The sequence below is a fragment of the Bemisia tabaci genome, chromosome 9 (genome assembly GCF_918797505.1).
Source record: "Bemisia tabaci chromosome 9, PGI_BMITA_v3".
NCBI classification, from domain to species: Eukaryota; Metazoa; Arthropoda; class Insecta; order Hemiptera; family Aleyrodidae; genus Bemisia; species Bemisia tabaci.
The window spans coordinates 40,637,756-40,926,113 of NC_092801.1; the positions used below are offsets into that span (position 1 = coordinate 40,637,756).

The window sequence follows — 288,358 nt, forward strand, 5'->3', positions numbered from 1 at the left end:
TAGAGGCAGCATCGATCAATGAGTATCAATTCTTTTCGCAATGGATGAAACTAATTTACAAGGGACTATCATGGAGACAAAACAGTGTTGCTGACTTGCAAAAATCGCAACCGAGAACAACCAAAGTGGTAACAAACTCGGCACCTTGCAAACAATGATTGATCGGCGCAACGAAATTGCTCCAACATACGGGCACACAGAGCTTAATGTCTACATGTCACTAAAATTAGTCACAGCTGAAAAATTACTTGAATTTGATCTTGAGCCATTTAAAGTTACTGCGCAAATAATAAGAAAAATTCTATAATTAGCGAGGGGAAAGAGAAAAGAAAGAAAAGAACTGGGAGACAAAAGGAAAAATCTAAGTTGACCAAAATTTCGCATACTACGGCGAGTCCAGGAGATTAAGTAGAGCCTTAACATTGAAGTTATATTTGTTTGAGGTTTACGGAATTAAGCACTCGGAAAAAAGATGAAAGTTATGGTTGTTTGAAAAATCAAGGAGTGATCCAAGAGAGTGATAAAACTTTACACAAAAGAAGGGCTTAAAAATTTTTAGAAACTTCAGAAAAGCACCATTTGCACTCCTTCTTCATAGAATTTTCTTTAAAATCCTCCCTCCTATTTCCGAGACAGTTTCAATTCCTTCACAGGGCATGCCAAGGTCAGATTATCATCTATCTTATTTTACAAAAAAATTTTGAACTCATGGGCGACTTTCTTTGGATTACTGGAATTTATCTTCATGCGGGCAGAAAAAGAAGATCTCTTGCCTTCAAATTTTATAACTGCAAAAATTATTTATAATGGCACCTTCATGACAAAACATTAAAAATCAAGCACAGAGAAAATAGGTAGTTTTCCTTTGAAAATACTCCCAAAAAAGAATAATAAACAAAGCAAGTGGTTTGTTTAAAGGAATCATTCATGGCATGATCCGTCGAAACATCCTAAGTAATAATTTTAGCATTTCAAAGGCAATTGTTTTGAGTAGATGTCATCTTTGAAAGGAGAGAGCCACATATCTCACTTTATGACATTGTAGACTTCATGCGATATTTTATCGAACTATTCAACATCAACTCTTGAAAACTTCTGAGAGATTCCTCCTCTGCATGAAAATTATTCTGTGACAGAATTTATACTGATACATTCAGTCTTCTTGAAAAGATAAAATGGGTGCAGTAATTTTGGGTGCAGCTAAGACACGAGGCTTCCTCGTTTCACAGCTGATGTATCCCTCATACATACTAAAAGTGAAGAAAATCCTTGCATGGTGCTATAACTTACAAGAATGGAATTTCTGGTACATAATTATTTGCTCCAAGAGTATACAGGGAGGGTTAAACAAGCTTATTTTTACAAATTTTACAATGATTTGACCCTATTTCCTTTTTAAAAAATGATTTGACACAGAAGGCAGCTGATTACCACGAAAAAAAGAAAACCTCACAAATATCATATCATTAAAGTTCATCCATCTAACTCTTTCACGCTTGACTTTGACGACTGCACCACTAGTCTCCTTTCTCTTGATAACTAAATAAAAATTCTTTGGTCAAGAGAGAAATAAAATAATTCAAATGTAGCTGATAAGTTTTGAAAATTTGTAAATCACTACAAATATAAAAATACAGCTTAAAAAATACAATTTCACTGATAATGTGGGCCGATTTTACGCTTATTAGCCACTGGTTGTTTTAACAAACGTTCTATCTTAACCTCTGATTTGGAATTCTTGGTATTTGACACATCTCAAGCAGCGTGGAGCCAGAAAAAAAATGAAAAAATTTCATTTATTTTTATCTGGTAAAAAATCTAATTCAATGATCATTGGAAATGAAATTTATATTTACAAATATGATCATTACTGATTTGACCCGGATTTTCAAATCACAATTAGCTCAACACTTCCGTGGTGCTAAGTCCCAGAAAAAATTTAGAAGTTTTTTTTTCTTTCCCTTTTTCCTGATTATCTACACATTTTTTTACGAATGCTTTTGTTCAGCTACTTTTCTTCATCGTATAAAGAGAGAAATTAAAAACTCATTAATGACAAATTGCAGTTGCAAAACTTTATATCAGCTTTGCAAGAGTTTTTTTTAACACGATTAAAAACTACTGCAGCCTGCAGGCCGAGTATTGAAATTGATAGACATAGAAGCCAAAAAAAATATGGAGGGATCCGATTAGTGGAAGCGGGTGGTTGCAATGGATGAAGGAGGCAAGTAATAGACTGACTAACAGCAGCTCACGAGAGACCCTATGGTTAGTTCACCATTTTCTCCTTCAGCCGATTGGAACCAACCATTTCAACCAATAGGAACACTCCATACTCCCTATGTCTTCTTAGTCTATCGCTTTGTCTATCAATTTCAATAATCAGCTCGCTGCAGACCTCCACCAATTCATAAAGAAATAACTTGGTGATAAACATGAAACTTCATCAGCTCTTGATAATCGTGATAATTTTTTTAAATTTTATTTCTCAAGACTCAATCTTAATATTACACTTTGACATTTTAAAACAGACAGAAAAAAAATTGGCATACAAGGCATTATTTTTTGAAGTCTAAAATGAAAAAGAGCACAGGAGAAAACTGAGAGCATTGTTGATTTAAAAATGTCACAGAGAGATCAACTTAGCAGATGATCTTCATCTGTACATTCTTTTGAATTCAGTTTTTCCGATCAGGCATCCTTTAAAAAAAGACAACACCAATCGACGCTTGCAGAGAAATAAAGAGCGGATAACATTTCAGCAATGGCTGGATTTTAAAAACACGTATCTCCATTAAGATCATTTAAAGTGTCCCCTTAAATCGTTTTCTACTTTATCCATGGGAAACCAGCAAACTATAAAGCTTAATTTTTCACAGAAAATTCTTTCAACAGACAAGAAAAACCACAGTAATTTCCAAGATATTAGGTTCAATAGTTTTTCAAAAAAAAAAGGGAGAGTGAGACAGAAAAAAGGCTGTGGTTTTTGAGTTCAGCAATTGTTATTTTCTCCTACATTTGACGGCTAAACTAGGATTCAGGGCCTTAAGATCGGCCTCAGAGGCTGATTTTCCAACTTTTCTAATACTGATCAACTGTCATCAATAAATTTATTTGATTGAACCAAGGGCAAAGATTTACTTTCATGCAATGAAAAGATAGAATGTACAATTTTTTACAATATAATGTTCAAACCTAATATAATTACACTTAATTTCTCTACTCCTAACAATTTTTGACTTGTTTTACACAACCCTAAAAAAAGCAAACTCAGAACGGAGATGCTTAATTGTTAATTTACAAAAAGCCGATTTGAAATGCAGAATTCTGAGAGGATAATCCACAATTTTTGGGGGGGGGGGGGGAAAACATATAGACGATGAAACTACCAGACCACACATCTCCTTTGCGCCACTTAAAAACCTCTGCTCACATTTTATTTTTTTGAAGAAGAACAAATCAAAACCATTTCTTGAAATTTTCACAGAGTTTTCTTCGCACAGAGAAGAAAAAACACGGCAGTTTTTTTAAGAAATGACATTGAGTGGTTTTCCATTTAAAAAATAAAGTATGATAGAAAGTCTAAAACGTGGCAAACTGAGATGCGTGGTCTGGTAGTTCCACCGTCGATAAATTAAAAGCCCTCTGTGCGATTTTGGGGAAAAAACGCTACCTTCAATTCTCTCCTGTGCTCCTGGCTCAAAACCTGAGGGCTGAATATAAATTTGACCCCACACATAATTTATTTACAAGACCGCGACATGGTACAAAAACAGAAGCGTTTTGATAACATAGAAAAACATTAATCTACGATGCACTTGTAAAAAAGTCAGTTTTGAAAGTACAAAAAAAAGAAAGGCAATAATTAATCTATTATTCCATTAAATAATTAATTGATAGAAATTTGGATGTTACAAGCCGTATTTAGTAGCATGCTCAATAATCATGCGCAGAAAGTACATTTGAAGGAAATGAACAAAGGATTAAAAAATCTGTAAACGGTAAATGGTATTCTCGACTGACCTTTGCATTTTTTAGTCAGCAATTAAATTATTCAATCGGATGTAAAACTAGTATAAATTCAGGTTATGACCCTTGAAAAACGAAAATTACTTTCAAAAATATACACATAATTTCAAACAAGATACCAGCAAAACTTGGAAAAGAAAGGCAGGGTTTTCAAATAATTATTTAGCAGATTTACAACCAAGATTGAGCTTGTAGCATTTGGTGCCTTCAATTTTTCAATGCATGATTGAATAATCTAATTGATGTTAAAATGGTTCACATGACCAAAAAAACAAAAAAAAATTTGGAAAAAAATTTGAAACTTGCGACTTTTTAATAAAACTCCAATTTTTCATGAAATCACTTACTTAAGACTCATCTCCCATGTGAAAGTTTTGATTTGATCATTTAAGCTGTTACTTTCAATTACACAAAACAGTAAAAACTAACTTATTAAACAGGCACAAGAAAATGACAAACCTTTTTTCTTGGGAGGATAATCGCTTTACTTTAATTTCCAAGAGCATATTGTGGAAATTAATATGAGTATCCAATTTTGAACAGAACGCAGAAACATTTTTTACTATAAATCAGAGAGTTTCAAGGATCCAATCGCAAATAAATTGACCAGAGAAACTGTGATTTTTCAAAACTACACCCTTCAAATTTTTAAAGACTCAACACTGCATAAGTAAAATTTTGAGAATCGATCATGGCATGCGCTAAGAGTAAGCCTTAATATGTTGATATTTTTGTCTGCAAAAGCCTACAAGTTAGATAAAAGTGAAATTCATGATTGATTTGATTTCTTCATCAATGAAATAACCCTTCAGAGGACATTTCAGTATTTGCTATGTCAATTCAGTCTTTTTTGAACATTTCAGGGATGATGACCGTGGTTTCAACATAAGGTTGCTAAAAGTCCTCAATCCTGCAAGCCGCAGAAAAACAAACGTGAGATAAATATTACCAATGTTCATCATGAACTTTCGTTTTTTAAAAATATTCATGACTTACGTTTGTTCCAATCATCTCACTTTTGACTTGATGAGAAATCATTAGTTGGTGTCCGATTTTGTTGTGAAATAGTTCACATTCAAATAATAAAATCATCGCTAAGGAAAAGTTCCGTAAAATTTTGCTCTAGCAGGGCAAAATGAAGAGAACACTATAACCTCAAAGACTACATCGTTCAAAGTTGGAAGAGAAAAGAATGGAATTATCAAAGCACCGCAAGTTTCAAACAAAGATAAAAACAAGAAAAAAATTAAAAATAAAAAAAAATAAATTAATCAGACAAACATTTCTGTTGGAAAATTGAAAATGTATAAAAAATTGAGTGCTTTTGCTTCGGAGTAGTTAACCGTTGTCACGTTCAAAATGCCAGACTTATCCATTCATAACCTAGAAGTGTTTGGTTTTCTTTAAGAGGGGGAGGAAAGGAAGTCATTCAGAGTATTTACTTGACTTTCCTTTTGAGATGGAGGTAAAACAGGTAGGACTTCATCTTCTACTTAAAATAAAAAAAAATGTTGTGAGTACTTGGAAAAGGGTAAGTGCAATAATGGGTGGAATTGAAAAATGATGAGTCATCAAAGATGCAAAGGCCTGAATAGGTCTTGGAAAAGTAAAAAAAAAATGTACAATAAATTAATATTTACAACGATAAAAAGACTCGAATATCTTATCATGAGACTAGGGAGAAACACTGAATACTTTACAGTCTATTTTAATAACTTCAAAAGTCATAAAAAAACTTTTTGCGAAACCAAAAGGTAACACTGACCTTAGAAAAAGATTTAAAGGCATGAGTAAATCAATTTTTGAGATGAAAAGGAAACAATTTTTGAGGCCGAAGGTTCTGAAACCATGCATATTCAATCCAGGGTTTCTGAGAAGTGTTGGAAACTTCCAAGTTTTTAGGATTATAAAAGGTTCGAGTAACTTGAACTTTGTGAAACAAAAAAACAAAAGGAAAAGAAAATATCGTAACAAAGATGCAAAGTTACTGGATTTTAATGCTAGGCAAAGTTTCAAAAATTTTCCACTGACTCTAAAATATTTAAGCTAACGTCAGCGTAGTGCGGAAACCTGAGCGAGTGAACAGAGCCACCGACAGCCTCTCGAGCTGTCGCAGCATAAACAAACAAATTGATATCCTACCTACAAATATGACAATGATAAGTATTTAATAATTAAAACACGTTAAGTTAGGAACAAGTCTAGAAGCACGACTCCGTATTTACTGACCACTTTGAAATAATTTTCTTCCAATATTAAAAAAAGAAACTAAAATTACAGCCGCAATGACAAGTGTGGGCGACACCCATCACGTACTTAAGTAAGAAAGAGGACAGCACAGAGGCATGTGTTTTCACAATCACCGAACAAAAATTATGCTACAAGCGGTCAAAAAGAAATAGGCCCATCTTCACTTACAACACATTTCCTGATTTGATAATGGAAAAAAATAAGCACTCATCCAAAAGAATGTTAATTTTACAGTGTAAAAAAGGATTTCAACAAATGAAACCCTAAGTGAAATCTCTTCAAATCAAATATAAACAGAAATACGACAAGAATGAACAAATGCGTGGAAAATGGGGGAACAGTTTTCAAAATTTGTCATTTTCTTTCAGTTCCTTTGGGTCAAACATGATTACACCTTCATCATGCGCAATAATCTCTATACTATCTATGAATTTTGACGAAAAATTATTTATTTTGATGGGAAGAGTTTCTACGGGAAATAGACTCGATTTTAGACAAAATAATCATTGAAAGAAGAAGTTATCACTGTTGATTCGACTATTTTTTTTTAATTTTGATGACCACATTTGCTAGAATAGTTTAGACACATTGAGAAATTTTTCATGTGATTCGCAGTTCAAATGCCTTGATTTCTTTTTGACCAGTCGCATAATTATTCTTTCAAGGAGAGCTCAGACAGGAGAAACATACAACTTGGCACAATATTGATAAAATATTTGAACTTTCAATCGTTGTCAAAGAGGGGAATTTTTTGCAAATGTGTAAGATGCAAAAAAAAAAAAAAAAAAAATTAAAATAATGGATAGGTCTAAAATGCACCTCTCTAGTATTAGATGAAAAACTAGTACAGAGCAAAACAAAGCTATCAACATTTCCGCTTTGACTCATATTAATAGAAAAGTACACATTAAGAGGGCCAGAAATGAGATAACAGTATCTTACTTGAAGTATCCTAAATCTTAAATGAACATGTTACTAGCCAATTCACGTACGAACCACTTTTACAAATTTGAAAAACAAGGGACAGACCTGTTTAGATGATCTTAAGATTTTGGAAACGTTTGCTTTTTTCGGAAGGAATGTACATTCTTCATACCTATTGTTAAGATTATATGACGATCAGACGAGACTCTTCTAATCACTTTTTTTTCAAAGTTGTGAAAAAGTGCCTGGCATAAATTAGAAAATAACACGTAGGTACAATTAAGAAACAATGAATTGACTCAGAAACCTATTATGGCCCAGTAGTTAGCTGGCCAGCTTCAAAGGAAAAATTGATTTAACAAGGGAACAACGATTGACGTCGACGTTGCAATTAGCTGAAAAAATGTTTCTCTGTATACTTGAGTACCTGTATACAGGAGAGTATTGCAATCTCAATTGTTCTAATTCAGAAAAAGTGTGCTGCTCTCTGATTGGTCGGCTATCATGGATAACACGGAGCCCCAAATTTGGACCATTGTAAACAAACCCCAGCCCCTCCGCTCCTACTTTGGCTCAATGTGAACAAAGAAGATGGCGACAAAGTTCCACAAAGTTCTAGACGTGATTTTGGATGCGACAGACATTTTTTAATGATTAACTTCTGAATTGAGTTCGGATCGACCTTTCATGGTTATTTTTGCCGGAAATTAACCTTTGAGTGTGACTATCATTCATTTCTCAGCCGATAATACGTATTCCTCTGGGTCGGGTTGGTTTACATTGGTCCAACTTTGGAGCTCCAAGATAACCTAAAACTGATGGACCAATCGGAGAGCGGCACAGAGATGGCAATACTCACTCGTATACAGGTACTCTACTATATACAACCTTGAAAGATGTTCGGTTCTTCGACAACCTACATTCAACGCTGAGAGACTTGGTGTCTGGGGAACAGTTGAGCGGGTCCAAAGCTGTCTCGATTCTGGACGAACAGTAGGACACTGCTCGACCCCTACGTCAGGACTGCAAGTTTGAGATTTCGTTGGTACTGCGAGAAATCGGACAGTGCCTCAGGCTGGGCAGTTGCAGTTGGTATCGGCCGGTGCGGCTACACTTGGAGCAGAGGTTTGAGCTCTTTGTTGACTATGTAGAACTTGTGTTTCTTGCCGAAGAGACCCCAGATCACAGCTACGTTCTCAATGATTATGTTCACTGGTACCGTACACAGCGCACCCAGGATGCATAGGGTAAACCTAACCAGGCCGAACCTGAAAAATTCAAAACAAATTTGTTATACATACATGTAAAGCCGCTTTTATAGCGCGCTCTTACGCTCTGCGACACCCAACCGCCTAAGTCCCTTATCCTCCCAAAGCCCTTCAGGGATTATGCACACCCTCATTTCTTCTAAAACCCCCTGTCGCCACCCTTTCACTGGGCGTCCCCTTCGTCTCCTCCCAGGAGAAACCCAATCAAGCATCTTCTTCGGCAGCCTTTCGTCCGTCATTCAATTCACATGACCATACCGGACAAGCTGTCTGGTCATGATGTCGAACACGAAAAATAAAATGCGTTATCAATCTCAAAAAATAATTGCATTCCTTGCCTGAATAATTCCGAAAATGATATTCCGGGTTCCGTTAGAAATTTAGTGTTTTGAAGATCATTGCCAATCAACATGAAAATCCTCGAGGTTTTTTTTTTTTTTTTTTGGGGGGGGGGGGGGTCCTTAAGATATGTTTCGTAACACATAATTATTTTCGTTGCCATTTCAAATTTTACTGAAGTTTTCTCCTAATAATTTTGAAAGAGGTGAGATTATTCATTTTGCAAGGCTGCATAGTGCATACCTACATTTGGACGGAATTCATCGGAGAGGAACCAAGTCTCATTTTGAAAAAAAGAAAACGAAAAAAGGGCATGAGCTTAAATTCCTGCAAAAAATTCAAGAACGAAAACACATATTCTTAAATCGATAGGCAACTGATTGAGGCTAAAATTTCCTTTTTTTTTTTTTTTTTTTTTGAACATTTCTTTAAATTTATTTAACTTATTAATGACATTTTTAAACCAATTTGAAAAAAAATAAAATAAAAAAATAACTAAAAATGCAGAACTGCAATATTACATTGACGAACTTCTCCCGAGAGTATGTCGCTCCTTTCCATTGTTGCCAGATTATGCTGAAAAATCAGCAGTTCTCCCCATTTTAACCCATGCAGAGAATCCACATTTAATGGCATAACCTGGCAACCTTGCTCCTTTCAAACTGACTAATGGTTACTTCGGAATGACTTTTACAAATCTCCCTCCACAAGAAGATCCAAGAAGCAGGAGAGGGAAAAGAGAATATACAGAGAAAAGAAAAGAAGAGAAAGAAAAAGACGAAGAAAAAATGTCTTCTCCTTCTCCTTCCGATGTTTAGTTTGTACATAATATGGGGTTCCTAGGATATGAGTGCAGGGTATCTACTAAAACAGGCTAGCCAAAATCAGTACAATCACGGTACTTTTTCAAAGCATATTCCCAAGAAATTCAGTGCCTTCTCAGCTGGAAAATGCAGTACTTTTTCAGTACCTCCAATAGACGAAATTCGAAAAATTTGAATTTCTTGCTCAAATGGAGAATTTACATGCACATTTTTTATTGCTTCATCTGAAGTTGCTTAAAGAGCTGATTTCACAGTATTTTTTATAATTTTTTTCTGATATGGGAAATAGTATAAAAATAGATTTAAAAATGAGGAAATGTACCACCCAGAGACGTCATCTGGCGGCAATTCCCATTTAAAGACACGTATTTTAGCAGATTAGATCATTTTTTCATATCTTCTCCAATAATTGTTCAATTCATAAACCAAGGGTACCTATCTTCGTGGTCCGTTCACTCAGTAGTTTCCACTTAAACACGAAATTCATGAAATTTCAGACACCTGCAAATAGAGATGTTGCATGTGTGAGGAATTTGCGATCTGACTGTTGATTCTTATGTAGAAGTTTCCGAGAAACACAATGGTGCCACTGGTATTCTCTGAAATCAACTCCCAAGCTCAAAAAAGCTCTCAAGTTGAGGCCAAAATGGAGGGGATACCCCACGCCATCCTGAGAGTCCACGTCTACATCAAGACAAACTCTCCATGCAAAGATAGGGAGCAAATACATTAGCAGGGTTGCCGTGTTTTCAGTTTTAGAGTCCCCAAATAAAATGGCAGCCCTTATTTCAATGTATTTGCACCCTATCTTTGCATGGAGAGTTTGTCTTGATGTAGACGTGGACTCTCAGGATAGAGTGGGATATCCCCTCCATTTTGGCCTCAACTTGAGCTTTTTTGAGCTTGGGAGTTGATTTCAGAGAAATCCAGTGGCGCCATCTTGTTTCTAGCGAACTTTTACATAAGAATCAATGGTCAAATTGCAAAATCCTCACACATGCAACATCTCCATTCCCTATTGAGACAAAAATGAAAAAAAATCCGGAATTGCGCAATTTCCGGACTTTTTCAGTACTTCCAGACCGCCCTTGAAGAATGAGTACTGTTTCCGAACTTTCAGGACTTTCCGAACCTGCAGACACCCTGGAAAAGCCGCAAAAGCGGGAAAATGACAAAGTTCTGGTGAGTTTGGAAACTGATGGGGGTGTTGGGCTCACCTGTAGAGGGAGAAGGACTTGACGACGCCGAAGACGTACATGTAGATGTTGACGGCCCCGATGAAGGCGCAGGCGAAGTCCATGAGCGGGGGGCAGGGGATGGGGCAGATGGCGGCGAGGACGATGTTGGAGGTGGAGAGGGGCATGGTGACCCAGGAGTAGCAGCTGATGCCGAGGAGGAGCTTGTTCCGCCACGGGATCGTCGGCGAGTGGACGACCAGGAGGATCCCCTGGAGCCAGCGCTTCCGCTGCTGCACGAAGTCCCACAGGGAGAACGGGCTCTTCTCCCACATCTCCCCCTCGACGAAGTCGAAGGAGAAGCCCTCCTTGTAGGCCCGCATCGCGAAGAAGCAGTCCTCCGCCACCGAGCCGTCCAGCCCGTTGTCGAACGAGACCGCCTTCTCCGCCCCCAACTGAAACAACACCCAAAATACACACTTCAGTCCATGAACAATACCTAATACACAAATGCATTCCTATTTTCTCGATATATCGCACTGGAAAAGAGATATCTCGGGAAAACCGCTGAAAAACGTGATTTTTCGCGGTTTTTCCGATTTTCCGGAGTTAGCACAAGGAAAATTTGTTGGGAAACCAAAAATTCGGATTCAGCGTAAAAAATTACATAGAAATCAATCATAACCTGATTTCACCTAAATTTTGCAAGGTAAAATCCTTTATTGCCTGGACTAGGGCCCCGCGGGCTCATTCTTGAAATTGATAGACAAAACGATAGTCAAACAAGCCATAGAGAGTATAAAGCCATCCAGCGGGCTGATTGTTGAAATTGATAGATAAAGCGATAGACAAACAAGATGTAGAGAGTGCGGAGCGATCCTGTTGGTTGAAGTGGATGGTTGTTATAGACTAAACGGAAAATGATCGACGTAACTACAGGGTCTCTCGTGGATTGCCCTTACCTAGTCTAAATCATAGCAGCCATGTTCAATGTTTTATTCATTCGTGAATTGAGAGTAAAAAATTTACACCCCGAAAATCCTCCGATTTGCCGTAAAAAATCGCAGAAACTCAATATATCAGGTCGATATACTTACTCGTTGACTTTACAAATGAGTGCAAATACGAGTATGTGAAAATCAATATGCTTTAGTCATTTGGGGTGCATCTACTTTTTCGTGAATCAATAATAACTGATTTCAACCCCAAAACACGATCGATTTTCCGTATAAAATCGAAAAAATCGACGTAACAAATTGGAATATGTCGACTCCTTAACAAGAAAATTCAATTCTACGTGTAAAAATACTTATGTATTGATATGTTGAAATGGAAACATCCGTGAACAACGATTAAAAGTCCTCGACAGCATCAATTTAACATGAAAACGGCAAAAATTAGATGGGATTTTAGCCTCTCTGACCTTAATAAATTCAGTTTAACCCTCGCAAAAATTCATTTTATTGAAAAAGAGGAAGGCCTAACACTTTCTGCACCCCTGTTCTGGGGATAATACCATTTCCTTTGGCTTTTCAAGGTTTGCATGAGTGCGTTATTGAAGATACGGAGACGAATCGGACGTGCTAGGCTAGATGCATCCACTGGAAATGAAGGCGTTTCGAGCTGACAGAAACATAGCATCTTCTTTCACGTCGATGATATACTGATCTCTCGCTTGATAGTATGAACTTAACGCTGTTTTGTGAAAAACTAACGTTAACTTTAGCGCAATTATTATCATTACAGCTATCTCGTACTGTCATATTTTGAAAAGAGGCAAATTCAACCAATTTAGTGGAATCTTAGGGTTCGTTTGAATCAGACGACGTACACTCAGAATAAAACTTTAGTCGCTCTATTTTGAGCACCTATCTGCACTGGGACGCGTGCTGCTTCTAAAATAAGCTAGAAATATTGATTCTGAATAATTGACACTGTAGTCCAAATCGAGTCTGCACACCAAAAATCGGGTTACATTAGATATTCGGTTAACTCGAGCTACTAGTCGACCTACTCGACGTGTCCTCAGATACGAATCGAATATTTTTTTCAACCATCTACCGATCAGCGGCCTGGTTATCGAAATTCATAGAAAAAGCGATATACGCAAAAGACAGAGAGGAAATGGGGCGATCCTATTGGTGGAAGTGGGTGGTTGCAATGGACAAAATGAGATAAGTAAAAGACTAACTAACGGCATTCCACGGGAGACCCTAATAAATCATTTTCACCCTCAGTCTATAACAACCACTCGCTTCAAAAAATAGGATCACTCAATTTCCTCTCGGTTTCTTTTGTCTATCGCCCTGTCTATAGATTTCAATGATCAGCTCGCAGGTGTATATTCGCTATCGGAAGCAACGCCACCATTCACTGGAAAAAAAAAAAGAAAAAAAACCACATTGGATCTAGCGTCCAGACTCTTGAAAACATTGACAAGAAAAAGGCCTCTTGATTCAATCAGATTTAAGCTTAAATCAAAAGGAAATCCGCTCAAATTAAGTGGCTGGGTTCTTGATTTCAGCTAAAATCTGATTGAATCAAGAGTATTGTTTCTTGTCGATGTTTTTGAGAGTCTGAACTCTAGATCCAATGTTTTTTTCCAGTGTTTATCGGGATATTTAAATTTGTGCTTTGTCTACTGGTCCATCGCAAATTTGGGAAAAGTCATTCCCAGTGCCGAACAGCTCTACCTCTACGCGCGAACACTTAAGGGAAGAACACAACTTGGAACTAGAAGAAAGGGTGGGGGGAGGGGGGCTGGATTGTGATCGTACGTCAGATGCTCACAAGTGCGGCAGAGAGTCAAGTCATCGCACGTATTATTATCTTAACTAGAGTATATTAATGTATCATAAATATTTATTTATTTATTAAGAGAGCCCGAGAGTGTGTGTCCAGTGTTGGTATTCTCAATCATATCGAATCGGATCCTACCGACGCTGCCGTCATAGCCAAGAGAGCAGTAAGGGCCAAAATGAAGTTTTAGAAAACGGGCTCACAAGCGTCTGACCACGGAAAAAAAGTGTTAGGGGTTTTACCCTAAAATTGTGGTACTACCCCAATTTGTTGGATGATATGGACATTTCTAATTAATTGTATTAGTACCGCAACTCTAGTTAGGGTAGTACCGCAACATTTGGGTTGGTTACCTAATTTATTGGGGTACTACCATAATTAATTGGGGTGGGGTGCTACCATGATTAATTGGGGTACTACCACAATTAATTGGAAAGTTCATAACATCCAACAACTTCGTGTTTTTTTCCGTGATCGGAAACTTTTACTGAAAGGAACCTCCGTTCTTTGTCAAATTTCCACTAATCGTCCGAAAGACTCACAGAAATAGTTTGGATGATTAAACATCGACCGATTTTATTTCAATTACGTAAAACGGGTATTTTTCATTTTCATGCTCGGCTATTGTTAGACAATACAGCCGTAAGTGCTATCTGCTGTCATAATCTCGTGGTTGCGTGTTGGACACACAAAAAACACATTTTCAGGTTAGAAATTAGCAGAGGAGGGCGGCACAATACTTGAAATCACTGATTTCATTGGCTCTTCAGAGGAATAATGTCACTTACTGCTGTCTTGCTTGAAACCACACGTCACTTTATTGCGCACTTATGTGTCTCGTTTTCATAAAAATAATATGAATTCTGCTGTTTTAGCTATTTCAGTGATTCATCTAAAAGAGATTAGACGAATTTTAAAGGAAACTGGATTGCGAAAATTTGACACTTACTGCTCTCTTGGCTATCACGGCAGTGCACAGGCACAATATTTCCTTACACGCTAGCGATAGGACAGGGTTGCCACAGAATTTAGAAAATGAAATTCCCTGACATTTCCCTGATTTCCCTGACACATTTCGGTGAAACTCCCTGACAATTGAAGAAATACCAGATGGTTAAAATGACATAATTAGAAATAGGTTTAAGGCAAAATTCATCGTTCGAAACGTCAAAACGCATTCTAAATAGCAAATAAAAGCTAATTTCACTAATATATCGCTACTTAATTATTCATATTTATTAATAATTATTTATTATATATTAATATTTATTAATAAATCGCTAATTTTTCCCTGACATTTCCCGGTATTCCCTGACTGTGGCAACCCTGATGTGAATAAATCGATATATATATCGTTTCAACGCCGTGACGTAACACTAGTACCGCCGTGATAGCGAAGCGAGCGGTAAGTGGATTTCTGTATGAACCATGGTTAGCACATGCTCTTATACGTCTCGAGGTTCATCCCAGCATGCACTTGCTGCTCTCTTCGCTACCACGGCAGAGAAGCGTCCATCTCGGATGCCGATCAACTGGCCGACCACGTCAGACGTCAGTGGCGATGGGGGGGAGGGGTGTTGCACGGGTGGCGCGCGACCCCGACACGACATTTCAACCCCCTTAACCAGCCCCCCCCCCCCCCGCCTCATCGACGCTGCCTTGATGCACGTCCCAATTCCCGGGCGGGCGTAATCGTAATCCCGCTATCCCGTTTCCCGTCGCGACTGCCACCGGTGCCACTTGCGGATAAAACGCTTGCACAATCCAGATTCCTCCGATATCGGTGTTTCACTCCTCCGGCTCACCGGGGGCTTCGCCCCTCCGTTCCGCCCAAGACAAGAACCCTCCAACTAACATCTTGGCCATGGTGGAAGCTTTTACTTTCGGGTCTTCCAGTCATTCTAACTGTTGGTGATACTTACCTACATGGTTTGCTGTTCAACAACGTGTTGGTCAAGTTTCGTTTTGCAAACAAGCCGAAAATGGCCGACGTTTGGGAAAGTTGTTTGGCTCATGACGTCATCCGAAGCTCATCATCGACCATGCAGGTAAGTCAACAGCCGATGACTAAGGGTGATGACTGTTGCTTCCCCTAATAATGTCCATACGGAATCCTCCGCTGACACCCCCGAAAGGAAAAGCTTCCACCTGTCGCTAGAGGCCATGAGGGCTCGTGTCTCTGTTCCAGCCTTTTCCGAAGAGCCGTCTCCATCTTTAAAATGCAAGCGAAAAGATCGGCCAAGGCTGGAATCCCTTTATACTAAGAGTCAAGACAACCCCCCCCCCCCCTCATGGAGTCACAAACGGGAGTAAAGATTACACAAATTGAAAGCTTTCCGTAATCTATGATCGGCCCATTCTCAAATTCCTTTCTCCGTTTCTTCTCTCATTCCGTTTGTCCCTTGCCGAACCCGTAATTCCCTGGTCCATTCCAGATTTATAATTTTTGCAATTGGTGAAAATGCAATCTTTATTCCCGTTTGTGACACTGTGGAGGTCTAAAATGCGGGAACCAATCAGAAATGGATTCACATTGTCTTGACTCACAGTATAAAGGGACTCTAGCCACGGCTAAGTTCGGAAGTCGAACGCTCTTTTTCACTTGAGTAATGATCTTCTTGAGAAAAAATCTTATCTTACATTATTAAAAAAACTAAAGGGTCCGCCCCCTGGCTACTACGCAGCCCGACTCCCGGAGCCCCGAAAGGCTCTCTTCTAACTCTTCTTACTCCCCTTCCTCACCCTGTCCATCGAGCGTCTTAAAAATGATTTTAAGAAAATATATTTATTTATGAGTCGGACATTGAAGTCACTGATCGTTAAATGCAGTCCGGGTGTCCCGATCGTCGCACAATGGATCGAGTCAGTGGAAGAAGTCGGACAAAATTTGAAAACTTTAAACGCTTATGACTCAGCTTATACAGAAAGTTGAGGTTCTAAAAATGGTTCCATTGGTTTCCTTGCAGAATTTTCCTTCCTGAAGCACCCCTTGAAATTTAAAATGTGACGAAAAAAACTTCGAAATTTGCAGTTTTAGTCAAGAATTTTATGTCCGACCTCTCTAATTGACTCAATCCACTGTGCGTCGCGTCGTATGGACTGCATTTGACAATTTGGGGCTACAATATTCGGCTCCGCTTAGAAACGACGTATACACCATTAGTTTCATGAGTATTTTTACTGATGGGCTAGAAATTGGACGGAGTTAAACAGAAAGGAACCAAGCCACATCGGGATCGAACCGAGAAAAAGAGGTTTAAAGTTTGGCTCCTGCATAAGACTCAATGTAAAGGATACACTCCAAGTTCAATTTCTGCAAATTTGCTCCAACAAAATTTTGAATTTTGGTGATAGATAGTAGAGCATGGTTGAGTTCAAAACCACTCATAACTCAATTTTTTCCAAAATGTGGGTTGGTTCCTTTCTGCTTAACTCAGTCCAATTGTAGTTCCGAACTTCAAAATGTAGTTTGCATGTTAAGGGACCTTAGTCACTGCACACGTGTGTTTCTTCAATAAGACTGCCCAAGTATACTGCCGTGCTGAGGAAAAACACCGTATGAACCTTCGTCAGTTGCCAAATTTCCTTAGATTAAATACGAATTTTCAGGGAAACTTGCGAATATTTCCCGTTACATTTCTCAGGGAATTTTCTTTGTAATTAGATGTAAATTATCTGAAAATTTCAATATAAAATATTCATAAACCTCCCAAAAAATGAACATTTTATTAGAAGAAATTTGGCAACTCTCGAATGTTCATGCGGCGTTCTTCCTTAGTACGGCAGTATAAGTCTCCGAGTCCATCATGTTGGAGTCGAAAAAGTTAGCTGTGTTCGGGTTACGTTTGCGTCGGGCACATCAAAAAATGGATGTATTCCTGCCAAACGGAACTATCTGCATTAAGACATGAGCCCTGAGACCCATAGGAATAAATGGATAACAGGGCTCACGTCCTAACGCACATAGTTCCGTTCGGCAGAAATACGTCCAAATAGAGTCGTTAAGAATAACATGCATGCATTCCGCGCATGAGAACACCACCGTGCTGAGTAAAAACACCGTATGAGCATTCGAATGTTGCCAAATCTTCTCTCGAAAAATATTTATTTTCAAAGAAAGTTGTAGTTATTTTCCTTTTAAATCTTCAGACTTTTTACGTCGAATTACGAAGAAAATCCTCCAGAAAATCGAAAACGAAACGCCCGCAAATTTTCGTGGAAATTCGTGATTTGTCGAAGGAAATTCGGCAACACCTGATGGCTCATACGGCGTTCCTCCTCGGCACGGATAGATCGCACGGGTCCCGATGATAAATGACCCGGGGAAAACTGCGTAAAAAGAAACCTCCGGCCCCCGTTTCGATTTTTCTAGCTCAAGTTACGGCAAACCAACCTCCCCCCCCCCCCCCCCCCCTCGCTGGAAGTACCCACAAGCGATTGATTCTTCGAGGGTAATGAGTTACTTATAGCATCGGAGAGGTGTGAGAGGGAGTCGATCAATTTCAACACGTGAGCGGCTTCTCAGCGTCACTGACTCACTGGCCGTTCATTTAAATTGTCGGCCGAATAAACTCGTTGTAATCATTCTTCAATACAAAGAGGGTGATCCAAAGTGCTTTGTTGAGATAAGTTTTGGGAATTACTTAATCGGCATGAGAACAGGGTGTCTAGTTTTTTTTCATGTTGCGGAAAATCCTGATGAAACCCTGATTTTTCCTGATTTTTGACTGCTAAATCCTCATTTCATAATTTTTCCAAATCCTGATTTTTTTGCGGAGCGCACTTTTTTGAGGCGAATGTAACTTCGCAAAAATAGCTCGATAAAAAAATCCGATCGGACGGCCGACTTTTCTCAAATCTTGATTTTAAGTCCAACTTTCCCTCAAATCCTGATGAAATCGGGATTAAATCCTAATCGGGTAAATCCTGATGCTAGACACCCTGGAGATTGAGATGATATTCAACGTTCTTTGCTTACATATTACGTTGAATATAAGAGTCGAGCTTGATCACGCACTTACTTGGCTCCAGTTCTAAGATCATAAGGAGTTTCGCTTACGGTGTTCAGGGGAATCCAATTCGCTTACCTGCAACATAAAAAGTATCAAGAGGATTAGAAAAATTCAGTCTCAGGTTTCTAAAAGGTCTGATATAATATTTATTTTTGAGGAAAATTAGGAATGTCATTCCTTGAAATTTTCAGGAACCTTAGGTCAAATTGCGAACAATATTATCTGAAAAATTGGAAGAAAAATATCAAAAAGTTTACCAGAAAACTCGTTATTTATCAATCAACATTTAGTAACGTCTGAAGGTTCATATACGGCGTTCTTCCTTAGCGCGGCAGAAATAACGCCGATTTCCCGGCATAGCAATCAGTGGCGAGGCGTGAATGGTCGATTTTAGATATTTCTCCAATTGAAGCTGTGAGAAACAGGGCCGGATTAAGGGGGTGGCCACATGGGCCGCGGCCCATGGCGGCGAATCTATAGGGGGCGGCAAAGTTTGCAATTTTTTTAGATGTAGGTATAAAAAAAATTCGGATTTAGAAAAAAAAATTACAAACGAGAAAAGGCGACAGAATCTCTCAATTTCTGAGAGTATAGTAATTTCTACTTTTGTCGTCTTTCAGTGATACAAGAGACAGCACCTTTAATTAGTCGAGTTAAGAGAGAAACCAAACACGCAATTTGGCCTGGAACGGCGCGACTTACCTAGAGAGAAATGATGACGAGGACTTGAGATGAAAAGGAGAAGCCCTCGGCGCGGCGGTCGGCATGTAACACATATTAGCGCCTACAAGACTGCACGAATACTTCACGCATTGCATCAAACACAGTGCGGTCATTGCGGACAGCGTGAAACGGATAGCGCCTACAAGAATGCATGAATACCTCACGCATTGCGGCAAACACAGTGCGATCAGCGTGAGACGCATAGCGCCTACAAGACTGCGTGAATACTTCACGCATTGCGTCAAACACAGTGCGGTCTGCGAGGCGTGGCGGCGGAAGTTAAAATCATTAATCCACATTTATGTTTGTTCTTTCATAATTTTTTCGTTCATTTCTTATGAATGGAAGGCCTTGTCCACACAGAGATAGGTTTACGAAACTTAACTTTTGCTAGTAGTGTTGACAGAGCTTTCCCAAAAATGTGTTCAACACCAGTAAACGCGTCTTATGCACCCCTCCCCCGCTGGCACGTTCATTTGATGGTTTTCATTGATGTTTCAAAACGAATGAGAAGGGGGCGGCAAAATACTAGCGGCCCCTGGGCGGCAAGTAGGTAAATCCGGCCCTGATGAGAAAGAATCGATTATTAAGACGTTCGGTGCGAACACCCTGCTTATCGATCCTTTTCCATAGGTTTAAGGTTTAAATGGCAGATTAATCGATACATGGCAAAGCACGCCACGCCACTGATAGCAATGCAACAACACTCGGAGCCGAAAGACAAATTATTCGCTTGCTCGCTGCCGCTACATTGCCTGGCAAATTTTCTTCCGGGAGATGACGTTTTTTTCTCTGGGCCATTAACGAGGTGATTCAACTTACTCCCGATTCAGTATTCCAACGAGCGCGTTTCAAGGTGCATGCGATAACATTCAAACTCCAAAGCTCTGTCTCGAGCTTAGTTGCCGTATCTTCGCGCTCTTTCCCCAAAAGCTATCGTTTTCCCATTGTTCAATGACTTTCCTCTGACCAATGGCGCTTTTGAAGAGAGGGTGCGGCGTATTTTACGAAACATCACACTATGCCGATGAGAACTGTTTTTTTTAATTTTTTATTATTATTTTTTTTTTTTTTTAACCTTTATTTATGTCGCAGGCAAATAGTGAAAATAGGCATTTTGTCAAATGCCTAGGCAAATAGTCAAATATTCTAACTTAGATTGAAATTCTGATTTTTTTCCTAATTTCGGACAAAACAATTCATTGCTCCTGCAAGAAAAAATTCTCAGTAAAAATTTGCACACACAATAGTATTTTAAACAATTTTTAGCTCCTGAAGAGACACTGATCTTGAAATTTTCAGCATGTCGTAAATACAGAATTTTTGGAATTTCAACATTTAAAAATATGAGAAGCAATTGAAGAGGAAGAGACAAAAAGAGCTCGTAGGTTTGATGAGTTATTTTTCCAAAAATAGTGAAAAATCGTGAGCTCTTCGCCATAAATTCACAAACTTTTGTAGACGTCAAGATTTGACTATCTGCCTAGGCATTTGACAAAATGCCTGATTTCACTAATTGCCTGCGACATTTATAACACGACTACTAAATATTACGTGTTATTACAAAAGAAATGTACAAGGTTCTAGGTGTCTTATATAAATTTATTGCACCCCCACATTAGCCTTTTTCTCTCTTTTTAATGAATTACTCTAATTAGATGTATTTATGCCGAACGGAACTACGTGCATTATGACGAGAGCCCTGTTATGCATATATTCTTATGGGTCTCAGGGATCATGTCTTAATGCACATAGTTTCGTTTGACAGAGATACGTCCACTTAAAGAGTCTGTGTATCAAAAATAGCCCGATACCTTATTATGTAATTGCTGATGAAAATATTTGATGATATGAACGGTTGAGTTCGTTCTATTTGAGACCTTCATTTTAAAAAGGCCAAGGGTTGCCATGGGGTTGGATCAGGGTGGCAAAATTTCATGAAATTTGAGAAATCTACGAAAGATATTGAAAAATACCGGTTCTTTTTCATACTTCGCAAAATGGAAAAATCGTGGCTTTCTTCTATTTTTGTGTGTTTGAGTGCGGGTTGCATACTCTAGCCCTTGAAAAATGTGAAATATTTTACAGCCTTGTGAAATTTCATGAAATATCACTGAAATTTCCAATCTTTCATTTCCTTCTTACGTTTCATGCAAACCCGGGTTTGATGGCAGGTAACCCTACTCTAACCTGATCCATGTTACCAAGTTATGGAATTCGGATATCGACCGTAATTTGATTCCTGCACCCGGGTAGTATTCCTCGGTTCATATGTAACGAATTGTTAAGGTGGTTCAATAGTGTGAAACGAACGGTAAATACTCGTAGAAACAGCTCGTACCGCACATCGCATAGCGGTACATGATACCGAACTTTTCTTCTCGCCACTGTTCTGCCGTGCTAAGGAAAAACGCCGCCGTATGAACATTCGAGGGTTGCCTAATTTCCTCGAATAAAACACGCATTTTGGACGAAATTTATGCATATTTTCCCCCGAAAGTTTTAGATATTTTAGTTTAAAGTGCGGTCACAAAATAGTCTGAAAAATTTGAAGAAAAATATTTAAAACTTCCCCAATAAATTCGTATTTCATCAGAGGAAATTTGGCAACGCCTGAAGGTTCATACGGCGTATTTCCTTAGCACGGCAGTGATGCGGTCAACGCCACGCAGAATCGCCCGACATTAAATCGCTCTGAAATCACCTTGCAAGACTGCCGCGCTGAGTAAAAAGGGCATTCCAATGTTGCCAAATTTTCTCTCGGTAAATACTTATTTTGGAAGAAAGTTGTTATTTTTCCTTTGGAATTTTCAGACTTTTCACGTCAAATCACGAACAAAATCTTCGTAAAAATCGGAAGCGAAATATCCACAAATTTACGTGGAAATTCGTGATTTTTCGAAGGAAATTTGGCAACGCCCGATGGCGCATACGGCGTTCTTCCTTAGCGCGGCAGAACACTATGACTCAACCGAATCGCATGGCCGGAAACTTGTTCCACACTTCGACCGGATGACGTTACGAGAACACGCGCCCCCACACTAAAATCAGTTATCCAACTGCTGACGGCTCTCCCCAACGTCACACGAAAAAACGCTTATCGCAAGAGGAAACGGAATATTGACGTTTCCAAGTTCAAGGGAACCCGATATTTCTTGTCCAAGTGTGAGCATACACGGAAAAAACAAGACTAGTGTTGAGCACTACTGGCCGTTTAGTGGGGAGTAGTTGAGGGCTGGCGTCTAAGCGCTGTACAGCTCAACACCGGAAGGCAGTACAGGTGGGCACTGAACATGAGTAGTGCTAATCAGATGCCGCGAGACGTAGTTGCGCTTAACAGGTGTAAATTCACCCATAGGAAGTAGAAGTCACCATAGCCTGGTGGTAACGCGCTGGTCTTCCATCGGCACCAGCCGAGTTCGATCCCACGTGGAGGCGTTTCTTATTTTACGCTCGCTCCAAAGTCACTTTAGGGCTTGACACTACTTCTTCCTTAGTGACCCAGCCTCGAGCTGTTTAGTGCCCAGCACTTCCTCTGACTTGGTGGCTCCATTTGACCTAACCCTCGTTAGTGTCCAGCACTAACATGTAGGTACCTACTCTAAGCTCGTTTTTTCCGTGTACACAGGGTGTCCGGGAGTTGACCAACTTAACTTTCAGCATCGAATTTTCGGCTCAAAATATGACTATTTTTTTCCTGTGCACGTATCCTGTCGTGCTAGAGAAGAACGCCGTACGAGCCTTCAGACGTTGTCAAGTTTCCTCCGATAAAACCCGAATTTACCGGGATAATTGCGGATAATATTTTCTAACATTTTCAAAAATTTTGTACAATTTTGTGGGGATTGTAAGAAAATTGCCTACGGAGCAAGGGGCTTCAAAAATCCGGAGAATAATTCCGTTTCGGGTTTTTCGAAGGCCCTTGCTCCAAAAGCACTTTTCTTAGAGTCCTTGCAGTAAAAATTGCCTGATCAGGAAGGAGCTTGGAGAATCCCGATGTCTTCTTTATCTATCTCTTTGTCTATGAATTTCAATAATCAGCTCGTAGAGCGCCGCGGAAACACTGCGCGGTACAGGATTCTCACCGGGCGAGCAGGATAATCGTAGCTCTTTCGGCGAGCTACCGCGGGTGTCTTGAAAATCCCTCTGGAAAAGTTGGAAACCCTCATCATTAATCACGGGACTCGGGTTGTACTGTGAACTTTTCACCGGGAGCTGACTTGACTTCTCGAGCTCCTTGATCGGCATTCGGCCCGCTAAAAATGAATCGACGCGGCGCACAGTGGATCGAGTCAACAGGGGAGGTCGGACAAAATTCGGAAACTTTAAACGCTTATAACTCCGTTTATACAGAATTTCGAGGTTCTAAAATTGGTTCCGTTGGTTTCCTCGTAGAATTTACTGTGAAAAGCACCCCTTGCAATGTAAAATGTGAGGAATTAAACGACACAATTCGCAGTTTCAGTCAAAAATAACATGTCCGACCTCTCTAATTGACTCGATCCACTGTGCGACGGAGGAGTCGCTTTCCCGCCCGGGCCCGACCGGAAACCCCTCAGAAACTAGGACCCTCGTTTTCGGGGGACTCCGCTATCGAATCTCCCTTGCTTTGCGATATATCGATTGATATGCCATTTAAACCTACTGAAAAGGATCGACAGACAGGGTGTTCGCAGCCAACACCGTAATAACCGATTCTTTACTATAGCTTCAAATGGGATAAATCGATGATCGATTGTTCAAGCCACATCACTGCGCCCCCGTTAAATCGACTGTGAATCGGCGGCTGTTGCCAGGTTCAAGCCCCTCCCGCAGCCCTTCAGTGAGCTTGAGAAATGTAATTTGAGGCATCAAATAGACCATACTAGGGAGCTGTGCCTCCTAGCCGCTACGCGGTCCAACCCCCAATGGACGCTTCGCGCTCTCTAAGGCCCGCTTCGACGAAGTAACGACCAAAAAAATGAAGATTTTCATACACGACTGTCTTCGTCCAATCTCTCTTTTGCCGGGAGCAATTAGACCAATAAGAGTCGAATGAAAAAATTGGAATTTATTTCAAACTTCACGCAAAGACTGAAACGAGACGAAACGGAACGGAGCGTTTCGTCGATTTTTGATAGTCTGTAGCAAAGGAGCATACCATCATTTCACTTACCCTACTAACAAACCAAGATTCAACATTTCCCGCTTGGGTCAATTTTTCGAGCCCCAATGTAAACAAACCCCAGCCCCTCCGCTCCTATTTTGGCCCAGTGTAAACGAACAAGATGGCGACAAAGTTCTACAAAGTTCTAGACGTGGTTTTGGATGTGATAAGACATTTTTTCATACCCAACTTCTGAATTGAGCTCGGATCGAACTATTGTGGATATTTTTGTCGAAAATTAACCTTTGAGTGTAATTATCATTCATTTCTCAGCCGATAATACGTGTTCCTCTGAGTTGGGTCTGTTTGCATTGGGGCAACTTTGGAGCTCCATGACAGCCTAAAACTGATGAACCAATCAGAGAGCGGCACAGAGATGGCAAAACTCTCCCGTATACTGCCGTGCTAAGGCGTATGAAAATTCGCGAATTACCAAATTTCCTTTGATAAAATGATTATTTTTAAAGAAAGTTATGAATATTTTCCCCTTAAATTTTCAAAATCTTTGGGTGAAATTGCGAACAAAATTATCCGAAAAATTAGGGGGAAAATATTCATAAGTTGACCAGGAAATTCACGTTTTATCGAGGGAAACTTGGCAACGCCTGAGAGTTCATACGGCGTTTTTACTTAGCACGGGAGTACACAGATACTCTAACTCGTTCCACTTCCCGACTTGGCAACCGCGAACACTCGTCTCGAAGCATTCGACAAACATTCGCTACAATTGCCGCTAATTACCGGATAATTCGAGGCCTGCAAAATTGCTTTGTTCGCCGCGCGCCGGCGTCACGGGTATCGATATCGCCGATAATTGATCGTTAATTGATCCTGTCGATGAACCGATCCGACGGCATCGACCTCCGAAAAAAAAAAAAAAGAAAAGAAAAAACAATCCACTCGGATACCCCCAATTAGACGCTGCGGTGACACGCTAGGATTCCAAGGCGGCGACCCCCCCCCCCCCCCCCCCCCCGGCCCCCCGGCGTTTCGGATGGATTATCAACGGGGCTCCCGGAACCGGGGAAGAAGATATCCAAGGAGAAATCATTCGATTAGTCATTGCGATGAGACTTCGAAATTACTGATCGCTGGGTATCTACAAAAAACAGGCTGGCCGAAAATCAGTACTTTTACGGTAGTTTTTCGGTACATTCAACCCCCTCAACAGAAAAAAGTACTTTTTCAGTACCTGCATTTGACCAAATAATTCGAAAAATTTCAAAAATCTTAATTTCTCGCTTAAATTCCGACAAAAATTCCGGACCTTCTGGCGGAATTTCCGCCCTTTATCAGTACTGCCGGACCGCCCTTAAAAAATCAGTACCTTTTCCGGAAATTCCGGACTTGTAGACAGCCTGATATTTATGCGTGCACACTGCGCAGGGGCTTGGTGAAGTAGCTGCAAATTTTAACTATAGCGGCAAAAGGGTCGTTTCTTACGAAACTTGAGGCGTTTGGTACAAATAAGTCACTTCTCGCTGCTCGATTTTGTCATTTTTGCAAAAAAATAAAAAAAAAACCCCAAATTACCTCGAAAAAGAAAACAAGAACAAACAGTATATAAACTGCATACCTACAATGAATTGAGGGGATGGTCGACAATTTTTATTTTTTATTTTTCTTTCCATCCTTTTTCTCCTCCCTTCTTCAGGGTGTCTACTAATACAGGCTGGTCAAAAAAAAGTACTTTTACAATACTTTTTCAGTACATTCTCAAGAAATTTAGTACCTCCTCAACAGAAAAATTCAGTACTTATTCAGTACCTTCATTTGACGAAATTCGAAACATTTCAAAAATTTGCATTGCTCGCTCAAATTGCGATGAAGATGACAAAAACATGAAAGAAATTCCGGACCTATTTCAGAATTTCCGCATCTTTTCAGTACTTCCGGACCGCCCTTAAAAAATCAGTACTATTTCCGGACTTGTAGACACCCTGTTCTTGCCCCCTCTATCTCCCGTTCTTCCTTTCCTATTGGACCCGCATTCGGGAGAGCTCAGCCGTTTTCACAGCTCATGAAGCGCCAGTCAGACGGCGCACACTATTATACTTTTTTTTGTTTTTCTGAAAAAAAAGAAAAGAAAAAAAACGGCAGCTGCGGTTGCTGCTGCTCTCTTTAATTAGATTACTTTATCATCGACAGACTTCGACTCGCACGCGGTTGTCAAATTGCCGAAAATTCCTCGAGGCCCTCGGGCGATTGTCGAAAGAAAGGCGGGTTTTCAGGGGGGAAAGGCAACCGCGGAGAAGTTGCACATTATTTCGGGTCTTCCTTTCACTATCTAACTCGTCCGGATAACCTTGAATCGGTGCAATAGGGCGGCCATTGTGTCTTGAGAGAGGAAAAAGTGAAACAAAATGATGGAGAACTCGTCCGACGACGACCGGACTCAGCCCCCATTTGCATGCGACGAGTCACGCAAATAGTGCCGTATCCTTGCGCATTATTCTCGACGAAATGAAAATGAAGAGTTATTTGCAACAAATACGTACATACGCCCTGAAAATATGATTTAAAAATGCCTTTTATTCATTAAAAAAAAAAAAAAAAAAAAAAAAAAAAAAAAAAAAAAAAAAAAAAAAAAAAGGCTCAATCTATTTAGATACCTACCTACTAAGAGATTTTATTTAAAGAGATGAGATTGAATTTAAGAGGGACCATTTCTTTTTTTGAGGTTTTTCTTTAATGCAGATGCTGTTTGATGATTAAATTTCTCATCAATGACAAAATTTCGTTTTTTTGACTAAGAAAAAGCTCCTCTTTGAATTTTTAAGAAAAAATTCTTCAACTCCAGCAATTTCTTCAAGGCAGCTAAATTTTCTTTACACGAAATATAAAATTTTGGAGCCGAAAGAAGTACACCTTTATTTCGAACCATTTTTTGACAATTTTTCCGGACTTTTCAGAAATTCCGGACTTCAAGACACCCTGATCGTCGAATACGATCTGTTTTACAGATGTGTCAAATCTTATCACTTCCTTGTGGCGCTTACACGGTTTTAAATTCCCATAGTTCATCTTCGAGCTACCTATGACATTACTCTTTTTTGAAAAATAGATAATTTTATTATTCTTTTTTCAGGCGAAATGCAAGAGCCCGGTCTCAGGATTTTGCCCTCGCCTTTGGAGAGTCCTCCGAATTACATCAATGGGGGACGTATTCATGCTGGAAGGCAATACCGCACCACACAAAAAATGAACAAGATCAAAAGAAATGTGCTTAGGGTTGCTTAGGGTTATGTGCTTAGGGTTTGCATGCTGTGTACTAGCTCTTTTTGCTTCAACTGTTTTTTACACAAAGTTTCTTTCAGCATAAAAACATCTCATTCAGGGTTGCCACCAAATCTAGAAAATAAAACTCCCTGACAATTCCCTGATGACTTGTGGGCGGACCGAGTTTGGTGGCGGTTAGGCGTCGCTGAGCGCCAGAGAGCGCTGTGAGAGCGACTCTTACGTATGTATTTTTGTCATTTTCCCTTACATTTTCAGGTTTTCCCTGACATTTCCCCGGTTTTCCCTGACATTTCCTCGGTTTCCTTAGTCGTATTCCCTGATTTCCCTGGCCGTGGCAATCCTGCTTTCAGCATAAATACGTCTGATTGCGAACGCTCCTATCTAATCGAGTCCCATCGGAAAAAAATAAAAAAGAGGAGAAAAAAACGTCGGCTTCCGTCGCATTCCTCTTTCTGCGAATCCACTTCACGAGGATTTCTCGACGATCCACTCGGAGGCGAAACACTCGAGAAGCTTTTGCGGTCCCGCTTCAAGCGCAAAGGCAAAGGTACGTCAAAACCTACCAAGTCCACTTCCTTTGAGTCTCAAAATCAATAGGGAAACATAAAGACTCAGCTATTGGTGTTACGTCATAGAACAGCGATTTAAATCGATTTAGTCCCATGGGATTTTCATCGGCGGATCCAGCAACAGGGTGTCTGTGTCTACTAAAACAGGCTGGCCAAAAGTCAGTAACTTCACATTACTTTTTCAGTACATTCCCAAGAAATTCAGTACGTAATTAAAAAAAATTCAGTACTTTTTCAGTACCTTTGACTGACAACATTTCAACAATTTGAATTTCCCGCTCAAATTGCGACAAAAATGAAAAAAATTCCGGACTTTCTTGCGAAATTTCCGCACTTTTTCTGTGCTTCCGGACCGCCCTTGAATACTGCCGTGCTAAGGAAAAACGCCGTATGAACCTTCAGGCGTTGCCAAATTTCGATTGATAAAACACGAATTTCCTAGTAGACATATGAATATTTTTCTTCCAATTTTTCACATACTTTTGTTCGCAATTTCACCTGAAGTTCCTGAAAATGTTGAGGGAAAATATTCATATCTTGTCTCACAGATAAACATTTTATCGAGGGAAATTTGACAATTCTCGAATGTTCATACGACGTTCTTCCTTAGCACGGCAGAATAATCAGTACTATTTCCGGATTTCTTGGAAATTCCGGATTTGTAGACACCCTGGCAGGGTGCCTACTAAAACAGGCGGGCCAAAAATCAGTACTTTTACAGTACTTTTTCAGTACACTCCCAAAAAATTCAGTACGTCCTCAATGGAAAAATTCAGTACTTTTTCAGTACCTCCATTTGTCGAAATTCGAATAATTTCAAAAACTTGAATTTCTCGCTTAAATTGCGACTAAAATGACAAAACTTTGAAAAAAATTTTCATACTTTTTCAGTACTTCCCGGACCCTCCTTAAAAAATCGGTACTATTTCTGGGTTTTCCGGACTTGTAGACACCCTGAACTGTCGGGTTTCTCGTGGGTTGCCGTCACTTAGTCTATTGCCTACAGCCTTTGTCCATTGCAACCACTCGCTTCCACCCGTAAGATCCCACTGTATCCCTTATTTTTTCTTTGTCTACGGCTTTGTCTATCAATTTCAATGATCGGCCGGATGTTTCATTGACTCGATTCACTGTGCGGCGCTCCTTCCATGCTCGGTTTAAGCATCCGCGGATTCAAAGGCGAAAGTCGAGAGCCTCTCGCTCGCGTATCCATTGATGGAGCAGAATCCCGCGAAAAGGGGGAGGGGGGTGGACGCCATGTTTATGAAGGAAAAAGTCGGCTCTTGCAGACGGAGACGAGGGGGCGGGGGGTGGTGACCCACTTGACCGGATATGTCTCCGTCGTCGTCGTTGTCGGCGGCACTCGATAACCTCTCGAGTCCCGTTGACCGCCTCGTCAAGTTGTGACACGGGACACAACCGCGCTGCAATTCTCCGGTCATAGCCAAGAGAGCAGTAAGTGCAAAAATTAAGTTTTGAGAAAACCCGCTCACAAGCGTTTGACTAGAAAATTTTATTGAAAGAAGCCTCCGTTCAGAGAGGAAATGGGGCGATCCTATTGGTGGAAGTGGGTGGTTGCAATGGACAAAATGAGATAAGTAAAAGACTAACTAACGGCATTCCACGGGAGACCCTAATAAATCATTTTCACCCTCAGTCTATAACAACCACTCGCTTCAAACAATAGGATCACTCAATTTCCCCTTCTTTGCCCTTCTTTGGCTTCTTTTGTCTATCGCCCTGTCTATAGATTTCAATGATCAGCCCGCAGGTGTATATTCGCTATCGGAAGCAACGCCACCATTCACTGGAAAAAAAAAACAAAAAAAAAAAACACACATTGGATCTAGCGTCCAGACTCTTGAAAACATTGACAAGAAAAAGGACTCTTGATTCAATCAGATTTCAGCTTAAATCAAAAGGAAATCCGCTCAAATTAAGAGGCTGGGTTCTTGATTTAAGTTTAAATCTGATTGAATCAAGAGTATTTTTTCTTGTCGATGTTTTCAAGAGTCTGGACTCTAAATCCAATGTGTTTCTTTTCCAGTGTTGGTATTCTCATTCATATCGAATCGGATCCTACCGACACGCTGCCGTCATAGCCAAGAGAGCAGTAAGTGCGAAAATGAAGTTCTGAGAAAACGGGCTCACAAGCCTCCATTTTTAGTCAAATTTCTACTAATCGTCCGAAAGACTCCTAGAAACCGTTTTGATGATTAAAAATCGACCGATATTATTTCAATTACATAAAAAGGGCATCATTCATTTTCATGCTCGGCTATTGTCGGGCAAGACAGCCGCAAGTGCATGTTTTCGTAGTTGCGTTTTGGACACGCAACAAACACATTTTCAGGGTAGAAATAGGCAGAAGAGAGCGGCACTTTACTCGAAAGCTCTGCTTTCATTGGCTCTCCGAGGAATAATGTCACTTGCTGCTGTTTTGCCTGAAACTACTTGCAGCTTTCTCATATGTCTCATTTTCATAAAATTAAGATGAATTTTGCCGTTTTAGCTATTTCAGTGATCTCTGAATAAGTAAAATCTGATAAATGCGCATGGAATTTTTACCGCTGAGTTTGAAAACATCCTCAGTTTTTTTTCTCTACACCCTCCAATTTTCCTCAAAAAACAGGCTTTCTCGAGGAAAATTCAATTTTCTGAGTAGTCCATGATTGAGACCGATTCGACGCCGAACCAATCGACTTAATTTTGAGGACTTCGCCTCCAATATCTCAAAAACCGTTCCAGCACTCGATCTGAAATTTTAATACGCGTAAGGGGTCATCTGGGCGTATTTCTGCCAAAAGGAACTATGTGCATTATGACATGAGCCCTGTTATGCATATATTCTTATGGGTCTCGGGGCTCACATCTTGATGCACATAGTTCTGTTTGGCAAAAATACGTCCATCTCAAGGATGAAACAACCCACACTGACCCCCAATTTGAGAGCTCAAAAACGCATAACTTGATGCACGGCTCACTCTGGTCATAAAACCCCGTTACAGTTAATAGACTAGCAGCTCTGCTTCACTTCGGAAAAATTAATTTTACTTTTAAATTAATTTTAATTAATTTTTGCATTTTTCTTTCGGCCCGATGAGCTCGGACGATGAGAGATCGGCCTCGACGAAGAGGGGCAAAAACACCGAGCGGTGAAGTTGGGCCTTGCCGTGATAAGGAAGAACGCCGTATAAGCCTTCAGAGATTGCCAAATTTCCTCTGATAAAACACTAATTTTCCGGGAATCTGAGAACATTTTTCCTCCCATTTTTCAAAGAATTCAATTCGCAATTATATCTAAAGTGACTGACAATCCCAAGAGAAAATAAACATATCTTTCCTTAAAAATAAACATTTTATTGAAGGAAATTTGGCAAATCTGTAATGTTCATACGGCGTTCATCCTTAGCGCAGCGCTTTTGCAGGCCTCCGGCACGCGAGACCCCAGCACTGCCGTGCTTAGGAAAAACGCCGTATGAACACTCGAGAGTTGCCAAATTCCCTTCGATTAAATGTTTGTTTTTGAAGAAAATAATGAATATTTTTCCTTGAAATTTTCCGTGACTTCAGGTAAAACTGCAAACACAATTATCTGAAAAATTGGAAAACAAATATTCATAAGTTGACCAGGAAATTCGTGTTTGATCGAAGAAAATTTGGCAACACCAGAGGGTTCATACGGCGTTCTTTATTGGCACTGCAGAGCACAACAGAGCAGGACAGCGTGCATTCCGCAATTTAGCTTAATTAAGTCCCGGGAGAAGCTCGAAGCTCGCTGGAATTCAAGCATTGAGACTGCATTTGGACGTATTTCTGCCTAACAAAACTATGTGTATTAAGGCATGAGCCCCGAGACCCATAAGAATATATGCAACAACGCGGAGAAGTTCCGTTTCGTCGAGGTGCGCCGGGGGGGGGGGGGGGGGGCACCCCACCACCGTCGTCTCCAAGTTCCATCGGGGAAAGTCTTTCAAAAGTCTATGATTTATCACCTTGTACCGTGTTGCTGTTGCTCGTTCTTCGCTAAATAAACAATGGTCAACTCTTCCTCACGAGAGATAGAGGTAAATTAATAGACTCTAAACAGAGATCCCTGGTAGGAATAAAACATAGTCGTGTTCAAAATGATGTTCAAAGATACGAGAAGGACGTATTCCTGCTAAAAGGAACTATAGACGAGTGGGAAAGATGGGGTGCGCCCTGGTAGGTGGATAAGAAACAATGTAAAAGTGGGCGTATTAAATAAATAAATGGGACAATTTGCAATTTGCCGGTGTAAGTCGGCAATCACATACATAACTCGCTTTGCGACGTTGCAGACTTCCTGTCGTGCTTGATTTTTTAAACGGAAAATTTCGTATGATACGGTGCAACACCTGTTGTAAAATAGTTGCTTCAGGTGCCGCGCCGCGACACGGCGAGCGGGCGGCCAGCGCACTGGCGCCTACAAACCTAAGTGGATACCTCAAACATTGCGCAATGCGTGAAGTATCCACTTAGGTTTGTAGGCGCCAGTGAGCCTCTGGCAGCACGCCGCGCCGCGTCCGCTCTGTTTGGCTATAATATTTAAACTCGCAGAAGCCGCGTTTTTCAACTCATGATTTTGGAATGTTTGCACACTCTACATAAATTGTTCTTATTTAAATTGATGGAGAAAAAAAATTTTAAAAAAATGAATCAGAGGAGAATATAAGTAAGTCGGCAATCCCGTAACTCGGTTTATGACGTCGCTAACTTCCTGTCGTACTTTCTTTTTCAAACGGAAAACTACTCAACGGCAATTCTTTAGATCTGCCGTGGTTTTTCTTCTCTGTGCGAAGAAAATTCTGCAAAAACTTCAAGGGTTGATGTCAATTTGTTCTCCTTTAAAAAAAACATAGAGACTGAGATTTTCAGACACCGCAAACGATATATTATTATGTGATTGCGGACTTACGCCGCACAGTGAGACGAGTCCATCGAAGAGGTCGGACTTGAAATTTTTAACTAAAACTGCAAATTTTGATGTTTAATTCGTCACATTTAAAATTTTAGGGGAAGCATCTATGAGAACATTTTACGAGAAAACCAATGGAGTCACCTTTAAAAAATCAATGTTCTGTATGAACGGAGTTATGAGCTTCTAAAGTTTCCAAACTTTGTCTAGGGTGTCTACTAAAATAGGCTAGCCAAAAATCAGTACTTTCACAAGAAACAAGAAATTCAGTACCACCTCAACATAAATATTTAGTACTTTTTCAGTACCTCCGGTTGACGAAATTCGAAAAAAATAAATCATTTGAATCTCTCGCTCGAATTGCGATAAAAATGACGAAAAATGAAAAAAAATCCGGACCTTCTTCCGAATTTCCGCACTTTTTCAGTACTTCCGGACCGCCCTTAAGAAATCAGTACTATTTCCGGACTTTCCGGACTTATAGACACCCTGTTGTCCGACCTCCCCCGCTGACTCGATCCATTGGGCGCCGTCGAATTTCATTACGTAATATTGAAGAACGTGGGCCGAAATTATAAAATTAGGTGAGGCAGGCTGCTACACCAGTAGAATCGATATTTTTGATGGATTTACATAGAGGAGAAAAAACTTAGCTGACTCCCCAGAACCGTCTTTTCCACCACAGCGCAGGTTACTTTGTGAGTGCTCGATGAGGCGGCTTCGAATTTTGTTCCGCTCGAAATGCCGCTTTGTTTCTGCTCGATTTCTTCGGGGAATCGCACATCTACTTGTGATTCGAAGCGAGGATACTTCGCGCTTCAGAGCTTCAGCATTTGCCAAACTTTCCGATCGGTTGGGATTGAAGTCGGTGGCGTTCAAAGGCGCCTTCAAATGAGGACTGGAGTTTACACTACTCCACAGGATACCACTTATCGAACGTATCTGATGCAAAATTCATAACGAAAAATTGAAGGAAAACACCTTTGCCCTCGAATTTTTACCATCGCCGCAAGCGCTTGAGGCTCATCGCCGACCAAATCCTGCACAGAATTTATGACGGATTATAATTGGACCCCGTTAAGCAGAAAGGAACTAAGCCACATCAGCTATTGCCGGACGTTCCAACCCCGGGACAACTTGGTATTTCTATCGAATACCTAAAGGGCATTAGCCTTTTTTGGAGACCTATGTGGAACACGTCGATTTCCGTCATTTCAGTGACTTTCTCATTAGCGAAAATTCTCAAAGTTTTCAAAGAATCGAAATTTCAAATTGAATTCTCGCTCAAATTGCGGCAAAAAAATGAAAAAAAATTCCGAACCTTCTTGCGGAATTTCCACACTTTTTCAATACTTCCGGACCGCCCTTAAAAAATCAGTGCTATTTCCGGACTTGTAGACACCCCGTAGACTGCTATGAAAAGCAAAACTTGGAAAGCTGTTTTCTAGGAAGGGAATTTTCGGGCTGCGGGGACCTTCTTGGACCTGCCTCCTCAATTTTCTCGGCTCGGGCAGGGTTTTGGGAGGGTTGTGAGGAAGTTTCCTCGACTCCCCGCGGCGAGGCGAGAGGGAGCGGCTTGCACTAAGTTTGTCTTAATGGAGACTCGAAAGATGTAGCAGAGTTTTAACGAGTTTATTCGTGTATTGTCTCGCCTTATGCCACGGGCCGCCGCGCCGCGCCGCGCCGTGCATTTGGGCTCTATTCATCGTCAGCCTTGCTAAAGAAGCCAACTTCGAGACTCCGGGGGGCCTTCGTACAGGGTGTTCCAGGATTCACCACCTCGGCTCATTATTGAAATTGATAAACGCAGCGATAGATAAAGAACAGGGTGTCTGTAGACTAAAAGACAGGCTGGCCAAAAATCAGTACTTTTACAGTGCTTTTTCAGTACTTTCCCAAGAAATTCAGTGCCTACTTCATAGAAAAATTCAGTACTTTTTTCAGTACCTCCATCGACGAAATTCGAAGAATTTCAAACATTTGAATTTCTCGCTCAGAAATGAAAAAAATTCTGGAGCTCCTTGCGGAATTTCCGCACTTTTTCAGTGCTTCCGGACCGCCCTTAAAAAATCAGTACTATTTCCGGACTTGTAGACACCCTGAAGAAGCAGTGGCGGATCCAGAGTCAGTTGGAGGGGAAGGGGGATTTGCTCATGTCAAGAGGGGGGTCTGGCGGGGCCACCCCCCAGAGTAAGGGAGGTTCGCGGGATTTTCCCTCGGAAATTTTTCAAATAAAACAGCCCCTCCCAGATTGAATTGCAGGCAGTTGTAGCATACCAGACAGTTCGCGGGATGAACCGTTGAGAAGATATTTGCAAAAATCTAATCGTGGGTTTTCTCAATTTTGAAAAATTCAAAATGGCGGCGTCCTGAGCACCAGACAATTTTCCTGAAATTGATAAGGGCATTTTCGGACTTCTTTAGCATCTAGGAATCGAAAAAAATTAAAGCGAAAATTTGCTGTGCTGTGTAATCGTTGCGAGGACTCACAGGAAAAATATGATTTTTCTGGACACTTGGCAAAGGTGAGACGCAGCTTCAGCTGATGACACTTCTGGAAAGAAACTTCCAAAACGTAAAATATCTAATTTTGACTTATGGAACACGCTTCTGTAATCTTTCTACTTAACTCCGAGACGCCCTGTATCAACACACGATTTAGAACTTGGCTCCACGAGCCCGTGTCGGAGCACTCCTCTCTGCTTTCTTGGGCGCATTAATTCTCGACTTAATTATTCTAGATAATGCCCCAACTTGCGACTTAATTTCACCGTTGCCCTCGCATGAGATTTCCGAAGCAAGTACACGTAAAAGCTTGTTTCTTACGTTCAAGCTCTTTTCGAACTTTTCATTGCTGCCAACCTGCCGAACTGACAGCCTGAAAATGGGAGTCATCGGGCCTTACTCAACGATGATGGTGTCGTCAATTTGAGTTGTTTCATCCGAGTTGGTACCCGCAATTCATTCCTAAACATTCATTCAACCTGACCTAACCAATCCTCATCGATTGCTGACAATATTGTAAGTTTCAAAGCGCCACTCCACAACGCACCGACGACTTCCACTTCCAGGTTCAAACGGAGGAAAAAAAACATTGTTCCCAATTTCCTGGATCCGCCAATGGCCCTACCCTGTTTTGAGGGTCATTCCCGTAAACTTATGTAGATTTTTTGAAATTTTCTACGCGGCCCTTAAGCAGAAAGGAACCAAGTCACACAATTATTGTCACATTGAATTAGGCAATTCAATTTTTTACATAAAAACGGTTTGGCAGATTTTTGCGTAAATTTCAGTGAATTTTCTGAATAGAACGAAGCAAATTCCTAAAAATTTTCTAAGGAATCCGCACGAACGTTCTCTTGTAAAAAACTCAATTGCCCGGTTAAATTTGGCAAAAGCTGATGTGGCCTGGTTTCTATCTGCTAAACGCGGTCCAAAAGATGCAACGGGTCAGTTGCACTGATCACAGAATCGTGTTTTGATGCTTAATTCTTGTAGATCGGTTAAAAATAATAAGATATATCCAAACAGCAACTTTCTATGATATGATACAGGGTCATTCCACGCCTAGGTAGTCCGGGGGGTATTTTTTTTTCCCCCTCCAAATGACCCAACGATATTTATTTTTGGACTCCTTAATACTCCTAGTTTTTGGAAATATATGTGGTTTACCTCCGTTTTGTTTTTTTTCTCGCAATTTTTACGTGTTTTGTAACCCCGTTGCTTAGCTTTATCCTACTGTAAAAAGAGTGACAGTTTGGTAGCAATGTTTTCTGGTGTTCCCACCAAAACCAAGTTTCAGGTTATGCTGGGAGTTGTCAAGAAACTGATTCAATGTGCTCCTGCAAAGTTTCAATTTTTAAAAGTAATTACTGTATATTATATGTAACTTTTAAAACTTAGTGTACTGACTGTCACACCCGTTACGCAAAACATGGGTTTTTTAATGTAACTATTTTAATTCATGTCATTTTGAGATGCCAATTTTTTCGGTACGTCTTCAAGTCAAGTACAGCTTTGGAGTATTTTTTCCGAATTTTTATCTCAACAATTGATGGGCAAAAATGCGTAACGGGTGTGACACGTTACGGGTGTGACCAATGAGAAGAGGCTTCAATTATGCGGATGTTGCCTCACTTCTCACCATTTTTTCTACGGTTATCACAAGAAATACACTCATATGCATAATTAGAGGTTATATATACATCTAATAAGAGAGAGATAGCCAATTTTTTTGCCATATTTCAGTATTTAAAGTGAATACACCTTATCTCAAAAGGACTTCAAATAGAACTCGTTGAACTCTCTCCGATTTGATTGAAATATTTTCACTTTACTATAGGCCCAGACCTACCGTGCCAGGGTTTTTTTTTGGTTAATTTGGGCCATGCGAGGTCTAGGACCGCGGGGACGAAAGGGGAATCCTGGGTTACCCGAAGAAAAGCCCTGGGACGGTAAGTCTGGGCCACCCTGTAGAAAAATGTAGTTTTGGCATGTTCTACATTAAAATGCGTCATATTGCAGATTGATTTACTGCTTAGGATTGCCTACAATAAGAGTATGAGAAGAAAAGTAAGTTTTTTAACTTTTAAACTCTCTCAAAAATGATGGACCTCAGAGAGACAATTTGTCACACCCGTTACGTCACACCCGTGACGCAAACGGTAGGTCTGGGCCACCTTGTAGAAAAATGTAGTTTTGGCATGTTCTACATTAAAATGCGTCAAACTGTTGATTGATTTACTGATTAGGATTGCCTACAATAAGAGTATGAGAAGAAAAGTAAGTTTTTTAACTTTTAAACTCTATCAGAAATGATGGACCTCAGAGAGACAATCTGTCACACCCGTTACGTCACACCCGTTACGCAAACTTTCCCATTTTTCAAGGAAAGAAAAACAGATAATCGAAAACGGATCATCGGCAGTTGAAGCAAAAACCCTTGGCTTCATCATATAATTTAATCAGATTTTTACATTCATAAAATTCGCTGAGTTTCCACTTTACACTCACTGAGGAAAAACTCACTTCCAAAATCGGTCACACACCCGTTACGCATGCCTTTTAATTTTTTCTGAGGAATGGAACAAAGTAAAAACAATTTCTGATAAACTGAAATGATCTATAAAAAAAGTTCTTTCTGCTGCTGCAGATCATTTTTTAATTAAACCCCAAGAAAGAGTTCAAATTCTTGTTTAAAGTTAAATTGTTGTCACACCCGTTACAATGGAATGACCCTACATCCAATCCCAGAGGCGTGGCGTGCTTTGCGATATATCGATTGATTCGCCATCCAAACCTATGAAAAAAGATCGATTATCAGGGCGTTCGCAGCGAACACCTTAGTAATCGATTCTTTACCATAGCCTCAAATGGCGATATATCGATAATCGATTCTTCACGCCACGCCACTGCTGTATCCAATACAAATATGATGAGATACATCCAAACAGCAACTTTCTACGTTGAATGTTGACTGAGATATCGCACCATGAAAGACTCGATTTGTGACGTCATCCACCGCAGTAATAAATACCATGTTATGCAAAACTTCGGTTGATGACGTCCATAAATCGAGTTTTTCAAGGAGCGATAGCTCGGTTAATACTCACCGTAGAAAGTTGCTGTTTGGACGGATCTGTTTATTTTTAGCTAATCTCCAAGAATAAAGCATGAAAACACGATTCTATGACCAGCTCAACTGACCCATTCTCTGAACGATTCGGCAAATCCGACCCTAATCTGGGTAAATCCACGACAGAACCGAACATACTTGGATGGCCATAGGTAGAGTCCCTTAACACTGAGAGTTAAGACAATGTGAATCCATTTCTGATTGGTTCCCTTATTTTAGGCCTCCGCAGTGTCACAAACGGGAATAGAGATTACATTTTCACCGATTGCAAAGATTATAATCTTGAATGGACCGCGGTATTACAGATTCGGCAAGGAACAAACGGAATGAGAGAAGGAACGGAAAAAGGAATTTGAGAATGAGCCGATCAAAGATTACGAAAAACTATCAAGTTGTGTAATCTTTATTTCCGTTTGTGACTCCATGCACTGAAAAAAAAGTAGCTTGGATCAAGCATGATAATTCTTGAATTTGCCGCCAAGAATTTTCTTTATCTCGCTTTAAGCTGACTTTTTCTTGATTCACGAAAAATAATGCTGGGGTTAAGCAAAAAGTAGCTTATATTAACCAGCAAAATTCTTGATTTAAGAAGAAATACTTCTTGGCGGCAAATTTAAGATTTTTTTTTTCCAGAGTGAGGGGGGGGGGGGGGGGGTTCTTAACTCTCAGCATAAAGGGCCTCTAGCCATAAGGATGCAACTCCCATAGTTTCAGCGAGAGAGTCGATTTTCCGTCGGACGATACGCGATTCGAGGTGAAAGGTAGCATGAAAGGGGGGGGGGGGGGGAAGGGGGGCTAGTCGCGGATTTATGGCGAATCGTCACAATCGTGTCAGCGTGTCACTCGCGACTGTCGCCGGTCGGCGCTTCATCTGTGCCAAGGGCGCCCGCGCCCCGGCCGGGATCGGCATCGGTTGCCGTCTCCTTGCGCTTCCCTTAATAGACGCTATTAGCGGTGTTATGTCACATAATACCCGTATCCATCCGTACATCCTCGTTCGTAGCATCCAGGGAAGTTGTGGATTCGATTCCATCGGAGACATTATTATTTATAGACGGATATATTTTTCAATCGGCTATTTGCTGCTTTAATCCAGAGCAAAGCCTCTTCAGGGTGTCTGGTTTTTTTCAGTTTGGAAAATCCTGATTTTTGACAGCTAAATCCTGATTTCATGATGTTTCCAAATCCTGATTTTTTGTGTAGAAAAGTGGTGAGAAAAATTGGCGAACGAAACTTCACAAAAATAGCTCGATAAAAAAATCCGATGGGACGGCCGATCTTTCTCAAATCCTGATTATACGACCGGTTTTCCCTCAATTCCTGATGAAATCGGGAAAACCTGATGCTAGATATCCTGCTCTTCATTTAAACGGAACAACCTTGCGATTCAAGCCAAAGACGTGCAGAACGAAGAAAATTTTACGGAAAAACTAATAGAGCCCCTTCTAGAGCCTCAAAGTTTTGTAAAAGTGGAGTTATAAGCGTTTAAAGTTTTCAAATTTTTTCCGACCTCTCCCACCGACTAGATCCATCGTGCGACGACGTGGTGGCCCCAGAAGGAAAGCTGGCAAATCTTGCGGAGAATCTTTCTTATACCGGCCCGACTCACCCGACTGTATCGTTCCACGAGGCTCTCGAGTACTCGTCGTCAACCCCCTCAGCTGAGGCCGTCATTCATCGACGATGGGGGATGGGGTGGGTTTGGGGGGGCGCTGGAACAATCCTCACCCTCCTTCAACCGTCGACCCCCGACCCTCTGAGCGAGAGCTTTTCCAAGCTCACTTTCGCGTCCGATGCGACTCAGGGTTGCGAGTTCGATAGATTGAGTCATCCCTTGAATGGACCACTAGACAACGTACGAATTTAAGCATTCTGATACATTTGTCTTAACCAGAATTTCACGCAGAACACGATTCGCACAACGAAAATGACTGAAATCAACTCCTGACGGAGATATTAACATTTTTATTTCACATTGGTTACGAGGAATTTGAACTGCCCGCTGACAAGAAACTCGAAGCTCTACGTGAGTCAAATCGCGCACTACAACGGTTTCAGCAAGCTTCTCAATCGAGCAATGTTCATTTCCCACCATGGGTTTTTCAAACCCTAGGCCCTAGGTTTAAATTACATATCAATCGATGCATCGCAATTCACGCCAAGCCACTGCCTCAGTCTGTGCGATTGTTGGCGGAGAGTAGGCAATGCTGCGCGCGGGGAGCAGACGGTGAACTTTCATTCCGTCGACTCTCTTGGCAGTCAGCACGGGAGTGGGATACACCCTCGAAACTTTTTTGGCGAGGAAAAATGGAAGCTTTTCGTTTGTCGGAACACGGTAGCGGGCTGAGAGGTTCTTGTTGAGTCATTCATTCGCTACCCTCCTCGCAGAGGGACGCAACTACACTTCGCCAAGAACCCTGCCGTCCATACTGCCATGCGAAGGAAAAACGCCGTATAATCATTCGAGAGTTGCCAAATTTCCTTCATTAAAATGTTTATTTTCGAGAAAATTAACGAATATTTTCGTCTAAATTTTTCAGGAATCTACGGTGAAATTGCGAACAAAATTATCTGAAAGATTGGAAGAAAAGTATCCATTAGTTTACCGGGAAATTCGTGTTCTATCATAGGAAACTTGGCAACGCCTGAAGGTTCATACGACGTTTTTCCTTAGCGCGGCAGCATATAGCTCAATACTTTCCCGGGCTCATGTTGAAGTGTAGTTGCGCGTTTTTGTCGGGCAAGCGGAGGGTTGAGCGGGATATAATGGTTCCTTCGCAAAACTCCGAGAAGCTATCGAAGGAAATAATGGACCACTAGACAAGGCACGAATTTCAGCATTCTGATACATGTTTCTTAACCAAAATTTCACGTAAAATACGATACGCACAACGAAAATTACCGAAATTAATTCCTTACGAAGATATTTAACAATTCTTGATGCGTGAATTGAAACCACCCGCTCATGAAAACTCAATGCTCTACGTGATTCACATAGCGCGCTAAACGTTATCATAAACGTCTCAGCGATATAAAAATCTGGCAACCTCAGTCTTGACGCTTTGGCTCAGCTATAGCAAATTGCTTATAGTTTGAACAACACATGGTGGGAATGAACATTGCTCGATCGAGAAGTTTGCTGAAACCATTATAGTGCGCGATTTGACTCACGTACAGCTTTGAGTTTCTTGTGAGCGGGCAGTTCAAATTCCTCGTAACTGATGTGAAGTAAAAACGTTAATATCTTCGCTAAGTGTTGGTTTCAGTAACTTTTGTTGCGCGAATCGTGTTCTACGTAAAATTTTTGTTCAGAAACATGTATTAGAATGCTAAAATTCGTACCCTGTCTAGTGGTCCATTGCCAGATACTTTCAGCCTCCTCACCATCATCATCTCGGCTACTATTTCTTTTCATCCGATCGGATCAGAAGTTCTGTCGACTTGAAGAGTTTCTTCCTGAATTCTCTTCAAGTGAAAGCGTCGCGCCGTATCAATAAGGAATTAGAAAATAATGAGAGTAACCTCTCGTAAATGCTTCAGATATCATTGAAAAAATGGTTTAAAAAAGCTGTCCTTTACGTAGAGGAAAAGAGGTATTGTTCCAAAAATTTTGGATTTGAAGAATTGTTTTTCCAGGAAAATTAATTTTTTTAAAAATTCAACTAGGTATTTTTTCAAGTGATTCAGAGAAATTCAAAAGAAAAACAAATGTTGTAACACCAAAACAGAAAGAAATGCTCTGAGGGAGAATGCCGAAAAATGTCAAATTGAATCGAAGTTATTGTGAATTAAAGTTTGTAGCTCAAAAAATAGAGTTTCTAGAAAAAATTAGGCAGAGAGCACGACATTACCGTATTAAAGTGCAAACCTTTGCCTTCTATTGGAACAGAATCGGTTGAACTGCGCTCGCAACTTGTTCTGTCCGACGCAGTATAAACGGAATTTTCGGTAAAAACCTACATTCCATTTTTAGACTTAACTTAACAAGAAGCAATCGACATAGAAATGTTACGCGCCGTGGACGTTGGCTCCTTCTTCTGCAGACAATCACCTATTGTTATATTTAAAAATTCGTATACATACAGGTTGAATATTACTGAGCGTGTACACAGACCCTAGATTCTCGTCAGGTGTGACCGTGGAGGTTGAATTACATAAGGTACATATGTGACGGTAGAACCAACTCTTGAATTACTTCATGACTGCAAGGGTGCTTACCTGCAACAAGGAACAAATTGATTTCATTAGACAGGGTAGGAGAGAATATCATAAAACAACAAATTCTAATGCGTCATATTTTGAATTGATAAAATTAAATAAAATTTTCACTAACTATAAAACAGCTTAACGTGATTTGAATTGTCGCAAAATCACAAATAAATGAAGTGAGGTATAAGGAAGAAAAGAAAAAGAGGAATAATTTCCTCTTCTATTTGTACAAAATTTCGAGGTACTACGATTTCTCACCCACTTGTAAAAGCACTTATTTACGAAGGAAAACTAATGGCAATTACGTCGCTCCTAAAGTGAACTGAAAATTGCAGTTCTAGAACGCGGTTCATTTTTTCCTTTCCTTCCTCTTTTTTCTCCTCTCATCCTAATTATTTTCTTCTTTGTTCTTCGTTCTTCGTCTTTTGTCTGCCGATTCGAAATTAACCCAAGTTGGAACGACTAGGGTTCTTGGTTAACTCGACGCAATGGTTATAGGACATTTCGTCAACGATTTTTTGTCCGCGCACCTGTTTTTTCCAGTAGTTTACGTCCACGCGTTTTTTCGGAAGGGGAGTTTTAGTCCACTTACCACTTGAGACCCAAAGTTAATTGGTCCACATGTAAATACAAACGACAATTGCTTACGACGTTTTTGGATGAAAATGTTTAATGTCTTGGAAGAATGAGGGTTTGCTTGTTTTTATTTTTGTTTGTTTGCTCCAACGGAGAAAAATATATAATTGAGATTTTTGGTAAAAATGAGGGAGCGTCATTTCCATGAGAAAAAAATCACTAAAACTCTCTACACCTCTTTGGTGGAACAGGACTTAATTATATTTTAAGAAAATCCCATATTTTTAGACCTGAACTGGAAAACCTTTTGATTTGCCTCACCTAAAGGATCTCATATTTTTCCTGTGCATGATAACTTCGCTTCGGCACTGGTTTGCCGCAGCGCTTCGAGCTACTATTTCGCCACGGAGGTGTTGCACAGTATCATATGAGATCGAAGGCACTCCAACGTATCATGATGGATGGCATCTTTCAAAAGCACGAAGTTCCCTCGCAAATTAAATTGAGTGACGACAACAAAAAGAGAGCGACAGTCGAAAAACTTACTGTCCTAGTATCTGTATTTAATAACGTTTAGTATGATTTTTAACTTCATTAGAGGAACAAGTGACCTAATTTAAGGAGAAATATCCTCAAATTTACCGCCGAGAAGATTTCCTCATGAGTTAATAAAGAAAATAATGTTTTCTTAAAGAAGAAAAGATGCTTTTATAAAAAGGAAAGTCACTTACATCAAGCAGAAACCCGCTTTTGTTCACCTATTTTATTCTTGATTCAAAATAAAATCTTCTTGACGGCATACGCAAGAATGTTCCTTTATCTCTCTTATCTCGACTTATTTTGCAAGGAAAGTTCCGTACTCTTAAAGGATGCCTGTCATTCTTATTGTTGGTATATTGGAGTGCCTTCACTTTCGTATAATACTGTACAACACCTCTATTGTGAAATAGTGAAGCGCCGCGGCACGTGGCACGCTGCGGCGCGTGCGGCCAGCCAGCCAGCACGGAATGCGCATTGGCGCCTACAAACCTAAGGGATACCTCAAGCATTGCGCAATGCGTGAAGTATCTGCTTAGGTTTGTAGGCGCCAGTGCGCGTTTCGTGCTGGCAGCACGTCGCATCACTCCGCTATATGCTAGGGCCTATTATTTAAACTCGCGGAGTCAGCGTTTTTCAACTCATGATTTTTATATGTTTGCAGAATCTGCTTGGATTACTTTAAGTAATTTAAATTGATAAAAAAATATATATATGAAAGGAAAATTTAATGTGTGTTTTGTAAATATTAAGGTGTTTCCTTGTCGTATTTAATGATTTTCGAGGCACATTAATTTTTTCTTTTATATTCTGTGCTTTTACTGTGCTGCAGCGTGGTGTGAGCACAACCGAACGCTCAAAATAGGACGTATTTGACTCTGAATGATCGATGTACAAAAGGGCTAAAACCGAAGCTAGCGTGCTTCTCGGTTTTTTCCCTCTTTTAGAGATTTGTGCATAATTTCTTTCGACACAACTACTGCCCATTGACTTTAATATCGATGCCATCGCTTGGAAAATGTTTTACAACTATTTGCCACGTTTTAAAATTGTAAATGTTTTTAAAATAAAGTAATATTTTCATTTAAAAAAAGTGTTTATAAGGTATATTTTTAGACAATTTTAAGGATGGAAATAAAAAACAAATATTCACCCATGGCAATTTAAAAAGATTGATCAAAAGAAGGAAATAACATTTCATTTAAAAAAATGAGTTACCACAAGAACTCTTCCGCGTCTCTCTCAATTTTCTCATTTCATTATTGTCAATATAATTTTACATACGGACTAAAATATGACACTTGGACCAAGTCATTGTTGCTTTTTTCACGCGTGGACGTAAACTACTGGACTAAACAGGTGTGCGGACGAAAAATCGTTGACGGAAAGCCCCGAAACCGACGCAATTTAAAAAAAAATACAAAAAATAAACAAAAATAAAAAAGTAAAAAAAAATACAATATTCACAAAAAGTAGAGGAAAGAAATTGCTGAGAAACGGGAGGTTCCGATCCCGCTTCGATCACTCGGCGAGAACCGAGGTTGCCAGGTTGTGCTAGTATGTGTGGATACTTTACACGGGGAAAAGTGTTGAATTTTCAGCACTGCCGGCAACGATGCCGCAAAGTTGCCAGGTAGTGCTGAAAAATCAGCTTTCCCCCGTAAAAACACACGTAAATTATCAACACCTAAACGCACGATCTGGCAACATCTGCGACCGAGTTCCGGGAAATCAGCGCGCGGCGCATGGTGGAGGGAGGGGAGCAAGAGGGAATAAAGGTTTTCCCGAGGAATATAAATATTAAAAAAGTCTAATAGATCAAAATTGGGGGGGGGGGGGGGGGGGCGATGCGGTCGTGGGGCGCTTTTCAATAGTTATTGATTTCGTGTCGGAATGTGACGGCACGCGTCTCGCTTCGCTGAGGCATCGCTTGCCAACAATGCCGTGCCAAGAAAAAACGCCGTACGAACCTTCAAGCGTTGCCAGATTTCCTTTGATAAAACACGAATTTTCTGGTAAACTTTTGAATATTTTCCATCCAATTTTCCGTATAATTTCCTTCGCAAATTCACCTAAAGTTCCTGAAAATTTCAAGGAAAAATATCCACAGCTTTCTTCAGAAAACAAACATTTTATCGAAGGAAATTCGGCAACCCTTGAGTGTTCATACGGCGTTCTTCCTTAGCACGGCAGAGCACACCAATAACACCCTACTATACACGTAAAAGCGCCGTATGTAGCATTAGACGTTGCCAAATCTAGCGCAATAAAATACGAATTTGTGAGGAAATTTTTGGATGATCATCTTTGAATGTCTCCTCGGTACATTCAGAAGGAAATTGATCTACCTAGATTATATCCGAATATTTCGAGGGAGAATATATACAACTTTTCTGGTGTGTGTGTTTCCGTGCACGTACGTGCTTGCTTAGGTCCACAATGGTGGGATATACTCACTGTGCTAAGGAAAAACGCTGTATGAGCGTTTCAATGTTGCCGAATTTCCTCTCAGAATATATGAATTTTTGAAGAGCTATGAATATTTTCTCTTTGAATTTATAGACACTTTCGATCAAAGACGAACAAAATTCTCCCTTCGATATACTGATCTTTGTCCATCGATCTTCGATATATCGTTGGAAGGGGAAGTCTTCTGGGCGGCAAATCCAAGAATATATCTACTTAAGTCAATTCATCATTTTTTTCAGAGCTCATTCTCACCAGCTACCCTTTCGGCCACGAGGGTTCAACCACGAAAACACACTTCCACAACCAGAGCGACCAACCTGAGGGAGCTTCTAATTATCATTGTCATTTTGATAATATACTTCAAGTAGTGGAAGAAGTTGGAAGTTTGAAGTTGAGGCGAGAAAAGCTTACACTCAGGCACGACACCTGCATGAGAGTCATGACGAGTGACCTTCAGCATCGCGTGTTGCAGAACCTAAATTGCCAAATTTCTTACCAAACACTACAATTTCAATTTATACACACGTTGTGCGTGTGACATCACCGGGATATTTCCGAAAGAAAAAAATAAAAAATGACGATTTCGTAAGGTCATTTTTAAAACAAAAAACGAATATGGTGCATCTTGCATATTTAAAAATCACAGGCGAAAATTCGCCCTTTCTTTTCCTTTCCATGTGCTTCCTGTGGCTCCTCGTGAAGAACATAAAGTTTCAGTTTACTGTAAATACCCTCATTTTGCAAACATGATTAATTATCAACCGATTGTTTTTACATGACGTAACCTAAGCGCAACAAGAACAATTTCCAGAAAGCCGTTGGTCGACCGTAAGTCCGAGGTTTTTTGCTTAAAATTTGGTCTTTTTTAGCGTCGTTCTCTGCCGTGATAAGGAAAAACGCCGTATGAACATTCGAGAGTTCAAGGAATGATGTCAATTTTTTCTCCTTTAAAGATGGTAACAAAGAGGCGGAGATTTTCAGAGATCGCAAACGAGTTATGTGATTGCCGACTTACACCGTCGATGCGTTCTTAAACATCTTGGGCTCATATCAGAATGGATTTAATTCCTTTCAGTTTCAATAGGTCCAGTTGGTAACATCGTTCCACTAATTCACGGTTTCATTTTTTTTTTTCATTTTCCGATACCCTGAATTTTTTGCGTTTCCTTGACTCCAAAATTTGTTTTGTTTGCTACATCATATATTAAGTTGCACAATCTGGGCAACACCGCAAAGCGTCTGCACCGCATCTGTCGTTTCTGCAAAGAATGACTCACGATCAGTTACAAATAGTAATGATCCCCTTGCAAACCGTGCTTACTTGGGTTAAAATGAGTGATACAACTATTTTAACTCCTACGTAGGCCAAATTGCATACTCATTGAATTGAAGGAGGACTGAAATTTTAAACGCATTTTCGCTAACTATCCAAGACGCTGCTTTTCTGTTCAAGTTCCCTCGTCAGAATCAGGTCAAATGAGTGGAAAATGAAGGAAAGAGAGGAAGAAAGGTGGACTTAAATAAATTGTTCTTATTTGTTGAAACCCTGTTGTCCGTTTTTAATTTGGGTACTTCAGTTTCATGGGGTTTGGTTGTTCTATAAAACCCCGACTTCGACCAAGGCTACGTTAGCGATTTTGATACGAATCGATGAATTTAAAGTTGAACTTATTCTTATCGGGCTGCATTATGTTGATGAAACAACGGCATCTCGATGACGCAACGGCCGGAACGCCGGTGATAAGAACGCGTTCGCGACGGGTGCACCCACGAGTTTTTAAAGTGTTTTATAGTAAATTTTAGTAAATTTTAACAATATAAGATGTGACTGTTAGTGTTTACCGAAGTCGAAGTCGAAGTCGAAGTGACCTGATGATGATGATTAACATCGAAATAGCTATCGTCTACTGAGAACCGGATAAAAAGTGATCGGGAGAAAGGTAATTTCATCAACGAATCGATGAACCAAGAACATGCTGGTAAATTAAATTGGACGAGTTGTTTTCTCCGAACCGAGCCCTACTTGCCGGACTTAACGCATCTGCAAATTTTTCTTCGCCGAATACATTCCCGTACAATCATTAAGAATATCAGTTCCGCAAAACTATTGCTATTACTTGCCGTCCCCACAAATTGCACCAATTGTACTTAACGTCGCACAGTGGCTATAGTCAATAGGAGATGTCGGACAAAATTTGGAAACTTTAAACGCTTATGATTCCGTTCATGTAAAACTCTGAGCGTTAAAGAGTGGTTCCAATAGTTTTCTCATGAAAGTTTCTTCAGAAACCACCCCTTAAAACTTCAAAAAAGACGAAATAAACAAAAAAATTCAAAATTTGCAGTTTTGGTTAAGAATTTCATGACCGAACTCTCTGATTGACTCGATCCACTGTGCGGCGCGGCGCAGCGATGCCAACTTGTGCGACATAGTAATCCGTATCCGTGGTTTTTGGGGTCAACGCGATTCTGCCTATAGTACTGCCGTGCGAAGGAAGAACGCCGTATGAGCCTTCAGCGTTGCCAAATTTCCTTCGATAAAAACCGAAATTACAGGGAAAATTGTGAATAATTATTTCCAAAATTTTCAGACGATTTCTCATACGCAATTTAATCTAAAATATGTGAAAATTTCAAAGAGAAATGTGCACGAATGTCGCGCGTCAAAAATAAGTGTTTTATCCGGGGAAATTTGGCAACTCTCGAATGTACATACGGCGTTTTTCCTCAGCACGGCAGAATAGTTCAACAGAGATACGTTGAGCATGAGCTGTGGTGTCGGTGCTAGGCGTTGCGATTAAGAAATCCGAAGCGCCTGCAATCTGTGGTTTATGCAACACGGACATCCTTAACACGAATAGTTGTATCCAAGCGTTGTCATTAAGAATTGCCTTGGCGCCTTCAATTTCGCCCGCCCCTGCTTGTGCAAAGCAGGGGCGGGTGAAAAAAAAAAAAACACATTGGATCTAGAGTCCAGACTCTTGAAGACATTGACAAGAAAAAATACTCTTGATTCAATCAGATTTCTGCTTGAATCAAAAGGAAATCCGCTCAAATTACGAGGCTTGGTTCTTGATTTAAGCAAAGATCCGACTGAATAAAGATTATTTTTTCTTGTCGATGTTTTTAAGAGTCTAGACTCTAGATCCAATATGTTTTTTTTTCCTAGTGTGCATTACGACTCTATGTACTCTATGCCGGCACCCGAGGGCCGGAGATGTCAGCTCGTTTTTTCTCGTCAATGTTTTTAAAGAGTCTGGACTCTAGATCCAAGCAACTTTTTTTTCCAGTGACGCTACCCTGAGAGAGAGTCCTCATCTATATTAAGACAAACTCTCCATGCTCTGTTTAACTTGGGAGATGCGTCTTGGCAACGCTGCGAGAGAGGTGCTAATGTTATTAACACTATTAGCTGAGAGCTTTGTTAATTATTCGATCCGGGCGACGCGACGCATTGAGAAGCTCCCGGTGCCGACGCCGCTAGTTTCAACGGCTTCTTTTCATCTTCCACAGGGACACGGGACACTTCCGCGCGGTCACCCTAATAGATTCCAGCCCCGAGTTATAACCTCAAAACTTTATGTTTACCATAGATATCGAGTCATTTTCATTTAGGTTCATGAAAACTTTTCAAAACCAAAATCAGAGATTCATCGACCGGTTAACAGTAACATTAAGAAGGGTTGCCACAGAATGTAGACAGTTAAATTCCCCGACCCTAATTTCCCTGACACATCCTGGTGAAATTCCCTGATAATTGAACGAATAGAGAATTGCCAGGAGTCTGAAATCGATGAATTTCGTGTTTAAGTGGGAACTACTGAGTGAACTGAACACGAGGACACCGTTGGTTGAAGAATTGAACAATTATTGGAGAAGATAACATAATGATCTAATCTGCTGAAGTACAAGTGTTTAAATGGGAAATGCCGCCAGATGACGTCACTAGGCAGTGCATTTTTTCAATTTTAAATCTATTTTCATACTATTTCCCTTATCAGAAAAAATTATAAAAAATACTGTGAAATCAGCTCTTTAAGCACTTTCAGATGAAGCAATAAAAAATTTGCATGCGAATCCTCCATTGGCTATTTCCACTCCCCGCCCGCCTATCGAACGACCTCTCCATGTGTGTCACGTTTTTTCGCAGGCCGCCGCCGATCTACAGTTTCTATACCGTTGCGCTGAACCAGGAGGTCATTTCTCCCGTGCTAAGGAAGAACGCCGTACGAACATTCGAGAGTTGCCAAATTTCCTTCGATAAAATGTTAATTTTTGAGGAAAGTTATGAAATTTTTCCCTTGAAATTTTCAGTACTTTATGGTGGCATTGCGAGCAAAATTATCTGAAAAATTGGATCAAAAATATTCATAAGTTTACCAGGGAGTTCGTGTTTTATAAAAAGGAATTTGGCAACGCCTGGACGTTCATACGGCGTTTTTCCTCAGCACGGCAGATTTGGCGACAGTGCCTGGCGGCTGCGCAGTATCTCGACCTCGGGTTCGGTTACAGCGGCTCGAGATTCGGATGAATGAACCCCCCCCCCCTCCTCCTCCGGGGCAAAGAGGGGGGGGGGTTGGATTGTTCCGTGCTCGTACAAGTGTAAACGATCCGATCCGGGCAGAGGAGTAGCAGCGAGAGAGCGTCGAGACGCTGACAGGAGCCTCCGTCCCGACGCCCGACCCGGGGGGGGGGGGGGCGGGCGGCAGGGATGAATGAATCACGCACAAAGCGGAGCGGGGGGAGGGGCGGGGGGATGACCTTGGGCACGGAGACGAATCCGCCGGCCGGCGCGCTCGACGTCGCCGCCGAATTCGCGCGAATCGCTCGCTGCCAGATGTTCGAATCGCGAGATGCCCCTCGAATACTGCCGTGCTAAGGAAAAACGCCGTATGAACCTTCAGGCGTTGCCAAATTTTCTTCGATAAAACACGAATTCCCTGATAAAATTATGAATATTTTTCTTCCAATTTTTCAGGGAATATTCTTTGTATTTTGATCTAAAGTTCTTGAAAATTTCAAGGAAAAATATTCATAATCTTCCTCATAAATAAACATTTTATCAAAGGAAATTTGGCAACTCTCGAATGTTCATACGGCGTTCTTCCTTAGCACGGCAGAACAGCCCTGTCTGAGCAATGAGAACGTCAACGGTGATCGAGCCATCTAACGCCGCAGAGTTTATCAAGTTCCCGCACGATTTTGACCGATGAAGCATTCGGTACTGGAAAAAAAAAAAAAAAAAAACATATTGGATCTAGAGTCCAGACTTTTAAAAACATCGACAAGAAAAGATACTCTTGATTCAATCAGATTTAAGCTTAAATCGAGAACCAAGCCTCTTAATTTAAGCGGATTTCCTTTTGATTTAAGCTTAAATCTGATTGAATCAAGAGTCCTTTTCCATGTCAATGTTTTCAAGAGTCTGGACTCTAGATCCGATGTGTTTTTTTTCCAGTGAGGGTGTCTCTAAACAGGCTGGCCAAAAATTAGTACTTTTACGGTACGTGTTCGGTGCATTCCCGAGATTCTCAGTGCCTACTCAACAGAAAAATTCAATACTTCTACAGTACCTCCAATTGACGAAATTCGGAAAATTTCAAAACTTTAAATATCTCGTGCAAATCGACAACAAATGACAAAATTCAAAAATGACAACAAATTAACAAAAATTCCGGACCTTCTCCGGAGGTTCCGCACTTTTTCAGTACAACGCTGATCCCGGAAAATATCTATCATCTCCTCAGATCGACTGAGCGGGGTCTTGGATGGAGGCTTTCCGCTTCTTAAGAAGGTCGATAAAAGCCCGGATCGAAGGCTGCCCTGATGAGGAAGAAACAGCAGATCTACATGGGCTTTCCATTGGGCACTTACGCGGTTGCTCGTTAACAAGACAGAAAACGCGGGTGTACTTACTTGTGATGGGTTCACTTTCGGCCGTCCGCGAATCCGCGATGCGAGCAGACGTCGCACAGTGGATCGAGTCGATGAAATTGACTGGAAATGAATATTTTTTTTTTTTTTTTTTTTTTTTTTACCGAAACTCTATGTTTATTTTATCAAATTGTCAATTTGAAGGAATGTTATCGGTATGAAATTCAACAAGAAACTCAATAGAACCATTTTTAAAGGCTCTATATAAATGGACCACTAGACAAGGTACGAATTTCAGCATTCTAATACATGTTTCTTAACCAAAATTTCACGTAAAACACGATGCGCAAAACAAAAATTACCGCAATTAACTCCTTACGAAGATATTGAAAGATTCTTGATGCGTGAATCCAAACCACCCGCTCATGAAAACTCAAAGCTCTACGTGATTCACATCGCACGCTAAACGTTATCATGACAGTCTCTGCGATATAAAAACCTGGCAACCTCAATCTCGACGCTTTGGCTCAGCTTTAGCAAATTGTTAATCGTTTGAACAACACATGGTGGAAAATGAGCATTACTCGATTGAGAAGCTTGAAGAAACCGTTGTAGTGCGCGATTTGACTCGCATAGAGCTTTGAGTTTCTTGTGAGCGGGCAGTTCAAATTCCTCGTAACTAATGTGAAATTAAAACGTTAATATCTTCGTTAGGAGTTCATTTTAGTAATTTTCGTCGTGTGAATCGTGTTTTACGTGAAATTCTAGTCAAGAAACATGTGTCAGATTGCTTAAATTCGTACCTTGTCTAGTGGTCCATTTGAAGGAATGTAATCGGCATGAAATTCAACAAGAAACTCAATAGAACCATTTTTAAAGGCTCTAAATTCTGTAAAAACGGAGTTATGTTCTTTTCAAGTTTCCAAATTTCATCCGAGCTCTCCGATGGATTCGCTCATACCACTGTGCGTCGCGTCGGTTGCCTCGCAATAAACGATAAAAACGCAAATAAAACGTGACGTCATCCGAGAAGGCGACGATGGACCATCAAGGCTCATGATAATGGCCTCAAGTCATCATGACGATGACCGATTCTCACGGCAGTGACGTCATCATCTCCGTACCACCTCGAAGGAACAACGAACAACGGCGCCGCATGAGAATTCAAATTTTGCGCTATTTCCTCCGGTAAAACATTCATTCGTGGGTGAAGTTATGAGTATTTTTTAAATTTAAATTTTCACATTCAATGGATATAGTTGCGAATGAGATTAACTGAAGGATTCAAGAAAAAAATTCATACATTTTGCAAGAAAAAACTCTAATAAGACAAATTTATTTAGGTCTGATCAAGGCTCGTTCGGCATTAAGTTGTCTCTCTCTGCGTCTCCTTTGTATCATTTCTCCGTCAACTCTTCTCTTTCCTCTTTTCTTTTTTAATCCTCCGCTTCTACATCTGGCAAAGTATCCAAAAATTGAGAAATCGCCGATAAAAATGCAGATAACTGTAACTCGCTGAAAATAAAATTTCCTATCACTGCCGCCGGAATATCGGTGGCTTGTCTGGATTTCCCTCCGTTTCCGATGGTCATCGAAACCCTCGATCCTTGGTCTGGAAAAGTGTGACGTCACGGATGTTCCCGTCGACATCACGCGGTAATGACCAAGTCGGAGCGAATCACAACGCTGCCAATTTTCTAGCTTGAATCCTCGATTTTTTCTCATAGGCATGATTCGACTTCATGAAAGAAAACCCAGAATCCCTCTCGAAGCGGCATCATTTTTAATTTCGCGGGCATTGTTGCGATGGGGAGTGTCCGTCGGGGTGGTGTGGTGGGGGGTGGGGGCACGGAGTTGTGCGCATCGGTGCGTGGTCAAGTGGAGTGTCCTTCAGACGAGCTCATTCAACGAGCATCCAGCGCCATCGTTGGGAAAATGCCTCCGCCCTGGAGAAAAAATATTGTAGTTACTCCGTATACTGCTAGCTTGCCTGAAGCGGCAGATACACCTGCGAGTTACAAGCGCGTTTGTTGACATTGAAACACCGATACTGCAGCCGTGCTGAGGAGGAACGCCGTATGAACATTCAAGAGTTGCCAAATTTAATTTCCCTTGGTAAAACATGTGCTTTAGAAGACATTTATGCATATTTTTACTTGAATTTTTCAGATGTTTTAGATTAAATTACATACACGATTGTCTGAAAATGTGGGGGGGGGGGGATATTCACGATTTTCCTGGTAAATTCTGTTTTTATCGGAAGAAACTTGGCAATGTCTGAAGGCTCATACGGCGCTCTTCCTTAGCACGGCAGAAAAGGAAACCAGAATTTCGATCGCTCGACATCGAGATATTGAGATCCTCCTTGTCTATCGGTGTTTCACTTTCCACAAGCGCGTGTAACTCGCAGGTGTAAAGGCCCAGATACCTGTATAAAATGCATAAGATAAAAATTGTAAAAGTTGCTTTCCCAAAAGATCAACGCTCGGATTTGCCAAATCATCGATTTCATCGTCGTCGCCCCCCCCCCCCCCCCCACGAAAGAACGTAACTAAATTTCAATGTTGCCAAATTGCCTCTCGCAAATTTCATTTTTCCTGGGAGAATATTGGGCATTTCTAACTGGAAATTTCACAGATTTTTCCTCCAATCTCGTGCAAAAATTATTAAGCACCATATTAAGCACACGGCTTTGGAAAAGCCTCTCATTGAAACTACGGCCGTGCTAGGTAAAAACGCTGTACGGGCATTCGAATGCTGCCGAATTTTCTCTCAGAAAATATTTATCAGAGAAGAAGGTTGTGAAAATTTTTCTTTGAAATTTGCAGACTATGTACGTAAAATTACGAAAAAAATCCTCTGAAAAATCGGAGGAGACGTATCCACGAATTTTCGTGGAAATTCGTGATTTGTCAAAGGGAATTTGGCAACGCCTGATGACTCATACGGCGTTCTTCCTTAGCACGGCAGACTTCTAATAAATACACGGCTTCGGAAAAGCCTCTCAGGAGAACTTGGCAACACAGCGGTGATTAATTCATTTCCTCTGGAGCTTATTCATTACGCTGCCCATCGAGTATACAATCATACATAAGTGACCCCTTCAACAAAATTGCGTCATTAACCACGTCAACGGCAAATCGTTAATGCAGCCACAACGCATACCTCTCTTACCTTCCCTACTTGTCCTCGTAGCGTCCATCCGATGGGAGAGTGGAAAACAAATCGAGAGCAACAGAGCGAAAAAAAACTTGGTTTTTGGAAATCAAAGGTTTCGTTTAATTTTTTCTTTAAAAATAAAACAGACCAATATTTACGCATGCATTGGGTCTGTTGCACGCACAGGGTGTTTACCAGTTATAAAAAAACAAAGTTGGGGACTTTCGGGGACTTGTAAGGGTGTTTTAAAAAAAAAATCGAGGATTTTTTCCCCCGAAATACTAAGAGAAGGGAAGCTAGTTAGAGTGGTAAAAGGCGAATTTTATACGACTAATTTTACAAGTCATGTTGATTGTCGAACCGATGAAAACATACAAAAAACCAGCAACACTCGAGTTTTTCTATTCCTGGTTATACCGTGCCGTCGCTCCGCGGCCGACCGAAGAATTTAGAAATGCTGGTATGTGGGAGGATTTTTATCATTTTTTGGGGAGCTGAACAAGAAAATTGGGGACTTTCGGGGATTAGGGGACATTGGTGACTTTTGGGGAGCGGTAGACACCCTGACGCAAGAGATACAGCTTAATAAAAATTCTCTTTACGGGTAAAGTCGCATTAAAATCACGCTGGGCACGTCAAAAAAGTCTGAAATCCATTCCTCAACGTACAATCTGCCTAGTTTGTAACATGCTTTTTCAAATTTCCCGCCTCGCGAAAAAAGTCGAAAGATGTTCCCACCATTTTGAATTTTTGATAAGATAAAATGTGCGGCGTCGAAGCTCAAAACTACTCCTAGCTCATTCACTCGAAAATATGAATTGACTCCTTTCTAAAATCAATACAGTAGAAATGCACTAGATCACAAGCTCAAATCTATATATTTCCTGCTTTCTCATTGATCGGATTCACGCTCAACAGAAAGCATTCCACGAGCAGATCGAGACAAGACTTCAAATCAAATCAAAACAAAGCTCTCTCGATACCGACACAATTTCGCCGCTCACGTACACTTGGAAAAAGGGAAAAAGCGCAGATGACTCTTTCTGCATTCGAGCCAACATAAACTCCATCCCGGTACAGAAGCACAAAAATCGAGCTGGCACGCTACAGAACCTCTTGGCATTGAAAGTAGGGAAAACGCCGACCTAAACTTGATGCAAAAAAAAAAAAAAAAAAAATTACGATCCTAAGAGGAGAAAAAGTTGGAGTGGCAACAATGAGTGTCACTTTCATCGGGCGCTCCTGAAATTTATTTTCAGTCCGGTTGGCGCGCGTGCCAAAACGGCCATTGGGTCATTAAGCGCCCCGCGCCCCGCGCCACCGCACAGTGAATCGAGTCCATGGGAGGGCTCGGACAAAATGTGGACACTTCAAACGCTTATAACTCCGTTTATACAAAATTTTGAGGCTCTAAAAGTGGTTCCTTCGGTTTCCTCGTGAAATTACGTTCTATGACCACCCTTTGGAATGTAAAATGTGACGAAATAAACATCAAAATTTGCAGTTTTAGTCAAAAATTTCAAGTCCGACCTTTCTAATTGACTCGATCCTCCGTGCGCCGCCGCGCCGCGCCGTGGGAAAATTTCAGTCGGCTCCAATTAAAACTCCCCCCCCCCCCCTACCACACTGAGATGATACAATTTCAGTATCGCGACGAACGATTAATCGAATTTAATGCATAATAATGATCGAGATTAAAATTCGGCAGCGAATCGCGAGAGAATCATCGAGAATTAAAGCACCTGCCACGGAAATATCATCACTTAATCGCATCTATGCATCAAAATGTTACATTATATTTTCTCAAATTCAGGTGATCTGTGAGTAGAAGTCGTTCTGAGACCCTCGTCTGAAACAAGATGCCGCGTACCTGTGCCATAGCTTTCATCGCAAATCCCTGTCGATTACCTGCTTAAATACATTCATTTTGATAGTTTTTGAAGTATTTTATACGTTATTTCTATGTTTCTGAGGTTAGAGATACTTTCAATTTTTTACTCCCTTGGTAAGATACTGGCGTTTTCTCGTCCCCCTCTCATCTGCCGTGTATAATTTCCCCGAAAGAGATGGTCGGGTCAATTAATTTGAGCCGGCTTGGGATTTCAAGAGGTCCTTCATTGTCGAAAACAATTTCCCTGACACGTCACAACTCCCCCCACGATACCTATTTTTAGACGTGCGCTCTTTAGGACGCTTGAGAGACATCTCAATTTTTTTGTTTTAAATTGCTTCGAGATTTGGACACGTGATAGCAAATTTTGAGCAAATTTAGCCTTGAATTTTCTCAAACTTCAAAAATAAGAGGCACTCCAACGCGCGTTGATGGCCTCGCAGAGATACAACTATTCGTGCTTGATGGATGTCCGTGTTGCATCTGCTAAAGTGAAGGCGCGATGGCACGAGGCGTGAGCCTTGTTAAAGCGCTTACTAGCACTAGTACCTTGCACTAATAAGCGTGAGAGGCAAACCGGGATGAATACTTAGTTACCGATCATAATAGATTCATGTAGGTAAATTCTATTTAATTGGGATTGTTTAACTCGTGTCTAGTTTCTTTATAATTTCGGAAATCCTGATTAAGTCCTGATGTTTGTCTGCTAAATCCTGATTTCATAATTTTTCCAAATCTAGGGTTGCCACAGAATTTAGAAAATGAAATTCTCTGACATTTCCCTGATTTCCCTGACACATTTTGGTGGAATACCTTGACAATTGAAGATGTGACGGATGGTTGAGAAGGCATAATTGAAAATAGTTTTCAGGCAAAATTTGTTGTTCGAAACCTCGAACCCATTCTAGAAAACAAATGAATGTGATTTAACAAATTTCCCCTGACATTTCCGTCATTTTCCCTGATATTTCCCGGTTTTCCCTGACTTTTTAAAATTCCCTGACATTTCCCGGTTTTCCCTGACTGTGGTAATCCTGCAAATCCTGATTTTTGGCGGAGAAAAATTAAAATTTCTGCATAAGCTCATGCGAAAGTAGAACTCTAGGATTTCGGACCGCCGACTTTTCTCTAATCCTGATTTTATGATCGATTTTTCCTCAAATCCTGATGAAACCGGGATTAAATCCTGACTGACCTCAAATCTTGATAGAATCGGGAAAATCGGGAAATTCCTGATGCTAGACACCCTGTTCATTTTGTGCACCATCACGTTCTTTCTTTGCGCTCTGTCAATATTCCAAGTAGGACGAGTGGAGGATTTGGAATGTCCACCTCCCGCTTCGAAAATTGAGATAATGACCCCCCTCCGGGCTCTCGAGTGTATCAGCAGCAATTTTACACTAACCCTCATCACAAACATGTTCGGGAAATTGATTTCAATTTTCCAGCCGATTAACTCCATGTTTCGTTCTTGCCTTGTTTATTCTGATTTTCACAGGGTATGATCGGTTGGAAAAGACGAAAACAACTCCCCTAAAGTGTTTGTAAACTATAAGTGGGCTGATAAAGAGACACCAGTGCCAAATTTCACTTGGATTTATCATGAGTGGCGGTAGCCACCACCGGGCAAGTAACCTATCCTCCAACAATTGGCAACACAGCACAGCCCGGTCGAGGCAACGACACCATAGTTACACGAACTTGGCTTATTTGGGTTTTTAGTTGCGGTTCAGTAAACTTTTCAAAGCAACGGAGCGACGGATTTCAGAAATTTTGGTGTCTAAAGATGCATCTCGGTCCCGTCTAACGAACTGTTGAGTTTCAAGGAGGTTGATGATTTATTAAACGAGATAATTACGCATATGTGCCTAAAATAGCAAAAAGTATCCACTTTGACCATTTTCACGCTCTGTCAAAGCTATGGAGAATACGAGACATCGGAGCCCTATATAATGTTATATCAAAAGAATTGTCATGTTCCCGTGTAGTGCGCGTTTAAGTTTCATTAATAACCAAGGCATCCTAAGAAAAATATTGCGTCTAAACTGCTTTTCGGGTGCAATGGGCGACCCGACCTGCTGACGTTTATCATTGAATTTCTCGCTTACACTATTCTGGAATGAAATTATGGTTATTTCGAGGGAACATCCTGAAGTTATGAGGATTCTAAAAATTATATATGAGTAGGGGTTTACTTTTACCGTTTAGGCTGTAGCTTTGATTATGTCCCAAAAATCGTAAAACCCGAATTTACTAACACATACACACGGTAGAGTGACTATGTTAGTGCTCTCTGCAGTCAGCATCTCACCAGCGGAACAACAAAACAAACCACGAATGTTAGGTTAGTTCCTGTTTCACAGAGCAACAAAAACGATCGATACAATACGGAATCATTTGCTTTCAATCATTTCAATCCATTTACGACTTCAACAATGTTTGTGACAAGCATTATCATCGTATTTTACAACCTGGAGCAGAAGTTTATCGCCTCATCGTGAAGTGAATTCTGAATATCCAATCTTAGAACTCAAAACCTCACCATTCTACTCTCTCATTGTTCTCTTTTCATTTTTGGTTCAAATCAAGTGATTTAAAGTCGCTTCACTAAAATTATGAGACCCTGAATCCATTTAAGAGCGTGAAGCTCACATTTTTCTGGCATTACAGCCTTTTTACTCCTCAAGTTCTACGGATATGAGTCCATTTCGCTCAAGGTTTTTCTGAGCTCTGCGCGATACCAAGTGTTTATACATTTAAGATAAGTGAGGTTTGTCTTTTGGTTCTTCTTTTAGCAGTTTTAAAGTAAATTAGGTATTACAGTACCTTCGTCCAGTTTTGTTTCCTTGTTTAATGTTTGTTGAGAGTCTTTCTACGTGAACACTCAAGGACATACATACTTACGCTCAGGTACCAATACCATTGTTTTTCTCCCACGTCAGGATGTACCTTTAAGCATGCTAATTTACCAAAGAAACTCCTCCAGTGATAAATAATTTTAAGCTTTATTACGAAGTGAAAACCTCTGTGTGGTGTCGCTAAATTTCTCAGATAAGTCTCAGTTTAGACACGTAGAACAGACGTTCACTTTTGTCCGTTACGATCCCTGCTCTTATAGCTTCACATCTTACTTTGATCTCTGATTCATCGATTAATGGCACTTTTAGTTCCATTCATCATCAATCAGTTCAAAGCTATCTCAACGATGAATCATCAAACGTTATATCAAGGAAGAAATTTTCTGCTGAAAGCTACGACGGAATTGACATTGCAACTCAACTTACGAAAGCATGAACCAGGACATAAGAATCTGTCTCTAAGTGAACATTTTTTTCAACTCATCAGGCAGTTTAGCAGGTAAGAAATCTACAGTTGATTAATTAAGGATTACCAGATTACATGCACACTGGTTTTCCAACATTTACGGTAGATAGGGATATTTTTATTGATAATGATTAATGACGAAACGAATATATCAATACCATGGCCAAACTGGGAAACTACTTACCGCAATCCACAAAGTTCATCCTCAAAGACTTTCAGTCTTTTCATTTCTCTGCTGATAAATAATTCAACATAATTTCTGAAAATTGTGTAATTAATGACTTCGATGCGCAGAAAATTCTTTTCTGGGATTTTAAGCGTAGTGGTCACTAACTTTTCCCTGATTTTGGAATGTCCTCTTTTGACATTAGGTGTCTCAGATAAAAATTCTTTTCACAAAAATTTCAAGTTTTTACTTGACTTAATTTTAAGTGTTTAGTCTCTTTAAACTGAAAAGTCCAATTTTTTTACTGGGAGAAGGAATTTCAATGCTCCGCAGCAAAACTACCTGACATATTTTCACAGTGAGGAGGGCTTAATTTCCTAACTTTTACAGAACCTGTCACCCTGTCTATCCCTCAGAAATTCAGTGAACCAGATGAGATTCAATGAGGGTCGTTGATAACTTTACCACTAAATTGATACCGCTTAAAGGATTTTGGAGGGAGCAATTTTACCCACTAACATTGTTGTCAAACAGGGTTTATTCATCAGAGCCCTGAATTGAGGAACCAAGAGAAAATAATTTGTTTTCATTTACTCCTCAAAGATGATACTATGACCATGATGCAGGTCAGTACCTATGAGAACTATATAGATCTCATAAAATTTCAGTAAACCTTGTCGCTGGGGGAAAGATCTAATACATACTGAAGATAATCATCGAATAATGTACTCTCCTAAATATAGACAAAAATTACAATGAAAATGTTCATTATTTGATGAAAAATAAAGTACAAAAATTTTCAGAGTCTCAGAGGACACCAAGAATGCCAAAAAATCTTAAAATAATTTCCTTTCACAAACAAAAATAAAAATGACACTGAACATTTTTAGCAGGGCTTCTTGATAATCAGAGAACAAAAATTTTGAGAGCTTGACACTTTTAATCCTTACAATTTTTAGATTGTAACACTAATGAGGTCTGGGAAGCTGTTGAATGCCCTGATTTCCAAACTTCTATTACTCAAGCAGCTGCACACATTTCTTTGAATTTCAATTCCATGGTAAAATTATTTCTATTGCATTGTAGTGTTGAGAATGTTGCCTATTTACTCATTGAAGGAACAATTTTTAGAGCAATTAATTTGAAATAAGTACCTACCGTTGTTGCAATTTATCATTGAATTTCTTCGTATTTCTTTTCTTTCTTCTTTTTCTTTTCTTGGGATTCTACAATTGTATTTCTTTTCAGGGATATCTACAGTTGTGTAGATTTTGATTTTTAAAACTCATCTCTTTTTAAAACTAAGAGAGCGTTGAAATAATTATCACTTACCATGTATAACTTTCTGCAAAATTTGCCTCAGTTGATGCTCTCACAAGTTCAGTTGTAAAGTCAATTCAGCCATAGCTTTCCGAAGAAAATTTCTTCTTCGATCTAACAATTAATGATTAATCGTCGAAATAGCTTTGAACTGATTAATTAAAAATGACAGTCAAGGGTATAAAAAAATAAGACGGATCCGAGGAACTTTGCTACACAGCAAGGAGATATCCACTTCATAGCTATAAGCATTAAATGGATTACATTTTGCAATTAGGAGCCACTATTTCTGGTCCATTTTAGAAACAGAATACATGCTATTGGTTTCCCTATGCAGATATGTGCTTCTATGGGAGAGCCAGAGGTAATGGTTCCTTATTGTAAAATGTAATCCAATTCCTTCACAAGTGCGGGACTTCATTTGGTAAAATAACAGTTTTCTTGCAAAAATGAGATGATATAAACTCCAAAAAACCCAAAAACTTGGGTAAAGAGACTCCGGGCAAGTCACCATCCTCTTGCCAAAAACCTCCAAAAGCTCTTCTTTGTTCCCCTCTTCAGTGGAAAAAGAAATTATCACACTACGACAGTTTCCATTTCTGTCATAGAGTACCCCAAGCGGACCAAAGAACGGAACTCTTAGTCGTTTACACATTTACCTATTTAACAAAATCTCCAGGAGGTCACAGACAGGCTGGCAGCCCCTCATCGGACCAAAACGCACACCGTACCATTTTTTTCCTTGTAGGTATGTGCCTCCAAAGTACATGAAATGACTCCTTGAGGGGCGGGCAAGTTTGATTGAAATTCACGTTGTCTTCTGAAAATGAGCTAAAATTTTTACCTTGAAGAAGAAGAAAATCGAGTTATCATTTTCTTCCATACATGGTAGGTATGCCTATGAGAGGCACCAGGAACGCCTTCCAAAATTATTGATGCAACCCGCACGACTCCGAAGTCAGCGGAAACTTTCTTGAAGCGTCTCCTAAGATTTTCCCTACACAATAATCCCCTTCAAAAATGAATGATGCAACAAGCGCGTCCTGTTTGACCACGAAAGCTCCTCAGATGAGAAGTCTTTTGGTCTGGTCAGAAAAATATTCGAACTTTATTTTTCATCTTCTCTTCTCATTTCCCGCATTGACGGAGGCGAAATTTTTTGGAAAGCATGACGCGCCCGGCCCAATGCTCTCACTGAGGATCAACCTGTAGATAGACTGCTAAAAATATTTAGGAAACAGATGTTCGGGCTCACTGAGAATGAGGCCAATTTCCGAACTGATAGTACGGGATCAGAATGGAAAAAGTCAATTATGACTACGAGGAGGCTTTGTACATTTCCAAATAAACAGTACCGTCTTTGTTGTACAAGTATTCCTGAACGATCATTCATAATGGAAGGTCATATTCTATTCGCACTTTTTTTTACGCATTGGGCCGGGCGCGTCATGCTTTCCAAAAAATTTCGCCTCCGTCAATGCGGGAAATGAGAAGAGAAGATGAAAAATAAAGTTCGAATATTTTTCTGACCAGACCAAAAGACTTCTCATCTGAGGAGCTTTCGTGGTCAAACAGGACGCGCTTGTTGCATCATTCATTTTTGAAGGGGATTATTGTGTAGGGAAAATCTTAGGAGACGCTTCAAGAAAGTTTCCGCTGACTTCGGAGTCGTGCGGGTTGCATCAATAATTTTGGAAGGCGTTCCTGGTGCCTCTCATAGGCATACCTACCATGTATGGAAGAAAATGATAACTCGATTTTCTTCTTCTTCAAGGTAAAAATTTTAGCTCATTTTCAGAAGACAACGTGAATTTCAATCAAACTTGCCCGCCCCTCAAGGAGTCATTTCATGTACTTTGGAGGCACATACCTACAAGGAAAAAAATGGTACGGTGTGCGTTTTGGTCCGATGAGGGGCTGCCAGCCTGTCTGTGACCTCCTGGAGATTTTGTTAAATAGGTAAATGTGTAAACGACTAAGAGTTCCGTTCTTTGGTCCGCTTGGGGTACTCTATGACAGAAATGGAAACTGTCGTAGTGTGATAATTTCTTTTTCCACTGAAGAGGGGAACAAAGAAGAGCTTTTGGAGGTTTTTGGCAAGAGGATGGTGACTTGCCCGGAGTCTCTTTACCCAAGTTTTTGGGTTTTTTGGAGTTTATATGTATGTCGATTACTGAAGTCGCAAAATGCGGACCTCCCTTACAACGTTTCAAAATCTTCCGTTTTTAAAAAGGAAAAGCCCCCCCAAAAATGAAGTTTTACAGGCCGTTAATTACGGCACAAAAAAAAAGTACACAGATATCTCTTTAATTCGAAATTTTTTGCCACCGCTCTTTGTAATTCGAAATCTCGCCAATTCGAAAACCCTTTAATTCTAAAAAAAAAGCCTCGGTCCCTTGAATTTCGTATTAGAGAGCGTGCAACGTAATTGGAAATAATTTCCAGGCAAAATTTGTTGTTTTAAACTTAAAATCCACTCTAGAAAGCTAATATAGGTAAAATTAAAACATTTTCCCTGGCATTTTCAAGTTTTCCCTGACTTTTTAAAATTCCCTGATTTCCCTGGCACGTTTGAGTAAAATTTCCTCACGATTAAAGGATGATGTCATAAAGCCAAAACGTCATTATTTGAAATAGTTTCCAGGCAAAATTTCTTGTTTTAAACGTCAAATCCACTCTAGAAAGCTGATATAGGTAAAATTAAAAATAATTCCCCGATATTTTCAAGTTTTCCCTGACTTTTTAAAATTCCCTGACATTTCCCTGATTTCCCTGACACGTTTGAGTAAAATTCCCTAACAATTAAAGTAATGTCATCAGGCCAAAAAGTCATTATTTGCAATGGTTTCCAGGCAAATTTGTTGTTTTAAACGTCAAATCCACTCTAGAAAGCTAAGATAGGTAAATAAAAAAAAAATTCCCTGACACTTTCGTCATTTTCCCCGACTTTTTAAAATTCCCTGATAATACCCGGTTTTCCCTGTATCCCCTGACATTGCAACCCTGTTTAAACCGTAGAACTGACTCCTGCAGTTCGACCGTTTCAGTCAGCAGGGACACCCTGTAGAAATGTTCACTTTTCTGAGGCACGTGGCAACGAGGCACCTGAGCCGCCGGCCCCGGCCCCTCAATAATTGTCGGAATTGTTACGAGATGACGATCGCACGCCGGAATTTTAATCGACGCAATTAATAGCGTAAAAAGGGGGACCTCCAAGGGGGGCGTCGAGAGAGAGAGGGTGTCTAATTCTGGAGAGCCTCTAGTGGCCGCTAATGGACCAACACGATAAACGCACCACGTGTTCGCACAACCGAAAGCACTGGAAACCCCGCGATTAGGGTAGCCTCCAATGCCCGCATCAAGATGGAGCGGGGCCCTTTCGGTATGTACCGGAGTACTCCAGATGTGTGACCCGAACCCTTCGGTATATATCGAAGTACTTCAGATGTCTGACTCGAACTTCGGCGGCTGGACCTCAAGATTTTAGATACGTGATCCGAAAGCTTCAGAGATCCATATGACCTCAACTTCGGGTCCCACGCACGAAGTTTTTTTCTCCGTGTAGGGGTGCATTTCAAACTTTGCTAATTCGCTCATCGAGATTTTTGATACATTTACTGATTATTTTTGCTCTAACAAAAGTTTGCATCAGGCCCACTTACATTATAATCGGTGCTTCCCGAGGCTAACTAATTCCAAAAAACCGAAGGATTAACTTTAAAGCTTGTGAATTTCGTATTTTCGGAGATGCAAGCTTTTACAATTTCTGAATCATATCGGATTGACTCGCTTGTCGGCTGGGCGGCGCGTGCACTGGAAAAAAAAACACATTGGATCTAGTCCAGACTCTTAAAAACATCGACAAGAAAAAGTACTCTTGATTCAATAAGAATCTAGTTAAAATCAAGAACCAAGCCTCTTAATTTAAGCGGATTTCCTTTTGATTCAAGCAAAAATCCGATCGAATCAAGAGTATTTTTTCTTGTCAATGTTTTCAAGAGTCTGAACTCTACATTCAATGTGTTTTTTTTTCAGTGTGGAAACTACACATATACAATGCTGCCGTGCTAAGGAAAAAACGAGAGTTGCCAAATTTCCCTTGATAAAAAATGTATTTTGTACGACATTCATGCGTATTTTTCCTCGACATTTTCAGATGTTTTAGATTAAATTGCGTACAAAATCGTCTGAAAATTTTGGAAAATAATATTCACGATTTTCCCAGTAAATTCGGTTTTTATCGAAGGAAATTTGGCAACGCCTGATGGCTCATACGGCGTTCTTCCTTAGCACGGCAGCATGCAACATGCAGCGAGCGCCGCTTGCGACAAGTGCACCATGCACCTCACCAAGAGTGGGAGCCAGCTTCCGCTCCCCCCCCCCCCCCCGATCTGACTATAAATCCAGGGGGGGGCTGTGGAGAGGGGGGAGGGGTGACGAGTTTACTCCGTTTAAGTGGTTCGTTGTGACTGCGAGCCGTATGACTCGATTACCCCCCCCCCCCCTTCCCATCCATGGTAAACAAATCAAGGCCCGGTCCGGCGCGTGCGCCGTAGCGTCGAAAAACGACGTATGACGTCGAAAAACACCGATGTTGCCACATTTTTCCAGATAAAATGTTCGCTTTCAAAAAATATTGACATTATTTCCTTGAAACGGACCAGCAGACAAGGTACATGTATGTGTCGTAGGCAATGGAGATGTTGCATGTGTAATGAATTTGCGATTTGACTGTTGATTCTTACGTAAAAGTTCGCGAGAAACACGATGGTGCCACTGGTTTTCTCTGAAATCAACTTCCAAGCTCGAAAAAAGCTCTCAAGTTGAGGCCAAAATGGAGGAGATATCCCACACTATCTTGAGAGTCCACCTCTACATCAAGACGAACTCTCCATGCAAAGACAGGGAGGAAATACATTGACAGGGCCGCCACTTAATTGTTGGGGGACTCTAAAATTGAAAACACGGCATCACTGCTAATGTACTTGCTCCCTATCTTTGCATGGAGAGTTTGTCTTGATGTAGAGGTAGACTCTCAGGATAGCGTGGGATATCCCCTTCATTTTGGCCTCAACTAGAGAGCTTTTTTTGAGCTTGGGAGTTGATTCCAGAAAAAACCAGTGGCACCATCGTGTTCTCGCGAACTTTTACGAAAGAATCAATAGTCAAATCGCAAATTCCTCACACATGCAACATTGCAACATCACCATTAGCAGTCGGCGGCAATTTGCAAGCGGTTCACGCGTTGTTTCAATAAATCGCAATGATGCGCATCGGCATAATGCAATTTTTAAGGGTTATGGTCTTCAAAAGTATGAGCTCGGCTTGAAGCGCCTTCATTTTTGAGATACTGTACGCTGTGCTGTACTGTTTGTCAGAGCGGTGACGAACAAAAATTGCCAGAGAGTAGAGACTTAAAACTTACACACGGGTCGATACGATTGACGATCGGGAAAATTCAGTGGAAATATACGCAAATTGACCGAGAATCAAACTTGTAATTACCTGAAACAAAGGAAAACAGAAAAACAAATTAGCACATTTCCTTCGTTCTTCATCTTTGAAGACAACTTGCAGTGACATTCCACAGAGATTCTGCACTCACAAAATAAATTATAGTCAAATGAATCGTAGGTGTTATGTTGGATATGGGCCGTACTTTCCGGTTCATCCAGGGTTGCCAAAGCATTTGAAAAATCAAATTCCCTGACATTTCCCTGACACATTTTGGTGAAATTTCATGACAATTGGACAGCATTTTGCAATTTGGAACTATAAATTCTAGCTCTTCTGGAAAAACACTTATGTGCATAAGAAACCAATGGCACATACGTTGTTTTTAAACCGGGCCAGAATCTATAGTTCCAAATTGCAAAATGTAGTCCAATTGAACAAATGCCAGATTGTTAAAAAGATATGTGGTTAAAAATAGTTTCCAGGCAAAAGTTGTTCTAAACGTCAAACCCACTGGAGGAAGCAAAAAAAGGCGACTTGAACATTTTTCCCTGTCATTATTTTCGTCATCATCCCGGACGTTTCCGGGGTTTTCCGGGCATTAAATCACAAATTGAAGGGGGACACACATGCCCCTTCATATCCTCCTTCGATTGCAAGTTGCAACTTACGGCAACATTCGTCGTTTTCCCACGAAAGAACGTAACTACATTTCAATGTTGTCAGATTTTTCTTTGCAAATTGCGTTTTCACCAGGAGTTGTTTGAACATTTCTGACTGGAAATTTCTCTGATTTTTCTCCTGATCTCATGCAAAAATCAGACAAGTTTTTGACGAAATTAAAAAATTAAACACTAAAAAGTGGCCCGAAACTGTATTTAACAAGGTGGAGAAATGGTGCTGGGTCCACACCATTCCGCGGGGAAACAAAGCCAAGAAATACCAAAAATTAAAATTAGAGTCAAAAATAAATTTTCAGAACTCTAATGCGCACCAGTATGAAACTGAGGGGGGGGGGGGAGTGTTCACTCAGGCAGTTTGCAATGGAATATTAAGTTGGGGTCACGCCGAGAGATCTTTACCGGTTTGGGCCTTATTAGACCTCATCAGAAGATCACACTCAGCAGTGAACCCAACTTAACATGCCGCAAAATCCAAGACGGCATTAAAACGCCATCATGGATATGACCCGAGGCATGACACTAAAGTGTGATCCTCGCGCCATCTACCGTCGCTGCTGAACAACTCTCATAACAAAACAAGGAAAACCCAAGAAAAATGAAAAATGAGTTGAACACTCTCCCCCCCCCCTCAGTTTCATACTGGTGCGCATTAGAGTTCTAAAAATTTATTTTTTACTCTAATTTTAATTTTTGGTATTTCTTGACTTTGTTTCCCCACGAAATGGTGTGGACCCAGCACCATTTCTCCACCTTGTTTTTGACGAAATTATGCAGGTTTATTCTCGAAAAAAATCAAATTGTGTGAGTGAATTTGACAACCTTGGAATGGAGTTACGTTCCTTCGTGCGGGGCACGATGCATTGAGCGACCTCACCGATGACACGCGACAACACACGAGGTCCACCAGCGTTGCCAATTCGATCAAAATTGAATGACTCTCTTACACACAAGGAAAATGGTCGACTAAGTATACGTAGTGAAAGTAATTTTTTGTTAATTGCAGGAAACTCACGTTAAGCCGGAATGTTTTGGAATGTCTGGTGGGAAGTGGTCGGAGACCAACTGGCGGCACCGGTTTTTGGTGTATGATAAGTGTAGCTCGTAAATTCGACTGCTTATGTTCGCTGGCGGTCGTGGCGCGTGCTAATGCACTCTGTGTTTGTGTGTTCTGTCGACAAACACGACGTATGAACGGCACACTGGCACGAATCGTCCAAGAGGCGCCCGAAAGCAGCGCGGCCCTTTCCCGTTTCGCTCGCATTAAGCGATTCTCTGTTTGCGCGTCATTCGTCATACGGGCGCGAAGAGACGTAACAAGCCGCGCTGACAACTGCGGCGTTGCGCCTTCGCATGGGATGGAGAGCAGGCTTCTCATGAAGGTGTACAGACAATATATATGCCGTCATAGCGAAGAGAGCAGTAACTGCAAAAATGAAGTTTTGAGAAAACGGGCTCGGAAGCGTCTTAACGGAAAATTTTATTGAACGAAACATTGAAAAAAACGTGCGAAAAAATAAAAATTCCGAATCTGTTTTCATACAATATTTATTAAAATATTCTCTCTGTGGAACAATAAATTAGTCACTGATTGGGAGAGCAATTAGTTAGTGCTAAGGAGAGGAAAATTTTCTCTCTGGAACAATAAGTTATCTTATGGGAGAAACAATTTTTCTCTCCTGAGCAATTAGTTAACGCTAAGGAGAGAAATATTTTCCCTCTGGAACATCGTTTTGAAGTAGGTTTTGAGAAAGCGGGCTCAGAAGCGTCAAAATTTTATTTGAGTTTATTCTATTTTTTATCAAATTGCCACTAATCGTCCGAAAGACTCCTAGAAATCGTTTGGATGATTCAAAATCGACTGATTTTGTTTCAATTACATAAAGAGGGTATCATTCATTTTCATGTTAGGCTAGCGTTAGGAAAGACAGACGTAAGTGCTATCTTATGCATGAAATCGTGGATGCATTTTGGACACACAACAAACACGTTTTCAGGTTCGAAATTGACTAATCGTCCGAAAGACTCCTAGAAATCGTTTGGATGATTGAAAATCGACTGATTTTATTTCAATTGCCTACATAAAACGGATATTTTTCATTTTCATACTAGGTTACTGTTAGGCAAGACAGCCGTAAGTGCTATCTTCTGCATGCTTTTGTATTTGGCTTTTGGACAAACAACAAACGCATTTTCAGGTTAGAAATTCGCAGAAGAGGGCGGCACTTTACTTGAAAGCACTGTTTTCATTGGTTCTCTGGAGGAATAATGTCACTTACTGCTGTCTTGCCTCAAACTACGTCATTTTTTACGCACTTGCGGCTTTCTCATATACCTCGATTTCACGAAAATAAGACGAATTTTGCTGTTGTATCTGTTCAGTGATTTCATCTAGAAAAGATTTGACGAATTTTGAAGGAAATTCGATTTCGAAAATTTGCCACCTACTGCTCTCTTCGCTATCACGGCGGATATCTTGGGGACCCCCAGCTCTAGGCGCCTTGTTGGGCATAAAAGTTGCCCATTGATGACTTATGAATACAGGGGTGGCATTTTTGCTCCGCGATCTTTTACAGATTAGGTTAGGGTTCCTGAGGCAATCGCTCAACTCTACGGTCATGCGTCATCGTTAGAAAAATCTCAACATCCTTTCAAAAAGTAACCTTTCTACTGTGACCAAGATACTAGTGTCACGTCTTTAAAATATATTCTTTCTGGTTGCGCCCTTGAATGGGATGTCGCAAGGTTCTTCTGATGAAACCTCACAAAAAAATAAATACTGAAAAAGAAGGGGGGGCTCTTTAATGGATTTCTCAACAACAAGCTAGACCTCGCGGTAAACTTCAAAATGTCAACCATGTCAGTTTATCAGCGATCAGTTGGACGTGTCTCTGCCGAACAGAACGATGTGCATTAAGACATGAGCCTTGAGACCCATAAAAATATACGCATAACAGGCCTCACGACATGATGCACATAGTTCCGTTAGACAGAAATACGTCCAGTTAGCAAACGTAAACACACTTTTAACCGTCTGCAGTGTAAATTGACTGATAGCAAGATTCGAGTCCTGATTCCTGAAGGTAAGTACGTATTGAACTTTGAGATATACCGAGAGTGTAAATATATCATCACCTTCCGGCCAAAGTAGAGCTGCTTAGCAAGTAGAAGTAGCAGTTTGTAGCAAGTAGTGTGAGCAATGTAGAGTTTGAACTGTCTGGCATGGGCAGATCTATTACTCACATTCCGGAGCGCTCGAGAACTCTCCGGATCAACGAACGTCACCAGCGACGAGAGCCAGAGGCGTGAGTGATCGATTATCGATATTTCTTCATATGAGGCTGCGGTAAAGAATCGATTATTTAGGTGTTCCTTACCAACACCCTGTCTATCGATCTTTGTCTGTAGGTTTAAATGGGAGATCAATCGATATATCGCACAGCACGCCACGCCACCAACTTTTTCGTGGGAGTTTTTGAGCTGTCTGGCATCGGCGGATCTATTACTCATCTTCCGGAGAGCGCGAGAATGCTCCGGATCCGGCACTCCAACGAACGTCAAAACGACGAGGGAAAAGCTCAACACACACACGCTGCCAACCTAAGGAAAAACGCCGTATGAACCTTCAGGCCTTGCCAAATTTCCTTTGATAAGACACGAATTTCCTGGTAAACTTAAGAATATTTTCCGCCCAATTTTTCACATGATTTTGTTCCCAATTTCAACTAAAGCATGGTGTCTAGTTTTCTTGGCAAAGCTCATTCCCTGATTTTCCGTGATTTTCAGGAGCTCATTCCCGGATGAGTTTTCCCGAAGTTTTCTCCCACTTTCCCGGGGTTTTCTTGGGGAAAGGAAAATAATTTTTCAGAGTTTCAAATATGAATATAGATTTTTATTAATCCTACTAATTATTAGCCATTTCTTTGGCGCACATTCAAAATTTTAATTCAAAAAATGTTCCTGATGTTGATATTATCTGGTCAATGAAAGCTTCTACATTGTTTCCGGTTTCTGGAACAAATTCTCTGATTTCCCCGGTTCCTGGAACAAATTCCTTGATTTTCCCCTGATTTTCCCGGTAAATTTTCATTCCCTGAGGAATCCCGGGTTTTCTCGGTTTTTAAAGAACTAGACACCATGAAGTGAAGCCCCTGAAAATTTCAAGGAAAAATATCTATAACTTTCCTAGAAAATAAACATTAAATTGAAGGAAATTCAGCAACTCTCGAAAGTTCATACGGCGTTGTTCCTTAGCGCGGCAGCACAGTGACACGGCTCAAATAATTCATCAACGCCGCGTCGTCTCACCCACCCGTCTCGCACGTCCTACATCCGTCCATTTCCATGCTCAACACTGGAAAAAAAAAACACATTGGATCGAAAGTTCAGATTCTTGAAAACATTGACAAGAAAAGATACTCTTGCTTTGGTCAGATTTTTGCTTACTCGTAAATCAAAAGGAAATCCGCTAAAATTAAGAGGCTTGGTTCTTGATTTAAGCGAAAATCGGATTGAATCAAGAGTATTTTTTCTTGTCGATGTTTTTAAGAGTCTGGACTCAAGATACAATGTGTTTTTTTTTTCCAGTGAACCGACTAGAATCAAATTCCAAATAAAGGCAGCCAACATCAAGGTTTCCATGATTACTTGACTGGAAAAAAATCTACGGGCTATATAGATATAGCGTCCGTCCCAGGCTCAGAGGTCGAAATGGGTGGTTCTTCTAGACTAAGGGGGTAAGTGATGGACTGACTAAGGTCTCTCGTGGGTTGCCGTTTAGTCTATTACCTGCCTACTATGTCCATTGTAACCACCCGCTTCCACCAATCGGATCCCTCCGTGTCCCTGTCGTCTCCTATGTCCATTTCTTTGTCTATCAATTACAACAACCGGGCCGCTGGTGATCATGGTCCTCAAAGGATTTTCCGAGAGAAAAGAAAGAGGAAAAAAATAAATTCTTCACGAGGTCTGGCAAAGGAGAGCTAGAAGCCCGCATCTCTATATAGGATCGATAATTGTGGCCGCTTTATTGCGTCTTTTTTTATCGATTTCGTGATAAACTTGAGCGGGTACTCAAGATATGCCGCTAATCATCGCCGCAGTCGTTATTACCCGTTTAATTGTCGTGCCTCTTCAATTTAAAATCAATGTTACCAAGACGAGGTTGTCGATTCCAAGCAACTGCAACGGATTTTCCACACTAATATAGGGTAATTTGTCACCTTCCGGCCAAAGTATCAAAAGCGCCATGCGACGTTTCAAAATTTCCACCGCCATTTTATTTTTTCACAGAGAAATTGTTCAACGCAGCAGTCCGAAAATTTCACTCAATTTTCTTAGTGCTGCCGATAAAATTCAGCGAAATTTTCAAACAGATTCGACCAACAATTTCTCTGTAAAAAACAAAATGGCGGCGGAAATTTTTAAATGTAGCATGGCGCTTGTGATAATTTAGCCGGAAGGTGAGAAATTGAGGTTCCTTTTGACTACACGTAAAAATTTGCAAATTTTTTCCTACAGAAGTACAAAGGTCCTGTCTTTGTAGGATATTGAGTCTCAATCCATTTTGTGACCTTGGAATGGCGTTACGCTAATTCGCACGTAAAACGAATCGGGCAATTTCCAAAAATTAAGTATATTCAAGGACTTTCAAAGCTTCGCGAAATCTAACGACAGTTAACTTGAATTTGTTTTCTTCGCTTTTCAAACTTTGATAACTTTGGACGTATGACTTGCCTGCATAAGCCGGAAACCTTGGAGAGGAGTTGTGATGTGTGAAGATGGACTCTTACTCAACTCATTTGTCACACCTTCTGTCCGAACAATAAACAAAGCTTTTAAGCTGACAAATAACATTCGTCTCTTTGAGAGTGGACGCGGCTCGTCACTGTTCTGCCGTGCTAAGAAAAAACGCCGTATGAACCTTCAGGCGTTGCCAAATTTCCTTCGATAAAATACATATTTACTAAGGACAATTATTTATCTTATTCCTTCAATTTTTCGGACAATTTTGTTCGCGATTTTATCTAAAATATCTGGAAAAGTCGCGGAAAAATATGCGTAACTTTCTCCTAAAATACATACTTTATTCGGGGAAATTCGGCAACGCTCGAATGTTCATACGGTGTTCTTCCTTGGCACGGCAGTGTTGTCAGTGCTCTTTCTTTGTCATACCTGAGATCTACACCGAAACGACCACCAAAACTTACAAATATCACATATCATTGTTGCAAAATTGCCAATTTAAGCTCGAATTTTACGGCAGATCAGAGGTTGGTAGAAGGTTCACCTCCGCGACACGAGAGTTCCGATCATTTAAAGATAAAAAACTCATAAATAAACGTATTTCTTCTGAAAGGAACTATGTCGCACGCAAACAACCCTATGCACATAGTTCCGAGTCTTTTGCACTCTAAAAATCCTGATCCCTTCCTGATAAACTTGCTTTAAATGTTAAATTTCTCAGGGTTGCCACAGAATCAAAAAAATTAAATTCCCTGACATTTTCCTGACGCATTTTGGTGAATTTCTCTCACAGCTGAACACATGCCAGATTGTTAAAAAGACACGGTTAGAAATAGTTTTCAGGCAAAATTTGCTGTTGGAAACGTCAAACACACTCGAGAAAGCAAATAAAGGTGACTTGACGATTTTCCCCTGAAATTTTCTTCATTTTCCCCGACAATTCCAGGTTTTCCATAACTTTTTAAAATTCCCTGACATTTGAGGGTTTTCCAGGTATTCCCTGACTGTGGAAACCCTGATCTCTGTTACTGAGCCGCGGCTGAAGCTGAAACTGAAAAAAGCTCAATTCTCGACGTCGAAGCGACAACTCGCCTCGCGGTCGCGGACAAAAGTTTCATTGAACGGAGGAGCCGGTGGACGGACAATCGCATCTCATTCTGTAAGCATCTCACCTCGTCCTCATCCTCTATTCCAGCCGCAGACAAAAGACTCGTAGACGTCTATTCCTTGCTCCAATCACAAAAGGGCCTAACTATACACTTCGACACGAGCCAAGGAAATCACTGAGTGGTATACCCGACAGGGTTCATCCCGAAAATTACTTTCGTCCTTGTACCAGGAGAGCCAAGGCTTGTGTCCGTCTTCATCTTCGTCTCGCCTTAGTCGCTATTCATCTCCAAGTCGGCTCTCCTCTCACGCACAGTGGATCCAATCAATAGGAGAGGTCTGACGAAATTTGCAAACTTTAAACGCTTATAACTCCGTATATACAGTTTTTTTAGATTCTAAAAGTGTTTTCATTGGTTTTTTAGTGAAATTGTCTTCAAGAAGCACTCCTAGAACTTTAAAATTCGACGAAATAAACATCAAAATTCGCAATTTTTGTCAATAATTTCATGACTGACCTCTCTATCTGACTCGACCCACTGTGTGACGTAGGCGCATCTCAGTTTCTACATGAACTCCAAGAAGCAGATAGTTATACGGTGAAAACTACCGTGTCAAGGAAGAACGCCGTATGAGCCATCGGGCGTTGCCAAATTTCCTTCAATAAAAACCGAATTTACTGGGAAATTATTATTTACTGGCAGTATTATTTTCCAAAATTTTCAGACGATTTTTTACGCAATTTAAAATTCAAGCCCTTTTTTGGTGCAATCGTGGACTTAAAAGGCTGTAATTCATTTCCTAGGGCGCCTGAGAGAGAGTTCTTCGTTGGAATGTCAAAATTTGATTGTATAACCAATTTTTAGAAAACTTGTTAAAAAGAAAATTTCGCTTCCATGAACTGAAATCTCTTTTTCTGCGGACGGTCACATACATAAACGCATAAAAAAGGAATTGGAAAAAAACGTGAATTAAATAAAAAAAACAGAATGTATCCAAAGGATATGCGTCCGTCAATGTTCCTTCCGGTTCAATTCGTTTTAGCATAAGTCACTTCGGCAAAAATACCGTCATACATTTTACAAACCAAACTTCACTGGTGAAATGGACGCAAAATGGAAAAAAAAAACTGAAAAAACAGGAAGGGAAACTGTTTCAGCTATGCACTAAAATTAATGGACTGTGCATACGTAAGTTCCGGACTTAAGATAAACATACATTATATGATGCATCGTTCAACCACTAACAGCGACTGCTACAATGTTACGTGTGTTTCCGTTTGCATATGTGCATTCGAATTCGCGCACTGTGTTGTCAGTTGGTATCAAGAAATGCGAATTACTTGAGATTCGCAGCTTGAGAGCGACGAGTGAGTCTTGAATTTTCGACAGGGAAGAATATGCAACTAATTTAGCTTGAAACCACACCTAATGGAGAATTTGCACACACAAATTTTATTGCTTCATCTGAGAATGCCTAATGAGCTGAGTTCGCAGTAAAATTCATATTCTTTTTCTGACATGGAAAATTGGAGAAAAATTGATTTAAAAAAGAGAAAATCCGCCTTGTGACGTCATCTGGCGGCTTTTCCATTTAAACACACGTATTTCAGCAGATTACGTTGTTTTGCTAATAAATTGTTCAATTTAGAAACCAAGGATATCCTCGCACTCGGTTTTCATAGAAGTTCCCGCAGGCGCACAGAGGATCGAGATCGGGCCAATCAGAGGGGTCGGACATGAAATTCCTAACTAAAACCGCAAATTTTGAATTTTAATTCGTCAAATTTTAAATTTATGTGGTGTTTCTGAAAGAAGTTTTCACGAGGAAACCAATGGTACCACTTCTAACACGTCAGCTTCGTATGAACGGAGTTAAAAACCATTTAAAATTTCCAAATTTTGTCCGACCTCTCTCATTTACTCGATCCACTGTGAGGCGGCCTCACACCGAATGCTCCTAAAAAAATAACCATTGATGACTCCTATAGAAAATGGAGATCCTAATTAAACATGGAAAAAATCGCTAAAATTCTAATTTTTCTGATCGGTGCTTTTCTTTAAAGGACCTGCAATGATGTGTGATTTCAGTTCTTCTATTTTGATACGAAGTCAAGAAAATTGTGTTCAGTCACACAAACCACAAACTCTGGACTTTTAAGAGGGCTAAAAGCTCTCAGAATATCATTCTCAACATTTGCTTTCCCCAAGTTTCAGCTGCAGGTCTTACGAGTGCATTTCACTGAATGCGCCATGATATATATGCAAACATTCAATGTTTTTCTTTTAAAACATCTTTAATACTGCCGTGCCAAGGAAGAACGCTGTCTGGGCCTTCAGACGATGCCAAATTTCCTTTGAAAAATCATGAGTATCCGGGAAAATTTCTAAATATTTCTCTGCCAATTTTTCTGAGAATGCAGTTTGTAATTTGATCTGCGGTTTCGGAAAATTACAAGGAAAAATATTTATAACTTTCCTCAGAAATGAAGATTTTAGCGGTGGAAAGTTTGGCAACTCTCGGATGTTCATACGGCGTTCATCCTTAAGACAGCAGAATAGCCCATAAAACTTGAACTTTATGAGCCGGATGACTCCTAGACCCAAAGGGGATCGAGATTGGTGCACCGTTCGACGTCCCTAAGGATACCGGCAACAACAGAGCAAAACGGAAATAAACCTCTATAATTTCCAGATAAAACCACAATTTGCAAAAAGAAACTTTGCAACAAAGAAAGGTAGATACGTTCCTTCATCTGGGAAAAAACGACTGATGAGGGCCTACTTTGCACAACCGCTGAAAACGCGGCAAAAAACGGCCATACTCTGCCCACATGGATGCTCTAGGCAACGCAGCAGATGTTTCAAGAGCATCGCAGACAGGGCTCCCCTAAAAATAACCCCAAAGGGGGGGGGGGTGCGGAGTCGCCGTGCCCCCATCCCCGCCGACGTGTGATCAGTCTGCGGGAGTCGTGTCTATTTTCGGGGAATATCGCAACACCCCCCCCCCCCCACCGTGTCGCTGGGGTCTCATCGAGGCACGTTTGTCGCCGTGTTAAGGAAAAACGCCGTAAGGCCCAATGGCGTGGCGAATCGATTGAACTGCCATTTAAACCTACACGGAAAAAATTAGATTGCTGATTTAACAATTGGACTACTTTTGCAATTAGGAACTATAAATTCCGGCCCGGTTTTAAAACAACGTATGTGCCTTTAGTTTCCCTATGCACATACGTGTTTCAGATGAGCCAGAATTTATAGGTCCAAATTGCAAAATGCAGTCCAATTCACTTACTAAAAAAGTGACTGCAATGTTTCAATGTAGATATTACAACAAAAAAATGCTACTTTAACCACCTCCGTGGTTGAATTAGCTTACAAAAATGGTTAAAGTAGCATTTTTTTTTTTTTTTCTGGTGAGATCTACGGTGAAATATTGCAGTCACTTTTTTAGCACTTTCATTGTTAAATCGGCAATTTAATTATTTCCGTGTATGCAAAAGGATCGATGGACAGGGTGTTCGCAACGGACACCTTAATAATGTTTGATCGGTCACTGTAACCGATAACAGGACCCGAAATTCCGCTGAAACTCGGTCGCTATGATCGATATGTCGCTATAAGCGTCGTCGTTAAACCCGATACCTAAATACATTGATCTAATAGAGTTTCGGTCAGGACTGAAGAGATTGCGTCGCTATGACCGATATGTCGTTATAACCGATGTCGTTATACGCGATGTCCACTGTAATTGCGCTCCGTGAGATTAGACCGACGAATTTGAAAACGAAATGATCCCTAAAAGGTATAAGAAGAGATTCCCGGTTTCTGAAACAAACGTCCCCCTGATTTTTCCCTGATTTTCCCTATGAATTTTCATTGCCTGCTGAAGCCCGGTTTTTCCCTCTCTAGACACGATGTTCTTATTCCATAACCTGGCCGCCACTTAGCTCCAGGACTCGGAGATTCGTCGACCGCCGGGAGACCGTCGCGTCGCGTTTCAATTCGATCGGTTCTCAATTGGATCCATTCATGGAAAATAATCTTGTGCGCATATTCGCGAGGACCCCCGACCCAATTTAATGTGTTCCCACCGGGGCTCTCGCCAAGAGACCGGTGGACCTTTCCCTCTCTAGACGGCATGGCATCCAATTGGCTCGTCTATCAACTACCCAATAGCAGACTCGAGGTCATTTTCTGTCAGCTTTTCACGCTCTGCTACGGCCTAATCGCACTGTCTCGACGGTCGACACAATGAGTGGCCACAAAATGGACCTAGCAGTGGCACAACGTGCTTGTGTTTGTAGCCTGTCTCCGAATGGAAGCCTTATACTGCCGTGCTGAGGAAAACGCCGTATAAACCTTTAGGCGTTCCCAAATATCTTTAGGTAAAATACGAGTTTTCAAGAAAACGTGTACATTTTCTTACACCACATTTTCGGGAAATTGTGTACGCAATTTGATCTGAAAGGCAACTTAAATTGAAGGAAAAGGAGTTTTAAATGTTCATAACCATTTTTTGCCGCCATAACTCACTACACCACATTATATTCATGATAAATTTAAAGAATATCGCCGTCAAAAATTGAGATTCTCTTGGATTCAGCACTTTTTGTATGGTCTACGGTACGGACAAAAATAAATTAATTTTGTAGGGGCAGGATGTCTACGAAAACAGGCTGACCAAAAATCAGAGCTTCTTCAGTACATTTTAAAGAAATTCAGTACACCATCCCAGCAGAAAAATTCAGCAGTTGTTCAGTACCTTCATTTGACGAAATTCGAAAAATTTCAAAAATTTGGAATTCTCGCACACATTGCGACAAAAATAACAACAAATCGAAAAAAAATTCCGGACCTTCGTGCAGAATTTTCGCACTTTTTCAGTCCTTCCGAACCGCCCTTAAAAAATTTCCGGACTTGCAGACACCCTGAGGGGTCATGGGGGCCGAAACTCCATCGGAAAAAGCTGGTGAAATTTTCGAGTTTTTAGAACAAGGTAAAATATTTAGATGCACGGCTTTTTGAACGTTTGAAGGAATCCTTGTGCGGAAAGTAGGTCTCTCGCTTTGCGCCCATTTACTGAAAAATGCTTCAATTACCGGTGAGAATCCGGAAGGAGGGACTCGAGGCATCAGTATGCTACTCGCGAATGTGCAGAAACAGATCTCCGTTTAATTGGAAAAGATGCGGGAAAAGACACGGCCCGGAGATGGGGGGTTCGCGGGGCGCCGAGGGGGGGGGGGGAGGATGTGACTCCGGTTAATGAGGGTACGTCGAGAGTGAGAATTGCAAATTGCAACCACCGAGCTACCATGTTTAGTTTACTGCTCTGGGCGCCCCTCTCCTCCCCCCCCTCCCCTGAAGCTAAACACGCTCGTTCGTCGTTAGTCGCGTAAATCAAACGCTTTCGGGATTCGTCGTTTCTGCTTCCTCCGCCACCGGAAATGAAGTCACCTTCCCGCTTCAACCGTCTTACTCGAGAGAGGAATGAAAATCCAGAAATTAAATTTCCATGAAATCGGCCTCATTATTGAAATTGATGGATACATTTCTGCTGCTTGATGGACCAGTAAGCGAGGTTCCACGAATTCGAACATGTATTACTCGAGAGAGAGAGCTGAAACTCTAAAGATTAAATTTCGAGGAAATAGGCTTGATTATTGAGATTGAAGGATACATTTCTGCTGCTTGATGGATCAGTAAGCAAGGTACAAATTCGAGCATGTCTTACTCGCGAGAGAAATGAAACTCCGGAAATTAAATTTCGATGAAATGGGAATGGTTGAGATTGATAAATAAATTCCTGCTGCTTGACGGACCGGTAAGCAAGGCACGAATTCGAGCATTCTGATGCATGTTTCCGATTCGAAATTTCACGCAGAGCAAGATTCGCGCAACGAAAATTACTGAAACTAACACCTAACTGGACCGCGTTAAGCAGAAAGGAACCAAGCCAAATCAGCTACTGCCAAATTCAGATAGGCAACTTAAATTTTTACATGAAAACTGTTATGAACATTTTTTCTGCAAATTTCAGCGAATTTTCTGCACAGTACAAAAACAATTCCTTATAATTTACAGAGGAATCCGCAAAAACGTTCTCTTGTAAAACATTAAATTGCCCGGTGAAATTTGGCAATAGCTAATGTGGCTTGGTTCCTCTCTGCTAAACGCGGTCCGTCTAAGATACCTTATGATTCTTGAAACGTTTTAAAACTCCCGCTCATGAGAGAACAAGATCAAGCGCTGTACATTACCGAGACAGTCTCAGTAGTATGAAACTACAGTAACCTCAATTTGGGTGCTTCGGCTTAGCTGTTGCACGTTCTTAACATTTGAACGACACAAAGCGGGAAGGGAACATTGACCGATTGAGAGACGTGCCGAAACTGTTGCAGTGCGCTATTTAATTGAAGTGGGCTGTTGTTTTTATTGAGAGGAAAAAATGAGAAAAAAATGAAAAATCTTCCGGACCTTCTTGAGGAATTTCCGCACTTTTTCAGTGCTTCCGGACCGCCCTTAAAAAATCAGCACTATTTCCAGACTTTCCGGAAATTCCGGACTTGTAGACACCAGGGTGTCTACTAAAACAGGGTGGGCAAAAATCAGCACTTTTACAGTACTGTTTCAGTGCATTCCCGAAAAATTCAGTGCCTCCTCAACAGAGAACTTCAGTACTTTTTCAGTGCCTCTAATTGACGAAATTCGAAAAATTTCAAACATTTGAATTTCCCCCTCAAATTGCGACAAAAATGAAAAAAAATGTGAACCTACTTGCGGAATTTCCGCACTTTTTCAGTACCTCCGGGCCGCCCTTAAAAAATCAGTACTATTTCCAGACTTTCCGCGGACTTGTAGACACTCTGCTCACTGCGAATTACGTGGTCACGGATTAAGTTAGATTTGGGCGGGAAAATTGACAACAAGGAGCTGGTTGGAAGAGATGAGAGTTGACGGTGGCGGTGGGTGAAACGGTGAAAATTATCGGGAGAAAAGTGGAAGGACATCGTTTAGTGGACGTATCACACACGATACGCCGAGACGGGACAGGGCACACACCCACTCGTAACTCTCCGTTTAATTGCCCGCTCTCGCGTTCGGTGGCTCGAATGTCAACCGGGCAAAAATTGCTCATTTCCCATGTAGCCGCTTCGGGCCTACCAGATTACTCATTTTCCGAGGATTTTATTCACTTTCCAGCTCTGTCGTGCTAAGGAAGAACGCTGCATGAGACATCAGGCGTTGCCGAATTTCCATCAATAAAAACCGAATTTACTGGGAAAATCCTGAATATTATTTTCCAAAACCAAAATTTTCGGACGATTTTTTACGCAATTTAATCTAAAATATCTGAAAAATTTAGGGAAAAATATGCACGAATGTTGCCAAAAATACAAGTTTCATCAAGGTAAATTTGGCAACTCTCGAATGTACATACGGCGTTTTTCTTTAGCACGGCAGTACATATATGCGCGTTTGAGTTTAGCAGAGATTCCTTCTTGGCCCGGAAGGCTAGGGTTGACAAAAAATCCTGCCGCAGACAGTGTCCGAAACTCACTTTTGAGTTTCAGGAGTCATGTGGCTCATCAAACTCGATTTTTAGGGGCCATTGAAGATTTTTTGGGGGCAAAATTGACTTTTTGCACTGCGCCAAACAGTGAAGTCGGCGAGCGGTGTATATTAGCGCCTACACGACCGTAGGAATACTTCACGGCGCACTGCGCCAAACAGTGCGGTCGGCGCGAGGCGCATATTAGCGCCTACAAGGCCAGATGGATACTTCACGCATTGCGCGTATACAACGGTGCGCGCTTTAACCGTTGAAAATTCGTAATTTCTGGAGTCGTATTCACTACGGTTCCGTGACTTCTACATTCACTTCCGTCCAGTGAGCCTGCAATCCGTGGATTATATGATCCCTGTATACGCAGGATTGCCACAGAATTTAGAAAATGAACATCCTTGACATTTCCCTGATTTCCTGACACATTTTGCTGAAATTACCTGAAAGTTGAAGATGTGACGGATGGTTAAGAAGGCATCATTGAAAGTAGTTTTCAAGAAAAATTTGGTGTTCGAAACCTCAAACCCATTTTAGAAAGCAAATGAAGGTGATTTAACAAATTTTGATTTTCGTCATTTTCGTAATTTTCCCTGACATTTCCCCGTTTTCCCTGATTTTTTAAAATTCCCTGTCAATTCCCGGTTTTCCCTAACTGTGGCAACCCTGCTTGTTTCGTGGACGTTTCGTGGGTCGAAACAACTCGAGGAAAAATTTGTTGTTCGAAAACTTGAGCCCATTCTAGAGAGCAAATAAAGGTGATTTAAAAAATTTTCCCTGACATTTTCGTTATTTCCCCCGATTTTTTTAAAATTCCCCGACATTTCTCAGTGTTCTCCGACTGTGGCAACCCTGGGGCACTGCCCCGGGTGGCAACGGAGGGCGGCCGCGGAGAACTGCGGTGGCAATTAGTGCAATTTGCGATTTCCGCGCCGCGACATTGGCAACGTGACAAATGGGCGAACGCAACGTCACTAATTCGCGAATTACGTAAGCGCGATATGATTTTCGGGCTGTCCGAGTCGGGTCCCGGGCGGCCAGACTGTCGGGGGCGGCGTGCTTCCAATCGCCAAATCGCCCGCCTATTCCGCCTATTTATAAGTGCTCTCAGCCGGCACCGCCTTGACACTTATTTCGTTAAAGGCGTTAGGCAAGAGAGATTTCTGAAATCCTTGATTTCTGAAATCCTTGATTTCTGAAATCCTTGATTTCATCTTTTCTTGGCCGGGTTGATAACTATAAAGAAATTTGATATTTTAAGCTCGGGAGAGAGGTGAATGCTGACAGAATCGCAGAATACTCAGGGTGTCTACTGAAACGGGCTGGTCAAAAATCAGTACTTTTTCTGTGCATTCTTGAGAAATTCAGTACCTCCACAACGGAAAAATTTAGAACTTTTTAAGGACCTCCATTTGACGAAATTCGATACATTTCAAAAATATGAATTTCTCGCTTGAATTTGGACAAAAATTGCGGAGCTTCTTGATGGATTTTCGCACTTTTTCAATACTTTTGAACCGCCCTTAAAAATCAGTATTTCTGGACATTCCGGACTTGTAGACACCCTGAATACAGGTTCCGCGAAAACTGAGGAAAGTCACAGTTCCCCTCGAAGAATGTCGAAATCTTCCTAGTTCGGAAAAATATACGACAAACGTGTTTCAACGAAATTAGAAATGCAGAATCTTCCAGTTTACCGAAAAAATCCTAACTATTAAAAAAATCTAATTTATTTCGGAGAGTTCCTTAATATTTCTGGCACTTTTCTCCGGAATTGATCTAAATTTCTGGAAATTCGAGAATTAAGTAAGATCATTCTAAAAAACCTCAGTGTGTCGAGAAAAACGTAAATTTTTAGCCGGCGCGTACTGTTTACTTTTCCAGAACAATCTCTGGAACTGGAAAAAATGTGGAAGCTTTTTCTTGGCTTTACTAGCAAATCCCAAAGGGATTTTTTCCACACTCCTTCCCAAAAGTAGATCTGTTTGGAAGTCTTTAAAACATCACAATGGTAAAAATGCGCACTGCTGACATGCTTTTCCGGGTCCGAAACACAGAGAAGAACTTTGGCAACTAAGGCAATTCACATTGCGGTTGACTCTTGACGCCCACTCGAAAGACCGACAGTAGGCGCTCAAAATATGTCCAGGAGTCGTGAATTCATGATAGACGTTGAATCCTTCCTTGGGTTGTGAATGTGTGTGAATTTCCAAACTTGTGTTCTTCCTAGCAATTCACTAAATGGGATCTCAAAAAAACCAATTCTTCTGACTATTTCCTCTTGAGTAACATTTTAAGATCGGGATCAAGAGATCCTGCAACAGAACCGACGTTATTCAACGCGGGAGGGGGGAGAAAGGGAGGAGTAAGGGGGGATTAAAAAGGGTGTAAGGGGGGGCTCCAGCAGACTCCCCACCGCGGGGCCATCCCAACGGAACCGCATCAAATAAGTTTTAATTGTTCTCGTCCACTGCACCCTGCACCGCACGGACAGTGCCAATGCCAGCACTGAAAAGTTGCCACGTAGCCCTCGATCTATGTAAAAAACCCGATGGAATTCGGTGGGATTCCACCTAGATTTGACAAAAACGGCCTGGATACTGCACCATCGTATGTTGAATCCCCCCCCCCCTCTTCGGCCCCTTCCCCCGCGAAACGCTGCGGCGACAGGAGTAAGTTAATTAAATTTGTCTTGCCTCCCGATGACCCCGGGTAGACCGTATGGGCTGGAGTTGGAACAGGGGAGAGGAGGGGTAAGGGGGGATTTAGCGGTCCCTGCAGATAAGGGTCTCTTATCGGTAGTGTTCAGGCGTGGGTGGAATGCGAGACCCTTCATTTAAATCCCTTGCCCGCAGCGCAGCCTCGAGGAATGACCCCTCGAATCCCTTTGATCCGATTCAAGTATAAAAAATAAATTAAATGGACACAAGACCTTTTAGCGATGAGAGATAATCATTCTGGCTAAAAGCGCTTTCTTTGCTGACATGTTCCATATCGATATCTTGACCACGCATTTTTGTGAACTTGGGTCCTTTTTTATTTTTGGACATGAATTTCTGAAATTTCCGTAGGTCTGCACAGGAATTTCTTAAAATTCCACAAGCCTCTGCCTATAAAAACTCTCGGGTTCTGGGAATAAAGTTTAATCGAATGTAATTTTCAGCGCTCAGTACGAAAATGACATCAGTGTATTCCTTCTTCACCAGTTTTCCAATTCCCCCAAAACGGGCTTTTCCAAAGAAAATTCAATCTTCAAAGAAATTCAGGGTGTCTACTAAAACAGTCTGGCCAAGAATCAGTACTTTTTCAGTGCATCGCCAAGAAATTCAGTACGTTCTCGATAGAAAAATTCAATACTTTGTCAGGTCCTCTATTTGACGAATTTCGAAAAATTTCGAAAATTTGACATTTTCGCTCGAATTCACGCTAGGTTCGAATCCCTGTGGCGATATGACAATACATTTTCACAGGGCTGAAGAGTAGCCCAGAAGAAAAAGATTCCACTCGGCTTTAATCCCTGAAAATTTGAAAAACTTAGAACATTCAGGGTGTCCACTAAAACAGGCTGGCCAAAAATCAGTACTTTCACAGTACTTTTTCAGAACATTCCCAAGAAATTCAGTGCCTCCTCCACAAAAATTCAGTATTTTTTCAATACCATAGACTTACGAAATTCGAAACATTTCAAAAATGTGAATTTCCCCCTCAAATTGCGACAAAAATGAAAAAAATTCCGGACTTTCTTGTAAAATTTCCGCACTTTTTCAATACTTCCAGGCCCTTGAAAAATGAGTACTATTTCCGAACTTTCCGGAAATTCCTGACTTGTAGACACCCTGAACATAGATATGCCAGTCCCTGACCTAACGTCTGAGGATACTTGACATCCAGGTAGTTGTGGGTTCTAACGGAATAGAAACCAGACAGCTCGCAGAAAAAATAGGCAAAAGCGCAGAAGGTTGCTTAACGCAACTCGACAAAAAATCCACACGTCGAAATACGCAACCAACTTGGCAACTATGACATCATGTCATTGCCTCGACAGTAAAGGCTCATCGCATCAAGCTTAATGAATAAATTAAGGCCATTGTTTACATCGTCTTTCTCCCCCACCCCTCCCCCCGGCGAGCAATGTCGCCAAACCATGCAAATTTCCAGCGTCAAAAATGCGCCGAGTCCTCAAGACTGGAGAAAAACCTACAACTCGTGAAATTCCTTTGCTTTTGCCCTATCGCCATCCTACTCTTGGTGTAAGTTGAGACTGGTCAGTGAAACGAGGAAATGATCCAGTTGCCATTCTCGAAGCTCCACGCAGAGAAAAAGAGAAAAAACTTGGGGGTTACGTAACTCCGTATCTTGGCGTTGGGTTCTTACATAAGTGGACGCTTTGAAATGATCCTTTGTTCATAATTCCTCGTGCGGAATAAAGCTTTAGGTGCGATAGAATATTCCGATGCACCTGCCTGGCAATCTTTAGCCTTGTACTGGTACTCATTATAGCTCGAAATTTTTGTTTCTGATTGAAATTTTAGAACTTTTTGGCCTTGTTTTCCCCCGCAAAATAGTGTGGAACCAGCACTATTTTACCACCTTGTTACGGTGTTACGCACAGTTCGGGCCACGATTCTGAATATTTTTCTCTTGTTGGCACGATGGAATGAAATATGACCGACAAAGTATAACAGGGTAATAAGTTTTCTTGGATTTCAAAATTCCCTAGGATTTCCAAAACTTTTTACACGGTGAGAAAAAGTAACCAAAATATTGTGTTAATATAAGAAGTAAAACAAGAGGTAACACAAGCTGTTGGTTGATTATTTTTGTGTTAGTTTCTCCCTGTGTTGAATCGATCAAATCTTTGAGTTGAGGTGACCGAATTTTCGAGTTGAAATTCTGCAACCCCATTGAAGACTTTTTCCCAGTGTTATCAATTACAGGCTGACAAGTTTCTCTGGATTCCAAAATTCCTTGCTTTTTCCCCATCTTTTCAGGGTTTTTGGACACAGAATCCCTTGACTTTTGATAACTTTTTTTTGGCTTGACTTCTCAGAAAAAATTTTCCAAGAAAAATATTAAGCACAAAGTTGCTCAAAATTTAGGGGAAAATGCAATTTCTTGAATGGACGTATTTAAATCGGAATGAATTATATCCACTGTGACATAAGCCCTGTCTAACACGTATTCTTATGGGTCTCAGGACCCAAGTTAGAGTAGATTATGGTCCTCTTGCTTCAAATACGTCTCACTAAGAGACAAAATATCAAGTCTCCGTGACAAGTATCCATGGATTTTCAGGGAATAGCGAATTACGGGTAGAGTCCCTTTGTACTGAGAGTTAAGACAATTTGAATCCATTTCTGATTGGTTACCGTATTTTAGGCCTCCACAGTGTCACGAACGGGAATAAAGATTACATTTTCGCCGATTGCAAAGATTATAATCTGGAATGGACCTAGAAATTACGGGCTCGACAAGGAACAAACAGAATGAGAGAAGGAACGGAGAAGGGAATTTGAGAATGAGCCGATCAAAGATTACGAAAAACGTTGAATTTGCGTAATCTTTAGTCCCATTTGTGACTCCATGAGGGGGTGTTGTCTTAACTCTCAGTTCAGAGGGACTCTAGTTACGGGTGCCCCTTCATTTGCGGGTGTAGGCGACACGCGACGCGCCCGGATCGTGGCTCAAACCCCGAAGAAAACCCCGAAAAACGTTCAATTTGTGTAATCTTTAGTCCGGTTTGTGACTCCATGAGGGGGTGTCGTCTTAACTCTCAGTTTAAAGGGACTCTAGTTACGGGTGCCCCTTCATTTGCGGGCGTAGGCGACACGCGACGCGCCCGGATCGTGGCTCAAACCCCGGAGCATGACGTCACTCGGAGACGAGGGCCCGGAGTTATATTCTACGTGATAAAGGCGCTCCTCACTCGTTTAGCGAGAGTAATCCAAGTTGGTTAAATCGCTTTCGGCGGCGACCGGGGGTCGGGGGGTCGGGGAGCCGGCATCTAATGAAAATGAATCGCGTACACCACCGCAGCGCGACTCTATTTATCCTCCCCGCGACCCCCTACCCCCCCCCCCCCCGCCGCGCCAAGACCCGTGGCCCTGCAGGGATTGCTCTGACAGTGACGCCGCGCTTTATCCGATGAGGATTATCGTCGGTGCCTACCCCCCCCCCCCCCTCCCCCGCGGCCTGAGCTGCCGTGCTAAGGAAAAACGCCGTATGATCATTCGAAAGTTGCCAAATTTCCTCTGATAAAATGTTAATTTTGGAAGGAAATTATGCATATTTTTCCTAGGACATTTCACATATTTTAGGTTGAGCTACAAATAATATTGTGTGAAAAATTGGAAGAAAAATATGCATAATTTTCTCGATAAATTTGTATTTCATCGAAAAAAACTTGGCAACGCCTGAAGGTTCATACGGCGTTCTTCCTAAGCGCGACAGTGTGGTGCTACTCGACAAGACCGCCAAGTGCTGCCGTTTCTTAGATTTGAACTCCAAGTTCGGATTATTTTTATTTTGTTTTAAATATTCCAGAATTTTCTCCGGAGTCTTAGACATTACCGAAATTCGTCGCTTCCCAGAGATGGGAACGCGGCTTCATTCACAAATTCCGAAATCGACCCGAAACATGCAATTTCGGGAAAAGATGAGTCTGTATGGCAGGGGCGTGGCGAGTTTTGCGATACATCGATCGATTTGTCGTGTAAACCGATGGAAAAGGATCGACAATCAGAGTGCTCGCGACTCGACAAAACCGCCAAGTGCCACCGTTTCCCACAATTGAATTCGAAGTTCGGATTTTTTAAATTTTTCGGAACTTTCTCTGGAGTCTATGATATCATCGACATTCGTCGCTTCCCAAAGAGAGGAGCGTGGATTCGATCAACAATTCCAAAATCAACCCAAAAAATGAAATGGGTCTGTTGCATGCAAGAGGTAGGTACCTCTAGAGTGAATTTGCTCGAGAGTCACGTTAGACACGTCAAAGAAGTCTAAAATCCGCTGCTTACCGCGCAATCTGCGTAGTTTGAAACATGAAAAGCGTGTTACAAACTACCCAGATTGCGCGCTGTGGAGCGAATTCAGGGTGTCTACTAAAACAGGCTGGCCAAAAATCAGTGCTTTTACACTACGTTTTCGGTACATTCCCAAGAAATTCAGTACCTCCTTAGCGGGGATATTCAGTCTTTTTTCAGTGCCTCCAATAAATTATTGACGAAATTCGAAAAATTTCAAAAATTTAATTTCCTGCTCGAATTGGGAGAAAAATTACAGAACATGAAAAAATTCCGGAGCTTCTTGCGGAATTTCCGCACTTTATCAGTGCTTCCGGATCGACCTGTAAAAATCGGTACTATTTCCGGAAATTACGGACTTGTAGACACCCTGGAATTTTAGACTTCTTTGACGTGCCCAAGGTGATTTTCGAGGGAATTCACCGTGTAAAAGTGAATTCTGTTGGCTGTGTCTCTTGCGTGCAAGAGACCCATTGAAAAGTTTAACCGGCGGAATCTCCGGTGTAACTAGAGTGGCAGCACTGCGACGAGAGGGAGCTTTCGCTTGATTTAGCGCGGGGACATTTCTCAGCGGGAACAACGAGACGTCCGCTTGAATCAACCGGCGAGGCGCACAGTGGATCCAACTAACAGAAGCGGTCGCACATGACATTTTTGACAAAAACTCCAAATGTTGATGTTCATTTCGTCACATTTTAAAATTTGAGGGGTGCGTCTAGAAGAATATTTCACGAGGAAACCAATAGAACCATTTTTAAAACCTCAAAATTTTGTATAAACCGAGTTATAAGCTTTGAAAGTTTCCAAATTTTGTTCGATCTCGCCTATGGACTCGATCCACTGTGCGGGGCGGCGAAGGACCCAACACCGCCGTTTACAGATGTGATGTGTGCTCGAACCTCGAACGACATTCGCCGGAAAGTTTTCGCTTCCCGAAAGAAATAAAACTTAATTCTGTTCCGCGGACAGGGGACAGACTGTAGAGCTCTTGTTTCAGCCATCGATATCCTTTTTTTACGGATGAAATCTTGACGCCACGTCGGAGAATCCTGGAAGTTATTGCTGGAAACTAGTATTTTATTCGTTTCCTCTTCTTCGGTTTTCCTAGCGCGGTATGTTCAGGATGGAGTGCGGTGCCTCCCAGAGACAATATATTTCAGAGACCCCGAGGCGCACCTCAACATTCATAAGTCATCGAATGACGGGAAATCGATCGGATCGAATGGGGATTTCGGCTCCCACCAGTTTCGCACTACCACCCCAAGCATGGGGTGGGTTTCGTCCGAGGTGGTCGTCTAAGGGATTAAACTATCTAATGTTGGTTTGGCTCTAATTTGGAAAAATCCCTGCTCAAGAGAGGTCTAGGGTCGATCGAGGACCATTATTATGTCAATTTTTTCGAAAATGTGGGATGATTCCTTCCGATATACTCAGTCGAAATACACTGAAACAAAATTCTGGGCGTTTTTACCACGGTCCGTTGGTACCTTTACCATCTCACTTTTTTTTTTAACCAATTATTGGTAATTTTACCAAGACAGACTGGTAAGCTTACCTAAAAACCGGTATTTTTACCGTTTTTTTTCAGATAAGAATACCACTTTGAATGGTAATCAATTCCCGGTAACTTTGCCGTTTAATCTCGGTAATTCTACCACAGTCGATAAAAAATATTGGCGTTTATACTAAGGTCCAGTAAAATTACCGAGAAAGTTCAATAATTTTACCGAGATTTCTCGGTAATAAAATGACAAATTCCATAAATGGTAATTTTACCAAGAAAAAACTGGGATCAAATAGAACCCTGAGTTCTTGGTAATTTTACCATTTTCTTAGTAAATACACCGAGATTTTTTTTTCAGTGTATGAGTAGTTGTGAGTATAAGAAATTGGGAGTGGGTTACCTGTGTGACGACGTAGGAGCCCTTCCAGCTGAGGAGGGGTTTGTGGAACATGGAGAACTGGAGGCGGAGCTTGCCCATGTCGTCGGCGACGCGGAAGGAGTCGGCGAGGGTGGTGACCCAGTTGACGACCTCCTCGTTGGCGTAGGTGATGAGGCCCTGGCCGAAGTGGTGCCGCCCGGAGATGACGAAGTTGAGGATCCCGCGCACGCTGTTCTCCGTCAAAAGGGTCTCCTCGTCCAGGTGCACGATCCAGTCCGAGTCCGAGAGCATGTTCACGCCCTCCTCCAGGCAGTACTGCAGGGCCCGCGCCTTGTACAGCGCCCCCGACTTGGTCCTATAGTGTGGCGGAACTACAGTCTCCCGCACCCGGTTGTGCGACGGCAGACCGATCGCCTTGTCCGTCACCACCTGCAACGCAAACATAAACAATAAACATCCATGACGACAAATCTTATATTTGTATTTTTCATGTTTGGTCCCCTGCCTCCTTAACAGAAAAATTCAGTACTTTTTCAATACCTCCAACGGACGAAATTCGAGAAATTTCAAAAACTTGAATTTCTCGCTCAAATTCCAACAAAAATGACAAAAAAATGAACAGAATTAGGACCTTCTTGCGGAATTTCCGCACTTTTTCAGTACTTCCGGACGACTCTCGAGTAATCAGTACTATTTCCGGACTTTCCGGATTTGTTGACACTCTGAGTATAACCAGTCTCCAGGACCGAACTTGGATCGCATCGATGCAAATCCAATGCCAGTGGCGTGGCGTGAATTTCGATATGTCGATTGTTATGCCATTTAAACCTATGATAAAGAATCGATTATTAAGGTGTTGGCTGCGAACACCCTGTTCAGCGATTATATTCCATAGGTTTAAATGGCATGCCAATGGATATATTGCGAAGCACGCCACGCCACTGTCCAATGCATCCCGGTTTCCCCTGATTGAGGCTAGAGAACCTGTATAGCGAGAGTATGGACAGATGTGAAACTCCGGAAATCCATCAGGCCTTCACCGATGCTTCTGCGAATAAAGTTAGGGCCCAGAAAATGCAGCCAACCTATGAATTTCAATTATCCAGAACGATTTACTAATACTATTGTTACGAACCGTCGTTTATTAAGCACGTGTTTGACTCAGTTTCTGCATAAATTTACCCAATTTTGCGGAATAACGCTCATTTTTGTACATTCTTGGCCATCTTGGTTAGAATTGGAACCTGCAGACTGGCAGTGAAATTTTGTGCGTTAGAAGTTGGTTAGAAGGGTGGCTGCACTTTTGGGCCCTAAGCTCTCCATGAAGCGATCTGTCCATACTCTCGCTATACAGGTTCTCTAATGGACCACTAGACAAGGTACAGATTTCAGCATTCTGATACATGTTTCCTAACTAAAATTTCACGTAGAACAAGATTCCCGTGACGAAAATTACTGAAACCAACTCCTAACGAAGATATTAACGTTTTTATTTTACATTAGTTACGAGGAATTTGAACTGCCCGCTGACAAGAAACTCAAAGCTCTACGTGAGTCAAATCGCGCACTACAACGGTTTCAGCAAGCCTCTCAATAGAGCAATGTTCATTTCCCACCACGTGTTGTTCAAACTATAAGCAATTTGCTGTAGCTGAGCCAAAGCGTCAAGATTGAGGTTGCCAGATTTTTATATCGCAGAGACTGTCATGATAACGTTTAGCGCACGATGTGAATCACGTAGAGCATTGAGTTTTCATGAGCGGGTGGTTTGAATTCACGCATCAAGAATCGTTAAATATCTTTGGAAGGAGTTAATTTCGGTAATTTTCGTTGTGCGCGTCGTATTCTTCGTGAAATTTTACTTAAGAAACACGTATCAGAATGCTGAAATTCGTACCTTGTCTAGTAGTCCATTGAGGGAAGCCTGATGATGGTGATTGGTCGAGGGTGCGGGACTCACCTCAATGTAGTAGTTCTCGAGGCCGGCGGCGTTGCACTTCTCGAGGTTGCGCTCGACGTTGGCCCGGACGAGCTGGGGGTAGTCGCCGCGGGTGACGATGCGGATGCAGATGAAGGGGGCGAGGAGGGGGGAGCCGTGGAGGACGACCCGGTCCGGGAAGGCGTTGTAGAGGGTGAGCCCGGCCAGGTTGGCCAGCGTCTGCGGGAGCGGGAGGAAGGCCAGGAAGCGGAGGAGGTAGAGGAGGGTGCAGCCGAGGGCGCCGTAGCGGAGCCACGGGTCGAAGTCGTGCCCGGCGGCGTCGCCCACTTTGACGCCCCCCGAGAAGATCTCGAAGAGCACGATCACCGTCAGCAGGAGCGCGCAGTGCAGCAGGTGCTTCGTCCGCGACGACAACATCCCGGCTCAACCTGCAACACACAACCACCAAAATTACGTTAGTCCAATGGAAAAAATGCAAAAACTAGGCGGCTCCCCTTCGCCCAACCTAAAAACCCGAATCAATAACCACAAGATTCACATTAGGCAAATGAAAAAACTAGGGGGCGCCCCTCCGCCCGACCTGAAACCCGGAAAAGACCATCACAAGATTCACATTAAGCAAATGGAAAAAAATGGAAAAACTATGCCAGGGTTGCACGGGTGAAATGAAAAGTGTAAAATATTGAAAATTTCCGTGAAATATTTCTTGAAATTTCACTAAGTTGTGAAAAAAATATGAAACATATTTTCAGGGGCAAGGTATGCAACACACACTAAAAAACACCAAAAAGCGGAAACCAATCGCCTTTCATTTAATTTCGAAAAATATTTTTCAATATTTGTCATGTTTTTCTGAAATTTCAAGAAATATTTCACATGAAATTTCAAAATTTTGCTTTTCATGAAACATTTCAACCCCGGGGGGCACCCCTTTGCCCCACCTGAAAACCTGAAAACACGCCCACAAGATTCACATTATAGTCAAAGGGAAAAGCTAAGGGGCGCCCCTCCGCCCGACCTCCCCGAAGACGTTTGGCACGTGGTGAGCTGATTCGAGGCGGTAAAAGACCTGCAGGCTCATTTTTGAAATGAGTCAGTTGCGCTGGTCACGGAATCGGGGTTTCATGCTTGATTCTTGTGCATTAGCTAAAAATAATGTATGATCTGTCTAAACAACAACTCTACATATATGTTCAATATTGACCGAGATATCGCGCTTTGAAAAGTCGGGTTTTTGACGTCATCCACCGCGGTAGCGACGCCCTTGGTTCCTTCCACCTTGGACTTATCAGTCAGGGAGACACACATTGGCACTGGTTACTCAACGTGAAACTCGACTGAAAGCAAGGTGAACGAAACCAAGAGTATCACTGCCGCGGTGGATGACGTCAAAACCCCGATTTTTCAAAGGGAGATATCTCGGTTACCTAATAGTGATTGTTGAAAGGTGCGGTTTGAACAGATCTTGGTGTCTAATTAAACAAGCTGGCCAAAAATCACTACTTTTACAGTGCTTTTTCAGTATAATCCCAAGAAATTTCGTGCCTGCTTAACAGAAACATTCAGTACTTTTTCAGTGCCACCAATTGAAGAAATTCGAAAATTTCCAAAAATTTGATTTTGTCGCTTAAATTGCTAGAAAAATGAGAAAAAAAGAAAAATTCCTGGAGCTCCTTGCGGAATTTCCGCACACTTTCAGTACTGCCGGAGCGTCTTTGAAAAATGAGTACTATTTCCGGAAACTCCGGACTTGTAGACACCTTGGATCTTATGCTTTTCAGCTAATCCGTTGATAGACGAACAAGACCAAAAGAAAGTGGAGCAATCCTAGCGGTTGGATGAGGTGCTTGCTATAGACTAGAGCGAAAATGATGGAGCAACTAAAGGGTCTCTAAGAGACCGAGTGATGATACGTGATACGCTTCAGTTTCATCTTGCCGCAGCCTAGGCCGAGGAAGCCGCTTACCGTTGCGCATTCCTGATGAATCGGTCTCCGGTGGGCGCGGCAGCTTCTGAAAAGTGCACCCGAACAGAACCAACGATGCCGCGTCCAATTCCCTAGATTGGACGTCATTTGGACCGCGTTGAGCAGAAAGGGGCCAACTTACATCAGCTATTGCCAAATTTATGTGGGCAATTCAATTTTTTACGTCACAACGCTTGCGCGGACTTCATGTTTCAGGGTGTCTAGTTATTTTTCATTTTTGGGAAATCCTGATTTTTGATTGCTAAATCCTGATCAAATCCTGATTTTTTGCGGGAGAAAAATTAGGAGAAAAATTGGCAAATGTAATTTAACAAAAATTGCTCGATAAAAAAATCCGATCGGATGGCCGACTTTTCTCAAATCCTGATTTTACGACGGATTTTTCCTCAAATCCTGATTATACGACGGATTTTTCCTCAAATCCTGATAGAATCAGGATCCTGATTCTAGACACCCTGAACTGTTTCCCCCTTGAAAATCAGTTTTCGCAAAATCGGAAACGGCTCTGCTGAAAAGCTTCTGTGCTCCAAGAGGTTTCTTTCCTCTCGACAGTGAGTCATTGGTTTTTTTTTTAAAAAATTCGTCAACGCCGCAATGGTTGTGTTGTGGGACGGGTGCAACTGGTCGATGGCCGGATGTCACGGTGTGTGGAGGTGGACTAGGCGGATCCCAGGCCGGATTAGCTGATTTTGTCTCATTTCCGCTCCTATTGCCAAACTTACGCTAAAATCCATGGATAACGTTCGCACGGACCATACAGAGGAGTCGCGCGGTCGAAAGTGCACCCACTGTACTGCCCTGCTAAGGAAGAGCGCCGTATGAACCTTCAGACATTGCCAAGCTTCTTCCGATAAAAACCGAATTCACTGGGAGAAGTGTGAATATTATTTTCCAAAATTTTCAGACAATTTTGCACGCAATTTTAACTAAAATATTTGAACATTTCAAGGGAAAATATGCATGAATGTTATCTAAAATAATTGTTTTGTCAAGGAAAATTTGTCAACTCTCGAATTTTCGTACGGCGTTCTTCCTCAGCAGGGCAGTGTAGGAGGAGGGACATTCTTAGACGCCGATATGCATGGTTGCTACGGAATTTGGAAAATTAAATTCCCTGGCATTTCCCTGCTTTCCCTGACACATTTTGGTGAAATTCCGTGACAATTGAAAAAATGCCAGATTTTCAAAAAGACGTAGTTAGAGATATTTTTCGGGCAAAATTTGTTGTTTGAACCACGAACCTACTCGAGAAAGCAAACGAAGGTGATTTGACGATTTTCCCCTTACTTTTTCAAATTCTCTGATATTTCCCGATATTCCCTGACTGTGGAAATCCTGAATATGGCTTCCTCAGCGATGGGCCTTTCAATAGGAGCACAAAATATGCATTTTTGAACGCGTTCACTGTGCATTAATATCGTCGAAAAATCTAGCGACATTGCGAATCAGGAGGAAATTCATTTTGAAAAATGCAATGGTTCTACCTAAACATACGTGGTTGTCCAAGACAGTTGGGTAATTACTTGACTCCGATCGGTTTAAAAGCCTCTTCTTCTCCGCGAATATCCCTACCGGACAGATTCTCACGTGCAAAACCCGGCTATCTTCTTTTTGTCCTAACGCTCTGAAAGGAAAATTGGCGACTTGTAACTTTTAATGTCTCCAGCCGGCCTCATCGTATTTTATTTCTGGCAGAAAAAGCAGTTAATGCTATGCAGTAGAACTCGCCGCGCCGCGCCGGCTTCCGGAAACGAGCTGCAAGTGCAACTGCTGCCTGTCTCCCTCAGAAAAAACGCTCTATGAGCATTCGAACGTTGCCAAATTTCTACGCTTCAGCGTTATCGTTCAGAGCTTACAGTCAGTATTAAGGTGCCAACGCGGCCACGATTTCAATTCTGTGCGCTCATTTTACGCATAACGTCGGGCATATTCGAACACACTCGGAAAAAAAGAAGAAAAAAAGAAGAAGAAGACGAAAAAAAAAACTCTAGCAGGGAAGCTGTACTTACAGGCTATACAGACATCTGCCGTGCTCAGCGAGAACGCCGTAAAGCCAAAGTTTTTCCCACGGTTTTTTGGAATTTAACACTTTATAAGATAAAAACTGTTTCACTCATGCACCTTAAATTTTCAAGTTAAATTCTTGATAGTATTTGCGAAAGAATTCTGTAAAAAAATTGTCCCAATGTACACAAGTTTTTTTGCTACGATAAATTGTTTCCAAAAAATTAAAAATGGCGTTTTTGCGTTGCGCGGCAGACATACCGTCCGCGTTCCAGGCTCAGGGGTCACAAGTTCCGGGCGTAGCACCCTGAGCAATCGATGCTACAGGTCCTGCACCCGGAACTTTTGGCCGCTGAGCCCGGAACGGACATTGTGTCCATACAGCCCGTAATTTTTTTTTTCAGTACACTGGAAAATTCCAAGAAAAAAATGTGCAGAGCTTTCCTCAAGTATAAATCTAAGATCTGGCGACACTAGAAAACTCATACGAGATTTTTGCCCAGGACGGAAGTGCTCGGCGCTGACGTATGCAAAATTTCGAATTTAAATTCCGCCCACGGCGCTGGCTGCCTGGAATAGCTCCCAAGTTTTGCTCACCCCCCTCCCACCTCTCCCCCTCTCCTCTTTGCTTTCCTTGCAATTTAAACTCTGCCCCCGAGTCAAGAGCGCATTGTTTTCGTTCTTCGCTTTGTTTACTCTCGGCCAAGTTCATTTTTTTCTATTTTTAAGAGCCCTTGTCCGTGCGCGCCTCGGGCTCCAGCTTCCAGCGCCGCGCCAAGTTCAGCCGTTTCCTCCGACGACGGATACCGCATAAACTTTCCCGGATGATGGAGAACTTGCGAAACTTATTTACTGGGGAACAAGCGGCGAGCGACGCTGCACCTAACGTCCATTAAAATTGCATCTTAACAGATGCAATTTGATGCAATTTTAATGGAGCTGCCGAGTGAATTTACACAACGGATACATCTTGAGCTCTGCGATGGGCTACAGTGTATTTACCAGAACAAGACGTCCAGAAATAAGTGCTTTTACAGTACTTTTTCAGTACAATCCCAAGAAATTCAGTACTTTCTCAATACCTCCATTTTACGAAATTCGAAAATTTTGAATTTTTTTAATTTCTCGCTCAAATTGCTGCAAAAATGACTTTTTCAGTGCAATCCCAAGGAATTCAGTACTTTCTCAATACCTCCATTTTACGAAATTCGAAAATTTTGAAATTTTTTAATTTCTCGCTCAAATTGCTACAAAAATGAAAACATGCCGGACCTTCTTGCGGGAATTCCACACTTTTTCAGCACTTTCGGACCGCCCTAAAAAATCGGTACTATTTCCGGACTTGTGGACACCCTGGCCACTGAACAGGATAAGGAAGAGTCTGTCAAAAATGGACCTTTTTGTGCCTTTTTGGGTGGGAACTTGAGAATTTATTCAAATCTTCACTGGAAGAAAAGTCTCTCGTCCCCAGAGTCCATACTTTGAAACATTTTGAAAAGAAAAACTCTCTTGATTCCATCGGATTTTTCTTGGATCAAAAGGCAGTTCACTAAAATTTGCACACAAATCTGCACAACCATTTTCCATTCAACCATTTCAACCATTCAACCATTTTCAACCATTTTTTTTTTTTTTTTTTGTAGAAAATTAAATTGCCCGATTGAATTTGGCGATAGCTGATGTCGCTCGTTTCCTTTCTGCATAACGCGGTCCATTTATTATTATAGCGGTTTTTTCCGAAGCAATTTTCAGACGACAGGACGCGTCTTCTGGACACTTCCTCTCATTCATCTCTTCGATATCAGATCGTCGGTTTTGGAGAGAAGCATACAATGTGATTATTAACGCGAGGGCTTTATATAATTCTGAGTCATGCCACTTATGAATGCAATATAATCGTTCAAAGCACCAACCTAAACGTTCACATACCTATTGTCAGTAATTTCGCCGCAGTAATGGTCTGTCATTTCGGACCGAGATTGTAGACGTATAGACGCACTAATTTTTTTGTAAGAACATACGTGTAAAACAAAACTTGCATGCGGTGGGACCCGACTCATTCAATGCCTCCATGCGGTTTAAAAAAAGGTATACCCTAGAGGTCTAGATTCCTCACTGAATCATGAGTCCCCTTTCACTAGATGGGAAATGGATTCCACTCGCTTTCCTATGTACAGGGACCTTGATACACACCGAATTTTTCTTACTCTCTTTGACACAGAAATATAATAAGATCACAGGATTGTGTTTTGATGCTTGATTCTTGCATATAAGCTAAAAAGAATAAGATCCGTCCAAACAGCAACTCTTTACATTCAATATTAACCAAGATATTACCCTTTGAAAAGTCGGGTTTTTGACGTTATCCACCGTGATAGTGACACCCTTTGTTTCTTCCACCTTGCTTTCATCTGTCAGACGCAAATTTCCATTGATTATTCAACAAGAAAATCGGATGAAAGCAAGGTGAAAGAAACCAAGGGTGTCACTACCGCGGTAGATGACGTCAAAAACCCGACTTTTCGAAGGGCGATTTCTCGGTTAGTATTGAACGTAAAAAGTTGCTCTTTGGACGGTGCTTATTATTTTTAGCTGCTCTAAAAAAAAATCAAGCACCAAAACACGATTCGGAGACCAGCCCAAATGACCCAATTACCGATTACTTTCTTTTCGTTTCACTAAAAATACTACGTTCGGGATCGTCTACAGTGCGCGCTGTTGGTGCCTGCAAGACTGCGTGGATACTTCCCGCATTGCACGTACGCTGCTGAGCGCGCCTCGATCCTCGCGTTTCCCCGTTTCTCGTCTTAAGGTTTCGATACACGATCAAATTCCCGAACCAATTACCATCAAAAAGTCGGGAGTCATCGGTCTTAAAATCATTGCTTTGCTTAATTTTAAAATGATAACTTGGCAGACATGTTCCGTGCGGCAGGAAATGATGAGTGGTGGCACTCCATTCTGATCAAAATTTGACGGCCCATCCAATTTTGATCAAAGAGGACTGTTGTATGGTGACCTTCAGTCATCAACTGGTCTACTTTGATCAGGAATTGGTTCGGAATTTGATCGTGTATCCAGACCTTTTGATCGTTCGAAGGTATGAAGTGTCAACAACGTGCAACAGCTTTGGCAACAGCTGAACCGTATCCTCAACGTTCAGTACACGTTTGACTAAAGTTTTTATTATGAGCAGGAATTTTGAATTAAATCGGAAAACGTTGTATTTTGATTGTTAGTTACTTTTAATAATTTTCGTTGTGCAATGATCGACCATCGATATTTCTACATTTGAGGCTATGGTAAAGAATCGATTATTAAGGTGTTCGTTGCGAACACCCTGTTTATCGATCCTTTTTCATAGGTTTAAATGGCAGATCAATCGATAAATCGCAAAGCACGCCACGCCACTATTTCGATTGAATCACGTCGATCGGTTCACAAATCGCTAATCTTGGGGATAACTGACAAATTTAACCACCAAATGAAAGTGGTAATCCCGCCTGTTAGCCAGCATAGACGTAATTCAATACAGATGAGTCATTCCGATTTGTCGCCCTGTGGTTACCTCCTGCACCCCTTCAATAAGTACATCATTTGTAATCTCACAACGATATCGGGTTTATATCTCCCGAATATTATAAAACAACGAGGGTACAATCGATTTGTGAGTCATAGCGACCGATATACTCCGTGCTAAGTAAGAACGTCGTATGAACCTCCAGCCGTTGCCAAATTACCTCCAATAAAATGTTAATTTTAGAGGAAAGTTGCGAATATTTTCTCTTGAAATTTTCAGGATGTTTCGGAGGAATTCGCGGTGGAAAATTATCTGAAAGATTGAAAGAAAACTATTAACAAGGGAAATTCGTGCTTTGTCGAAGGCAATTTGGCAACGCCTGAAGGTTCATAGGGCGTTATTCCTTAGTACACTGCTGTGCTAGGGAAGAACGCCGTATTAACATTCGAGAGTTGTCAAATTTCCCTCGATAAAATGCTTATTTTTGAGGAAAATTATGAATAATATTCTTTGAAATTTTCAGACGTTTTAGATCAAATTATTAACAAAATTATCCGAGAAATCGGTAGACAAATTTTCAAAGATTTTCTTGGAAATGAGCGATTTGCCAGGGGAAATTTGGCAGCGCCTAGAGGCTGATACGGCGTTATTTCTTAGTACTCTGTCATGCTGAGGAAGAAGGCCGTATGAACATTTGAGAGTTGTCAAATTTCCCTCGATAAAATGTTTATTTTTGAAGAAAATTATGAATATTATTCTTTGAAATTTTCAAACGTTTTAGACCAAATTATAAACAAAATTTTCCTGGTAATGAGTGACTTGCCCGGGAAAATTTGGCAACGCTTGAAGGCTCATACGGTGTTCTTCCTTAGCACGGCAATACCGCAGTATAGAGTCCCTCGGTTCTGGTTCTGCTAATTAATATTCTCGGTCTACACTCTTCTCGAGTGCAAAAACCCGATAAGCGATAAGACAGAAATAACCTGAGCACATGATTGCACCTCCTACGGAGCATGCCAGAGACTATTGCTCACACATGATCCGTCACGTCGCCTTTCAACTTATTTTAAATACTCCTTTTTTTTCTGCCCGGTGCAATTGACGGTTCCCGATCATGATAAGCGAGCAATAAGCAGCCAAGGCCTGGCTTTACGAGCACTTGAAACGATAGCCCAGGTCACTACACAAAGTATGAATCGGACCGATTTACGTTGAATCAGCTTCACTCCATTCCACGTTGCCTCAGTTCATTTCATGTTTTTATGCTCTGCTCAGGGTGACATGGAACGTAAGAGACAAATGAAAGATGAGACATTTCAGTGAAATGTTTTAAGAAATTTTCACGAGGCTGTAAAATATTTCATATTTTTTAGGGGCTACAGTATGCAACCCGCACTCAAACATACAAAAATAGAAGAAAGTCACAATGAACCACTAGACCAGGTACGAATTTCAGCATTCTCATACATGGTTCTTCACCAAAATTTCACGCAGAACACGATGCGCACAACGAAAATCACCGAAATCAACTCCTTCCGAAGATATTCAATGATTCTTGGTGCGTGAATTGAAACCACCCGCTCATGAAAATTCAATGCTCTACGTGATTCACATCGCACGCTAAACGTTATCATGACATTCTCTGCGATATAAGGTCTGGCAACCTCAATCTTGACACTTTGGCTCAGCTATAGCACATTACTAATAGTTTGAACAACACATGGTGGGAAATGAACATTGCTCGATTGAGAGGCTTGCTGAAACCGTTGTGGTCCACGATTTGACTCACGTAGAGCTTTGAGTTTCTTGTGAGCGGGCAGTTCAAATTCCTCGTAACCAATGTGAAATAAAAATGTTAATATCTCCGTTAGGCGTTGGTTTCAGTATATTTTACGAAACATGAAAATTAGCCGGTATTTTTCAGTATCGTTCATTAATTTCTGAAATTTCAAGATTTTATTTTTTATGAAATTGAGCTACCTTGGTTCTGTTATTTCCGATACTTGCAGTAGAACCCGCCGTGCTGCACCGCTGGTAAAGTGGTGAAAGCTTGAAAAGTCAAAACCCCTTCAACTCCGTGCGTATGCAACACGGACATCTTGGGAGGTCGAATAGTTGTATCCAGGCGCCGTGATGGAATTCGTTCAGTATTTGTCGCACACGACACCAACTAAGAGCGCTTTTTTGGTCTTTTTCTTACCATAGCGTAATGTCAGTCGTCCAACTGAACGGAGTATCGCAGAAGGGAACCTAACCACATCAGCTATTGCCACATTTAATTGAGCAATGTAATCATTTAAATGAAAACGGTTGTGCGGATTTAAGTACGGAGCACATTCCCTAAAATTTTGAAAGGAATTCGCACAAACGTTCTCTTGTAAAAAATGAAATTGCCTAGTTAAATGGCAATAGCTGATTTGGCTTGGTTCTTTTCTGCTAAACGCGGTCCAATTATATATTTACTGCGCGTTTGAACCGGGGCGACAAACTTTCACGAAAAACAAATCTTGTTTCACGAGAAATATTTTATGAAATTTCAGAAATTTTCGAAAGATATTGAAACAAAACGGTTAATTTTCATGTTTCAAAAAATGTAAAAATCCCTGAAAAATGGACCGCGTTTAACAGAAAAAAACCAAGCCGCATCAGCTATTGCCAAATTTAATTGGGCAATTCAATTTTTTACGAGAGAACGCTTGTGTGGATGCCTTTGAAAATTTGAAGGAATTTGCTTCGCACTATGGAAAAAATCCACTGAAATTTGCACGAAAGTCCGAACAACCGATTCCATGTAAAAAATTTAATTGCCCAGTTAAATTTGGCAATAGCTGATGTGGCTTGGTTCCTTTCTGTTTAACGCGGTCCATCAAATGTGAAATTTCACAGCCTCGTGAAATTTCAGGAAATATTCCACTGAAATTTCCAATCTTTCATTTCTTTCTTGCGTTCAAGCCATTAATAATAAATATTTGACGCACGAATACTTTCGTTAAACACCTACCAAGATTTTTCTAATATTTTCCCGATGACATGGAATTTCCGGTTATTTTAGGCAGTCTTTCCGTGTTTCCCTGACACCCTACCTACTGTGCGGGCGGCAGCGTGTGGACAAGTTAGCGTGTCGCGTGGCAATACCCAATCGGAAACAAGCGGAGCGAGGGGACACGCGACAAGGGACACGGGGGCTACGCTCCCGTGCTAAGGAACAACGCCGTAAGAGCCTTCAGACATTGCCATATTTCCTTTCATAAAAAGCGAATTTTCTGGGTAAGTTTTGAATATTTTTCTTCAAATTTGTCAGACAATTACGTGCGCAATTTAATCTAAAATATCTGAAAATTCCAAGTTAAAATATGCACAATTTTCCTCCGAAATATTTACTTCATCCCGGGAGATTTGGCAACTCTCGAATGCTCATACGACGCTTTTTCATAGCACGGCAGTACGCGATGAGGGCGCGCACTGACACGGACAGGGACAGGGGAGGCTCGAAAAATAATGTTACGATTGAGCTAAGTCGGCTCCACTAGCGTCGGTCCCGCTGATTAAATTGGTTCTGGCTCGAAAAATATACCGCCGTGCTAAGGAGAAACGCCGTATGAACCACCATGATTTGCCAAATTCCCCCTGATATAACATCAATTTTGAAGGAAAGACATAAGTGGATCGCACATAGCAAAAAGGAACCAGCGCAAATACAGAGTTGAAAAATGTAGCTTCTTCATAAATATCTTAAGTAATCTCTCAAAATAGCGAGTAGTTTTTGCTTCCCACTACAAAATTGTTCATTTTAAAAGAATATAATTGTGTAAATGTTAACACTGTATTAATATTGAGTATTTTAAAAAGGAAAGAAGAAATCGCGCTGGTTCATTTTTGGTAGATGCGATCCAAGTATTGTTCCTCTAAATGTCCACACATTTTAGATCAAATTACAAATGAGATTCTCAGCAAAAATGATCGACAGGAAGTCTGCCGTGTTAAGGAAAAACGCCGTATGAGCATTCAGGAGTTGCCAAATCTCCTTCGATGAAATGCTTATTTTTGAAGATAATTCTGTACATTTTTCCTTGAAATTTTCAGGCATTTTATATCAAATTAGGTACAAACAAAATTATCTGAAAAATTGGTAGACAAACATTAAAAAATTTTCCTGAAAATTGGTGGTTTGTCAGGGGAAATTTGGCAGCTCCTGATGGCTCATACGGCGTTCTTCCTTTGCACGGCGGAGGTCTGCAACGTGGCGAATGAAGATATGTGGTTTTGCACTTTAGCCAAAAGACATCGATATTGATATGCTTAAATTCGTAGCTTGTCTAGTGGTTCATTTCTATCGATTCAAAGAGCTGAAAATATTGTCGAAATGAGGATTTCTCATTTTACGATGGACTTGCCTTCCCCTCCCGCGTTGCAACACCGCGACGCTATGCGTTGAGCGACCGGAGGGCGTTCGCCGTTCGCTCGAGCGGATCGATTGAAAACTGTCCAATTGGACGTATTTCTGCCAAACGGAACTAAGTGCATTAAGACATGAGCCCTGCGACCCTTAAGAATATGTCCATAACAGGGCTCACGTCATGATGCACATAGTTCCGTTTGATAGAAAACTGTCCAATTTACCTGGGCTTTGTCAACGGGAGACCATCATCGCCAACGGCTCGATTCCACACGCAGAGCGCGACGCGACGTCAACCGCGCATCGCATCGTTGTCAAAACAGGCTGGAAAATCAGCACTGTCTCCGTGTGAACTATCCACATTTTAACGCACAATCTGGCAATGTCACGGCAGAGTTACGCGGGATACACATGTATTCTCTGGGTCATTCAAATGTTAAGGGATTAGGACCGAGTGGAATCTACTCCTGTGAATCCACCGCGAGAATCTCGCGACAAACGGGATTCGAGCCGAAATCTATGGACCCGGAGTCATACTGCTATGATAGCCAAGAGAGCAGTAAGTGTCAAATTTCGAAAACGAGTTTTCTTCAAAATTCGTCTTATCTCTTTGAGATAAAATCACTGGAATAACTAAAACAGAAAAATTCATCTTATTTTCATGAAAACGAGACATACGTGAAAGCCGTAAGAGTACAAAAATGACGTAGTGTCGGACGAAACAGCAGTGACATTATTCCTTCAGAGAGCCAATGAGGTCAGTGCTTTCAAATAAAGTGTCGCCCTCTTCTACCAATTTCTAACTCGAAAGTGTGTTGGTTGTGTGTCAAAAATGGAAGCACGAAAGCATGCAGAAGATACCACTATCAGCTGTCTTGCTAAACATTAGCCTAGCATGAAAATGCAAAATACCTTTTTTATGTAACTGAAATGAAATCGGTCGATTTTTCATCATCCAAACGATTTCTAAGAGTCTTTTGGATGATTAGTGGCAATTTAACAAAGGGCGGAAGCTTCTTTCAAAGAAATTTTCCGGTCAAACGCTTCTGAGCCCGTTTTCTCTAAACTTCATTTGTGCACATTTCGCTATCACGGCAGCACAGTGGCGTACGCGCAATGCGCGAAGTATCCACGCAGTCCTGCAGGCACTCACAGTGCGCACCGTGGAGTACGCGCAATGCGTGAAGTATTCACGTAGTCTTGCAGGCGCTAACATTGCCGTGATTGTGATTGATATAATAGAATCAGTCGATTTTTAATCATCCAAACGGTTTCTGAGAGTCTTTCGGATCATTGGTGGCAATTTGACAAAGAACGGAGGCTTCTTTCAATGAAATTTTCCGGTCAGACGCATCTGAGCCCGTTTTCATTTTTGCACTCACTGCTCTCTTCGCTATCACGGCAGCATCCTGAACAAGTAAAGTCATTAGACTCGGTGGCGCGGGGAGTTGCGCGTCGCTGGCCGATTGTGGGAGCGCGGCTTAATCTAGTCCGACAACACGAAAGGGCGTGTTCCCTGCAAGACGCCCGGTCCTTCCCTTCCGACTGCCGTGGCGGCCTCTCTCCCTCGCCTCGGGGTGGGTGGATCAAAGTCGAGACAAATGCTCGCGAAAACCTTTTACGTCCACGTCTCTCCACCCCCGACCCCCTCTCATTTCCCCACAAACTAGGACACTCGCTCCCTTTATCATAAAAATGTGAACTTTAAAAACCCGAGTTGCGAAATCACAAGGAAAAATTTGTCACTACTGGTAGCGGCTTCAGGGTTGCCGCAGAATTTGAAGAATGAAATTCCCTGAAATTCCCCTGATTTTCCTAACACATTTTGGTGGAATTCCCTGACAATCGAACACATGTCAGATGGTTAGAAAGACATAATTAGGGATAATTTTTCGGCGAAATTTGATGTTCGAAACGTTAAACCTGTTCAAGAAAGCAAATAAAGGTAACTTGACTATTTTTCCCTGACTTTTCCCGGTATTCCCTGACGGTGGCAATCCTGCGGCTACCACTTGGACCGAAAAGCATATATTTTGAGTGCAAAGCGTTCGGGGGTTTTATTTTCAAGGCTCATACAGCTACGGAAAACGCACATCTAACTAATCGGAGTACGTTTTGTGATTCGGAACTACAATTTCTGGCTCAGTTTAGAAATAACGTATGCGCCATTAGTTACCCTACAAGGTTGTCGAAAAGTTTAGAAAATGAAATTCCCTGACATTTCTCGGACACATTTTCGTGAAATTCTTTAACAATTGAAGATATCGATGGTTTAAGTCGGCAATCACATAACTCGTTTGCGGTGTCTGAAAATTTCCGCCTCTAAGTTATTTTTTTAAAGGAGAATAAATTGACATCATTCCTTGAAATTTATGCAGAATTTTCTTCGCACAGAGAAGAAAAAATACGGCAGCTTGTAAGGATTGCCGGAGAGTAATTTTACGTTTAAAAAATAAAGTATGACAGGAAGTCTGCGACGCCGCAACCCGAGTTACGTGATTGCCGATTTACACCGCCGATATGCCAGATGGTTAAAAATGCATAGTTAGAAATAATTTCCAGGCAAAATTCATTGTTTGAAACGTCAAACAAAAGTTTCAACTTATTTCCTACGATACAGCGAGATACACAATCTTCACAACGGCTCGGAGAGCTCACCTGTCTTTTCTTCCGGTTGAATTTCCGTTTTGTTCACGATCACTAGAACGCATTTGGGCTAAAAGGAACTAGGGACAATTGAAATAAACTGAAAGGAATGCTGTGCACGGGAACTGCGCGCAACTTAGTTCATTTTGACTTAATTCATTCGTACATAGTTTCTTTTAGCATAAAAACGTCCAATTTTTACGTTGTAAACCATCGGGAAACCTACGATTGCAAAACAGTCGGGCGCCCTGGATGATATGGATCGTTATTTTGCAATAAAGAACCACTATCTCTGGCTCTTTCATAAAAGCACATATCTGCATAAGGAAACCAATGGCATGTATATTGTTTCTAAAATGGGCCAGAAATAGTGGTTCCTTAATGCAAAATGTAATCCATATGAAAGGGCGCACAGTGAAACGAACCATTGGGAGAAGTTGACACGGAATTTTTGACTAAAATTTGGACACTTTTCGGTAAAAAAGCGTATGAGACTTGCAATGTTGCTACGATTGTGCAATGTTTTAAAGAGTTTGCGGCAGATGAAATTCATTCACGGTCGACTTACAACCTTACAATTAATAGTATGGGAAAACTCGGAGCAGATTTAGGGGAAAATTCATGGCAGAACTGTCGGATAAGTTACATACAACTAGAGAATTACATTGCACAATCTTAGCAGCATTGGAATCCTCATACGCCCTTTTACCGAAATAATTATGTCTCAATAGAGAATTTTCAGGTGCCTTACATTTTGTGAATTTCATCTTTAAAATGATACTGATAGGAAAACTGAGTTTGCTTCTAAATTGGACAACTAATGAAGGAAATATGACAAAATAACCTAATCTGCTAAAATGCATGTGTTCAAATGGAAAATACCGCCAGGACGTCATGATGCGGCACATTTTCTCACTTTCAGGGTGTCTAGTTTTTTTTTCCATTTTGGGAAATCCTGATGAAATCCTGATTTTTGACTGCTAAATCCTGATTTCATAATTTTTCCTAAACCTGATCAAATCCTGATTTTTTGCGAAGAGAAATTAAAATTTCTGCATAAGCGAATGCGAAAGCAGAATTCCAGAATTTCGGACAGCCGACTTTTCTCAAATCCTGATTGACCTCAAATCCTGATAGTATCGGGAAATTCGGAAAAATCCTGATGCTAGACACCCTGACTTTTAAATCTATTTTTCCCGAATTTCCCATGTCAGAAAAAAAAAAAATTATGAAAAAAACCGCGATCTCAGCTCATTAAGCACTCTCAGACGAAGCGATACAATTTGTGTGTGCAAATTCTCCATTGCGAATTTAAATGTTTATTTCGTCAAATTATAAACTTTGAGGGGTGGTTCTTGGAGGCAATTCTACGAGAAACCCGATAGGACCTCTTAAAACTTTTGCGTTGCGTACTGTCGAAAAAAGCTTTTAAAGTAGCTACATGATATCCGATCCCTCCCGGAGACTCGCCCCACTGTGGGGCGTTCCCACCCCCTGTCTCCGAGGGGTTGCTCAACGGTGTCTCTGCTCCATGTTTATTGTTTCGCAGTAAAAAAGCGGGGTCAGAGCGACGCCTAAAACTATTAACAGTCTCGCGAGACGGCGCCCTTGGCTTCGAGGAGATTTTTCCAGCCCCTTTGTTTCCAGAAGCCTCTTCAGGGGCGCCATGTGAGCTCGGGGGTTGCGGAAAAAACGACGTGAGAAATGGAGGCCTACGAAGCCAGAACCCTCACTGCCGACAGGTGTCATACGTCGTTTTTATCTTTGATTTTCAATTAGCTCCATCGCTCAACTTACAAAAGGGCGTAAATAAACTTGGGTATGAGCCTGAGAAAGCGTTGTGTTAAATGGGTGACAGGGTTCATCGCGAAACGTAGTTGCGAGCTCGAGCTCATATTAGGAGAGCGATGACTTGTGGCTTCCGCTGAACGAGAGCTCGTCACTTTAATATGTTTCGCGCGCGGGGTTCATGACAGTTCTTGATGCCAAAGTTAAGGACTTGTTAAGGGAGTGTAATTAGCAGAATCAAGGACTTACGAGGACTTTCAGGGAGAAACAAATGAAAAAAATATGGGGATTACGGAACACCTAAAATGAGATTTTTCCCTTCCTGCCGTATCATCGTCTGACATTCATTCAAAAATGGAAAATATATAGGCCATTCGTGCTAGTCACAGCAGCGCATATACATAAAAAAAATAGTACGATCCGTCCAAAATCCTAGTTCCTGCGTCTAATATTGATAGAGATTTTGCCCTCCAAAGAATACCGTGTCCAACGTCATCAACCACGATACCACATTATGGTCCCTCCCACCTTGGATTGATCCCTTTTAGTGATGTTTGCACCGATAGCTCGACTTAAACATGGATGAGATAGGGCTATATCTGTGTTGATATTGGATCTGAAAAGTTGGTGTTTGGAGGGATGTTATTACATATTTTTCACTGATCTATATAATATGAAATCATGGAAACACGATCCTGTGATTAGCGCAACTGCCCCACTCTTGGATGTTATTAACCCCCGATGTGGGCGAATGTCCAACGGGTGGAGGGAACCTCGCCGAAAAGCTTCTGACACTATCTTTCCACCACGATCACATTATTGGACATTATTCGGTGAATTGCGGACAGTGTAATACATGGGTTTAGATATCAATCTACGAGACGGATCCAAGTAAACCTATCCCACATGCGATTTCAAACGATACCGAGTTTCAGCACTAGTCAGCCATTCTAGCGGTGTAGCGCCGCCGTGGCAAGGAAAAACGCTGTATGAAAATTCGAGAGTTGCCAAATTTCTCCCCATAAATGTTTTATTTTTTACGAAAAATATGAATATTTTGCCTTGATATTTACAGGAGCTTCAGGAGAAATTGCGAACAAAATTATCTAAAAAATTGGAAGAAAACGATTTAAATGTTCACTCGGGAATTTGTGTTTTATTTAAGGAAATTTTGCAACGCTTGGAGGCTCATACGGCGTTTTTCCTTGAGAAGACGGTGCGGTAGATAGTTGTCGAGGATGGACGGAAGGCGGTCGTGTGAAAAATTAAGTGGCGACCAATTGTGTGATCGATCCTGGCACATGAAAAGGGGCTCAAATTGGAGGGTCGTCCCTTTGATGGGATGAATTTTTTATGGGGCGGATCGCGGACGCTTCGTTATCCAATTGTTGATACGGGAACCGGGTATGTCTATGTCGTTCGCGGCATCCAATTCAGTGTCGCTTTCTCGTTCCTTCATCGATCCTCGTGACCTCCACCTGTCGGGTTTCTCCGACGAATCACCTCTAATTGGCAGGACTTTAATTGATAGATGCTCATTTCCCAGCGAGAAAATATGTCCGTGGAAAATGTTTTTTTCCACACCGGAAAATTCGAACTTTTTTTTACATCATTCATTTTTCCAATACTTACGAAGAAAAGTATATGGGGTTATCTACGGGGATAAAAGGCTGTATCCAGTGGCGTGGCGTGAATTGCGACGTATCGATTGTTCTGCCACTTAAACCTAAGAAAAGGAATCGATTATTAAGGTGTTCGCTGCGAACACCCTGTTTATCGATCCTTTTCCATGGGTTTAAATGGCATAACAATCGATATATCGCAAAGCACGCCACGCCACTGGCTGTATCGTTATAATGCGGCCCTGTGCAGTAGCGTGGCGTGCTTTGCGATATATCGATATTTCCCTATTTGAAGCTACGGTAAAGAATCGATTATTAAGGTGTCCGTCGCGAACACCCTATTAATCGATCTTTTTCCATAGTTTTAAATGGTAGATCAATGCTCACTCCATGATGGATTACATGGACACTAACACTGCTTATGCCAGGGCAACAATGTAAATAAACAAACAAAATCTCACAGCCCAAACAATCCGAGAAGGCCCTGTTGGGAAATGCTGCGGGGTTCCGATACGATCTCGTTGGAAGCAAAGTTTCTATTTCTAAGTTGGCGACTACAAAAGGGGAGGATTGATTCTTGATCACTGGGCGAATCTAAGCGTTGACACTGAACACTTTAAAAAAACCCCGATGAGCTAATTTTCAACTGTTCAAGTTGGAAATATTCGGACGGAAACTTGGCAACAAGCGGTCACTATCATTGCTGGCGCGCTGAGGTATTTTTATTTCATTTTTCAAATTTTTGATAAGAGTCAGTGGCTACGTAACTAGGTTAATGATCTCACACACGCTCCACTTGGCTAAATTGGGTAGCATGGGCCGGTGGGCATCGAATACGATTATATGAATGAAGGCCCCACCACTACACTTGTTCCGAATTCTATCTTCTTTCACGTGAAAACGATGCATGTTACTTCAAACGTATGAATGAACAACCTCCCGAGTACTAATCGTACTATAGCGCACAATGGAACGAGCTGATAGAAGAGCTCGGACATGAAATTTTTGGCTATAACTTCAAATTTTGAAGTTTACATCGTCAGAAATTTTATTTCATGGGGTGTTTCTGACAGGAAATTTCACGAAAAACCCAATGGAACCACTCTTAAAATTTTTTGTTTTACACTTTCGAGAGTATAAACATTTACAGTATTTTGTCCGACTTCTCCAACTGAGACGGTTCAGTGTGCGGCGTTCAACTGAGGCGTTGGGTGCAAAAGGGGCATCCTCGTCAGTTGAGGTGTTTTGGAATCTCCACTGATAATTTATATTTTAGAGGAGCCCGTTGGCTAAATTTTCTGAAACTTCTCGTATAAACTTAATCGTGGGATTATAAAAATACGTTGAAAAACTTGGAGCATGGGTTTCGAGCTTCATCTCTGAAATCAGGGCTGCCACTGAATTTAGAAAATGAAATTCCCCGACATTTCCCCGATTTTTCTGTCAGATTTTGGTAAAATTCCCTGACAACTGAGGGTCTACCAGATGCTCACAAAGGCATGATTTGGCATGTTTTCAAGCAGAATTTGTTATTCGAGACATCAAACTCATTCTAGAAAGGAAATAAAGGTGACTTGACGATTTTTACCTGATATTTTCATCATTTTCCTGACATTTTAAGGTTTTCCCTGACTTTTTAAAATTTCCCGGTTTTCCCGGTATTACATGGTCTATGACAACCCTGAATATTAAATCATGCAGAGGACTTCAACCATATTTTGCTTAGTTCGATCTTGATGTGACTTTCTGGCTCGATAGAGAAGGGACCCACTGGGAAGAAAAGTCTATTTGATCCAAAGGTCTCTTTGATACAGAGTCCAGACTCTTAAAACATTTGACAAGAAAAAATACCGTGATTCAAACCGATTTTAGCTTGAATCAAAAGAAAATTCGCTGAAATTAAAATGCTTGGCTCTCGATTCAAGAAAAATTCCGATTGGATTGAGAGTATTTTTTCTTATCAGATTTTTTAAGCGCCTCGACTCTGGATCTAAGAGACTTTTTTTCCAGTGCGAGACAAACGATAAGAGAAGAAAGAATCGAAGATGGCGTGTTGGTTGACTGTAAGATTCAGTTTCACCTGCGTCAGCACAGGTGGGTAGATAAACCGTATCACCTGCCTGGTAGCAAGAATGGCAACTACACGGTAAAAAGTCTCAGAATTGTAGCTATTTCAGCAAATATTATAGCGCTAATACTGCCGTGCTAAGGAAAAACGCCATATGAGTTTTCAGGCGTTGCCAAATTTACCTTGATAAATCACGAATTTTTGGAAATATTTTCAAATATTTTTCTTCCAGTTTTTATAGAGAATTTAGTTCGTAATTTGATCTAAATAGCCCGAAAATTTCAAGGAAAAATATTCATCATTTTCTTCAAGAATAGATATATTCCGAGAGGAAATATTCATACGGCGTTTTTCCTTAGCACGGTAGAATAGCGTTTCGGACAGTGTGGTAACTTCATCCGAAGCTGGAAAAATCCATTACGACTACGAAACTCGAACTTAATGATACAGGGTAGCAACCTTTCACTCGATTAATTGTGAGATTAAGGTTGAATTTTCCCTTCACGAAGAAAATTTCAGATGAATTCAACACCAGGAATCGTTATGGAAAAGAGAATTCGTTAGGGATCAAACCAAAAATTCAGGAGTGAAAAACCATTGAACTTGGGTATAGAGAGAAACTCAAAGTTGTTGATGAAAGCTACATCCTTAGATTAACGGGAAAAAAAGTAATGAAATTCGAGGGAATTTTAAGAGCACAGGTATAAAATGACGATGAATTTTATAAAATTTCTTATTTATTTTAAAGAAAACAACCATTTCTTCCAGCCAAGGAAAAATTCAGACTCGATTGTGGGTGTATGTGTTTCAAAAAGATCCTGGTGGATTATGGGAACAGACGCTGATATTTTTGGCTCTACTTGACATCATCCGTTTTTTTCTTCCTTCTTTCCCCAAATTTAAAAAACGAGATCTCTCGTTCGTAAGTACGTTATTCATGCGTATACCTTACTCGCTTTCCTGTCCACTACATTCGGCATCTAAAGCGTGTTTAATTTTAATTTAAAATCATAAATGCAGTAAGGGTCACTAATTTATAGATGGTCTATCTCATAAATTATGTAATTCAACTGGAAACGAGCAGGGTGTCCTTGGATTTTTCTCCGGTAATTTCAAACCAGACTTTTATATCTGAAAACGGAAAGTAGCATATTTTGTCTCACCGGATAAAATAATGTTTGTCTTTAAATTCGACTCAGACCAAAGAGCTCACAAGGTGGAAACTCAAATAGGGAGACCCAGACTCCACGCGGCCGTAGAGCTAAATTCATCCGCCAAGTATTCAGGCTAAAACGCATTATACATGTCGCAGGCCTATGGTCAAATCAGGCATTTTGTGGAATGTCCAGGCAAATAGGCAAATATTTTCTACAATCAGTTGCTCAATTTTTACGATTTAAGTCTTTGAAAATTTAGAAAAGATGCTCAGCGGAATTTTAGACCATTTAAAGGCAGCTTCAATTATTTTCAGAGCTTGAATGAGCATTCATCTCGAAATGTGCAATGTTTCGGGAAAAACAAAATATTTTCAATTTCCAATACTAAAATTTCTCCAAAGCCCACTGAATGGGGAAAGTCTGTCAATTTGAGTGAGATGACAATCATGCATATTTCTCCTTGAAATTTTCATATATTTTAGATTAAATCGCCGAATCGCGTGCAAAATTATCTGAAAATTTTGGGGGAAAATACTCACTATTTTCCTAATAAATTCGGTTTTTATCGAAAGAAACTTGGCAACGTCGGAAGGCTCATACGACGTTCTTCCTTGGCATGGTAGAATACGAGGAAAAAAATCGGGTTTCCATCGTTGGAAAATATCTGAGATAGGCTGGTATGGCGCATGCACAGTCGTGAATGGTTTCGCCTTCACGGTGGATGATCGCCCGAATGGCCACTATAATTAGGACCAGCGTATACCGTGTATTGCGTTTTGTTTCGTGTTCTGTTTTGTGTTTGTGGTCAATTTTCGGCTGCAATCCATGTCGGCCGCTGGCCTCGATTACAGGCCAAGGTGCTCCTCAGTGGCGTGGCGTGAATTGCGATGTATCGATTGTTATGCCATTTAAACCTATGGTAAAGAATCGATTACTAAGGTGTTCGCTGCGAACACCCTGTTAATCGACCCTTTTCTATAGGTTTAAATGGCATAACAATCGATACATCGCAATTTACGCCACGCCACTGGTGCTCCTCCCTCCCGCGACCCCGGGACTCGGTCTCGCCCATTGAAACGCGTGTGAAACAATCGATATGTATCGAAGTAGGCCGCCTCACTTCGAATCGATTATTTGCGATAGAATTTAAATGGGGGAAAAATGTCTTGTGAACAAACGGGGGCCCAGCAAGTTGGCAATTTTGTATTCTCTCCATTTACATCTATAGAAATCTATCGATTCTCGGAGAGGCCGGATGCCACGAAAAGAATCGATTATTATACACAGATTCAACTGTAGGAAAGCCAGCGTTGCCCACCTGCTCCTCGATTGTTGAATCGTTATCGAATGCTTCTGATCGATAAACCCCTATCTTAACAATGCTATATATCGATCAAGGTCATTCGATAACGATTCAACAATCGACCCGCTGGTGGATTTGTCTATGCTTGCCGACTCTCCCGTGCTAAGGAAAAACGCCGTATGAACATTCGAGAATTGCCAAATTTCCGCAGATAAAATGTTTATTTTTGAGGAAAGTTATGAATATTTTTCCGAAAAATTTTCAAGAACTTCAGGTAAAACTGCAAATAAAATCATCTGAAAAATTAGAAGAAAAATATTTACAATTTACAAATTTTCCCAAACATTTGTGATTTACCAATGAAAATTTTGCAACGCCTAAAGGTCCATACGGTGTTTTTCCTAAGCACGGCAGAACTAGTCAAAGTCGGTGTTAACCACGGAGGTTGGATTATTGGATTCATTTCGGAAATATTGGACGGAGTTCAATTCTGAAACGCACTGAGGAACTTCAAGTTTAAACCAAGAAAAGAAGGATTGAAGTTTTACGCCGCATGTTCTACTACTGTTGCTGCTTCATTTCTCTTCATTCTTCTTTATTATCCATTATTCTCATTCATTCTCGTTAATGTTCTTCATACTTCTCTTTCATTCTTTTTCAGTTTTTATAAGTCACATTGACATATCCTTGTCAACACCCTATGGTGCATTCACTTTAAATTGTGTGCATGAAAACTTACCCACATCAACTGTTCTCATTTTATCTATTTATTTTATACAGTAGAAAGTGAAAAATATTCCCAAGGTCTCACCTGTAACAGAACAACGTTTAAAAATTAGGATCATAGGCATACAAATACAGAGGACAAGAAACAGTTCATAATGAGTTGTAGAGTGTAGTGTGATACCATCTACCAAGGCTTGGTTTAGCTTCAGCTCACTTTTGTTGGGAACCGGAAAGCATACATACTCTTAAACTGACTTTAAATGTTTCGAAAGTTATTCATTCACTCTGTGGTTTCAACTATACCCTTGGAATAATTATAGATTTTCAGTTTCCCCTTGTTTTGCCTACCTGAAGCAATTGTGAATCAATTTTTAAGTATGACCATTTCAATCTTGACGACCTACTCATAATGTTTTTCACCTCAATCTCTTTTCCTCAGTTAGACCCAGTGGTGTGTTGGCAACAATGTTTTGCTTCCATTTAAATCCATTAAAAATATCGACATTAGGCGAGGCAAGCTGCCTCACCAAGAATCGATTGTTTTGCATACATTTAGATGGAGAAAAAACAGTGTTGCCAACTTTCAAGAAATGCCACTGGCTAGACCCAATAAATTCAGCATACACTCCAACGTTCAAACTCTGAACAGGAGGATTGTGAATAAAATACAATTTCGCGATACCTGCTATAAAATCTAGTGATGTCATAACATCTTCATGTTCTACCTCTCAACTGAAAGGAGGAGGGATTATGAGCAAACTTCGCGATGATGCTGCGATGCTTATCATAAAATCTTTTGAAACCATCAGACGTCGCTTTATCAAAGATCATAAATCGCGTCATTAAGTGCCTCTGTAGGCACACACGAGATTACGACGGAGTGGACTTGATAACAGTGGCCATTTTGCGACGAAAATGACCCACTTATTGTCGCCTCTTCGCAATGAAATGGACAAGCAATAAACTGGCCCGAGGTTCATAAACTCATGGATGAACTTGCGATATTCCCATAACGGCTACGCAAAAATGATACAAGGAACACGGGCAGTTTCTCTCGAAAGGGAGCCAACTGACATAAGATGTTGTCAAATTGAATTGAATGAATTATTCAACTTTTGACAACTCTTTTTTTACCCGGCGGAGCTGAAGAAAACCACATGACTTGACCAGAGTTTAAATATTAACATATATAGAGCACCCGCAAGATTTGAACCGGTGATAATAGAACTCTACCGTGCTAAGGAAGAACACCATATAAGCTTTCAGAAGATGCCACATTTGTACAACAAAACACGAATGTACTGGAAAAATTTGGAATATTCTTCTTAAGATTTTTCAAAAATTTTACTCGCAATTTAATCTAAAAAGTCTGAAAATTTCAAGGAAACATATGCATAAAACTAAAACAGGTGTTTTGTCTAGGGAAATTTGGCAATTATCGAATGTTTCTACGACGTTTTTCCTTCGCACGGCAAAACTATAATAGTTCCCGGTGGATTATGAAAATCATACAGGCCAAATTATTATTCTTTCCCTTCCTTTTTTTAGTTTCTTTTGTTTATTACTCTTGGGTATTTTTTTATTAAGTACTGTGGATCGAGCAGATGCTAGATATTAATACATCTGGCACTCGAGCCCACTATCAGATATTTGGAGCATGGGTGACATCGTTCAGATTACATCACGGATAACGTTGAACAATGTTGCCGTTTAAATTTGCAAAATCATTCATTTTACGGAGGAGCGAACAGGAATATTTTTTGTCATTTTATGTTCAATTTGGCACAGGTTCGTCTAATCCAACCAAAGTCGCGGCAATCACGTTCTTACACCGTAACGTTGCCAAGATGTCACGGGAGGAAACGTACATATTTTCAACGTTTCAGGAAAAATGAGGCAAAAACGAATCGGAATTCATTTTGAACATGGAGTAGAGGTTAGAACAATGGCTATAAAAGTTGACTAAGATACGCGACCATTGAATAAACGAGATAAATATGCGTGTAGGGTCACTCAATTGTGGCGAGTTTTAGAATCATACGAATAGGTTTTTTAGTATCTTCAAACCAAAATATAGAGCCCGAATGTGTAACCATAGAACAGGATTATAATTATTCGGTGTGGGTAATGTCAGCACGAAATGAAAAAATCGACGAGAAACTGCCGAGAAAACTTTTTCACGAATGCGCTTCGTGAATTATTATTAGTGAAGAATGGATGCAAGAAGAAGGAAAAAGGAACACACAAACAAAAAGGAGCATAATTATAAATATAGGTAAATCAAATGCATTATTAAAATAATTGTTTACTAACTTTGTTTGATTAAACTTCATAATTGTTCACAAATAAAAACTCTTGGCAATGCTAAGAATTCAGACTGTACGAAGCATCATATTTCACAGAGACTAATACTCGCTTGTAAGAAATATTATTACAAAAGATTCAGTGCAAAATTCAAAAATAATGAATTATTGAAATTGAATTGAAATAATATTCACGAATGAAAAAAAAAGGAAATTCAAAGTAAAAGTGGTGGGTCACTGCAATGTGGTGGTGAGGTCGCAATCCTGCCAGAATAACATGACAGAGGTTCTATTTAACTCCAATTCTGATTTTTCGTTTTTTCTGACTTTAATGTCGGTGCAGAATAATGTGGACCCAAAGCACTATTCTACCAGCCGGGCCCTTATTAACTCAATATGTTCCAAACTAGGGACCAGTCCAAGTTTCAAAGACGGCGTTAAAATGTAGATATTTTAAATGGATTCTAATAAAAATAAGTGCTGAAAATTAGCACATTTTGGCAACTAGGGACTGAGTAGTCGCTTTCAGAAAAATGTGATCAATTTGGCAACGCTGTTGCAGGTTTCCTTATGCTATGCGCGTGCGCGCGGTTACTTGCGTCTGATAACAGATAAGGTGAATGAATGAACGAGTCACGCCCAGTTGTCGCATCTTCCGAAAAAACCGCCAAATTCTTCGAGGTTTCACCCTATAAAGCCGTGTCTCGGTAAAACGCTGTATGAGCTATCGGGGGCAGCTAAATTTTTTGTGACAAATCGCGAATTTCCGAGCATATCTGTACATAATTTTCTTTAATTATTTTCTCTTTTTTTCAAAGAATTTCGTTTGTGGTGTGATCTCGAGTGTCTGAAACTTTTGAAGAAAAATATTCATAACTTTCTCGGGAAAAAACATTTTAGTGGGGGAGAATTTGACAAATCTCGAATTTTCACGAGACAGTCGATTGTAACTCTTGTAAGCAACCGGCCGACTCGGTCGACGGAGCTTGCTCAAATATCGCTACGAATGCGGTGTCTTTTTCTAAAAAATTAAAGTTTATAAAATAAGGTTTGTCCATTGATTAGAACTTAAAACCTTCCAAACACACGAAAAATAGATTTAATAAAAAAAAAATCAACTCAATTTTTAAGAACTTTTAAATACCAGCACGGACAGTACAATCTATTCTTAAAAATTTTGTCTGAACTGAGAAGGATACTTGATGATTAGCGTGTTTTATAACGCTTCCAAGCATAATCTCTGCCACGTTCCCGCAAATTGCAACATTTGGCAACGCTGTCGCGTAGAAAATGCATAAATAATGGGTATTTACAAAGTTTATCATAACGGTGTGAAATTATTTTCGGATGGATTAAATAAGAAGATTCAAAAGAGGGTAAAATGAGAAGTTGTCAGTAAAATCAGATTTGCGTGAAATCAAACGAGTTACCGCCCCAACACCTAGCCTTTTTTTATTTATGAATAAAACACATTTCAATCACTTTTATGGTTCGATTTCATAAAATATTCGAATTGCCCTACCAATCACATCGTAGGATATTCCGTTTGCACAAGCATCAGCGGGCAAAATTGAAGGCGCTGCGGCAATTCTTAATGACAACGATTGGATACAACTATTCGTGTTCCGAGGATGTCCGTGTTGCATACACAACAGATTGCAGGCGCCTCGGATTTCTTCATCACAACGCTTAACACCTACAGCTCATGTTCAAGCTATCTCTTTGTTGGACTGATACACATAAAATCGTTTTGATCACAAAACTTCGAAGACTGGTTGCTTGTCGAACACAGTGACATCGCTGCGACGTCAAGTACCAATTTATGCGATTGGTGAAGAGGGTAATAACAATGATTTTCAATAACTAATCTTCTCAATGATTGTAAGGGAACGTATTGAGTAAAGAAAAATTTGCGGACGCGCTAAGTCCGGCAAGTAGATTTCGGTTCGGAGAGAAACTCGTCCAATTTAATTAATTTAACAATCATATTCTTAGGAAATCGATTTGCATCAAAATTGCTAAAGTAGGCATGGACGAAGTCCGGGTTTTACAGAAAAACCGCACCTCATAAAACTCAAGCACCCAAATAAAAAGTGGACAACAAGGTTTCAACAAACAAGGACACTATATTTCAGTTCACCTTTCTTCCTATTTTTTCTTCACTTCCCACTCATTCACATTGGTTTCTGAAAGGAAAACTCAAACAGAAAAGCAGCTAGGCAGTTAGCAAAAATGCGTGTCAAAATTTCAGTTCTCCTTCGATTCAACGACTATACAATTCGGCCTATATAGGAGTTAAAATAGTTGTATCACGTATTCCAACCCAAGTAAGTGGAGTTTATAAAACGGACATTTTCATGTGCACCTGATTGAGACACATTTTTTGCAGAGATGACGGACGCTAATTAGACGCTTTGCAGTGTTGTCGAGATCGTGCAGCTTAATATGTAATACATCAAGCGAAAGTAATACAAATACTGATCACTTATTTGGGGATATTGGTAAAAATGGGAGAATTCATTATCTTTTGATTTTAATTTTATCTTAATAATTTGCAGGCGAACGTTGCGAAAGTCCTGCTTGAATTTTCTTTATTTCACTACTTTAAAAACAAATATAAGAACACTTGATAGATAGCCCTTCAGTGCAGCATCAAAATTAGTTAGATTAGTTCAAACGTGTCTCAACTTCAGACATTTGAAGAATAGCGTAAAGTAATGCTGGTTCTTTTAGAGGAAAGGGTATCCTAGCTGCTTTTATGCTTTCGGAGAAACTTTGCAGTCATTTCTTACATTTCCTGAATTTTCTCTGTTCAGGGTGTCTAGGTACTAAAACAAGCTGGCCAAAAATCAGTTATTTTACGGTACTTTTTCGGTACATTTCCGAAAAATTCAGTGCCTCCTCAATGGAAAAATTCAGTACTTTTTCAGTACCTCCATTTGACGACATTCAAAAAATTTCAAAAATTTGAATTTCTCTTTCAAATTGCAACAAAGATGAAAAATTCCGGACCTTCTAACGGAATATCCGCACTTTTCCAGTACTTCCGGACCGCCCTTAAAAAATCAGTACCATTTCCGAACTCTTTGGACATTCCGGACTTGTAGACACCCTGCTGATTCCAGGACATTTCGACACGTCTGTTCTAGAGTACCTGTATAGCGAGAGTATAGACGGATGTTCTAGAGTACCTGCATAGCGAGAGTATAGACGGATGTGAAACTCCAAAAATCCATCAGGCCTTCACCGATGCCTCCGCAAATGTTAGGGCCCAGAAATGCAGCCAACCTATGAATTTCAATTATCCAGAGCGATTTACTACTGCAATTGTTACGAACCATCGTTTATAAGGCACGTATTTGACTTAGTTTTTGCATAAATTTACTTATTTTTGCGGAAGAACGCTCATTCATTCATGTACATTTTTAGCAATCTTGGTTAGAATTACAGACTGGCAGTGAAATTTTGTGCATTAGAAGTTGGTTAGAAGAGTGGCTGCACTTTTGGGCCCTAAGCCCTCCACGAAGCGATCTGTCCATACTCTCGCCATATAGGTACTCTAGTCTGTTCTCTCCCCATCTAGTTACTCTAAAGTAAAAGAGAAACATTTTTCCTAAGTATTTGACTATTCTCCGCGATTTGACAGCGTACAACGGCGAGCGGAGACGAATAATTGCGCGGATGTTGTGTGTCATTCGACGCTCGGTGTGGCGCGGCGGTGGTGGCGACTGCAATCGGCACGCATGCCGCGCTGCACGTCGTCGCGGCGCACCTACTGCGCACACACGCACCGCGACGCGCTCCATCGCGCCTTGTCGCTCACTCCGAATGCAGTGCGGGTGATCCTTCCTCCGTATTGATATCCACACTCGAGCAGTCGAGCACTCGAACACCAAACAAGAGCTCGCAGTCGCCACCAAGCCATTGCGTTATCCTTTACCCGCGAATCGGGTGAGGACGCCCAGTCCAGGGATGGTCTCCCGACTCATAAAAGGAGTATACAGAATGTCCCACGAGCAAAAAGCCGTAACGCGGGATAAGTAGTGCAGGAGGAGCATTTCTTGGTTCCGCTTAGAGCACCGTACCTCTATACTGCCGTGCTAAGGAAGAACGCCGTATGAGCCATCGAGAGTTGCCAAATTTCCCTCGATAAAATATGTATTTTTGAGAACATTCATGCATATTTTTCCTTGGAATTTGCCGATATTTTAAATTGAATTGCTTACGAAATTGTCTAAAAATCTTGGAAAAGTATATTCGCAATTATCCTCAGTAAATTCGGTTTTTATCGAAGAAAACTTGGCAACGTCTGAAGGCTCATACGGCGTTCTTCCTTAGCACGACAGTATAGGAAGAGTATGGAAATCTCGAAATATATAGCTCTTAGGGCCCAAAAGGGTGGTAACCTGCTATGAAAACAAAAAATGTCACTGTCAATCTGCGGACTCCATTATCAAACGAAAATGGACAAGAACATTCATACGTAAGCATTCTTCCGCAAAAATGAGTAATTTTATGCAAAAATTAAGTCAAATACGTGCTTTACCAACGACAGTTCAACAATTGTGATTATAAATCACTCTGGATAATTTGAATTCATAGATTTCGTACCCTTTTGGGCTCTTAAGAGCTCCATCACCTAACCTCAAAATTTTCGACAGGTCCATACTCTCCTTAAATATGTACTCTAGTTGCGGTGCGGTGTCTCAGGATCTCCGTTAACGTTTCATCCGCCATAATTAAAGCAAATGCAGGGCATTTGGAAAAACTTTTACTGAATTTTCTGTGTTGCCACACAATTTAGAAAATCAAAGTCCCTAACATTTCCCTAACACATTTTGGTGAATTTCCCGGACAATTGAACAAATGCCAGTTATAGATTGTTAAAAATACATAGTTAGAAATAGTTTTTGACACAATTTAATGTTCTAAACGTCGAACTCACTCGAGAAAGCAAATAAAGGTGACTAACCGATTTTTGCCAAACATTTTCGTCATATTCCCTGACATTTCCGAGTTTTCCCTGACTTTTTAAAATTCCTTAACTTTTTAGAATTCCCTGACGTTTCCCGGTTTCCCCTGACTGTGGCAACCCTGTTTTGTCTATCAATTTCAAAAATCAGCCCACTGGAGTCTGTATCCTTTATACTTTCGATCTCTTTGGATAAACACTCGGATTTGTAGAATTTTCAGGAAGTTGGATTTCTCGCGACGTTCGGACGTATTCACACTAATAAAAAGAACTACGTTACACGCAAACCCTCATCACGTAGTTCCTTGTAGCATACTCCCGTGCTAGAGAAGAAAGCCGTATGAACATTCAAGGGTTGCCACATTTCCTTCCATAAAATGTTTATTTTTGAAGAAAGCTGTGGATATTTTTCCTTGAAATTTTCAGGAACATTAGGTGTAACTGGGACCAATATTATCTAAAAAATTGGAAGGAAAATATTCATGAGTCTACCAGGAAATTCGTGTTTTATAAATGGACATTTGGACGTAGTTCTACCAAAGAGACCTATGTGGAAGTGAGAAATATGGGGTGTGCTCGTTAGTTCTCTTGCGTAAGAGTGAATGAGAATTATAAAGCGCCAGTGACGTCAGCGGCAATGAAGGAGTTGCCGTGCGACGGGGAGATGGTCGTCGGGGCGCTGTAACTCATGAGCCCTGTCCATAACGCTCTCTTGCCGTGCCCGCGGCTCACGAGTTCCGCATTCAGTTGCCACATAGGTCTCTTTGATAGAATGCAATATCCCGCTTTTCCAATTCTTCAAAAGGAACCACGCCCACTGACCACATTGCTTCTTATCCAGATTTCTAGAGCACACCCCATATTTCTCACCGCCACATAGGTCTGTTTGATAGAACTACGTCCATTTGGCAAGGGCTGAAGGTTCATACGGCGTTTTTCCTAAGCACGGGAGCATACACGCGTCCATTTGTTTACACGGACCTCGGAGTGAGCTGCACGCCGGGTGGAAGAGGGGAGGGGAGGGGGCGGGTTGACGGGCCGAGCTCCACCTGGGGAGCCTGCGGCTGCGGGAGAGGATGACGCGCTGACGTCATTGCGTGACGTCACTTTTGTCGTCACGCGCCCCGCGACGGCGGCGGCGGCGGCGGCGAGGCGCATTCCTAATTACCGCATCGACCTGACACACCGGCCCAGCCCCGCTCGACACTGACATCGGCGTCACGCTCGGCGCTCCCCTCTCCCGATCCAAACGTGACGATACGGCTACCTCCTTGCCAGGCAGAGAGATTTAAATATATTTTATAGTATTTTATAGACAACTATACAAAAAAACTCCGGCCGTGGAATCCGTAATGGAGATGTTGCATGTGTGAGGATTTTGCGATTTGACTATTGATCCTTATGCAAAAGTTTGCGAGAAACAAGTTATAATTATAAAACCCCGTTTAATAATGGAGATGTGTTGCATGTGTGAGAAATTTGAGATTTGACTGTTGATTCTTTTGTAAAAGTTCGCGAGAAACACGATGGTGCCACTGGTTTTCTCTGAAATCAACCCCCAAGCTCAAAAACAGGTCTCAAGTTGAGGCCAAAATGGAGGGGATATCCCACGCTATCCTGAGGTCCACTTCTACATCAAGACCAACTCTCCATGCAAAGATAGGGAGCAAATACATTAGCAAGGTTGCCGTGTTCGCAGTTTCAGAGTCCCCAAATAAAGTGGCAGCCCTGCCAATGTATTTGCTCCCTATCTTTGCACGGAGAGTTTGTCTTGATGTAGAGGTGGACTCTCAGGATAGCGTGGGATATTCCCTCCACTTTGGCCTCAACTTGAGAGCTTTTTTTGAGCTTGGGAGTTGATTTCAGAGAAAACCAGTGGCACCATCGTGTTTCTCGCAAACTTTTACTTAATTAAATTTAAAAAATTAGCCTTGTTACCCGCTGTTCAGATTGTTATTACTGTACAAATCAGTGTTCGAAACTCACAGGCGCCAACGCGCCAAATGTGTCTAAGAAATCGGTCATGGCGCCTAAAAAATGAAGGCCCTGCGCCAATGTGGCCCCGAAAAATTGCCCCCCCCCCCCCCCCTAAGAAAAAAAATCCTAATTTTTCGGTTTGGTGATTTTTCGAAATTTCTCCCGAGTTACAGCTACCTGTTCTGTAACTAAAACATCTTGCGTCTAACTTTTCACTGGATGCGTCGTGATATTTAGGCGAAAAGTCAATTTGGCCCCTAAAAAAAAAAAAAAAAAAAAAACAATGCCCCCAAAAAATCGACCTTGATGAGCCACATGGCTGCTGAAACTCAAATATGAGTTTCGAACACGGGTACAAATATATTTTTCACTCCTGCACTTGACTGTTTTGAGAGCTTAACACGTTGCATGTGCGATTGGTCCGTTGAAAGGGTCCCGCTGAGGCCTGTGATTGAGCGAAGCGATCTTATATTCACCATACAATGAATATGGAGCATTGGAGAAGCCGCTGGAGGCCTGCTGGATTGCTCGGGGACTTTTCCGCGCCTCGACTCGTCCTCTTGAAATGTTTGCAGGAAAGGCGGGGCCGCCGCGCCGCCTAGTAATCCAATTACTTAACCTCAAAACTCCTTCCGCCCCGGCGGCATTTCGCGTCGCGACGCCACATGACGTCATTAAACTCGCCGCACACCCGCCCCAAACGGCTCATCACCCGCTCGCTCACAACTCGGTCACCGACTCCGTGACCCATACTGCCGTGATAAGGAAAAACGCCGTATCAACATTCCAGAGTTGCCAAATTTCCTTAAATGCAAGGTTTCTTTTTGGGAAAAGTTATGAATAGCTTTCCTTGAAATTTGCAGGTTTAATCGCGAACAAAATTATTGGAAAAATTGGAAGAAAAATATGGATAAGTTGACTAGGAAATTCGTGTTTTATCCGAGGAAATGTGCAACGCCTGAAGGTTCATACGACGTGTTCCCTTAGCATGGCAGAGCAGTAAAGGTCAAATTTTCGAAGTCGAGTTTCCTTCAAAATTCGTCCCATCTCTTTCAGTTGAAATCACTGAAATGGCTAAAACAACAAAGTTCATTTTAATCGTATGAAAACGAGACGTACGAGAAAGCCGTAAGTGCGCCAAAAAAGACGTAGTTTCCAGCAAGACAGCAGTAAGTAACATTATTTCTCCAGAGAGCCAATGGAAACAGTGCTTTTAAGTACAGTGCCGCCCTCTTCTGTCAATTTCTAACCTGAAAATGTGTTGGTTGTGTGTGTCAAAAATGGAACCACGAAAGCATGCAGAAGACACCACTTACGGCTGTCTTGCTAAACATTAGCCTAGCATGAAAATGCAAAATACCTTTTTTATGTAACTGAAATGAAATCGGTCGATTTTTCACCATCCAAACGATTTCTACGAGTCTTTCGGATGATTAGTGGCAATTTGACCAAGGGCGGAAGCTTCTTTTAAAGAAACTTTCTGGTCAAACGCTTCTGAGCCCGTTTTCTCTGAACTTCAATTTTGCACATTTTGCTATCACGGCAGCGCAGTGGCGTACGCGCATCCTGCAGGCACTCACAGTGCGCACCGTGGAGTACGCGCAATGCGTGAAGTATTCACGTGGTCTTGCAGGCGCTAACATTGCCGTGATTGTGATTGATACAATAGAATCAGTCGATTTTTAATTATCCAAACGATTTCTGAGAGTCTTTCGGATGACTGGTGGCAATTTGACGAAGGACGGAAGCTTCTTTCAATGAAATTTTCCGGTCAAACGCTTTTGAGCCCGATTTCTGAAAACTTCATTCCTGCATTTACTACTATCTTGGCTATCACGGCAGTGGTGGTGCGGACTTTTCGATGACCCTGTATACAAATTAAAGGAAAGCGGACCCACTGCGCGGCGCGTGGGTTCGGAGCGGGGGGGGGGGGGGGGCGGCGGCCGGAAAGTGGGAACGGATGCGGGACCTGTTTACTTTTTAAAAAGCTCTCCGGGAGACGGGAGACCCAGACGCCGCGGCCGCGCCGGAGTCGTAAAGTTTCCCCGCAACGGACTCCCTGCAGCCTTCCTCAAAGTTCCCGCTAAAACTTCATGACGTCGAGCATGCGGGAAGGAGGGGAGGGGTAAGGGAAGGAGGGGAGGGGTTTAGGGAAAAGCCGCAGCGGAGACGAACCACATGCACCGAGTTCAACTCGCACCCTGTTGCGCCGCGCCCCGCCAAGACGCCACACGGTGGATCGAGTCAATAGGAGAGGTTGGACAAAATTTGGAAATTTTAGAAGCTTTTAACTCCGTTCATACAAATTTTGAGCTTCTGAAAGTGGTTCCATTGGTTTCCTCGAGAAATTTCCTTCTTGAAGCACCCCTTGAAATTTAAAATGTGACGAAATAAACATCATAATTTGCAGTTACAGTCAAGAATTTGATGTCCGACCTCTCTGATTGGCTCGATCCACTGTGCGCCGGGAAAGAGGTATCAAACTTGCTCCGAACCCCTGCGAAAGTTGAGACACGAGTATGTAATACTTTTCCCGAGGAGAAAAGTTACGTACTTATTGAGCTTTCGTCGAGTTTTTAGGGTATGACCACGGATGCGAAGCTACACGAAATATTGTTAAAAGGATCGCGTTAAGCAGAAAGGAACCAAGCCACATTGGCTCATGCAAAATTGCATGGAATCTTTTTAAAAGGACCCCGTTAAGCAGAAAGAAACCAAACCACATAAGCTATTACCAAATGGACCGCGTTCAGCAGAAATGAACCAAACCACAACAGCTATTGCCAAATTTAACTGAGCAATTTAATCTTTTGTAAGAGAACGTTTTTTGCGGATTCCTTTGAAAATTTCAAGTAATTTGCTTTGAACTGCAGAAAATTCACGGAAATTTGCACGAAAATCCGCACAACCGTTTTCATGTCAAAATGAAACTGCCCAATGTTGGCAATAGCGGATGTGGCTGGCGGTGGCGTGGCGTGAATTGCCATTTATCGATTTTTATGCCATTTAAACCTATATGGTAAAGAATCGATTATTAAGGTGTTCGCTGCGAACACCCTGTTTATCGATCCTTTTCCATAGGTTTAAATGGTATAACAGTCGATGTATCGCAATTCACGCCACGCCACTGGCTAGCTGGGTTCTTTTCTGCTTGGCGCAGTCCAGTTCAGACACGAGTACGTATTAATTTTTTCGAGTGGAAAAGTCATGTAGTTATTGCGCTTTCGTCGAGTTTTTAGGGTATGACCACGGATGCAAAATTACATGAATACTGTTAAAAGGACCGCGTTCAAGCGGAAATGAACCAAACCACATCAGCTATTGCCAAATTCAACTAGAAAATTTAATATTTTACACGAAAACGGCTGTGCGTATTTTTATGCAAACACAGAAAAAACGAGTTCAGGGCTGGTGCCTGCGCGGAAGGTCCCAGCTCTAACCGGGGAGGTAAAATTGCTTCACCTCATACCCCACACGGGCAGGCCCGGCGCGGGTAGAGCCCAAACCTACCTGCTTCAGGGTTCAGCCCTACTTGGTAAGGGCTGTACCCTGTCCAGGTAGGGCTTACCCGCGCAGGGCCTGCCCCTGTGGGGTATGAGGTGAAGCAATTCTAGGGCCCAGCCCTAAACTCATTTTTTCCGTGAAATTTTTGGATAGTAGGAAGCAAATTTCTTAAACTTTTAACAGGAATCCGCAGAAACGCTCTCTTGTAAAAAATTAAAAATGTAAAAACTCGAGGTTATGAATATATTAGGAGCCGAATTTCAAGGTTTCTTTCGAATCCTCGGATTATAGTTCTCGCCCTTTGCATACACAGCCCCCGAAAAAAGGTTGATTTTTCAAGGGGAATTACAATTTACTTTTAGCGAAATGAAATTTCATTGAAATTCATTTTTTTAAAAATTGACTTGAATTTTCCACCAAGAAATTGTCAATTCAAATGGGAGTCCAGAATGAAATCATTTGAATCAATAGAGTCCGTGCTTGATGTGAGTGACTTATTTTCTGGTGTGATAAAGTCACCGACTGTCAACAGACTCCGACAGAGGCACACTCCATTTTTTTTTCCTGATTCTTTTTCAGATCCATTGAAGTGTAAAACTAGACTACAAGTTTACGACAATAATGGGTTATATCTGCCTGGTTTTTTCGCCATGAATATAGACACACGCTCAGATTTAAAGTCATACTGGCTTAGTCCTTTTACCAGGGCGCTTGTTGACTCGGAAAATTCCGCTCTTTCTTTCATCGCAACCGAAAGGGCTCTGAAAATATACTGATGACTAAGAGCACGGTTCTCGATTCCTTTGTTTCAAAGTGTTCGATCCGGCCCATTTTATTTTCTGGGAGGAAAACCGAAAAAAGTCGTCAGAGGCATGACAGAGAGGCGTCCGCCATGCCAAAAAAAGGCAAAACCTCTCTTGCTTCCCTTGTCATACAGTTCATACAAAACTCCTCGTCATCACTTGGTTGGTTATCCAGTGCGATCCTAATAACGTCTCATTCCGCGGCTGAGTCTCTTGTCACTTGCTGGCGGGAAATCTCCTCAAGAATGAGGCCTAAAGCGTTAATTTCAGTTTGGTATACAGTGCTAATTTTCTCTTCATTCCTCTACCATTTTCAGGAAGCGGTAAGTAAAAAGTTTAACAACTTTTTAATAGCCTAGTATTCTGCCGTGCTAAGGAAAGTTTCGTGCTAAAGTAACATTCGAGAGTTGCCAAATTTCCTACGATAAAATGTTTATTTCTGAGGAGAGTTATGAATATTTTTCTTTGAAATTTTCAGACTTTTTAGTTCAAATAACGAGTGAAATCATATGAAAAATCGGAAGGAAAATATTTACAAAATCTCCGTAAAATGCTTGATTTGTCAAAGAAAATTTGGCAACGCCTGAAGGCTCATGCGGCGTTTTTCCCAGGCACGGCGGTAGTAATGTTTCCAAGTCCAATTTGTCGTTTCTCGGATGGAGGATCGTAACTTCATTCCAAGGTTGCAAACTTGACTAAAACAATTCAATTTTTCTAAAGGTTGTGTCTGTGCAATTTTTGTACAAAATTGGTCTGCTTTTCGCTCGAGATCAGATGAAAAATCAGTGAAATTTTCAGTTAGAAACACCAAATATTTTCCTAGTAAAAATGCAATTTAAGAATAGAAATGCTGCAACATTGTGATGTGGTTACGTTCTTTCGTAAGGGGAGCGACAAACTGACAAATTTTATTTCAGTATTAAACATATCCTCCAATTTACAGACAGACTGTCTACTAAAACAGGTTTCAGCTAAAAATCACTACTTTAACAGTAACTATTCAGTACATCCCCAAGAAATTCAGTACTTCATCAGAAAAATTCAGTGCTTTTTCAGCACCTCCATTTAATGAAATTCGAAACATTTCAAACATTTGAATTTCTCACTCAGTGTGCGACTAAAATGACAAAAAATGAAATGAATTTATGAACTTCTTGTCGAGTTTGCGCACTTTTTCAGCCCTTCCGGACCGCTCTTAAATCAGTACTAATTCCGGACTTGTGGACGGAAAATAGAGGAAATTCTACTGACTGCCGCTGTCCAGTGCCAATGCCGTCTGATTAGTGAAATTATTAATTCATTAAAAAACCGAGCATTAAATTATTCTAATCAACTCAAAAGTCCACTTCAACCAAACCCCAACAAAACATTGTGCCGCATGAAAACAGACCTAATTATGTTCCTGCACTCTGTTTCTTCGTCTAGTGTTGTCTTCGGTCAGAATCTTCCTCTCGCACTAAGACATCTTGTCACCCCGAGACCAAGACACAGAAATCGGTAGAAAATGGAAGTTGTAATTACCTGAAACAATGAAAAAGAAAAAACAAATTAAATCCTCCCATTTCCTCTTCATCAAGGCGACGTATACACAGGGAAAACATTTTCGGAGCATCTGAGCAAGAAAGCAATGTACTACGGCAGTTGAATCGCTATCTCCTCTCATTTTACACTGATGTTTATTAAAATAAAACGTACTTCGATGTGGCATTATGCTTGATAACGTCAGAATCATGAATAAGATTCGATTCTTTGATTTTGAAAATATAGTTTCGACTTTTCTATTTTTTTCATGTACGAGGAGGAGAAAGACATTTGACAGAAGTCGTAGATGCCCGTGGTCGCTTGTGATTGATGCCAGATGACATCATTCGGTTCGGCGCGAAATCTGAGCGTTTTAAATTTGCGGAAAAGTTGCGCAATTCGATCTGCGTATTCCTCGGTTTCTGAGTTCGGCGCACATACTAGGAGGCCCTGAATTCAGCTTCACCCTACCTGAGGTACCTCAACAAATTCGTCCGTCGTTGGTGATATTCACACTCTGATCTATTCACTCAGAGTACGGCGCGAAATTCGCGCTGGATTTTTTTTTCACGTCGGCTATTCACTCAGAGTAAATAATTGATTTTTAACAGTGTCATTAACATCCTGAAGAATGAACGGGTTAGTTGCGCTGGTCAAAGAATCGTGTTTGGACGCACAATTCTTGTAGACCATCTAAAAATAATGAGATCCGTCCAAACAGAATCTCTCTAATTATTCAAAGCGCAATATCTCGGTTGATATCCAAATTAGAAAGTTGCTGTTTGAACAGATCAGATTACTTTTAGCTGATCTACAAGAATCAAGCATCAAAACAAGATTCTATACAGGGTGTCTACTAAAACAGGCTGGCCATAAAGCAGTACTTTTATTTACAGTACATTCTCAAGGAATTAAGTAGCATAGTGTCAACGATCATTGAGTCAAAAAACAGTTTTTCCAAGTTTTTGTTGACACCATGATCATCCAAAAATAAACAATTCTGACTCTTATGAAAAATGATCACGGTGTCAACGATCACGACGTCAACGAAACTTAAAACTTGCCTCAATAACATCTTTCAAATTTCAAGTCTTGGTTTTTCTTGTGCTATTACTCTAACCTGACCTAACCTTACCCAACTTCGCCTTACAAGACCTACCCCACTTTCTCAGAGCTTAACTTTCCCCGACCTTACCCCACATAACTTTAACCTTACCTACTTAATCTAACCGTACATGTCCCGACCTAAACTAACCTTATCCAACTGTACGTGACCCAGATTTTTCCTGTACACTTGATTTTTTAATTTTACTCATAAGGAAGATATGTTTCTGTTTGTTGACACCGTGATCGTTGACACCATGCTCAGGGCCCATTTTTGCGTTTCACTGCCTAAGCACGACGTCAACAATCGTTGACTCCATGATCAGATTTTTGGTTTGTTGACACCATGATCGTTGCCACCATGCAACGTTACCAAAAATTCAGAGCTTTTTCAGTACCTTCATAGGACGAAATTCTAAAAAATTCAGAAAAATGAAAAAAATTTCGGACCTCTTGCCGAATTTCCTAACTTTCTCAGTACTTCCGGACCGCCCTAAAATAATCAGTACTATTTCCGGACTTGTACACACCCTGTTCTGTAACCAGCGCAACTGGCCCAATCGCAAGTGAAAGCTCTGGATAGACGATCAAATTCCGAACCAATTCCAATCAAAGTAGACATGCTAATGACTGATGGTCACCATCTACCATTAAATTTTGACACCATTTTGTTTATAGTAAGATCAGAATGGAGTGGCGTCATTCATCATTTCCTGCTACAGGAAACGTTTCTGCCAAGTTTTCATTTTAAAATTAAGCAAATTAATGAGTTCAAGACTGATAACTCCCGACACTTTGATGGTAATTGGTTCGGGAATTTGATCGTCTATCGCGACCTGAAGATTCGCGTTCATGGTTTAGCGACTCATTCTTGACATTCAAGGAATTTGCAGATGGAAGCTGCGGAGCAGTTTCTGACGGCCCTTGACGCTCAGGAACAGAGCGGACTTTGCGCGACTCTCAAGCCGGGGGCCGGAGAGGCGTGCCGCCAGGCCTTCGCCAAACTGGACATGAGCGGATACAACGTCTGTCCCAATTGGAGCGCGGCTGGGTGTTACCTCGTTTCGAACCCCAACACTTCGACTCAGATTTACAAATGCGCAGCCTACGTTCCGAACCCTCCTTCGGTAGCCTACTCGTCTTCGGGAGCCTACGCGCCTTCGGGGGCCTACAGAACCTTCGAGGACTGCGCACCGGACCTCCCAAAGGAGTCCGCAGTCGTCCCCGCCCCCGCCTCAGCCCCCGCCCCTGCCCCCGCCTCTACCCCCGCCCCTGCCCCCGCCGCCTACACCGGCGGCGGGTACAGCTTTATGAGCGGCTGCCCGTGGGGCGCCCAAACCTCGGGCGAAGGGACACAGGACTCCAGGAAGAGACCATGGGGTTGGAGTCGTCTCACATCCTCTGATATAACCAAGTCTAATCCCGGACCTCGATATTCTGGTCAAACTCCAAGATCCTCAGGTTATTCATTTTCACCTTCATTAGACTACTTCGTGCAAAGACGGACTTGCAGGCTGCATAGACATACCGTCCGTTCCGGGCTACATAGACATACCGTCCGTTCCGGGCTCAGAGTCCGGAAGCTTCTGGTGCCGAAGCCGTAGTTTCGACTGCTCCGCGCTCAGGAGCTGTGGCAACGGGTGCTACACCCGAAACTTTCGGCCTCTTGACCCGGAGCGAGCGGTACGTCTACATAAATATATAGCCTGCGAGTACGGCTTCTGCAGCCCGAGTATTTTTCTTTATAGTGCACATATCAGTCGCCCGTACAAAGAGGTTCTCCTAACGTGCAATGACAATGTATACCTTCCTTACACAGTTATAAATTTCCGTGCTTTTAATTACTTGAGTGAAATTGATAGATAAAGCTATAGACAAAGGAGATATGGAGGGATTCCATTGATGGAAACGGATGGTTGCAATGGACAAAGGAGGTAGGTAATAGACCCAGTAACGACAACCCATGAGGGACCCGATGGTTAGTCCATCATTTTCTCCCTTAGTCTAGCTATGGGAGCCACCCATTTCAACCAATAGGATAGCTCCATACTCCCTATGTCTTCTCTGTCTGTCGCCTTGTCTATCAATTTCAATAATCGGCCCGCAGTCCTCTCAAGCCTCCCTTCTGCAAGTGGTTCAGGTCAAAGTCGAGGGCAATCATCTGCGATCCCGGCGGTCAGTCGAAGTGGGTCTGGAGTTGGCGTGTTAGGGATTGCAAGATTCGGTATTCCAAGCCTCTCTGATGCGGGTGGTCAGGGACAAGGAGAAGGAAAAGGAGAAGGACAAGGACAAGGACAAGGAAAAGGACAAGCACAAGGAAAAGGAAAAGGAAAAGGAAAAGGAAAAGCACAAGAACAAGGAAAAGGAAAAGGAAAAGCACAAGAACAAGGAAAAGGAAAAGCACAAGAACAAGGAAAAGGAAAAGCACAAGTTCAGAGTCAAGGACAAGGACAAGGACTAGGACAAGGACAAGGACAAGGACAAGGACAAGGACAAGGACAAGGACAAGGACAAGGACAAGGACTAGGACAAGGACAAGGACTAGGACAAGGTCACGGTAATCTTGTTAGTATAGTGACTTGTGTTATTGTTACCCGGTTTTAGGGACTTGATGCACTAAAAATTGTGCAAGAGCTCTCGGGTCCACCCAAATGGAGGTCCTGCAAGAGCACGGTGGTTTCGACTGGACTTACCGGAGAAATTTTGCTAAAAAAACAGTAATCATGCTGGGTTAATTTGTTTGTAATTAACCCCCCATTCCCCGGAAGTAAAAGAACTGATATTTATTGTTTCTAATGGAGGGATTGTGGCAAAAACCGCACGATGGTGGTCGTTTAGCTTTGCGTGGGGGTGGATTTGTAAAACCAGCAGGCTGCTTATTAAAATTGATACCCAAAACGGGAAGATCTCCAATTCTCTCCTCTTGGAATTTCCCAATGGACCACTAGACAAGGTATACGAATTTAAGCAATCTGATACATGTTTCCTAACCAGAATTGTACGTAGAACACGATTCGCACAACAAAAATTACTGAACCCAACTCCTAACTACGATATTAACGTTTCTATTTCAATTGGTTACGAGGAATTTGAACTGCCCGCTCACAGGAAACTCAAAGCTCTACGTGAATCAAATCGCGCACTACAACGGTTTCAGCAAGCTTCTCAATCGAGGAATGTTCATTTCCCACCATGTGTTGTTCAAACTATTAGTGCTATAGCTGAGCCAAAGCATCAAGATTGAGGTTGCAAGATTGTTATATCACTGAAACCGTCATGATAACGTTTAGCGCGCGATGTGAATCACGCAGACAATTGAGTTTTCATGAGCGGGTGGTTTGAATTCACGCACCAGGAACCATTGAATATCTTCGTAAGGAGTTGATTTCGGTAATTTTTGTTGTGCTCATGGTGTTCTGCGTGAAATTTTTGTTACAAAACATGTATCAGAATGCTGAAATTCGTACCTTGTCTGGTAGTCCATTGTTTCCAGATAAAAATTTACATTGTTTAAATGGGAGAATTCGCAACTTTACCACGCAACATAAAAAAACCTGCGTCATATTTTCCAAATCTGAATAAAGCGGGCTCATCTAGGGGCGATTGCCTGTCGACAGCTGCAAAAGTCATGAAAGTTGGCCCGGTAGAACACTGGAACTAATCGTTACAGGATAGGACGTTTCGGAGCTTACAGTATAGATAAGCCATTTTCCTTTCGTCATAATTCATATTTCCACTGTGGCAAGCATCTGCAAGAAACCCGTTAGATGATCCCACGGTACAATGCCGGGAATAATATGGTATATCATTGGTTTAGTATTTTAGCGTTTTTGAATATGGACTGCATTTTGAAATATGGGACCACCACTTCTGCCTCGTTTTAGAAACAATACAAGTGCATGTCATTTGTTTCCTCACGCACATGCGTGATTTGATAGATGAAGCGGAAAGGGACTTATTAATGCTGAAAGGATACTGCGTGCGAGGGTTAGCGTGCGGCATGGCTTCTTAAAGCATAAATACGTCCTGCAGGCTGATTATTGAAATTGATAGACAAAGCAATAGACAAAGAAGACAAAAAGGAGTTGGAGAGATCCTATTGGTGGAAGCGGGTGGTTGCAATCGACAAAGGAGGTAGGTAATAGACTAACTAACGGCAACCCACGAGAGACCCGACAGTTAGTCTATCATTTTCCCCCTTAATCTATGAGAACCACCCATTTCAACCAATAGGATTGCTTCATACCCCCTATGCCTTTTTTGTCTAAAGCTTTGTCCATCAATTTCAATAATCGGCCCGCAGATGCAGTTCCTTATTGCAAAATGTGGCCCGTTTATGGGACACAGTGATCGAAATACACAGGCTGTTCAGAACGCGCCTACCTCGATGGTTCTTTAATTCAAATCCGAAACTAGCAAGAGACTTGATCTTGGTTTTATTTTAGATAATAGCTCGAAAGCTATCGATTGAGGCGAAGATCAACTCCTTTGGTCAGAGATAGACGATAAGTTACGACATTTTGAGTTAAAAAAAAAGGGGAACCCCCTGCGGTTTCCAGAGATCATCCTCTCCTGTTTTTTCACGATCTGTCGATAGTTAAGAATTGATATTCAGAAAATCGATCTATACACCTGAATCAATTTGACTTGAATCGATTTTATCCCAAAAATCCGCAGCCCTTCAGCTCACGATACAATTGTAAGAGTTTTAAGTTGCCGAGCACTCCCGTTCACAAGTTCACAGATGTCGCAGCCCATAAAATTGCGAAATGAATTATGTTTCCAGGGGTTCCGGAAAGGACCCCATCATGGCGGATAATCGAAAAAGTGGGCGACCGATTCAAGTGTCCCGTTCCCGGATGCGGGAAGCTGTACACCACTGAAAGGATTGCAAGGGACCACATACCATCCCACGAAGGAGAGGCAACCTGTGCGCTATGCAAGAGATCTTATTATTCAAAGGAACAACTTGCGCAACACATGAGAACGGACCATAGTACATGTGAGACTCTCGAATTTTACATCAAATGCAATCACTCATCACTTGGACCAAGTTGACCGAGACGCAACAAGTCGCATTTTTTTTCTTCTTCTTCTTTTTTTTTCCACTTCAAATATCCCACGATAGTACGGTGGCTTAGCGCCAAAAAAGGGCCAAATGCTGCAAATCGTGATTCAGTTTTGCCACTTTGGGAGGTCAAACTAGATGACATTTTAAGCGTTTTGAGTCGAAAAGGCATTTCCAAAATGGTGGCAAGAGCCAAGATGGCGGCCATTCAAATGGCGGCCGGCGCGAACTTTGAGCCGCTATAGATCGAGATCCACTGAACCGATTTAATTTTTCTTTTTCTTGTTTGAAAGATAATTTTAAAGTAAATATAAAAAAATTACAAAATTTTTGATTTTGACAATATACAGGGTCTTTTTTTCACAAAAACCGGGTTTCGCGTGTGGGAAAAAAGCTTGTAATTCGCATAACTTTCAAAATCACATTAATAAGGTCTCTTTAAATACTCCCCATGTAAAGAGCGTCTTTTAAGCTTTCCAACGATATATTACATGATAGGTCTATAATTTAAGGCTTCCGCCCCATTGCGATCCGCGCGGCGGCGGTACAGCGCAGGCCTGCATAAATTAGTCCACGGGCATATGTTGAAAAGAAGCATCCCATGAAATAGTAAATGGAGTAAGTGTGGAAAAGGGCCTAATCTCTTCTATTTGATGCGTAGAAAATAATTTTGATGTTGTCAAGCTCAATTTTGCGTCCAACCCCTCCAATTCAAGATGGCGGCCAAAATGGGGGCTCGGGGGTTGAAGATGTTGGAATTTGTTTTTGATGTCGTGCATGGGGTCGATCACTGTGTAATTTTGGTCGTAGAATCCGAATTTGTGGTCCAAAATTGTCTCCGGCTCAAAGGGATGCCCAAAATCCAATATGGCCGCCAAAATTTCCACGATAGGGTCAAATCTCCGAGAGTTGCGTTAAAGTGCCGAGTAGGATATCTTTCATAGGGTTTTTTGGGTCGTAGATTTCGCCGGTGAGGTCAAAATTTCGCTACGAGTTTATTGAAGCCCAAAAATTTCAATATGGCGGCCAAATGACTGCCGTTGCGGGGTGAAATATTTTGTTGAGGCTCGTATCGTCGAGTGAGGTGTCCCTGCATGGGTTTTTTGGATCGTAAATTCCACAAATGAGGTCCAAATACCCAAACAGACCCATGAAAGTTCTCTATGAACCAAAATGGTGACCAACATGGCTGCCGCTCAGATAGTGAGAACGGTAAAGAAGTTACCTTTCATGCGATGATTAATTTTCGTGTATGTTTTGTACTCCGTTGATTCCGGATGTAGTCCAGAATGTCAAGAAAATAAGTGATGCGGATACGCATACCACGTAATTTGCAACGCTTATGAGATTTCTTAGCCCACACTTCCGTTTGGAGAAAATTTATTACTTACATCATACTCAGAAAATTTTGCAGTCATGGAAACGGCAAAAAAGTAAAATGTTCGGGGGAAAATCCTGCGACTCATCATGGAATTGTCTGTTCAGTTGATTGCAGGAATGCTACACGTCTCTTGACAATTTCATACACTGTGTATTTTGAATGAAATTTTTGCAAATTCATCACACGGAACAAAATCTTTGATGTTTATGGGTATATCATATAGTCTATGGGTACGACACATCCTCTCTTTCACACAATGCAAACGTTATTTTTCCGTGTTGTGCTCAAAAAGTGGGTAAACGTTTTTCGGTGCATATGATAGGGTGGACACCTACTTTTTACTTTTGACTGTTTACACCAGTTTTGGTTTACCTTATTGTTCTCTAACATTAAGAATGTTGCAGGAGTCGAAATGTCCGACATATGCGTTTGAAGGGGAGGAGGATACACTTTCGAAAAATTTAATTTCCCCTTGAAGTGCTACCAATGCTGCGCACAGGCATTGGCTGATGGTGGACTTTTTTGTATCGATTTATCTTGAACCTCAGCTTAATTGTAAAATTGTGGTGAGAAACCTGCTCTCCAAAGTTGGAGCCCTCCTTCGTCCTCTGAACTCTCTAAGGGTGACCGAGGGGGCTTTGGGATGACGAAAGCTGCACTCCTCGGGTCAGCTCTCTTTGTCTTCGTGGTCCTGGACTGTGTCCGTCCTAAAATAACCCAAGTAGAAAAAATTCTGACACGTGAGATTTAGGACATCCTGTACATTCGACTGTCAAAGCCGGAAACGGTATCTATTTTCTCCTATCATGCTACGATTTTCTAGAAAATCTTCATTTGGTAGGGAAAAGAGGATATCTTTACCCTGGTAAAAATTGGCTTTAGGATCTATGTTTCCAAATGACGTAGACCTATAGCCGGCTATAAGATTTCTTATAGCATCTATCGACGGCTATACGCAGTTTCTCACAGGATTTGATAGACGATGGCGATAAAGTTATTGCTTGGCAATAAATTGTTTAGCACGGCTGTTTGATTTCCTTCGCTTCCTAAAACCAGCCATACGAATTCTATTGTTTTCTGTAGCCGGATGTAAGAATTTCTATGGAATTTTGAAACTCAGGCTCCTATTGCCAATTTCAGCAGGGTATCCGGGCTCAGCCCTAAGATTCCTCCTAGAGTAACTATATGAGATCCTTGCCTCATACACAGCAATACGTCTATGTAATTGAGGAGCTTTCCGGGAAAAGAGCACATAGAAAAAAATGGTCTTTGAGAAAAATGCATTTGAAGTTTCCATCATTATATTATGGCCACTGACTGTTACTTACGTTTGAAATCGGGAGTCCAAGCTGAGATGTAAGTCATCATCAGTGACCGGAAAGTAATGGTGGAAACTTACGATGCATTTTTCTCATACGCAATTTTTTGCAATGTGCCTTTTTTCCGGAAAGCTTCTCAATTGTTAAGTTAACGTTCCTGCTATTCAATAGGATGAGGCTAATTTATTCATCCTCACAAAAGTATTGTAATAAATTTCGGTCATGTAGATTTAACAGTACCATGAATGCGTAAAGTGTTCTTCAAAGACAGTGTTGAATTAAATTTCATGGTAGACTCAGTGAGATATTCAAATCAATCAAAACTACACATGATTTGTCCTACCGGATATATACAAAATATTCACCCTATTTTCCAGACGGAAAACGAACGATTAAGATTTGTATTCAAAATATTGTATTTGGTCCTTCCATCGAGAAAAGCATCTTCTTGGTAAAAATCAGGAAATACGTTCTTGAGCATGTCCTAGATGTACTACAGACCGCTACCGCTACCACTCCGATGTACTAAGGGACTACATCCGGAATCAACGGAGTACAAAACATACACGAAAATTAATCATCGCATGAAAGGTAACTTCTTTACCGTTCTCACTATCTGAGCGGCAGCCATGTTGGTCACCATTTTGGTTCATAGAGAACTTTCATGGGTCTGTTTGGGTATTTGGACCTCATTTGTGGAATTTACGATCCAAAAAACCCATGCAGGGACACCTCACTCGACGATACGAGCCTCAACAAAATATTTCACCCCGCAACGGCAGTCATTTGGCCGCCATATTGAAATTTTTGGGCTTCAATAAACTTGTAGCGAAATTTTGACCTCACCGGCGAAATCTACGACCCAAAAAACCCTATGAAAGATATCCTACTCGGCACTTTAACGCAACTCTCGGAGATTTGACCCTATCGTGGAAATTTTGGCGGCCATATTGGATTTTGGGCATCCCTTTGAGCCGGAGACAATTTTGGACCACAAATTCGGATTCTACGACCAAAATTACACAGTGATCGACCCCATGCACGACATCAAAAACAAATTCCAACATCTTCAACCCCCGAGCCCCCATTTTGGCCGCCATCTTGAATTGGAGGGGTTGGACGCAAAATTGAGCTTGACAACATCAAAATTATTTTTCTACGCATCAAATAGAAGAGATTAGGCCTTTTCCACACTTACTCCATTTACTATTTCATGGGATGCTTCTTTTCAACATATGCCCGTGGACTAATTTATGCAGGCCTGCGCTGTACCGCCGCCGCGCGGATCGCAATGGGGCGGAAGCCTTAAATTATAGACCTATCATGTAATATATCGTTGGAAAGCTTAAAAGACGCTCTTTTACATGGGGAGTATTTAAAGAGACCTTATTAATGTGATTTTGAAAGTTATGCGAATTACAAGCTTTTTTCCCACACGCGAAACCCGGTTTTTGTGAAAAAAAGACCCTGTATATTGTCAAAATCAAAAATTTTGTAATTTTTTTATATTTACCTTAAAATTATCTTTCAAACAAGAAAAAGAAAAATTAAATCGGTTCAGTGGATCTCGATCTATAGCGGCTCAAAGTTCGCGCCGGCCGCCATTTTGAATGGCCGCCATCTTGGCTCTTGCCACCATTTTGGAAATGCCTTTTCGACTCAAAACGCTTAAAATGTCATCTAGTTTGACCTCCCAAAGTGGCAAAACTGAATCACAATTTGCAGCGTACTTGCCATAAGCCACCGTACTACGAGAGATAATCTTGCGCTTTACCATCCCTGATGTCTCATTCTTCCGCCGTCCCTAAGTAAGCCAGCCCCAGATAATCGTTGTTTGAGACCATCAAACTCGAGTCACCTGGCCGGTAATCGAACCCGGGATCTCCCCATCACAGAGCAAGCGCTACAACCACTACACCACAGGTGGCCGACAATATTTTTGGTATTTCATTACTTATTTTATTTTTTATTAGTTATTTCTATTTTGGAAAGAAATGAGTCCGGTTGAAAGTTACTTAGAATTCAACGAGCCTTTAAAGTTTCCTAGGTATGTCAAAAATTCAAAGTCAAGGAAAAATATGATAGAAAATGAAAATAGCGTTTAACATTATCTTTATCATTGTGTCTTAAGGAAGAATAAAACTTCAAACCTCTATTTCTCCGTTCAAAGACGTGACTTGGTGGGTTCCTGTTGAACTCGATCCACTAATTAATCATCATCGGATCATTATTATATCATCATCAGATTATCATCATATCATCATCAGATTATATTCTACTCCCATATTAAAGAAAAGACAGGCGTCGAAATAGATCAGGGGTTGTCCATAAAATACGTCACGCATTTTTTTCAATTTTTCGACCCCTCTCTCTCTCTCTCACCGTCCCGTCATACTGCTAGACCCACCCTAAAAGTTACGTCATCCTGAGCGAACCCCCCCCCCCCCTTCCCTTTAAGAAGAAAACGCAGAAAATCGATAAGAGTCAGTAAATATACTTAGTCTGCAGCATTAAGAACATGATTAAAGATTTTAATTGAGTATTAAGTATATGTTGTGTTCTTTTAAAAAGGAAAAGAATTAAGGCCACGATATATTACAAACTGGATAAGTAAACAGCGCAATCTTTATTGTTTCGAGCAAAACTATAATTATTTATTGAAAAATCGAAAAAGAAGAGGGGAAAAAATCCCCCTCTTTCAAGTAAGCTTATTCAGTTATTTTGCCTTCAAGAAAGCTTAAGTCATCCTTGACTTGACACCTTTCTCCCTTTCCGTCACACACCTTCATCCACCGCTAGGCCCCTCATCCCCTTACCCCCTCACACCCACCCCTCTATACGTGGGTCACGTAATTTATGGACGGCCCCCTGTGTTTCTTTTTTCAGGGAAGAGAGGAAAACTCGAACCGGGAAGGACCAAGAAGTATCCTTGCGACAAGTGCAGCAAATCATTCGACAGGGGTTTATGATCTACAAAGACACGAAGCGTTTCACGACGGCAAAACGACATGCGAGTTTTGTAACGATGGGTTCCCTTACTCGTCGTTAATAACTCTCAATAGGCATATTGAGGAAAAACATTCAGACAAATTAATACAGAAAAAACGAGGCCTTTAAGGTGTATGAGTGTTTATTATAGGCCTTATTAAAAAATATAAAAAGGCAAAATTGGGCTCGGTTGAACCATGGTCGAACCCGATATCATTCGACGTAAATTACTTGCTTTAGTTTTTATAACTTGAGTATTTTACATTCAGTAAAACGTTTAAAAAGAAACCTTGCGTTGGACTTTCAATCATTGGAAACTGTGTGTCGAGGCCTTAGCCTTTCAGAACCCCACGTTGACATGTGCCGTCTGAGTTAATATTTTGGCGAAAATGAGTTAAAGCGACTTTGCCGCGTTCTAGGTACAGTACAGTATAAAAACGCAAGCTCATGCTTTAAGTTTTTTCCCAATTCCGCGTCGAAATGAGCGTGGCAATGGCGCTGAGTGGTGTAAAAAACTGCAAATAGCCATACACTTACAAAAATGGCCAAGTTTTTTCTTCGTCCTGTAAAATCGTCAGTTTGTAGATAAGCGGTTTCATTCCTTAGCTTGCATCAGCATGGTCCTTTCAGAGGTCATGCAGGTAGAGGCACTGCATGCGAAAAGGGTACTTCTAGATTGTGGTGTTTCAAAATCTCAGTTGCTAGTTAATCCCTTGGAGAAGAATTTAATGGTAATTTTTCCAGAATTCTCTTCATAGAAAATTGTAGAGTCATGAAGAATATTGAGTAAAATCTTAGTGAAATGGATGCATTCACACTCTTGACTACGAATGAAATATTACAGGAGACTCTGAAACACTGAAACCAAGAAGTGCCCTTTTCGCATCCAGTGCCTCTAGTTCAATGTGGGCTAATGCACGACATTGTTTCGATACATTTTTGCATAAAGTGCCTAAAATATGATAATATACCTGAATTTTTCTGTGATACATCTAAATTTCAGCTGATATTATAGCTTTCTAGCAATGTCGCTAGAAATCCAATTCCATTTCAAATGGAAAAACATCGCGCCGACAAATTTCGTGACTTCAAAAGATGAATTGACCGTTTGTCCTTCCACCCATCCACATTAGTCTCTGTACTCTCCGGTCAGCATTACAGCCGTGCTATGGAAAAAACGCCGTTTGAACCTTCAGGCGTTGCGAGATTTCCTTTGATAACACAAGAATTTCCTGGTGAATTTATGAATATTTCTCTTCCGATTTTTCAGTTAATTTTGTTGGCAATATCGCCTAAAGTTCCCGAAAATTACAAGGAATAATATTCATAACTTTTCTCGGAAATAAACATTTAAATACAGGAAATTCGGCAACTCTTGAATGTTCGTAAGGCGGTCTTCCTTAGCACGGCAGATAAGTTGTAAGAAGCGACTACGTATCCCGATTATGCTCGTAATATCTTCGCTGTTCCAAGCGAATATGATCGCCGTTTTCCCCAAAAAGAAACAAATGGTCGTGACGCCAAGCGTCCGGCAATTCCGGCATACAATAGCTTCGCCATGGTTGAAATCATGAGTTGTCGTTTCATATGGAGTCATAAGCCTCAGGCTAAATAGAAACGTTACTTTTATCACAGTATAATTTTGAGCCTTTTATTTCGATAAAAAAAGCTGTTGTGAGTTTTTTTAATCTCGTAAATGCGTTTCTCGCTAAAATTTACTTAAAAAACACCTCGTGGTGTTAGTAAAATCGTATTTTTCTAAGAGGGGCTTCCTAAACAGGGTGTCTAGTTTTTTTTCATTATGGGTCCTGATTTTTCCTGATTGATCAAATCCTGACTTTTTGCGGAGAAACATTAAAATTTCTGCATGAGCGTATGCGAAAGCAGTCCGATCGGACGACCGACTTTTCTCAAATCCTAATTTTACGACCGACTTTTCTTCATATCTTGATGAAATCGGGATTAAATCCTGTTAGAATCGGGAAAATCCTGATGCTAGACACCCTCCTGAGAGAGACATTTAAACAGTTTTGTTAAGAGTCAATTTTTAACGTTTACGAGTTTTTAAACAGCTTTTTTAGAAGGAAATTAAATGTTGCTGCTACTAGGGCTGACTTAATGTATGAACGACTCCCTATACATGAAATTTTTACAGAGCGATATGACAAGGTGGAACGCGGCCGAGAACAGCGCGATGACCGTTCCGTCCGTCGAAGGTGCCGACAGCCCAAGTTCGCAAAACGGATAAAAAGTTACACGAGGCGGAGCTTGGAAAGTTGCTCCGAGAGCTACTCCATCATTCCGACTCAATAAAAAATTACCGCGGCTTCTCCGAATGACGAGAAACCCTCTCAGCGCCGTTCTTTCCGGCTCCAGCGCCCGCTCAAAATTTTCGACGAGACGAATAAGTGGCAATTCTCGAATGGGTCTTTCCATGTCAATAATTCAACGAAGAATATTTTCGACTATTTTTGATCTTCATGAAATTTCGCCCACTTGATGACCTTGCTAAGAAACTACCAAGGGCAACTTTTTAGGCCCCTATGTCGACAGGGACCGGAGATACAGGGTGGTCAGATTTCACCAAAAATTTGGAATTTTCAGACTGCGCTAACTTTAAAATTCCAAATTTCTTGTAAAATTTGACCACCCTTTATCTCCGGTCTCTGTCGATGTAGGGGTCTAAAAATTTGTGCGTGGTAGTTTCTATGCAAGGTCATCATCAAGAGGGCAAAATTTCATGAGGATCAAAAATAGTCGAAAATATTCTTCGTTGAATTGACATGGAATGACCCGAATGCTGAAAACTCCGAGATTCTTCCATGTAAGTAAATAATCGATTCTACCTTAACCAGACAGCTTCATGCGAAATCGATATTAATAATGGATTTAAATTGAGGGAAACCATCTTTCGAAAATTGTCACTGCAATCAAAGAAAAGTAAATCTAACATCAAGAGAACCCTTACTTTAGGGTGCTTTAGAGAGAGAAAAAAAAATTCCGTCTCGGATTTAGGTCCCTATAGAAATTCTGGAAGATGGGGGGAAAAGAAAAAAACTGAGAAAAATACTGGGTCGAAGGAGCCAGGGCGCACCCCTCCTTTGGACGAGAAAAAAAAATAATTTCGTACTTCCACTTTTGGACAATTTTAAGACACGTTGTATGTTTGGAATATCGACTCCCGTATGAAAATATAAAATACAAAATTCCACGGCAGAGCACAGCAGAACTTGGACACGATCGGATTGTTTTTAGTTGCACACTTTCCTTACAAAAGGAAGAAAGACCGTCGATTTTTTTTTTTTTTTTACCTCCCACGGACTTGAATCCATGGAAAAACGCGGAAATTCGTCGTTTTTTGGCGTGTAAGTAGAGAGAGGCGCCCATTCCCTAAAAATAATCCAATCGTCCCCAACTTTGGTGCAATTCTGCTTTGGAATTCTGTCTTTTAAATTTTTTACTGGGAGCCGATATTCCGAATACACAAAGTAGGTTCAAATTTGTGTGTTCGAATTGTCCGAAAGCGAAAGTGCGAAATATCTCGACGTCTGCAGTCTAAAAAAAGAGGGGGGGGGGGGAGCTAAAAATTAACGGATCGGCACGAAATTTTTCTCAGCTCTATTCTAATCCCATCACCTATCTGCCAGAGTTTTTACTGGGAACCAAAATCCGAGATGGAAATTTGTTTACCATTTTTCTACCCCGGCGTAAAAACGTTGTCGCGACGAGGCGTAAAGGATCACTGACGATCGAAATTTTTCCATTCGAAGCAATTGCGGGCTTAAAATATAGATCAATAGGTAGATTCTTGAATCGCAAAGAACGCCACGCGCTCCGGCTCCGCTGTGGCTCCGGCTCACAGTGGCTCGAGTCAATAAGAGAGGTCGGACAAAATTTGGAAACTTCAAACGCTTATTACTCCGTTTATACAAAACGTTGGGGTTCTGAAATTGGTTCCATTGGCTTTCTCGTGAAATTCTCTTCTAGAGAGACCCCTTGAAATTTAAAATGTGACGAAATGAGCATCAACACTTGCGGTTTTAGTTAAAAAATGCATGCTCGATCTCTCTAATTGACTCGATCCACTGTGCGGCTTAAGAAGGAGGAAAAAGAGAAGCAACTTTCGACATGACGCGAGGGAGTCATCCTGTGACGAGAAAAAAAGTTACTTGACGTCTTTCGAGATAAAGTCGTTGAGTCAATTCCAGCCTTCACAATTTCCACTTAAAACTTTTCCGTAGCGCAGTGCAGATGGGTTCATCGTTGCGTGCAAGATTGAATTGGTCACTCATAAGAGTATCCAAACCCACAGGCGCACAGTGGATCCAGTCGATTACAGAGGTCGCACATGAAATTTTCGACTAAAACTGCAATTTTGGTGTTCACTGGAAAAAAACACATTGGATCTAGAGTCCAGACTCTTAACAACATCGACAAAAAAAACGTTCTTGATTCAATCAAATTTAAGCTTAAATCAAGAACCAAGCCTCTTAATTTGAGCGGATTTCCTTTTGATTTAAGCTTAAACCTGCGTGAATCAAGAGTCCTTTTTCTTGTCAATGTTTTCAAGAGTCTGGACTCTACATCCAATGTGTTTTTTTTTTCCAGTCTTCAGTGCTTCACACTTTACATCTCAAAGGGTACTTCAATTGGAAAATTTCACGAGAAAACCAATAGAACCACTATTAGAACCTGCAAATTTTCCATTTTCTGCAAATATCACGGCAAGCGCAGTGAAACGACTATTCGACCACGGGTGTAAGCATGTTGCTGCCAGCCGGATTGAAGGCGCGCCACACTCCAGCAATTACTCGGATCCTGTCCCGTGCGATGTCCCTGGCTGGCGCACCGCTAAAATCGCCGCAAAGGGAGGACTGCACGTCAATATCCTTGACTCTCCGTCCCGTTTTTACCTCATTTTGAGTGAAAGTGTATCCCTGAATTATAACGATTCAGAATCTCGGATCGGGTTTATTGGATTCAATTTTTTAAAGTGAGGTATGAAACGAGCGAAAATATTGCGTCAAAATTTCCGGCGACTGAAGAAAATGCGCGGAAATTCTTTAGAAACTCTGTATTTGCCTTTTGTAACAAGAATGATTAAAAATAAGACATTAGTTGAGGTCTGCAACGTTGCAGTCTGAGCTATATACGCTCTCTTACGCGTGCAGGAATGGATATTTGAACTCATTCACGGCAGGCGCTGTGATACGACTATTCGACCACGGGTGTAAGCATGTTGCTGCCAGCCGGATGGAAGGCGCGCCACACTCCAGCAATTGCTCGGGTCCCGTCCCGTGCGATCTCCCTGGCTGACGCACCGCTAAAATCGCTGCAAAGGGAGGACTGCAAGTCATTATCCTTCACTCTCCGTCCCGTTTTTACCACAATTTGAGTGAAAGTGTATCCCTGAATTGTAACGATTCAGAATCTCGGATCGGGTTTATTAAATTAAATTTTTTAAAATGAGGTATGCAAAGAGCGAAAATATTGCGTCAAAATTTCCGGCGGCTGAGGAAAATGCCCGGAAATTCTTTAGAAAAATTGTATTTGCCTTTCGTAACAAGAATGATTAAAAATAAAACATAAGTTGAGGTCTGCAACGTTGCAGTCTGAGCTATATACGCTCACTTACGCGTGCAGGAATGGATACTTGAACTCATTCACGGCAGGCGCAGTGATACGACTATTCGAACACGGGTGTAAGCATGTTGCTGCCAGCCGGATTGAAGGCGCGCCACACTCCAGCAATTACTCGGGTCCCGTCCCGTGCGATCTCCCTGGCTGGCGCGCTGCTAAAATCGCCGCAAAGGGAGGACTGCACGTCATTATCCTTGACTCTCAGTCCCGTTTTTACCACAATTTGAGTGAAAGTGTATCCCTGAATTGTAACGATTGAGAATCTCGGATCGGGTTTGTTAAATTCATTTTTTTCAAAATGAGGTATGAAACGAGCGAAAACATTGCGTCAAAATTTCCGGCGAGTGAAGAAAATCCGCGGAAATTCTTTCGAAAAACTGTATTTGCTTTCTTGACAAGAATGATTAAAAAAAAGACATTAGTTGAGGTCTGCAACGTTGCAATCGGAGCTAAATACGCTTCCTTACGCGTGCAGGAATGGATATTTGAACTCATTCACGGCAGGCGCAGTGATACGACTGTTCGACCACGGGTGTAAGCATGGTGCTGCCAGCCGGATTGAAGGTTTGCCATGCCGCCCAGCCGACGAGCGAGTCAATTGGATATGATGTAGAAATTGTAAATGCTTGTATCTCCGTGAACATGAAATTTAGAAGCTTAAAAGTGAATCCTTCGGGCTTTTTTTTTGCACTATATGCTTGGGCAAGCACCGTTTATAAATACATTGTGAAGAGAGAAGCATCAAAATTTATTTAAACATGTATAAACGGAGTTGTAAGTGTTTATAGAGTTTTCTAATTTTGTCCAAGCTCTCCTATTGACTCGGTCCACTGTGCGTTGCGTCGCATGAGCGTGGCTCCGAAGTCGCATTTCAAAGTGAAATTAATTCGATGCAAAAACTACGCGAGTGCACAACGACGACGAGCACTCGATTAATTATTCGTCCCATTACCTTCGCCGCACAGTGGAGCGAGTTGATAGCAGAGCTGGGACATGAATTTTTTGGCTAAAATTGCAAAGTTTCATGTTCAAATCGTTACAATTTCAAGCATATGGGGTGTTTCTGGAGAAGTATTTTACAAGAGAGCCAACGGAGTCACTTTCAAAACCTCGAAGTTTTGTAAAGACGGGGTTTTAAGCTTTCAAAGTTTCCAAATATTGTCCGACCTCTCTCATTGACTCGATCCACTGTGCGCCACCCTGTTGCGTAGTCTCAGCGAAAAAACAGGCTGCGAATTAATACACTGCCGTGCTAAGGAAAAACGACGTATGAGCTTTCATACGTTGCCTTTCAATTTAAAAAACACAAATTTTCTCGTAAACTTAAGAATATTTTTCTTTAAATTTTTCCGAGAATTTGGTTTGTATTTTGTTCTAAAGTTCCTGAAAATTTCAAGGATAAATATTCATAACTTGCCTCAAAAATAAACATTTTATCGATGGCAATTTAGCAACTCTCGAATGCTCATGCGGCCTTCTTCCTCCGCACGGTAGATATATCCTCGAGGTTAGAGATCGTCCAGGTTAACCTTTACGCCAGACATTAGATGCAAATTTCACGAAATGAAATTCCATTTTCCATTAAATTCCAACGATTTTTCAAGGGCTGTGTCGGTATGCAACCCGCAAAAATCATCCAAGAACTCGTGAAGAAACTTCGAAATTTTTGTTGAAATATTTTGTTTTTCCTTCAAAATAATAATATCGAGGCGAAAAGCTAAGATTTTCCTTCATTTTCGCGTGATACCACATGCCTGCTCCGGAGTTCGTATGGTTGCGCGCTCGGTGTCCGCTTTGACCAGTGTTAATTCATCATGAAAATGTTTTATGAAAACATACAAAAATTCCGTAAACATATAGAAAATACACGATTTTTCCAGCCGTGTTATGAAAGCATAAGAAATTAAGCGCGACTTATATCTCAGCTTCTATTCCTGCAAATGCGCGATTTTCCTAGCGGTTTTGTAAAGAAGTAAGAAGTTACGCGTTTTGCATCGATATAGCATAACCCGATTTTTCAAGCGGTTTTAAAAAAACGCATTCTTCACCTCAATATCGCGGCATATACGCAATACGTACAGCAATTTTGTAATTTGCTAAATTGTAAAAAAATTGAATATTGCGCCTTATTCTGCTCAATATCATGGCTTTCATAAACGTCAGTAATTTGAGACAGGGGAAATGCCATGATTGGCCTTCATTTCTGCGTGATACCACACACCTACTCCGGAGTTCGAATAGTTGCGCGCTTGATTTTCACATTCGACGATGCGAGCGGAATAGTAAATTAACATTTTTTACGGGTTCTACGTGCGTTCCATGGCGTACTACGTCCATTGCAGAAGTACTTAAAATTTTAATTTTATAAAGGTTCGTGGAATTTGGCATCTCTGCTTAACGCAGAGGCAATTAAATTTAAAAATTCCCGCGCTGTTATTTTCTCTATGCTGTAAAAGCTAGTTGCAGTACTTGCAGTGTGCATTAATTTCATTTTTGGACAGGTGTCTCAGCTACACCGGGACACTACACTTCGAATGTAAAAGAAGATAAAACAGAATTAAATAAAGAATTTAAGAGAAAGAGAAAAGGCATAGAAGAAAGTTGGAGAGAACGAGAAAATAAGGAGAGGAAAAGTAGCTTACTTAAAGGAGAAAGGGCAATACTAAACCATCTCTTAAAAAATAAAAACGGTTAATGTGTGAGGTTTAAGGCATTTTGTCGAAAGTCACGCAGGTATTTAAATAAAGAAAGGAAATATAAAACTCATTTGTATTTGGACCGCGTTAAGCATGAAGGAACCTAGCCACATCAGTCTTTGCCAAATTTAACTGGGCAATTTAATTTCTAACAAAAGAACATCCGTGCGATTTCTTTCGAGAATGTTGGAGGATTTCCCTCGCATAATGAAGAAAATTCACTGTGATTTGCAAACAAAAAATCCGCACAGCCGTTTCCACGTAAAAAACTAAATTGCCCAACTAAATTTGGCAAAAGCTGGTATGGCATGGCTCCTTCCTGCTTAGCGCGGTCCATTTAAAACCCTAGGGGTTTTTGTGCTTTCACATGAAATATTGGAGCAAACGCGTCTCGCTAATTTTGAGGCAAGAGTCAAGGCCGGAAAAAAGTCATTATGCGACGGAAAATTTGGCTGCTACGAGCTCCGAGCGACTCGATTTTTATTCCGGACACGAGTGCGGAGTCGCGAATCTAAAGGGGGTGGAAAAACAGGGGGTGGCTGCGGACGGGGGCGAGGGAGATGCTAAGCGCGTTCGCCTGATTACGGAATCGTAATTTTCCACGTTGTAGTCAAACTTCGTCAATTCACGCGAGTAATGCCGATGAAATTTCCGACGGAATTTAACCGAGCAATCGTTCAACACCGCTCGAAGTCGGGTGAACAATCTCAGCAAGTTCCAACCCTCTGCGACCCGCGATATAGTTACCTTACGGACAAAGTATCGCAAGCCCCACGCGACGTTTAAAAATTTCCACCGCCATTTTGTTTTTTTACAGAGAAACCAAAATTGCAAATTGCTCGGCGAGCATTGAATATCCTAGACAATACTGAGTTTTTCAAACAAGGCCATAATATTTGGAAAAATCCATTTTCTGGGAAAATAGTGCGCAATCATTTAGGACTTCGTCACCTTCCGGTCAAATTTTTAAAGCGTCGTGCAACGTTTAAAAATTTCCGTTGCCATTTTCTTATTTTACAGAGAAATTATTGTTGGTTGAATCTGTTTGAAAATTTCACTGAATTTTATCGGCAGCACGGAAAAAAATCAGTGAAATTTTCGGAAAGCTTCGTTGAGCCACTCTTCGGCCAATTTTTAAACGTCGCGTGGCGCTGGTGACACTTTGGCCGGAAGGTGACGATACGCCAAGAGCCTCATCAGGGTGTCTACTAAAACAGGCTGGCCAAAAATCAGTCATTTACAGTGCTTTTTCAGTACATTCCCAAGATATTCAGTACCTCCTCAACACAATAATTCAGTACTTTTTCAGTGCCTTCATTTGAAAAAATTCGAAAAATTTCAAACATTTAAATTTCTCGCTCAAATTGCGACAAAAATGACCAAAAAATGAAAAAAATTCCGGGCCTTTTTGCGGAATTTCCGCACTTTCTCAGGACTTCCGGGCCGCCCTTACAAAATCAGTACTATTTCCGGACTTATAGACTTCCTGCTCATAGATGATGCTTACTCTCACACGATTCGAAATCATGGATGGTCAATAATGACGAAGGACTTGGAGCTTTCAACATTCAACACCCCGGTAAAATCCCACACTTGGTGCACCCTCTGGCTATTCATACGGCGCTTCAACAACCCTACTTTCGCGAGGAGTCATAAACACCGCACCAACTTGGGGCACAAGTTCAAAAGCACGCGGCGTCACGACGCAAACGGGAAAAAATAGGTCAGGGGGTGCAGGAAGGGGAGGGGTGAGGGTGCAATCGTTATAAATCTACGAAAATCACGACGCCTCCCCCCCCCCTTCTCATCGCCCAGGTTTCGGCCCCTCGACGCTGGGCACAATCAACCGCCCCTGAATCAACACTGGCCCAGGAAACGATAGCGGGAGAGAGCCAGAAAAAAATATATTTAGGTAAACATGAGAGGAGGCCCCGAAATTTTGTCCTTTTCAGGCGGAGTAACCTAACCATATTCCTAAGTTGCGGAATGGGCCTCTTCCAAACTTTCGCTAGAGCAAAAATAACACTGGAAAAAAAAAAAAAAAACTACATTGGATCTAGAGTTCAGACTCTTGAATACATTCACAAGAAAAAGGACTCTTGATTCAATCGGATTTTTGCTTGAATCAAAACGAAATCCGCTGAAATTAAGAGGCTTGGTTCTTGATTTAAGCTAGATTCTGATTGAATCTAGAGTACTTTTTCTTGTCGATGTTTTTAAGAATCTGGACTCTAGATCCAATGTGTTTTTTTTTCCAGTGCTCCTCAGTGCCGTTACATGGGAGGGATCTACTGCAGAATAGAGGTGAAACACTTACGATAAGGTGCATGGCTTCAGATAAACCGAATATACTTCAATCCTTACCTGAAAACAGAATACAGGATGCATATTAGTTATTAGAAACATGTTGAAATCATTATTTTTAAAAAACACAAATTTAAAACAAACTAACTGTCGGTAAGCCTATCATAATACCTATAAGTACCTCCAGTCCTTAAATATAGCTCCTGAATCTATGAAAAATATCTAATAAAATTCCCTGACATTTCCCGGATTTCCCTGACACATTTTGGCGAAATTCCTTACAATTGAAGATGTGACGGATGGTTAAAAATGCATAATTTAAAATAGTTTTCAGACAAAATTTGTTGTTCGAACCCTCAAACCCATTCTTGAAAGCAAATGGAGGTGATTTAACACATTTTCCTTGACATTTTTGTCATTTTCGTAATTTTCCCTGACATTTCCCGGTTTTCCCTGACTGTGGAAACCCTGATTCTAGAAAGCAAATGAAGACGATTTCACACATTTTTTATGACATTTTCGTCGTTTTCCCTGACATTTCCCAGTTTTTCCTGATTGTGGCAACCCTGATTCTGGTGTAAGTATGATATAATTTATTGAAAAATATTTCCACAGTGAAATTGTGGATGAGAACATTGTAAAAATATATCTGGATGAGGGGGAATGCGGCAACTGCGGGAGCAAGCCTGCAAGCCCGTCAATATTAATTCATGCTAATGAGCGGACCCTGGGCGAGTGGAGCAGGGTGCCGGCACCGATGCGATGCCGCCAACACGAAGCCTCATCAAAAATGAGCATGAATATTCTACAATCGAACCATCGAACCACGTCAAGTCTCATCAATTCCAGCTTATGCCCTATATCACCGGCCACCATACCGGTACCACCCGCCGATCCCCACCATGACCAACTACCCCCCCTCCCCTCTCAACAGGGTTGCCACAGAATTTAGAAAATTAAATCCCCTGACATTTCCCTGATTTTCCTGACACATTTTCGAGAATATAGAATTTGCATACAAATTTTTTATTGCTTCATCTGAAAGTGCTTAAGGAGCTGATTTCACAGTATTTTTTATAATTTTCTTTAAATGGGAAATAGTATAGAAATAGATTTAAAAGTGAGAAAATGCACCGCCTAGTGACGTCATCTGGCGGCATTCCCTTTTTAAACACATGTATTTTAGCAGATTAGATCATTTTGTCATATCTTCTCCAATAACTGTTCAATTCATGAACCAATGGTATCATCGTGTTCAGCTCATCAGTAGTGTCCACTTAAACACGAAATTCATCAAATGTCAGACACCTGCAAATTCTCTATTTCCCTGATAACTGAACGTATGCCAGATTGTTAAAAAGACATAGTTAGAAATAGTTCCCAGGCAAAATGTGTTGTTCGAATCGTGAAACCCACTCGAGAAAGCAAATAAAGGTGACTTGACGATTTTTTCCTGACATTTTCCCCGACGTTTCCCGGTATTTCCTGACTGCAGCCACCCTCCCTCCATCACCACAACTCTAACCACTCATCGAGACTATGGCTTGTCCTCGTCAAAAGTCCAGCCTTCTACCTTGTAGGATTTTTTTTTTTTTTTTTTTTTTTTTTTTTTTTTTTTTTTTTTTTTTTTTTTTTTAATTTTTGGCTGTTAGTGATTCTTCATGAAGACGTCGATTCATGACAGAACATACCGACGTTTCGATGTTGCCAAATTTCCCCTCGAAAATTGAACTTTTACGGGGAGAATCTTGGACTTTTTCAAATGAAAATTTGACCGATTATTTTTCTGATCACGAGCAAAAATCGGAACAGTTTTCGACAAAAATTGCAAAGGCATATTTTGGTAAAAAATTGCATTTTTGCAGTCAATTGTGCAACCTTGGGATTTAGTTACGTTCTTCCGTCGTGGAAATTAGCGCAGTGAATTTCTGCTGTGCTGAGGAAGAACGCCGTATGAGCCTTCAGGCATTCCCAAATTTCCTCTGATAAAACACGAATTTACTACGAAAATTCTGAACAATTTATAACTAATTTTTCAAATAATTCTGTTCACAATTTCATTTAGAACATTTGAAAATTTCAAGGTAAGATATGCATAACTTTTCTCAAAATTAAACATTTTACTGGAGGAAATTTGGCAACTCTTGAATGTTCATACGGCGTTTTTCCTGAGCACGGCAGATTTCTAGGAAGGAGTGTTTGACAATTTTGAAAAGTAATTAGTAAATACAATCCCACAAGAGTGCGCATTAATTGAAGTCGAATTCTGCTGATGCTTGGAAATTCCTTGTTGTTGCGTGGATATGCAGTAAATGTGTGATCAGGCTGGCGTAACATTCTCTTTCACTGATTACAACCACACCCACTTCTCCTTTTATTTTGAAAAATCGCTCTCTCGTCCAAGCTGGCCTGTTGGTCTAGTCGTATGATTCTCGCTTAGGGTGCGAGAGGTCCCGGGTTCAATTCCCGGACAGGCCCATAAATTTTATATGAACGCAAATTTTATTATGAGTTGTTTACGCCATTCCGGGAGCTTTTTCGAGAATATAAGGCAAATCTTAGCGTTCAGGGTGTCTACTAGAACAGGATGGCCAAAAATCAGTACTTCCACAGTACTTTTTCAGTACATTCGGGCCCAAGAAATTCAGTGCCTCCTCAACAGAAAAATTCAGTACTTTTTCAGTGCCTCCATAGACGAAATTCGAAAAATTTCAAAATTTTGAATTTCTCGCTCAAATTGCGACAAAATTTAAAAAATTCCGGACCTTCCTGCTAAAATTCCGTACTTTTTCAGTACTTCTGGACCGTCCTTAAAAATCAGTACTATTTCCGGACTTATAGACACCCTGCGTATACATATTTGCTAAAACTCAGTTTCAATTGCCGAATGAGATCACAATGAAGAATTTCGGGTATTTGAAAATTTGATGAATTTTGTTAATGAATGAATGAAGCACAAAAATGTCTTCAGTTTCTGAATCGAACGGTTACATTCGAAAGATCTGTGACCGAATGATCCGATATGCTAGAATACATGTCCTTAAATGAAGGATGCCGTCCTGTGAGTGTGAAATCACAAGGCGGTACAATATCTCACCTTTAGATATATTTTTTTTCGAGTTTCCGCATTAGGAAAAACAATTAAAAATTAAAAGGAGCTCGGATTATAACGCTCTTTTACATGAAACAGTGGATTTTTCGATTTTCGAAGGTTGGACGACTGGACGTAGTTAGGTCGTCGGTCATAATTCAAATACATCAGTGGCGAGGCGTGATGATAGATTATCGATATTTTCCCATTTGAAGCTGTGGTAAAGAATCGATTATTAAGGCGTTCGTTGCGAACACTCTACCTATCGATCCTTTTCCATAGGTTTAAATGGCAGATCAATCGATACATCGGAAAGCACGCCACCCCACGCCACTGAAATACATCATTTTCTCTAAACAGTTTCACATAAATTTGCACGTCAAACGTCCTGGTTGGACGTTTGGTGAGTTATTCCTGCTTTCTTTTTTGAGCATTTGATTCAATGCGAAACGACAAAAATGCGCATATCGGTTGCAGTGTTTGAAAATCTCCACTCCTATTTTCCTTTTTTTAAGGATACTAAACCAACATTTAGACTAGACATTTTCACGGAATATTCTTCGCAAAGCGACGAAAAATCACCGACATTTCAACGAGGAATTGCTATTTGTAGTTTTTCATGTAGAAAATAAAATACGACAGGAAATGCAACGCCGAAACCCGAGGTACACAATTCTGCAGTTCCACCACCATCGATTTGTGCCATACCTGAGAGTGATACCACTATTCGGCCACTTGAGAGCTCGGGTTGCCTACACTTCAAACTGAAGGCGAACCAGCAGTGAGGTAAAGTCAGAGTTACGACGTTCTTTCACCGTTTCTAATATTGCCAGGGTTGCCACAGAATTTAGAAAATTAAATTCCTTGACATATACTTGATGTCCCTGACACATTTTGGTGAAAATCCCTGGCAATTGAAGTTATAGCAGGTGATTAAGAAGATTTAATTGAAAGTAGTTTCCAAGCAAAATTTGTTGTTCGAAACCTCAAACCCACTCGAGAAAGCAAATAAAGGTGATTTAACATATTTTTCCTAACATTTTCGTAATTTTCCCTGACATTTCCCGGTTTTCCCTGACTTTTGAAAATTCCCTGACTGTGGCAACCCTGTATTACGTTTGTGGTCAGGTGTGAAGCCCGCAATTTTTCGATAAAAATAAGTTACACGTGAATGAATTGCTCTGAGAAAATTAGCTCCCGTCCGAAAATTACCGGTCTCGCGGAGCTCGAATGACGATTTAGGTCGCGATTCATTATTAAACACTCGTGAGCCCATTCGATACATCGAACAGGTGAGATTGTATCGATATCGATTGGTTCAACATGTAAACATAGCCTCAGAAGTCAATTTAGAAATCCGAGGGAACGGGTTAATCGGATAAATTTTCGATCCTCACGAGTACTGCATGGCAATGAAAAGTGAAATTGTTAGGAATTTTATCATTTTCAGTTTAATCCTAAAATTTTTGTTTGAGGTTATGTTCTATTGTTTTGAACCAAACGATACATCGGACCACTATCGAATACGGTCAATAAAATTGTTTCGCGCTTCCGAGCGAGACACGGCGGTTGATTTTCCGACGCTTCGCGAACTTTTTATTCCTGCTCTTTTTATCGCGAAGAAAAACTGTCGTTTATGGCTCGGCGAGACGACCCGCAGAAATTTTTAAATTGAGTTATAAAGTCCGAGCTCCGTCTCAAGTACCTTCAAAGAGAGATTATGGACACCTGGGGATACATTTCCCACTTCCTCAGCTATAATAGGCTACTGTGAGGCTGCCTTGACCCCATTGGTGGTGGAGATTCTTGGTCGATGCAGATTGGGCGAATTATCGCGATCGAATTATCTATTTTTTGAGCTGGTTCGAATGCCGAAGAGGCCAAGACTGCTATGCTAAGGAAGAACGCCGTATGAGGCGTCAGACGTTGCCAGGTCTCCTTCGATGAAAACCGAATTTATTAGGAAAATTGTGAATATGTTTCCCAAAAATTTTCAGACAATTTTGCCCGCAATTTAATCTAAAATATCGGAAAATTTCAGGGGAAAACGTGCGTGAATGTCGTCAAAAATGCGTGTTTTATCATCGGAAATTTGAGGACTCTCGAATGCAATGTCACAGTGGCATGCGATATATCGAATCGATTAGGTAAAAAATCTCGGCAGATTTTGAATTTTGAGCATAAATAAGGACGATAGCCCCTGCACCTTAGCCTAAAGAATCATTCTAAAACTTAAAATCGGCAAAATTCGGAGTAATGAAAGCGGAATACTGTCAGGAAAAAACCTCGCATTCGATTTAGTGATCGATTTCAGCATCAAATGCGAGGTTTTTTTCTTAACGCTATTCTGCTTTCATTTCTCTGAATTTTACCGATGTTTGGGATTCTTCAGGCTATGGTGCAGGGCCAACCGTCCTTTTTTTGCTAAAAATTCATAATCTGCCGATATTATTTACCTAATCGATGCGATAAATCTCATGCTACTTTGACCACGTCACTTGAGCTTGACGAATCACATTAATAAACGCGCTTTAAATCGCAAATCCCTAAGGCATGCAAGAGCTCCAGCGTTGCCGGATCGCTGACATCTCTGATATTTACCAATTAGAGGGGATGCGGCAACGCTGCGGCGTCGGAGCGTTTTACGTAACCGGGTGGCGCGGCGTTTCGTGTCGACTTTGATTGTCGTGATGGGATGCGGGCGAAGGCGCTGCGCTGGGCAATCGGCGATAGGCAATAGGCGCTGCACCGTGCACACACACCAGTGCACCAATTGGGTCAAAATTGATATTTCGTTCCTTCCCGCACCGCACGGCAACACCCCCCCCCCCCCCCCCCGTTCGACGTCCTTCCAAGGTCGTCCTCCGAGTGCATCCGTCAAGCCGACTCTTCGTTTCGATGATTTGAAAAGGATGTTCGATGTATCGTTCGGTTCAAAACAATAGAACATAACCTCAAACAAAAACGGTCGGATTTAAGTTGTAAAAACTGAAAAGGAGAAAATTCCTAACAATTTCACTTTTCATTGCCATTCGGTACCCAAAAAAATAACAAATTTTTTAAAAAGACCCGTTCTTTCAGAGTCCTGAACTGACTTTTGAGGTTATGTTTACATGTTGAACCAATCGATATCGATACAATCTCATCTGATCGATGTATCGAATGCGATCTATGAGGAAAATGCAACTGCAGCCGAGTTGACACGACTGGAGGACCCGTACAGCAGGGAAAAACAACTTGGCGTCGGAAGCACAAGTCAGGTAGGTGAATTGGACCGCATTTTGCGATTGGGAACTAAAATACCTGACTCAGTTCAGAAACAACGTAAGTTCCATATGTTTCCCTTTTCACATGAGTGTTTTTTTCGCATGAGCTAGTAATGGGTCACCGAGAGCTGTACTCAAATCGAATTCGATTGAATTTCATTCATCAAACGAATTGATCGCGTGATGCCGATGATCGGTGAAAGCAGGAGCCAATTAGAGTTCAGATTTTCTTTTTAAACGAAATTAAGAAGAAAATAATAAAACACGAAACGCAGCAAAATGCAAACACAGCAGACTCGAATTGACAAAATCTAACAACAGAGAAAAACGACTAAACAAAAATTCTGGTGAAAGATGAAGTTTCTGACATCGATTACATCAATTCAAAAATCGAAGTCAAGTCCCGAGGTGATTTCGAAATTTCAAATTGATGGATTTCAAAGGGTTCCGGTGAGACCAACGAAGAATTCGAATACCATTCAACGGTGAATGACATTCGATCGCGAATATTCGCTTTGTGTTTACATATTTAACCGATCGATATGGATAGAATCGCACCAGTTCGATGTGATGGATACGATCCATAGTAGTCCCGTGTGGCAAAATGTAGTCCAACCTCTGTTAGGCCCTGTCTCCACGGGGCGTTTTCATGGGATTTGTCCCAAGTTCGAATCGCAGGAATGAAGCTTCTGGGATTTTTCCCAGTTACCGTCTCCACGGGACGGGGCTCATACAGTCCTGCGACCAGTTTGCGCGGGAAGATAAATTAGTTAAAGTCGAGTATTTAACCCGGATTAAAATAATAATTGCACTCAATTGAAAATTAGATACATTATTTTAACTAAATAAACATGAACAATGTAGTAATGAATAAAATATCGCACAATTCGCTTTCACCTCTTCTTCTTCTCTCAGTGGGTCTTAAGGATACAAGTACCATACTTGGTATTGAGTTAATCAATATTTTTCCCAACTTCGTAAGTGCGATTTTTCCCTGGGACAAATCTCGTGAAACGGCTCGTGGAGACAAGGCCTTATACAGGCTGGATTTTTGGGATCTGGCAACGTTTCTCCGGGAAGGTTGTTCGGATTCCCGAATTTATTCGATTAGATCTAATGACGAGCGCCAAAAGTGAGCGTCACCGTCCGCGTAGCAGCGACGACAGTCGGGTAACTGGACCGTTGCGGGCGCTTCCGTCCGACGAAACAAGATACCGACGCTTCGGCTCCCGAATCCGAAACGGCGCTCCTGGCGTCCCGACGCCGCCGAGGCGACGCCCAACGCGCGCGATGCCCACGGTAACGGAACATCGGGGACACGGAACATAACAGAGCACAGGCCCTGCTCAGATCAAAGAGTCACTTACGGACGACAACATCCATCCATGCCGCTCATCAACTGGACCGCACTTTGCAATTAGGATGCACGATTTCTGGCTCATCCGTATAAAGAAAATATATCTATAGAGAAACTAATGGTGCATTACGTTGTTCTTAAACTGAGGCAGAAATTGTAGTTCCTGATTGCAAAATACAGTCCAACTGATTGGCGATATGTTGAACGGTCCAATGGTTCTTATAGACTAAGGAAGTAAATTATGGTTCATCCACGCCGTAAATCAACTGGACCGCATTTTGCAATCAGGAACTACGATTTCTGGCTCACCCGTAAAAAAAAAAAAAAAAAAAAAAAAAAAAAAAAAAAAAAAAAAAAATTGAAAATTTTTCCCTGACATTTCTGTCATTTTCCCTAACATTACCAGGTTTTCCCTGACTTTTTAAAATTCCCTAACATTACCCGCTTTTCCCTGACTGAGGCAACTTTGTCGTTTCTTAGGAGAAGTCGAGGACGTGTGGAGAAAAAGAATAATACTGCCGTGCTAAGGAAAAACGCCGTATGAACACTCGAGAGTTGCCTTACTTATTTCCTTCGATAAAATGTTCATTTTTGAGGAAACTTGAGAATATTTTCCCCTGAAATGTTCAGGACTTTTCGGTGGAATTGCGAGCAAAATTATCTGAACATTGGAAGAAAAATATTCGTTAGTTTACCAGGAAATTCGTGTTTTATCGAGGGAAAATTGGCAATGCCAGAAGGTTCATACGGCGTTGTTCCTTAGTACGGCAGAATAGCTAGTTTCCCAATTCTTCGGTGAGCTTTGAGTCGGACTAGTCTAAGTCTGCAAAGTTTACTTTTTCCGATAAGAATGATAAGATTAGTCGGATCCGAAGACAGAAGTTGGCGTGCCGCGGGCCGCCACGAAATCCACTATCTCAAGGCTAGCCGCCGCTGCCGGACTGACAATGAGCACCAGTTCTCGCTTCACAGAGACCCGCCAAAGCCGTTGGAATCTCCTGAACCTTGACATTTCGTCGTTCCGTTCGGCACCTGATCACGGCGTGTGCTCTCAGGATCCAGAAAAGATTCTCGTTTTCATCGTCGTGCACCTCGCCGCGCCCGAAGGAAGGAAAAAATCATGGAAAAAAATGGGTCAAAGTCGTGTTTGAACGGCGCAGTTGTAAGTCGAATTTCCGCGGGGAGTCGGCGTCGCCATGGACAGAGTTACGATGGAAACTTTCGGGTTCGCGGCGACGGATGTCAGAGATACAGAAATCGTAATCGATTCCGAAAATTCCAGATGCGGTTCTGTTTGTGTTTGACCTACGGCCAACCAGCGCGCGCGCTTCACTGAAAATAAGCTACGGGCTATGTAGACATACCGTCAGTTCCAGGCTTAGAGGCCGAAAGTTCGGGTGCTAGAGCCATAGCTTCGACTTCTCCGGGTGCTACGCCCGAAACTTCCGGCCTCTGAGCCGCTGAACGCGGAGGGTATGCCTACATAAGCACTTTAAGTGCGGCTACCACGGCCCGAGTTTTTTTTTCAGTGTTGACCAGTCCCTTAATCAAACCCTAAATAGCTATCTTGCCGCAAGATGACTCCCGCTACCCAGAAGAACATTTTCGGTCTCCGGAAGCGAATTTTTCCACAAAATTGCCGCAATGACAAACTCAGGCTACGGAGTCATGGTACGGAGAATCCGGAAATAGAACTCATATTTTGTAGGGTTCGTCCGGAAGTACGAACCCTAACCTAGTGAAAAACCGTAGGTTGAACTTTTGGTTCCAACCATTAGGATCACTCCATTTTCTTATTGTCTTCTTTGTTTATAGCTATGTCTGTCAATTTCAATAACCAGTCCGCTGAGTAGACAGCCAGTCTTGCAAACTGTTATCAATCTTCCTTAAATACAATTTCAATTTTTTTCAAGACTTGGTTTTTCCTAACTTAGGTAGTTATATAAAAGAAAATTCCAGGAAAACAGGCTTAAAAAACGCTGGGAATCGTACGAGAGAAAGTCACTTATCTACATAATACGCATTTTTGTGCTTTAATTTTTCAATTTAATTAAGTACTCGAATTGCCCTTTCAATCACGACGAAACATAATTCGTTACCAGTAGGAAAGGCAGACAAAATTGAAGGCGCTGCAGCATTTTTAATGACAACGCCTGGATACAACTATTCGTACTCCAAGGATGTCCGCGTTGCATAAACAAAAAATTGCAGGCGACTCAGCTTTCGCTTGGCACAGACAGATCATGCTCAAAGGATCTTTATGTTTAACTTAGACATTTAGAGTTGCGTATTGCTGTTCGTCTAAGGTAGCATCTCTGCGACTGCACCAAATGGTGCGATTAGCAGAAATGGTAATAGTAATGATTAAGCAGAGCTAACATTCTCAAGGATTGTACGGGAAAGTATTTGGCAAAGAAAAATTTGTGGATGTGTCAAATCCATGATGTGTTCCGTGCGGAGAAAAACTCGTCCTAATGATTTTAACAATCATTTTCTTAGTTGATCGAGTTGCGTCAAAATTGCTATAGTGGCCTTGGACGAAGTCGGGGTTTTGTAGATAAACCGAACCTTATGAAAATGAGACTCAAGTATCCAAATAAAAAGGGGACATCTAGATTTTAACAAGTAAGAACTTTTATGTTTCACCTATTTTCTTCTCTTTTCTCCATTTTCCACACATCCGTACCTGATTCTGACGAGGGAACTTGAACAGAAGAGCAGCGTCTTGGATGGTTAGCGAAAATGCGTTTAAAATTTCAGTTCTCCTTCAATTCAATGAGTATGCAATTTGACCTACGCAGGAGTTAAAATAGCTGTATCACTTATTTTAACCCTAGTAAGCATGGTTACAAATAGACCATTATTATTTAAAACTGATTGTGAGTCATTCTTTGCGGAGACGATAGACACGACGTAGAAACTTTGCAGTGTTGCCCAGATTGTGCGGCTTAATATTTAATATACCGAACAAAACACACTCAAATGTTGGGGTTTTTTTTTTTTTTAGAAAGTAAAGTAAGGCGTTCTGTGAATCCGAATCGAAGCTGGAACTTTCCTGTGAGCTCACCCGGGAAACTTCCCGGGAATCTTGATATGAAATAACCGTTTCAGGGAAAGTCCCATAGAGAGACATACGCGCACAGTTACGATTCCCGTAAATTCCCGTTCCTCTTCCCGGCAATAAAAAAAAAAACCCACCCCCAAGAAAACTTTGATCCCATCGCGCTTTGCGCAGCAGTAGCTGTTTTCTAGAAATAGAGCTGAGCTGAACGGCTACTTGTACGGCGTGATGCATTTGTAAAGATTGTTCGATTTTTCACAATTTTACTATAGCTGATAATCGCGCTAAAAACCTTGCGGCTTGAAGTTTTTTCTCCTCTTTTTTACGAACGGAAAAATTCGGTTCAGGCGGTTGCCCTCGAGATTGCAAAATCTTCCAGGCTTCCAGATTTTCACGTGCCATTTTTCTCACTTTATACAAAATTTCTCACCGATTCGAAAACTGATGATCTCTTTTTTGCCTTATTCACGTGTAAAATTTCAATTTGCAATAAAACGCTCCAAGCCGTGTCTTGGATTTGTAGCGTACTGCTAATTTTTACTACTCTCACAGTAAAACATGTCAAAATTCGCAAAAAAAAAAAAAAAAAAAAAAAAAAAAAAAAAAAAAAACTCATTCATAACGGGCGTGACCCAGAAGATAACACGAATATTGACTAAATACTATACTGGTTATTTCGAATGTTAAATATACTTGCGCGGACTTGGCAACGTTGTGATATGACTCGGCATCAATACTAAGAGTTGACTCATTACGTAAGCTCATGATGAAGTCGAGTATTCCAATCTTTGCAATGGTAGATGATGCCAAGTGTACAATGAAATCGTTATTTGCTTGTTAATTCATATGAGGCTGGATAAAGAATTGACTTCCAATTTGTCTACGCACATCACTGCCAACCTCCGTGATATCAACATTGTCAAAGGTATTTGACTGAGAATTGCATCAACAAGTTTCATTAAAAAAGAAACATTAGATCCCAGAGATTTCTCCGAAGTATCGATTTTTGTCAAGCTAAAACAAAAATTCGGTACTTGAGTTTGCGTCGCAAGACATTTCGTCTGTTCTCACCATTCCCTAAAATGTAAGTTGTGAGCGGTTCTGTTCATTTTGCGTCGCTTCCCGCACATAGGAACGTAATTCCACTCATAGTGCTGAGATCGACTGAACAGCTTACCATTTTTGTTAGGTATACTTAGACTGTGCTATTTTTGTCAAAAATACTGAATTTGGCGCGAAATCACACCCAAGAGGAAAAATCAGAAACATTTTCAGTTGGGTGTGCTCAAAAGTTTCATAGTAAAAATAAAATTTGCGAGTGAAAATTTCCCAACGTTGAAAGGGCGTAAAGTTAAGATTCAACCAGGTGGTAAAATAGTAACGTTGGGTCCACACTATTTTGTGGGAACACAAAACCAAAAATTAGGATTGGAGTAAAAAATTAATAAAATTTAAACAAACAATTTTGTGTCCTTGAAAACCCGATAGAACCTTTAAATATAGCTTTTTCTTGAAACTCATTTTTTAAACTGAAAATTTAAAACCGTTTAAATTTACTGGGTTTAGGCTTTGACATTTTTACAAGTTTTATTGGGGCCTAAAATTTTGTTGTTAAAAACTTTTCGATGAACGATGGCAGGATGGAACGGTTACAACAATCGAAATTAGATCTGATCGACAGACTGGCTGGGCTGAAGAAATACTGCTTTCTTCCCGCTATAGAATCGTCGATCCGACCATGAAAGAACGCAACTAAATTTCAATATTGCCAAATTTCCTCTCGCAAACTACACTCTTACCAGCAGAATCTTGGACCTTTCAAGTTGAAAATTTCACTGATGTTTCTCCTGGTATCATGCAAAAATCAGACAAATTTTCGACAAAAATTGCACGGGTATATTCTTGTAAAAAAATTGAATGTTTGAGTCAATATTGCAACCTTGGAATGGAGATAAGTTCCTCCGTCCGGGAAACCACGAAACGTAAGCCCATTTACCACCTACTTGGGCAAAATTCTCATTCCTCAGGCACGCTTGCAGGAAAACCGCAGGAATCGCGAGATCGCTCCGTTGTAGTTTTACGTAATTTATTTACCTTTGCCAAAAGGAACTATGTGCAGTTATATTAAATCAAAAAGACCTATGAAAGACGCGAATCCCATGCACACAGTTTCTTGTTACTAAATTCATTTGTACATAGTTGGTTTTAGTATAAATACGTCCAGCTCTACGTTACCGCCACGCACCTCAAACTACCGCAAGCTCCGGGCTTCCTCCTACAAACCCGTAGTTCGTCCCAGTGGCGTAGCATGCTTCGATACATATCGATATTTCCCTATTTGAAGCTATGCTAAAGAATCGATTATTAAGGTGTTCGCTGCGAAAACCCTGATAATCGATCCTTTTCCACAGGTTTAAATGGTAGATCAATCGATAAATCGCAAAGCAAGCCACGCCACTTACGGGTACGGGCGTATCTCGATTTTCCCGAGTCTTAGAAAGCATGGATTTACATGTAAAAAATTACTAAATTTCAACATTTTACTTTTCATGAAAGCATACGCAACGCCGAGTCGGAGGGAATGGGAAATAAGGGAGGTAACGCTGGAATTCGGGTATTTTTCACGGCAAGCCTCTTAGACTAGCGGGCTCGTTATTGAAATTGATGGACAAAACAATAGACAAAGGGAAATGGACTGCAGTATTTGAAACACACGCCGGCCAAACAGCAATGTGCCGGTAAGAAATCGCCTTCGGCCGCTAAGAAAATCGTTGTTAAACTCCGTTTTTGGGATTTTCCGGCGTATTCCTGACTCAAGGTATTTCGAAAGGGCAATTTTTCATTTCGGCCCCTAAGAAATCTGAGATGGCCCCGAATAAAACAAATTGCAGGCCAGATGACGGCTAAGACTTCATGCCGAGTTTCGAACGCTGAATGGAGCGACCCTATTGGTAACGGGTGGTTGTGGTAGACTAGGGGGAAATGATGAACAAACTATAAGGTTTCACGTGGGGTGCCATAAGTTAGTCTATTACTTAAACCTCCTTTGTCCATTGGAACCACGTGCTTCCATCGATGGGAGCGCTCCGTTCCCGTCGCCTCCTTTGTCTATCAATTTCAATAATCAGCCCGCTGGAGGGTGAGGAACACAGACACGAAATGTCTGGAGCCCCAGGTAAGACAGCTCCGAGGCAACACGGACGGCCGATTGAGTTGAACTGAGGGAGCATTAGTGATTTATGGAATAATGCATAGTTGAACACATCATGTCAGAGCCGAACATTCGACTCAACTGCCGTGCTATGGAAAAAGGCCGTATGAACATTCTAGAGTCGCCAAATTTCCTCCCAAAAATATTTATTCTTGAAGAAAGTCATGAATATATTTTTCCTTGAAATTTTCAGAACTTTTGGATCAAATTGCCGACATAATCCCCTGAGGAATCGGAAGAAAAATATTCATACATTTTCCATAAAATTCATGATTTTTCGAAGAAAATTTGGAAATGTCTAAAAGCTCATACGGCGTTTATCCTCAGCGCGGCAGTATACTACTACTACACACACAGCCACTAACACACGGCTGAATCGAGCGTCAGTCAGTTTCGCCGCTTTCGACAGCTATTGTTCCACTGTCAAAAATCATACTTCTCTCATACCTACTTGAACCTTCATTTCCCAGATCTCCTCATTTAAAAAAAGGAGGGAAAATCAGACGGAAATAACCGTTGAATAAACTATGTTGATACGTTCAGAAGATGATAAGAAAAAGAGCAATCCTGATCCGATGAAATTCCTAATTTTCCATCGACGCACAATGGCGCGAGTCAATAGGAGAGACCGGACAAAATTTGGAAACTTTGAAAGCTTATAACTCCGTTTAAACCAAATTTTGAGGTTCTGATAGTGGCCCCAATTGGTTCCCTCGTAAAATTTTCTTCCTGAAGCACCCCTTATAATTTAAATTGTGATGAAATAAATAGGTATATCAAAATTTGGAGTTTTAGTAAAAAATTGTATGTCCAACCTCTCTTATTAACTGGATCCACTGTGCGACGGTAAGTGCGAACAAGTCAACACCTCATTTCCGTTCCAAGAGGTTCCTTTCGAAAAACAAGGATTTGCTCCTCATAAAATAGCCTTTAATTTCACTTCGATGGCCAAAGTGCGAAACCAGGGCTGCAGAATCTTCTGAGCTTCTACATTTTCACGCGCCCGCCGCCCGGTTGCCCACATTTTTCTCATCAGTTTTCCACAAAATTTCCCACCGATCTAATCCAAATATGACCTTTCTCTCCTGTTTCCCTTTGATATTCGACTTTTGACCCCTCAAAATGTTCCCACCTTCCACATTTTTGGGGCTTTTCCACATTTTCATGCGCCCGGGCAGGTTCGTGATGGGGCATTTTATGCACCCCTGTGCAAAACTACGTATCTCCGCCTGCGATGTTGCAGACTTCCTGTCATACTTGATTTTTGCTTGGAAAAACTAGCCATCGTAATTTCTAAAGCACTTCTTGGATTTTTCTCCTCTGTTAGTAGAATATTCTGTTTCAATTTCAAGCTATGAAATTGGCTTGTTGCCCTTCTTAAAAATAGAATTTAAGCAAAAATTTCGAAACACCGCAATGGAGATGCGTGGTTTCGCAATTTGGCCATAGACTTCATTCTTCCTATTTTATTCGGGCGATGACCCTGGTATGAACCTCGGAGTCAACCGTCTGTCTCCCGTGCTAAGGAAAAACGCCGTATGAGCCTTCAGACGTTGCCAAATTTCCTTCGATGAAACCCGAAATTACTGGGATAACCGTCGATATTTTCCCCGTAAAATTTCAGACAATTTTCTACAAAAATTAATCTAAAATACCTGAAAACTTCAAGGAAAAATATGCTTAAATTGCGCCAAAAATACACGTTTGATCAAGGGAAATTTGGCAGCTCTCAAATACTTTTAATGCGTTCTTCCTTAGCATGGCAGTGTTGGTCCTCCGAGAGGAAATGACAGGCAAAACACTGGAACAGACGACACCTCTCAGACTTGGTGCAGCGTTAATTTACGTTGAATGTCACCTCAATTAATTCTAGTTAAGTAGCTCCTGCTTCTAGTTTCCTTTCCCTATCGGGTTCACGGGCATCCGTGGACACTTCTCCTTGTCTCACACCATCGTCACCCTTCGTCGAACACCTCCTCGATGAACTCTCAATTTTTCTTTTTTCCCAACGGAGGAAAAGTAATTGAGGAAGGTCAGGACTCTACAGAATAAAATCTACCATGTCTCTTCTCTTGCATTTCATATGATTGAGACTCTACATTTCTAGATTACTACAATCTTCTTCTTTCTATGCCTAATTTTTATACATACCTAAGTATTACAAGGTTACCACAGAATTCGTAAAATGAAATTCCCTGACATTTCCCTAATTACCCTGACACATTTTGGTGAAATTCCCTGAAGATTGAAGATGTGACGGATGGTCAAGTAGACATGATTGAAAATAGTTTTCGGGCAAAATTTCTTGTTCAAAATCTCAAACCCATTCTAGAAAGTAAATGAAGGTGATTTATACAAATTTCCCAGACATTTTCGTCATTTTCCCTGACTTTTTAAAATTTTCGACATTTCTCAGTTTTCCCTGACTGGACGACTTGGATGTCAGGAATTAATGTCCCATGATTTTTCTTGCCTTGTCACAAAAACGAATACCTTACATATAAAAAATTATTTTCATGGTATTTTAAATGTATTAACTGGGTTGCTATTTAGATTACAGTTATCACAGGATGGCGACGAAGTTATCTCCATACAAGTGACGAACAGAAAATTGACGCAGCACGATAATACTGTAATGGCACTTGAAGTTTCTTAAGATATCTTTCAACTTGACATCCGAGTGTTCACTAGGCAATTGCAAAGGGCTTCAGTTAATCTTAGTTAAGTACTTTTTAGCTGAGACAGCAGTGCCAAATTTTGCATCATGGTTTACAATTTAATACTTACACTAGGATTGCCACATATGAGTATGACAGGATTCTAAATGTGAGCATGATATATATATTTTACCCATCTTTTTTCAAGAAAGGGGTTCATCTTTCAGGGAACATTTCAACCATACTTTTGCTCAAAAGTTTAAGTTTTACTGACGTCCCACGATGTCTTTGTATGATACTTAATAGATGTTTCAGAGAAGAACTAGAAATGTGTACTTAGGTTGAGATGTGGCTACATACTTATTTACTACAGCAATACTATGAGAAAATGAATTTTTCCACCTAACTGACAACAGTGACAAGTGCTATCTTGGCTTAACGCGATGTCATTAGCTACAATTCTACACCACAGACTTCAAAGAAAACTTGCACGTGAAAGATAATATCATCATGCGACACCAGTAAATTCCTTTCCTACCTACTTAGATAGTAGTTTAATTCAGGTTGAGAGCTGGCTTAAAAATTTTGTTCAGACATCTGTAACTTGGCAGACTTTTAATTAGAGGTTACAACTAGACTTTCGTGCAAAAGAAAAAATTAAAACACATATTACCTACTTCCAGGTGTAGCGAATTCCTAACAATAAACCTGCATCATTGGTTCAGAGGCAAAAATGTTTGCATTGATTAAGTGCCATGAAGTATCAATAACTAAGCATGCTCTTCTATAGGGCTACTCAAACATTAGAAATATGATGATTAGCAGGCTATTTTGCCTCTTTTTGATTAGGTGAATGTCTAGCGGATTTATTGTTGACTTGGGTGGAGACATCATACGTCAGGACTAAAGTGAGGTACTGCTTAGGTCACCACTCATTAATGGTGTCATCTGATTGCATGTATAAACCTGTTGAGTGATGCTGATCAGAGATTGAAATTTGTCTCAACGTACAATAACTGACATAACGAACGGACAAAGTTCCTTATAATTGCACACCACAGAATTGAACTTCTCAATTCATGGAGTTACAGTGGGTGCCTTGAGGAGAGACCATGCTTATTCGGAATTCATTAACTCAAGCACCTCCTAAAACTAAACCCATCTTGGTCATCGATAGAAACTTCATGCATTTTTTCCTTAAGTAGGTGGTGCTGATCAGGGGTTTCAGAGATTTTATGAACTTTTTTCAGCAAACAATTACTGAGCAATCACTCACAATGTTAAGCACATTGAAAAGTGTAGAATCAAAATCAAAAACCAAATTTTGGTAGGTATTCCTTATCAGGAATGACTTCAGCAAATTGGGTTCAGCGAGAAATATAAGACATTCCAAACTTTATCCCATCCAGCCATGAAAAAACTACCTTTTTGCAGAGGTAAAGGTTCATTGCAGAATCTAACAAATTGGAAAAATTTGGTAGGAAACATAACTGCTTGTCTATTGAAGACATTCTGCATGCACCAGCAAAGATTTGCGGGGTGACACCCTGATACCGCCCCCCCAGGATGGTACAAGCATATGCTGAAGGCGGGTGATAACATCCTTTGACCGAATCGACTTTGCTAAGATGGAAAGGCAATTTCAGGACTTCGGATCTGAAAGGAAGGAGAAAACCGCGGCGGTAATACTTGAAATATTAAAACCAAAACATACACACCTAAATTTGAGGTTATCTGGTTTCAGTTGAAAGTTGTGTTGGAGGACGCCGCAAAGAAGCAGCTCATGCAGATCCTGGCGAAAATTTCGAAGTGCACAATTAGAGAGGCATAATCCGAACTTAACCGATCATTTAGAAAACACTCTGACACTTGTCGAAGGATAAAAGTAACCGAACTTGGAAACACAAACACATCACTAACACTTGACCGAAAGCACTCTCAGCGACCGAATTTTCCGCGAACCGCCGTGAGGTAGGTTTAGTCTCCGATGGTTAGGGATTGGATCATTCCGCGGCGAAAACACAAAATTAGGAGAATGATATTAATTTCGGCGGAAATCCGGGGTTTAAAAAATAAAAATAAAAAAATTCACAAGAGAGACCCTCCCATCCCGACGGTTACGATCGAAGGACTGAAAACTGGCGTCAAAAGCTTCGCGCTTCGAACGCTAGGTAGCGCTAGTGTACCGCGCGTCGGTGGAGGGAAATGCGAATCACCGCGCACCGCGCCCGCTATGATGATCCGTCATTTTTTTTATGACTCACGCTCACGCTAGCTTATTTTATTACCCATCGGGAAGTCCTTGGCGATAAGTGTTTTTCGTTTGATAATTGGGTGTAATTTTACTGTTCATTCAATCACATCCGCAGACAGAAAAAAGATAGAGAACTAAGTAGTAATCTGAGAGGAGAGTCAAATTTTTTCAATTCTGTCCACTTGATTGTTCTTCGTAGACGGACATCCTCACATTCGCAATCGAAATGATCATGGTATTAACAACAGAACGGTTGTTCGTGGAAATTTATGTTTGTGGAGAAGACTCAAGCATGAGTATGATACTTTGATATGGATCTAGCAAATGGATCAATAGAATTTCTTGGCCGTGATTACAGACATGATACGATACCTCTGCGTCGGAGCATTTCGTGGTTAATTAAACCATTGTAAACTTGAATATACCTGTAGGATCATCCATGGTAAATGTGCTATTATAGTAATGTTAAAGCTCGCCATAAAGTTTATAAAAGAGAATGATAAAGCAATGGTATTATCAGACTGAAAATGTTGGAGTAGTGGTACGTAGGTTGCGCAAAACACTATTTCGCCTTCAATTTTGGGGGTAGACTAGAAAACATCCCCAAAGCAGCAATAGTTATCGATTCGAGACTTTGAAGGGATTAACGCGCGCTAGGAAGAGTTACTTGATAACATTGCGACCAAAGTTTTATTTTATGATGTATTCTTTCATGCAAGAGCGGTTGCAAATATTCCTCGAATTTGTGTCTCGAATTTCCTCCAGGAATTGAGGGGATAAATTTCTCAGTTTTTTTTTTTTTTTTTTTTTTTTTTTTTTTTTACCAGGCATCCGTCCTGTTCATTAATAGTAAATTAAGTTGCTACGCTCCATGAAACTTCGTAATGCTGCGATGCAGTTGGGACCCTCTGCGGCCAGGGCCATGGCGTGGAGCACCTGGGGCGCGGATGTTGTTGGCTCCCCCCTCCCCCCCCAGGGAAAGGTTGTAAGGGGGGGGGGGTACAAGAGAATTTTGAATTTTATGAGAGCAATCTAACAATGCTTTTTTTATGGGAGAGAGCAAATTTTTCTTAATGAATCATTTAAATTTCCTCCTTTTAAATCGCTTGAAACTTTCTGAGTGTCGAAAAGAACGTTTAAAAAATTGCGTCGATGGTTTCAATTTAGCTGAATTTGCGTTTTTATATTTTTAAACGATTTTTGAAGTCAGCGATTGTAACAAGCCATCTAGTGGTATAGATTCGCGTTTAAAAATGGCTGATGCAGAGTTAACTGTAAAAATGAAAGAACATAAATTCGGAAAAATCGAAACCCTGAGTGATAATGTCTAAACGTTCCTTTCAACACTCAGAACGTTTCAAATGATTTAAAAGTAAGAAATTTAAATGATTCATTAAGAAAAAAATTGTTCTCTCCCATAAGAAAAACATTGTATCCGTGCTTTTTCGCTTTCGCGGCAGTAATTCTGACGTCACGAGCCAATGGATGGGGCATGATGGGGCTTACCCCAGCGGGGGGAAATCTGCGCAATGACTGACTTATATGGATGGATCTTGATTTGGCCTCTGGTCTACACTCTCTCGCCATTCGTCTCACTCAGTCTATGACAACCACCCGTTTCAACCAAAAGGATCGCTCTATTTTCCCTTTGTCTATAGCTCTGTCTATCATAGTCAATAATCAGCCCGCTGAACGGGGTCAAGCCATTCCTCTCGCTCAGTCTATGACAACCACCCGTTTCAGTCAAAAGGATCCCTCTATTTTCCATTTGTCTATAGCTCCGTCTATCAATGTCAATAATCAGCCCGCTGAACGGGGTCAAGCCAGGACAGCTTTATGAAGAAGCGGCAATCGGATAATGGCGAAGCTTGGGTGCTTTTCTTCGGCTGTCAGGGAAGTCAGTCGAGTCAGAATTAATGTGCACAGCTTAATTTCGGCCGATAAATAATGAATGAGCTCGATTTGAACGGGGGAAAGGCCCGGGGGGGGGGGGGGTGTCATCGATCGATGTAACGCGGTAACGTCCGGTATGTACCGAGGCATCGCTGATGACGAGGCGTTGTCAGTCCGCCTTTGACTTCGATTAGTCGCTTTTCACAGCGATTGAATATGGAAAATGATGAATTGGGGGATTGGGTGTAAGGAAGATGTTAAGCGCTTTGGCTTGGAGTTGAAGCAACTTGTTGTTTTCACAGCCTTACCACCGGTATCAAGTTTCGGAAACAAATAGCGGAGTGCATAACCACGTATCTCCATTGCGATGTTTCAAAATTTCGGCTCCTGTATTTTTTTCGAAGAGAAACAAGCCAATTTAATTGCTTATTAAGATATAACTCAATACATAGCTTATGGAATATTCCACTGACAGAGAAGACATATCTATCAAGGAATTTTTCAAGAAAGTACGTTGACCAGTTTTCCAAAGTAAAAATAAAATATGATAGGAAGTCTGCAACGTTGCAAACGGAGATACGTGTTTTCGCTTTTTACCCATTGATATTTATTGCTATTTTTCAACCTCAGTCTCCAAGTAGCAAAATGCAACGAGAATATTAAAACGAAGTCACAGTTGGACTTACTTTATTTGCAATATTTTGCTATGAAATTTTGCAATATTTTTACATGATTCGGTCAATGAATGTCGATTTTACGCGATTAGATAATGAGTTCATGTATCAGAATGTTACTCAGTTATTAAAGTTGCGATGCAAAGGAATATTGCGACTCCTTCCAATTTTGTTATAATGAATTTCGACGAGGAAAACCCCTTCAATTAATAGATAGGCAACATGAATGGCCCTCCGATTCAGTAGAGTCCACTCCAAATGCGTTTACGCACACGGAAAAAAGTAAATTGCTGTTTTAACAATTCAAAAAAAAACTCCTTGTCCCTTGTTGTCAAAAAAAGTAACTTCAACGTTTCAACGTAGATTTAACAACAATAAAATGCTACTTTAACCACTATAGTAAGCTAATTTAACCAAGGGCCGTAGGAAAATCTCGTCATTTAAATACAGAAGATTCGAAAACGCCTTCAATTGAAGCGTGATACCTCACGCGTTCAAGGAATTTCATTCGCAGTCACATTTGAATTATCTAAAGGTTTCAATGGAAAATAAGTTTTCATAAGTCTTATTGAAAATAAACATTATACTAAAGGAAATTTTTAGTATTATTTTCAGCTCATATTAGAAACATCTTACATTTCGACGGCCAAAGTGCGAAACCACATACATCCGTTTGCAATGTCATACAGACCTCCTGTCATACCTTACTTTTTCTTTAGAAACCTAGCCAATGTAAATTCTTGAAAACTTCCTTGAATTTTCCTCTTTCTCAGCAAACTATTCTGTGCAAGTCTCAAGCTATTAAGTTGGCTTGTTCTTCTTGTTACTCCTCGAAAATTTCAGTCATTTTAGATCAAATTAAGAATAAAATTTTCTTAAAAGTCAAAAGAAAATATTCAAAATTTTCCTGAAAATGCGGTACTTTTCGATAGAAATTTAGCAACGTCTGAAGGCTAATGCCACGTTCTTTCTCTACACAGGTGTGACTGTCTACTGGGAAAGAGGCCTTAATTGTAAGAGGACAAACTTTCCAGAGGAGAAATTTGAGATTTTGAAAGAAAACTCTCTCTGATGGCTTTAGAGATAAGACGCTTACGGCTTGATTCACACCAATTTCAATAGAGGGCGAAAATCTAAAATATAATCCATCGATTTTGCATCTATAGAATGGCAGAGTAGAGGTTAAAATAGTTCTTCCTTGAGATTGGAGACGTTTTCCGCATTACTAATTTCAAACTACTGTAACCTTTATTGCGGTTCTTTTCAGAGCTTCCTGTCCTAAAATTTTTGCGGAGCACTCCTTTATGCACTAGCATCGATAATTGAATCAGTGAGAATGAAAACACACCAACACAAAAAAATTGAAATAATTAAGACATACACAAAACTGGAGAGTAGGTGAAGAAGTTAGTCGAAGAAAAAGGTTTTTGGTGCCAAAAAATACATACTTAAGGACACTGTAAAGGCCCAAGTTGGAAGAGATACACTAATTTCAATGACCTTTATGAAAATTGACTGTTTTTAATGAAAATGTAGCATTTTTGAGTTACCGGGTCGGTGTGTTTTCGTTCTGACTAATTCAATACTGTTTTAATTTTTAGTGGATTGAGGTACTTTTTCCATGGAAAAACGCGATTAAAGAATTAAGTCAGATTCAAAACTCATGGCAGTTTATTCATATTTATTTTTCAGTTGTAGGTTTAAGATCCAATCAAAAAGAAGGAGGACTTTCTAAAGTTCCCCTATTTCTAACTGGATTAGAGTTTTTAATCATGATGTCTTCAGTTCAAAAGAAAAACATTTTACTTGCAAATCCGGGGTTTAGATCAGAATAGATATTTTACACAGGAGTAAAGACACAAAATTGCTAGGATTGACATTTGAGAAACATAAAGTAGAGGCTTCTTGAATAGATTCTACTGGGAAATGAGCTACAGTCCAGTTATAAAATTATGATTGAACCAAAAAAAAAAAAAAGAAGAAAAGAGGGAAAAAAAAGTGAAACAAAAAGTTCAAAATATTTCATTTAAGACTAGGTCTCAATCACAACTGTGCATCACAGACACATTTGTGGGGGTAGAATGCATTTGTTATTATATTCGCTAAAATAATTGAAATTTTTTTTTAAAAATTAGGTAGTCTTACAAAGGCATTTAACACGGCTTCGCCCTCTTTGGCATCAAATGCTCCAAGAATTACTAAATATAACAGTAGAAAATAGCCTAAGATTTAAATAAATAAATAAATAAATAAATTACTTAAAATACTTGATAACAATACTTTCCATTGTGGGTAGGCACATACGTCCAGAGTACGGTTCAACTACAAGAAACACCCACATTTTCACGGCGTAACTACATGACATGGTAAAATAAATTAAGAATATGAAGAGGAATAAATTCCTGGAAAACAGATGGAAAGTGATAGTCAGAACGTTCATGAGCTAATAACTAATGTTTCCTTGACTACTATTTTCTAAAGCGGAAGTTGTTACATACTGACAGAATACATGTTCTTTATATTCAGAATAAGTCTATGTCTCTCTCTTTCTCACAGTAATCTAAGACAGAAGTCTTGGAAAGTTCAGTATCTTAATCTTTTCGATACACAGGTATTTCATTCTAATTCATGACTAACTTTTAATTCATCCCTTTCATTTTACAAAAATTAAAGCCACAGGAAACAAATATTTGTCTTGTCAAATTTCGAAATTAACTTACTTAAATAGGGTCATGAGCATCATATGATCCAAATACGTTTTCTCTAAAAAATTGTAGGAATTAATCGATGATATTTACGTTTTTATTTGCCTATTTTTGGATTCATGACTTCAAAATGATTCTATTTTGAGACAGGCTTTGATATTTTAGACGCAGTCTGAGAAAAACTTGGGCAATCTTAAAAATAGACATGTGTTTGAGTATATTGGAAAATGGCTGAGTACAGCTGTACACATTTATTTTTAGGATAAAAGGCTGATGCACCAATACTTTTAGCACTCACTGGGATCGATTAATTCTGGTTTAAGAAGCCTTCGTTTGCATGAAAATGTGTGCTTAACGTTTCAGCAGAACCAGAGGATTCATTCCTGCACATTGATTCATAAATTTGAGGTCAGTTAAATTGGTTTTCACAACAACTAAAATATTACTGACCATTAAAACTCCGTTTTGAAACTGATTAACTTTGCTTCTAACTTCTTTACGATACTTTAAAACAATGACAGTTTATATTAGTTGAGAGTTCAGTTTCCCTGTATATTTGATGACAAATCGTTGGTTCAATAAGTTTATTCCATTTTGTCTCAAATTAGGAAAACTGATGATGAACAGAAAAAACTTAACCTCACCTATTATCTAGCGCATCACAAGTCTGCCAAAAAATGATCAAATACGCAGCCATCGGAACACAATAAAAGTCTGATTACCTAAACTAAAAGCTGCTCGATAACTTGTCATCATAATTCACTTTGGTATCTTAGACTGATTGAAGCAAATGCAATTTCTTGAATAAAAAAATTATTTCACGAGTGAAAAACCTGATTTCAGTTGTAGCATGAGATACTGATTACTTTCTGGAGTACAATATTATTTTTCCCCTTTAACCTCACCCAAGAGAGGTAATTACACCATCATTAAAGTGCCAATAAAGCTTGACACCAGAGATGTAATTACCCTTAATCACTAGGAAACAAAAGAAAAAAAAATAATTTATCGAAATAATAATGAAAATAAATAAAAAAAACAGGGATTTTGGCATTGATAAAAACACCTCACAGGGAACTTCTTGGTTGCTGAAATCCGCAATGCTGAGTTACAAACCAGACAAAACATGCTTAGTAAATTATCTGATTCAGGACGTATTTTTTTGCTTGGCTCCTTTCTTTGAACTATCACCAGAGGGAGTGTTAGTTTCTTTCTTTGAGCTTTTATTTGATGGTGTTTTGGCGGCAGCATTTTTTTGCTGGCTATTTTCTTTATTCTCACATCTGAAAGAAAGAAATAATTATCTTGAAATTACTGGCCTACTTACAGCCTTTTAAATAGTTTCATTGCGGCAACTTCCCAGTTTTGACGCAATGCATTCAAGTCCAATCAGTATATTTCAAGTTTTAACTGTAGGGTCGATTATTTTGGAAAAATCGAAAGATCATTCTTGCGACCAATCACCAAGGAATTTTTTAACTGAGAATTATGGATCAAAAAATTCAGACAGAAGCAAAAGTACTATTTTAATATACTGAAGGTAACAAGAACTAAACGAAACAAAATAAACGGGGAATCGAGGTTACAAACTGTGAGCTAAATAATGAGATAAAGAAAGCCGGAAAGTAAAAAACTCAAACTCACAAAAATAAATTAAAATTGCCGAAGCGTTTAGGCAGCCTTGATAAGAAAGATAAGAAGGAAGGAGATGAGTGGAATAAAAACGAACAACAACCAGTCGGAATTTAGCTTTAAAGAAGGGGCCGGAGAGCCCTAAAACGCGTCGGCAATTTTAATTTATTTTGGAGAGTTTGAGTTTTTTAGTTTTTGAACTATTTTAAATTAATCATCAATATCCATACATTGAAATCTGTTGAAATCAGGACTTCTAAACTTATTTCAAGGTTTCAAAGGTTGATTTTATGGAGGGACATTTCTGAGTGACCTATTTAGAGACAGATTCCAGTTTTTTCAAAGTAATACTCCCATCTGGTAAAAAATGCAAAACGTTACAACACTGAGAACTGTTGAAAAAGGATTCACTTAATTTATTGCTGACTCAAAACTTGATTTTCAGCTAAATTCTCTTTACTACCTTAATAGTTGGACACCTTTTTTATTCCTCATGGCAGTCAACTTCGAATACTGAGGTTGGTTTCTCAAGCTAAATAATTTCATTCATCAATTCCTTATTATTCAAACAAAGATCCATGACTGGATACTATTTCTACAATAAATATTAGGATTTGATTGTTACTACCACATTAATTTCAAAGATGGCTTATAGGGTAAGCCTGATTTTTTTCCTCAATAACTTTTAAAAATGAATATTGTTTCAGAAAAACTTTAATTCGGCTGAATTAGCAACCACTCAAGGAACCCTGTTTTTACAGACTTTTTTAGAACTCTTATGAGAAAAGAAAAACTGTTTGGGAAATAAGAAATTGGAAAAGTACATTGTATACTCACTTTTCATCTACTCCATTTGCTGTTGCTTCTCCTTCCCTGGTTATAGTTACTTTCAGCTCTGCGCCTTTTAACTGAAAAAAAAAAAAAAAACATTACAAATTAAAAAAAACTAAATAAAAAGAAGAATTCCAAGTACCCAGGAGATACACTCTGGTTCAGATGGGTTTCAATATTTGATACTTTGCCTCAGACGTGAAAAAAGTTGAAAACTTTGACCGTTGATTTCAATTTGTCTCAACCTTGCAGCCATATTTGCAATTTGTTCAGCAAAAAAAGTCAATTTTCACACCCACATGTGCAATTCACCCCACTACTTGAAATAATATGGGGGAAAACTGATGATTTCAATTCAGGTTTTAGCTATTTCCATGAAGCTGCCTGTACCAACAACATGCAGTGTATTGGTTACTCTATTAATTATCATTATTTTTTCTTATTAATATTGCTACAACAACACACTTCTTGTGGGATCATGCAAAAAAAAAACTGATAATCTAATGTAGGACGTTACCTGCTGTGTTTCTTCTATTACAAGGTTACCGCTGACTGTATCACTACTGAACGGTGCTTTGATGGTTTGTTCAATGAATGATGCGTATTCTGTGCAAATGCGTTCCAACTCTGACTTGGCTGTGACTGAGTAGAAGACCTTGATACTGTCTGTTGGGACGAGATGCGCCCGCTTCCTCAGTTTCTGAACTCGGTTGATCACCTCCCGCGCAATGCCTTCGTCCTGCATGCTCTGATCGGGCGTCACATCAAGCAGTACCAAAACCTGAAAAATTTGATGTTCAACTAAAGGCTAGGAAAAAATATACAGCGTTTTGCAGACTTTGAACACGTATTTGATTGGCTAACATTTTGTTACTATTTCTATTATGTTTAAAAATGTAACTTTCTCAATATACTCATAGAATAAAGTGAGGCACCCTCTGTAGAAATTAATTCCTCATAAAATAAATAAATACATAAATTTTCACCCAAACTTGGATTTGTTTATTGGTTCACGGACCAAACCCCTATACAGTTCATGGTATGTTCTACATAATGAATTTTCTACGTTCTTTTGGTACTTGGGCTAAAATTTCAATGTCCTAGTACGGCGATAGAGTATTTAATTTGAAATTAAAACCATCCAGACAACCAAAAACGTGAGCTTTAGCTAGATAGTACCACAAGGAACCAAAATCCTCATTGTTTCTAGTTTATTATCCTGAAATTCCTTGCAATTTTCATGAATTTTACAGCCAGATTGGATTTGCTGCATTCTCCCAATTTTCTTTGTAGCTGAAAATCCTAACGCTACTACAAGGAATAGGTTCAAAATTGAGACCATGGGCTTTCGAGGACATTTTAAGGAGATTTAATGAATGGAATCAAGGGTTTCAAAAGATCTTTAACAGCCTTTTGAAAAATTTTTAAGGTATTTCAAAAACATGCAAACAATTTTTCAGCCTTAGAGAATGTTTTAAAAATGGAAGTTTCCTCTTCCCGTATTTTGTCTCTCGGTGAAATAAACATGAAGAAGCAAATGAATGGCATCATGGACATTTAAAGACTCTCCAATTAGGGAAAAAATTCTGATCTTCAAAATGAATGAGCATGAAATAGCCAGGTGATGTAAAATTCGAGGACTCTCAAGAGCCTTTGGGCAATCTTTCAAAATTCAAGGATGGCTTTTAAAATTAATGACAAATTTGATTTTAAAATCTTCAAAGGCATGAAAATTTTTTAACAACAAATCTGGAGGAAAATCACTCACATCATTCTCCGAGTGGGTTTCATACTTCTCAGACAGTTCCTTGGCCGTTGGTCCTGTAAAACTGAACATGATCCTAATATCGGAGGGCTCCAGCTTGTGTCCTAGGAGCTCCATGGACCCTGCTTTCAAGAACTCCTTTACTTGATCATCACTCAGCTCTTTGATGGCTGCCATGACTGGTTTGAATGCACCCTTCAGGCGTGCGCCCAGCGTTTTATGATCAGGTTCAGCGTGAAGAGACACACCATATTTGGCCTTCTCTGATGAGAGGGTCACTTGCCGCACATTCAACTCCTCCATGATGTAGTTCTGCAGGGACTCGATATCCGCCAAACATGTAGGGTCGTTATGGATGATCACAACCTCGGGCAGTGGATACTGGCAACATTCACATTCAGTTATGAGATCAAGCATGATCAGGTTTTTAATTTGAAAGCTGCAGATTGGGTTTTTAGTATTCAGACAGGCCTGTTTAGTAAAAGTAATTTTTCTGGCTTTTGACTGATTTTTTCCCAGAGTAGAAAAACAGAAATTTCTTTTTTTTAAAAAAAAACCCTGATTTCAGATTATAATTAAGTAGAGATTTTCTTATCACTTTTTAATTTCAATACAGATACCTATTATGATCATTCATGAAGGGGGGAAAAAAGTAAGAACCCTTAAATGGTGGTTTTCAAGAGCGACATGTACATTTACATACCTTGATGGGTATTGTTTTTCTATCCCTAATGATTCGTCCAAGCTCAATGGCAGTTTGCATATTACTCACAGCTCTCTCGATACCTTTATCGATTAAATCATCCCTGAAAAATACAAATGTATCCATGCGTTAGAGATTCAATTCCATACATTGCAATTTTATGCTGCTAAAATAGCAACTGTGCACAAATTGAGATACAAAAAAATGAAAAAACAACAATCAGAGGTTTCATCACACAGGCACTATTGTTTTCCTAAGAGATAAGTATCCTTGAAATAATTTGAGAAAAATATTTGCATGATCTGAAAAAAAGGATGGGTTTCGGCAGTCCATGACTTCTCATAAATAAAATTAACAATTTCCGAGAGAGCTTCAAAGAGTTCTAGTACATAAACGCAAGGATTTTTACGAGCTTTTAAGAGACTTTCAGAAAAATCTTTCAAGAACTTTCAAAAATTTGCAGAAAAATTTCATAAGTTCTAAAGTATGGCCACAGAGTGGCAGTTTCTACTTCCTACACTTTTACTTTTCACCATACAATATGTTGTCTCCCCGACAAAGGTGCATATCTTGCTTGCGTTCTTTCAGTATTTCTTACTGTTACCGACGTTTTATTTATTTATCAGAGAAGTGTCTCAAAAGTTTACCAAAAATTTCCAGTGATTTTTTTTTTAATTCTTGCTACACAGAGCACTACAATTTTCAGACAAATCTGTGTGCGACAATTTTCCCATGATACATTGAAGTGCTTGTAGAAATCCTGAAACAACACAGGCAGGATACATTCTTCCACGCAAGAGACAACAAAATGCATATCGGTACCTAAAGTAAAAAAAAGGTGAGTATCTAAATTGCAATATTTAAAAATCTCTGTCAGTATTTTATTTTTTTTTGGATGAAAATTAGGTAAAATATCTCCTTAGATTTTCTGTGAATATTTTTAATAAATGAGGAAAATTCATAGGATATTTCAAGAGAAATTGTTGATTAGTTTTCTTTTTAAAAAAAAAAAAATTAAAAAATGAGAGGAGATTTGATATTCTGCAATCATAAATACGCATTTATCACTTTAAAAGGCCGATAAGTTGTAGATGGACAGCACTGTTTAATATTTCACAAGTTGCTATTACAAAAAAGGAACAGACCAAACTTTTGAGCGCTCACAAATAAAATAAACAAGTTATGTAAAAATCAAGGAATTCTAGGTACATCTGGATTGCCAAAAATTCCGGGATATTCGGGAACTAAAACATTAAAAAAAATTGCATATTCAAGGATGCTTCAAGGTATTACAAACCCCGAGAGATGGGTATAATATTCGGGCGCAGAAACATCAAGAGCAACATTTAGATTATTTACAAAGGAAAATTTTTCTTACCTAGGTTGGGGCATCATAAGGAAATGAACACTGCGTTCAGCAATGTTTGTGAGATTCCTAAGATTTTGGTACAATAGCTCACATAAAAATGGCGTGTACGGAGCCATCATTCTGACCATTGTGAAGAGGACGGTAAATAAGGTTCCTAAGGCTTGCTTGCAATCTTCCAGATCAGTTTCACCCTTCAAAGAATGAGAAAATAGAAATTAGGCGAAAAGGAGAAGGCAAGAAAGATAATTATCCACGATCAAAAAAACCAAAAATGACCAGCGCAGTATGCTACGCCACCATGGTACAAAAACAAAACTGAGGGAAATTCGAAGTATTAAACAATTTATCTTACATGATAATTTAAACAAAACACCAACGCTATCAAGAAAAATAAATTTTTAACTACTTACCATTTGGAATCCATCCTGGAGAGGAGGTAAAGTTAATGAAACTAGTTTCGGATTTTCAAATGAATTTATTTCTTGTTTGGAGTTTCTTAATTTTGAATTTTAGACGTTTATTTTACTTTCATCTTATGGAAGTATGACTCTATTTCAAAAGACATAATTTTATTTGAAGGTTAGTAAGTTAAGCTTTGGAGGTACCCTGTCACACCACCCTTTCCAGCGATAATTTTCAAAAATTTTTACAAGGAGGAGGGTTTTTAAAGTTGTTTAAAGGATCATCTTACCTTGAGCCGCTTCCTGTTCATTCTGACGTACCAATTGGTGAGGTTGTCAATAAACTGAACTAGGCGAGGAACAACGGTGTACAATCTATACGCAGACATTTCCTGCTTTACAAAGCTCAGCAAAGATTGCGTGAAGGACAGAATCCACCTGTCCATCAAGTTTGTTGATGTTTCTTCACTGCTGAATGTTAACGTTACGTTCTCTTCCTGTAAAAATTCTCAATTGTGTTAGATTTTAATTCTAAAATAGGGAATACAGAAAAAGAAAATTGAGGTGTGCTTTTGATCTACAGAATTTTCTTAAGAAAGTTGTGTACAACAGCATTAGAAGAACAATAAAACATTTCGGAGCCTTTTAAATTTTTAAGATAGATCTAGTCTTACTGAACAGCACTAAATAAAGTTCAAAATGGACCTTCTTAAATTTCAAAAATGAACAGTGGACATGTCGCAGAAAGCCTTTAGATTCCGCTCATTTATTAATTTTTGGTTAAAAATAAAAATTGTGAAGCTTTAAGTAAACAATCGAAATTGAAAGACACTCTTGGTGGTGACAACACTGTGAAGACTGGCCATTATATTGCACTGGCACCAAACGATAACAACGAAAAAATATCTCAATGGCGCCTATAATGATAAATAATTTAAAATGGCTTTCTCCTGGCTTAACACTGATAACATTGATAGATGTAACGATTTGTGTGGTATGATTCATGAGTAACTTTGAAAGGGAAGGAAGTTTGAAGGTTTTACAAAACTATGAGTTTTCCGCTCACAGAAATTTACCTCAGAATACACAAACCAATCAAATAATTTCATACCGTTGAGCCATGACAATATTGATTTCCGAATTTATACATTCGATTTATTGCGGAGAATTTTGATGAAAATACTCATTCATTTGGAATGTTAGCGGCTGAGTGAATATTTTACCTTCTTCATCCTTTCGATGTTTTGAATGAGAAATCGGTAGGCATTGTACCACGGCAAGAAGACGTCTTTAAGTACATCTCTCACTCCTTCTTCTTTGAAACGAAGGTTTTCTGCCCTCACAACTGGAGAATTGATTAGATACAGCCTAAGAGCATCAGCTCCAAATTTGTTAACAACCTGGAAAATTTGAAATTACTTACATTAACTTTGAAAGGGTATATTGAAGCAATCACAAGTAGAGGGGTTAAAATTGTTTAAAGACTTCTGTTTCAGAAAAAAAAAAAAAAAAAAAAAAAAAAAAAAAAAAAAAAAACACATTTGTTGATAGAATAATTACTGTGCTGATGTCTAAAGTCGGAAAATGTGTACCTCTAGCCCCTGGTTGCAGCGAGGTGCAATTTAACTCATGGCTCCTTATGTAAAAAGAAACCTAACCAACAATTTTTTCAAACAAAATTTCTGTAAAATCCTTGAAATTTTTCAAAAATATTCATGGAACATTTTAAAAGATATTTTGGTTTGTTTTCTTTATACAAAATAAAATGGAACCAGAAATTTTGAAATGTTGTAGCTAAGATATGCATTTTTCTACTTGAGCCACTGATATACTAATTCTTTTACTGGACATGATGATGTTTATTGGTCCAAATAACAGCGAACACTGAACATTGTCTGAAATTGAAAAAAAAAACTCAAAATAAAGGTTCAAAATTGTATTTTCATGAACTCGAAACTCAAATCCGAGAAAGTCGAAACCCATTTATTTCACTGAATTCTTCGTTGATCAGAAATTTAATTTCGAATTTGCACTTTTCATTTTGCAACGCTCCCAAGGAATGAAACCCCAAATTTTAAGAACAAGAGAGAGTCAATTAAATAAGACTTCTGTTTCAGAAAAAAAAAGAAAAAAAATCATATTTGTTGATAGAATAATCACTATGCTGATGTCTGAAGTCGGAAAATGCATACCTCTAGCCCCTGGTTGCAGCCAGGTGCAATTTAACTGCAATTTTATTTTTAATAAACCATACCTTGTCTGAAAAACAAACGAAATACTAAGATTACCTCTAAGGGGTCTGGATAGTTCTTTTTCCTCTTGGACATTTTTTGACCATCAGAAGCCAATACAAGACCATTTGCGATAAGGTTTTTAAATGGGGCTTTGTCGAAAAGTGCTGTTGAGATCACGAGTAAAGTATAGAACCTGTAAACACATGGAAAAAGTATTTATTTACGAAAATTTGATAAATTTGATTACAATCACCATAAAGAATGACGAATATTGAAGAAAGAAGACCTAAAACTAAAAAGCTATAAAAACTGTCTAATTAGTCCTTGACAACAAAACTTCCAAGGGTTGACTTGGCTTTTTCCTGTAGATGCACCTCTTCATCAGGTTGTTACATTGGAAAAAGATTCTTTTATTGCCAATGATTTTGTAGCAGTTTCATAATACGCCCAAAAGCAACAAAAGCACATTTTAGTGAGGCGACAAATGAAATATCGAGCTATTAATCCATAAGTAAAACCAAAATGAATTAGTTAGGAGCTATTAATGATAGTGAATTAATCAGATGAATCAAATGGACTGAGTTTAACAAGCATCAAGTTTGCATCAAGAAAAGGAGGTTTGAAGTTTTGTTCCTCCATAAGACTCACTGTTAAAGAAAAAGCTTAAAAACTGTTTTTACATTTAAATTATGTTTTCTTGTCTTTGAATTTTTAACAAGGGATAGTGTTTGACTAGATGGATTTAAAACTACTTCAAAGTGATTTTTCTCGGAAAGACGACTTGCCGTTTTTCTACTAAACTCAAGCCAAACATCTGGATCGGTCACCTTAAGAATCCCTTAATTACACGCAGTTGTACTTCTTTTAGCTTTTTTGCTTTTCCTATCAAAATTTCAAGTTTTGAGACAGAAAATACGTCAAAAGCACACAAATTTTTGTAGTACAAACCTTTAGACCTCAAGTGATTAGGGTCACGGTTACTCATATTTCACTCAGATCGAAGAATCTATTCCAACCTGCTTCTAAATTCATTCAAATGTATTACTTCATCACTGATTTTTTTTATCAATTCAAATCAATAGCTTCATCTCTGAATAAGGAATTTAAATTGATTTCTACACTTCTAACTTACCTATTGATCGATTAATGCAGTAATCATTCAATTCTGGTTTATATTGATTTTTCCGACAGATGCACTTATTTGTAAATAATGTTCTACATTTCTTCGAAATAGATCTTTTCAGATTTTGACATAAACAACAAGGCTTATTCTTAAAAATTATAATTATTAGGTTGGCAAAGTTAAAAAGTTGGTAACTTCTTGCATCTCGTATTTCCAGTGCCTTTTTCTGTGGTAGATCTGATAAAGAGGAGTATGAGAGCTTTCATTTTCTACAAAATCTGAAAATTCAAAACTATGAATGATTTTTTTAGCACGACATTTTACAAGCAGTGCCTGCAAGCTATAATTTCCATACATACCAGCCACGAGTTTGGTCAATTCCTTCCGCAATGAAGTCGGCCGGAAACCGGGAATCGAAGCTCTCTTTGTTTTCAAACGGGTAGTGAAGTTGAGCGTAAGGCATGGATCCTGATTCAAACCAACAGTCAAAAACTTCTGGGACTCGTCGCAATGGAGGTTTGCCTGGCTGTTTCGAGGGGATTGTTAAGTTGTCAATACTGGAAAAAAAACACAGACAGAAAAACGCTTTACCTTCAATATATTCAGAAATATTCAATCAAGCTTTGGAAGATGAATGAAAGAATGCTGGGTTTTGAAACAGACAGTTAGAGGTCTGCTTAATATGAGTAGTAAAGAGCGTAATGCTTAAGGAGCTAAGATAATTTTGAAAAAAATTGAAATCCTGGGCATTTGGAAAAAAACTTGTCTTGCCATAAGCCTCGAGATGAAATTGAACATTAGAGCTCATTTTTTGGCCTTAAAATTATAATTTCAAGTTTATTTGGGCAGCAATCAGTGAGAGGGAACCAAGTGAAATTTAAAGAAGAATTAATCAAAGGCAGTTTTAGGCTCATCAAAAACCATACTTCCTCTTGCCAAAAATTTCAAGTCCACAAAAGAAAAACTTAGTACGCAAAAATTTGACTTGAAGTTGGTCTTTTCTATTGTGCTTGACGGAGGGTGAAACTTGGAGTCCATTTTTTTCAATTCCAAAACTAAGTCACTTGGTTTCTTTATGCAAAATGCTGCCCACTCAAGTTATAAGCTTTCGTGTAATTTTTCAACTTTAAACATATTTTTTTCAAAATTACAAAAATCATTGTTTCCCAGACAGAGAAAGGCAGCTCCATTGCAATGTTGCAAAATTAATTCAAGAACAGTCAAGGAAGTCCTTTTTACAGGACTATGTTTTCCATATTTCTAACTGAAATGTTGCTGATTTTTGTGAATTATTAGAAGAAAAATCAGGAGAATTTCAGTTAAAAATGTTTAACAGTTTCCTGGTGAAAATAAAATTTAAGAACAGAAATTTTGCAACATTCAATTAAAGCGCTCTTTTGTCTAGAAAATAGTGAAACATGACTTAATTCCTCCACTAATAATAGAAAGAAAGAAAAAAGTTATTTTGTTTCACTATATTGGCGCTCATTTTTATATGTTGTGCATAGGACTTTTCCTTACCGATTTTTGATTCTACATGAAAAATCGGTAATTCAGTTTTACACATGACATATATATTAGAAAATAAAAAACAATAAAAAAAATACCCTTGTTTAGTAAAAATGGTGGTGCCTAAAACAAGACTTACTTTTCCCGATGGATATCTGTGACTTGCTGACCAGTTAATTTTATCAGTTCTTCGATGCTGCTCACACATACAGTTTCTTCGCCATCTTCCGATACCCACAAAGGAATTGGAGTGCCCCAGTATCTGTTCCTACTCACAGCCCAGTCACGTGCCTCCTTCAGCCAGTTTCCAAAACGTTTCTCTTTCACAAAATCAGGAACCCTGATTTGCAGAAAAACATGATTAGATGTTACTCAACGTTGAGAGCTGATTGTTTCTAAATTCCAAGAATTGAAAAAGAAAAGCGCAGAAAGAGAAAGGCGTAATTAAAAAAATACCATTTTATGATAAGCGATTTAAAGTTACAATCTACATGTTAGGTTTGGGGCTCAAAATTTTTGGGTGAAAATTCAACCGTATGTATTTTTGCTAATTGACAGATGGTAATCGCAAACATTTGTATCTTTTTTAGGTGGTGATTTTCAGACTTCCCGTTGCGCGATTCATTTTTCTCATGAAATTATGAAGAGAAAAGAAGTGACGCAATGCTATAAATTACCTTGTCTAGAGACCTTTTCAATTCATTACTTTGATGGAATGAGGTCTCAAGCCCTGTCGACCCTCACGAATGTAAAATATAAAACCGAAAATAAAAATAATCATACCAGAATAAAAATAACTGAAATTAAATATAATATTGATACCAGAGTTGCAATAAAAATGACTCATGATATTTTTACCAGAGGGAGCCAATTAAAAGGGGAGACTTTGAAGGTTTATCGAGTGTAGGGGCACGAAACGTACCAGTATGTGTTCTGATTGGCATCAAGTAGTTTCTGTCTGAGTTGCTGGACTCTGATGAACCAGGAAGGGACAGCTTTGTAGATAAGAGGAGTGTCTGATCGCCAACAGAACGGATAGCTGTGCTTTACCGATCCAGCACTCACTAGACGATCCACCGATTTCAAATGCTTGATGATGTTTTTGTCTGCATCCTGCAACAAAAAATCCAATCATGAGCAATTCGATTTATTTTAGAACAAATTGTCTACAGCACATTCCATCAGAAATTACGATCTGAAGAAAAATACCAAGGTGCCCTCCAAATACTAGAATTGAGATTTTTCAATTTTTAGGGTTTTAATTTTTTTAAACCCTGCGATTTTTAACGCAGGATTTTAAACCAAGACAAAAATTCCGAGATTTCTTCGACGTCACTGAACATTTTTGCCACAAAAACATTTAAAAAAATTTTCCTCAAAAATTCTTAATAACAATAGGAACTTGAAATTGTCTTCCCAAAATTTATTTTTGTACACAAAAAAAACTCAGTATTACTTTCATAAATATTCGGCAAATGACTAAAATAAAAAGATGACCTAAGAAAAATTCAAATTAAGTTGAGGGGAGAAATTAGTCTCAAAGTGGTAGAAGAAAAGATTTACCGTTTCTGGACCAGATTCCTTGATTTTTCCCTGATATTTTTCACTCCCCAATGAATCCTGGATTTACCTAGTCTAGATATCATGGACTCACCTTGACATACTGCCCGATGAAATCAGTGACAGGCTCAACGAAGCGGCCACTGGCATCAATAGGACACATAACGTCCCTGTCTTTGGTGATGACGCCAGCTGCTAGACACACCCGATGATCATCCTCTCCGAAATATGGTGCTTGATGTACGATACCAGTACCCGAGTCTTCCGTGACGTACGTATCGACTAATACTTTGAATCCAGTTGTTTCCTGAAAAAACATATTTATTCATATAAAATGTTTTACATGTCAGATTACTATTTACCTTTTTATTTTAGAGCGCACTAGACAAAAAAACTTGTTTAATTTATTTTAAAACAATATTCATAGGATTTACAATCTACGATTGCTTAGACAAAAATTCCTTGCACGCTATTTTGAAACTTAATTCTGTGAAATACTCCTGTCTTTAAAAATTTCAATCGATGTAAAAGGTTTATCTTTTTGCAGAGACAACAAGTTCTAATTAATAAATGATTATTAAAAAAAAAAAAAAAAAAAAAAAAAACCCTATCATATTGATGAGTCCATGATTTTAAGGAGATCTTAATGTTTGTTAAAATACTTTTTAATAAGAAAGATAGGAAATTTTACAACATTTATATCAAGTTGTACACGATTCTCTGGTTTTGCGATTGTGGCGTGAGTTATTGTGTAGATTTAAAACTCAATATGTTTTTGATCTTCCTCTCTTTCTTTTTTTTTCTCTTTTTTTTGACAGATGTTGTTCAACATCTTGACATAAGTAAGCAAAAAAGAACCAAGCCACAATGTGAAGAAACATCAGTTTGAGGAGTTCTGAGTTTAACTAGTCGTACGTATTTTTTCTTCAGGAGAAGTCTAGGTTGAGGAGAAATATTTTGAAAGTAAAAATGGGAGTTAGACTAATTTATACTGTTGATACTATAATTTATTTTAGGTGATCCTCCCTTTGATTTAGACTATTATCAGGGCTGTTCTATTATTGTGTTACTTACATTAATCTGACCAAATTTTTTAATGTTGTTTTCCTCTTTTTCCCTTTTGACCTTGACATACCTTAATTTCTTCCTACGGCGGGGCGATTATTGAAATGATATCGACTGTATGTCAGCGCTTTGTCGTGTCGCGCCATCGACTAAGCAATGGCTTAGTCGATGGCGCGACACGACAAAGCGCTGACATACAGTCGATATCATTTCAATAATCGCCCCGCTGGACTCAATTTGATACAGAGATACATTGTGTTAAACATGAATAAACAACTTACTTTTGCAAAATATGGAAAGAGAGGTTTGTATTTTAACCCTCCAATTTGCTGCCAGGGAATTTTTCTATCACAGTGTACTCATCCTCTTTTTTGAAGACGGTTGAAACTCTAGCTTCCATTAGCACATACACTTTCCCACTTGATTTTTCTGAAACAATAGGAGTACTGTTAAGATTCATGAATTGCTGGAACGAGAAGAATCCCATTGCTGCTAAAGAGATTATGCTAAAACTCAACTTGAAAAAAAAAAATTTACATTTTAAATTTTAGCTCAGAGAAAAATAGGTCTCCTTTTTTAAATTTTGGATACGAGTTTTCATGACCTAAATTTTGATCAAAACCTTTACTTGGATTTTCTTAAAATTACACTGTCTTTTGCTAATCTATGAACGAAATCTCCGCTTTTGGAGATTCGATTTACAGAAAAAGGCACCCATGGTACCAGCTGAAGTTTTGGAGCCGAAACGCTTCTCCCACGATTCTCTGATTTTTCTCTTAAATTTCCTGAAATTCCTTGAATTTTCCAGGTTGTTCTAATTTTCCAGATTTTCCAGACTGCTAAAAACCCTTAAATGAGGCCTTCTTATCTTACCTACAAAAATGTTCATGTGGTTACAAAATTCCTGATGAAAATGCACTGATTAATCTCCCAGGAAAAAAAAATGGTAATTACTTGAACTGGAGAACAACTATCATCAAGTGAAGGCTGGCTGCAGCTCCAAACCATGCTTGGTAGTTTGCATTGCCAATACTTAATTTTCTACTTTTACTGACTAAAAATCTGCTGTAATCTGCTAAATCCAATTAACAGATTTTGCAATTTGACAGCTTGATCCATTGGTCCATTAGGTTCCGATAAGTTTAGTTTCCGTTGTATGTAACTGGAATACGGAGACAAACTTTCACCATCCTTAATGTGTTAAAAAACACAACGTTTTTCGAGAATTATTAACCGAGCTAAATATTTCCATCAGACATAAAATTTTTCTTTATAATCTTCTTAAAGGTACCCCAAAGCTAAAATATGAAAACCAACCTTGAACTTTGATGTACGTTAAGTTGGGGTTCACGCAGAGAGCAAAATTACTCGGGAGAGTCCAAGGCGTTGTTGTCCAAGCAATTAAAGAAACTTCAGGTTCGTCTACCAATGGAAAACTAACAACAACTGAAACAATACAAGAAACATGCTTCAAAAATCTTCAAAATGCTCAAGATTAAAATTACGTATGATGTTCTTAGCCAGGCTAAGTTATATCTCCGCTACACAATCCATTAGCTGTACAATTTCACCAGGAATCAAAACAAAGAAAAATCACAGGGGTAAAAAATGAAAGATGATGCAATCTTGGAGATAGCTCATCCTTCAGGTCTCAAAAGTCGAAGAAATCAATTCTTGGAAAAATCAATTTTTTGCCACCGATAAATAAAAAAATTGTACTAATATTTTGGAGAGAATAAAATCAATTAGTACTAAACAAATTTCCATTTCTACAGTCAGTTGCAGCAATATCATTGCGAACTTCAACCAATGCGCTTTCTCACCAGGAAAAGGATCCAGGTATCTTTTGTCAGAAATTTTGATTTCATTCATATTATGTTAATCTGTAATTTTAACCAATAACCAGTTAAGACACTGGCAATCATATGAGGAAGGCGTAAAACAATTTGATACGATGCAAACAATTGGCCTTAAATGGTTGAAATTTGTCCGTAGTCTCCAAAAAATAGTGCATCATTAGAAAGAGAACTAGAAAAGAACAAAATGTTCCTGCTTTACCAACTTTAAAAAGGCTGTCAGGATGAGGAATCATATGGAGTTAAATCATAAAAAGTTCCCTCCCCTTAGAAAACCCAATTTCAGTCAGAGGACATACTTCATAGCTCATGTCTTTTATTGTAAAGATTCAAAAAATACTAATCTAATCCAAGAATTTTGTCACATTCTGAGGGGAAAAAATACAGGCGGTTTTGATTATTGAACCAAAAAATTGTTATTTTAAAACAGTTTTAATAATTACTTCATTACATAGTTGTATTTACTACTGAGGGCACACATCTCATTTGTAAAAGGAGATTGATTTCTCAGTGCTCCATATTGCATGATACTGCTATCTGCAAATTCTGATTGAGGAAGAAAATAGTGTGAGTGAACTCCAGTTGCTCCATTATTGATAGAAGTATTTATACTGAGCAAATCACGAGGAACCTTTTGATTAAGTGAAAATAAGTCTGATTAAGGAAAAAAATAATTTTTGACACACAAAAAATGTAAATATTTTGATTGACACCCCCTCCCCCTATCCTCAGATAAGAGTCGGACTCTAGTCGCCTGACCAGCACAAAAGTAGATAAGAGAATAAACATTGATAAAAAAAAGACCCCAGCATCCGTTTGTGGCAACTCATTTCGGCTTCATCAAACAATATCAGTAAATAGCTTCCCCTGTCTGTTCCAAAGCAATTTTAATCCGTGTTCACTAATTTACTGACCCTGTAAAAGAGGCGTCCCAAGTAGAAACTTCAAGGATGCTCCGCAAGGAATTATCAAATTCATGCGTTAGTTCAGTTACTTCTTATAATGAGTGAACAATGTGAAAATTTTTTTTAAAATACCATGAGAGAATTTTCTTCACTTGCAACCTTTCCAAAGTTTCAGTTCACATGAATTTAATTTACTTGGAGAGTGCTTCAAAGAACTTGTGACATTTAAGATTAAGATTTTGCAGTCATCGAGTGCTAAAGAATAGTATTATACTGTCAGCTGACGTTGCATTGATATGGCTTGAACTTTGATCTGAAAAAGGTCTCACTAAAGTGACCTTCTCAATGCTTAACTTAGAAACACTAATCAACGTAATCAACATCCGTGATATCACAAAGAGTGTATCACTTAGCTATTTTGTAAGACTCGAAGCTACTGATCACTGGAAACTTCACGGATAAATTGTTGTTCTAGGCTGTGTTTACTGCAAATAATAGTTCACCATATTGGTTTGTGCAATTATTTAACACTGTAAACGGATTTGAAGCTAATTAGTAGTGCATACAAGACAGTTTTTGTGCCGTGAAGTCTGAGTCATTTAGCGCTTCTTTACTCGTTGAGATTAAATAAAAAGTGAATAAAGTGATTGAGTCAAGCGTTCAGCTTTTACAAAAACTGGAACAACATTGAAATACATCACCCTGTGAGTTAACTTCGCAACATACTTGAAAAGCGAAACATATATTTCTGTTGACTAAAATTGAGGTATGGCAGCTGATAAATTGCAATACTACGAAACATCGTTCGATGCCCAGATAATCACACGCGTTGATGGAGAGGCAGAGTCATGCTGGACCTACATCGAGACTGATGCTGATAATGAGCCGATATACCAAGAGATAAAAGAATCAAAGGAGGGTAGAACGCTCAAACGACTTAAAGGAACCTTGCGCAAACTTATTGGGCAGAAAAAAAGCTGAAGGCTCCTTGAAAAACGAGCTCTTTGCTACGATTCACTGAGCTTTTCATTCAACACCCTTATCCTTGAGCTTTGATCAAACTAAGGCTCATGAATTTCTACTTATAATTAGCAGAAAGTTGATGACAATATTCGAGATAGGTTGAGGAAGAGCCCTTTAATATGTACTACTATTATTGTAATTAACTATTATTGTAAATAAAAGCTTTATTTTTTATCATAAGTTGTCTAAAATTTTTTTGCTTCTCACTTTTACTGGACTTGATTTTAAGTTGCACAATGTATCTTCAGATGGTAATCTCTCTTTGTTTTTTATAAAGGAATGAACGATAATTTGATTGTACAGGTCTTGGTTTACAATGAACTTGGACAATTACAAGACTTAAGACATTTGGTCCTGCAAATAGGCGTTCCTTTATCAGTAATTTTATGTTTCATAAGATTTCATTTCTTGTAATCAGTTTTAATGCCTCGTACTTCACCGATTTTCTTCAATGATTAGGTAATTACTGGATTTCGTAGTAATATTTTCTGCTGCAGACTTCAAGTTATACTTCACTTTTTAATTCTGAAATTAATCAGCGTGAAATCGTGAGAATGTCTAATGATTAGTTTCTTTTTCTATCTGGAGAATAATTTGAAAAAATTTCCAGCTAAAAAGTTGGCTCGTTTTCCTTCAAAAGAATAAAAATCAGGTATTTTGATAAACTGCAATTCACATGTGTGGTTTTCAAGTAGGGCCAACAGTGTGCTGACCTTTCAGCGTGAAGCCTGAAATTATGATACATTGATTATTGAAAAAGATTTACCTGCAGGGTCGACGACTTCCTTGTAGTTCTGACCCGACTCAAAGTTGGAAAGAGGCGTATTGCAAGCAGTCGAGTACGGCATCACTTTCACTCCCTTGTAGACAAGATCTTTCTTCCACAATTCACTGAACACCCACCAAACGCTCTCCATGAACCATGGGTATAATGTTTTATAATCGTTTTTAAAATCTACGAGAGGAATTGAAAAAAAAAAAATCAGAAGAGGACGCATTAAATTCATATAAATTCAATTTGAAGTGCTTAAAACTCAATATAAAGGACTAAGTTCAATGATGTATGTATGTATAAGCCGTTTTTACGGCGCGCTAGGGCGCTCGGCGACGCCTACTCTCCACAGGAATCTGTCATGGTAGAGATCCTACGGAAGCTGGCATCTCTCCATCTCTTCACGGATGCCCGGATACGCGCCCTCTCCGTCGCCTACCTGGGGGGACCCACTCCAACACCTTCTTCGGCAACCTGGTATCAGCCATACTCTGCACATGCCCATACCATACCAATTGCTTGGTCATGATATCGTTCAGTATAAATTCAATGATTATGTTGTTATTTCGCTACTTTGAATTTTTGACAGGGAAAAATGTATGACTAAATGAATTCAAAACTATTCTCACTTCGTTTTTCTCCAAAATGCAACTTAGTATTTTTCTGTTAAACTCTGTCCACTTAAAATAAGAGCGATTACACAAGGAGTGTTTACAACAGATCCAGAAACTGTTTGTTTATTTAGGTTATATTAGGTCTCTCTCCCAGCAAACCTGACTGCCGGCCACCACGAAAAACTGCCCATATACCCGGTAAATTTGAAAATGCGTGTTACAAATTACGCAGATTGCCTGCTACAAATTACGCAGATTGCGTGCTAAGGAGTGGATTTCAAACTTTTCTTGAGTGCCCGACTTGATTTTCAAGCTAATTTATCCGAAGAAAGTGTATTCAGTTGGCTGTATCTTTTACGTGGAACAGACCCATTGTTCTGAAAATCGAGGTGAAAATTATCAGACTTTCCCAAAATCGCAGCAAGTTATATATAAAAAAAAAACTGTCATCGCTGAAAATTTTGAAAAAAATTGAGGTTTCTAAAATTGGAAGAAAAAGATTTAAGTACACAAAGGCAAAATTGAGTAAGAACTACACCCCAGCGATTTCTTATAATTACTGATATGATATTCAAATCAAACAAGAATTTATCAACTTGTCTTTGTAATAATACTGGAAGACTTTTTGTCAACTGCACAATCAGAATATAACGCTGACTCACCGATCCATCTGCCAATTCTTGTGACTATGATTTCCCACTCTGTGGCGTATCGCATGACAATCTTCCGACACTCGCTGTTGTACGCAGTGATGCCCATTTTTGCCACATCTTCTGGCCCTTTGATTCCGAGAGATTTGTCAATCTCGTACTCCTTTGAACACAAGATTAAAACTCAATTTAATAGAAATGAAAAAAATTAGCAAAAAAACATAAATACCTACACTACTAGTGGGTACATCCTGTCTTGGTGAATTTGACCTGTCCTTTTTCCTTCTAATTCCTATCTTAATCGCATCTGTTAAAAATCTACCCTTGTGATTTATTTTCATAAATAAAAACTAATCGAATGCTTCAAGTGGTTTTTTCAGAATGATTGAAAAAAATTCAGATGATTTCAAGAGAAATTGTCAGTTAGTTTTCATTAAAAAAAAAAACATGAATGGAGGATTACAATACCATAAACTAAGGTATGGTTTTTTTTAATTTAGCCACTCATATGTGACAGTGCTGTGGTTTGCATCTTGTCTGAAGTACTATTATGTATTATCAGATTTCACCAAATTGAGCCTAACAATATTAATCAGTGCCTAATCTCCTTTCGCACTTGATAATTTTATCACAGATAAAAGCAACATTTTGACTTAAAATTTTTCAAAAGATTCTTTATGATTTAGTGGAAATTTATTAAAATTTGCATGAAATTGTGCTGTTAACCCATTGACTTAAAATGACTGCTCCCAGCCGTCATCGCAGCACTGGGCCAGCTCTGAAATGACGGCTCAGAGCCGTCCGCCGATTGTTTGCCTTATTTCGGCGATTCTCCGGTAGATTGCGTTCTCATCAATGTTTATATGAGTAGTGTGGCCATTCTATGACTTATTGTGTATGGTAATTTCTTGTTTAGTTACGTTATTTTCATATTAGTGTGCGTTTGCATATGAAATAACCTCAAAATTTTCTGATTTTCGCTGATTTAGTGATTTTGACAGCTATAAACCACATAAAAAAATCATTGTGTTCAAAGTTTTCACCATTTTTCTCAAACGTTGTATTGTGAATGCTTATTGTGTCAAGTTTTACCCTTAGAGAAATAATTTCTGAATTATTTTGAAGTGTTCAAGTTGCTGATTTTCACCAAATTGAATCGTAATTCCTGGCCCGGCAGGGTCAAATTAAATCATAAGTCAATCGGTTAAGGTTCCTGTCAATTAAATGAATCATGAGAGGCAATGGGGCGATACAAAATGTAATTAGGCTAATTATAGTAAAATCCATCCATATGGTTAGGGTAAATACTAAGCTCAGAATTCAATCGGACAACAAAGCAAAAAAAATTGACGTACAACAGGTAGACCATGGCAATCCCACCCAAATCTCCTCTCAACGTGGAAACCATTTTGATGAGCATAACGTGTGACCACATCCTTGATTGCTCCAGCTAAGATATGACCATAATGCGGCAAGCCTGTGGCAAATGGAGGACCATCGTAGAAAGAGTATCTGAAAAAATTGAAAAATTAGTTTATCATTAGCATTGAGTTCTTGGTAGTAGATAAGAATGAAATAAATTTAAAGCAGTTAATCTCTGAATATTCTTTGAGGTTGACAAAACTAGGACGGTACAATGTGCATTAACTTACATTCAAAAATTGCGTGGGCAATTTATCAGAGGTAAAACCCATGCTAACTTGGAATATCGACGGTGTAAGCGGCAATCACATAGATTGGTTTGCTACGTCGCAGACTTCCTGTCATACACTATTTTTTAAACGGAAAATTGACCAGCAGCAGTTCTTTAAAACTGCCGTGATTTTTCTTCTCTCTGCAAAGAAAATTCTGCATAAACTTCAAGGCATGATGTCAATTTGTTCTCCTTTAAAAAAATAATATAGAGGCGGAGATTTTCAGACACCACAAACAAGATATGCAATTGCGGACTTACGCTGTCGATATGTAAATTATATATGAATCTTAAGTAAAATCATGTACATTCAATAGGAATGATCCGGCGTCAAGTGATTGTGTTGAGTATAAGGACATACTTAGCAAAGACAACCTTCAATACAAATCTGTGAAAGCTTGAAAGAGAGATAGTACCTAAATGTGCACCGGCTTATCAACAATACACAGTTCACACTGATGTTCATTGCAGCACACAGCATGAGAGCCTCCGCCGGCTTGTTGCATTCAATTTATGGTTGTTTTGATAGCAGCAACCAGATAGATTTTCTTCTGAGTAAAAGTTAAAACTCCTTTATCTCAGAACTGCAGCAATGCCATTAAATGTTGATGCAACAGTTTGAGGACATTTAAAAACTTGTGAAATACACGTTACAGATATTAACCTCTAGAATTAATCAGAGGCGGAACAATTTGTAGTTCAGCTTGCAGAAATTCTGTCTGTTTACTTTTCGAACACACTGACTAGATTAAAATGACTGGTAATTTGGAAAACGAACCATAAACAGATGGTTCCTTCAAAGAACGCGACCATGGGGTCCCTAGACCTGATGCGACACATCTTCGCAACTACAAATAACGAAAATTTTCACTTGGTCGAAGGGAGACCTGATAGGTAATTGACGATGAACTAACCGGGTAACGAAGAGGAAATTATGAGGAAGTACATAAAACTGAGAATTGTGATCGAGACATGATGGTACCTGGGCTTGTCTTTAGATTGACGAAGACACTCTTGAAATGCGTCGATTTCCTTCCACCAAGCGAGAATTTTCTCCTCTTCCTGCGGGAAATTAATTGATTCCGGCACCGGCTGCACCATTTTAATCTAAACAGTAAATTCCTCAGAAATATCAAACGACTCCCGTCATTTACGAAAACCACGACGAAAGTTCGAACTTTTGAGGTTAGGAAATTTGGAAGGAAGGCACGCGGCACTCCGGCAGATGACGCAGCTGTCCGAGTTATCCACGCAATGGAGTTATCACGCAATGGGTGAGAGAGAGATAAAGCGACATTAACAGACTCTATCTGGATTGAATGTAAATTTTTACACGGTATATTTTATTTTGCATAATAAAACCTCCAAACTTTTCCACCAATACCAATATTAATTGGAGCTATAATGTGTTTCAACGTGAACTATTAAGTGGTTTTCAATTCGCCTTCAATAGCGTTTGCTACAATTGTTGTTACGAGTACGTTGTGCAAGCCAATTTTGATTACATACTTTCTCTGTAGGCGTTTATGTGCGAAGGTAGTGCACTCTGTTAGTGAACGGTTGAAGTAGAAAGTAAATGAATCGCCCAATGTGTACTTCGTTCTTTCTTCAACAGAGTGCGTTACGTGCGCGCCTAAAACGTCTTTACGGAATAGAGTATGTAACGAGCAAAAATCGGCACGCACAACATATCCGTAATAACAATTGCGGCAAACGCAATTGAAGGCGAATTGAATACACCTGAGTGATACAAGTTGAAATACATAATTTGGGCTCTTTATCTACATCTTTACCTACAGTGAACTGTATTTCACAGCTTTTGATGCGAGGTTCTCAAAAAGTTTTCATATTATACTCAGTTTTAATGCAAAATAAAATGTACCATGCTACCTACAACAAAGGTGTTGATTCATTTCCCATGGTTTTTGACTACACAAGGAGGCCTGCGTGAATTACTGACTGTAATATTATTTAAACTGCGTTTTAGGGGAAATTTGTCGAATTTCTCTCAATATTCATAGCAAAAAGCAACATTTACTACAGCTCAATAGTACACCAAATTCAAGCCGGCAAAAATCAATATATCAGTGGCGTGGCGTGCTTTGCGATATATCGATTGTTAAGTCATTTAAACATATAGAAAAGGATCGATAAACAGCGTGTTCGCAGCGAACACCTTAAAAATCGAGTCTTTACTATAGGTTTAAATGGCATAACATTCGATACATCGCAATTCACGCCACGCCACTACAATATATATATTTTTTTATACCTAAAATTTTTTTATTTATCAATTAATAAGACCCCACCCGACACAAGGTCCAACCTTGGTGGGTGGTTTTATTATGTTACTTTTCTTACTGTGATTACTTTCTTTTCTTACTGGTGGTTTACTTTTCTTCCTTCAGAAAATGCACTAAAAGAAAAGGAAAGAAAACTGTGTGTGGGCCGGGGAAAAGTTAAGATTTGGGAGAATGAATGTAAAAAGCACAACTCTTTACCACAGAATATAAAAATCGGATTTATTCACACTGGTGATGGTAGTACAATCTTGACATTCATACAGAAAAATTTCCCGAGTAAGCTGTTTTAACCAAAATTTAAGCCACAAGGGCTCAACTCTGCAATCTGCGTTTTATGATAAACGAATCGGCTTAAAACGTAACTTAAAAGTACACAAACATTCAATGAACATCAAACTAGGAAGCAAGGAATGCTTATAAATTTTTAGAAAATGATTGAGTCATTATAGTGTGAGTTCCTAAGAGAAAAATGCTAGATAATTTTCATTAAATGATACCAGTATAGGTAATGAGACGAGAGAAATAACATAAAATTGCACACAAGATGCAATAGAAAAAAAAAGGTCACACAAATAAACTACCTATGCATCCAGATTATCTAAAATTACAGTAAAAGATTAAACTTAAAATAAAATTAGTTTCAAAATTAAGGATACAAAATAAAAATCACAAATGTTATTCATACAGGATGAACGAGGTTCGGTGAACTAAACAAACTCGGAGGAGACTGTAGGCCACAGCAAGAATAATGAAACTATCGAAAGACATGAACAAAACTCAAAGTAAACAAGAAAAAAATCAGGATTTAATTCAATTACTCAAAAACTCATTTAATTAGATTAAATGGAAAACTATTGATTGAATTTTCCCTTTTTCTTTAGATTATTTTGTATGAGATTGAAGCTTACATTCCAACTTTTTACTTGCTTCCTTTACACTTTCTACAGTTTTAACACACGATTTGTCACCTCAGCTTTTTCCCTTTCCAGTTTGTTATTCTAAAGATTCCGGTTTCTTTTTCTAAGCACTGTGATCACAAACGAAAAAACCGAATCCACCTCAGTTTCCTAAATATTCAGGGTGAAAGCATAATACAACTGGGGACTGAAACTACGACAGACAATAGAGAGGCAATCAATTTCAGGATACGAACTTGTGCTTGGAAAAATAAATGAGAGAGAGAGAGAGAGAAATAGGGAAAAAAGCTTGAGTCCTCATTTTCTTGCTATGTAAACAGAGATCCAAAATCCTAAGCCACATTATTTTCGGATGAGACGAAATATTAAGCATAGATTGCTTAGGAACTTTCACACAAAAGGAACAAAAGAGTAGATTGCTTGGGGTAATTTAACTTCGACCTGATAATTCAACCTATATTGTGGATTTTACCGCCTTTCCGAAACCAAGTTTGCTTAGCTCATCCATGATAAAACCGAGGATCGATCTGAGTCAAAATTAGGCACCCTTCTCAGTAGTCGCTGGACAACCTTCTGAATTTTTCGAAAAGTTTGCGTTTTTTGAGACAATGACCTTGCGTTGACTTCTTGCGCAAACTGTACCTTCAGCATATTGGACTATTTTTCAACCAATCGTAGAAAAGTAGGAAATCACGATTTAACAATCAACCTTCTCTACGATTTGTCAAAAAAAAAAAAAAAAAATTTTATACCTTAAAAATACTAAAGGTAAACTGAGGACATAAGAGGCTACACAAAGAGAATTTGAGAGAAAAATTTCTTAGACTGAGAGGTGACGCAAAAACTAAGCTAAAAATTTGAAGGACGAACGCACTACTGTAGGAAAGGATGAACCGGTAGAAACCCTAAAATTTTTCCATTTGTTCTCGGATAATAATCTTATTAAATTATCACACAGATCAGACAATCTTAGAGTAGGATCAACACTTCAAACCTCACTATTGTAGTGTTTTTTTTTAATTTATTGACTGATTAGAGTCTGATTGTAAAGATGCGTGGCAAAAAGTAATCATTAGAGTCAAATTAGACGGATAAAAATCTTCTTAGAGATTACAAAAAAAACGAAGCCTGGTACGTTGAAAGGTCAAAAGAAATTTAAATGAAAAAGAATTTTGTAAAAATTGTGAGAGATTGTTTAAGTCGATTTGAATAAAATGGTTCGGTGCCAAAAATAGGAAGTAATACATTTAAAATTAAACGATGACCTCTAGGAGAGATTTTTTTTCTTATGAGGGGATGAAGTGGTCTTTTAGGAGCTTCATCATTCCAAATGTGCGGAAACGCTTAACACCTGAAAACGAAAGAGAAACACAGTTTGAAACGAAGTTTCCTTTTAAAAGAGTCTATTTTCTTCACAAACATTTATAGAAGCTTTGAAATACTTCTAATGGGGCAAAATTCACTTCCAAAATTTGTCATAACCGGAACGCACTCTTTATTACTTTCATTTGAAGTGAACTGCACAAAGTAAAGGCAATGAATCTTTAAAAATCTTCTTTCTACCTTTACAAAACAATTTCAGATTTAACTTCAAGAAAATATTAAAATTGTGGATTAAATTGAAATTGTTATCACACTTATTACAGTAGAATGACCGAAAGACAGATAAAAACTGACTGGAGCCTGAAGTCTCAACAGATTTGAGAATATTTTGGTGCAATAGATTTATTTGCACCGAACAAAATTTAAAAATATTCATCTTATAGGGAAAAAAATAAATTAACGAAGATTGCCTCTGATTTCTCTCCTCAGATAAAACAAATTTTTAACTTTTTAAACTAGAAAAGTTGACTATTCTTTGAGTCTCATAATTTCTACCCTTGACAGGGACAAAATATTCATAGTGCTGTTTAATAAAAGACAACAAAGAACTTACCAAAAACTTTGAATAGTTCATCGTTACAAATAGCAAATTGCTTGTTTTTCGGGTCCTGAAAAAATAAAAAATAAATGCTAATCAGAGTGGAATCATAACAGTACAACTTCAGCCGCTTATTCAAATAAACACTAGATCAAATCAAGTCAAAAGAAGGTGATATATTTACACAATCACTTCTTTTAACTTTTTCTTTACCAGGTTACTCAGCAGTTTCCTGTGTTTTAAAGGTTCCTTTTCAAGTTTCCATGGTTTATTGTGGTTTTTTCTTGCTACATTTAATTCGCTGGGTTTTCTCAGTTGCTAATAACCTTGCTGAAATATTGCATGGAGAAAGGACACAATGGAGATCAGGGTAACATTTTTAACACTGCAATTGATCTCATTTTTGCATCAGCTTATTTCTTAAAATGAACTTACATATAGATTCTTCTCCTTGATTAGAGCCCAAATTTTCTTGACTACTTCGTGGCGGGGCATAGCGTCTTCACCCATAAGTTCGGATAATTCAGGACTAAGTTTCAGGGCTTTTGTGTAGCCGCCACCTCCACGACCGCCTCCTTTCTTGGGCTGTAAAGAAAAGAGAACGACAGGAGTTAATGCTTGAAGTTTCAATACATCATATTCGGAGTTGTATTATGCAAATTGAGACTGCAGCCAGCGTTTTAAGCGCCACCTTAGAGGCTCCAGTAAAATTCCTTACTGATACCTAAATTTTTAAAACAACGAACTCGATTCAAGAATTTTAAACTTCATTCATACTTGACTTTCTTTAACAGAAAAACTAACGAATAATAAGGCCTGAAATTGTTCTGGAATAATTATGGCAGGGCAAAAAATATTTCAAGATATGATCAGTTGTTTGCCTTTTGAACAGTAAAATATTGGAGGATATTAGGGATATTACATTTTAAAATACCTCTTTTTAGAGTTTATCTATTGATTTAAGTCGTGGAATCTCAAAGAAGATTTTCAGTCAAGTAGCTTTGTGGTGAAATATAAATGAAGTTAGATGCTACAAAATTTTAAAAACTGAAAATATTTTATGCAACACATAATAAAATTATAGCGGAGATGCTGCATTAAAGTTGTCAGCGTTTAGCAAAAAGGGAGCTTCCACTTTCATTGCAAAACGAGGGTGAACTTTATTGCAGATGTTGGCGTTGGACAGAATGCTCATTCCATGATTATTGGCGATGTGTTGAACTTCAGCATATTTTCTCTCATCTTTTCAGATATCATCCTGATACTTACAGCAGCCTTTTTCTTCTTGCCCCAGTCTTCATCACTATCTGATTCACTGCCCTTGGCAGATTTGCGTCCTGCTTTCTTGGCTGGCTTTTTCGCTGCCTTGGCCTTCTTTTTGGATGGACTGTAATCATCATCTTTGTCCTGGAAAATAATAACAGATCTGTTAGGATTCGTTGGACATGGATTTCATCGACAGAAAAATTATGAGATCTTTCCGACCTTACTTAAAAGATAAAAGCTTTTGAGAATGAACACCTTCGGGCAAAAGAGGATAGAGCAGAGGCATCGCATGGTGAGACAAATGTCAATCTCTGATTATCTCAGAATCAGCACCACTCAACAGGTTAATTCATGCAATCAGATGGCACCACTGATGAGTGGTGACCTAAACAATACTTGACTTTTGTCTCAACATACGATGCTTCCGTTCTAGTTTGGACTGCATTAAGCAGAAAGGAACCAAGTCTTATTAGCTACCTATTGCTAAAACTCATCAAACAATATCCTCTTCACAAGAGAACAGGTGTATGGATTCTATTGAAAATGTTCTAATCTTCACTGGACCGGCAAAATCCTTCAAGATTTTCACAACAATCCACACTACTATTCTCCAGAAAGAAAGAAAAACAATCATCCTTTAAAATTTGGCGGTGGCAGTTGGGACTTCATTACCTTCTGCTTAATATTGATTTCATTCATCGTTTGTCTTGCCAAGTTCAATTTCTCCCCCATTTCTTAGAAGACAGGGCAGAGCCTGCAGATCCTTTAAAGTTTTTCCCTCAAGAAGAAATGTATTTGGTAAAGAGCCATGAAACTATTCTGAGGATACCAGATCCAAAATTCTTTTAATTTTTTGGAGATTTATGTTCAGAACAAGATTTAAAAAAAATAATAATAATAATAAAAAAAAACTGATAGATTTTTTTCTTTATTATCCTTCACTAGGTTAGTTATGAGAAAAAAAGAAAACAAGCGACCAAAGTGCAAGAATCAAGCTAAACGTTTGATCTGATTCTGCAGGAAGTTAGCAGCATTCATACCATGATAGTTGTCATTTTTAACTCATGGAATTGCGAGAGATAAAATGAGGAAAGTGAAAAAGCATCTCACCATTGAGATTGCGTAGCTTGCAAGATTATGCTTAAGTCCTACTGAATTGAAAGGATTTGGAATTCAACACTTCAAAAGGAATTATTGAAATATTGACCGAGCAAATTATTAATTTTGATTATTCATTACATAATTGGCAAAATTTAGAAAAATTGATCATTTGAAATATTATAACTGATTTGAAGATTTATACCGCAAAGGCTGGAAATCAGTCCCAAAGTTGCTGAATACTGACAAAGATAAAATGAAATTTGAATTTAAATAGTATTTACTAGATTTATCACGCAGCGCAATATGATAAATTTTAAAAAAAAGTAACTTGATTGCGTTTATACTTTCAGAAAAATGACCATGTTCTAAATATTTTAAAAGTCAAATCACGTAAACAGAATTGGAAATGAAGTAAAAAGAAGTGATTCAGCCATAATTATCTTTGAATCTGGATAAGGTGACTTAATAGACTGTAATGGGCTGCACAAAAAATCAATCAAAATGAGAGAGAAGTAGAATCAGCCAATTAGAAAGAGGGATGGGAACTCGTGTGGCCATAATAAAAGAAACAGAAAAAAATTCAGTAGTGTTAATAGCATAAATTGCGCAATTCAGAAGTCCTGTCACTTTGACTGCTTCGGGATTTTGTAATATAATGTGCCGGAAGAGCAGCTTCAATGTTTGTGTTGCTTCAAATAAGACCCACGATTAGATTGATGCGTACAATGAAAAATAAAATGGAAAAAAAAACAAATAAAAAGATAAAAATAAAGCAAAAAAAAAAAAAAAAAAACAAACAAACAAACAAATATTTCAAGCTAAGGAAAATGGGAGATGAAATAACAGAAATATTATTTTTATTACATCTACGCAGCTATCAATATGATAATTTTGATAATGTATGGTACCTACAATTTACAATCGTACATATTTATTGTAGTTGAAAGCTGCATAAGGCAGCATTCACCATACATTTAACTTGTTTTCAGACATGAGTATAAAAGCTAGAGACAAAAATGGACATAGGTAACATTTTTCGGGAGTCTATATTCTTGGTTTTTACTTACAACAAAATCTCAAATTAAGTTCTTTTTAAACTTGATGTCAATGAGATTTATTTATCAATGTGAAGTTCCAGCACTACAATGCTATGCATAGAGGGAAGAACCCTAAAAATTGGCAAAACTTTAGCGTTGGCTTATGATTCTACTGCAATAAAAAAATAAAATGACTTTGAAGATTTTGAGACTGCGTCTACGCATAGTCAAACGATAGTCTGTTCAATAAATACATTTGCTTAATACTCACTTCTTCTGAAGCATCTTCACTCTCGTCACTTGAGGCCTGTTTGCGTTTAGGTGCGGGTTTCTTGGCAGAGCGTTTGGGCTTTTCTTCTTCCTCCTCGTCTTCCTCATCATCCTCCTCTTCGTCTTCTTCTTCCTCATCATCGCTGGCGTCTTTAGCAGAGCCGTTCTTCTTCTTAGACTTATCTTTCTTCTCTTGCAGACACTCCATAACTAGTTCGTCTACTTCCTTCCGCCGGCTTGACAAGTCGATGTCCAACTTTTCTTCTATCTGTTGTCGTACTTTCTTTCCGGTCAGGGTGGAGAGTTCCGCATCCTTGAGGATTGCTGAAATAAGAGTAGTTATGATAGAAAAAGTAAAAATAACTCAGAGTGAAACAAGAATTAACACTTGCAGGGCTTGGTTACGTATAATGTTACACCTTTCAAATTGAAACTGAATGTGATAAAGGGATGTGAAGGCTAAGAACTTTCTGCACACAGGAAAACTGAAAGAGACTTCAGCTATCATTCCAGAATCTCTTCATCAATCATCTTAAAAACTCTCCTAACGACAGAAGGAACTCATTCTGTTTCTTAGAAGGAGTGGGGGGTGAGGAGGGTTGTTCTCAACTCCGTCAACCTCTTTGATCCTGAGGTTTTTCACATCCATTAGTAGGGGGAAAAAAAAAAAAAAAAAAAAAAAAAAACAACTACAGTCCGAGAGCCACTGAAATCTATCTTCAGGTAAAAAAAAGGAAAGAGATAAGAGGAAACCTCCAAGACTTGGTCAACAGTGAGGGATGAATAAAACTTCGCACATAGTAAGAACAGAGGTACCCTGACATAAATATTTACAAATTTAACGAGTGCCTGGATTTTGATTAGGGGGCTTATAAAGGGATTCAAAGACGGATGGAGAAAAAACTAACTAAAGGTTACTCAGACAATCTCGAAAGATTTAAACAGCGATTTCTTTGACAAGATTGAAGGTGTAAAAATATATCCCACTAAATTTCTAATCCAAGAAGTCTGAAGGCAATAATTAGTGATCAATTTCAGTGAAAAATGGGAAACCGATGAGAATTGGAGAAACAATTTGAGTGATGTAGATGAAGCTCTTTGTCTCTACTTCCTCAAGTTCAATGGCTTATGGTTCAGACAAGGTAAGCACACAGGTATGTTGGGAAATGATGCATTCATTATGGGAAAACAAGTATGGAGCCAGGCTCAGTACAAGTAATGATAGAATGTTGCATTCCAGTCAGCAGACAAAATAATTATTTTCGGTGACTTGGGGAGTTAGTAAGGCGAACTTCGGGAAAATCTAGGGAAAAAAGTTAATTTCTAAAAGAAATTCCTCCGGATAGGTCTGGAAGTAGTCATTTCACCCTAGAGAGATTCATCTATCAGGCTCCATGGGGAAAATGGTAGCTTTTACCTTGAAAAAGCATCAGCTAATAAACAAACAAGAAAAAGGGGGAAGGCTAGTAGCATCGAGTGGAAAATCTCAAAATACGCCGAAGTAATGCCTCCAAAGCAAAGAGACGAAATCGGTCGAGATTTGAGGCGAAAGAAACCCAAAAAGCTTCGTGGGGGCAAAGCGTCACCAAGCTAGTGAAGCTTCGGTACGAAGATAGATTCGTGATTAGTAAAACATGCCCCAAGTATTCAGGAATAATGATTTCGCTATCGGAAATCGTAGCTAAGATTGAGTGACTGGGTATTTGCAGAGAAGATCAGTAAGAAATGCAGTAGTATCAGAAATTTTTAGTTACCGGTGATCTCTTTCTTCAGATCTTCTTGAGATATGTCTGCCATTTTACACAAGTTTTCAGAAGCACGGAATGAGGAACACTTCACCACTTCGGCATAAGCAATAAGCAATGTGCAGGAAAGCAAGAGCCTATTCATCCCACGAGAAAACGTGAATCGGAGTTCAGCTACAGTAGGTACCAATGTTGAAATATTACACTACTAATTACTATGTTATCGAAAATCAACCTCATATTTATTTAGAGGAATTTTCTAGCCCAGGAAAAGCCCATTTGATCATCAATTGGTTTTTGAATAATTTAAAATGATTTTTACTCGATAATAATGCTAGATTGGAATCGGTGCATCATTGTGCGCACGGCCTTGGCAGTGATTGTATTTATTCCGTAGTTGGACAACTTGTAAAATTTCATGCGCGCGATTTTTCGAAAAAAGTATTGCAGTGGATCAATGACGTTCTTCCTGAGAATCTCGAGACATTAATAGATAAATAAATAAAAAGAAATAAATGAAAATTGTGACAGGATACAATAAGAGAAAAAAACTGAATAGATTAAGGGTTGCTGAAAGTAACTGAGATTTTATATGGAAAGAACTTCGATTGGGTCAAAAAAGAGGGAATTTTTCAACATCTAGAAGCAATTCAGCGAAGAGCAATCAAAAATAGGAAATAATTACTTGCTGAAAAAGATTTTTTTTTTTTATGTAAGCAAGGAGAGCAAATCTGGCAGATTGTAAAGAATCAATCAGAACATTCTTTGCTTCATTCTGTCCGGCATGATAAATTCATGAAAAATCAACCTTAAATGAATTTTGACAAACCTAAGATTTTTTAACAATCTTGCTCGAAGGATTCTTCCATTAAATTTTTATTAAAGTACTCTGAACTTGTTATAATTTTGCAAATACTTCTCACTCATCAGTAAGGGACAATAGTTTGAGTTTCAATCCCGTTTTCGTCATTAGAAACACCCGAAAAAGCAAATATATTATTAAGATGACTTTGATAAGAAAAGCACGAAGCAATATGTATTGAGATGATGAGTAGTTTCAACAAAAATTTTCAAATATTTGTGACATGCGCTCCTTCCTTGCTTTAGGTACAATCTACTGACAGATATTCATAGTTAGTTGGTTTGAGAAAAATTGGCAAAAAATAATCTTAAGAGTGCATCATCGAAGCACTCCAACGAATCCTTTTCAGTGCATGTTATTACATTACAGGGGTACAGAGAAAAAACCAAAGTCAAATTTAAAATAATACTTTTATTACACGAACTTAGGAAAAAATAAATAACACTATGTTCATATTTACAAGTCAATAGTAAAAAAAATGTTTTGAGTTATTCTATAGGAAAATTATTTTCTCAGAATTGCAATTGTGCTAAATTACTTGATTCATCAATTTACCAATTTTTTATGATCAGATACCTTTATTTATCAATTTACCGATTTTTTTATAATCAGATATCTTAATTCATCAATTTACAATTTTTTTAAAATCAGATACCTACGGCAATTATTTTAACACTGCAATGCAATTGCAGTGTTAAACACTTGGAGAAATGGAATAGACATTCGAAAACTTGACAATTGGAGACATGGCATCAGACATTTGGAGACATGAAATCAAAAATTTTGAGAGATGGAATGAGACATTATGTAAAATGAAAAGGAAAATTTAGAAAAAAGGAATCCCATGATTGTTCTGGACTTTTTTGACCTATGTAAAGGAGAATCCCTATTTTTGACAATACCAGCTAAATGAAAAACATTAGTAAAATCTTTTTGAACTTTTGAGTGTTGCCTAAATGCTCTGTCCGCATGTTTTTCTCCAATTTTCAACCTTTATTTGTAAAAACCTAACAGATTTTTCCTGACTTTGGTGCCCTGATAAAAACATTAATTAAACTAAACGATTCTCACAAAAATTACAACTAGGGTTCCACCTCAATTACAGGTTAGGAATCACAGAGTAGAGTATTTACACACAGTAACATGAGCGCTCTTAAAATAAATTGAAATAACACTTAGGATACAACCATCAAACGAGGTGCAATATTCATAGCCATCAGTTCCTGGAACAACAGCTTCGCAGCATAGGGCAGTCTTACTTGAGAAATTTGCGTCTTATTCTTACAGCCTTTGCACTCAAACGTGTTATTTCTCAGATTGGCTATGGCAATCAAGCCGCAGTAGTTGCAAACGTGGATTCTGTACGGATCGGATACTTCGAACAAACGCTCCCGTAGAAACTGGGCAGCACCGTGAGAGATCTGACAATCTCGTTCCATCTCACCGAAACGCAGACCTCCATCCCTTGCTCTTCCCTCCATGGGTTGACGGACCAATATCTGAACGGGTCCTCTTGCTCTCGAGTGAATTTTGTCGTCCACCATGTGCTTCAAACGCTGATAATAGGTTGGTCCTAAAAAGACCTGGGCATTGATTTTGCGACCTGAATGGCCGTTGTACATGACCTCATTGCCTCGGAGCTGGTAACCGTACTCTTGGAGGAGCGTTGAGATTTTCTGCACATTCACAGCATCGTTGAATGGTGTTGCGTCACCAATCTCACCTTTGTTTGAGGAGACCTTGCCTTGAAGGCACTCGATCAAGTGACCGATTGTCATACGGGAGGGGATAGCGTGAGGGTTGATGATGATGTCTGGAGCAAGACCTTCACAGGTAAACGGCATATCCTCTTGACGATATTGAATACCACAGGTACCTTTTTGACCGTGCCTCGAGGCAAACTTGTCACCAATCTGGGGGATACGAACAGAACGTACTCGAATCTTACAAAACTTGTATCCCTCGCTGTTTAGCGTCAACATAACTTGATCAACAATCCCTGTTTCACTGTTACGCAAGAATGTGCTGGCATCTCTCTTTGAGTATCGCTTTGTTGTGCCTTCAAGCTCGTCATCATTTTCGGGCAGAGTGATGGTCTTTCCGATAACAACATCGTCACCAGAAACTCTTAAACCAGGTGCAATTATTCCATCATCATCTAATTTATCGTAAATTGCATTACGCATTCCTTGACAAGTTGACCTGTTTGGTTTCTCAAACTGCTCTTCCTGGTCTCCGATTCTCTTTGATTCTGAGTCTTTGTAAGAACGGAAGAACACAGACCTGAAGAATCCTCTTTCTACAGCAGAGGCGTTCAAGATGACAGAATCTTCTTGGTTGTAACCGGTATAACACAGGATAGCTACGATGGAGTTGATTCCAGCTGGAAGTTCTCGGAACCGCAGGTACTCCATAGACCTTGTTGTTACCAATGGTTTATGAGGATAGTACAGTACATGAGCTAGAGTGTCCATCCGAACGTGATAATTTGTAATATAAACACCCATGGCTTGTTTACCCATAGCACTCTGGTAAGTATTCCTAGGACTTTGGTTGTGATCAGGGAACGGAATAATGGATGCACAAACTCCGAGGATCATAGCTGGATGAATCTCACAATGTGTATAAGTTGTACAGTAAGCATATTCTTTGTCTTGTCGTAAATCTTCAGGTGACATGGCAATCATGGTCGTTTCTTCTTCTAGTGTGTCAATATACTCTACCACACCGCTAGATACCAGTTCTTGCCATTTGTAATTATTGTAATCACGCTGTTTGAGATTATCCACATGGCTTCGTTTCAGGAGCAATGTCTGATTTTCAACGATCAACAAAGGCCGACAGATTCGCCCTGCATCAGTGTAGATACGGATTTCACGGTCACGGATATCTCGAATGATGGATACTTCACTGACAATGATGTCCATCTGACGTCTCAACTTGCGGAGAGTACCCATGAGTTGCTCTGGGTCACGATGGATGCCCACCCAGCAGCCGTTGACGAAGATTTTTGTGGCATCTGCAATAGCTGAGGGTGCGATTTCTTCTAGATTTTCCATGCTCCACTCTTCCAAAAACTCCAGGATAGGACTCGGCTGAGATCCGACTGAGATATAGGCCATAAGGGCAAGGTTCTTTACCAGGCCGACAGCAGCACCCTCTGGTGTTTCGGCAGGGCAGATCATACCCCACAGTGTGTTGTGTAACTGACGAGGCTTGGCTAGTTTGCCGTCACGACCAATTGGGGAGTTGACACGCCGCAAATGTGAGAGGGTTGAAGCAAAGGTCAGTCGATTCAACACCTGAAAAAATTAATATAAAGTTAAATTAATTAGTTTAATATTAAATTCAAGATTTGTTTGTGCTTTCATGGCTATTATTTTTTAAGATTACTGCACAACTCTTTTGTTAATTGGATTATTTAGTTATTGTTAAACAAAACTCCCAACTATTTGGATTAATTGGAACCAGACTGATCTCCAAAGTGAAAGAATCGATGAAGAAATAAAACTCACGGCACACAAATATTAGTGAATTATGGCACATTGCAGGTTTGAAAATGCGATTTTTTTTTTAAAAACCAAGTTTTCTTTTCCTCATTGTAGGCACATTCACACCACACCACAGTGACCACATTATCCATTCGACCTGTTCCATAAAATAAATTTTAAAAGATACTGATCTATTGGCAATGCATGAGCTATTGAGAGGGAAACAGGGGAATGAAGTTCATCCTAACGTACTTTCTCCTTTTTTTCCATGAATAATTCTAGAGCAGAATTAGGTTAATCTTGAAGAATAGAGACTTCCAGAGTCTGTTAAAATGTATTAACTATAAAGAATAGTGCTCACCTGGGATACACCAGCTCTCGCTTGATGAGCTTTCTTCTGATCTCCCCAATTTCCTGTGGCCAAGGAATAACGGAGTCCATCTGTGATTATCTTCGTCTTGATTGCTAGCTCCATGTTGAAGTCTTTTCCTCGGTCGATGAATTTCTGTGCATACATTCTCACCTCTTTCATTAAGTTCTTGAATAATCTGTTAAGACAACAAATGGATGAAATGACATCAGTTTGATAAATCACCTCGATGTAATTTATCCTGAGATCCAATGGTCTTTAAACTAAGGTTTGATACATCACACTATGTTGAGTCTTTGGCTAAAAAAATGAAAATCTGGTCTGTAAACAGTCTAGAGATTGCTTTTTTACTGAAAAAAGTGCGAAATTCGAGGGAATAAAAACAGGATTTGACAGCAAAAACGTGCCACGTCCTGAACAACGATTGGTTCTCGAATCAAATACTACACTTATTCAAGACCAAATTCAGTTTTTATTTCTTCAAATTGAATATTTTTCCCATTTTTTTCTTTAAATTGGGTCCCTATAGGGTTCATGAAAGCTTTTAAAAAACAAGTTCAAGGACTCTCAGCATTATTCAAAGAGTTAGTCTAGTTAGTAAAATCAAAGAGTTTCGATGGTTTTTTAAAACAAATTTGAGGTACTTTCAACGATGTACAGAACAATTTTCAAAACTTTGGAGAAAGCCTTCAAAGTAGAAATTTGCTATTCTTACATCTTAACTCTGTTACCTATCTGAAGAATGGCAAAAGTATGACACACAGACCATGCTATTCGATACTTCGGAATTCTCTATGCAAGAAGATAAAAAGACCAATCTCCTTATCAGTCGAAAACAAAATGACGGGATGATGTAAAAATTTTAAAATTTGAGTAAATTTCCAATTCAAGACTTAAAATTAAAAAAAAATTTAATTATATTCAAAGACTTTTTGGAGCGTCACAGACCCTGCCTTCAAATTTCGTAAAAAAAAAGTAAACAGATGTCGCAGAATTTGAGGTAAAATTCTTCACTTTGATTTATGTTAGTTTTTAAAATTTCCAATTCCACGATTTTTCAAAATAGGTGGTATGCCTCGTTCCTTCATCTGAGGCTTTAATATAAAATATGATAAAAGAGAAAAACTTCAATAAAGCATCATTTTAATTTGTTGGAAACTTCTAGTAAAGTGGTTCTCACAGATCTCAAAATACACTTTACGAATTGAAATGCTTCCAAGAGGAAAGATAAAATTATAAATAATTACCCTCTGAATAAAAATGCAAGCAGTGGTCCGGCAAGATCTAGACGTTTGTTCCCGTAGTGATCACGATCATCCAACTCTCGACGTCCAAGTGCAGCCAACAACAGCCTATGAACCATGTAACCAAGGAAGTAGGCTTTCTTTGTCTCACAAAAGTCAGACACTCCAACATGAGGCAACATTTCCTTCTGCAGAATTTCCCTAGCATATTTTATTCTCTTGTCTTTGGTCACACCAGGTCTCGCTCCACGGGCTCCGATGAAATTGAGCGCAACGTTCTGCTCCTGAATTACAAAGGCTTCATCTAACGATGGTTTTACCTAAAAGTGGAACACAATTCGAATTAATAACAGAGTTTTCACAATTATTAAATTTTAATACCTACAATTACGTCAAAGCTGCCTGACTTACACACATAAACGCATCTGTATGCATGAGATCTAGCATTATTTCTTGACTTTACTTCGTGTTGCTGCTCCAAAAGGTTCAGGTTCTAAAACGTTGAAAACGTTTAAGAAATGAAAATTCAAGTATTTTCGATATTTTCATTTTTTGAGTACTTTTCTTTATTAACAGCAGGCTTTAATCGGAATTAGCCTAACCACATACATATCGCCTAATTTTTCACATGTTTTATTTATTCAACAGAAGATAAAACTACTCAGCAACATCTTTAATTTTTCTGTGAATGTATTCTGGATCATGAAAAGTATACTGGTGAAATTTTAAGTTTCAGTGTTGTTTATATTTCTGCTTCCAAAATAAAACATTCGAGAAAATCAGATAAGTTCTTATTCTAGTAGAATACATTCAAATTTCAGGTGAAATAATTCAGTTGAACCGGAATGAGCCTAACAACGTTAAATGTTGCCTAATTTTCAATCACAATACAGTTTTTTTAGAAGTAAATTTAGCAATGATTTTGCGACCAAACTCAACAAAAATCACTGTACCCATTGAAAAGTTTGCCCTTTTGGACTAAGGTTCCTTTTCCTGAGGACAGTCACATAGTACCTCTTACTTTAAAAGTTACGGTTATAATTTAGTTCAAACATCTGAATAAAAATAAATTTTTCTAGTAACTTTAATTGTAATATATAAAGGAGGATGCTTCAGGCAATGTAATAAGGTCCTAGGGACAATTTTGTACAAAAATTGATAAAAAAATTACTCCATTATTATTTTTTTTTTTTTCTGTTTATGAAAGTGAGAAGTTTAGAACGCACCATTTCCATCATTTCTGGGTCATCAAAGTCGTAGATAATGTGTTCAAGGATATCTCGATCGGCCACAAAACCTAAAGCTCGGAAAACGATCATGATCGGAATCTCCTGCTTAATATAGGGGAGGATGGCGATGATACGTTGACCGATTGCTGATTTTTTAATACTTTGACCTCCTCTTGCCATCATGTTGACCCAAAGCGTGGAAGTTGGACGTGAAGAGTGCTCCAAACATGACCGGATTTCTGCCTTATACGCGTATTTTCCATCTTTCATGCTGAAAACGTACACAGTGTTGGTGGCCATCTTTTCTTGAGCGATTAGGACCTAAAAATGAAAGAAAAATAGTTTAGGGCATGGAAACAAAATCACTAGCATTTCAAGATAGAGATCTAAATACTTTTGTTCTTGAAAGCTTGAACTTTTGAGTTCAGGTTGCAGTGCTTCAGCTATTTCAGTTTTGACTCCTTTCTTTTTACATTATTTCACTAACGGGAGAAAATTTCTTGAGTAAACCAAGGATATAGAAAGAAAAAAGTGTGTTAAAAATTAGAATATTCTTACAAGTTGACTGTTACATTCACTTTTCTAACTGATCAATTTTCCTCACTTTTCATAATTATTACCTGAATTAACCCTTTCCGGCCAATGTCGGATATATTCGCCGTGAAAAATAACGTTTAGGCCGATGGGTCTTTGAACTTCTGTGCAGGCCCGATATCGGGTATATTCGACTGCTCCAGCATGGCGCCTCTGGTGGAGCTTTGGAACCACTGTCTTTGTTGACACATCGCTGCTACCTTAACCTCACTTAACGACGGCCATGGAAAACTGCCGCGGACCGGAAAGGGCTAATGGGCTCACACTTTGCAATGAGAACTATTACTTAGTTCTGGCTCATCCACAAACATACTTATCTGTATAAAGAAACTACTCAAATTTATGTTGTTTCTAAAATACGGTTCAATTAGGCTGAACTGGACTGATATAACAGCCAAAATGCATTTGATTTACGCTGAATTTCTTGCATGATTTATGCTTCATCAAATTATCGAGCATTGTGATACCTTGAAGCTTCCTGAGAATTTTTACTCGGTAAAAAAAATATATTAAAAAAATTTCAAAGCAGATGTTGCTCAATTTCTTGTTAAAAAATTCAAATTGAAATGAAATTAGACGACCTGTGATGTAGGTGTGTACGCTTATCCTGCTCATTGCTTTTCAATTAGTCTTTCTTTCCTTTTCAAAATCATGCTTGTTAAAGAATTTGTGACATATCACAAGATATGTTGAAAACTGCATAATTTCACTCAAAGAAAGATAAATGGTGTAATAGTTGGTTTAGATGATATACTGAGTTAAAGAGCCAATGGAAATAAGAAGATTTGACACCTGTGTCACAAGACATGTTTCTGTATCAAAATTTCATTTAGAGAACGTTAATTACATCAAAAACTTCAAAAGCTGAATCAGTAAAGAGAAAAAATTAACATGTGCAGTTTACATTGAAAGAATATCCAGTAAGACCTCGATTTATCGGATTTCCGGGGCCGGAGGCCGAATCCGTTAAATTGCGAACCATAATTCAAGGTCTTACTGTGATCCAAATTTTTTGCTTATGACAGACACACCAATATCAGTGGAGGTCAAAATGGTTATTAAATACTATTTTAAAGATCAGGCAAATAACCGAAGGTTGGTCTCTTACTTCTTTACCTGATTTTACATACTTCGTTATCTTCTTTTTTTCAACAAAAATTGCCTCCGAAAAAAAAAAGTCGGTACACTGAAAAAACCTTCCATCATACAATATTCGACGAGTGTTTGATGAGTAGACTTCAGTTTTTAACTCAGCAGGAAATTAGTATGGACACACAAAAAAATATATTCTCTATTATGAGTTGACTTTGGAAAGTTGTAATGTATCTATTTCCATTGTAATATCTATGAAATTTTGGTGATGGTTCATTAACTTATGATCATAAGTTGTCAATTTACTGAGATAAATTATGATTGAGTGCATGAGAACAGAAATTCAATCAAGAGAAAAATACCTTTTCTGAGCCGTTGATAATAAAATAGCCACCAGGATCCAAGGGGCACTCGTTTAATTCTGTAAGATCACGATCTGTCAAACCGCTCAGAAGACAAAACGTAGAACGCAACATAATTGGAATTTTACCTGCAAACAGATTGAGCACAGGATTTAAAGATTTTGCTATGAAAAATCAACAACAGAGAGACGAGGAAAGATAATTTGGTCCTAGGTATAAAAAACAGATGGGTTGTTAACTCATCTAGCTAAAAATTGAACTTTAAATGTGCCAAACATAAAATGCTGGTAAAGTATCTTTTTGGTCTTTTAATGGCAGGGCAAAATTACTTATTTTTCTTACTCTAGTAATCTAGTGATGGATAATTTCCATGAATTTCCCCTTGAGTAAAAATAATCAAGTACTCACAAAATACCACAGCAGCATTTTCTTGAGCTTTCTCATAAAAAATGGAACATGAACAGAAATCAGGCAATATCTAAGGTGGTTAGGAGGTTTTGGGTTAGTGCTACCTGATTATTCCAAAAGAACGTATGACACTTTAAAAACGAAAAACATTAACAGCCCACTGCAAACTAAAGATCTGGTTTTTCCTTGCAACTTCATATTAAACTCCCATTTGTCTAAACCCTTTTTGGAGAAGCTCATGGATTTGTTTTAAAATATGCACAAAAAGTTTTGTAAGGGGATCAGATTTTATCTTTCGAATAAAAAGGCTCCTCAATCACAGAGTTTATGATGATGCAAAAAGAGCTGCAGAATAGCAGCTGCTTTTAATTCTGTTTCCAACACGACCTCATGGTTGATTTCAACTCAAAGACCACTCTCAACCTGTTGTTTAAGTTACGGAAGAGATCAAAGACTCTTCAGATGGATTTCCATTCAAAATAGTGAAAATTGTTTACCAATGAAAGATTTTTCATGCTCTGTGACGACAGGCTCTTGACCATCTTTGATGACAGTTTTAGTGATGTCAACATAGAGTGGCGCAGAGTAAGTCAAATTCCTCAGCCGAGCCTCATTTGGCATCATAGGGGAAGGTGACCCATCCTTTTCCCAATGAGTCGGTTTCGATAGATAAATCTGTTCAAATTTTAGTAAGTAGCGAGGCTGAAACAAACAAACAAATGATATAAAATTTAATGGAAATTGAAAATATGTCCAAGGATTGATAATGAGGATGGAATTTTCTTCATTGGTTGAAATACAAACGATTTAGGTAGTTTGTGATTGTATAGCTTGATGCAAAATACCGCAAAAGGGAGCAGAAATTCCTTGACCACATCACTGGCAGGTTGCAAGTGGTCCCTTGTAAAAATGGGAAAACCGCAAAGAGGCATCTTCAAATTGGCTAGACGAGCTTGCGGCAGCATGGAAATTAAGAGCTCGTCGCAAGGCAACAACGACTCACAAGTAGATCGATACAGAAAAAGGTTTTTATTTAAAAAATTTTGAGAAAAAAATGGATTTTCCAAAAGAGATCAACCAAATTGATAAATGAGAGAGCTAAGAACTTCCATCGTCCCTCTTTTGGTCATTTCTGGCTGATTTTACATTTAAGTACACACCAGAATGTACCTGGTAATGAGAAGTTTAGGATGCAGACCTATCTCAAAAAAGCTGAAATTAGTTCCATATTTAACTAGTGCTCACGGAACAACTTATTACACCAAACGACAAATCATTCTAACAAATTGCAAATGGCCGTTGAATATCCATATAGGACTTTTTCTGATTCTCTTTTGCCAGTAAGGGAAACTTGTTTGATCAGCGCATTTACCTGCCACTATTTAAAATGTGGCCGAATGGAGTTTTCTTCAATACTTACTTACAGCAAAGTAAAAAAACTTACTGGTGTTTCAATTTCACCACTTGTGTGCTGGGCTTCTGCTTGGAGATCGATCTGAGGCGAATCTTCCACGATACGTTGGACTGACATCTGAATGAATTCATCGAAGGAGTCAAGCTGTTGCCGCACCAAACCTTTCTCGTCGAAGTAAGCGTTGATGACAATCCAGCAGGCTTCTTGCCACAATTCGCTACTGATTTCACCCGAATCTTCGTCTCCATAATTGTCTGAAACAAGAAAAATATACAAACATGTGACTACCAATAATTAATTAACAGCTAAGTCATCGAAAATAGAACAGAGAAAAAGCTCTCACTAACTTGAAGAGAGACCTTCGGAGTGGCATATATATAATAAACCAGGTCTTTTAAATGAAAATAAAAGGCTGCAAATTACCTGGATAAGGTTCAGAAATAATGATGGACTGCGATCAGCATGATCAGACTGAACTTCATTTCTTATGAATGGAAGGCCTTGTCCACACAGAGATAGGTACACGAAAATTAACTTTCGCGCAAATTTCCGTAAACTTTTGCTAGTAGTGTTGACAGGGCTTTCCCAAAAGTGTGTTCAACACCAGTAAACGCGTCTTGTGCACCCCCCCCCGCTGGCACGTTCATTTGATAATTCTCATTGATGTTTCAAAACGAATGAGAAGGGGGCGGCAAATTATACTAGCGGCCGTGGGCGGCAAGTAGGTAATTCCGGCCCTGCGGAAAGAGAAATTATAAAAATTGAGTATTTAACCGGAATTGAGATAATAATTGAACACGGTTAATGACACTGGTCAACAAATTTCAACTATTTTAAATTTGCGATTTTCTCTGAAAAATGCAAATTTTCCCTAAAAATGGAACTTTTTTCAAAGAAGAAACAATTTTCCGATAAACCTTGCTCGATGGAAAAAAGTAAGGCGATTTTCAGATTCAACAGTCAAAATTACATGAGATAAGATGATATCATGGTTTTGTATGCCTATTAAAGCTTCCTATCTGTTCCTAATATCGAGGTTTTCCGGACAAGTGCTCCTTTTTTCGCCCATGTTACACCGTGTAAAAAAACTCATCCGATCGTTCCGTCACAAAGGTTGGGAAAAATTGTTTTCTCAGGTGCGAGTGAAGTCAATTCCACTTTACTTTTTGCGGCTGAAGCCGAAAAAGATCTTCGAAAAGATCATCGTATACAGAGAATCCGGAAAAAGGATTTTTCTCTCGGAAAACCTCGATTGTTATGGAAACTTCCAATTTTTGCGAGGAAAATCGATCTGGACTAGCAAAACGGATGTCATTTTCGAAATAAGCCCTAAAAATATGGCTGGAATCAGATAATACATTGCAGGGAAATCGCAGAACAGTGATGAAAAAGAGCCACGATCAAAGAAGTTTTTGTCGGCACAGGCTGGTGACGACTTAGGCTTTTTGAAATTTTGAGGTTTCATCACACTATTCTGAATTCAGCTCCAAAAAAAATTATCACTCCAAAGAATTGTCGCGGTTTTCTTCCACTCCTCTGAGCGTGAAAAAAGACAATACATTTGTGCATGTGCTTCTGATTCCAATGGTGTTTCGTGATTTGCGTCGAATCGATGAATAGGTCATTTAAACCAAGAGAAAAGTATCGATTGTCAGAGTATACCTTGAGAATCGATTCTGTAGAATGGCTTCAAATGAGAAAATACCGATAGTCGAACGATTTTCACTTTTCCACTGATTGTCATGCTTTGCGATGAATCGATTGATCTGCCATTTAAACCCATGAAAAAACTCGACTGTCGAATTAAAGATTAATCTGAAAGGAACACCTTAATGATCGATTCTTCATCATTCTTCCGCGCACGCATACAATTGTAAGCAAAGAAAAAACGAGATGAATTTGATCTCACGTAATTTGTGTGAGAAACACAGAGAAAAGTCTGGGGGTGACCGAATTGTGAATTTTTATAAATCCCCCTCCCCCTCACAAAAGATGAAAAGCGATTCAGCGTTCAACTGTCTTAAAATCCAGTGGAGTAGGGGATTGTATGAAACCAGGTGATCTCCTCCATGAGTAGGACTTGAAAACTGGGTTTTAAGATGTGTCAAATCGATCAGAAAAAAATAGAGCAAATTTTTGATGAAATTAAGTAGATTTGTGGAATACATAACAGCCAATGTCATCTCTGGAAAGACTAGCAACCTGTGGGCCGCTTTTAAAATTGATAGACACAGCGATAGACATAAAACACAGAGGCATAATAGGGCGATCATATTGGTTGAAGCAGGTGGCTACGATAGATAAAGGAGGTAGGTAATGGACCCACGGGAGGAGGGGAGACCCGATAGGACCGGAGGACCCGTCCTTAGTCTATAGGAACCACCAATTTCAACCAATCGGATCGCTCGATACCTATACTCCCTATGTCTTCTTTGTCTATAGCTTCATCTATCAATTTAAAAAATCAGCCCGCAAAGGACAGTTCTTACACGATGGATCAGAACGGTCTCCTTGATCAAAAGTGGAGGAACTAGACTACACTCAAAATACATAGAATTTTTCATAGTAAAGGTCAGGACAAAAAAAAATCACTTTAAATTTGGACTCACCAGTTTTAAACAAGACAACTTTCGCGATCAACTTTCATCTCAAATCAAAATTTTACACTGAATCCCACTAAGTGTCACGCAGATTTTATTGGTATGGATGTCTAGGGGTTACCACGAGTCACCGGACTATTCGCGGAACAGTCACATCCATCATCTCGTAGGATAGACGCACGTACATTAAAAAAAAAATTGAAAAAAGGAAAAACTTGAGCTGAAAATAGCACAACGTCATGAAACTTGACGAAGACTGTGATTGAAAGCGTCCGTAAAAATTGATCGGGGATGGAAATCGTCCTTCAAAATTTGAGGTTTTGACTGTTTTTGCCGTGAGTGCTTGTCGATATTTGCGTTTCAGTAGGTCAGCTCTCCGGAAATGCGTAGTTTAATGATGTTTGAGGTGAGTTGTGTTTCTGTTCTCGTACGTGGTTATCACAAAAAACGAATTAACTGAACGCGCAGCACAAAATACCAATATATTAAGCGCTCAGCGCCGATAGGCGGCGCTTTTTGATTTCGACCTGCCACTAGAGCTCTAGTATACTAGTGCGCTCAAGCGATCAAATGGCGCACCAACTCATCGATGCACGAAACGCCATTTTTACTTTTTTTTTTTTTGATTACCTCATTATGCCTCTGTGAATACGATTAAATGCAAATTAGCGTGAAAATAAATAACAGTCCTAAAACTCTCTTTGCTATGCGGTTATAGTTATCCTATAATTACTTCTGAAAGTTCAAGATTCGCGTTCTGTTTTCCGAAAACTTTTCCACCGGTGATAACCTTATTCGGAGACCTTAGTAGAATTCGCCTACATCTAGGTTATGTGTCTTTGACCTAGGTACTGGAGAGTATTGCCATCCTTTTGCCCTTCTCTGATTGGTTCATGAGTTTTGGCGTCTTTGGCCCTCTTCTGGCTTAATAAGATCAATGTTCATTTTCTGTAGGTACATAGCCGCGATTCAGATTCAGATGACACTACTCTCCCGTATTTGCTTCTCTCTCGCGTCTCGCTTACTCCTTTGTGTTTTCATATTTCGTCCATCTCCCTCCATCCATAATTAATTCCATAATCCATCCGCCTCGTTTAAGATTGTGTTGTGAAATTTAAGATTGTGAAATTGTCTGAAATTTGAAGCATAATATTTGGAATTATTCAACGTATGTCGTGTCTTGTCTTCAGACTCGTTCTGCCCACCTCGTGAAGTTTGTGAAAGTTTCTGAAGTATAATGCTGTGAAATTATTTGACCAATTATCATGCTACCTCAGAGACTGTTTTAGTGTTTTTGGGTTAATTAAAGTATGTCAGGTAGGAGATCTGCCATTTGCGATACATGCAAAATGCTTCATTATACTAGTGTACTACAGTTGTTCTCAAGCACCAATTACAACACGGTTTGCATTTTTATGCTGAATAGCATAGATAAACGACTGGAGCATTTTGCGCAGCTCAAGCGCAGGGATTTGTACCTTCGTAATTGTCACCACCTCATCGCTGCAAATTATGAAAAGGACCGCTCGAGTGTATCCTTGATCATAGAATATCTGTTATTCTCAAAGCGATGTCGTCATCACATCCCTGTCAGTTCACAACTTCTAATTATTGAGTTTAACTAGGTGTCAAAAAATCTGAGATATCTGAAGTAGCAGAAAATTGTGTACTTTCAAAGTCTAAGATTTTTTGCGGCACCGACAGTTTCATAAATCTTCCTTATAACACTCTACTCTGAAACCGCTACATTCTACCTCTCACATTGCTCCATAACAAAGGTATGTGTTAGCCTCTTATTTGTACTAAAAATTCTAGGTTTCATGACTCATTTACTCATTCACTCTCTGGTGAATTTGGTTCCGTCAGATTCATTGCAAGACACCTTATGTGTTATCTCCGCAGACCTAACACAGGCATTTGAACGCTCAATGAGAGCAAAATTTCAACTGGCCTGTTGTCTACTTTTCAGTAAAGAAGGTAAATAACCTTCCTTAAGGACTCGCTTTGAGACGATAAAACAAGGTTTCTCCATTACTTACCGTAAGACGATAATAAGTGTTCCACCAGACTGTGTAGGAGATGAGGTTGAAAGTTACATCACCTCCATGTGTGAGGAAGTTTTCTTTCCTACAACCTGATTTTATGACTTACAATAACAAAAGATACTGCTTTCGCCTGGCATTTTTTCATGCGTCGCATCGTCTAATAAACGGGGACCTACATTTACTTGATTCCATGAATAGGTAAAATGGCTCAGAGAGAATTTCGTCGAATGATCACTACGGCCATCTCTCATCCAGTTGGAGAACTTTTACTTACCTTTGATTAAAAAATTCATGAACCATAGAGTTTTTGGAAATTGAGTACACAATATTATTGTGAAAGATTTTTGAGGTTGAGTCTTTGTTTACATTCTCAAAGTATCAAAAGTTCTACAGTTTCATCGTGTTTCCTCCTAACTTTATCAGCTTATGAGCAATGGCTCCTAATTTACTCAACTCCTCAGCAGGCCAAAACTCTATACCTCTACAGATACATATGAGAATCATGCGTTTCAACGAAACCTACGAGTCCTGCTTATCATCACTCAGGAACCACCGATCTTTTCTGCAGGTGTCATGGACCATTCATGACAAATACTGTTGCAACAACCGTTATCCTAGGTACATATCTATGCATAGTAATTCTAGTGATCAGCTCCATACTCACAATGTAATTTCTGTAAAATACAGTTGGACGGTGGAATTACCAGACCCCGTATCTCGGTTTGCGACGTTGTAGACTTCCTTTCATACTTTCTTCTTTACACGGAAAACCAACCAACATCAATTTATAAAAACTTCTGCAATTTTTCTTCTCTGTGCAAAGAAAACTCTGTGAAAACCAAGGAGGAAAAATGATTTGTTCTCTGTCAAAAGAATAAAATGGGAGCGGAGATTTTTAAGCACCGCAAACGAGATACATGGTCTGCTAGTTTCACTGTTGACTTGTTACGATATACCTATACCTACAATATCCCTACAGATTACATTGAAGATATTACTGTCCCTGTAACAGTGACTGATTCGAATGTTATCACAGTAGAGGGTTTCAGATATTTGGGCCAGTATGGTTTATTAATTACACAGAACGTAAGTTACCTTTATAAATTAAGGCGTAGAGGCAACTTCTGCCTTTGGTTGGCCAGAAATTTCTGTAAACGCATTTAAATTCCTAAAATTTATGAGAAATTCCGAATCTACTAAATGAAAGCAAGGATTTTCAGGAGAACATGATTAACAATTTGCCGTCAGAAGGAAAACTGCGGAAGGAAAGTGGGAAAGATTTTTCACTAAGGCTCAACATAATATGAGGAGGAAAAAATGAATGTAATTTCCGTTTACCCTGGTTATAATTCTGGTATTGTAAGAATTCTCTTTCTCTATTTACGTAATTACGTAGTAGATTATTGTATTGTATGAAATCCTGTTATCACGAAGACAGCAAGGTACACTCTACTACAGGTATGGACAAATGGAATTTTAGAAAGTCGTCAAAACGCGTAGATTTGACAGCATCGAGAGTACGACTGCGAATGGCATGTGCGGCAAATGGACGGTACGACTTCATACGTCACTCGATCGCCGATTTTCTCAGCGCTGCCACTTCGGCATCCCGTTTGTCCATACCTGTAGTAGAGTGTACCTTGCGAAGACAGAGTATCATAGAGCATAAACAATAAACATAGGAAAGGTTGTGTCTGATCATGAGTCATTAGAAGGTTTTAGCGTAGTGTGCTGCAACCTAGCGGACACATGGTGCCTTCGATTCGCGAAAAGTTACCTTCAGTACTCACAATCAGTTGCAGTTGATTGATTTCGTTTATTGTCTCATCATTTACCTATTAATATTTATATTTCGTTCATTTATTTACCTATAATATTTTTTACGTGTCCAATTAGGGCATCATTTAAAACAATTAATTTGGCCTCGTTAAGTGATACGTTCATATTTGATACATTTTCTTCAAATGATCTAGAAAAGTTATTTTTTTGGAGCCGTAATAGTTTTCTCTGTTTTTATGAGAAATCGAGGATTTTTTTATGTATTAATATTTCGGTACTTAAGTAATGGATCATTATTTTTCTTATGGATCTTGGATTTTTTTTCGGGGGGGGGGGGGGAGGAAGCACAATTTTAGATGTTTTAATTATTGAAAATTTTAACATACTCAGTTAATAGGTAGTAAATTAAATCTGGGACTCATTAAAATTGCGCTCACCGCTGAGCGCTTCTCTAATACTCACGTATTAGAGCTTTCCCGCTTGTTTTTTACTTTATCTCACACTTTGAGAATTTCGAAACAGTAACTTCGGAATGGAGGATTTGCAGGTATCTGAAATTGGATGAATTTCGCGTTCAAGTTGAAACTACTGAGCGAACTGCATGCGATGGCACCCTTGGTTCAAGAATCGAACAATTATTGGAAGAGAAATGACAAAACGATCTAATGTACTAAAACACGTGTGCCTAGACGGGCAATGCTGCCAGATAACGTTACTAGGTGGTGCACTTTCTCATTTTTAATTATTTTTTTTTTTTTTTATACTATTCCCTACATCAGAAAAAAATAATGGAAAGCATTGCGAAATCCAATTTTTGGGCACTCTCAAGAGCACGTGTTTTGAGGCTTTTAGTGTCTACCTTCACGAGCTCTCTCCAAATTCAGATACTTATTTTTTGTAGGTTACATAAAGCAATAGGTTTGTTGTACGCAAGAGGTACACCCAAATAAATATACTTTTCATGGGTTGAATCACACGAAAAACAATTTGGGCACGTTGAGTCTGAAATTCAGTTTGCAACACGCTTTTCCAAGTTTTCCGCGTCTGCGGGCAGTTTTTTTCAGTCATCATCGACCAGATTTGCACGCGTAGAGGAGTAAGAAAAATTAATATGAGTAAACAGACGATTTCACTAGCTTTATCTATTGTGTGATTTCAATAAATTTCAAGCGTTTGTTTCCTTTTCTTCTTCATTTTGCAGAAATAAGAGCTTCGAATCAACTGAAATCTTACGGAAGGAGAGATTATAACAGTTTGCGAGGTTGGTTGTTTACTCAGGTTGTCTCCCTCCGGACAAACCTGACTGCCGGCCACCAAGAAAAACTGCCCGCTTAGCGGTAAACTAGAAAAAGCGTGTTACAAACTACGCAGATTGCGCGCTAGGGAATGGATTTCAGACTTTTTTATGTGCCCAACATGATTTTAGGGCAAATTTACTGTGAGAAAGTGTGTTAAGTTGGCTGTATCTCTTGCATGCAAGAGCCCCTTATACATTTGGAGATGACTGAAATTCGTTTCTTTTTGTCAAGTTTTTAGGCAAAATGCTTAAAAATGAAAAGGGCAAGAGGTTTCGACTTTTTTGGCAATATTTTCATAGATTTACATCTTTAGCCATGTGATATTCCTGGTCATTTTTAAATTTCTTCATCTTTGACTGTTGATGTAAAATTTAAGTAAACCAATTTAAAGAACCGTAAATGCAACCACGACTGTAAGCCGTAAATTAGCTGGTAGTAAGTGAGTTATTTGAAATTACACTAAATATAAAATACTATATGTTTATTTTGAAAATCTTGTTAATCTTTTTTAATGTTTATATGGCCAAAAAAATCCAAATTTTTCCGTATGAAAAAAATACTCCAAAATATTTAGAATTTTTTTTTGTATTTAAATATTCCTTTTACTTATAAAAGATCCAGGTGCACTTCAGAATAGCACATTCGCAAGTACTCACTGTGGAAATATCATAAAAGAAAGTTCTATAAAGTTATATGGACATAGCTCTGAATTAGAGACGTGCTGGAAATATGGGGTGTGCTGTGTGCTCTAGAGAGCTGCATAAGAAACAATGTAAAAGTAGATTGGATTCCTTTCGCGGAAATGAAAAAGTGGGATTTTACATTAAATCAACCCGAACTGACGCCAGAATATGCGGCACTCAAGAACCGTGGGCATATGCTAATTAATAGCGTTGTAAACAGGGCTCTTGAGTTTAAAAGCCACGACGTCGATCTCCCCGTGCCGATCGTCGCCGCTGACGTCACTGGCGCTTCATAATTCCCATCCATTCTTACGGCCCTCAACTAACGAGCATACACTCCTTCATTCCAACCCGTCTCTGGTTCCTTTTAGCAGAAACACGTCCATGTAAAAGCTCTTCAGTTCCCGTTGGCGCTTACTGATCGCTCCTTCATCTGCAGAGAGGGACCGACAGCATCGGCTAGGGTCTTTGACAAGGACCTTGCTCGGTCGACGGTCCTCGAAAGCGACCTCGATGAGGACTTCGATGACGACCTTAAGTTCGACCTTGACGAGACTCTGGACAGTCGCTTCGGGAGGGTAGCTCGGCGGGCCATGCTGGGTCCGAAACACTCGAAATAAACTCCGTCGGATTCGAGTTGGACCGGGAAATCGTGGTGGAGTCCGTAGCCATCGGAGAGCTCGAATTCCCCGGACTTGATTTGCTCGACGGTGAAGTCGTCCCAACTCTTTGCGAGAGGGCAGTGCCTCGGCCACCAGGGGAGGGGTCGCTTTCCGTAGAGGATGTAGTTCCACCAGTGCCCCAGGTTGCAGAGGAAGGGTTCGTAGGGCAGGTCGCGATCCACCAGCATCGTCGCCAGCGCGATCCGCTTCTGACGGACTTCCTCGGTGATCGACTCCTTGACCGCCTTCAGTTGCCAGCCCTTCTCCATGGTGTCGGAGACGCAGTAGCGGGTCAGCCGGAGAGCCTAAGCAAAAACGTGGATGTTGACCGGAGCAGTGGCGTGGCGTGAATTGCGATGTATCGATTGTTATGCTATTTAATCTTATGGTAAAGAATCGATTATTGAGGTGTTCGCTGCGAACACCCTGTTTATCAATCCTTTTCCATAGGTTAAAATGGCATAACAATCGATATATCGCAAAGCACGCCACGCCACTGGACCGGAGACAAAGAGAGACCCTCTACTCTGCCGTGCTAAGGGAGAACGCCGTATGAGCCTTCAGACGTTGCCAAATTTCCTTTGACAAATCCAAATTTTCGGGAAAATTTGTGGATCTTTTTCTTCCGACTATTCACAGAATTTTGTCTGGAATATGATTTAATATTTGTGAAAATTTTAAAGGAAAAATTCGTTAATTTCCTCTAGTATAGATATTTTCTGGGACGAAATTTGCCGATGTCTGGAGGCTCATACGGCATCCTTCCTTAGCACGGCATCACTGACCTCTTGGCGACAGATGGACGTTTTAACTTTCGGAGATTTTCATAAGAAACTTTCATAAGACAAATTATAAGGGAGCAACAATCATCACCCTTTTTTTTGGATATTAACCTGACCTGCTACTAGGTGGATGATAAGCTCCGGGTGATATCATGAACCGCACACGTCTACCAAACTTCGGTTTGTTAGCAAAACGTAATACTCAACACGTTGTTGAACATCCATCAAGTAGGCAGGTCAACAATTGAGTGTTAAAGTTCTGAAAGTGAGAGTGTCCACCATTGCCAAGATTGCCAAGAAGGTCTTTATTGGTCCATGATGTCGACAATGGACTGTATTCACATTCGTTCCTTAGACAGCTCCTTTCCTCAAGAGGCTCTAATTGGTTTATATTGCGACTGAGAGAGGTGTAAGGGAGCCTTCAAAATATGCGTAAGGAAAAGGGCAATTTTCGCCGATCTCGGTAAAATTCAGAAGTACAACTTTGTAATTGGATACTTACAAGGGATTACAATGATTTTCCACTGCTAAAAGTACAAAATACGGAGGGTAAATTTCTATATTTTTGACAAACTGTAGGGTAGGCGAATCTATTCATTAAATTCACAAAACTTACATTATATTTTCTTTCATGTCTCGTATTTTTGTGGTGGTAAATCAATAATTTAATCCCCTCCAGGACCCATTTTTAAAATACTGCTGAATTGTACTCTAGGTTTGCGAAAATGGACGTATTTCTGTCAAACGGAATTATGTGCATTAAGACATGAGCCCTGAAACCCATAAAAATATATTCATTACAGGGCTCACGTCATAATGCACATAGTTCCGTTTGGAAGAAAAACGTCCAAATTTTGCTTTTTATGATGCTACGGTAAGGATCTTCTTGAACCACAATGTAAACTTTGTAAGCCTCTCAACCACCCCCGATGTAATACCCTCCCGGGGGTTTTATTAAGTTAAGTTTCTCTATAAGCACTGTTACCTATATGTATCTTTTATACAATGGAGAATTTTATGTTTGAAATTTAACTGCTAGGAAAACTGAGCACGAGGATATCCTTAGTTTCTCAATTGAAAAATTATTGGAGGGAATATGACGAAATAACCGAATCTGGCAAATTACATGTATTCAAAAGGAGATGCCACGAGCCGGCACATTTTCTCCCTTTTAAATCCATTTGCCTCCAATTACCCATATCAGGAAAAAAAAAATTGAAAAATACTGCGAACTCAGCTCATTAAGCACTCTCAGATGAGGTGATAAAATTTGTGTGTGCAAATTTTCCATCATGTCAAAATGTAAACCTTAATTACTGAATAAACAAATATAAAAAACCTCTCAAGTAAGAATCTCTGTTCATCAAATTTGGAATGAAATTCTGTGCCTGAGTCTATAAGTGGCCTAAAAACCCGGAGTGCTATATATGAATGCGGAGCGGAATATTTTCTCCTCGCCGGGTAACTTAATATAACAGGGCGGAATCTACTTTTTCTGGGCAGTACCATACGCTTTTATGGTGCTATTTCACCTCGCATTCATATCACTCAGGGTTCTTGAGCGATATACAGCTTTTATGGTGCTATTTCACCTCGCATTCATATCACTCGGGGGTTTTAAGCGATATATAGCTTTTATGGTGCTATTTCACCTCGCATTCATATCACTCGGGGTTTTGGGCGGTATAAAGAATCCGGCACCGAATTTCACTACGAACATCGTTACAGGATGAACACCAAGTCCTGGCTATGAGGATGGGATCGAATGTCCCGAAACGCGTCCCACCTCTTAAAAAAAATTCCGCAAGTGAGTCAGTTTTTCTCCAAAAAATTGTATTGGTTTAAAAAAAAACTTCACTCTTCAATTTTTAACAATGAAGCTGTTTCAGGAACGACTGAAAATACGGAGTCGCCGTACTAAAAATCGATACTAGCAATGTGCAAAATGCGTATACAGCATTCCTAAGAAAGGGAAAGCGATTCCTAAAGAATAAAAACACACCTGATGACACTGAATGTACCATATTATTTGTCGCACACAGCTACACCTGATGCAGGTGCATGATGCAGGTGATGACAGCACACTGCACACCCTGATGAGCAGATTGTGAGCGAAATAGCCTACGTCACGGTACATCGTATTCTCGGAATTCCGCATTGAATAAAAAAAAAGTAACATAATCTCATTTTTATTTATAGATTCTCCGCGCAATTGTGTTAACGTTTCAGAATGCCTGCCGTGTTACCGAGGAGAACCGTAAAGTGGAAAAATGTAGTTTTTAACAAAAGGGCCCAGTTGCGTCAGAGCGGAAAATTTCATTCGAAGAAACCTCCGCTCTTTTTCAAATTACCACAAATCATCTGAAAGTCACAGAAATCGTTTGGATGATTAAGAATCGCCGAGTTTTATTTTCACAGGACCTTTTTCATTTTTATGTTAGGCTATGTTCAGACAAGACAACTAGCAATAAGTGATATCTCTCGCATGCTTTCATGCTTGCATTCTGGACACAACCGTTCAATTTCAAGGCTAGAAATGAGCAGAAAAGGGCGCCATTTTATTCAGTAAGCAAACTTCTCTGGCCGAATAATACCCTTTACAACTGCTTAGTCTGGAACAACGTCAATTTTTGCACACGTGCGGCTTTTACAACACATATCGACGGTGAAACTATCAAACCACGTATCTCGGTTTGCGACGTTGCAGACTTCCTGTCATACTTTATTTTTTAAATGAAAAACTACTCAACATCCAGTCTTGAAAATTTCTGTGATTTTTCCTCTTTGTGCGGAGAAAATTCCGTGAAAATTTCAAGGAATGATATTGATTTGGTCTGCTTCAAAAAAAATAAAATGTGAGCGTAGATTTTTAAACACCGCAAACGAGATACGTGGTTTGGTAGTTTCACCGTCGATATGTGTCGTTTTATACAAATAAGACGAAGTTTGCACTTTTAGCTGCATTGGTGGTTTCATCTAAATTAGATCGAAGCGAAGCGATCCATAGCGAATTTTGAAGGAATATCAATTTCGAGGATTTGAGCCTCACGGCTCTTTTCGACAACACGGTAGGTTCCACTATAAAAAATCGTCGAACGCACCTGTGAGCTCATATTTTGATTATGAGCTCTGAGGAATATGCAGCTCAGTATCACTAAAAAAAGAACAAAAAAAAAAAAAAAAAAAAAAAAAAAAAAAAAAAAAAAAAAAATGTCAGGTGTACCCGCTGGTGAAAAAACCGAGAACACAACATTGAATTCCAATAACACAGTATTTACTAGAAGTGTGTCTATTCCCCGTCGGAGGGAGTCTAATTGAAGCCAGCATGTTTTTCAGTGAACACACAGTGTTAAAGGAATGCAAGATTGTGTTCCGTTAATCCACTAGCAACTAGTAGCGTGCTTTGCGATATATCGATTGACCTGCCATTTGAAATTATGGAAAAGGATCGATAAATAGAGTGTTTGAAACGAACACCTTCATAATCGATCTTTCACCATAGCTGCAAACGGGGAAATATCGATATATCGTAAAACACGCAACGCCACTGCTGGCAACTGCCAGGAACACTGAGCTTCATGTTCCTTTAGACTATAGACCGAAACGAACACACCAGTGCGCTGAGGTATGTGCTTTGCAGTGAAACGTGGAAACATTAAAACCGTTGCGCTGCAAGCTCCTGCCAAAAAATTAAGAATTTATGTTTTTTAACCAATCCGAATTCCAAAAATTCAGCACTTTTATGACGTAGACTCATGAATGTGTGGCTTTTCTCGGCGAAAAAGATTAATTCAGTGCCAGTTGTGGATTTTTTAGGAGTGCAGTTTTTTAAAAGTTAGGTTTAATTTAGGTCGAGGAATGGAAATTCGAATTTTTGGCGTAAAACACCTGCTAGTATTTTGAGTGAAAAATTGCGCGCATTTTATAACAGACATTTTTGGTGTCGGGGGATCGTCCATTCATGGCGTTCGTCATAGATAGTACTACTTCGTTCGTCTACTATCTCGGAATACACTAGAAATACAGCTTTACACCGGGCGGTAAGAGGGGACTTTAACGTCATGTCAGTTCGCCTTCAATTTTTAGTGTAGGCAGAGTGAGTTCTCATAAGGTCGAATAGTGGTATGACTACAAATGTAGCGTTCATTCAGAAGACAAAAGAAGTATCTACGGTGAGAGCATACTATCCCTGCCATCCTCAAGGATTATTTCCCCACTACCTTCAAAGATGAGGAATGTAGACAGTTTTTCCGCTTTCCTGAAAAATCGCGTTTTCCGAGTTACATGGTTGCGGATTTCCACCATTGATATCCTATCACCCAATGCGATGTGGAGAGGTGATTCTAACGCATCGGCAGTTCGCCTTCAATTTTTGATGCAAGCAACACGAGCCCTCACGTGGTCAATTAGTGGTATCATCGTTAAATGACAGGGGTTTCTCATATAGATTATCACCAGACAGAAAATTGTGCCTTTGATACCATACCAGTTCGCCTTCAATTTTTTGTGTAGGCAACGTGAGTTCCCATGTGGTCGAATAGTCGTATCACGATAAATGTTACGTTTAATCGGAAGACACACATACGTGACGTAGACAAGGTATGAAGTTAAGGATTCTAATACATGTTTCTTAACCAAAATTTCACGTAAAACACGATTCGCGATTCGCGCGACGAAAATTACTGAAATCAACTCCTAACCAAGATATTTCATGTTTCTTGACGCGTGGATTCAAGCCTCCAGCTCATGAAAACGCAATGGTCAATGGTGAGTCAAATCGCACACTAAACGTTACCGTGGTAGTCTTTGCGAAACAAAAATAGGGCAACCTCAATCTTGACGCTTTGACTCAGCCACATCAAATTGTTTACAATTTGAGCAATAAAGGTTAGGAAAGGAACAATGCTCGATTGAGAAAACCTGCCAAAACCGTTGTAAGGCACGATTTAGCTCACGTAGAGTATTGTGTTTCTTGTGACAGGACAATTCGAATTTCCCGTAACCAATGTAAAATAAAAACGTTGATAGCTCAGTTAGGAGTTGATTTCAGTAATTTTCGATGAGGGAATCGTGTTTTACGTAAAAGTTTGGTCAAAACACATGTATGAGAACGCATGTATTACAAGATAGATTACAGTTTACGATAAGGAGCCCTATTTCTGGTCCATTTTAGAAACAACATACATGCTATTGGTTTCCCTATGCAGATATGTGCTTTCATAGAATAGCCAAAGATAGTGGCTCCTTATTGAAAATTGTAATCCAAATTATGAGTGCCCACCCACTCCCTGGAGTGTTACGTAATTTACGGACACCCCCTCTCGGGTTTAATCATTTTGAATTGATTATCGTTCACGTACCTTCTGGAGGGGACGGACTTTGTATTCCAGGCTAACCATCAGCTCATTTTCTATCATGAGGACTTCGGAGAGGACCGGATGTTTAAAGACATTCCCTGGTGTTAGATCGAGTGTTCGGGAAGCGTCCAACCATGAGTAACCTCGGTGTAATTTTGGAGATTTTGGAACAGTCTTGCCGCAGTTAGGGAAAGTGCAGAGCGTATCAGTATTTTTGATGCAGAATACTATCATGAGACCATAAAACACTGAAAAAAGTGATTTCAATGAATGAAAAACTGGATGAAAGTATAACCGTTCCTCTTACACTGAAAAAAATGATGAAATTTCCACTTTTGTTTCTTTCTTGAAGGATGACAACACTTCCTCTACCCTAGGGAGCGAGAAAGTAAAAATGGTTATGAGGTGAGAGTCCATACTGCTCGGAAAATCTAAGGTATGAACTGCTCGTACATAGGGTCTGGCTCTTATGACTAGAGCAGAGATGTGCAGTAAACATCAGAGGCGTGGCGTGAATTGCGATATATCGATTGTTATGCCATTTGAACCTATGGTAAAGAATCGATTGTTAAGGTGTTCGCTGCGAACACCCTGTTTATCGATCCTTTTCCATGAGTTTAAATGGCATAACAACCGATATATCGCAAAGCACGCCACGCCACTGGTAAACATGTCGTGTATGGAAACGCAGGTGTATGAACTTACTGTTCATACGGTATGGACGCTGGGTCCATACGGCATGGTCTCACAGTCCATACTCTTCGTATGTTATATTTGTCCCTACTACAATGGACTCTACCTCTATTCTTAAGTCGGCATCAATTTTTTGTAGTCTGTATGTGGCCCCAACCTATACTGTTTGAAGTTTGAGTGCAAACATTTTTTCAATGTAGAGGTTCTAGTTCCAGGTCCCATCTAATTTTCTTGTCGCATCCAGGGTCGGACTGGCTCGGATCTGAGGGCGTAGACCCTTGGCTGGTTAAAAGGGCGTGATGTGATATTTCCTGGTAGGGCATTCCCTACGTGGAGAGGGGTTCAGAAAATTTTGGCAAAGCAGCACAAGTTTACGCTATTTTCCGGTTCAAAGTTTATTAATCGTGCAGAGTGAAAATTGCAAAATTGGACTAATTGAAGTTACCGACAGACTTCTGAAACTAAAGAAAAATTAAAAATTGAAGCGACTAGACGCATCAAAGCACCAATATTTCCAAAAGAACCGAGCCAATGCTGCGGTCTACACGAGATTAAGATGTGGTCTGCAAATCCATCCTTAAAAAAATCAGACAAGAACCCGAAAAAGAAGAAAGAACGAGTATCAACACAGCCGAAGACAAGAAAGACATATTTGAGCCTTTTTCAAACTTTTCTCCCGAATCCGAGTGACACTTCATTAACAGCATATAGCAGAGCATTGAGAGCTCACGCTTCGCGCCATCGCGCCTTCAATTTTCCGGATGCAGCACGGACATCCATCAAGTACAAATAGTTGTATCTCTGCGCCGTCGTCAACGCGCATCCTTTCCCTCGCCTTATTTCCTCAGTGTATATTTTTGCGTTTTTCCTATTCGTAATGGTGCTTCAAACTAATACAAAGAGTAGAGCATTGCGAGTTCACGACTCACGCCATCGCGTATCACATTTTTCATACGCAATGTGGACATCTATCTAATACGACACCCACCACGGTTGTGGACATCCACCATAGTTACATCGCGTTTTCACTTTGGATGTCTCTTATTTTTGAATCTTGCGATAAATTAAGGTTAAGTTTGCCCGAGATATAGTATGGTATGTCCGAATCAATAGTCATTTTGAGAACGAAGAAATATGGTTGAAGATCTCTCAAGAGGTCTATAAAGGGCGCGTATGTCTAAAAATTGAACCGACCATCGCTTCGAAGGGAGTTACACATAGCGAATGAAGGAGGAGGATGATAAAGCGCCGCACGTCAACAAAAAGGTGAAAATTTCACAGAAAAGTGTTCACGCTGCAGAAAATAGTTCTTGGACCTCTGTTCACCACTATCGTGCGTAAAAGCACCTTTCTTTACGTCTAACTCTCTCTTTTTCCGTTCATTTAAGACATTTTCCGCCAAGGGGCGTATCTGCCAATGGCAGATTGACCTTACGGCCAGTCCGAGCTTGTCATAATCACTATGTTTTTATGGTAAAAATCATTTCGGTCCCAGTAACTTAAGCATCATGGTAACTATGAATGAAAAATTGTGTAGGGCCTGGAATCCTATGACCTAAGAGCATTATGCAGCTACGACTGAAATTCGTATTTTTAGACTTGTATGCGAGTTGCAGAAAAACTCTAAAAACCCACTGTAACTACCTAAAAGCGATGAAAACAATTAAATAAAAAATAAATAAATTCTTTTTGAAGGGGCGACTACTAAGAGTATATGCATAGCAGGGCTCACGTCATAATGCACATAGTTCCGTTTGGCAGAAATACGTCCAATTATGAAACTTGTGAATATTTTATTCACTGGAATTGCCATGAATCCAATAATAAAAAAAGCAAAAAAAATTAAATAAATAAAAATAAGCAATGATAATAAAAAAAATTAATAAGCATAAAAGTGAATAATGCAGAAGGATATTAGCCTATGTTGTAAGTGAAAGCGTATCAATAGTTTCTTCTTACCGTTTTTTACACGACGATATTTGCCGTGAGATGGCTGTGAGCACCGGAATCTTAGCATTTTGCTACACTTTTTGAAACGAACTTTCTCGTTGAACTTAGCGAACTTCTGTTGGCAAGTGACACCTAATTTTTTGCTGGAAAGCTCTCAAAAAGCGCGCGCAGTTTTCACATGCTATAGGGGAAAAGGCTGAAAGGACCACTCCTAGAATAGATCGGAATGACGCAAAAAGCTACTGAACGGACTGAAAACAAGTGTCGTATACATACTAGCCTTGAGCTCGCAAAAAAATTGCGTCTTTTCACGCGGACACGAATGTAAAAGTAAACATGCTTTTTGAGTATGCGTTGGAAAAGGGTTCAGACTGGAGGTGAAATTTTATGCGAAGCCCGTTACGACTGCACAAATGTGGACGAAAGCACTTTGTTCCTAAACCGCGGGTTTTTTCCCAATTCTTCTGGGACGAAAATGAGTTTTGGAGAATATCATGACCCCAAAATGCGTAGCCCAGGGTGCCGTGCTAACGAAAAATGCCGTATCAACATTAGAGGGTTGCCAGATTTCCTTCTATAAAATTTTTATTTTTAAGGCAAGTTATGATAATTTTTCCTTGAATTTTTCACGAACCGTAGATTGAAATTGCGAACAAAATTGCTTGAAAAGTTTGAAAAAAAATATTCCTTTGTTTATCAGGAAATTCGTTTTTTTTTTCAAAGGAAATTTGGCAACGCCCGAAGGTTCATACGGTGTTTTTCCGTCTCACGGTAGTCCTGACGTGACATGTACGCTGTTTTAGATATGAATTCATACTGTCTGAGGCGCATGGGGAGATCGAGATACGACCTTGAGTCAGAAAAGCGACGAATATTCGAGGCAAAAAAGTTTCATCTAGTTCATGAGCATTTAAAATGCTCAGATTTTCTCATTAATACGGTGCGTGAAATTGATTTTTTCGGAAATCTACAATTTCCTGGAAAACGTGCTGGGCCCCGTTGCTTTTATCAATACGACGCGTGATTGCCAAATTGAGTGATAAAATTGTACAGTGTATGCTGAGTGGAACAAAATATACTATTTTTACAACAGTCTGGCTTTAGTGGGATGACGCACAAAAAGTTGATAGTCTGAGATAGCTTTCTATTCAACGGAGATGAGCTACTATACAAGGTACAAATTAACACACTCTGATGTAGGGTTCTGCCGCAAAATATCACGCTGAACGCAATTTGCGCAGTGGAAATTCCTGGAAATATTTCCCGACCAATAAACATATACATTTTTATCCAGTATTGGTTATGAGAATGTTCAATCAACGGCCGCTGATGATGTTAAGGTGAGGTTGGGTAACTGGGCAGGAGTTCGGAGAAAAATGTCAAAATTTCAACTTCATGATTTTTTTCCCATCATTATATTGACAGTGGAGGCTACTTTTAAATTTTTTTTAGTAAGTACAACACCTTGTCTAAATGTAGGAAGAGTCAAAAGTCGAATTTCATCTTTCAATTTTTTCCCACAAATTTTCAAAAATTTCCCGTTTTTTTCACCCAGTTACCCAACGTCGTGGGGTAACTGGACTACCCCCCCTTAATTTTTGAGGGGGGCATTATTTTTAATTCTCATTGGCCAGAAAGTGATGTCCTGCTCATGAAGGTTTAAGAAAATGTCATTTGAATGTATATAAACATGTTTAAGTGGTTAAGAATGATGTCGTAACAGTTAGCGGCAAAAAAACCCTCAAATCTGAGAATTGAATAACGGTAAAAAAAAATTGTTTCCTTGTAGATAAATGCTTAGAACTTTCTGTATTACTACTTGTAAAGTAGTATTGTATACCAGGACACTGTTTGGCCACTTTTAGTGAGATTAAGCATGATACATTTTTAAAAAATGAAAAAAAAATTAAGCCGCAAGGCTGATCTGGGATAGAGTCAGGCGCCAAAAAGTTCCCTTAATTTTTAAGGGGGGCATTATTTGTAATTCTCATTGGCCAGAAAAGAATGTCCTTCTCATGAGGGTTTCAGAGAATTTCATTTGAATTTATATAACCATGTTTAAGTCGTTAAAAATGATGTCATAACAGTTAGCGGCAAAAATGTAATTAAGTAATGCTTAAGTTATGCTATAATTGACTTAAGTTAGAAGTTTAGTGTGCTGGGAACCCTGATTATTGGTCTTTGGCACTTAAAAGTCCACAATAGTCAATTAGTTTTGACATTTTCAGAAGTAAACAAACACCGAAGCACAGCAACCTTGCAATGGGTAACTGGGCAGGTGCCACCACTGCCACCTGCCCAGTTACCTTGGGGTGGGTGCCCAGTTACCCCACAAAGGGAAAATTTTCAAGGTAACTGGGCATCAACCCTTTGCAGCCAGTAATTTCATCCAATTACGTTGTAATTACTCACGCATTACACAAATACATCATACATGAGGAAGAATTGTCAAAGTTGAATAAAATACTTGCTGGGAGTGAGATATGAGGCTCTTTTCGGGACCACCTCCGGCGTTGTTTTGAAAAAAAAGCTGTCCAATTTTCGGCACTTCACCATTCACCATAAAATTTTTTTTTGAAGTTATGTTTACATGTTCTAGATGGTTTACGACATAATGAAGGTATGCCAACAGTGAAAACAATTTTTGCACTAATCTGGTAGAAATACAGAGGGTACTGTCCAGTTACCCCACCGCCCAGTTACCCAACCTCACCTTACTACTCAAAAAACGTATAGTGTTGCTACTCAAAAAACTAAAAAGCAATACCGGGTCAGCCGTTTCTGAAGGAAAATCAAGAACACGTTCTCAATATTCCTCTAATCGATAGATGGCAAAGAGGTATTACTCATATTTGTGAGCTGTGGCATTCGGATTTTGCGAATACAAACAGGGAATGTAAATTGTACTGATATTCGTGGTTCTGATTTTTTTGGAACCGCAAATGGCAAACTATCTACTCGAAAAACGTACAGCACGGTATAAAAAACACGGAGCTAAAAAAAATAGAGCCCAGATGTAGCATTACTGGAGCGCATCAGCCACGTCAATTGCAGTAAAAGTCACCCATTAAAAAGATGTTTGCCGCGTGCCGACTGTATTCATAAAAAATGGCATACAGATGTGAGCCGTGTTAGCGCTCGTTGTTCCCAGAAAAAAGTCATCGAGACAAGATGTAAGAACATCCGACTATGTTCGGACAATATTGACGCAATATTGTCATGATATTTTGACAATACTGAGAGACTTTCAGAAATGTACAGTGAAAAATACCTCGTAAAATGAAATAATGATTTTAAAAAACTATTCGAAGAAGATTTGTCTCAAAAAGATGCAATATTCAAATATTTTTAAAATATTTATAAACTATATTATTTGATGTAATATTTGTTTTAAGAATATCTTAAACATATTTTAACCCAAATTTTTTTTTATTTCAAATACCTAAGTAAGATACAAAAACACAGTTTTGATAGTATTTGTAAAATATTATAATGGTACGTAAAAAGTAACTATGAGTTCATCGTATGATACTCAATACCATCGTTTTACCCATCTCACATTCATTACGTCAGCGCGGATCTCTGCCAGCAGATAAGTTTATGGACGTTAAAAGGCCCAAAATAATAGTCAAGTAACAATATTTGTTTCCAAGTCTTATGAGCGTCATCAAAGTAAATCTGAGCCGGCTAAAATGAATCGAATAGTTAGTAGGATAACGTACGGATGATACTGACGAGGCGTGAATGATGGATACTTCACCATTTGAGGCCATGGTAAAGAATAAATTATTAAGAAATTCGTTGCGAACACCCTGTTCATCGATCCTATTCCATAACTTCAATTGATAGATCAATCTATATGTAGCCACGCCACTGAGGATAACATACGGATCAAGAGGGAAAATGATCTCAAATCGATTTTTACATGAGCCTTCTTTTGCAGAAGGACTCTAAAAGTGGGGATTGAATCATTATATCTTCTCTTAACTTTTAATCATCCGCGGCAACTTCATTCGCACCGATGTTGATTATTAGTTTGGTTGTAAAAACGGAGGGAGCTCAGATTTCTAGTTTTTTAATGATTTACCTGATGCGTTCTCTCTGTCTCTCACTCCCACTCACTCTCTCCCCCTCTCTCAAAAAAAAAAAAAAAAAAAAAAAAAAAAAAAAAAAAAAAAAAACTGTTAGCGCTATGAAATAATTACATCGGCGAAATGGAAGTGCAAGCTCTCCAATTTGCGAAAATGTTGTAATTTCACCCTTTACCGCTGAAAAGTTGGGAGAATCGGCCTTGTATATTTGAGGGGCTTAAAGGAGAAAGGGCATAAGTGTATAGTTTTTGAAAAAATTGAGTTATTCATGATTTCACGTAAAACTAGTCTTAACGCATATCCTGTGAAAAATTCAATCCCAATTTCCAATTTTTAAGCATCCAAAAGTCAGTTTGAACTTTCTTTTTGCCGTAGGGCTCCATGTAACTTGAAAACTTCAAACACGTATCACTTTGAAACAGCAAAAACTGCACTTAGGCGCCTTGTCCTCCAAAGCCCCTCATTTCTAGATATATCAAGGACGGAATATGAACATTCGGGGAGGTTCAAAAGCCATCGTCACGTCATAGCGCAAAAAAAAAAAAAAAAAAAAACATCGGCAACGCGTTGGCCAAATATATAGTCAACAGTAATTGTTTCAACACTGAACGCTAATATCTATGGTTTATGGTGCACGGGGATTAAAAATAACTGAACTTACTGAAAAATTCATCGTCGTAAACTGGGTAACGAGATTTAATAGACAATGATTTGCAGTTCAAATCTTGGAAAACCTCCTTTCATATTCAATTTTCTGATTGATTTGCTTCCAAAACAAAATCTATCAAATTTCACATTTTATAAGGAACATGCAGATGCAGAATCACTAGCATTTAACTTATGTAATTTTCGGTATGAAGCAAAACTTGTATAAATATTTGAACCAAACGATGAGACCAAAATTAGACATGTAGCATACTTCAACATTTAAGTAAAAAAAGGGGGCGAATGAGCCTCTAACACCGTTTCGGAAAATTTATTAGAAAAATATTGGTTGGACTCCTTTCAAAATAATAAGTTAGAAGCGAAAGGTTAAAATTGTATCAGCACTATTTGCACGAACCTGGATTTTTCATGGAGTCTTTTTCGATTTTTATGAAAAACAACTGTGGATAAAAGTATTATTGAAGTCCTCTGAACCATAAATCAATTCTAAGTCTTCGGTTAATCTTCACAGTTTATTATTTGAGTAAACGACTCATCTCATCTCATCTGAATAATCCCAGCGAGCAGCTGAGGAATTAAGAAAAAGAAACTTAAATAGTCAACAAATCAATAAGATTAAACACCTCAAAGCAAGAAAATCGCCCCTTTGCGATGGAGTAAGGCATTAGAATTATAAAGAAATTGCGTTTCCTTTCGAATTATAAATGTGCGTTTAAATTCTCTTGTGCAATCGCTGCTCAAATCTTTCATCATTGAGGCTACGGGCTTTGCGGCTTAAATTGGAGGACCATAAAGCCAAAAACACGGATCTTAAATGAAGTTTATCGACGACTAAACTATAGAGCCACGTTTTTCCCGCTTTAGAATTGGTTATACCGTAATTTTCTAAATGAAAAGCTATGGAGAGACAGGAAAGCTAAATGAAATGAAAAGCTAAGAAGTTGGATGTATGGTAATGCTCTAATGTTTATGTTGGAGCCGTAGCAAATCAATAATTCAAATATTGCAAACATCGCAAATGATAATCGTCACGTTCCGGCCAAAAAATCACAACCGCCATGTTACGTTTCAAAATTTCAGCTGCCATTTAATTTTTTCACAAAGAAATTGTACAGAAAGTTGTCCGAAACGTTGACTGAACTTTCTTCGTGCTGCCGGTAAAATTCTGTAGAATTTTCAAACAGATTCAACCAATAAATTCTCTGTAAAAAAATCAAATAAAATGGCGGCGGAAATTTTGAAACGTTGCATAGCGCCTGTGATACTTTGGCCGAAGGGTGGCGATATGTCGAACTTAATCAGTCTACAAGGAACTACTATTTCCGTCCTATTTCAGAAACAGCATGTATACCATTAGTTTCCTTATGCAGATAAGTGCTTTTTTGGATAATGTAGAAACAGTAGTTCCTTGGTGCAAAATGCAGTCCACTTTAACTCAAATTTATCGAATCAGGCCCGTCGTTGCGGGGTGAAGCCACAGTGTCGTGGGATCGGGGGTGAAAAATTAATCACGGCACTCACCTTTTAATTAACCGGCATTATTCAGGACGGGAGAAGCTAACGAGATCAAATCCAATCACCGTTATGAAATTAAAAACCTAGTTTCCTCTCGCCTTCTCAGACCTCTCCAAGATTTCGCCCCGGCGATGCGCCCAGCTTTCAAGAGGGCTGGCAGCTCGTTTGAATTTAAGTTAGCGGGAAATCGAAGGAATTTAAACTTGAAGTGTTGTCCTTACATTTTCCGGACCGTCAATCATAGCCAGAGATGCATTCCGCGGCGTTGAGGGAAAACACCCTATGAGCTTTTGGTTGTTGCCATATCTTCCCTGCACTGAAAAAAAAAAAGAATCTTAAATTTGCCGCCAAGAAGTATCTCTTCTTAAATCAAGAATTTTTCTGGTAATATAAGCTACTTTTTTGCTTAACCCGAACATTATATTTCTTGCATCAAGAAAAAGTCAGCTTAAAGCAAGATAAGAAAAATTCTTGGCAGCAAATTCAAGAATCATCATGCTTGATCCAAGCTACTTTTTTCTTTAGTGTGATTTTTATTTTCCTCTTATTTCCTTGCGAATTGATGGACATTTTACTTTGATTAATTCACAGAAGTTAATTACGAGTAGAAAATTTGCAGGTATCTGAAATTTTGTAAATTTCATCTCTAAAATAATGCTGCTAGGAAAGCTGAGTACGAGAATATCCTATCCATGTTTTCTAAATTAGACAATTATTTTTGAGAAAATATGAAAAAATAACCTAATCTGCTAAAATACATGTGTTTAAATGGAAAATGCCGCCAGATGACGTCATAAGGTGGCACATTTCTCCCTTTTTAATCAATTTTTCTCCAATTTCCATGGCAGAAAAAAAATTATGAAAAATACTTTGCGAATTTAGTTCATTAGGCGCTCTCAGATGAAGCAATACAATTTGTGCGTAATTCTCCATTGGACCACGTTAAGCAAAAAGGAACCAAACCACGTCAGCTATTGAAAAAATTCAAACGGGTAAATCATTTTTTTTACATGAGAACGATTATGTGCGGAGATTCGTTGCTCTTTTAATGTAAGCACGTAACTCGCTTTCCACGTGAGCCCTGATCTCCGTATAATTCTATGCTTTCCGGGGCTCAAGTGGTAATTGAGATACGCCTATATGTGAGAGGAGTGACACTTTGTGCGAATATCAGGGGATCTGCATAGTACGCAAAGTCTGCATAGTCTTTTGTGAATAATTAAGTTGCCCAGTTAAATTTGGCAATAGCTGACGAGGCCTGGTTCCTTTCTGCTAAACGCGGTCCAATTCAATATCTGTATTAATAATTAATTTCAGAGCAATATTCTCGCATATTGTTATTGGATTATAATATAATAAGATCCCGTATAAATTTCAAGTCAAAAAGCTCGTTGTTCTAATATGAAAAAATAAAATACGTAATTAAATGTGCAACGTTGCAAGTATGATGCGCAGTACGCACTGAGAAAAAAACTTTGGTCAAAAAGAGTGACCATTAGTTTACATGGCACTCTGTCATTTTCAAGTCCAGTCTCAACTGAAAGTATTCAGTAGTGAGATATAAACTTCAGTAAAGTAATAACCGAAGTCTTTCGTAAATAATGTGAGTCGTAGTACGACCAATGAAAAACTCAGTTATATATCTTAATCCACCTCAGGTACCTGGACTAAAAACTTTATTGGTGCTGATGAACTGAAGTTTCTTTCTCTGTGCGCTTTGTGTGACTTTCACCATCGATATTTGGACGTATTTATGCTAAAAGGAACTATGTTACACACAAACCCTATGCTCATAGTCCTTTTTAGCATAAATACGTCCATTTATGCTTTACCAACGAATAGAAGCAACGCGCAACAAGCTTCAAGAGAAAATTTCCAAAAACTCTGTAAATCGCATCCCCGATGAAAAATCAAGATTCATCGAAGGCCTTTCACTTCACCTGGAAGTGATTTAAAATTTCGTCGTTAGTGTTTAATATTTAACCCCGATTTGAATCCTTCAGTCACCGACAAACTCACAAAATTACGTGAGGTCCGCGCTGTTCGATTGGACGCTTAAGCCTTTCAAAGTTTTAACGCTAAGCACCCACTCGAGAGAATAAAAGTTTCGGGGTTCCGGAAGCCTCTCATAACTTCGAACCTTTGCTGGACTGCCGGTGTTCGTGCTGAAATTCCGGCGATTTGCATTGGATCGACGAAAAAAAGCGGTGACTTGTTTCCACCATCTGGTGTCCCGGTCCGCCATGTACGCGGCCCGTTCCGTAATTATTTTTTTTCCAAGAATAAGGGATAACTTTGAGGCCTGAGCGTAAAAGTTCCGAAGAAAACCTCCTTAAAGCGGCTTTCATTGTTCTTCAAAATCCCTAATGTTTTTCCTATCATTTTATGCATGATTGATGCGAGATTATAAAAATTAAAACGCGGACGGGGTTTTAAAACAACGCTGGAACTTGAGGGAAATACTGCTGCGCTGAGGAAGAACACCGTATGAGCCATCAGACGTTGTCAAATTGTCTTTGATGAAACGCCGATTTTCAGGAAAATCTGTGAGAATTTTTCCTCCAATTTTTTAGAGAATTTTATTTGCCACCAAATCTAAATCATCCAAAGATTTCAAGAGAATATATTCATATAACTTTCCCCAAAAATCAATGTTTTATCAAGGGAACTTTGGCAACTATCGAATGTTCATGCGACGTTTTTCCTTAGCATGGCAGAATGCAGCTGTACAATATTAAGAAGTTTGGCTCCTGAGTTGATTCAAAGCTTCGTTAATCCGCTTGTCCGGAAGAACTTATAATCGACTTTAGAATCTCTGTATAAGAATAGAAATTCAAAGAAAACGATAAGATATGGAATAAACACAATGCGACTCAGGGCCGGATTAAGGGGATGGCCACATGGGCCGTAGCCCATGGCGGCAAAATTAGGGGCGGCAAATTTTGCAATTTTTTTAAATGCAAGTATAAAAAAATCGGATTCAGAATAAAATTACAAACAAGAAAAGGTGACAAAATCTCTCATTTCCTGAGAGTTCATTAATTTCTAATTTGGTCGTATTTCGGTGATACAAAAGACTGCGCACCTTTAATTAGTTGAGTTAAGAGAGAAACCAAACACGTAATTTGGCCTGGAGCGGCGCGGCGCAAAGAGAAATGATGACGAGGACTTGAGATGAAAAGGAGAAACTCTCGACGCGGCGGCGGTCGGCATGTAACACATATTAGCGCCTACGAGACTGCATGAATACTTCACGCATTGCGTCAAACATAGTACGGTCAACAGCGGTCGGCGCGGCGAGAAACGCACAGTGCCTACAAGACTACATGAATACTTCACGCATTGCGCCAAACACAGTGTGGTCAGCGCGGCACGGCGGCGGAAGTTAAAATTATTAAACCACATTAATGTTTGTTCTTTCTTAATTTTTTAGTTCATTTCTTACAAACGTTCACTTGATGGTTTTTATTGATATTTCAAAATGAATGAGAAGAGGGCTAAAAAATACAGGCGGCCCATGGGCGGCAAGTAGGTAAATCCGGCCATGATGCGACTACATTTTGCAATTAGGAACTTCAATTTCTGGCTCATTCCTATAAAAACACATATGTCAATAGAGAAGCTAATGGTGCATACGTTGTTTCTAAACTGAGTCAGAAATTTTAGTTCCTAATTGCAAAATGTAGCCCAATTTGTCTTTGATTCGGGACCGTTCATAAACTGTTTAAATCGTGTGACTACATTCTGCCTGCATTTGGTAACATTTCCACCCATATATTGAATTCTCATCAGGATACTGCGGGCCTGGAATTGATAGTCAAAGAAAACGATGGGAAAATGGAAAGATCCCATTGGTCGAAACGGGTGATTGTCATAGACTATGAGGGAAAACAATGACGAGACTTACTCACCTCGTTCGTCCTACGTATTACATTTTTTGAGCCAATTGTGCAACTTGGAATGAAGTAACGTTCTTTCCTTCGACAAAATTTGATAGATGGCACTCTCTTTTTCTCACAATACGTCGTCCTCACGAAAGTACGTAACTACTTTTCAACATTGCCAAATTTCCCACGGGAAATTTCATTTTTACTAAAAGAACCTTTTGTATTTAAAACTGAAAATTTGCCTGATTTTTTTTTTTTTTTTTTTTTTTTTTTTTATCTCCTGTAAAAATCAGGAAAATTTTGAACAATTGCACTGATACTTTCCTGTTAAAAATTGACTTATTTGACTCAATTTTGCAACATTGAAATGAAGTTACGTTCCTTCTTTCTGGAAACTACGAATCGTCATGGTGAACGAGCTTCCGTTCAGACAAAAAGAAATGAAATATTTTACAAAATAATAATTCCCCCAGCGGGCTGGGGCAAAAGGAGCCAAGTTCAAAAGTCGGGCGGAGCGCAAAAGCTTCACGCCTCAATTATTTAATTTTTTCTGGTAGGAGGATTCCGGACGCGTGACAGTGGCAAAAGCGTGCCTTGCGATATATCGATTAATGTGTCATTTGAACCTATGGAAAAGGATCGATAAACAGGGTGCTCGCTACAAACACCTCAATAATCGATTATTTACCATAGCTACGAATGGGGAAATATCGATAATCGATCTTTCACGCTTCGCTACTGGCGCGTAACTGTCCTTTTTTTCTCGGCGAGGCACTTACAGCACACGAGCTTTTCAGGCTTGTTTCAAAGTCGGGCGCCGCCCCAAAGAGGGCGCAAAAGTGCAACTATGCACATCGAACTCGATTAAGGGGACTTCAAAGGGACAGGAGGGAGAAAAAAGGGGTGCGGTGGCTTCAGACACCGTTGCAAATTCGTTCCTGCAACTCACACAGTGATAATGTCATCTTATGCATTATTTACTGAAAAAATTGAAAAAGGAACATGTTTTTTGGCATTTTTATACAAAGAAATATGTGAAAAAACATGTTTTTTTTGTGTGTTTATTCAGGGTTGCCACGGTCAGGGAAACATGGGAAATTTTAAAAAGCAACGGAAAATGAAGAAAATGCCAAGGAAAAATTGTTAAGCCACCTGTGTTTGCTTTCTAAAACAGGTTTAACGTTTTGAACAACATATTTTGCCTGAAAACGATTTCTAATTATGTATTTTTACTCATCTAGCGTATCCTCAATCGTCAGGAAATTTCACCAAAATCTCTCAGAGAAAACAGGGCAACGTCAGGGAATTTCATTTTCTAGACCCGGTGGCAATCCTGTTTAATGGCTTTTATCCCAATGGTGGCTCCTACCTACCGATGGAAATGAGGTGACGTTAATTATGAGTATACGAGGAATGGAAAACTGAAAAAAAAAAAAAAAAAAAAAAAAAAAAAAAAAAAAAAAAAAAAAAAAAAAAACATGTTTGCATGTCGAAAAAACTAATGTCAAATTTGTAATATTGATTATTTCAATCCAATTACCGCAGAAAATACGTAAACATTTCCAAACAGCCAAGCCTAAAACAGCTTTCAAGAGTGACATCAACATTTTGAGTAGCATCAATATACTAGGAGGAGCAGTGGTATAGAACCTTAGGATCACGCTTCTGAACCTAGCGAGACCGACATTTTTTTCTGGGCGTGGTTTATAACAGACGTTCACAGAATCTCAATTTGAAAAGTTGTCTTGATAATGGAGCATTTTTGCGGGCCAACGTGAATTATTGAATTCACGAAAGAAAAAATGTTTGTAACACGATATCAACGCATGGCATTCCTACCTCGTGCCAGGTGCAAATAATACCACACAAGTAGGTGAAAGAAACATGACACCTTTTTCCCAGGAAATAAATCTGTAAAAATAGAACGGAATAACTATTTTAGAGCTTTCCGGCATCTGAACAATGTATTTAGACGTTGCTATGTCTGTAGAGAAACTTAATCGACCGATCTTTTTTTGAACATCAAGGCTGAAATTAAAGTAATGCATGCGTGTTTTTGCTTGCAATGTTGCAACTCTCTGCTCTCGTTTTATTCCTTAATTTGATGCTGTTGATAGGTGTAGCTTATCTTAGACTTTTTGTAAACATTTCTTTGCTCATTCGAAAATACTTTTAGAAATTTTACAAACGTATATTTTGGCTGGTATTCTCGGAAACAATATTGGAGATTTTGAAACGTTATGATAAAAACGCGCGTCTTCCAACTTTTAACATCGATATGCATGCCTAGTTTACAAGAAGAAACGAAAGTATATCATTTTCAAAACTCAAAAAATGAGAAAAAATGTGCGAACGTAACTTTATGTTGATCTTTTGATTAATATGCGGCATTTATAAAATGATTTTGGTTTTTGGTAGGTTTTGAATATTTGATGGGTGACCACTGATCTCATTGAAAGACTTCTCGTGAAACACACTGGAAAAGAAAGACATTGGATCTAGAGTCCAGACTCTTGAAAACATTGACAAGAAAAAATACTCTTGATCCAATCCGCCCAGGAAATCCGCTTAAATTAAGAGGCTTGGTTCTTGATTTAAGCTAGATTCTGATTGAATCAAGAGTACTTTTTCTTGTCGATGTTTTAAAGAGTCTACTCTAGATCCAATGTGTTTTTTTTTTTCCAGTGCATGAGGTTGTAAACCTTGAAATAACGAAACGGGTAGCCAGCAGTGGCATGACGTGATTTACGATGTATCGATTGATATGCCATTCCAACTTCGGAAAAAGATCGATTATCAGGGCGTCTGCAACGAATACCATAATAATCAATTCTTTACCATAGCTGTAAGTGGGAAAATGTCGATGGTCGATTATCACGCCTCATATCGCCACTTGTAGCCGGGAGAATGAGAGAAAAAGTCAGGTTGACATATCGAGCCCTCCCCGTCTTCCTCGAAAATCGGCAGTGAAAATCCAGAACCACGTATCTCGCTTGCGACTTGCGATTTTTTAAAGTCTCTGCTTCTATTCTGATTTTGGATGATAACAAAGCAACATCGTTTCTTGACGTTTTCACAAAATTGGCTCCACACGGAGAGAAAAAATCTGGAAAGTTTTTAAATTATTGACTTCGAGTATTTATCCTTTTACAGAATAAAGTATGACACGAAGTCTGCAACGTTGCGAGTCGAGGTACGTGATTTAAAAGTTTCACCGTCGACTTGACCCCCCCCCCCCTCCCCCCGCTCATTTAAGATTTAACCTCTGCATTCTCGTCATCATCATCATCCCCAGATTTCTAACGATGTAAAGAGCGGCATCGTTCCTGCTACCAAACGTTCCCAGAAAGCAATGAACTTCCAATAAGAGGGCAGAATTTACGACTTGACCGAGTATTTCTATGCTAAATTCCGCGGAAACGCGATGATGCTACTAGTTTTGCCAAAGTTCTCCTCCCAGGCTAAAATAAGCTCTAAGTTCGTTCGTCTTAAGTCCGGTACAATAAGTACACGATTGTAAGAGAATCCACTTCCTCGTTCAGTCGAATTTTCTAGGAAAAGATAATTCGATAATTTTTCTAGGAAAATAGGGTTGGATTGAGAGTTCACCGTTTGCTTCCTTTGTAAATAATTCCCCTATACATTCGCCGCAAAAACATATCGTCACCATCTGGCCAAAATATCACAAGCGTCATGCGACGTTTCACAATTTCCGCCGCCATTTTATGTTTTTACAGGGAAATTGTTGGATGAATCTGTTTCAAAATTTCACTAAATTTTGTTGGCAGCACAAAGAAAATTCAGTGAAACTTTTGGACAGCTTCTTTGGACGATTGCTCCGTAAAAAAAATAAAATGGCAGTGGAAATTGTGGAACGTCACATGGCGCTTGTGATACTTTAGCCAAAAGGTGACGATAAATTACCAGTCCCTAAGTACGCATGGTTTTTTTCGGGACGTTTTTTCTAAAAATTAAACTTTAAAGTAAAAATTTTGAGAAACTACGCAGAGTCAGGTTATTGATAATCATGACTTCAGCTCAACATTTTCTTGACTAGATTTATAATTATTGATGTATTTGATAAAGATTTGATGTGCCGTTTTCCTCAAAATATTGTGTTTTTCCGAATGTTAAAACTACGCATGTTCTTTTTTGTTTCAGGTAAGTGACCTCGTTTGGAATACTTCAGATTTGAAGGCCATGTGCAAAGTGAGTGTTGACCTTTTCTTTTTAAACGTCAGCCCAATTACATGAATGTAAGGGGTCATGCCCCCTTGTCGCTACGCGGCCCGACCCCCAGAGAGCGCTTCGTGCCCTCAACAGGCCCCTCTTGAGTAGTCCGAATAGATGGTGCTCATCCAGGGACTATCTACCATCGATAGCTGCATGAATCAAGTTTGGATGACTCAAGCTTGTAGGTCAGAAAAAACGTTAGACCAGTCCAAACGCTTAGTTCATACGTCCAATATGTTACGTCCGTAACGAAGATATCACTCTTCAAAAACACTATGTATGATGTCATCCACCGGAATAGTATATACCATGTTTTTTCCACCTCGGATTATTCAAGAATTCGTGATACGTGCATTTGCAGTGATCGTTTCAACCATGCACAATGATGCGCACCACTGCGGTGTGGATCAGTGGTGAGACGTGAACGATCGACTATCGATATCTCCCCATTTGAATCTATTGTAGAGAATCGATTTAATAATTTAACACACTGTCTATCGATTCTTTTCTATAGGTTCAAATAGCAGATCGATCGATCGCAAAGTACGCCTCGGTCTCGCCACTAGTACGGATTACGTCATGCGCCGACTTTTTTGAAGTGTTTGTTTTGTTTTTTGTTTGTTATTATTGGGCGTGGAAACTTGGCGTTTAGGATAATTTTAGTATCTACTTCTCATCTACTCATCTGAAATAATCAGAACCAACGTTGTTGGCGGCCTGAAAGACCGAAAAAAGTCAGAGAAAAGTCAAAGAATTTCGTACACATCCACGCATCATTGAAGCATACTGCTGCAGATCTTCCAACTGGTCCAACCTTTTCTGGTCATTTTTTCGGTTTGTCATCTTTCAATCAGCTACTGCAAGGAAATTGGTTCAAACTTTAGCAAAAGTCAGTATTTAGAAAAAAAAAGTGGGTGGAAATTTTGCCAAAAGTCAGGAACAGTCAGGGATAGTCAGGGAATTAGAACATTTTGGAGTCAGGGAGAAGGAAAAAGTATCGGGGATAAGATGTGATGATGTGGCAAGTGTTGATGGTATAAAGCAGGAATAGAAGAGAGGCATACCAAGATATCGTGACCAAGCAATTGGTATGGTATGGGCATGTGCAGAGAATGGCTGATACCAGGTTGCCGAAGAAGGTGTTGGAGTGGGTCCCCCCAGGTAGGCGACGGAGAGGGCGTCCAGCCAAACGGTGGGTAGAGGGCATCCATGAAGAGATGGAGAGATGCCACCTTCCGGAGGATCTCTACCATGACAGATGCCTGTGGAGAATAGGCGTCGCAGAGCGCCCTAGCGCGCCGTAAAAGCGGCTCATACATACACATAGAAGAGAGGCGATTTGCCGTAGGAGCTCCAGCAGTGGTGGTTGGATGCCGTAGAACGTCCAGAGGCGCTTTAAGAGCGGCATATTGGAAGTAGGAGTTGGAGACAAATCAGGGAATTTGAAGATGAAAGAATTATAGCGACCCCGCCATACATGTCTAAGTTTCACTGGAAAAAAAAACACATTGGATCTAGAGTTCAGACTCTTAAAAACATCGACAAGAAAAAATACTCTTGATTCAATCGGATTTTTGTTTAAATCAAGAACCAAGCCTCTTAATTTGAGCGGATTTCCTTTTGATTTAAGTTTAAATCTGATTGAATCAAGATTATTTTTTCTCGTCAATATTTTCAAGAGTCGGAACTCTAGATCCAATGTGTTTTTTTTCCAGTGTTAGAACAACTGACAATGAGCCATTTTGGCCAAATTTTCAGTGTTGTTTCCTTTGAGTAGATAAATCCTCTGCTCGTTCGCGTGAAAAATTCGGGGTAATCCTGGCAACAAGACTGAATTTTGCATGATCCTGTAAATGCAGCATTGGAGCAAGCCGCGGGGACGGGGCGTCAGCGGCGGCTGACAGAATTCAGAAATCCGCGAAGAAGGATTCGCTGGGGCTCGACAAAAGCATTCCTTGGGGCGGTAATATAGTTGGCATGCGAAGGATCCCGAGGACAAATTCCGGTCGTCCCTCGCTCGCCGCCTTCGCCTTCGTTGATGCGCTAATTTTCGAGTGCGAGCTTTGATAAGAGATCCATCAATTTCTTCCGCGCGCTCCGCGAACTCCGAATTCCGACGCCGTGCACCGCACCACGATGCAATGCACAATGCACCGCGTCTGACCCCGGGCGGAGCCCAAAGCCGCGGGTTGGCGGGTGGCGACCCAGAGAACGCGTCGCGGTTTTAGATGGGAAGAAGCTGAAGGCGGCCTCTCTACACATAGACAAGTTGAGAAGAAGACAACGAGAGAAGGTATCGATGTATTATCGTGCAGCGCTTTGAAAATATTTAAAAAAATTCAGAGGAATCGTGAAAATATATCAATTGATTACTTTCAGTCTGCCACAAGTGCAACACAAGGAGACGCTGCTAAAAATTGAGGAGTGAAATTCGGTTTGAAGTCTCGGTATGTAGCACTCAAAAGCTCCGAGCACTGGAAAAAAACACATTGGATTTAGAGTCCAGACTCTTGAAAACATTGACAAGAAAAAATACTCTTGATTCAATCAGATTTTTGCTTGAAGCAAAACGAAATCCGATTAAATTAAGAGGCTTGGTTCTTGATTTAAGATAGATTCTGATTGAATCAAGAGTACTTTTTCTTGTCAATGTTTTCAAGAGTCTGGACTCTAGATCCAATATGTTTTTTTTTCCAGCGAATGTTATAGCGGAATCTATTCTCCTCATACAATGTGACTCGCACTATTACGAAGTGGAATCTTCTCTTTTTGCGTTATGTTATATACGTTGTTATGGTGCTAATTTCACTTCGCATCCATATCAATTGAGATTTTTGGGAGCTGTATAGACATTGGCATAGGATTTTATTCCAACATTGTGTTGTTTTCAGAAGAAGGGGTAGTTGGGGAAAGAAGAAAAAACCAACAAAAGAGAGAGGAAGGGGAAAAACAGACAAAAAAAACGAAAATTTTTTATTCCCTTTTCTCCTTACTGTCGTTATTTCTCCCATTTTTCCTTTCTTTTCTCCTCATCCTCTTCCATTTTGTCCTAAGTATTTCTCATCCACTTCTTCTCCCTTTTTGTGGAAAACCACTGCCTTTCGAAGTCACTCTATTAAATATTGCACTATAAGCACCTAGTTTCTGTCCAAAATTCCGATGAATCGTGCGTGTAATCGAGGAAGAAAATTAGTGGAATATTTAAGGAGAAATGCCTAAAAGTTCCTGATAAGAATTCAATTTGCGAGTGAAAATTTTGCAACATTGAAATGCAGTTACGTCGTTTCGTCCGGGTTACGGCGGAGTACAAAACCTCAAAAAATGTTGAGAGTAATTATTTCCGTTGTTCCCCGTTCCTCTCAAAACTGTAAAATGAACGTTTCCCGCAATGAGAGGGATGTTTCAACCCCATTTCAGCGGAAAACAAGGTTACAATGCTCATTTCGATGCCCATCAATGCGTGGTGGCACTCTATCACTCCCTCCCACGAATCCTTATCGATTCTATACTAAAGACCCGTCGTTGCCACATTTACACAGGAATGTTTATTTCGATGAAATCTCAATTGGATTTGTGAGTTCAAGGAATTGAACGTTCGGGATGACCGCCTTCAAATTGTACGCTAGGCAAAACTTCATGACTGCAGGCGGCGAATTTTACCAGTTTTTTTTGGCTCAGCCATCGAAAAAAACCTTTGTTACAGAAATTGGCCGAAAATTCAATATCAAATGCGCCGTACGGCTTTGCAAAATTCAGTTGTATTTTTGTTAATACTTAGTTTCTTTATATTTTATTACTCTTTTTATGCATAGAAGAGAGGTAAAAAAAGAAAATTTCTCGGTCACAAAGAAACGCTTTTCAACTCCAAGGGTACACAATCTAATTAAAAAATTATTTTTCTCGTAAAGACAGCAGCGGCTGCCAAAAATTTTGTTGACGGATTACCGCAATCCTCGGAAAAAACTATGAAATTTTCAGTAAAAAAGACAAATAATTTCTGAGTAACAATTAATATTTTGAGCAGAAATTTGGTACCTTGAAATGGATTTACGTTCTTTTGTCAGCGAACTGTGCATTTTTTCCATGAATCGTCATATCTTAGACAGAGGAACATAACTTTAAATTCAGGTTGGAGAATAGACTAAAATGTTTTTTTGTTTTTGTTTTTTTTACAAGAATAGGGCTGTGCGATTTCTGTCCAAACTTTTTTCTGACTCTGGTGTGTAATTTAAGGAATAATTATTGAAATCTTCAGCTATAAATGCTTCAAAGTCGAATGCAGTCCGAAATTTCCAAAATAAAATTTTAAAAAAATTGAAAACTACTGTTCGGCAACAGCGCAGCCAGATAGGGGGGAGTTGAACCCTGTAAACAGAGCCCAACAAAACGGAAAGTGTGTTCCAGCCCACTCGTTTGAATCGCATTTTGTGTTAATTGAATTTTCGATACTTTGATGTGAGCCTCGACTCCCTTATCTCGGCCAAAGAGCATCATTTGCTCCAACGAGCGTTTTATTCTTAAAGGTGCATTCAAACCAAAATCACACCTCTCCTCCCTCCCCCTCAACCTGATTTGATAGCGCTAGGCTCGTCGACCTGAATATCGGTTCCAATTAAATCACATGTACGTGCCCTGGCAGTTTAAATCAGAGGCGTGGCGTGCTTTGCGATATATCGATCGATCTGCCGTTTAAACCTATGGGAGAGGATCGATGTACAGGGTGTTCGCGACGAATATTCAAATAATTGATTTTTTACCATAGCTTCAAATGGGGATCGATGTATCAATAATCGATCCTTCCCGCGTCGCCACTGGTTCAAATCGACCTCGGTGAGAACAAATCACTTCCTGTTGGTAGAAAAGATAGTCGCTCCGGAAAATGTTACCGGAGGGTGGGGGCCGTGCAGAAACAGAATCATTACTATAGATTATTAATAATTTAAAATTGAAAGGCAAAGCCATGGAAAAAAGGAAAGGAAAATGTAGCGATTATATTGGTTGAAACGGGTAGTTGTTATAGGCTAATAGAGAAACTGATGGACTAAGGGTCCCCCTTGGGCTGTCGTTAGATGATCTTTTATTCAATCAGTTTACAGGTCCTGAAAGTCTGAAGAAAGTCCGTAGTTTTTATGACCGGTACCGAGGTCACGAATATGTCCGTAAATTTCACTCGAGATCTCAAAAAATTTAAAAACTCGCGGTTTTTTTCCGCGTCATCAATGACGAGTGAAATCAGCGCATAGAGATCGAGTGCGACGTTTGGCTCGAACCTTAGGAAGCTAAGATTTTCCTTCATTTTCGTGTGATACCACATACCTACTCCGGAGTTCAAATAGTTGCGCGCTTGATTTCCGCATTTAACGATGCGAGCGTAACACTTACATTCATAAACGTCAGTAATTGAGACAGGTACAAATGTTAGGTTTACCTTCATCCGCCATGTACTCGCACCACCAACGCAGATAAAGTACGAGCTCGGGCCTATATTTTTGCAACTATGTGTGTGCGCCAGGGGTCCTTTTGACTAGCCGAAGAATGCCTCATCTGATAAATTAGTGCGAACGAGGTAGACGACAAAACAGCGTATGGACCAAGATAGGTTGAACCTTCCTCCCCATTAACCGCCTTGCATCCGGGCTCTCATGAAAAAGCATGTAAGTCGTTTTTGCCGTCACAAATTCGTACCACCACGGCGGGAGGAATGCGGGTATGCCTGTATTTTTGCAGCGTGTCCCTTTGACAAGCCGAATGATGGCGATCAGGTTAATGAGAACTGAAGTTCATGAAATGCATCAGCAAATGCGGAGACCAAGTGCGCAACTATTCGAACTCCGGAGTAGGAATGTGGTATCACGCGAAAATGAAGGAAAATCTTAGCTTTTTGCCCGGTTGAAATTACTGACGCGACATTAATGGATGGAGGTATCACCGATGTTTTATCGGTTTGAGTGCAAATTGGACCAAGTTTAACAAAAAGGAACTAAGCCACATCAGCTATTGCCAAGTTTAACAGGGCAATTAAATTCTTCACGAGAGGACGTTTGATTGGATTTCTTTGAAAATTTTAAGGAATTTGCTTCGTACCATGGAGAATTTTCACTGAAATTTGCACGAAAATCCACACAGCCGTTTTCATGTAAAAAATTAAATTGCCCAATTAAATTTGGCAATAGCTGATGTGGCTTGGTTCCTTTCTGTTTAACGGGGTCCAATTAATCGATATATCGCAAAGCACGCCACGCCACTGAGAGACCGCTTACGTTCCCGAAGTTGAAGGTTGGCGTTGATTTAAGAAGTTGAGGGAAGTTGGGGTGCATTACATGACATTTGAAGACGCCGAGTGCAGAGCCATCCGCGAGTTTCGTCATTAAAATTACGCGTGCGAGCCGCTCGAACGCCCTCAACTCATCCTAATGTACTTACAACCGCCTCCATGCTTGCATGCTCCTAGAATTTGGTAATGGAAACCACTTGCGTTATTGCCAATTTTAACGTAGCTACCAGGTTGGCAAAATTTCATGAAAAATAAAAGCTTGGAATTTCACGTGAAATATTTCATGAAATGTCAGAATGAAAGATTTTGAAAAATACAATCTCCTTTTCATGTTTCGCAAATGTAACAATTGTGATTTTCTTCTATTTTTGGGCGTTTCAGTACAGGTTACATACTCTAGCCCCTGAATCAGTGGCGTGGCGTGCTTTGCGATCTATCGATATTTCCCCATTTGAAGCTATGGTAAAAAATCGATTATTAAGGTGTTCGCTGCGAACACCCTGTTTATCGATACTTTTCCATCGGTTTAAATGGCCGATCAATCGATATATCGCAAAGCACGCCACGCTACTGCCCTGAAAAATATGAAATATTTCACAGCCTCTCGAAATTTCATGAAATATTTCGGCGCCTTAGTCGTATGCATACTTCCACATCTAGCAACTATTTTCACTCCTCGGAGATCAAATTGCATAGCTACGACATTGAAGGAGTTTTGAATACACACACTGATTTGTAGCGTTGCGCGGTCACTGAGTGGTGTCGCCTCCTAGAGGTGTGCTTTTAAGTGCCGACGAGTTCATGAAATTACCAGTGGCGCGATATAGGTGATCGATTATCGATATTTCCCAATTTGAACTATGGTAAAGCATCGATTATTAGGTGTTAGTTGCTAACACCCTGTCTATCGATCCTATTCCATAGGTTTAAATGACAGAACAATCGATGTATCGCAAAACACGCCACCCCACTGAATCTTTCGGTTTCGAATACGCGACCTGACACTCCTGAATAATCCAGTAATTTCTCAACAGCGCTCTAACGCCGATATATAACACGAACTTCGGAAACTTTCGAAGTTGGATTCTTGCGGCGCGGATGCCGCGAAAAGCCTCCAAGTTCTCTCGGGCGCGAAAAAATCGCGGCTCGCGGCTGGTGCAGTTGTTTTTCCTCCCTGGCTCAGGGCAGAAATCGTCGTGCCGCGGCTGCAAGGGTGTAAGTAAACTTGAAAATAAACCCCCTCATCCGTGTAACCCCATGCTCTGCGCGGCTCAAGTAAAAATGGAGGTACGACTTTGTGTCACAGAAATCGATAAAACGAGTTCGAACGAGTTTAAAAGCTTTGGCGCGTGGCGTAACCCCCTCCCCCCCTCCCGACTTCCCACGATGATGCTTTTGAGGCTTTAGGTGCTGCTCCTTCGAAGTGTATACTTCATTTTGCTTTTTACAAAATGCGGGAAGGAGGGGCTAGAGTTCAACCCCGAGGGCGTCAAAATGAACCAGACTAAAGCGATCTGTATGACGTAAAGAATACATTTAAATGGTTTCATATTATTTCTAGTAAAAGACGTACTCTTAGAAACTCAAAACTGTTGTATTCTCGTTTCCCAGCCGAAAAAACGTAAGTGCATTTCAACGCTGCAAAATTTCAACTCTTAACTTGCATTTAAACTAGAAGACTACTGGACATTTCTGACCGACAATTTTACTGGTTTAAAACGCGCAACACCACAAATCGGTGCATGTATTCCAAACTCCTTCAATCTCGTAGCTATGCAATTTGATCTCCGCGGAGTTAAAATAGTTGCTCGATGTGAAAGTATGCATACGGCTACGGCGCAGCGCGCTTTAATGAAACTTCTGGCTATTAGGTCAGGAGTAACCGGATTCTCTCAAAGTGTTTTGACACTTCACTTTGTCAAGTTTAAGATTCGAGTCCTCAGGAAATTGATATAATCGCTCATAATCAGGATTATGGGGAGCTTTGCGATATATTGATTGATCTGCCGTTTAAACTAATGGAAAAGTATCGGTAAAACGGGTGTTCAAAACGAATACCTTACAACAATCGATTCTTTACCAAACTTTCGAATGAGGAATTATCGATAATCGCTTGTTCACGCCTCTCCACTGCTCATAAGCAGTACAGGCAAAGCAGTTAATAAGTTTGACAAACTGGTTTGTAAGACCATGAGTTATAGCGCGTTCTAACGACTTCGTAGTCGTGGGCTATAGCAATAGTGCCGAATTTTTCTGAAAAACTACTACACACTAATTTCTCTATCACAGTTGAATCGGTTTCTGTTCGACGGGGGTCCGCGTTAGTCCAAAAAATCATGAGCCCTGGCTTTCGCCCTGGCTCACAAGACGCACGGCTGCTAGGGCTCATGAGTTTTTGGGCTTCCACCCGTGTAACAGAACTGATTAAGTGCTAGGGAAAGAATTATTTTCTTTCCGAGGAAATTAGTCAGTGTTCCGGAGAAAACTATTTTCTCCTCCCAGCAGTACCTCATCATTCCGAAGAGACAATATTTCCCTCCGGCAGAACAATACCTAATTTCTCCGGACAGAAAATAATTCTCTCCCTAGCATAAATTTCTCGTTCCGAAGAGAAAATATTTTTCCACGGAACACTAACTAATTTCTCCGTAGCAATAACTTCTCGTTCCGAAAAAAAAAAAATGTTTTCTCCGGAACACTGACTAATTTCTCCAGAGACAAAATAATTCTCTCCGTAGCAATAACTTTTCAATCTGAGAAGAAAATATTTTTCCCCGGAACACTGACCAACTTCTCCGGAGAGACAATAATTCTCTACGTAGCACTAGGTACTTATTGATCCGGAGAGAAAATTCGTTTGCAGTGCCAAAAAATCTCCGCTATTATTTTATTTTTTTAAGGGAGAACAAATCAATATCATTCCTTGCAGTTTTCACAGAGTTTTTTTTCCCACAGAGAAGGGAGTTTAAGTAAGTTAGTCCGAGATACCTGGTATATTGGTCTCACAATCGGAGAATCTTCATCGCATGTTTCAAAATTCCCGATCCTGTTCAATTTTTCCGAGGAGAAATAAGCCTTTTTTAAAACATTTCTCCCAAATCTAAGCGACACCTCATTGACAGCACATAGCAGAGCATTGAGAGCTCACGCTTCGCGCCATCGCGCCTTCAATTTTTTGCATGCAGCACGGTCATCCATCAAGTACGAATAGTTGTATCTCTGCGCCGTCGTCCTTTCCTTCGTCCCATCCTTTCCCTCGCTTTATTTCCACAGTGTGTTTGTTTGCGTTTGTCCTATTCGTTATGGTGCTTCAAGCACCACGTGTGTAACGTACCCAAAGGTAGGAGAGATGTGTTCGGGCCTCTTTTTTGACTTTTCTCCAGAATCTGAGGGACACCTCATTGATAGCATATAGCAGAGTATTGAGGGCTCACGCTTCGCGCCATCGCGCCTTCAATTTTTTGCATGCAGCACGGTCATCCATCAAGTACGAATAGTTGTATCTCTGCGCCGTCGTCAACGCGCATCCTTTCCCTCGCTTTATTTCCACAGTGTGTTTGTTTGCGTTTGTCCTATTCGTTAAGGTGCTTCAAACTAGTAGCATACAGCAGAGCATTGCGAGTTGCACTCACGTCATCGCGTCCTACATTTTTCAAATGCAATGTGGTCATCCATCTTGCGCGAATAGTTGTAGGTATTGCGTTTACACTTTAGATGTATCTTATTTTGAATTTCGAGATAAGTTAAGGTTAAGTTTGCCCGAGATATATATATGCTATGGTATGTCCAAATCAATAGTCATTTTGAAAAGGGAGAAATATGTTTAAAGGTCTCTCAAGAGGTCTATGAAGGGTGCGTATGTCTAAAAATCGAACCGATCATCGCTTCTAAGAGAGTTACACTTAAAGAATGAAGAAGGGGTATGATATATCGCCTGTATGTCAACAAAAAGGGGACAATTTCATATAAAAGCTAGTGTTCACGCTTCAGAAAGTAGTTCTTGGACCTCTATTCACCACTATCATGCGTAAAAGCACCTTTTTTTACCTCTAACTCTCTCTATTTCCGTTCAGTTAAGAACTTCTCCGCATATATTTTCGGTCGTGATTTTTTTTCTCTTCTTATTTTACTATCTGTCAGAGGGGTGCGTTTACGGCGGGCCAAGGAATTATTTCGGTCCTAGTAACTAAGCATCATTGTAACTATGAATGAAAAAGTGTGTAGGTCTTGGAATCCTATGTGAGCTATTCTTGCAATAAATTTAATCGTTTGGGATAAAGCAACCTAAGAATGGTGTGCATTCCCTCTCGTTGTTGGCATGTATGTGACATTTTCAGTTTCAAGTCAAAGTTTTTGAAAAAGCAACTGAAGCATTTAGGTTTTTAAAAAAATAATTGATTGGCACAAAGTATAACTCCATAATTGTGATCTGTGTTCTATGTTGATTTTCTCACCAACTGAAACTATCATCATTCAAGCGACCGCTCTCGCTTTATCCATCATAACCGTCATTTCGTAGGAGTGTGCACATCACTATTTTCCTTCAAATTTCGAGTTAGGCCAGCCTCCTTGCAGCCACAGTAATCTATTCGAGCATGTATGTGATGCGTTGTCTAAAGATGTTGTTTGTAAAAAAACTCGGCCAATCCTCAAAAAATCCTGTCTCTGATTAAGAATAAATTTTGAAAATACAAATTATAATTCCCCCAAAAAACAAAAATAGATTTTTGTATCAAAACTCGGCCCAATCCCAAAAAACTCTCTGAATATTATATTTTAAGAACAAATTATACCAAAATACCAAAAACATACGATAGCTCTGCCGTTTGAATTCATCATTTAAAAGTAGGTGATATCAAAACGGCCCAATTTCTCCCTTAATGCCAATGCAATATACATCGCAAAGCTTTTTCCTAAAAAAAATCAAATAACTAAAACGTAAAATGGTCTAGGACACGTTTTGATCCATGCTTTAAAAGAAGTGATACGGCCCAACTTCCCTTAAATTTGCCCACCTCGGGGCAAAGTTCTTCGAAACTTTCCAATTCATCGCTGTAGAGACACCAACCATTACTTGACTTTTAGTATATCTCTTTGTTTAAAAATCAAAGACGTCCCTTTGAAAACTGTAATGATTTTTTCTTTAAAGTTAAAAAACACAAATAATCGTCATAAAGTTGGAAAAAAATTGAAGGAAAAAAAAGGAATGGGCCGGCCGGCCGTACTTATGGGTAGCAGGTGACAGGGTGATTCTCGTCTTTCTCGCTACTTCTTTAGCCGTGTCTCGTCATCGAAAGCAGGATCAATTTTTCTGAGAGCATCACTCAATCATTTTCCAGTAGCTAAATTTGCAAGAAGTTTTCTTCATTCGGACTATACTAGTTCAGACGTAATGCCTCATGAGCATCTCAGCAGTCATGCTCTGATGACCTAGAACTAATTTTCCCAAATACCTACCTACAGCTTTCAAGCGATGTCTTTGTTCGTGACAGAGCGTCTGACAAACTGCCTACTGAAACTTGGCGTATTAATAGGCATGTGCCTCATCCTAGCGATACTTAAAATGGTTCTTTGCTAACAACTTAATGTTTGCAGGACTAGGTTTGTAACCCATACCAAAGTGTTGGTACGTAATAACGTATAAACTTGTTTTTGGTACGTGCCGGCCGGCCCATTCCTTTTTTTTCCTTCAATTTTTTTCCAACTTTATGACGATTATTTGTGTTTTTTAACTTTAAAGAAAAAAATCATTACAGTTTTCAAAGGGACGTCTTTGATTTTTAAACAAAGAGATATACTAAAAGTCAAGTAATGGTTGGTGTCTCTACAGCGATGAATTGGAAAGTTTCGAAGAACTTTGCCCCGAGGTGGGCAAATTTAAGGGAAGTTGGGCCGTATCACTTCTTTTAAAGCATGGATCAAAACGTGTCCTAGACCACTTTACGTTTTAGTTATTTGATTTTTTTTAGGAAAAAGCTTTGCGATGTATATTGCATTGGCATTAAGGGAGAAATTGGGCCGTTTTGATATCACCTACTTTTAAATGATGAATTCAAACGGCAGAGCTATCGTATGTTTTTGGTATTTTGGTATTTTAGGAAAAAGCTTTGCGATGTATATTGCATTGGCATTAAGGGAGAAATTGGGCCGTTTTGATATCACCTACTTTTAAATGATGAATTCAAACGGCGGAGCTATCGTATGTTTTTGGTATTTTGGTATAATTTGTTCTTAAAATATAATAATCAGAGAGTTTTTTGGGATTGGGCCGAGTTTTGTACAAAAATCTATTTTTGTTTTTTGGGGGAAGATATCATGTCTTTTTGGTATCAAGTCAGCGAGAAAAAAAAAAAAAATATTTACAAAGAATTTCTTCAGCGAAGCATTAGTCTGTTTCTGCAAGGTCGATTCTTGGAGCACAGCCTAAATGATGCCTCATGTGGCACATGAAAAACAGCTGTAAGGTGTGTGCCATTTCAAAGTTTGGCACTTTTCAGATGCGTCCTTTAGGAGAATTGATTCCAATCGTGAGGATTCCATCGAAGCTGATAGAATTTTCTTTTTTTGTTTAGGTGGAAGCGACCTCCTTTCTCCCCTTACAGTCGCACCTATACCACACCTTGATTTTCGGGTGCACTATAGAAGTGCAAGAGTTTGAGCCGTTGCGGCACTGCATCAGGATGATTGGATATTTTAATCATCTAAGCTTGCCTGGCTTCATAACTTGGAATTTTTTTTTGTTTAGGTGGAAGCGACCTCCCTACTCCCCTTACAGTCGCACCTATACCACACCTTGATTTTCGGGTGCACTATAGAAGTGCAAGAGTTTGAGCCGTTGCGGCACTGCATCAGGATGATTGGATATTTTAATCATCTAAGCTTGCCTGGCTTCATAACTTGGAATTTTTTTTTGTTTAGGTGGAAGCGACCTCCCTACTCCCCTTACAGTCGCACCTATACCACACCTTGATTTTCGAGTGCACTATAGAAGTGCAAGAGTTTGAGCCGTTGCGGCACTGCATCAGGATGATTGGATATTTTAATCATCTAAGCTTGCCTGGCTTCATAACTTGGAATTTTTTTTTGTTTAGGTGGAAGCGACCTCCCTACTCCCCTTACAGTCGCACCTATACCACACCTTGATTTTCGGGTGCACTATAGAAGTGCAAGAGTTTGAGCCGTTGCGGCACTGCATCAGGATGATTGGATATTTTAATCATCTAAGCTTGCCTGGCTTCATAACTTGGAATTTTTTTTGGTTTAGGTGGAAGCGACCTCCCTACTCCCCTTACAGTCGCACCTATACCACACCTTGATTTTCGGGTGCACTTTCGAAGTGCAATAGTTTGAGCCACTGCGGCAGTGAATCAGGATGATTATAGACTTTTAATCATCTAAGCTGCCTGGCTTTATTTCTTGGATTCTCCGTAAAACGGTTAGCCGCCAAATTTTTTCGTTCCTTCTGCTTTCATGGACTGCACGAGATTGAACGATTATAGCTTTGATTAGGAGAAGAATAGAATTTTCTCGTTTCAAAAGTCAAAAGGCATTTCCTAGTACAGGAACTTTGGCGGAATACGCTAGAGGATCACGGTGGAAACATTTGCATTTCCTGATCAATTCATTCTACGGTAGAACAGCAAGAAAGCATCTTTGCTTCCTTCAGGCCACTCACACAGTTGAATCGTTCCATCATTCGCCAGAATAAATCGTTCTTGGGATCGAATGATAGAAGTGTAATGACCGAGGTAATTTTGAGCGTTCATATCTCTGTCTCCGTGATGAAATACGGATCCGTGCAAATCGTATCGATGGTTATCGACGGTGATGTGCGGCAGCGCGATGACTCTGAAAGAGGTATTCTTTAGTCCCTCTTCGAACAGAAGTAACTGTATGATGAACAACTGGCTCGGATTTTGTACGACAGTTCGTTCTTGAGCGGTGCTTTTTTGGCCGCAAGTGGGACAGGTATAATCCTCGATATTTTGATAAGTCGATGGGATTTCCAACAGTTCAGCGATTGTTCTGTGGCTGTGAACAGTAGGCAGCCTGAAGACGTTGTCCAATTGTGGCTCCGACCTGTTGGTTTTCCCACACATATCGAAACCACACTTTCTCTCATATAATACAGTAAATTTCGTATGTTCGTTTAAGATAGCATGGCAATTAATCAAGGAAACCAAGAATAATTGAGCATCTTGTTGTGCGGGATCCGAGTAAGGTATTTGGTGGCCATCGAAAGACAGTAAGTCTACTTCCTGACGCACATGGAAAGAAGTGAGTTTTTTCCCTCTATTTGCTGCAGTAACGTAGTCTGTAGCAAGTCTTTTCAAAGCTGTTTCATCTGCTGAACTCGATAGAGCACATCGTAACGGCTCGTAACTGAGGAGGCATTGCAGATCTGAGTTAGCATAACAAGACAAATCGGGATTTGAAAAGGCAGGCAACGGGTTTGAAGCTTCGTTTCTGTAATCCGATAATTGCTTTCCGACAACATTCCGCCTTTTACCAGTCGCACGTTTTGCAACTGCATTTTTTGGAGCTTCCGATGCTGCTGCAGTGGTTTTATCAGTAGGCAGAGGTCTTGCTAGAGAACTTTTTGGCGATCCCTCGGAGGCTGCATTCTTACGAGCTGTGGGTTTTCCTGTCTTGGACGGAGGCTTCTCACCGTCGAATTTGCTATAAAACAGTAGACTGGCGCCTTTGCTTCCTCGCGGCCATTTACATTCTGAAATGTCACAGTCATCGGCTAGAACAACTCTCGTTCCAAACTGCACAACAGCTGTGTGATGGCATTCTACGACACCTTTACCGCTATGAAATACGGCTGCGTGGAGGCGGTAACGATGCTCGTCGACTTTAATGTTTGTGCCTTGAAGAGCAGTCATTTGAAACTTGTCATTTTTAACCCGACGCTCCCCATCGACACTGGGGCTCCACAGTAAAACTACCACAGCGAACAATTCGCTTGGATTCCTGATTACAAGGCATTCAGCTGCCTCTGTTTTTTCGTGGCATTGCGGACACACGAAATCTTTCGGTTCTGACCAAGAGGAACGCCTCTGTAAAAACTCGGAAACCTTCTTATGTTCCGTTGGCATCTGCACCATGTGACGCTCATCTGAAATTTCAATCACAGCCTTGCAAGAAGTACATTGTCTCTGCAGTACTTCAGTGAACGCTGTCATTTGTTTCAGGACGTCACTCTGGTTGACGAGGCAAAGGTAGAAAAAGATAGGCTCTTGCATCTTGGACTCGGAAAAATCATCGCCGGTGGCTTCACGCACATTGAACGCAGATAACGGCTTTCCGTTACGAGGCTTCACGTACTCTTCAGCGAGTTGTTTCAAGGCAGAATCGCCGTCCAAGCGTCTCAATGCATTCCTTAGGAGCTCGTGACTGAGTAGACATTGCAATGTGGCGTTGGCGTAGCAGGCTACATTGTCCTCATTCTCAAAAGGAGGAAGTAACGATGAAACCATCATCTTTTTAGGTGGGGGGGTTTCGTCTACGGCATTCCCTGTTTCGAGGCGAGGTGCCCATACGTCATCTTGGATACATTGTTTTCTCTGTCGGTTCACTTTCAATTGCTTCGCCATTGACTTCAAGTGAGGAACCATCGTCCGCAGTCTCTGATATTCACGTAAGGCGGAAGGCAGAGCTGAAACCTGTGCAGGATTGAAGTTGATAACTGTCAGACCGGCCAGTGTTTTGACCCGAGACAATGCGACGTAAATTTGACCTTGGGAAAACGTTTGGTCTCCAACGTCTACGAAAGCACAGTCGAGGCTTAATCCTTGACTTTTATGGATTGTTATGCCGTAAGCTAAGGACACCGGAAATTGTTCTCGATGGACGAAAACCCCCGGAATGATCTCAAATTTAGCCACAACTGGATCCAGCGAGAGTTCCCGGCCGTTCTGCATCTGCAATTTTAACTGTTTTGGAGTTTTGTTTTTGGTTATCACCTCCGTGATGGTTCCAACAGCTCCGTTCACGTACCCTAGAGTAACGTCTATATTTCTCAGGAGCATGACCCTCGCTCCTTCTTTGACCTTAATAGTTTTGTCTAAACCAGCCGTTCTGGAACAGTCTCCTTCCAGTTTTTCCAGTTTTTTCAGGGCTTTCTGTTTATCAGATAATCGGCCGTCGACGGAATCTCGGGCATGCAAATCGACTTCTTTACCAGGTAGAAGCGACAGAACAGCATCATTGAGTCGTTTGCACATCCTTTTCTTCGGAAGGAGACAAACTGGTTTATCAGGGTTGTCAAGCAAGTGCTGCGCTAACTCTTTGGTCCGAGCATCCGAGTTGATCGTTTTGAATTCTAACTTACGTTCTAGGAGCTTCTTTACATCTGCATTCGTGCAGCGACCCAAACGGACGTTCGCTAACAGCTCGCAAAAACTGGGATCGCTCTTCTGCCGCATATTGATGAGAAGCTCGTCGTACGTAAACAGATTCTTCCATAAATTGAAATCGGCCATAGATCCGAAGTGTTTTACTCTTTCACCATCCGACAGCGATTCGTACGGTGGATTCTGGTCGACGGGAGGTAATTGAAGTAAGTCTCCGAATACCATTATGTGGAGATTCCCGAAAAAGGCGTTTTCTTCCTCGAAGGTGTTGAAAATCTCCGACAGCCGCAAATGAATGAACATCAACATGAGAGAGGAAACCATGGAAATTTCATCTATGATCAAGATGACGGTTTGCTTGAGGGCGAGTCGGAGGATGTTGAGAACGGTATCCGAGAGCCTGCTGTATTTCAAATCATTCCCGTGTTGAACAGGCAGCTGAAGCAAACGATGGAGAGTTTGACCTGAGATGGCGGAAGCAGCCATTCCAGTGGGCGCACAGATAGCGACGTCTTTACCTTTCGTCTCTCGCACGTACTTTGCTATCGTTTTGATGAGGAAACTTTTACCGGTTCCACCGACCCCGCTTACAAAATGTCGCATAGGGGTATTCGAGTCCAGTGTCGATTTGACGAAATCATAAACTCTGAGTTGATCCTCGTTCAGCATGGATTCTAACGTCTTCAAGTCCTCAACTTCATCGATTTTATTCGCCGCTTCTCGGTACTCTTTCACAGCTTCCGCTGCCTCGTTAGCTCTAAATCCATAAGGATCTTCATCGGCATCTAAATTGATGTCTTCCGGTTCTTCTTCAAACTCTGCGGACTTCTCCTCGATCAGTCTCGTAATCTCTTCGCGAGCAGCTTCTATAGCCGAACGCTTGTGATGATACTGCAAAGCGTCGTGTAGGGAGTCTTGCTCCGCCTTGAATGCCTCTGTGAAGGTTGCATGACTGCCTTTCAAGTCATCGATTTTTCGCCAAGGTTTAAATAGCAAAAGGAGGCTGTAAAAATACTCCTCAGGCTTTTGTCTCGGATCGAAATTGTAATGATTGACGAGATGCAGCTTCGATCTTTTGCGGACGTACCCGAAATCCGGATACGGGAAGAAAACGACACCGGGTTTGGTCGGTTGAACCGTGATAATGTCGTACTGGCTGGCAAAATCGTAGAGACTTACACCATTCAGTTCAGCGGGTCGATTCGGGTAGTGATTATCGACAAGCGACGGACAGTATAAGTTGGTGCTTTTCGGATCTTCCTTCGCTATCTGTTCGATCTGCCCCTTCTTCTTCAGCTTTCTGCTGCGAAACATGCCAACATCTACCCATTTGAAGGAGGTATCCTTATCGGTGAAGTGCAACGGTTTGCCTAGCAGAGCATCAGCTGCTTCTATAGCATGGCATTCCCGATGGGAGAGACATCTGGAGGCGACGCTCCACAACTTCTGGCGTAAAGTTTTGAGGCTGTTGATGGAACTGAAGACATCCTCCATTCGACTTTTCTCCGGCTTACAAACATACTTCGAGATGTACCGCGCAACAATACCACTCTTCTCGCCGACAAATTGGATATCCATATTTCCGTATCCAACTGCTAACAAGAGAGCGGGGTTGTAATCGTTGATGCGCTCTTCTCCCTTCTTGCGCGGTAAATCGTAAAGTCGAGAGTTCGCTTTCAGGTTCCTTCGTCCGGCAACAGCTGTGGGCACATCACGAAGCACTAATTTATCGGTGACGGGTCGAGGAAAGCCGAAGCGACACACCGGTAGCTTCCCATCCTTGAACTGCTTCATTCTGGTGCAGTATCTATTGTCGCGGTGCGTCTGGTAGGTCACGACTTTCTTGTGAAGTTCGGGAAACGTTTTTGCATCCGGCACTGAGCAAGTTATGTGCTTCTGAATGAACGTGGCTACGTCTTCGCTGGACGCCTTTCCCAGAATCGGAGCATCTTTTATCCAAAGTAGAATGTGGAAATGCGGCGCGCCGCGTGATTGATATTCCCTTCGAACATGATAGTGTATCACTTCTCCTAGCGGGCCGTCCTTAGACGCTGTCAGGAAATTCATCATCGCTTTCAATTTCTGATCGCAGAACTGAGCAATGGATATTGCATCCTCAGCGATGAGAACGGATGTAGTTTTGCCTTTTTCTTCATCTCCTCTCATCTTTCGCAAATATTCATCCACCTCGGGATCGTCGTACAGAGAAGGTGAAAAGGTGAAAAAGAAAGTAGCAGGCCCGTAATTATCGATCATAGCGATCAATTGAGCCAAAGGGACTTTCCAGAACTGTTCCGTGTTTCTCACACGCTGGAAAATGGAGCACATGTCGCGTTCCAATTCTTCTTCTCCGAGTTTCTCGAGAAAATCACCAGCGGTCCGTTTAGTTCGGGTGATGTTCAGTGTCTGATAAATGCCTGCTGCTATCTCCCTGTTCGTCTTTTGATTATTCAGAAAGAAAAGGTATTGTGTATTCATTCTGAATTGAGAATGACGTGACATTAACTTTGCCTTCGCGAATTCAGAAAACTCTATAGGTACATCTCTTTCCTCGTTGAAGTAGTTCCGACCATCAGGGAATAAATCAGGAAAGCATTGGGCATCCAAGAGAGGAGCTCTCGAATCTATGATTGCTCCTTCGACTTTTTTCATCTGAAACAATTCGGAAGAGGATTTATTTTCTCGTGAATCGTAAAGAGGAACAATCGAGTAGTTATCATAAAATGCGTCGTCTTTGGAACGCTGCGTGATCATAGCCGCGATTTCTGCCAGAGACGAGGGCGCTGCTTGATCACTTTCTTCATCGTTAGAATTGCTTGGTGCAGAGCGACGATCTTCCGGCAGAGCCCCGATATCACTCAGCTCATCTGAGAGGTCAAGATTTTTCACTGGACTCTCGTCGCGCTGGCTGTCACGTCTTAAGTTGCCGGTCTTTTTTGGACCACCGGGAGTTCGTATCTCGTCGTCACATTCGTCTTCGTTAGAGTCATCGGGATCAGGAGACGATCTACCGACAGGAAGCGCCTCCGATTGGCTCTCCCTTTGACTTGCGCTCGGATGCGGAGGAGTGGACGGATTATCCGGATCATCTGTGGTTGCGCTCGAGGGAGGAACGGTTGATGGATTATCCGGATCGTCGTCACTTGCGTTTGAATGAGGAAGGGCGGAAGGATTATCAGGATCATCGTAAATGATTTCCTCCAGTTGCTGCAGGAAATCCTCCGCCTTCTCTGGAAGCACTATTTGCTTGTACAAGTCATTGTGAATCTTCAACCATTGCAAGGCTTTGAGAATATCGGAGAAGTTGACTAAATGCTCCCAAACTTTTTTCTGATTCGTTGGTAGACCACGTATGAGAAAATAGAGCTCTTGATTCGGCATTACAGCCTGTTCATCTCTCAATACTCTTTTCAAAGTTTCTTCCAGAGGTAAGGGCAAATGGAAGGTTCGACCGACCACTTTGGAATTTAAGTGAGAAGCCGGAAGGTGCTTCCCTGACACGGTGCCTGCTTTTGCGACAACTTGAAACGCTTTCGCCCGCTGGATAAAAATTCTTTCAAATTTATTCAGTCCTTGAATGCTCGGAGGCACTTTAGGTACATCCATCTTGTTCAAGGTCGCAATTGATGGCAACTCGCCTTTGCGTATTTTCTTCAAGCAAAATTTGCAGATATAATCTACGCAAACACCGGTTTCGCCTTTTTTATACAACTCATTCCACCAATGGTTGTCGGGTGTGGACTTCATTCTACTCAATTCGATTAGCTGATCTCGCTTGAGTATTTTTTCACACGAAAAACAGTAATTACTAGGGAGATCATTCATCGCTTTGTCGAGAGCTGCAAAACATTTTTTAAACTGCATGTAAATGCCATCTTCATCGGTGTAAGTGTCACCGCCGATCGTGAACTCGCCTCCTTGGAGCCTCGCTTTTTCCGCTATGGCCTCTAACTTTTCCCGGTCAGCTGTGTATAGAGCAGTATCTAATTCGTCGATCTCGGACAAAATTTTCTTCATAGTTTGCAGCGATCGAACAGCAGTACGTACATGAGGGTAATGAGACATTAGATTCTGAAGTACAACTAGCGGGGCGCCGTTGCCATCGGTCATTCTACAAACTGCGGAATGTCCTTTCTTGCAACTGAGGTGGCATGTGTTCCTGCACTCGTTCATGCCTACGAGGAAATGAACCATCTGTCCTAGAGTGGTTTGTTTCAGTCTTCTGAAAACTTTGCCAACTTTTCGGATAGCGGTCCTATCACTCGTATTGCAAAGCGCGCTGCAGTCCCATCGGAGTGACTTTTTGAGCGGTTGTGTTTCCGGGAAAATATTTCTAACTTTTCCCTCTTCATCGACATTTAAAGAAGGGAAGGGCACGAGATTTTTTACCTCGCGATTCCTCCTTATGCCTACACGCTTTCGTAGAGGGCTTTTCATTTGAGTCCTTTTGATTCTCAATTTGATAGCCTTGTATGCAGTATCGACGAAAAATGGATCCGTCACCGATGAGTGTTTTCTAACACCTAACAAAGCTTCACCTCTCTGACCCAACTCGGAAGGCGCACTATAATTTTCAGCGACGTCGACCCATTTTTCACATTTCGTTTTCAAACTTTCATGAGCCTTCTGAAACATAACGATCAGTCTTCTCCTGGCTACCATGGCCCATTTTATAAGACATCTGGCCTGCGTACTGGCAGAGGCGAGAGAGCAGCGTTTGAAACGGCGAGCAAGGCTATTCCTCAGTTTCGCTTCACTGTTTCGGAGACGAAATACATTTTTCTGCGATTTTTTAATCCTCAAGAAGTTTTTGAGCTTTTCGAATGTAGGATTAAAAGGCTGATCGACTTTGCTGAAAAGCGTAGTATCTCCTCCGCGGGGAATAGCACGTTGTGCCGGAGGAAGAGCTCGAACTCGAATACCCCGGTTGTCTCCTGCTTTTAGCACCCTCATTCTTCTCATGAATCGACTGACAGGAGTGAAGGGTTCTTCCTCTGCGATAGACAGTCTTTGACCACGCTCAGAGAGAGGAGTTGCAGTGGCTGAATTCAGGGTGCTACAAGGTGGAGCAGTACAGGGACCCTCTGTATGAGGAGAGGGGTCAGGGATTGGATTCGGAGCGTTTTTACCGAGACCGTTCAGGCTTCCTAGACTAGTTCTTGGCCTCGAGGATTTACGCTTGAACTTCATACGCCATTTATTTTGAAGTTTTGCTCTGGGACGTAAGGTTCTACGCTTAACCTTAGGGGAAGAGAGCGAATTACATTTTAGATCGGAGGCGTTTTCATTGGACAATGATCGATCAGATTTTTCTAAGCTGGCACGAGTAAAAGAGCTTTCGATTGATATCGGTTTCACCTGCACATTACAGTCTGCAGAGCCTAAATTAGTCTGCGCTGATAATTGTACGGATGAATGACCGAACGAATTTCTCTTCTTTGTTCCGCCTTGATGACTAACTGATCCTTTGTGGTTTCGAACTTTAGAACGCCTTGCCTTCTTTTTTAGAGGAGACGCACAAGAGCCTTTCTTGCTTGGACTCTTTTTCGTTTTAGTTTTTTTTATGGGATGACGGAATTTCCTTTTGAGTAAGAAAACAGTGGAAGGAATCTCTTCCGTGTCAGATGTTTCCGCTCCATCAGAACTCCTGTCTCTTTTTTGCATCGTAGTGATGATTTTCTTTCGAAGAGGAGATGCAAGGAAGTCCTCTTCATCAAGACTCAAACGGATTGCTGACTGTACAGCTGTTTTGGAGGGTAGTTTCCTTTTGAGAGAGAACACCACCGTATCACCGAACTGATCCTCCTGGATATCATACGGTGTAACTGTCGACTCAGCAGGAAACAGAGTTCGTCGCCTCGGTAAATGGGCGTTTTCGCCTACAGAAGCTGAATTGGTTACATTTATTTGCTCTTTTACCATCGCTGAACTATGATTAGCGATTGAAAGGTTGCAAATACCATGCCTTCCAAATTTATCAGCCACGGATCTTCCAATGACCAAAACTTCATCTGTCAGCTGGACAGATTTAAAGTCACTCTCAACATGAGGTTCCTCCAGTAAACATTTTGCCTCATTTTCTTGAGTACTGAAACGTTCTTCAGAATCGGTAGGTTTGATCAGCTTTAAATTTTGTTGAACTGAAAACATGCACGAGGGCTCACCGTTTAGTGTCGCACAGTACTGGCTATCCATGTCATCAGTAACAATGCTGACAGCTGCCTCATCTGGTGAGGATTCATCACTACTGACATAAAGAACTGGTTGCTCTGGGGGTGTGATGGTTTGTTCCACACTGGAATTTTTGTCGCAGCCTCTCAGTTCAATTGGCTTCGGTTCTTGTTGAGTGGAAAACTCAACCAAGCGCTCAGCATTATGAGTCGCTACATTTCTGTTTCCATTTTCAACTGTAACACTGTTAAACATTGAGTTATGGACTAACAACGACTCACTTTTGAGCGGCAAAGGCACCTGAGCCTCTCTATGCGTGGTTTCATTTTCAACCACCAAATAATCACCTACACCATCAGTCACTTGCATCAGTCGCAAGCTTTGTTTCTGAGAAAGCCCAAATAAGTGTTCATCTAGACCTGCTATCCTAAGCTCCTCACTGTCAACAACATGGCTTGCACCTGAGATACAAACTGACATTTCAGGAGTACCAGCACCACTTCCTTTGGCACTTAAGTGTAGATTGGAGATGGAATTGATATCATTCTTACTTTGAAGACGCTTCTGAAAATACGCCTTATTTTGTTGTCGTTTTCGATCAACTTTGGACAGTTTGGAGATAAATTTTTGCGAGGTATGATTAGAACACCTTGGGGCTTCTTCTGTTGTGTCAATCGGGAGTGATGTTGAGGTTGTAACTCCATGAACTTTTAAATTTCTAGATTTGTAAATTTCCCTCTGCTTAAACTTCCGCTTTTGGATTTTCGATACCATGATGTAATCAAATTCTGCAGATTATAATTCTGCGATTCGTGTAAGTGCACTTGAGCAATCCTACCATGAAGAGTGAGACTCAGCTTATGATACTGCAAATTGCTTGGGTAAAGAGCGTATAACTCAGGTTGTGCTACTGTAGATTGTCTGTGTAAAGAGCGTTAAAATCAAATTAAACTAGTACCTACAGATTTTGGCATAAAGAGTGTATAACTCAGCTTATGCTACTATAGCTAATTTGTGCAAATAACGTAAAACTCAACTTACACAAGTGCAGATTTTGGCACAAAGAGGTAAAACTCAGCTTATGCTACTGCAAATTGCTTGCGTATAGAGCGTAAAAATCAAATTAAACTAGTACAGATTTTGGCATAAAGAGTGTATAACTCAGCTTATGCTACTGTAGCTAATTTGTGCAAATAACGTAAGACTCAACTTACACAAGTGCAGATTTTGGCATAGAGAGGTAAAACTCAGCTTATGCTACTGCAAATTGCTTGCGTAAAGAGCGTAAAAATCAAATTAAACTAGTACAGATTTTGGCATAAAGAGTGTATAACTCAGCTTATGCTACTGTAGCTAATTTGTGCAAATAACGTAAAACTCAAGTTACACAAGTGCAGATTTTGGCATAAAGAGTGTACAACTCAGGTTATGCTACTGCAGATTGTCTGTGTAAAGAGTGTAATGTAAAAATCAAATTAAACTAGTACAGATTTTGGCATAAAGAGTGTACGTATAACTATAACTCAGCTTATGCTACTGTAGCTAATTAGTGCAAATAATGTAAAACTCAAGTTACACAAGTGCAGATTTTGGCATGAAGAGTGTACAACTCAGGTTACGCTACTGCAGATAGTCTGTGTAAAGAGTGTAATGTAAAAATCAAATTAAACTAGTACAGATTTTGGCATAAAGAGTGTATGTATAACTATAACTCAGCTTATGCTACTGTAGCTAATTAGTGGAAGAAGCGTAAAGCCTAACTTACAATGGTGCAAACAAAATTCGGTTCAAAAATGATAGTCCAATCGTGCCGCAACTACGAATTTCCGCATTGAATGAAATATATTAACCAAGGGATATTTTTCCTCACTACAGAAATAAACAATAATGAGTTGGAAGAAATAATAGTAGAACAATGGCACGATAACACACGGAGAACTAAGAGATTTCACAAGACGACTGAAATATTGAAGTATTTGAGGTCTCAAGTTAATTTATGTTAGGTGGTATTAGTAAATTTAGAAAAGAAAGAATAGAGAAATATTGGACGAGAAAAAACAAGCGTTTCGAGAGAATTTTAATCAATCAAAATTTGCATCCAAACAGAAGTATACAAAATAATTATTTTGATTTACGGGTCTCGTCTTGTAGGCTTAGGTTAGGTTTTCTTTCATTCCTACATTCCGCCTCATTATTCAGTTCATTTCCCTGTCGTACCATTTGTTCCGAGGCCATGGTCCATTCCCTCACGGACTAGATTTGAAAATATGTGAGATGAGACATCATCACATCCACTTAGGAGTAAGCAACTGCCACTGGAGCCAATCAGGAATTAGATTGACTATCCAGTTTATCCGTTATGAGTAGAGTATGCACATACATAATGAGTCGACAGGGGTCGCAACTCATGCGCTCTCCGGCGGACGAATAAGACAACATGAAAATCGAAGAAGAAGAAGTGGAAGTTCACTTGTTTTGTTTTGTTCACTTGTTCATTGTTAGTGGTTCCGTTTACCGCGCTTTTAAGGAAGAAGGAACAACTTCAATATTTCATCGTTTGTCCGTTATCAAAATGAAGAAAGTCAATTTTGAAGATTTAATTCCTAAAGTAAGTATCATGTCTCATTCTTTCTCATTTTTAACAATACATTCAACAATCGGATTCAATTTGCAGAACCCTTGCTGAAATACATGATTAAATGAACCCTAGTCACCCTTTCAGCCTTTGGCTGTCTGAACGTCTGAACACATGGCTTGGACTGCAGCTTGATAGTTTATATTTTTTGTTTGTTGGGACAATATAGATGACAGTCAAAGTGAGATTGGTCTGCTGTGTCTTATTGCTGCTTTGTCGTGCCTATGTCAGGTTGAACTCACGACAGTCAAAGCGTGATTGGTCTGCTGTGTCTTATTGCTGCTTTGTCGTGCCTATGTCAGGTTGAACTCATGACAAGCTAACGGCACCTCTTAAGTTTCCGACAGAATATCATCCATTCAACCTAACAAAGGCACGACTCAGCAGCGTTAAGACATAGCCGACGAATCACGCTCTGCCTATTAACCTATGTCATCTATGTCATTCCAAAATCAAAAAATTTCTACCATCAGGCTGCTGGCTGAGTTTGGCAGTGCTTGCTCGTATCTTGGAATTTAAGTGAACGTAATGAAGAGATAGGGTTTGAAACTCCTCCACAAAGTGTCCCTGTCCATCCCCATAATAGGAGAGTCCCAGCCATCTCCCTTATGAAATTGATCAAGCAAGTCTAGAACTTTTGGAGGCATAATGAAAATCATACCCACTGGTCTGATAAATATTATTAATTTCCAACGCATTTCGACATAGTCTGGTCATCATCAGGGATGTGCCTCATCGGAGTAAGGAGAGTGATTTTAATTTTAACATTTTACCGTCTGACCTGGTCTTGTGCCTTTTAACTTAATCATCATTTCAGAGACATGGCTTATCATGGGTGGTGGTAGCTACCTCTGAGAAAAGTCTAAAACACACAACTCCCTCATTCTGAGAATTGAGTTGTATTTCACAGGCATTAAGAGTAAACGCAGTCACTGATTCTGATGATTTTGGTGTCTCCAGACGCCTCTAAATTGGGGAGATTTGCGGTTTACACAGGAGCCATGATATGCTTCGATTTCCATGCTTCTCAGGGCCACAATGATGATTGATCCATGCTCCTATATCCTGTGAATTCAGCCACAACTTTTCACAAGTCTTTAAAGAAAGTGTAGTTCAAGTAATTTTTTTCGTACTGCCCTGGACAGCATTGTCATGTTGTATGAGTTATTAGACAATCAGCACGTTGAACCCAAAGTGGATTATTCAACATTTGGCTGTTTAGTTAGTAAATGAATTTGTGTTATATGGTGTTCTATTTTGATAAGATTTTTGTCAATGTTTTCTTCTGGAAGGTGTGGATGGCAATATAATTATTTATCTGTTGGATTTGATGCAAAAGTTTCTAGTAAAACATAATATTTGAAGAAACATAGGGAATAATAATATATACATTGTAAGTGATTAATGATGAACCACTTTATTTGTTTTTCTGTTTCTTTTTCCAGAATTCACCAGGCGATATCCACTCAGCGAGAGTTTCGCTCATTCAAAACCGGCTGAGCGAACACAAAGTTACAAAGAAACATGTAACATATGCAATAATTACTAGCCTAATATGTGAGTAACATTAAACCATTCATAGATTTTCAGAGAAGAAAATGTTTGATGAGGGCAGTTGCCCTTGATTCAATTTTTTTCCCAATGATGGGAGCTTTATTTCAAAAATGGGGTTTTTAATACAATGCAGCTTACTAGAAAACGGAGGTTAAGGCAAATGAATTATCACCGTCAAAAGAGGTGTTGGATTTACCATTCCTTCCCAATGACATGATAGAAAACTCTGTATTTATTTTGCTGGAGGCTGCTGTAGTAAGGAAAAACGCTAATTGAACATTCAATAGGTTACTAAATCCTTCCGATGAAATTTTTTTTTTTTTTTTTTTTGAGTGTCACAAATATTTTCTCTTGAACTTTTCAGGTATTAATTTAGATTGGACCATTTATATGTATTAAATTAAATTGTCACAAGAATTGGAAGAAAAATATTTACAAATTTCCCTGAAAATTAGTATTTTATTGGATGAAACTTGGCAATGCTTGAGACTCATGCAGCGTTCTTCCTCAGTTCGGTAGCATTACCACGGTGTGTGTGTTTGTAGGTGAAATGAAATTTAGGTTTATAGTTTTTTTATTTAACGAAAATTCAATGGCCAATTCATGACAGGTGCGCTGATGAATTTTTCCCATCATGAATTTTTGATCTATTTATTATTTTCTCGCTCCCCTTGCATGTAGAGAAAGTATTGTGATCCATAAAAGAAAACAAAATTTAAAAAATTAAAATTTCATCATTTTTATGAAGTTTTGGTCTATTTACATGGTACTCCCTATTGAGATCACCACACCCATCAGCTGAGTTTGAATTGGACTTCATTTTGAAAGTAGAAACTAAAATTTTAGGCATAGTTCTGAAATGGATTATGCACCATTAATTTTCTTTCGCATTAAAGTGTTTCTATGGATGAGCCAAACATTGTAGTTCCATGTTGCAAAATTGAGTCATACTTTTTTTATTGAATAAGGAAGGGTTTCAATTTACAATTTAATAAGAACTACTTTATGGCACTTATATTGCATTTGATACTATCCATTGAAAGTCTGATACTATCTATTGAAAGTCTGATACTATCTATTGGAAGTCTGATACTATCTATTGAAAGTCTGAGGTTAATGGAAGTAATTAATTTCTCTCCTTTTACCAAATAGATCCTCATGTTTTTTACATGTGATATTATGTTTCAGTAAATGGGAAATCAGATGAAGTAATCATCAATGAAATAGTGGGTCATGTTGCCCCGCCACCTCCCCCACCACCAGCAATTTATGGGGCAAGCCAGGTAGCACCCCCACCTCCTGGATATCCATCAACCTATCAATTATATGGAGGAAGCCAATATGGAGCAAGCCCAAGCTGGGCAGGGCCCCCCGCCTGGGGAGGTCAAGGATGGCCAAAGCCTCATGAATCACAGAAGACCATGCAGGTAACTTCAAATGAGATGTAACATAATTATTCTATTTCCACACTCGTCTGTTTGATTTCTCTTCTATCAGTAAATAATTATTAAATTAAATTCAATGGAACGTTCTGAATACTACTGTATGTAGGCAAATATAAGAAAATCAGAAAGTCTATATGCAAGGGGAAGTAGGGGTGGGATCAGAGAGAGAGAAAGAGTAAATTACCCTCTTAAGAGGCGGAAACTCTACATAACAATATGAGTAACTTGGGTGATAAGTTACGTTAAGTACAATATGCTTCTTCCAAACAGCCCAGTATGGATTTTTTTACATGTGTGGCAAGGCAGCAATCCACAATGAGAGTAAGTGATGGAAATTTCATGATTGGTTTTTGAAAATTGGTTCTTCAGCAGTAATGACAAATAATACTTAATTCTAGAAGAGCACCAAGTCCCACCTTCAAATTAGCAAGAATGAAGGAATGTTGGACTCCGATTTTTATCTTAACTGTATTTTTGAAAATAACTGTTATTTTAATCTCTATCTTTTTTGTTTTTTTTTTTCAGAATGACGCTACATCATTAAGAGATGTTGTTAAAGAAGAGTTTAGAGCTCTTTGGGCAGAGGTAAGAGTCATAACTGCATAGTTTTTAGGTGCAAAAAATATGTAGGAATGAGGTAAAGAAGGTAGGCGACTGAGGCATAAAACAAAAGTAGGTAGTTCCTGATTCCGAGTGGTTACATACTCTCGTACATGGTTCATTTGAGCATAAATGTCCAAATGTGTGTTTTCAAAATAATCTAACAGCTTTTGTAGAAGATACTTAAAAATTTTAGAAGCCGTTAGTAGAAAGTACTTCAAAACAGACGAATTTTAGAAGAAAAACATTGATCTTATTCTGCCGTGGTAAGGAAAAACGCTGTATGAACCTTCAGGCGTTGCCAAATGTCGTTTGCTGAAACACGAATTTTCTGGTAAACATAGGACTGTTTTTCTTCCAATTTTCTGGATAATTTTGTTCGCAATTTCATCTTAAGTTCCTGAAAATTTTAAGGATATATATTGCCTGAAAAATAAACATTTTATCGAAGGAAATTTGGCAACTCTCAAATGTTCATATGGCGTTCTTCCTTAGCACGGCGGTATTATATGGGTGTTCTTTTTATTTGATTATAGAAAGTACTTCAAAACAGACGAATTTTAGAAGAAAAACATTGATCTTATTCTGCCGTGGTAAGGAAAAACGCTGTATGAACCTTCAGGCGTTGCCAAATGTCGTTTGCTGAAACACGAATTTTCTGGTAAACATAGGACTGTTTTTCTTCCAATTTTCTGGATAATTTTGTTCGCAATTTCATCTTAAGTTCCTGAAAATTTTAAGGATATATATTGCCTGAAAAATAAACATTTTATCTAAGGAAATTTGGCAACTCTCGAATGTTCATATGGCGTTCTTCCTTAGCACGGCGGTATTATATGGGTGTTCTTTTTATTTTGATTAATGGAACTGGAAAGAATCCTTGCAATGGCAAATTGAATGCAAGATACAGTATAAAGTTTAACAGGGAAGAACTTTGATCTGACTGGGATTGGCAATCACTAATTAAGTATGAATCATATTTTATCTGTTATCAGAGAGGAAAAGGCGTCATCAATTAAATTTTTAACTTTACAGTTTTCTTGTTTGCAGGAGAGGAAGGCCGAAAAAGAGAGACTGGACAGAGAGAGAACAGAAAGAGAAAGGAGAGAGAGAGATAGGAAAGAGAGAGATAGGAAGGAAAGAGAGAGGCAGGAGAGAAAGAGAAGGGAAGTTGAAAGAGCGCGTCAGGAAGAAGAAAGGAAGACCATGAAAGAAGCAGCTGAGAAAAAAGCCAAAGAAGAAGAAGAAAGGAAGACCATGAAAGAAGCGGCTGAGAAGAGAGCAAAAGACGAAGAAGAGAAGAAGATGAAGGAAGAAGCAGCTGAGAAGAGAGCAAGAGAGGAAGAAGAGAAGAAGATGAAAGAAGAAGCAGAGAAACGGGACCAAGTCTCTAAGGCCAAAAGGAGGAAGAAGGTAAGTTGAGTTTTGTCGTTAATATTTTTTTTGTCACAATGATGGATGAAGCAATTTGATTAATACTCTTTATTGCAGAGTAGGTACACTTGAAAGAATTTTTTAATTTCTCCCTCCCCTAGGGTAGAGGAAGTATTGTCATCCTGCAAGGGGGGGGGGGTTCTAAATTTCATCATTTCTAAACGTTTTTTCCCTTGCCATTCATCATACGATGTCACGTGAGCTGAATTTGAGAGAGGAAATAAAATTGGGTGCTTTTAGAAGCAAATATGATCGTGAGAGAAGAAAAGATTAGGCAATCGTGTCAACTCATAAAGCAATTTTTCCCCCTTGAATTTCTGCATCATACTTTTCGAATGAAAGTCCTTTTTGAGGGAAAGGCTGTATTAAAAAAAATATTAAACTGCAAGGAAAAGGAAAAAGGCCTTGCAACAGGTGAAGAGAAGCAGCAGCCACGACGGTGACAATTTTTAGTTTTGAACAGCACGGAAATAGACTTGCACTCTGGCATTTATGGCTCTCTTTTTCGTCTTACAATTTTTGGTGTCAATCAATAGCTCAGCCATGAATTTTTTCAATTACCTGGGCGTGAACAGTTGCAAAATTACAAACAAATTTAATTTATTCCAGCTTTCTAAAGAAATTCCGGCGGGAGAATGGGTCTTTCATTCTATTCTACACTCTGCGAGTCAATATCATCGTAAGTAAGAAAAAGTGATGTAAAGATTTCAGGCTTTGCATTACTCTTATTATGAATGGAGTGGGTTAAAGGCTTGCAATGCTAATGCTGTAAATATTTTCGTTTTTTTCATTTTGAGTTGGTGAATTGCTTTTTGTTCACAATTTTTTAACCCTTGGTTGGTTGTTTGATCGTTTGATTTGACTCTTTTTCACAAGTTTCCTCTAGCTTACCCTGGAGTTGTAGCAGTGATGAGGTGTTTAGTTTAAAATATATAATATAGCAAGAGTGGCTTCATCAATATCTTGCATATCGGTGGATTCCAACTGGTTCTAGATACAATGGAATTCCAACTGGGGTGAGCTGTATAATATCAGAGTGGCTTCTTTGCTAACTAGTAATTAATTTATTGCCTGCGTTTTATTTTCTCCCATCATCAATTTTTCTAAAGGATTTTCTTGATTCTCTTAATTCGCACGCTTCGTAAGTTGTTGGTTTGGTTGTATTATTTCGATTTTTTTTCATTTCCTATATTTTTAGGAAACAGCTTTCTCCTTCTTCCCCTAATATGTCTCTTCCATATTAAGCCTGATAATGTAGGGATCTACAGGTAATTTAGGTGTGAAAAGGCAGTTGTACGGATGTGAAGGAAGTAAGTCATACCTACTTACTGACTTTTTCCTATTTCACAAAGTGAGATACAACATTGATAATTAGCTGCTCTACCTTGCTGGGCCCGGGTGAGTATCGTCACCTAGAACCTGTCTATTTGAATACTTTTTTGGATTATTCTTTAGTCTCTTGTGGTGGAATCTTGATCAATCCAATCGCAACATAAAACCTCCAGGTGGAAATTTTGACCTGGGGTATTTTAGTTGTATGAATATATTCTTCAGCTACGCTTGATATTAAATCGCTTTGGAAATTATACATACTCATTGTAAATATTCTTTAGATCTTTATAGATAATTTCTAAAAATTTTCGCTTGCTCTTTTCTTAAAAAAGTATTGTTGATAATTTAACTAAGGTTTTTATTTGTGATGTTTTTTTGTTCCAGGGTGCTCGCAGATGATTCTTCTCGTTTAATCTCTAAAATATTCTTTAATGTATTTTTTATAAACATATAAATAAAATATATATATAATTTACCTTCGTCTTTTTGATTTGATGACTTTCTATTTCTAAAATGATAGTAAATAAATAAATATTTTTTTCTTTTCTCATCATGACGAGGTGATGATTTCAAGAGGATTTCTCACCTGGATGGATAAACTTTCGAAGTGGGTGAACTATTTAGGCAAAGGACTCGGATAATCATCAACATGGGAGCCTCTTGTATTATAGGATAAGATAGGACATTTCTATATCGTTGTGTTGTGTCATTTGCACGGTAGGCCAGTAAAACCGAGTTTAAAGTTATAACAACACCTATACTTAAGAATGATTTTTTTATATCCTACATCATGTGACAATTATCTTATGATTATATCAAGCTAATGTTAGAATGCAAACTAAATTCTACAGCTCAATGCAGATAAGTTAATTATGTAGCGTTCCATCATTTTCGCTGCGTATAGGCAGCCAGCAAGTCCGGCAAACATTCAATGCATGTTATTATCTCTCATCAAGACAGTGACAAAGTAAGTAGGTCATCAATCTTTATTTTCTGTTTTATAATAATGAGAGATGTCTTTCAAGCTCTGGCATCCATTATCCTCAGAAATGGGAGCAGTTTTCTCTTTATCCAAGAAGATAGTTAGTAGATGCTAATGCTGCAGCAGCTAAAAATTTTACTCGCAATGACCAAACTTTTTAGCTGCCGCAGTCTCGAATACTATAGATCATATTAATTCACCAATTCTGGTCGCAGAGAGTTGGCATTGAATAAGAGAGAATCAATACTTGTAGTTATTTTTAGTGTTAAAATAAAACAGCTGCTTTCCTGTTGCACTCACATAGTGAGTAATCCTGTTGTGCGAGGACTTGGACAATCAAGAGGTCAGGAGTGAATTGGTATCTTGCTCTTAATTTTATTAAACCCATGAATTAGCAGTATAGATAGATACATACTTACCTTCTGCAGAGGTCAATATGAGAGACCTTTATTTGAAGAATTTTATCCAAACTCAGGCAAATTTGATGATTCAATCAACTTCTGACACAGAATCGAAGAGGCTTTCTAATAATCTCAAATTAACGGTAATGTTTGAAGTCAAGTATCTTCGATTTTGTGGCATTGAGTTGGTTTCATTATACCAGAACAACCAAGGGCAATAACAGAGTGAAATGTAGCTTCTTTAAGTAGACACGTACGCCTGACTGAGGGGTGAATGTGTAAACCAGTTTTCCAATTTAAAGCATTCCGAGTATATAATAATATTAATCGAAAATGGCTTGAGGCTACTAAGAGGCTAAAAAATCCATCAATGTCATAGATCCCAAGCTGTCCTAAATATCTGTGAAGCTTTACCTTAAAATTGATTTCTCCTTTTCCCGTTTTCACATAAAATTCGGCAGTTTTTCAAAAAATGTATGACCCTTCCGAAGATAGCTCCCCGGAAGGTTACTACTTATGGCATTCCGGGTGTCATAAGAATGCTTAGAAGAGAGGCCATTGGTAGACTGGGAATAAGACATAGTGTTTCACTGCTTTTGCTATAATCAGTGCCGGTCATCAAGTCTATGAAAACATTAAGACTTCTTGCACCAGCAGCATGATACACTAAGAAGAGACACATCAACTCCAGAGGAGTTCGGCTGCTAGCAAAGATTTAGGAGAAAGTGGAAATGGAACTTCATCCCTAGAAATAAAGTAGTATAGATACATACCTTCTGGAGAAGTCAATATGAAAGACGTTGATTTGAAGAATTTTATCCAAATACAGGCAAATTAGACG

At 39.8% G+C, this 288,358-nt stretch overlaps 6 protein-coding genes and 1 non-coding gene across 8 annotated transcripts; 2 read left to right on the top strand and 5 right to left on the bottom strand.

The window, feature by feature from the left end:
• Positions 1–3,358: 3,358 nt before the first annotated feature.
• egh (beta-1,4-mannosyltransferase egh) lies at positions 3,359–173,381 on the bottom strand. The gene is made up of 5 exons (XM_019051241.2): positions 172,952–173,381; positions 93,815–94,221; positions 91,876–92,283; positions 10,852–11,264; positions 3,359–8,471 (listed from the first exon to the last, which is right to left on the bottom strand). The coding sequence occupies exons 2-5, from the start codon at positions 94,208–94,210 to the stop codon at positions 8,312–8,314; spliced, it is 1,377 nt and encodes a 458-aa protein (XP_018906786.2). The 5' UTR covers positions 94,211–94,221; positions 172,952–173,381; the 3' UTR covers positions 3,359–8,311.
• TRNAP-AGG (transfer RNA proline (anticodon AGG)) lies at positions 156,997–157,068 on the top strand. The gene has a single exon. It is a non-coding gene; the product is annotated as a tRNA-Pro (tRNA).
• Positions 173,382–177,707: 4,326 nt separating the features above from the next.
• LOC109036864 (isoleucine--tRNA ligase, cytoplasmic) lies at positions 177,708–201,703 on the bottom strand. Its single transcript, XM_019051273.2, is given in 20 exon segments — positions 177,708–180,042; positions 181,229–181,299; positions 181,740–182,003; positions 182,991–183,368; positions 183,691–183,793; positions 185,069–185,250; positions 185,751–185,957; positions 186,684–186,860; positions 187,749–187,887; positions 189,177–189,374; positions 190,466–190,666; positions 191,249–191,439; positions 191,981–192,193; positions 193,233–193,270; positions 193,273–193,380; positions 194,269–194,397; positions 197,502–197,690; positions 198,784–198,934; positions 200,127–200,283; positions 201,447–201,703. Coding segments are annotated over 20 exon segments (3,351 nt in total). The 5' UTR covers positions 201,566–201,703; the 3' UTR covers positions 177,708–179,906.
• Positions 201,704–202,960: 1,257 nt separating this feature from the next.
• Positions 202,961–211,202, bottom strand: LOC109036866 (upstream activation factor subunit spp27 homolog Non2). The gene is made up of 6 exons (XM_019051275.2): positions 211,034–211,202; positions 209,281–209,603; positions 206,875–207,012; positions 206,041–206,190; positions 205,621–205,675; positions 202,961–205,035 (listed from the first exon to the last, which is right to left on the bottom strand). Exons 1-6 carry the CDS (start codon positions 211,167–211,169, stop codon positions 204,971–204,973), a joined length of 867 nt encoding a protein of 288 aa, XP_018906820.2. The 5' UTR covers positions 211,170–211,202; the 3' UTR covers positions 202,961–204,970.
• Positions 211,203–212,617: 1,415 nt separating this feature from the next.
• LOC109036865 (RNA polymerase II subunit RpII140) lies at positions 212,618–222,339 on the bottom strand. The gene is made up of 7 exons (XM_072304462.1): positions 222,121–222,339; positions 221,174–221,378; positions 220,269–220,396; positions 218,218–218,541; positions 216,995–217,311; positions 215,739–215,925; positions 212,618–215,188 (listed from the first exon to the last, which is right to left on the bottom strand). The coding sequence occupies exons 1-7, from the start codon at positions 222,205–222,207 to the stop codon at positions 213,062–213,064; spliced, it is 3,375 nt and encodes a 1,124-aa protein (XP_072160563.1). The 5' UTR covers positions 222,208–222,339; the 3' UTR covers positions 212,618–213,061.
• Positions 222,340–230,476: 8,137 nt separating this feature from the next.
• Positions 230,477–237,755, bottom strand: LOC140225542 (uncharacterized). The gene is made up of 2 exons (XM_072304755.1): positions 237,300–237,755; positions 230,477–231,462 (listed from the first exon to the last, which is right to left on the bottom strand). The coding sequence occupies exons 1-2, from the start codon at positions 237,528–237,530 to the stop codon at positions 230,893–230,895; spliced, it is 801 nt and encodes a 266-aa protein (XP_072160856.1). The 5' UTR covers positions 237,531–237,755; the 3' UTR covers positions 230,477–230,892.
• A 41,806-nt stretch (positions 237,756–279,561) lies between these two features.
• On the top strand, positions 279,562–286,609 carry LOC109042067 (uncharacterized). 2 transcript variants are annotated; one of them, XM_072304786.1, is made up of 7 exons: positions 279,562–279,742; positions 281,215–281,326; positions 282,512–282,750; positions 283,294–283,353; positions 284,419–284,781; positions 285,412–285,481; positions 286,519–286,609. In XM_072304786.1, exons 1-7 carry the CDS (start codon positions 279,572–279,574, stop codon positions 286,545–286,547), a joined length of 1,044 nt encoding a protein of 347 aa, XP_072160887.1. In that variant the 5' UTR covers positions 279,562–279,571; the 3' UTR covers positions 286,548–286,609. The 2 variants fall into 2 exon arrangements, with proteins under 2 accessions (XP_072160887.1, XP_072160889.1); XM_072304788.1 differs by lacking the exon at positions 285,412–285,481.
• The last annotated feature ends 1,749 nt before the right edge of the window (positions 286,610–288,358 follow it).

What these genes read in the sequence shown, in the direction of transcription:
- LOC109042067 (XM_072304786.1), top strand. Translation starts at nt 279,572, where the DNA reads ATGAAAATCGAAGAAGAAGAAGTGGAAGTTCACTTGTTTTGTTTTGTT. An exon ending in TTGAAGATTTAATTCCTAAA is followed by an intron (nt 279,743 to 281,214) that starts GTAAGTATCATG and finishes TTCTTTTTCCAG; the next exon opens with AATTCACCAGGCGATATCCA. An exon ending in AGGCCAAAAGGAGGAAGAAG is followed by an intron (nt 284,782 to 285,411) that starts GTAAGTTGAGTT and finishes AATTTATTCCAG; the next exon opens with CTTTCTAAAGAAATTCCGGC.
- egh (XM_019051241.2), bottom strand. Translation starts at nt 94,210, where the DNA reads ATGTTGTCGTCGCGGACGAAGCACCTGCTGCACTGCGCGCTCCTGCTG. An exon ending in TCGAGAACTACTACATTGAG is followed by an intron (nt 92,284 to 93,814) that starts GTGAGTCCCGCA and finishes TTTGCGTTGCAG; the next exon opens with GTGGTGACGGACAAGGCGAT. An exon ending in GCTCCTACGTCGTCACACAG is followed by an intron (nt 11,265 to 91,875) that starts GTAACCCACTCC and finishes GTGTTGTTTCAG; the next exon opens with TTGGGGGCGGAGAAGGCGGT.
- LOC109036865 (XM_072304462.1), bottom strand. Translation starts at nt 222,207, where the DNA reads ATGTCAGTCCAACGTATCGTGGAAGATTCGCCTCAGATCGATCTCCAA. An exon ending in TTATCAACGGCTCAGAAAAG is followed by an intron (nt 218,542 to 220,268) that starts GTATTTTTCTCT and finishes TTTCATTTTTAG; the next exon opens with GTCCTAATCGCTCAAGAAAA. An exon ending in ACCCAGAAATGATGGAAATG is followed by an intron (nt 217,312 to 218,217) that starts GTGCGTTCTAAA and finishes TTCCACTTTTAG; the next exon opens with GTAAAACCATCGTTAGATGA.
- LOC140225542 (XM_072304755.1), bottom strand. Translation starts at nt 237,530, where the DNA reads ATGATAGTATTCTGCATCAAAAATACTGATACGCTCTGCACTTTCCCT. An exon ending in AAGTCCGTCCCCTCCAGAAG is followed by an intron (nt 231,463 to 237,299) that starts GTACGTGAACGA and finishes GTTTTTGCTTAG; the next exon opens with GCTCTCCGGCTGACCCGCTA.
- LOC109036866 (XM_019051275.2), bottom strand. Translation starts at nt 211,169, where the DNA reads ATGAATAGGCTCTTGCTTTCCTGCACATTGCTTATTGCTTATGCCGAA. An exon ending in GCAAGAAGAAAAAGGCTGCT is followed by an intron (nt 206,191 to 206,874) that starts GTAAGTATCAGG and finishes TTTTCTTTACAG; the next exon opens with CCCAAGAAAGGAGGCGGTCG. An exon ending in TCAAGGAGAAGAATCTATAT is followed by an intron (nt 205,676 to 206,040) that starts GTAAGTTCATTT and finishes TTATTTTTTCAG; the next exon opens with GACCCGAAAAACAAGCAATT.